General features: G+C 41.7%; 2 protein-coding genes across 2 annotated transcripts; one reads left to right on the top strand and one right to left on the bottom strand.

Moving 5' to 3' along the window:
* Positions 1-138,685: 138,685 nt before the first annotated feature.
* On the bottom strand, positions 138,686-224,070 carry LOC126183852 (39S ribosomal protein L37, mitochondrial). Its single transcript, XM_049926139.1, has 6 exons — positions 223,828-224,070; positions 198,071-198,298; positions 176,945-177,064; positions 164,212-164,498; positions 156,449-156,618; positions 138,686-139,090 (listed from the first exon to the last, which is right to left on the bottom strand). The coding sequence occupies exons 1-6, from the start codon at positions 224,001-224,003 to the stop codon at positions 138,833-138,835; spliced, it is 1,239 nt and encodes a 412-aa protein (XP_049782096.1). The 5' UTR covers positions 224,004-224,070; the 3' UTR covers positions 138,686-138,832.
* A 59-nt stretch (positions 224,071-224,129) lies between these two features.
* On the top strand, positions 224,130-264,325 carry LOC126183853 (protein FRG1 homolog). The gene is made up of 6 exons (XM_049926141.1): positions 224,130-224,315; positions 230,814-230,902; positions 235,416-235,541; positions 246,835-247,001; positions 250,174-250,373; positions 263,793-264,325. The coding sequence occupies exons 1-6, from the start codon at positions 224,254-224,256 to the stop codon at positions 263,938-263,940; spliced, it is 792 nt and encodes a 263-aa protein (XP_049782098.1). The 5' UTR covers positions 224,130-224,253; the 3' UTR covers positions 263,941-264,325.
* Positions 264,326-288,358: the final 24,033 nt, after the last annotated feature.

Here is a 288,358-nt window from a genome sequence, read left to right as displayed (position 1 = left end):
CAAAGACCCAATTTTTACACATTTTAAGCGAGCCACTGTCACGAATGATGATGATCGTGATGATGATGAAATGGTGAGGACAGCACAAAGACCCAGTTTCCGGGCAGAGACAATCGCCAAACAGGCCAGGAATCGAACCCGGGACCCTGTGAACCAGAGGCAGCAATGCAGTTGAGACAGGAATACAACATATCACATAGATAGTGATCTGGCCACACACATGAATAGAGCTGTGAGCCAGCTGATTTGAAAGATGCTGCACTGGTATTTGTTGGGACTATCATTTCACAGTGTTTCACTAGGAGCTAGACACCTAAATATGACTTGGAGGGAAGGTTGGTATAACTAATTAATGAAAGTATGTGGGAGGGGTGCATTTTTTAAATGCCTGTTTTAATATGTCGGAGAAATTGGTCTTTTTAGGAAATATCCAGACAACACGTTCCCGTGCTTAATGAATGTATACATATGTTACAAAACTACTGTAGCATATATTCATAAGTTGAAACACACCAAATGGCACACTGACTATACGTCATATGGAAAATCAACATGACAAGCAACAATAGACATTTAACAGACTTGAAACTCCCTCATCAAAACATGCAATCAATAAAAAATGAAATACAGCACTCTGAAGTTGGTCTCTAGTCTATGCACAGCAGCTGTAGAGACAGAAATATTCTCTTTGAACAAGAGGGCAGACTTTTAGGTTAGGAATAATAGTAATGTCTCATTCTCTTTTTGATCTCAATATATCATTCATTAATGAAGGATCCTGACCCATGCTTTCAGGAGGCAAATGAGAAACTGCACTATAGTAGCGTAAATCAAACATCGTGCCAAGGCCCAGATCTCAGCTGGTAGTGTGTGTGTGGAGTGACTGGTGTTGAGAAACACAGAACAGTATAATATTAGATACTTACATTACGAAAACGGATAAAAAGAGTGATATTATAATGATTATAACAGACTGCCCTTGGATTCAGGAGGATGAAGGCTCTAATTCTCATTGAGCCATCTTGATTCATATTTTTCAAGGATTCCCCAAATTACTTAATGCAGATTCATAAATATTTCCTACTACAACATCAATGCCACCTATCTGCCTCTTCCCTATGAAACTATATCTATATGTATGTAAGTGTCTGTATTTAGGTCTTCTCAAACTATAGCACCACAAGGTGACCAATACTTTTGTATCAGTATTCCGGATGATGATGATGATGATGATGTTTGGTTTGTGGGGCGCTCAACTGCGTGGTTATCAGCGACCGTACAATTACCCAATCTTTGCTCAGTCCAAGTTCGCCACTTTCCTGGATGATGATGAAATGATGAGGACAACACAAACACCCAGTCATCTATCAGTATTCCATGGGTGACTATAACTACTACCAGAGCCACTAGCTTTATTCATATTCTGGAGAACAGCCAATAGGTTGTTGCCTGGAGAAAGGTGAAAAAGATACAGAGACAGTGAAACGATAATTATTACTCTATCAGTATGCACTGTGATGTAGAAAATGAAAAGGGATGTTTGAAGAATAAAGATGTAAAACTCACTGAACTCCCTCACAGAACGAATATGAGCCTTTGTACAGTAATGCCATCTTTGTAAAGATACAAGGTTAAAGTCAAATATGGCTGGAGTGTTATTGTGCCACCTCCCAGAAAATTTTGGTTTTGGTGACTGATTTGTAGCTTGGCCCAACGACTCGTTGTGAGATGATGAAACCAACGAATGTGAATGTTAAATAAATTTTGCTAAGACAATGATTGGTAATGCATCAGGCTGCCTATGTCCATGCCATACTTAATCCTCTATTTGGTATAACAACAAAAACTACAATGTAAATTAGAGAAACTGTATTATATTCTAAACAAGTATTCAACGAATAATTTGGAGCATATTATGTACATATATCGGCCATACAGCACGAAAAATAATGAAGGGAGGCACTACGTAACTTTTGCCCAAGACACACTCAGAGTCAGTTATGATGAGGCTACACACACGGTTCAAACCTAGCACCATAAATTTTAATGTCACTGAATTTCATGCCAACATTCGTAATTCCCAGAAGTTTACAAAGAAACGAACATTTCAAACAGGCCTACAGGTCTTTCTTCTGTCTCGAATTTGTCATCTTACACTGCTTATCCACAAATCAGCTATGTCACTGGCTTTCTTATTAGGCTCCTAAATCTCTTCATCAAACTTTCAGGACTCAGATTTCAGTCTGATATTGTACCACAGCAAACTTAAACCGTCAATTTACACCTGTCAGATGTATTACCCTACAGACTGACAACAGGATATCATATAAAACAAAAACTGCTGATCCCTTCATGTTAAATGAGACTTAAATGTTTTCCTCTTAGATGACTTTTGATAAGTAACTGAATTTTAGAGCACCTAAAATTAATTTGTTAAAAAAAATTTTATAGAGAAAAAACAGCTCATATAACTAGAACAGATTCTCTTGTGTATGAAAAAAAAAACATTTATTTTCGGCTATTATCGCAAGTTATGTGCTACCCTGTAAACTGGAAAGAGAGTGGGGCTATCACTTAGTTGTGGTCTAGCCCAGCATGTTCGCAATTGACCTCTAATTGAGCTCCTTATAATCATTTCACCAACACACAAACTAATGTGGAACGAATTAAATATTTTACGTACCAGTAAAAAGTAATTCCATATGTATGTATCCGAAAATCGCTAACAATCGTGGAACAATGGAGGGTCTCTGTTTAATACTATGTTACTTCGTATCACTCTCGGAAGTTTCATCCATTAGAAAAACACAACTTTTTCCCAAGATCATAATATCAGTAAACAAGGTCTCACATATCTGTAGGCTTACCGTAATCTGTCCATGATGTCTGAGTACATTGTGGAACAAACTAACCTTCGTATATTGACCGTTAAATGGCCGATAATAATGAAAGAGAGCACAATGTGTCTGCAAAGGAACATAATTTTTCACTTTTAAGTCGAAGAGGAAATTATTCGTACCTTGAGTTATCTTGCTCTCATCGTGAGGATTATATTAACAAAACATGTGGATGTACGTAGCGCGCTCACACATTTAAGGACCGTATAAGTTTATCTTTGAATTTTAAGCGCCATATCCAGCATCCTCTTCCGGTGACGATCAAATCTATGATATCTGAGTACATTGTGGAATAAACTAACCTTTGAATATTGACCATTAAATGGCAGATAATAATGAAATAGAGCACAAAGTGTCTGTGAAGGATCATACTTTTTCACTTTTAAATCTAAGAGGAAATTATTCGTACCTTGAGTTATCTTGCTCTCACCGTGACGATTATACTTACTAAGCATGTGGATGTACGTAGCGCGCTCACACATTTAAGGACCATTTAAGTTTATCTTTGAATTTTGGCGCCATTTCCAGCATCCTCTTCCGGTGACGATCAACTCACATGAGATCGCTAGCATTGCGCTCTGCGGTTGGTCATGTGATGTTCCTTTTTCGCTGTGTGATGTGATCTTTACCTTGACTGCAAATTTACGAAAGCGTTGTTAGGGTTTTGACCGCGGCTACGTATTTGTAACGAGCTGGGCTACAAATATGAATGCAGCTCGTTTCATTCGCAGCAATTTAGGCTGTGCTCTTAGGTTCCTACCAAGTCACACCCTTATATCCGGAAAAAAAACGGTCAAATATTTGTGACAGGCAAGAATACAAATGTCCCTGCTGGTGGTTTAACTCACGGCTATTTCATCTTTCGTTTATAGTCAGGCTGATACAACGAAATTGAAGAAAATCGTTACCGAGAGCACGTTTGTGTATGAAAGTAACATCGAATAATGCAGAAAGTTCTTATTTTACATGAATAAGAAAGCGCAAATGTATTACAAACGTTATAATGGAAAAAATTATTACGATGTGCCAACACGCAAATTTACTTCCTTGAAATCAGTAACTGCACGTCCCTAACCATATGACTACGGCGATCACATATAGTTTTGTGCATTATTATTAATCATATTAGAATCTCCTAAGCACTTTTACTGCCGATGTGTCTTAACTGATATTTAACCACAGCAAATGCGCCATTGCCTTGAAGTTATAGTAGAGCACCGGCCAGAGTGGTCGAGCGGTTCTAGGCGCTTCAGTCTGGAACCGCGCGACCGCTACGGTCGCAGGTTCGAATCCTGCCTCGGATATGGCTGTGTGTGTCGTCGTCCTTCGGTTAGTTAGGTTTAAGTAGTTCTAAGTTCTAGGAGGCTGATGACCTCAGATGTTAAGTCCCATAGTGCTCAGAGCCATTCGAACCATTTTTATAACAGGACGACCAGAAAATACGATAAATCCAAAAGGGCGGGTCAAAGGTAGTGAGAGAGGGGCATCACATGACCACTTTCTGATTTCAACTCAACGCCACTCACACACTGTGACATTTCCACATTTTACTCACTCGTCTACTGATTCAAAAATGGCTCTAAGCACTATGGGACTTAACATATTTGGTCATCAGTCCTCTACACTTAGAACTACTTAAACCTAACTAACCTAAGGACATCACACACATCCATGCCCGAGGCAGGATTCGAACTTGCGACCGTAGCAGCAGCGCGGATCCGGACTGAAGCGCCTAGAACCGCTCGGCCACAGCGGCCGGCTCATCTTCTGGTGACTGTCCTTGTAACACATTAAGTATCAAACAGCATTATGCAGTCAGCTACTCAAAATGGAATTCTAATGCTTTCTCTCATCATAAGTAGAAACGACTTAGGCCTACATTCTGAATTGAAAACATTGTGTTACTAGTACTCTGTTGTAGATTTACATGAATCGCTTCATATCTAGTGGATTGGTAGGCCTACACAAGTAAAATGGGCAAACGTGTTAACTCAAAACTTCGATCTGCATAGCGAAAACTTTGTTCATAACTACCTACATCAACTTAAATATTGTTAATATGATAATATTTCTGTAAGTTAAAATCTGTTAAAAATTCTTAGTTCCTAAGGCGTTATTAATACAAATATTAATGGTTTGTAATAGAGTAATAAGTTCAGAATGACACCATTAATAAATATAGACTTCGATCAGAAATAGGTAGCTAAGGTAGAATATTCAAAATTTCTAGAGGTATGCATTGATGAGGGGTTGAACTGGAAAATCACACTGAAGATCTGCCGAAACTTCTGAGTTCAACTGTTTATGCTATTAGGTTCATTGCAAGTTTTGGCTACATACATTTCAGTAAATTAGCTTACCACGCCTGTTTTCATTCTCTGCATTCGTATGGCATCATATTCTGGGGCAACTCTTCATTGAGTAAAAGAGTGTTCATTGCACAAAACCGTGTAATCAGAATAACTGCTGGAGCTGATCCAAGATCATCCTGCAGACACTTATTTAAAGAGCTAGGGATCTTCACTGTAGCCTCCCAATATATATATTCACTTATGACATTTGTTATTAACAACCTGAACGAATTCAAAATTAATAGCAGTGTACATGACTACAACACTAGGAGAAAGGATGATCTTCACTACTCAAGGTTAAATCTAACTTTGGCTCAGAAGGTGGTAAATTATGCTGCCACAAAAGTCTTTGGCCACTTACCTAATAGCATCAAAAGTCTGACAGATAGTCATATAGCATTTAAAAGGAAATTAAAAGAATTTCTGAATGGCAACTCCTTCTACTCATTAGATGAACTTTTGGATATAGTAAGTGGGTAATTTCCACCCCCCCCCCCCACACACACACACACACACACAAAACGAAAATTAAGTGTCATGTAATATTTTGTGTAATGTAATATCTTGTATAGACACCTTTTATTAACCTGACACATTCCATATCATTACAAAGTGTTGTATTCATGATCTATGGAACAAGTACTAATCTAATCTAATCTAATCCAATCTAGTTCACTGGACTAAATACCTGTGTGGCTGCATTACACTGAGAGCACAGCACACAAACTGTGTTTCTATTGTCTGCCAATATTGGCTGCTGTGAATAAATTTTCAACTTTCGAAGACAGTGGACCAAAGGTGCTTTCCTCCTGATTCCATTTTACAGTCAGGAAGTGATTGATGACATCTTTCCTTTGTACATACAACTGCCAGGAACAGACAGTCAGTAACTGGGCCAACTGAAGGACACAACAGGGAAAACTGTGTTTATGTAAATGTTTAGTACCGGTATTCTTTAAATTATTGATTCTGATGAGGCAGTTACAAAGCTTGAAAATAGGAAATTTAAGAAAATCTTAAATATTTTCACGCCAACATTTCAATTAAATTAGAACATTTTTGTTCAAATTTCCTATTTATCTTCTGTTGTACTAACACACTTCTGTAGCTATAACTATGCATGTTTCCCTGTCCGTTTCAGGATTATTCTTTTGCCATCCTGATTGCACCTTGGTCTATTTTGTACGATATTAGCTACTGGTCAACAGCATGCCTGTGTTTCAATAATAGAAAAAAAGTACACGATTTACTGTTTTGCGAAATGTCACAGGTATGTCACACTGAAACCTGCATCAACAGCATCTACATTGACCACACCCAGTCTGCCACTCACAGCTACATAATAGACAGCTCTTTTGAACCACCAACCAGTGCGGCACCGGGGCGAGCACACTATTCCTCACTCACTGTTATCCGTTGGGTGGCACCTTGCATACACAGCACCGGAGGATGCAAAATCAACGTAACCACACTGCTCAAGGCTCTGACTGGCCGCCCCTTCTTTTTAAGCAGACACAATTCAGAGATCACGGCAGATTAAATGCATCTATAGACTTACAAATATTAGTATGGCACAATGCAGTGAGGAACGTTAAATCAATATAGCACAGCAATACTAATAGTCACTGATTTATATAACTGTACCAGCATCCAAGACTACTCGTTACAATCAAGAACTTTACTGTTAGCTGGAATATCTCAAATGTTGGGTTCAGCCAGCAGTCAAAAGGGTGTTCTTCCTCCGAGCACATTGACCTCTTTCCTAACAGATGTGTTAGAGTTGGTCATATATTTGTAGAGTTTACATGAGAGTAATGGATGCTTGTACAGTGTAGTATTATGTTTGGATTGTATGGTAATGAAAAGAGAAGGGAGAGGAGTTGTGGAACAATGTATGTCCTGGTGTACTTTACGGGACAATTACACAAACGAGCTGTCACTTTCAAAGATGATAGTCACCCTCTCTAGATCAATTACCTGACCTTGAAGATTATGAACTATGATGTCACTTAACATGGCAGCTAAGATGGCAGACTGTGAAGCCATTGCCGGCAGGGATGGCCGAGGGGTTCTAGGCGCTACAGGCTGGAACCACGCGACCGCTGTGGTCGCAGGTTCGAATCCTGCCTAGGGCCTGGATTTGTGTGATGTCCTTAGGTTAGTTAGGTTTAGGAAGTTCTAAGTTCTAGGGGACTGATGACCTCAGAAGTTAAGTCCCATAGTGCTCAGAGCCATTTTTTGTGAAGTCACTATCAAATACGGTAGTGGAAGAAAATGTCAGAAAAAGAGCATGTTGTAATGTCACTATGGCAAATAGTTGGTGATGCAGCTGTCCCTTACTCCCACCACTGGCTCTGAGCACTATGGGACTTAACAGCTGTGGTCATCAGTCCCCTAGAACTTAGAACTACTTAAACCTAACTAACCTAAGGACATCACACACATCCATGCCCGAGGCAGGATTCGAACCTGCGACCGTAGCAGTCGCGCGGTTCCGGACTGCGCGCCTAGAACCGCGAGACCACCGCGGCCGGCTCTCCCACCACTCTTCCCCAATATCTGAGCCAACTAGCCACCCACCATTTGCGGTTTGCTTGCTGTAGTGGAAGGTCCAACACCATGAAGTGTCAGCGGAACACATCCACCACCTCCCTCTCAAATAAAAAGAACAATAAGACCACACTCATCAGAATGTAAGATTATTATTATCCAGTTCCTCTCATTATTCATTGTGTGTATGTCTGTAATTTCATAAATACTTACTGTTTCGTTCTTCTTTTCAATAGCGCTACAGCCCTTTGATGCAGCACTATTTGATATGTTGGAGCGGGGCATGGAATGTTTCAAGTGTCTATAGCCTACACCACGCGTCGAACTGCAGTAGTATGCCGACAGTCTACCATATTTATACAAGGTGGTCCATTAATAGTGATCGGGCCAAATATGTCACGAGATAAGCGCCAAACAAAAAAACTACAAAGAACAAAATTCGTCTAGCTTGAAGGGGGAAACCAGAAGGCGCTATGGTTGGCCCGCTAGATGGCGCTGCCATAGATCAAACGGATATCAGCTGCGTTTTTTTAAATAGGAACCCCCATTTTATGACATATTCGTGTAGTACGTAAAGAAATATGAATGTCTTAGTTGGACTACTTTTTTCGCTTTGTGATAGATGGCGCTGTAATAGTCACAAACGTATAAGTACGTGGTATCACGTAACATTCCTCCAGTGCAGAGGGGATTTGCTTCGTGATACATTACCCGTGTTAAAATGGACCGTTTACCAATTGCGGAAAAGGTCGATATCGTGTTGATGTATGGCTATTGTGATCAAAATGCCCAACGAGCGTGTGCTATATATGCTGCTCGATATCATGGATGACATCATCCAAGTGCCCGCTGGATAGTTACGTTATTTGAGGAAACAGGAAGTGTTCAGTCACATGTGAAACGTCAACCACGACCTGCAACAAATGATGATGCCCAAGTAGATGTTTTAACTGCTGTCGCGGCTAATCCGCACATCTGTAGCAGACAAACTGCGCGAGAATCGGGAATCTCAGAAACGTCACTGTTGAAAGGAATGTCGTTACACGTATTGCCAAATGCATTGAGGTTGACGGACATCGTTTTGAGCATTTATTGCATTAATGTGGTGTTTACAGGTAATCACGCTGTAACAGCATGCGTTCTCAGAAATGATAAGTTCACAAAGGTACATGTATCACATTGGAACAACCGAAATAAAATGTTCAAACGTACCTACGTTCTGTATTTTTATTTAAAAAACCTACCTGTTACCAACTGTTCATCTAAAATTGTGAGCAATATGTTTGTGACTATTACAGCACCATTTATCACAAAGCGAAAAATGTGGTCCAACTAAGACAGTCATATTTCTTTACATACTACACGAATATGTAACAAAAAATGGAGGTTCCTATTTTTAAAAAACGTAGTTGATATCTGTTTGACCTATGGCAGCGCCATCTAGTGGGCCAAACATAGCGCCATCTGGTTTCCCCCTTCAAGCTAGACAAGTTTCCTTCTCTGTAATTTTTTCGTTTGACGCTTATTTCGTGAGATATTTGGCCCGGTCACAATCAATGGGCCACCCTGTATAATCAAAATGCACAGTCATTTAGATTTCTATTGTCTACACTACAGCAGCAGACCAATGTCCCTCCTCACTTATAGGATTTAGCTTTCCACCGCAGCAGAAGCAGAGTCCACCTGAATTATCACACAACTTAGAGTCTGTACCACAGCAATGGAAACAGCACACCTGCGATGTGTCTCAGCAGGATGTATAAGAATTCATCCTTGACTTTGAGTTCCCACTACCATGAATGTCAACACTGCTTGTCGGGCCGTCATGATGGAATATCTCACCTATTAATGTGATGTTATTCTGCGTAGTGTACAATGTTAATGTGAGTGGGTGTAAATGTTTGGTTGATATCATACACTATAGTTATGAGTTCAAAACATTGGTAGTGTCTGAAAATCCTAAGTTTAGTACATGAAGGTAGTGCTTTCATCCTATGAACACTGGAAATCATGTAAGAATTTTGCGATGATAACCACACTGTTCAATACTGCCAGTGTCGTCGTAACTGCGGTCTGCTTCACATCTCCCGTGCAGCAAGCTACGTAAATTTAAGTATTAGCTGTGTCTTTCTTACTTGTCACTTCCTTTTCCGTGTGATTTTGCTTTTGGGAAGCTTTAATTTTCGAGTACTAGTAATAGTGTTCCATAGATTTTGTGTTTGTTTTGAATACAGTCCAGAGACAGTTAGTGCTTATTTTCATTGTTTCCAATAAGAAGCGTCTAGTAACCACAGTTTAGTCAGCTATCAGCCGCCTTTAGTGAATTAGCAGTCTAGTTAAAAGTTGATTACTTAACTCTCTACAATAAATTGTTGATTTCTTTGGATGGATAGGATGTGTGACTGCTGTGTATGGATGCAGGAGGAGCTAGCCACTGTTTGCGAACAGCTGAACATGCTGATGGCCGCGGTCAGCCGTCTTGAGACTGCTGCCTCGGAGTGTAGCGGCAGTGGGGAGTCTGGTACGTCGCATGGTACACCCCAGGTGTTAAATGCTTCACCCACGCTCCTTGCTGTCGAGACATCTTCGCGGGTTGCGGGCGCGGTTGGGCCACCCTCTCCCCGAGGGGAGTGGCGGGTTTAATGGAGTTCGTGTCGCACGAGGCGGAGGCTTAAAGCGGAGTCTGGCCGTGTGGCATCGCCGGCTCTGCCCGTGAGTGGACATGTGGCCGCTCCTTCAGCAAGGTCAGAGCAAGCACACAGGGGGAGGGGTTTATTAGTGATTGGAAGCTCCAATGTTAGGCGGGTGATGGAACCCCTTAGGGCTCAAATGGCTCTAAGCACTATGGGACTTAACTGTTGTGGTCATCAGTCCCCTAGAACTTAGAACTACTTAAACATAACTAACCTAGGGACATCACACACTTCCATGCCCAAGGCAGGATTCGAACCTGCAACCGTAGCGGTCTGCGGTTCCAGACTGTAGCGCCTGTACCGCTCGGCCACTCCGGCCGGCGCCCCTTAGGGAAATAGCGAGAAGCTCGAGGAAGAATGCCAATGTTCACTCTGTCGCTTGTGGGGGTCTCATCCAAGATGTGGAGGAGGCCCTACCGGCGGCCATAGAGAGCACTGGGTGCATCCGACTGCAAGTTGTTGCTCATGTTGGCACCAATGACTCCTGCCGTCTGGGTTCAGAGGTCATCCTCAGTTCATACAGGCGGTTGGCGGAGTTGGTGAAGGCAGAAAGCCTCACTCGCAGAGTGGAATCTGAGCTAACTCTTTTTAATGTCGTTCCCAGAACCGATCTCGGTCCTCTGGTTTGGAGTCGAGTCGAAGGCTTAATCCAGAGGCTCAGACGATTCTGCGGAGATCTGGGGCGCAAATTTCTCGACCTCTGCTATCGCCTATAGAGACATCCAATTACTATGTTTGAGCCTGCTTTAACCGTGGCCTTCGCTCAAATTATTTCACATTTCGGATCTCCATCAATTTCCTTCGATACTATTGCACTTTTTATCGCTATGAACACGCCTCCCCCTTCACTGTCCAGCCTGTCTCTGCGGTATACATTCCAATCTGAGTACATGTCAATTGCGCAATTGCATAATAGATATTGGAAATTCTCATCCCTTGGAGTTTAGAATTTCATTACTGTTTACATCTGGTTTCAGCCAACTTTCTGTCCCAGTAATATGTGGGCATTGTGACCATTTATTACCGAGAGCAGTTCTGGGACGTCTCTATAGATGCTCCTGCAGTTTACTATTACCACATTAATATTGTCATTCCCTGTTGCTTTTTGCCTACTGATATCTTGTCGCATCTCAGGAGGCGTCATGTCGGGCCTAGGGAGGGAATTCTCTAACCTAAAAAACCCACATGTGCACTCCACACGTACAAACTGCACATCCCTGGATGTTGGTTTATTACAAAATATTGCTGTCCTAATATTCCTGTACAACACTTATAACTGTGTAATAGGCATTCTGAAACACCCTTTACGTCAATCATGTTTTTGATATATTATACTTGTATATTTTTTTCTGTAGAAGCTTTTGAGCCCACCAGATGGGAAATAGGGACGGCAATAATACTTCCACCACTGCAATCGCTGTGGCCCCGTCTGTCATCCTGATAGAGACTGTCAGCACTGTCATATTTGCCATGGTCAAGACAATCGATGGCAAGATCATGACAGCCTGGCATGGCATGTTCACCTTGGCCACATACGTCATAATCACCATGGCACCGGCAATCACACCAATGCCATGGTCCAGCGCATGAGCCGTAGCTGTCCACCTGTAACAATATTTATGGTCATCCTTTTGTCAGAAGCATCACAATTGCTACGGCATTGGCTGTGATACTAGTTCCATGGTCCATCTCCCTTGCCATGGGTAGATGTTGTAGAGGGGACTCAGGACAGTAATATTTGGTAATAAACTCATGTCCAGAAATGTGCTGTTAGGAAGATAAACGACTCTGAAAGAACACCAAGAGACACACTGCGTGTGCATCATGCTACGGGCAGTTTTCTGACTCATCTTACTAATACTGTAGACATGCACACATTTGGTAGGTCACATGCCAACATTAAATTACCTAGGAGTTGCAGGTGGATTTGAGGACCACATATTGTTTTCCCGTATTGACAATACTATGACTTGATGTCAAGATCCAATCTATTTTTTAAATGCCTTTAGACCCATTCTGGGAAGGTGAGTCTCCAAAATTGTAATTTGTGGTATCCTGCCATTAAGTATAGGACAGTGCTATACTGTGGTATTGAAATGAAGGTCACATTCTATATTTGTGGGGATAATGGTATGATATCACAAGGCACCTCGATTGCTGGGTGGTTCCAAAGGGCCATTTTTCTAAAATGCGGATAAGAGAGTACAGTAAGGTACTTAGCTGAATACTCCACCTTGGCATCACTGCACATATTTTTAAGCGATTAAATGGGAAATCCAGCTATATCCAGGTTCCTAACGACAGAGCTAATAAGAAGGCTATTATTTGTGAGCAAAATCTCGACTAAAAGTTTTGTTTTGCATGGTCAGTCCTGGCTTCCGAGAGAAATTTTAAGAAAGGTTCAAATTGTACAAATTGATACCATGTAGGTAATAATATTCTGGAGTGTCATAACTTTGATGATATCAATTTCCCCATTAAACTTCAGGACATACCTAAAATTGAGAGGCAGAATACTGGTATATAAATTCATACTTATAGTCTGAAGGAAAGCAAGCCAGATGATGATGGTAAAGTTGGAAACAAAGTATTTTCAACCCTTATTTTCTCTGATTTCGCTTGTCAGCATGAGCAGCATGTAGAGTTGCTGCTATTCTCCAAGGAGAAAAATAAACACTACTGCTGGATCAAGGACATGAGTAACTTTTTCCACCCCAGTTATAGAAAGAATATTGTGATACACAGCATTTTTGTCTGACATGCCTGAATTCGTCTACTTTGAGCAAGTGTTTGGTAAATAATCTGGCCTACACAGGAGCCAGTGTATGTGAAAAGGCCCACAGTTGACAATAAATTCTTATAGTTTAAGAACACCCACCATAAGGAGCACTGCCCCTTTGTAATATATGCTGACTTTGAGTGCCTCCTTGCTCCAGCGACATAGTGGGAAACTCTATTCGGTGATCATTGTCATCTAATGGGAATGTTCCATAGTGCAGCCTGCAACCCATGAAATTGAAATGCAACTACCGTGACACGTCTTCATTTTGTTCCAATATTTCAGCAAGTATGATCAACACATCATCATAAAGCACTTGGCTGATTTCGGAATGGACAATGACAAGGTTAGTGTCTTGCCTTAGAGTGATGCAACATACATTTCATTCTACCAATGAAGTACACTGAGAATTATCCTTCGCTTTCTAGACTCACTACATTTTATGCATGTGCCACTTCATAAACTTGTCATGCATGAAGAGGTCATGCACATCACTCGTGGTGCCCATCATGATGATGCAAACCAACATACTGTATGAATTCTATGGGCAGACTCAACAAAACCATGCTACCGATTATATCCACATTTGTCAGTAACACTACAGTACGTTGAAACAGACATTGATAGACGTTGTCATGCTGCTCTTTCTTTAATTCAGAAGCCATGGGGGACTTTGCCAATGTCTCCATTGGCTTTCTACTCATATCTCATGTAGTGAGATACCTAATACAGTACACATTCCAGATCAACAAGAGAAAAGTTTATTACCAAAACAACAGGACAATGACAAAACAAAATCTTCATCTCGCAAAAATTAATGCAAAACTTGAAATAAAATAGTGAATGAAGATGGAATGACATAGAGACAAACCTAATGAAAAGTAGAGTGTACTCAGCAGAAGCTGGCAGAAATGCTTCTCGGGGATGATGTTGGAGAGGTCTTAAATCCCACTGCAGAGGCTCCTAGCAGTCTCTGATTGAAAAGGTAGGTTTAGCTGGCACATGAGTTGGCCCAGAGCGACAGCAGAGAAATGCCAATGACTGGAACTGCGCATCTATAATATCAGATGCACAGAGATACACTTGGGGATCTATTTCCACCCGTGAGACTCAGCAAGAGGAAATGGATCCCTAGCGAGGAGGACGTCTAGTGGCGATTGCCCCGTCGTTTACAATTTTGAATATGACTCTTGCCGGTGGCTGTAAGTCCACCTGGGAACCTGTGTCTATGGCCCTCTCAGTCTAGTGGACGAATAGCGCGAGCTGGGTTTCACACGATCGTCTTCTTCGAAACCCATGCTGATTCCTACAAAGTAGATTTCTACTCTCCAGAAAAGTCATTATATTCGAACATAATACGTGTTCCAAAATTCTACAACTGATCGACGTTAGAGATAAAGGTCTATAGTTCTGCACATCTGTTCGACTTCCCTTCTTGAAAATGGGAATGACCTGTGCTCTTTTCCAATGTTTTGGAATGCTACACTCTTCTAGAGACCTACGGTACGCCGTTGCAAGGGGGAACATGTTGAAATGTGTAGTAGCAATGCAGCCATCATGTAAGTATTAGAAATGATGATGACTGCACCAGAATGTAGTTGTAAAATATATACGTAAGTCATTTTTGTTTCTTTGTGCAGCTGAGGCAAAGCTATCGGATGTGAAAGCAATGTTGTTTAATACTTCAAACACTACCTGCATTAAAAGCACCAATGTGGCAATAATCTCAGATCACGAGATCTATCCAGTTACCTAGATATAGTGGTATGAAAGTCATATTATCACCAGTGTGGATTCGCTTATGTAATGGTTCGGTGCTAATTGCTGCCATGTTCAATGGAATTTTTCAAGTCCCTCAGTGGTATTAGGTACTCATATTGTATCCATAGGAGACTTCCCACTGACAGTTAAACTTTTAAATGAGAGAGAGTACACTCATCTGCAACTTTTAAAAACTTAATCTATACCACCTAAACGATCCATTGTGCCCTAGATGAATGACTAAGCTGGTGGCGATATGTGTACCGATTCTATGGCACTACGTGGTACAAACCGATGGAGTTAGCATACCAGGCTCAGTATCCTTTGCAAGGAATCGCCACTCAGTTTTACAACATCTACAGCATATCGATACAGAACTAAGTTCTTATTTAACCATATACATAAATCCAGCAATCTGTAAGAGATTATAAATTTAAAAAAACTAAGACTTCCTTTTTTTATTTCTGTATAAAAACGTTGTCATACAATCGCCACCATGGCCAAGTGGTCTAAAGAGCCTCATCACAAGAACTTCACAGTAACTGACTGGTCTGCAACACTATTGAAGACCACGATAAGCAGAAGAAGAAAAATAACAATGGAACACTCCATTCTGATAATATAAGAGTGATTGTTTTAGGTCCATCCAACTGGGATAGGACGAATTTTATAAAAATTGGGTGATTTATCCAAGAGAAAGAGCTTCACAAGTTGAGCAAGTCAATAACGTGTCCGTCCACATCTGGCCGCTATGCAAGTAGTTATTCAACTTGGAATTAACTGTTGCTGGATGTCCTCCTGAGGGATAATGTGACAGATTATGTAAAGCTGGCACATTAGATCAACAAAATTCTGAGCTGGCTGGAGGATCCTGCCCTCCAAATGTTCTCAACTGGGGAGAAATGCGACATCCTTGTGGTCAAAGTAGGGTTTGCCAGAAATGAAGACAAGCAGTAAAAACACTCGCCGTGTGCATGTGGGCATTATCTTGCTGAATGTAAAACCAGGATGGCTTGCTACGAAGAGCCACAAAACAGGGTGTAGAATATCATCGACATACCGCTGTGATGTAAATGTGCAGCGGATGACAATCAAAGGGATCTTGCTATGAAATAAGATTGCACCCCAAACCATCACTTCTGGTTGTCAGGCCACAGGGCGGGCGACAATCAGGTTGGTATCCCACAACCTTGAAAGAACATCAAAAGACATGATGTATGTGCATCATTCAACTCATGCCTGTGTAAACTACAATATAAGCTTGAACTGGTGATCATGAGCTTCATTGCACAAAGTTTAGCTGCAAACAATGTTCACTTTCACTCGTCCAAAAAGCCCTCGAGTGTTCTGAATGACCTCCACAATACCTATTATATGGGGAAAGAGATCGTTCTGTGACTCCACAGGAGTAATGTAAACGATACTCTTTATGTAGCCCCACAGGAAGAGATGTTAAATTGGGCGATCATAACGGCCAACGAATCAGTCCACCGTGACCTACCCAACTGTCACTGAATGTTTGGTGAAGGTGCTGATGTACGCCGCATGAAAAGTGAGCAGGCATGCCATCGAGCTGGAACCACATTGTACAACAGATATACAATGACATGTCCTGCATGTCTTGCAGAAAGGCCAAGTAGCTATGATCCATTTAACGAGGTGGTAGAATACAGAGGCCAGTAATACGAGCATGGATAATACCAGCCCACAGATTAGTACAGAAACGATGCTGGAATCCACTGGAATCTATGGCATTCTAAATATGGCTGTTGCGAGGGTTGAGTAGGCCTTCGTTTGTGAAATGCGCTTCATATATGAAAAGAAAGATCCAAGGAAAGCGTGGAACGTCACCACAGTGATATAGGAACCACGCACAGTAATCAGCATGTGGCACTAAATCATCTAGACCCATTGCCTGCATTCTCGGGAGGCGATACAGGTGAAGTTGCTGTTCATGGAAAACTCGTCAGATGCTGCTCAGGGATACATTCACCGATCCTCCAATACTGCGGGTACTCAACGATGGGCTCTAGTCGACCAGTTGGAGACTTCCTCTCCCACATCCACAGTGCAGCATGTCTGGACACAACCGTAAGGATCCTATTAGTCATTAGTACCATTTTCCCGAAGTCATTGTTCCAATATTACAAAAATGGCGTGTGATGGACGGACATTATCAAGAAATCGTTCATGATACAGGCGTTATGCTAATCGATCATTTCATCCACTTTCACCGAAGACGAGCGACATGTCGGTGTGCACGGAAAACATGTACTTTGCCAATTTGCAATTTACCATATTTCTCGATCACTCAGTGACAGCTAATATACATGTCCTTCAGTTCATTGCGTTCAGAGGATAATTTCGGCCAGAACGTGCCAGAATAGTGTTTCAGAACCTCCCAGGGATTTCTTTTTTTTTTTAACTCATTATAAGAGGACAGTATTGGACATTTATAATAGTGAACGAGTATTAAATCGTAACATAACTATAATTTGCCACATCAATTCGGTTGTAATACAAGTTAATAAGTAGGGGACAAACGACATTTAAAACAATTCCTACACATCTGACTCCACATTCTGTCACATCATGATTTTTTTTCCCTATCTCTTTGGGAAGTTGGAACTGGTCATGACCCCGATGGGCTAGGAATATCTTCATCACTAAATGCATTACTAATAACACCTAAGAGTCAAATAATCTTGTATACCTGCCTGATATCGCGTAGAGCCCCCGCCAGCATGCCGAAGTACTGCAACACGACGTGACAAGGACTCAACTAATGTCTGAAACAGTGCTGGAAGAAACTGACACAATGAATCCTATAGGGCTGTCTATAAATCCGTAAGAGTACGAGGGGGTGGAGATCTCTTCTGAACAGCAAATTACCATAAATTCCTAATATGCTCTATAATGTTCATGTCTGGGCAGTTTGGTGGCCAGCGGAAGTGTTTAAGCTCAGAAGAGTGTCCCTGGAGCCACTCTGTAGTAATTCTGGACATGTAGGATGTTACAATGTCCTGCTGGAATTGCCCAAGTCCCTTGAAATAGACATGAATGGAATCAGGTGATCAGAAAGGATGTTTACATATGTGTCCCCTGCCACTCCAACTGCACACGCCCCACACCATTACAGAGCCTTCACCAGCTTGAACAGTCCCCTCCTGCTGACATGCAGGGTCCATGGATCCAAGAGGCTGTGTCATGCATTCATCAAGGGTACACGTTGGACCTTTGCCTCTGAGAGCCCATATAGATGATGTTTCGTTGAATGGTTCGCATGCTGACACTTGTTGATAGCCCAGCATTGAAATCTGTGGCAGTTTGTGGAAGGATTGCACTTCTGTCACATTAAAAGATTCTCTGCAGTCGTCGTCGGTCCTGTTCTTGCAGGAACTTTTTCCAGCCACAGCGATGTCTGAGATTTGATGTCTTACCAGATTCCTGATATTCACGGTATACTCGTGAAATGGTCGTACGGGAAAATCCCCATTTCATCGCTACTTCAGAGATGCTGCGTCCCATCACTCGTGCGCCGACTATAACATCACGTGCAAACTCAGTTAAATCTTGATAACCTGCCATTGTAGCAGCAGTAAACGCTCTAACAACTGCACCAGGCGCTTGTTGTCTTATATAGGCGTTGCCGACCGCAGCTCCGTATTGTGCCTGTTTACATATCTCTGTATTTGAATACGCATACCTCTACTGCTTTTCTTGGTGCTTCAGTGTAATACTAGACAATACGTTTACTCTAAAATTGCCAGTTTTCATAAATATTACTTGACACTTTTGAGATGTGTTATGCCACAAGAACTAAATTGTTTAGGTGACACGAAATATTTATTGCAGTCTAAAGACTTGATGATTATCCATTCAATATTTACAGGGTGAAAATTATCGAACTATGTGAAAAAACGTAAATTAGTTAAAAACTACAGAGTGCACACATTTTATTCAACATGTAAACGTCACTACAGATATTTGTATTTAGGTTATGACATGTTCAATATCCCTGCCACCATTGGACATGATGTGTTGAAGATGAATACCAGAATTCTGCATGACCCATTGGAGTGTCAGAATATCGATGCTGTTGATGACCTACTGAATGGCTGTTTCCAGCTCAGAAATGGTTTCGGAGTTATTTCTGTACACCTCGTCTTTAATATTGCTATATTGCCCCACAAGAAGGAGTCACATGTGTTCAGATTCGGACAATGTGGCGGCCAATCGAGGTACATGCCAGTGGCCTCTGGGTACCCGGGAGCGAGAATGCGGTCACCAGAGTGCTCCACCAGGACATCAACCACTCTCCTGCTTCGATGGGGTCGAGTTCCATCTTTCATAAACCGCATCTGGTTGAAATCAGGGCAACATTGGATAATGGGGATGAAATCATCTACCATAACCTTCACATACCATTCAGTAGTCACCATGCCACAAGGAATATCGCACCAATTATTTCGTGACTGGATATTGCACACTACACAGTCACCCATTAAGTGTGAAGAGACTTCTCGATCGTGAAATGCAGATTCTCAGTCCCCTTAATACGCCAATTTCACTTATTGACGAACCCGTCTAAATGAAAGTGAGCTTCATCACTAAACCAAACCATATGAGCATACCAATTCTCATCATGCCAATCGTGCAGTTTGAACGTCCTAACGCAAACCATTCAGAAGTTATGACGATTTTATTTCATATACGGTAGTTCAATAATTGTCACCATGTATATTTGTTATAGCTAGATTACTTTGATTCTTGAAATGTAGCCATGACTCATGATTACCTTGTAAGTAAACCTTTCTGTATTATTAAAATAATAATGGACCTGAGACATTTTTGAAGTTGAGTACCTAAAATTATACCCTCTTACGATTACACCTGGGGCATTCGATGCTCCACCAAGAATCTGAAGAGTCACGAAGTCTGTACTGTGTGAGGAAGATCACTGAGACAGTGCGGCTCGGAAGTAAATACTGTAAGGCAGGCTGTGAGTAAATACAGGAAGGATGAGAAAAAATGGACACTCTGGAAAGCAGCGCTGTTGAGAAGAGCAGCAGTGGAAAACATCACTGAGTTGTAGGATGGAAGAAAGCCGTTCGTCAAAAATCAAACAAGAAGCTGGAGTTGGCGGTCGTGTGTGTGTGAGTTATGCTTGCTTGTGTGTGTTAATGATGTGTGTCTCTCTGTTACTGAAGAAGGCTGCAGTCGAAAGCATTACGTAAGTCTAATTGTACTTGTCTGCACTTTGACGTTTCTTTACGATAAGGAGCAGTCTGCTTTTTAAGTATTTAATTTGTTGGTTACCCAAAACTGCAACCATACAAGTCTCCTGTGCTCAAAAAATTTTAGCACATAATGATGACTAAGAATTCGTGGCCTTTCTAGATGAAAAACATATATGTATGTCGGTGTTTTGGTTAAAAGCTTCCTGTGTCTTTTCCAAGAGCGTATTCGTAAAAAGTTACATTTATTAGTGAAATTATGTCAGGGAACAGCAGGAAAAAAGGCCAAATTTGCTTGTTTTACTTTCCTGAAACTTAACGATTTCTTTGCCTAGGTAGTCTTGTGACCATAAATTCATTAGATAAACCACTTAATGAACATGCTGCAGAAAGGTCCTATATTCAGTATTACTCAATTTTTACTTCGTTTGTTTCTAACAGTTACAAAACTCTCAGGAAGAGGAACTAATAATCTGATTTCCATATCCATTAGTCATACATCATTGTCAAATCCTGTAAAAGGGGTAACATTTTACGACAGGTGTATACTATATGCACAGTTCCCTGTATAATAGTGTCATACATAGCTTTTCCCATAGCAGGACTATTTGTTCTGTTGAGGTATAGTGTTATAGACGGCACATTACATTATATAACGACAGGTAGTTAAATAAGAAAAACAACAAAGGTTTGCAATTATACATATTTTATTTACATTTCAACAATGACACATATAGTGCATTACATCATCAACAACAAAAACAACTGATTCTTTTTTAGTATTTCACTAATAACTGTTTCTTGTCTGCAGTAAATTCAGAATGTATTTTTCTAAAAACTGATGGGTGCCCCTTTGGCTTCTTCTTTTGATGCCATGTTGATGTGCTGTTCTAAATCATCTGCATGCACACTATACGTACAGAGATAGTTCATGATGTCTTCATACTCAACTTGAACACACAGGAGCCTATGTTTCAGTTTTTCCAGCAGAAAGAATAGCACCATCCTTAGGCCAAATAAGTGTCTAACGATGGAGTGTTGCAAATAAATGTATCGACCTATAGATCACACCATGGGTGACATACTGTCGTACAATGACGATATAGAGAGTGTCAGTGTCCACTGATGCTTCCATACCAATATTTTTGAAGCTGGAAGCAGTAGAGCACTGGGAAGAATTAGCAACTTCTCATCCACCACATCAACACTCTGGATTTCAGTAACATGAGAACGTTCTGGGATGATGTATACATCCGTTCTTCTGGGAGTCAGGGACTTGCAGGGTGTCTAAATCAGTGAGCAGGATGGATAACAATGACTCTTTTTTCTGCTCCAATATGTTGGTCATGTGTGCTACAGGATCACACGATACTTCTATGACTGGTGGTCCTGACAAGACAGAGTTCTCTGCAGGTCCTGACGAGTCGAAGGTGGCTGCTGCCAGTCCAGACATATCGGAGGCTGTTGAACAAAGAATAAGAAGAAACAATAAACATCCACAGACAGTGACATTGAGTTGAACAAAGTAAGGGAGCCTGACAAAGAAGAGGAGGAGAAGGAACTGCTACATGTGGTAATACTAACGACGACATGTAATGAATACTTAAATTTACTTTCCTTTTGTGATGAAGAGACAGATGAGGATCTCAACTGTTGTTGTTGCTGCTTCATTGTTCTTCTTCTTCCAGAGACTGCGACTGGGGCTGATGAGCTACCACAACTGCCTTGTATCCCCTACATCAGAAACATGCAACTGTAAATTAATTAGTCCATCAATTTGATAGAGTAGGAAGGGGGGTATTCAAACAACCAGAAGTAGCCCGTGAGTACAAAAAGTGACACAGTGAACTATTTCTGGCCATTTTTTCGATAAATGTAATTAATTAGTCAGTTAATTTGATATCAAAAGTGGTCCAGGGTTTCCGGAATTTCCCAGGGGAATGGGTGACAGAGAAAAGTGGCCTAGAAATACCATTCAAAAGCGCACACAATTCAAAAAGTGGGAGAGGGAGAAAACCCATGATGTCATCTGGGGGGAGGGGGGGATTAATTAATCAATTTGAAATAAATTTGGCACAAAGTGGTGTATCATAATAGTTTAAGGAACTGTGCATCAAAAGAGAACAATAGGTTAAGGGCTGAGATGGAGCAAAACAGTAGGTCTAACCCTGAATGTGTGCTTGCCCTTAGGTAGGAAACCCACACAAACAAAATGCGCCAGAAAGAAATTTGTCCCATTACTAGTAATGAATGCTGTCACCAAGGGATATCAGATTGATACCATTTCTATAGCATTCCAGAAGGCTTTAGGCAATGTTCCTTGCGAGTGGTTTCTAATCATATAGTGTGCCTATGGCGTATCATATCAGTTGCGTCACCAGATTCCTGATTTCTTGTCAGAAAAATCACAATTCATAGTAACACGTGGAAAATCATCAAGTAAAGCAGAAGTGATACCTGGCGTTCCCCAAGGAGGTGTTATAGGCCCTCTGCTGTTCGAAATCAATATAAACGATTTATGAGGCACTCTTAAACTGTATGCAGATGATTCTGTCATTTATCATCTTGTGAAGTCACCAGATGATCAAAACCACTTGCCAAATGATTTAGACAAAATATTTGTTTTGTGTGAAAAGTGGCAATTGATCCTAAATAATAAAAAGGGTGAAGACATACACATCAATACCAAAATGATTCTGTTGATTATATAATAAATCACACAAATATAAAGGCACTAAATTCAATTAATAATTACATATTACAATTACAAATAACTTAAACTGGAATGATCAGTAGATAATGTTGTGCTAACCAAAGAGTGTGTTTTATTGGCAGAACACTTAGAACATGCAACATGTCTACTGAAAGACTGTTTGCACTATGATTGTCTATCCTTTTCAGGAGTACTGTTGTGTAGTATGGAATTTGCACCAGATAGCAATGTTCGATTACATTTTGTTCAAAGAAGGGCCGTTCATTTTTTACTATCGTGAAATAGGGGAGAGAGTGTCACAGATATGATAAGTAATCTAGGATGACCGTTATTAAAACGAAAGTATGTTTCAGTGCACCAGGCTCTTTTAGCGAAATTTCAATCACAAACTTTCTCCTCCAAATACAGAAATATTTTGTTGGTGCCTACCTACATAGAAAGATCTTTTTAATAAAATGAGAGAACCCTGAACTTACACAGAACGATTTAAGAATTCGTTCTTCTTGTACACTACTTGAAAGTTGAAATGTAGAGAAATACTTCAAAGGTGGTTAGGTGAACATTCTGCAAGGCACTTAATTCTCCAATGCTGAGGAATAATCTAGATGTTGATACAGATATATTTATGTTGATGAAGAAGTGGGAGTATGATATTGATGACACAGTCCGCCATCTTAAGGACGTTGTAAGTAAAGACTGCACCTGCTTTTCCCAGCCACCTAATTGACTGAAAAGGAGGTAGGGAAGAGGAAGGTACTCATGTGGGGTAGGTAGAAAGCGGTTGGGCAGACCTTGACAGTGAAAGCTCAGTTGCTTAATTGTCCCATAATTGTGCCAGTGTGACAGAACATATATTGCCCCACTACCAAAAGGACGAAACCCAATGCCCACAGATGGGATACTTGAAGAGCACCAAGACAACTGCTGAGTTTAACGTCCCCATCTGGCGGACGTATCACTATCAACAACATCACATGGTCTCACTTAATGAGACATTGGGGAGAGGTTTGGAATTTAGTCCAGGACACTGGCACAAGAATTGGCGATCAGGAATCTAACACCACCACTACTCCTCCTCTTGCTTGTTGAATATTGGCGGTAAGAGTTTCATCCATCACTGCAATTCGAAATGACTTTCCTCCAAGTCCTGTACGACTGCACAGACCTACGTTAGCTACCTCAGCTACAGAGGCAGGTTGCACTTACTAAACAAACATGTGATGAAATGTGCTACTGTTCTCTGGATCTTTTCTACTGTCTTCATGAATTCTCCCTGGTAATGGTTCCATACTGCGGAGAAATGGAATAGCATACTGGCCATAACCGCAGTTGTGAGGCTACTCTTTTGTCAGTGAGAGTGACATGGTTGATCCCTGCTCAGGCATTACTTAGTCCAATGGCCATCTCAAAAGTCAAGGCCCAGACAGCAGGATGGGAGGTCTTGGCCCTCAGTATGAACTAGAGCAGTTGTGTCAAACTCACTTTTCTTAAAGAAATATGACAGACATACTGCAGCATATACAAATAGGTCTCCAGATCCTGTGGGATAATCTGTTGTTGAACCCTAGACAAGGGCAGCTGGCACTGCAGGAGTAGGAATACAGTTTGAAGGTCTCAGCACTGGTGGCTGTGCTGATGGCACCTTACACAATGCTGGGTCAGGGTCCAGCATCCTGTATTACAGTTGGTGAAAGAAAATCCCTGACAACTTCAGTGCACCTGGTGCACTTACTTCAGGCGTCTACCTCTACCAGTCAAATAACACAATTCTGTATACATCTCTACGGCAACGCCTCAGTAGTATTGTAGTTCTATGAATGACTATTGTTTTCATCAAGACCCATTTGCAATTCACTGCTGAAAGCTGACAACAGCGCTACCAGCCACCAGAGATCTTCTCTTAGTGACTGTACTATAGCTGTTTGGGCCACTGCACAACATCGCCAAATGTACTCACAGAGCGAAAGGCGGCAGTGAGTCAGGTGCATGGTATGGGAGATTCTGCTGCCCAATGACTGTTGATGGACAAGTTGATTCCATGAACCATGTAATGGCAGCCGAACAGGTGACCTGTTGGTTAGCTGCGCCATTTTAATAGCGTCACTGTGATGGCTTTTTAGTGGCTGCTGGCTTTGGCTGCACATACCCGTCGCTGCCGCAATGCTGAATTGATGTCCTGGATAACCAGTGCTTGGTGGCTGCTGAAATACCACTATAATATTAGTATCAGGCTGTATGTCTGTGATTTCACCAACTGTTTAGCAATTTTTGCAGTAGGTAAGGGAAGCTTGCCACCCTTTTGCGTGTAAGCATTCTTCCCTTCTTTGGGAGAATTCGACTCTCCGAATTCTTCAGCATGGCTGGTTTGTGGGAAACTATTCACAAGGATGCTGCAAATGGGGACTAAGTTAGCTGTGTCATTTCTCGTCTATAATTACACACTTAGACTCCTATTGTTCTCTAATGCTGTTCTCATTTAACCACTTTAGTACAAAATTTATTTTCATTTACCTGTAGCGTTTTACAAACGCCCTGAATTTTTTTTTTCGTTCTGGCTCTTCAGAAGTGCTGATATTAACATAGGACTCAATGCAAAAGAAAAGTGTCAGTGAGATTTGGATGGCTTTCCCTCTGCAGCAAAACTAAGCTCCACCAGTCACAAGCAGGACCAAGAGGTTGGCCAATGATAACCTCCCCAGCAAGTCAGCTAGATGTCGGTAATCCCAATAATACTGCTGCACATGTTAATATAATTGTTCCATTTGGATCCAATTGTTTTGAGCAGCGATCAAAAACATTCGACCCCTGTAGCAGCCAAGTGGGACCAGAGCAGCAGCTGTGGTTATGCCCTTCGGTGTCCCAATTGTCCATGGCCAGAGTACGCAGATATTGGTTGGTGTTTCTGCCTGTTATTTCATGAGGGCTAACTGCAAGCTACAAAATGTTGACAGCAAGCTAGGAGAGGAAGAAATACGCAGTCAGTATCGCCACACATTTACAGTGGTACAAACGCACAACCTCAATGGATACGAAAGGTCTTTGCTGTGCCTTATCTCTACCAGTCCTCTCACCCATCCTTCGCCTTTCTAAGTATCTTCAGTAAATTATGGCATAGCTTCTGGAAGTCTCTGAAAGCCTGAATTTTCTCCATATGTACGATCATGGTGCGTGAAGCTATTGAAGTGTACAGTGAGAGTGGTGGATTCAATGTTCCCAGTGGAAACACTGTTGACAGTTAAGAATGACTTTTACAGCCTTCAACAGATGATGTAGTGAGGTCACGACATCTCTCTCTGTTGTCCTTGGTCATTGCTGACATATGGGCGGCAGGTTGAGCTGGCAATTTGTGATGCTGGCTACAGATTCCTGGGAGCTGGCGATCGATAGAGGACACGGCCATTGACGTCAGCGGCATGCTATTTCCCTTAGCGTTATGGAGACCATATGGTACCCTTGCTCTGCTAACATCACTGTAACAGCAAATGAAGATGGCTGAGTACAGTGTACGATTCGCTTCCCTTTGGAAGAGTTGGAGGGCAGCTGATGTTGTGACACTAAGTCCCACCAGGGTTTCAACATTGGAGGCACCAGCAGGCTCAGATGACAGGATGGTTGGGCTGTGACACCAAGTCACATGAAGGAATTTGTGCTAGCAACAGGCACAGCCTTGTCTCGAATCCATGGCTGCTGCTGTTGGAGTCAGCCATCTTCCTGTCTGGTAATTCAGACTTATTCATATAGCTCTAGCTCAAATTTGTTTCACTAAATCCTGGCAAGTTGTCACATTGCCCTTAAAACGTGATCTGTACTGGTGTGGTGACGTTGCCCTGCTGGATTCACTATTACTGCATATAGTACAGTGTAGTCATGCACTCACATGTCCTCATTTTGCAATCCTTTTGTTTGTCTGTTACTGTGATTCACATGTCACCACATTAATGAATATTGGTTGGCAGTCGTTCATAAAACACTCCATGATCGCTTCCACACTAATTCTCATTAGTTTTGCTATAGATTTATAATTTTTAATCAGAGACTAGGTCCATCTCCACAGAGAAAACGCCTTGGGTCTTGTCCTGTCTGGTTCTCTATTCCAATTACTTCTACCCCTCAATGTGTGAAATAGATACATACTGTAAAACTAAATTGGTTACCCTTGATTACTGTATGAGTTAAAGCATTAACCTCTGACTCTATAAACCTATCTTTCATCCCTCTCTTGCAGTATCTAGTCTACAGGCACTTTACTTAGCCTTAGGTCACGTTCTCATACAGCTCATCATTTGAAATATGTAATAGATAGGTAGAGCCAAATCAGTTACCATGGCACTATTGATTGCGACACTCAAGGTGATGGTTACCTGATGTCTTACTTCCTGATACTCTTACATTACATTACATTAATCGTTTTCCATTAATCCCTTGGAGAGGAGTCTCTGGAATGTGGAAAGAGTCAAAGCTTTTCTTTATTTATTTTTACTAAGATACATTAATACTGTACAATGCTAATGCAGACAGAATTATGAGCTATAATCCTTGTGAAGATATGCATGGATGGAGTAGAAGGAGTTGGCCAACAGGAAGTTCTTTAATTCACTCTGAAACCAATCTTTATCACTTACATACCTTTGATATGCTATGGTAAGTTACAGAATATATTAATACCCATGTACATGGCTCATTTTTGTACTAATGTTAAGCTTTTATAGTCCTTATACAGACTGTTTTTGGTTCTGGTATTATAATCGTGTTTTGCACTATTTTGTGTAAAAAGAGACATGTTGTAAATGATAAAGGGCATCAATGAGTATACGTAGTAAGAAGTAGTAGTTAGAATACCAAGTTTCTTAAAGAGGTCTCTGCATGATGATCTAGGACTGACGCCAGATATAATTCTAATGACTAGTTTCTGAATATTGAAAATGCTCTCTTTGTGAGAGCATTTTCCACAAAAGACGGTTCCATAACTCATTAGTGAATGGAAGTAGTCCAAATAAACTAACTTCTTCATTTTTAAATCACCTATTTCTGCTATCATGCGTACTGCAAATGTAGCTGAACTAAGGTGTTTCACTCAGTCTAAAGTGTGAGTTTTCCAATTTAGATTGTGGTCAATTTCTATCCCTAAAAATTTGACACTGTCTACAGATTTAATCTCATTGTTTGGATACATTTTACTTATAGGGTCAGGTATTCTTTGTGAGGTGCCAAACTGTATGCACTGGGTTTTGTAAAAATTCAGTGACAATCCATTTCCTGTGAACCACGCATTGATACTTACAAATATTTAATTATCTGATTGCTCAGTGAGATCACGGGTACTGTTTTCTATAGCAATACTTGTATCATCTCCAAATGACACAGAATTTGCATTTTGTGACACTGCATATGGAAGGTCATTAATATATAATAGGAACAACAAGGGACCTAAATTAGAGCCCTGGGGCATCCCTTGTCTGATGGTTTCATATTTTGAATGACTATTGTTATGTGGTAAGCCTGGAACAGACAGACACTGTTTTCTATTAGGATGAGAACCATGAGCCTGCTACTCCTGTTATCCCCTAATATTTTAACTTCTGTATAAGGATATCATGCTTAACACAATCAAAAGCTTTAGCCAGATCACAGAATATTCCAAGTGGTAATAACTTTTGATTTATTGATTCTAATTATCATCTGTAAGAGTGAATATAACTTGATCAGTTGACAATCTTTCCGAAAGCTAAACTTATTGTGAATGAGAGTATTTTTCTGTACTAAGTGTTTGTAAAGTCTATTGTACATAACCCTCACAAACACTTTTGAAAATATTGCCAATAATGAAATGGGATGGAAGTTTTCCACTGATGATTTGTTTCCTTTTTTGTGTAATGGTTTGGTAATAGCATATTTAAGCCTATTTGGAAAAGTACCACTGTGGAGGGATTCATTACATAAGTAACTCAGTATGTCACAAAGTTCTGTGGAGCAAAATTTAATTATGGTAGTGCTGATTGCATCATAACCGCTGGAACATTTGTTTTTAAGAGAGATAATAATATTAGAGATTTCTTTTGGTGAGGTAGGATATAGTTGAATTTTGTCAAACTTCTGCAGAAATGCATTTTTTAAATGTTTTATGCTGTCTTCTGAGGAACTATGCAAACCTAAGTTGTCTGCTACTAAAAGCAGTCTACAATTTTGAACAGATCTGAAATTCATTAATTTTGTTTGTTAAACCTCTGATATTTTGATGTAGTAAATTTACTGTTACTTTTGTTTCTTCACAAGTATTGTGCTTAACATTTTCAGATACATCTTGTTTCAATTTTGAATGTGTAGATAATGAGCTTAACCTAAAAAATACCTACTTAAATGAGTTACAATGTCCCCCCTTAAAGAATTTGTTATCAACCTAGCCAGTATATCCTTCCCTATTCTATTGAGATGCAGGCCATAGAAGTAAAGCGCCACCTACCAATAGTGTCAACAGGAACCAAACCAATCCCTGACCCAGCACCAGCCCGAAGCAGTCAATGCAGCTCCATATTGACCCTCTTCACAGAGATGTTCAACTGGGGTCGATTGTACCGCTTGAAAACAGGCACAAACTCAACATTAGTATGGTTCGTTGCTGATGCTATTTTTACTAGGTCACTCTCAATACTGTAGCCCTGGTCCCTATCGATACTGTTCCCTGCTCCACCCCATATTACAAAATGATCCTCCTTGGTGAAACCCTAACACAAAGATCCTATGCCGTCTATCACCTGGCTGAGAGATGCGGTAGACTTAAAAAAGTTTGTGACCTGGTAGCTTTCACCTAATTTTCCCTACAGAAGTTAGCCCACACCTCTTCCATGACTGCTACCTAACAGCAGAATTTTCTTCCTACTTCCCACTTTTTCTGAAACAACAGGCTTCCTAACTGAATTCTGCTGTGCATCAGCTACACATACATCTACATGAAGCTCTTCATTAGTTAAATGTGGCAGCAGGGCAAATCTACTTTTTGTGCCAACAGTGAAACTGTCAGATACTGTCCTCTTTCTGTGGCCCCTGTTCCCTGCTACCACTTCCCACTTCTCTTCACCCTTCTCCTCCTTAACCTAATTAGCTCCTCCCAAGCTTTATCTACACTCCTGGAAATTGAAATAAGAACACCGTGAATTCATTGTCCCAGGAAGGGGAAACTTTATTGACACATTCCTGGGGTCAGATACATCACATGATCACACTGACAGACCCACAGGCACATAGACACAGGCAACAGAGCATGCACAATGTCGGCACTAGTACAGTGTATATCCACCTTTCGCAGCAATGCAGGCTGCTATTCTCCCATGGAGACGATCGTAGAGATGCTGGATGTAGTCCTGTGGAACGGCTTGCCATGCCATTTCCATCTGGCGCCTCAGTTGGACCAGCGTTCGTGCTGGACGTGCAGACCGCGTGAGACGACGCTTCATCCAGTCCCAAACATGCTCAATGGGGGACAGATCCGGAGATCTTGCTGGCCAGGGTAGTTGACTTACACCTTCTAGAGCACGTTGGGTGGCACGGGATACATGCGGACGTGCATTGTCCTGTTGGAACAGCAAGTTCCCTTGCCGGTCTAGGAATGGTAGAACGATGGGTTCGATGACGGTTTGGATGTACCGTGCACTATTCAGTGTCCCCTCGACGATCACCTGTGGTGTACGGCCAGTGTAGGAGATCGCTCCCCACACCATGATGCCGGGTGTTGGCCCTGTGTGCCTCGGTCGTATGCAGTCCTGATTGTGGCGCTCACGTGCACGGCACCAAACACGCATACGACCATCATTGGCACCAAGGCAGAAGCGACTCTCATCGCTGAAGACGACACGTCTCCATTCGTCCCTCCATTCACGCCTGTCGCGACACCACTGGAGGCGGGCTGCACGATGTTGGGGCGTGAGCGGAAGACGGCCTAACGGTGTGCGGGACCGTAGCCCAGCTTCATGGAGGCGGTTGCGAATGGTCCTCGCCGATACCCCAGGAGCAACAGTGTCCCTAATTTGCTGGGAAGTGGCGGTGCGGTCCCCTACGGCACTGCGTAGGATCCTACGGTCTTGGCGTGCATCCGTGCGTCGCTGCGGTCCGGTCCCAGGTCGACGGGCACGTGCACCTTCCGCCGACCACTGGCGACAACATCGATGTACTGTGGAGACCTCACGCCCCACGTGTTGAGCAATTCGGCGGTACGTCCACCCGGCTTCCCGCATGCCCACTAAACGCCCTCGCTCAAAGTCCGTCAACTGCACATACGGTTCACGTCCACGCTGTCGCGGCATGCTACCAGTGTTAAAGACTGCGATGGAGCTCCGTATGCCACGGCAAACTGGCTGACACTGACGGCGGCGGTGCACAAATGCTGCGCAGCTAGCGCCATTCGACGGCCAACACCGCGGTTCCTGGTGTGTCCGCTGTGCCGTGCGTGTGATCATTGCTTGTACAGCCCTCTCGCAGTGTCCGGAGCAAGTATGGTGGGTCTGACACACCGGTGTCAATGTGTTCTTTTTTCCATTTCCAGGAGTGTAATTCAGCGTGAAGGACTCTAATCTGCCCTTCCTGTTCTGGTATTTTCATATCCCATGAACTCACTCTACAGTGCCTAGGAAAAGTCTCATTTTGTTCCCCAATTTCCATGCCACTACATCCCCCCAGTGAAACGATCTGTCACAACAGCTGCATAGCACCCCAGAACTAACTTTCCTACAGCAACTAAAACACTTCATACTCATGATTGTTTAAATATAGGCCTACTTTTTAAGCTTTCGCTAAATAAAGATAATTTCCTATTTACTATGCTCTATAGTGCTCTAATATAAATATAATATTAATGTACTTACTCAATTACACTTCGAATCACTTAACTTTAGTGCACAAAAAATTTAGGTCTAAAAACGGCTGTTTAGCGGTAACGGTTTTACGCTATTTTCTTTAAAAATGCGGCACAGAACTTAAAATCTTCACTTCCCCAAACAGATATTACACTACTGAACGCAATTTAACCTAACAAAATCTAGACAGTGCACTTAATACCAATTAAAACTTCAAAAGTAAGCGCACACGGATTAGGCCTAAAAACGGCTGTTAAGCGGTAACTGTTTTTGTTGTGTTGGCGGAAGAGCCAACACCGTGTTACTAGTGGAGGCCGAAATGCACGCGTTTTAGCTCTCGCAGGCTGGCGTGAGGAGAGAAGGACTATACTGACGTGAGGTCTGGAACATGACAAAGAATTAGAATTCAGAAAGCGGACGTAATTAGTTTGATACTTAACTTTAATCCATTAATGATGAAAGTCGCTGTTGACGGTACATGATTCACAATATTATTTATTCAGAATTCATTCTAATTACTGAATATGGTGCCTTGCTAGGTCGTAGCAAATGACGTAGCTGAAGGCTATGCTAAACTATTGTCTCTGCAAATTGAGAGCGTATGTAGGCAGAGAACCATCGCTAGCAAAGTCGGCTGCACAGCTGGGGCGAGTGCTAGGGAGTCTCTCTAGACTAGACCTGCCGTATGGTGGCGCTCGGTCTGCAATCACTGATAGTGGCGACACGCGGGCACGACGTATACTAACGGACCGCGGCCGATTTAAAGGCTATCACTTAGCAAGTGTGGTGTCTGGCGGTGACACCACAGTTTTGCGCTACTTTCTTTAAATATGTGGCACAGAACTTAAAATATTCTGTTCCCCAAACAGTTATTACACTACTGAACGCAATTAAACCTAATAAAATCTCGACACTGCATTTAATACTTACTAAAACTTCAAAAATAAGCGCACACGAAATATCAACACAACCGGACGATCCAAAGAGCTTACATGCTGTAACAATTTCTTTCTGGTGATCTGCCGCTCCTGTGCTACTATCGTGCAACTATATGGATAATCGAGGATCCGTTAACAGATGTCATTAAGGAAGCTAAGTTTTTGTTTGGACAACAAATCTAGAGATACATCTAGCCAATACATCTAGCTGTGTTGTATTCATGGAATCCTGTAAGTGAGTTGTGGGTCCCATAATTTGACACATAGTACCACTGATTAACAGTCCATTGCCTCCCATTTCTGAATGCCTTGCCCTTAGCAACCAGTATCCACCACTATGCCATTGTATACAGAGCATGTCCATCATAAACCCATTCTCTGAAAGTATGTTTCTGGTCTGATCACCCCCTTCTGTCAAGGTCATCCTCCATTCTAACCGTGAAAAGTTGCATGATGCATGAATCCCCACTCACTACAATCTCGCTAGTGGAGTATATGTTGACTACCCAACTCTGACATTGCTGGAGGTCACTCTCGGTCATCACCACATGCCAGTCACCATCTTCAGCTAATAATAACACCGCTTTGTCTCTCACTTGCATAAATTACCCAACTGTTGCTAGCTTCATGGACAAGTGTAAATTAACACCTGAACTCCATATTCTTGACAGACACTGCCATCTTCACCATGACATAAAACTATGCACTACCCATTTTCACACTCGCCATGGCACCATGGCAATGGGATGGCAAGTTCTGGCTACTCAGCTCCACTGTTAGCTATAAGTCTGGTGGTGGTTCTGCTTACACTTTCCACAACCCTTTCAGATACTGTTCAGGTGACAAAAAGATGGGACATAAATGCACATGTAGCACTTGATGGATTGCTTCGTGCAACTCGCTAATTCGATTATCCTCTAATTACTGCAATATCCTCATCATCATTATTCTTGCATCTAGTACTTGAATCTATGTTTCTACCAAGTTCATATCCCAGTTCAGAGTGCTAGCTGAGGCCCTGGCATAATCCAAGTCTTCCTTAGTCAGCTGTTGAACGATTATACCACTTGTGTCTGCTGTCCTGAATGCAGATTACAGTATTCTACACCCAGCGTCTATCTACCCCCTCTTCTCTCTCCTGAAGTCGTATGGCACCACCCTGATCTCCTTCTGCATCTGCTCCTTTAGTTGTATACATGCCCCGAGCAATTTCCTGTGCTCCTTTGAGACTCCTCTCAGCTTGCAACTGCTAATTGCTAATATCCCTGGAAACAATCTTTCCAGTCTCCTAATCTCCTTCGACAACTGCTGCCACACATTAAATGCTAAACCTACGGGCCATCGGTGACTGCATAACATTGTATGTGATTGCCTGGAAATGGGGTGATCTTGCATCTCCCCACTTCCCCCCCCCCCCCCCATCAGAGATGTGCAGCAATGCCAAAACTAGCATTCTTCTTTTCTGGTCCCTCTTCCATCAGCCCAAAATGATTAGCTGCTGATGTTCAGTTGAATAGGCCCAACATGTCCACCCCAAGGAAACTGAACGCTTCTGTTGTTTCTGGCAACATCTGTAACAGTTACTGCTTCCCATTTAGATCAACCTGCGGTGTACAATCCACACAATTTCTGACGTACTGATCAACATCCTCCCTTCTGTTCCACCAGTACTTTTCTGCCACTCCCTGACTCATCACTTTCATCCCCCCTGACCTGATAAGATCTGATCAAGCATTTTCCGTAATACACTCCTGGAAATTGAAATAAGAACACCGTGAATTCATTGTCCCAGGAAGGGGAAACTTTATTGACACATTCCTGGGGTCAGATACCTCACATGATCACACTGACAGAACCACAGGCACATAGACACAGGCAACAGAGCATGCACAATGTCGGCACTAGTACAGTGTATATCCACCTTTCGCAGCAATGCAGGCTGCTATTCTCCCATGGAGACGATCGTAGAGATGCTGGATGTAGTCCTGTGGAACGGCTTGCCATGCCATTTCCACCTGGCGCCTCAGTTGGACCAGCGTTCGTGCTGGACGTGCAGACCGCGTGAGACGACGCTTCATCCAGTCCCAAACATGCTCAATGGGGGACAGATCCGGAGATCTTGCTGGCCAGGGTAGTTGACTTACACCTTCTAGAGCACGTTGGGTGGCACGGGATACATGCGGACGTGCATTGTCCTGTTGGAACAGCAAGTTCCCTTGCCGGTCTAGGAATGGTAGAACGATGGGTTCGATGACGGTTTGGATGTACCGTGCACTATTCAGTGTCCCCTCGACGATCACCAGTGGTGTACGGCCAGTGTAGGAGATCGCTGCCCACACCATGATGCCGGGTGTTGGCCCTGTGTGCCTCGGTCGTATGCAGTCCTGATTGTGGCGCTCACCTGCACGGCGCCAAACATGCATACGACCATCACTGGCACCAAGGCAGAAGCGACTCTCATCGCTGAAGACGACACGTCTCCATTCGTCCCTCCATTCACGCCTGTCGCGACACCACTGGAGGCGGGCTGCACGATGTTGGGGCGTGAGCGGAAGACGGCCTAACGGTGTGCGGGACCGTAGCCCAGCTTCATGGAGACGGTTGCGAATGGTCCTCGCCGATACCCCAGGAGCAACAGTGTCCCTAATTTGCTGGGAAGTGGCGGTGCGGTCCCCTACGGCACTGCGTAGGATCCTACGGCCTTGGCGTGCATCCGCGCGTCGCTGCGGTCCGGTCCCAGGTCGACGGGCACGTGCACCTTCCGCCGACCACTGGCGACAACATCGATGTACTGTGGAGACCTCACGCCCCACGTGTTGAGCAATTCGGCGGTACGTCCACCCGGCCTCCTGCATGCCCACTATACGCCCTCGCTCAAAGTCCGTCAACTGCACATACGGTTCACGTCCACGCTGTCGCGGCATGCTACCAGTGTTGAAGACTGCGATGGAGCTCCGTGTGCCACGGCAAACTGGCTGACACTGACGGCGGCGGTGCACAAATGCTGCGCAGCTAGCGCCATTCGACGGCCAACACCGCGGTTCCTGGTGTGTCCGCTGTGCCGTGCGTGTGATCATTGCTTGTACAGCCCTCTCGCAGTGTCCGGAGCAAGTATGGTGGGTCTGACACACCGGTGTCAATGTGTTCTTTTTTCCATTTCCAGGAGTGTATTTCTATGTTCAGCTTGTCTGCCACCATCATTCACGTTCCTGTTTTCGTTTCTCTACATAATGATGAGTCACACATGCTAAATCACTGTTGCTTCCCATCTGTCTATTCTCTTCATCTGCTCTCTGTGCTGCTAGCCATTCCCCAAGATCTGGTGCTAGTGCTTGTATTACCACTATCTTTCTGGATAGCCCTTCTGCATTTCCATGCTTCTTCCCAGATCTGTGGATTACTTTGTATACAAATTTACTTAGTTTCAATGTCCACTTTGTCTGTCTACTGGATGGGACGTTCAAACCTAGTAACAACTTCAAAGCAGGGTGGTCTGTCACTACCTCGAATTTTCTACCATATAGGTAACACTAGAAGTATACCACTCCTTATACCAAGCTAAGAATCTCTCTCTCTCTCTCTGTTGTGGAGTAATTCAACTGCCTTGTTGTAAAGGTATTAGAACGTTCCTGACCTCACCCATCCCCCATTTCCTTACTGAAAGCAAAGAGGTTCTAGGCGCTTCTGTCTGGAACCGCACAACGGCTATGGTCGCAGGTTCGAATCCTGCCTCGGGGCATGGATGTGTGTGTTGTCCTTAGGTTAGTTAGGTTTAAGTAGTTCTAAGTTCTAGGGCACTAATGACTTATCACATGATAATATGAACTCCTTTTGAAAGTCTAGAATCATAAATATGAGACTCAATATTAACATCTTTTTTAATTCAACAAATGGTTCCCGACATTAGTCCAATCATAAAAATTAACACCCTTTTTCAACAATTGCTTAATCTGGAAGCTCCTCCGTGAACGTCCTAACGTGCTATACTAATTCACGAGGCCCAGAAAGAATTGCAACTATTTTTTTATTTCTGTTACTGGAAAATCTTAGACTGCTTTCACTAACCTAGAATCTTTTCTTACGCCACTCTTACAAATGACATGACCCAAATAGTTAACTTCCTCCAATGTAAAATGATATTTTTCCACGCTGAGCATCGACAGGCTGCTTGTAATCGCTTTAACACCTGTCAGACGTTTTCTATAGTCTTGTACTGTATATCCCTTGAAAAGACGGCATCAAGACATACTAAATAATTTTAACACTCTGTCCAGCAACCACTGGGATGTTGTTGATGCGTTCTTCATCCCAAAAGGTATCCTTTTATATTGGTAGTGTCGCTAGGACGCAGAAAACGGCGTTTTCGGTCTGTCATCTGAAGCCACTTCCAACTGAATGTACCCACTTCTTATATCCACTGACGAGACGTTCTGTCTTTTCCCTAGGTTCTCTATCATCTCTGTCATGTTTCGAATTGGGTTAAGCATCTGTTGTAGTCTTACTATTCAATTGATAGTAATGGTGGCAAAAGCGTACTTCCATGAGCCTCCATAGACTTTTCGGTCACAAGCCCAATACCTGCCTGCACGCCCCCCCCCCCCCCCCCCCCCACCCAGAGGCTATTGCTTTCTTCTGTTATTCCATCAGCCAACTGTTGATTTATAATATACTCCAAACTGGTTGCAGTGATTGTCATATATTGTAAGGCCTTCGATACACCAGTGCTTCGTTCCCTGTCAGAATGCAGTGTTGTGTTACTGACATAGCATGCAACAGCCTGCAACGGTACTTTCGCGTTATCATCAATACGGTACCAGAACGTTTAAGTTCTACCACTGTAAAGACGGAAGATCCGCGATTCGGAATGTCAGAACTGTGTAGTAAGTAGCGGCAGGACACCAACACAAAATTACGCAGCACTAACACTCCACACCATCGACTCTCGGAGAGCGATTTTAACCGTGTTCAACCTAATGGTAAAGTATCGAACTATTTTTCTCCGAATCATACAGTATGTGGGAAAAGCAGTGAGAATAATTACTTTTGGAAGCCTTTTATCAGACAAAGCCTGTTATAACAATAAGCTGTTTCGCTTAATAAAACGGCCGCCAGCCCAAATCGGGCACAATGTCTACACAAAAAGATGAAGTCAGTTTTCGACTCTGAATAAATAACTACTTTCACTTATTGCGTAATTTAAACACAACCACTTAATTTTAATTTACTACGGTGACTTGGCAGTAAGTACTATTAATCCCACTTTCTGTTGCTTATGGAATTTATCGCTGTACTTCAGTAATTATTTAAAGAAGACACACAAATTTTTCAACAAGAATACAAAAAAATATTAAACTTATAACTATCATTCATGTGTCCAAAACTATTATTTAACATGACTAAATTTCATTTCTTTAGGACTGTTATTTGTTAATGTTTTACTAACACCAATATTTGTCTGGTTTTCTTTGAGATGGAGAAGCAACACGAACAATTCATGTGTCCAAAACTATTATTTAACATGACTAAATTTCATTTCTTTAGGACTGTTATTTGTTAATGTTTTACTAACACCAATATTTGTCTGGTTTTCTTTGAGATGGAGAAGCAACACGAACAATTACTGTTAAGATTGTTGCAGTTAAACAATTATGTTCCTTTACTTTCAGAAATGCTATTGAAAACTTATCCTCATGGTCACGCAAAGCGGTGGCCCTTAAACTGATACATGCAAACTTTAGTATTTAATAATGATTTTCAGAATTTACTACCAAAACAGTACTATTTCCAGTAATTTACTATTATTCGAGCTTCAATAAACATCAAGATACGCGGAAAAAATTCGTTTAGGTAAGGACCCTACCGAGGTAAATGAAATAGGAAAATTACAGTTACACACAAAGGTACATTTAACACTTATATTCCACTGATTGAAGATGGATGGTTCATATTATGATACACTTCTAAATAAAGTACTTTGCCTGATAGTGATGTCGAAGGTGGCGTGAGGCAGTGCTGCGTAGTAACACTGCGCAGGTACGGCTCTTGATGTTCATAGCTCTGTCTTCCTCTTGGTGGCGACGATAAAATTGCAAATTTCTGAGCTATTAATTTATTGCCGTACTGCACCAGTCATGTAGAATACGTCCGAGGCCAAAACCCAGTCTTGCAGGTAAATTCGGGGCCTGTAGTGCTTGACCAACGTAATGTGTGTTTACCACTTGCAGGGCAGCTACCGACTGTCTGAGCCCCTTGCGCGCCAATTCTCAGTCGCGCGCCCCACCACCTTTTCCATTCCACCACAGAACAGAGTTCCGTTCTACCTATGATCCCTACACCTTTTCAATTTACACTTCTGCTTACAAAAATCCTAAGTACGAACCATCTACAATTGCATGACAGCATATACATACAAAATTGGCATAATTAATTACAGTATTACTTGAAATATTACATAATTATTTACAAAACATGTTTTAATACATCTATTCCACCTACGTCAAAGAGGTTATTTTAAACAGATAAACTACACTTAACAAAAGCTTACTCTCATTATAGTATTTGCTTAAATTTTCAAAATTATTACAGAACAAAAAATTTTAAAATATACTGATTAATGGCAGTATTATATTTACAATAGCATTACAAGCCCTAGTGGAAAGAACAGTGGAAAAAACAGATCTTGGAATTCTAGCAAAACATCCTCCACCTGCATCCTGTCTGTAGCCTTTAAATGCTTCGATTTTCCACGAAATGCTTTCTTAACAGCATCCTACACTGTCTGTGTGGCAGTTCTCCTCGTCTGGAATCTCCTGTGTAACTAATAACGCTCCTTTCAAGAGCTTAACTTCTTGGAGCGAAAATTATCCACATTGATGGGTATTACTTAACTTCCGTCCCACTCATGTACACATACGATAGCTAATAATGTTCTCTTATACAGCTCAACTTCCTTGGAGCGAAAATTATCCACATTGATCGTTATTACTTTACCTCCGTCCCACTCTTGTTCATGTACAATATACTACGTATCAACAAACAGCTTGGTATGTCCAACACTACACTACTTTCCAGCTGTTGTGCTACACATATCAACTGGTAAGTCAGACACCACATTCACCTATAACGACTTTCTGATGCCTCCCGATACTCAGTCATGTGAATCAATCCTTAATGTCATTGATCGCAGTTTAACTGGAGTGTCTCATATATTAGACGTTCCTTGTGGCAGATCAACATGGACAACAATTTCCTGTAGCTGGGATGTCTTCCCCTAAGTTCCACTATACGTCAGTGAAGGTCAGTTTTGGCATAACGTTGATGCAGTATGTTTAACCCTAGAATCATTCTATAGCCCTCACTTACATGTGACACCATCTTCACCCATTGTTAGAACTTGGTTGGTTCCAATGAAAAATTCATCACTATTGACCGCACTGGCCACATATCACTGTCCCGTATCTCCTACCCCACGCAAATTGCAACATGATGGGTTTCAGTGGCTCCTACATACTATCTTGAGGTCACTGACACATGTGCCCTGGTGCCCAACGTAACTTTATCTTCTGTAGCATCTGCCACACACACTATTGCATATTCCGCCTTTGCATTCGCCTTTACAGCATTTGCCTATACTGGGAACTCCTTGCAGCGGTTCTGTGGTTCCCTCTTGAGTTTAACGGGTGCTTCTTACCACCCAGACCATCCCTCCTATTAGCCTTATTTCCCTGCTGTTGTTCCATACCATCCCTACAATTATATCCATTAAAATGTGTGGAGTCCATGCCATCTCTATTGTGCATCTGTGGCTGGTAGCACTGCGTTAGCACATGCCCTGCAAAACTACAATTAACACATCTTACATTTGACACAAACACGCTTCTCTGAACGCTTACACATGTACAAACATCAGTTTCCTCATACTGCAATGCTAACCTAACCATTGCATGGAGATCTTTCGGTGCCCCCAAGCCGGCCGCGGTGGTCTAGCGGTTCTGGCGCTGCAGTCCGGAACCGCGGGACTGCTACGGTCGCAGGTTCGAATCCTGCCTCGGGCATGGGTGTGTGTGATGTCCTTAGTTTAGTTAGGTTTCAGTAGTTCTGAGTTCTAGGGGACTTATGACCTAAGATGTTGAGTCCCATAGTGCTCAGAGCCATTTGAACAATTTTTTGGTGCCCCCAAGCACACCTTCCTAGACATCTCCGGTGCCTAATCTCTCAGAAAAGCATTAAGCTTGGCTTCCTGTAGCAATACTTTGTTCACCTGCTCACTCAGCATTAGCCCATAAGTATGTTTGTATAGTTTCCTAATCGTATCCACGAAATCCTTAACAGTTTCGTTATTCATCTTGACAAATGTACCCAACCACTCATGGAAAAATCATCCAACATTATGCTTCCTATGCCTTTGCTCTAGCTCCTGCCTGAGTTGGTCAAAAGTCCGTACATTATGTAGATCCTCCATGCACTGCACAAATGACTTTGCTTCCCTTGTTAAACATAACTTTGCTATCTGATAAAATTGTTCATCAGATCACATGTTGGCTGGTGACATGAGGCTCTCCATAAATACCAACAAATGCACAGACATTCTACCAGAGAAGGGAGATATAAGGTTAGCATTCACCAGATCTACTCGTAGAGACTTTGACCTTAACACCTCTACATCCTGATCTTTCTCCGCCAGCTTATTGTATGCAACCACATTATTTGTCCTTAATTAAGCCACCTGATTCACCAATGACTGCATAGCCGTCTCACTGGCGACACTTTGTGTCTCCAGTTTTGCCAGGCGGCCGGCCGGAGTGGCCGTGCGGTTCTAGGCGCAACAGTCTGGAGCCGAGCGACCACTACAGTCGCAGTTTCGAATCTTGCCTCGGGCATGGATGTGTGTGATGTCCTTAGGTTAGTTAGGTTTAATTAGTTCTAAGTTCTAGGCGACTGATGACCTCAGAAGTTAAGTGGCATAGTGCTCAGAGCCATTTGAACCATTTTTTTTGCCAGGCCGTCCTCCTTATCATCTATAAAAGTCAAAATCAATACCTCAAAACAACAGAAAATCTACTAACAACCCAGATAGAACAGGTAGTCATAGAGCACTCCACCAACCTGCATCTTCTGCCACATCATGAGCCATCTGGTCTCTACACATCATGTGGCCATGTGCCCAGAACAATTACACATAAAGCCAATGAACTGCTACAGACTTGTCACAAAGGGTAGAATGCCCAAGAAAACTGAACTGTATAAATTCACAGGTGCTAACCATTCATCCCTAGAATTTCCCTTAAAGTGTGATAAGTCAACTGGTGCCTTCAGTTTCATAAAAATAGCTCTCATATAATTATGACCCCTATACTTCTATCCCATGACTATGAAAACAGCGAAGCGAAGTAGTGTAGTGCTTAGCATACTTGACCCACATCAGGAGGACAAAGATTCAAATCCACGTCCAGCCATCCTGATTTATTTCCCTTAATCGCTTAAGGTAAATGGTGGGATGTTCCTTTGAAAGGGCATGGCTGATTTCCCTCTCTGTCCTTCCATAAACCGAACTTGTGTTCCATTTCTAATGACTTCATTGTCGATGGGACATTAAACACTACTCTCCTCCACTTCCTCTGCTATCACCACACATGAACAAAAATGTTTTCAGTCACCTCAAATGAAGACATTATAGACTGTTGCTCAGACGTCATGCTGTGTGGGTAGCGTATCCTCCACTGTTGATTCTGATGAGGCCAGCATCCTGTGATTGTTGACCACAGACCTACAGAAGACTGGAAACTGTCAGAGCCAATGGCTATTGACGTTAGTGGTGCGCTACTTCCCTCGGCACCATGGAGTCTGTACAGACACTGCTTGAATAGTTCTGACATAGAGTTGGTGACCTGATCTCTTATGAAAGCCTCTGGTGTTTTGCATTTTAAAGTACAGCTGTTGACCATGGCTCTTGTCACTGTTTGAACTTCCCTGTCTGGGATGGAAACCGTTGATAAGTCAGTAGACATGGTCACTAAGGGCCAAGGAATGATGGTGTCTCTATTGTTTTTTTGCACTGAGGGTACAATATTATGTATTTCCATCATTTGAAGAGGTTGACAACCCTCTGTAATCTGTTTCAGGGCATCCATTAAAAAATAATACTAAATATACAGTTCTTCATATACTGCTCTATATCTCACCAGCAATAGCTTCCTACCACACATCGTTTAGCAGCTCGCCATCTTCCAGATCTTTGCGAGAATAGAATCGAGGGCCTATCTCAGTCCCTTGTGAGACGTCAGCCTTTACCAGGCTGACCTCTCACATTATTATTGCTAAAGTGGTGATAAGCATACGTTTTGCCCATCACCTTCGTTCTCCCTTTCGATTCGGACGATATTTGCTTTCCTTGATCACATTGTTTTTGAACTTAAGAGGCAAAAACCTCTTGATTTCCTAACCTGCCACAGGGAGTCCGGTCAACAACTTCATAAACTACCGTTTCATGCTGATGCTGGACAGCACATCAAAATTGTGATACAGAGCCGTAGAGGTGCCTGGGAAAATTTCCATTTCAGTTTTCTCTGGGAAGAACTGTCCACAATTACTTAAATTCAAAGAAATCCTAGAATACTTCCCTTGCTGTGGGAATGTGATTTTGAACCTTTGCCAGGTATGAAACCAGGTTTCTGATTGGCGTTCTGGAACCTAAATTATTGGTGGGAAACAGCAGGCTTTATTTCAGAGCAGTCTTTGCACAGACAGTTATGCCTTTTCGGTGACTGGACAAATAAAGTGGACCATGTAGAGTCTTGTACCACACGGAAACAAGGGGGAGGACACTGTAATGGGTGGCCGGTATCCTCTCCCTACAACACAAATTCACATGTGAATTAATGCAGCTCTTTATTTACATGAACTGGAACATTTACTTAACTTGAATAGAGTCCACGTTTTATGGTACAAGTTCATCAGTAATAGTCCTATGGCATATAGTAAAGTACAATTCTGGTTGAGGAGACATACCCCTGGTGTAATCGCTAAAATGGTCGCTATGCACTGTTGTAGAGTCTGACGAAGTAAACCTGCTCTGTGAGTAAATTGATGTTTCAGTGAGCAAATGAGTGAGTGAGTGGGGGGGCACTCAGGTCAGCGGCAACAGGGAGACTAAGTATGTTCTACCCCACTCTCCATTGTTGACAGATGTATCCAACATGACGGCGATGACGTCATCCAAGATGGCGGCTTGTAGACTTGGCAGCAACGCATGACGTCATCCAAAATGATGGGTTTTGGCGGGAAGATAGGTCAATTGGGCTACGGCCACTAACCTAAGTCATCCGAAAAACACCTCTTCCTAGGGATTGGAGGGAAATTTGTATTTTGGCAGTAAAGAAAGGCCACTAGGCTATCTCTACTAACCTAAGAAAGTGACAGGAAAGAAAGGGCACTTGGGCTGCTTCCACTAACCTAAGTCATCCGACCACCACTACTTCCTAGGAAATGGTGGGACGGGGACTCGACTTGCGCTAGACATAAGTCTTTATTTTCAGTCTTTGTTTAAACAGTTAGAGGCAGTACCTCCATCCAATGTGTTCACCATGAGGTCCGGAGTACAACTGACCTTGTACACAGTACTGCCACCACAGGGCGTTGTTGTCGGTTCCATGACGTAATCCAAGATGGTAGTCTGGGGTGAGGGGAAAATGGCAGGAAACAGTATGTTCACCAGGACGTCCCCAGAGGGTGCTGTCATCCCTTCCATGACATAATCCAAGATGGCAGTCGGTTGGTGGAGAGGAAGGGTCCCATAACAGGAAATGCAAGGGTATATTGTTTATTCAAAAAAAACATTTTTAGGGGTTAGATTTCTCTATCTCATCATTCAATCATTCACTGCTGCTTGGAAACATGTAGGTCTTGTAAGAAGTAATTACATGGAGCAAACATGTTGCATAACCTAATGTTCAGCACCAGACTCTGATTGTCTTCACCGAATGCTTGGCCTTTTGTTGGCACTTTACCTATTGTTCTGTTAAGTGGTTTTCCATGTCACCTTCATTTCCTGAAACTATTGTACCGCCTTTGATACCAAATTAAGTAATTAGTAATGTCCTCCCACCATTTTCTGGTGCACTTGTAGAATTTCACATGCTTTTGAACGCCATTTCTGGCGCCATCTTCTTTGTCATCCACCCCATTAAACTATTGTACTGTGTTTTACATAAAAATTATGCAAATTAACCTAGTGTTCTGCACTTAACCTACTGTTCTACTCCATGTCACCCACTCACGCACACCCTGCCCTTAACTACTGCACTGCCAACACCAAATTGATATAAAATACACTCCTGGAAATTGAAATAAGAACACCATGAATTCATTGTCGCAGGAAGGGGAAACTTTATTGGCACATTCCTGGGGTCAGATACATCACATGATCACACTGACAGAACCACAGGCACATAGACACAGGCAACAGAGCATGCACAATGTCGGCACTAGCACAGTGTATATCCACCTTTCGCAGCAATGCAGGCTGCTATTCTCCCATGGAGACGATCGTAGAGATGCTGGATGTAGTCCTGTGGAACGGCTTGCCATGCCATTTCCACCTGGCGCCTCAGTTGGACCAGCGTTCGTGCTGGACGTGCAGACTGCGTGAGACGACGCTTCATCCAGTCCCAAACATGCTCAATGGGGCACAGATCCGGAGATCTTGCTGGCCAGGGTAGTTGACTTACACCTTCTACAGCACGTTGGGTGGCACGGGATACATGCGGATGTGCATTGTTCTGTTGGAACAGCAAGTTCCCTTGCCGGTCTAGGAATGGTAGAACGATGGGTTCGATGATGGTTTGGATGTACCGTGCACTATTCAGTGTCCCCTCGACGATCACCAGTGGTGTACGGCCAGTGTAGGAGATCGCTCCCCACACCATGAAGCCGGGTGTTGGCCCTGTGTGCCTCGGTCGTATGCAGTCCTGATTGTGGCGCTCACCTGCACGGCGCCAAACACGCATACAACCATCATTGGCACCAAGGCAGAAGCGTCTCTCATCGCTGAAGACGACACGTCTCCATTCGTCCCTCCATTCACGCCTGTCACGACACCACTGGAGGCGGGCTGCACGATGTTGGGGCGTGAGCGGAAGACGGCCTAACGGTGTGGGGGACCGTAGCCCAGCTTCATGGAGACGGTTGCGAATGGTCCTCGCCGATACCCCAGGAGCAACAGTGTCCCTAATTTGCTGGGAAGTGGCGGTGCGGTGCCCTACGGCACTGTGTAGGATCCTACGTTCTTGGCGTGCATCCGTGCGTCGCTGCGGTCCGGTCCCAGGTCGACGGGCACGGGCACCTTCCGCCGACCACTGGCGACAACATCGATGTACTGTGGAGACCTCACGCCCCACGTGTTGAGCAATTCGGCGGTACGTCCACCCGGCCTCCCGCATGCCCACTATACGCCCTCGCTCAAAGTCCGTCAACTGCACATACGGTTCACGTCCACGCTGTCGCGGCATGCTACCAGTGTTAAAGACTGCGATGGAGCTCCGTATGCCACGGCAAACTGGCTGACACTGACGGCGGCGGTGCACAAATGCTGCGCAGCTAGCGCCATTCGACGGCCAACACCGCGGTTCCTGGTGTGTCCGCTGTGCCGTGCGTGTGATCATTGCTTGTACAGCCCTCTCGCAGTGTCCGGAGCAAGTATGGTGGGTCTGACACACCGGTGTCAATGTGTTCTTTTTTCCATTTCCAGGAGTGTATTTAAGCAAATTAATTAAATCGATATTTTTCACATGTGTGGGGTACTTTTCTTAATTCGCAGCGTTCTATTAGTCGGTGAAATCCATGGAATAGAGTTTAAGCAAAAGATTGCTAATAAAAAAAAAAGTCCTGCACTAGACGCCCGCCGCCGCGGCCGGCCCTGGCCCTGACCCTGCGCTAACTATGGCCGCCACAGCATCGTTCTGGCGTCCATAGGCCTCCCTCAGACTAGCTGGTTAGGGCTGCAGTAACCAGGCTGCTCGCAGTGGCCCGATTCCACAGCGTCTCCTCCTCTGCCGACACGTCCTCGCCGATCACGTGAGGTACAGTACACACCCCTGGACACCCCTGTCCATCACACCACAGAACTACAAGTCGCGCTCACACCGATCCCATACGCGAAATGCCTCTGGGCAGTACATGTGTTTACCGTTGCTGACGCTATACCTGTTGTAACGGAACATATTAAAGGCTTTACTGTACCGAAGTATGCGATACCCACCAAATTCAACCAGTTTAACGAGTATTTATGATTATAGAAAAGTTATTGTGTATGTTAACAATGATTGCGTAACATGTCTCCATAAACAGTCAACCCATTAAATTATACTGAATAACTAACCCACACAAAAGTTAATATCACTTGATCACTGATACAGCAAATGTCATCATGTAAAAACACTGAGTTCATCTTAAATAATTAATATGAAGTACGAAAAATAGTGTACAACTTAGGTATTTTGGATCTCCTTAAATAAAAATCACCCAGTGAAACCTATTTGTTCACTAGGAGCGGTTTCACTTAGTATTCACGAAATCAATCCTGTTTTAGACGAAAACCAATGTATTTCTTAATAATTCATGTTAATTACTTATTTATGCAAATTAGAGAAGTCAATTGACAAACTTCTAAAAAACGGACTTTTGGTAACAAAGAATTATTCTGTCAAGTCAACAAATCTGTCTGTCATTTTAATAACATGTTAAATTATGTCACTCGATGCAAATTAATAACTTTTCTGCACAAATTATGATAACAGATGTACATGTGACTTGTAAACTATATCTCTTTTTAGTAGTTCTTTGACAATGTTATAAATACGAGCAGCAAGAAGGGTCGAGAGGCAGTCGGAATGTCACTTTGGTACAGTGTGTTAGTGTGTTATTGTTTGAGGTGGATAAACAATGCAAAGAACATGTAAAGGAAGTTGTGTTGTGTCATAGTCTTTGGTGGACAGTGGAATTAAGATGGCCACCAGAGAAATAAATATTTGAAGTTTACATATTTGTTGGTTTCGTTCATCCTTTATCATCAAAAGCACATAAAACGAAACACGAGACCTCATGTTTTTAACCCTAGACAACCAGATTTAGAGCCAGCATCAACATCGAGACACAGCAACGATCCAGCAAGCAGCAGTGCTTACTACAATGCATTTTAATGGCGCCAACCTAACACCAAGTGCTAACAAGCTCCGTAAATGGGAGTGAAATAGTGCGATTATAGCAATTCGCAATATCTACGGCCAGGCGACCATTACACTGTGGATACTTACGTCACATCTTGGGTGTAAAATCAAGACTTCAGCTTCATAACTAAGTTAGCGGTAGGTGCTTTTGAAGCACTACAATCCCCATGTATACATTTGCATCACAGATGTATTGTTTACAGAGTTAGTGGCGGAATTACTTTTAATTTTCACATGTCGGACGCTGCTGCTATGTTTTTATATGTTTCCTTGTAACAGGTATTCCCCGTTACTAACCATAATTTTATATAGGACTGATGCAGGCATCATATAATTTCTGAAGCATGATCGGTATGTGAACAGCGGACGCTATACATCTCTGGAAAGCTATATTGTGCCCGTATCACACAAAGTCAATGTTTTAAGGAAGTAGTTTTTTCGTTTATCGGTTCGATAACATATTTTATCGTAGAGAAACCGAGAAGAAGGATGTATGTCATACACTTGAAATATATTTCTTACATTGAAATATTAACAGTGCTACATTCCATACAACTGATAGGTTGGAAACACAAGCAATCTAACATTATAGCCCGTTTTATTGTGGAACGTTGTAGCCTTAGGAGTGAGTGTATTTATGTTCTCTCTTACCAAGACCTTTCAGGTACTGATCCCAGACTCTGAAATAATACTTTAAAATTGATAGCTTGGTTGATTTATGTAAAAATGCTTCGAACTCCATCCATCTGGAGCTCCATCGCCCATAAAAATCACACAGGGATGGTAGCGCAGATTCTGAGGGGTAGTTGCAAGATGCATAGGGGCTACCAAAAACGATGTCGGGATTTTACTGTAGCAGATAGTTTCACGAAAGGTGGCTTGTTTCGAGATATGAGAGTGCCAGAAATATGATTCACTAGTGGCTTTAATCATTAAAGGACTTCTCCAAAGGACCCAACGCAGGTATGCGGTTGAATGGAAAGACTTGATTTCAACTCGTAGACAGCATTTCTATCAAAAGCGTACCACTAGAGATCTGAAAAGCTAGTGTACATTTCTTACGACCTCAATCAATCATCGCCTATAACTCAGTTGATATATCACAGAACTTCTGACGTGACATCGAGACGGAATGCGTTACAAATACTGGAGAAATATCTAGTGGCGGCAGCATGAGGGAGTTGCAAATACCAGTTTCATACCATGCTCCTTAGCCAAATCACTTCCAAAGTTCTTTAATTTTATTACGAGGGTGGACCTTCGGCGACGTTTAACCGCACTGCTGGTGTGATAATATACACTCTGGCGATCACTGTCTATATTCAGTGTCACAGTATTTGTCTGGGCCGGCCGGGGTGGCTGAGCAGTTCTAGGCGCTTCAGTCTGGAACAGCGCGACCGCTACGGTCGCAGGTTCGAATCCTGCCACGGGCATGGATGTGTGTGTTGTCCTTTTAGGTTAGTTAGGTTTAAGTAGTTCTAAGTTCTAGGGGACTGATGACCGCAGCTGTTAAGTCCCATAGTGGTCAGAGCCATTTGAGCCATTTTTTTATTTGTCTGGAAAACCACATCAATCGTAGGTAATGGCATACGTGGATTTATACAGCTGGTATAGCTTCTAACATGGATACCTGTGTGCACCTGTAGAACCAATTCCGCTTGTGATGGTAATATGTCTTTTTTTTTTTTTAACGTATAGCGATTTGTAAGACGATTACACCTCTCTTTCTAAGACACAGTGGTAGCACTCGCAAGAAAAACTTACTAGACACGTTCACCCCATCTTTGATTTTAGGTCAGTATTATTTCGTATTGCCAGCAATCTCTTATTGACAAAGTATTATACTTAGCAGTAGGCGCACGTGATAGGTTCGCCCTGACGATCAGGCTTATAATGTATGTGCTTGTGTTCTGATGTGTGCAAAGGAAATGACTATGTCCAGTCATAAGGAAGGTATGGATTTGACGTGGAGTACTGTGATAGCAAAGGGAGGAGTATGTAAAGTCATAAGAATGGTACCGATATTTCCAGAGCCACCTTAGTCAGCGGAGTGTATTTCTGATACTTCACTCATTGTTGAATGTCATTCAACTGAGACCGCAACATTTAGTTGTAAGTACAGGGACAAAATATATATGAGGCTGGTTTTTCTACCTAGGACGATTCTGTCTATGCATGCTTGGCGTGCAGCGCCGGTAACCTGTGGCGGGAATGGTTCACGTTTCCTGTCCGAATTCAGAGGCCTGTTGGAGTAGAGAAATGTATCTGAATTAGCCGAATAGCGAACTAATACTTAGTACGTGCTGGATAGCTTTCTTGATGTAAATTTTTTAGAGGATTCAATATGGACGTGTGTTGGCGCTGGATCGTTATTGCCTTCCATGAAAAGTGTCCATTTGACTGCTTCTGCGCATTTCGTGCCTTTATTTAGTTGAGGGAACATCGATTGTGGTGTGTGCATCTAGCAGGTGAAATATGAGTGGAAGACATATTTGCTGGTTCTCTCTAGACATGAGAAACACCTTATTTGTAAATTAAACTTTTAGTGTTTGTAGAGAAATAATTTCGGGTCTATATCTTCAGAATTATGTTGTGTGAGCGATTGGTAGGGTATTGCTGTGTGCTTGATATCGAGAAGTACAGCGAAAATGGTATAATGTTATGGCAAACCATGCGAAAATAAATGTGTTCTTGTAATCCGAGAATCTGGAGATGGGTGTAGAAAAGGAAGCAAGCTAGCAGGTCCGGACCAGAAACAGTAACGCATTTGTGCTGAGGGGAAACGAGCCCGAATTTGTAGAACGTTTCTGAGAGTGACTTCGGTCTGCTGAGGGTGCTCTGGACACACATTGGGAGTGGATTGCTTGTGACCGTTGGCTGCAGGAAGATATCTAGTGCTGCTGCAGTCACAAGTTCGAATCCTGCCTCGGGTATGGATGTGTGTGATATCCTTAGGTTGGTTAGATTTAAGTAGTTCTAAGTCTAGGGGACTGATAAGCTCAGATGTTAAGTTCCATAGTGCTCAGAGCCATTTGAATCATTTTTCTAGTGGTTGGTAGCTATACGAATGATGTAAAAGGGGCGATTTTTGTATGGCGCAGGATAAGAATTGTGTGTTTACTGCATCGACACGGTACACAGTGATATATAGCTGGGTTGGAGATCAGTTTCATGCCCTAATATTCACGCTCCTGTCCTCAGTTGCATAGCAGTGTAATTAAATAAGAGTCTTTCCGTATTTGAGGATATTTAGGGCACTTTGCAAGGTTTAATTGTGAGTGCAAAATAGCTATCTGTATAAAATAGTTTTTTGCAGCTGAAAGTCTCATCTGCAGAAAGAAAAGAAAAAGTTGGACAGTGCTTCCACACCGGTGGCATCAGTAATTCAGCGGGTACATTCGATAAGAGCCAATCATAATGCTCAATTCATTCACAAGACATCCTTTGTGCTTGGATATAGGAGTCTCTACTTAGCGGTGAGAACATTTGTGTATGTTGAAAGTAAGAGGAGTAAGACACGATGGTCGGGGTACCACGTTAGGACGATCAGGAGGAATGCATTCGGCGTTATTCCGCGCTATTTTCGTAAGCAGTTTCTGTTGGGACACGAATTTCCATGCAGACAAGCTGAGACATCATAAAAACTCCTACCATACCGACCGTTAAGTATTTCTGGGACACTACACAATTTCTAAGAGGTTGACTTGACTCTTATTTTACATAGCCATGTGACGTCAGTATAACATTGAGAACCTTTTAGATTGTGAGTCACCACACAGATGTTTCCCAGTGATGCGTCAGTCATGCTGGGGCAGGTAAGCTCGGCTGGACACAGCTCGTATGTGCCGTTAGGCTTTCTAGGGAGAAAGCAGCTTGTGCTATTCTGGGACAGATTTCTATAGTGCGATCTGTGATGTAAGTATCCACAGGTATAGCGTCAGCAACGGTAAACACACGTGCTGCCCAGAGGCGTTTTGCTATGGGATTGGTGTGAGCGTGCCTTGGAATTCTGTGGTGTGGTGGACAGGGATGTGTGCTGTACTTCATGTGATCCATGAGAATGTGATGGCAGAGGAGGAGATACTGCGGAATTGGGCGTTTTATATCAACGTGGTGTTAGTGGTAAAATAGTTAAGGGGATGGTTTGCGTGAGTGGGTGACATGGAGCAGAACAGTTGGTTCAAATGGCTCGGAGCACTATGGGACTTAACATCTATAGTCATCACTTCCCTAGAACTTCGAACTACTTAAACCTAACTAACCTAAGGACATCACACAACACCCAGTCATCACGAGGCAGAGAAAATCCCTTACCCCGCTGGGAATCGAACCCGGGAACCCGGGCGCAGGAAGCGAGAATGCTACTGCACGACCACAAGCTGCGGACGAGCAGAACAGTGGGTTAAGTGCAGAACACTAGGTTAATTTGCATAATTTTTATGTAAAACACAGTACAATAATTTAAGGGGGTGGATGACAAAGAAGATTGCGTTAAAAATGGCGTTCAAAAGCATGTGAAATTCTAAAAGTGAACATAGAGGACATAACTAATTACTTAAATTGATATCAAAGGTGGTACAATAGTTTCAGGAAATGGGGGTGACATGGAAAACCACTTAACAGAACAATAGGTTAAGTGCCAACAAAGGGCCAAACATTACGTTAAGACACCCAGAGTACAGTGCCAAACAGTGGGTTATGCAATATGTTTGTGCCATGTAATTGCTTCTTACAAGATCTACATGTTTCCAAACATCAGAGAATGATGAGCAAGAGAAATCCAAGCCCCACAAACTGATTTTTTTATAAATAAACAATATACCCTTCAATTTCCTGTTATGAGACCCATCATCTCCACCACCAGACGGCCATCTTGGATTACGTCACGGAATGGATGACATCGCCCTCTGGAGGCAGTACCGTGTACCATGTCAGTTGGACTCTGGATCTGGTGGTGAACACTCTGTATGGAGGTACTGCCTCTAATTGTTTAAATAAAGACTGAAAGTAGAGACTTATGTCCAGCACAAGTCGAGTCCTCTTCCCACCATTTCCTAGGAAGTAGTGGCGGTCGGATGACTTAGGTTAGTGGAAGCAGCCCAAGTGCCCTTTCTTTCCTGTCATTTTCTTAGGTTAGTAGAGATAGGCCAAATGGCCTTTCTTTGCTGCCAAAATACAAATTTTCCTCCAATCCCTAGGAAGAGGTGGCGGTCAGATGACTTAGGTTAGTGGAGGTAGCCCAATTGACCTAACTTCCCGCCATTTTCTTAGGTTAGTAGAAGAAGCCGTGGTGTGTTGAATTATCCTGATGGAATTTGGGCTTCTGGACATTTCCTGGGGAAGGGAATGGGAGAGGGTTTAGGTTGGTGGTGGTAGCCCAATTGACCTATCTTCTCGCCGAAATCCGCCATCTTGGATGATGTCATGTGCTGTTGCCAAGTCTACAGGCCATCATCTTGAGTGACATCATTGGCGTCATATTTGATACATCTGGAAACAGTGGAGAGTGGGGTAGTATATACTTAATCCCCCTACTAACGGCGGCGTCCTAAATGCATGCTGTGCAGAGGGCGTTGGTGGTGTAATGTTTGTGGGTGTGTCTCTTGCCTCTCTCGTGGTAAGCACACTCATTGCAACTCCTACCGATCGATCTTTTCTCTTAATCTTTACCAATCGGTGTGCTGGTGACAGCTTATGCCAGTACATTCCTCCTCGCCCCCCCCCCCTCCCCGCCCGCCCAAAAAATATACCATAGCATTGTCATGTAAGGAGGGAACGACCATGGGAAGGGGGTGATGGCAGGATGCCAGATGTAGAGAGGAGTTAGGAGCTGTGACTGTGGATGATGGCATACTCCCAACCGTACCACACCATCTGGCTTACAAGGCAACAGGAATATCCTGCGGAAAAGTGCGGCCTGGGCACAAGTCCAGGCCCAAGGGTGTGTCTTGTGGTGATGATGGCAACAGTGATGGCGACAACGAGTTCATATCCATCGGATCGGCGGGCAGTGATGGAGGGGGTTAGGGTGAACAGTCCTTCCTCTCCTCCTGAGGGGCCCTGGTGGCACCAGTCGGCGGCTGTGAAGGCTGTGTGGTTCTGTGAGGCTGTGAATCTGGGGGAAGAAAAGTAACAGAATCATAGGCAAATGACACACACGAATTTGGTTCTAGTGGCGGCGCTGCAAACCATCGGAACCTGCAATCAAGTACATAAAAGAGCAATGCGTTTCTGGGTCACACCTTTTCCAGCGCCCACGGTTGCCATAAACCCTGGAAAGAACATGATCATGTGATGCAAAGCGATACTTGTGGACCAATGGTGGCACCGGATGCTGTGTTGGTTGTAGCAAGTGTAGCAGTGTCCGATGGCGGTGGGCATGCAGAAGTTCTGCCTGTGTTGGTCCATCTAGTGGGTGGAAGCGATAGGAGGAGAGAAATAGTTGCAGTGCCTGTTTCAGAGTGTTGATGGTGCGAAACTTGGCCATGTGTTGTTTGAAAATGTGTACGAAGCATTTTGCTTCTCCGTTGTACTGGGGGTGAAACACAACACTAGTTAGATGACAAATGCCATTTCGTTCACAAAACTGTTCAAAATCATGTGAAGTGAACTGTGGTTCATTGTCCAACAAAAGTACTTCTGGGAAACCTTCTACATAAAATATGGAGGACAACGCTTGAATGGTGCTACATGACGTGGTAGAAGCTATAGGCACCACAAAGGGAAATTGCTAAAAGAGTTTTCCACCATGAGGTAAGGAGTGTTCCAAAATGGTCCTCCAAAGTCTATGTGCATTCGTTCCCATGGCAATTGGGTCTTAGACCAAGCTGAGAATGTCTGTGGCGCAGCGAATTGGTTTTCCGTGCATGTGCGACACTCTTATGTCATCTGTTCAATATTACGTCCATGCCCTGCAAAGTACAGTGCCATCACGCTAACTGTTTAGTGGTAACAATACCCCAATGATCTTGGCGGAGCAGTGCTAATACATCCTTTTGCGACACTTTGGGAATAAACACACGTGATTGTCCACTGTCATTTTGAACTAGTCACATGCAGTTGAACTGAAAGGTTATGCCGACATGCAAGATATCGGCGCACAACTGAGTTTTGGATACCGTTCAGTGAACTAAGCCAAGACGTGCGAATGTAATGCAATAAAATCTTGAGATCTGGGTCTGCATGCGTGGCCTGTACAGTTCTTCTGTAGCGCAGGGGAAAAGATTCCAGGAAATCAGAGTCCTGAACACCGATTTGGCAACAAGATGCAGGAGATGCATCAAAATCAGATTCTGGGCCAATCGGAAGGAGAGATAGAACGTCTGCATTGCCTTGTTTTGTTGTAGGTCTGTTCACAATTTCATACTGGTACTGCGAAACCAACATACCCCAACACTGCAATTTTTGAGCAGTGCATGTAGTAACTGGCTTTGACGGATGAACGAAAGACTGCAAAGATTTGTGATCTGTCACTAAAAAGAACTTGCGACCAAACAAATAGTGATGATATTTGATCACTCCATATACAATAGCGAGAGCTTCTTTTTCTATTTGAGAATAATTGCACTGATTTTGAGTTAATAATGTTAAGGTAAAAGCAATTGGTCTGTCTTGTGCACCAATTCTGTGCAAAAGTACAGCATTGATTCTGTAGGAAGAAGCGTTGACTTGCAGAACTATTGGCTAGGCAGGGTCACAATGCACTACAAATCAGTAATTAAGCAAAGCATTTTTGAGTTCCTGAAATGCATCTTGATAATCTTTAGTCCTCACAAAAGGTAAATTTTTGCGACACAAGCAATGCAATGTAGCCGTGATCTGAGCAGAATTCTGTATTTTGTGGTAAGGTCTTAATGGGGCCCAACTGCTGAGGTCATTGGTCCCTAAGCTTACACACTACCCCACGAGGCAGGCATTCTGTATGAATTTCATGTAGTATGTCATCTTGGCTAGTACTGACTGCAGTTCAGACGCATTGCAAGAAACAGGCAGGTCACGGATTGCAAGCAAATGAGGTTGGAGGGGGTGCACACCCTGACTGTTTATCACATGACCCAAGTATTGTAGTTCAGTTTGAAGAAAGTCACACTTTTTGAGATGACACTTGAGTCCTGCGTCTGACAACACTCGAAAAAGAGTACATAAATTGGCAATGTGTTCCTCTGGTGTACGAAAGTAATGGTACAAGGGCGGCATCAGGGCGTTTTGTAGAGTGGGTTGCCTACACCAGGGGCAACCATACAGTCAGAGGCAAACCTATTGTTCTCCATTGATTGGTCTGCTAAGAGGATTACGACTCCCTGGACATAATCCTTCCTTTTGATTGACAGGTCCTTAACCTATTGTTACCCCATCTCTCCACCTTCCCATCCTCCTCCCAACCCTCAGGAAACGCCTATCCCTCCCCCCCCCCTCGCTGATACAGGTACACTCTCAGGCTAAGTTATTTGAATAGCCCCCTCTCACTCTATCAATTTCACTGACGACTTAATTATATTGATTAATTATTTAACCCCTCCCCCTCCCATTAACCTCCATGCTTTCCCCCTCTCCTCCTCTCCACTACTGTACTGGGAAGTTTACGGCTCTCTCCTGGAGAGAAAGGATCTCACAACTAGAAATTCAATTATATCGTGTAGGATACACTGTTTATTTATAGAATTAAGTTTGCAGGGGCTCAATCTCACTTTTACTTGGTTGAAAATCTCACATACAGCAACTACATGTCCTAATTACGTAATGATACTGTGGCAGACTGAAGGTGTCATCTTATTGGGAAATTTTCCAGTGTGAGCTCACCTTGACATGGAGGGATCGACTCAGCTAGTGCACAGTGCCACCACCAAAGGACGTTCCACCCCCCACCTTTCCCTCGCCCCCTCCCTCCCCACCCCTCCCAGGAAAAATTGCTAGGAAAAAGACTCATTCTGTGCTTGAGGAGAAGGATCTCACGACACGAAATTCAATTCAAAGTCAATAACATACTGATACATATTTTTATTTAATCACTTTGTGGGAGATGGGGTTCCACCACTAGGGCAGACATCGTGACTGCACTCCCCCCCAGCCTTGCTCCCTGTGACATAATAACTGTAATCACAAGGGAATGGAATGAAGTGCGATAGAGTAGCCACCGTTTGGGCTTTCCCACGTGTGTGTCTATAGTCAGGGCGTTACCACTAAAGTCAAAATAGCCCAATGTCCTAATTACAGATCACGTTACTAAATACCACCGACCACGGACCTGATGTCAGCCTCCTTTGATCTCACGGTCCCCAAACAAAGCATCAAGTGGCAGTATTCTGTTGATTGGCAAATTCCAGACTCGCTTCCAGTCTCTGCCACTCTCCATGCTTGTCTGTGTGAACCGTGAACCAATATTTCAAGCACAAAGATGGAGGTTTTCATCTCTCCTCAGAATACTGTATTCTTATTGGCTAATGCTGGAGACAAAGGGAAAGCTGATGCAATTTCTATATCAAAAATAGAGTGAAATAATCCATTTGCATTATCCGATAAAGTAATTGTTTAACAATTTACAGGAGTCAAAGAGATCGCTTACAACACTCACTTCCACCTTAAAATCATCCTTCTTAGTAATAAAACATTTTTCAACGTATGAGTATCACATACAAACATTATGTAAATCAAGTAATGAAATTTCCGTCACAAATAGATTGTAGCAGTAAATAAATCTGAGGTCTTTCTTGTACATGCCCTCCTCTACCACAATGTTTCCACTAAACATATCTGCTGAAAAGAAATCCTGATAATCACACAAGCTAACGATCACGAGGTGTACACCATCAGCTGACTGCAGGGTACCCCCCATCTGCCCGCACTGAGCATGTCCACCCACACCGAACGCATGCATGTACGCAATACAGCTATCGGAAACAATAAAGTGTTCAATTGGGAGTTGATTGAATTGAGACAACAGCAAATACCACTGCAAGATAGAGTCCACTGTGATGTATGGAGAGGAACTAAACATGAGACACTTAACCCACAATCGAGTCCACAGCAGTAAGCTGTTACAGCTAGACGTCGAAGACAGCTGGAAGCACTTGCATATCCACATGCGCTCCTGTCCCTAAGTCTTTATGCAGCGCCCCCTCGCCACATGCACACTGCCAGCGCTGACGTAAAAAAGTCAGTGACAATTTTCCACTGTGCCCGTAGTCGCAGACGTGGACGTGTCTGTATGCCAGAGTGCACCACCCCCGACCATGGAGGGCATCCAGGAATGATTGGAGTCGTAGGAATTTTGATGTTATCAATATGTCTGTGGTTATCATGGTGGATTAATTGAGAGATAGCTCCCTTCAATATGAAATATACATTTATTGAACACTTGTACATAGGATAATTATGGCTGTTACACCTATCACGGGCAGAAAGTTCACGCCAGACTCCTAGTCCAAAGAATAATGTTCCCAAAGATAGGGTGCTCTGTGCCAGAGACACCACAGAGCCCAGCCCCCAGTAGTGCGGGGCACGGTGGAGGGAAGACTCAGGGGATGAAGTTGTAATCTCGGTGCAAACGCGGCGGGTGTAGGTGGCAGCCAGTGCGGGAAGTGAGGGCAGCAGTGTCGGCGGTGCTGCAGTCTAGTGGTTCCAATGGCTGCACGTGAGAGGTGATGGAGGGCGGAGACAAGTTGGTCGAAGGCAGGGCAACTGAACCAGGAGGAAGGTCGTCGTTGAGGGACCACACCAGTTTAAGTCTATTAACTGAGACTGTCTGGGGCAATCCTAGGAGGTGGATGACAAACGTGTTGGTACCGTGGCGTAGCACATGGTGAGGGTCTGAATAGGGTGGCTGAAGGGCTGCCCCCGCACAGTGTCATCCATTTTGGAAACAAGATGAATAGGGGAAGACCAGTTGCTATCGGAGGAACAGAGATCCTGAAAGTCCCCTTGGTACGCAGATGTCTGTTATGGCCGGGGGACATATGATAAGCTTGTTAATACGAAAATAGCGTATGAGGCCTGAAGATGGCAATACTGAGTTGCCGAAACTGGTAGCATTTGATATATAAAATAAAATAACCCAAAATTTATGGTTGTTGGTAAAGTTTTTTGAATCGAGAAAAAAGCTATAACGAACAGGTGGGCCGTTGGGTTGGTGGTGTGAATCTTATCGCAAGTGCCATTACTGATGGCCGATATTTGTATAGGGAAGTCGGCATGAGGGGGCAAGAAAGTATCCACAGGTAATGTCGGTTCACTGACCTTGACGGACTAGGGCGACGTAGGCGAGGTGTCTGCTGCAATCAACGACAGAAGGCACGATGCAGGATTGAAGGGGCGCGAAGACTCTGGAGATATTCATGCAGATGCGTCTTGGAGATTCGTCCACAGCGATGTGAAAAAAACAGCAGGTGGTGGAATGCTCGACACTGGATCAGGTTAGCAAAAAACCTCTGTAGAGGCATGTGCTGGGCCGCCTAGCTGCGGGGCTGCTGATAGGCGATGTATAGTATGCCGTGCAGCTGACAATTTGGTGGAGACAGAGGCGATGCGGCTGCATAAGTCATCATTCTGGGTGCGGAGTTTGTCGATCTGGGAGCGCACGTATAACAGATCAGAAAGCATTGAGGTTATGCACTTGACGAGGGAAGCACACGTGGAAAGTGCAGCCAAGGTGGCAAAGTGCGATGTGGTGCTAACTCGGGTGTGCATGGAACTGTAGAGCAAGATGCAAGGCAGAGCATGGCGGTCTGCAGGTCTGGTGAACGTTCATAATGGTTTAGAAAAGACAGCCTGATCACAGGTTCATCCACGTCAGCAGTGTGGAAGGTCCAACGGAAGGTGTGAACCAGTGAGAGGTGAAGCGACATCTTTATGGAGCCATGGATCACAATAGGAGAATGGTTAGCGGCAATCAAGGCGAAGGTAGTGGGGGATAGCATGTCGACAGCATGCTTGGCTGTGATGACACTAACGTCGGCGCCAGTGTCGACGAGGAAGTGGATGCCCATCGACATATCTGTGGCATAGAGGCATTGCGTCGCTGAAGCGGGTGGTGCAGTGTCAGAAGACAGGTGCCGTGTAGGTACATGGTGGGATGTGGCACCTAAACTTGCACTGCAGTCTCGTTTGGGTAGGTGCAGGGCACGCGGCAGTTGTGATTGGCACCCCACAAGTAGCGTGGAACCAGCATAGTGGGTAGGCCGTGTGGCGGGTCAGTGCGGTACGGGCTGGGGTAGCAGCTGACTGCTGTGGGGCCGGTAGCCAGTCGGGCTGCTGCTCAGGTGAGGTCGGCTGCTGTCGGGAGCCCGCTGGCAGTACATCCCATAGGCTGTTAGATGACAGCTGCTGACAGGCAGCTGAGGCGCTGAGGTGAGTGCACTGGCCTCTGCTGGCTGGGTGCGGAACAGGAGGTGTGCCAGCTGAGTAGGATGGTTGAGATGTCGCTCGTGACAGGTGGCGTCGGTGACAAATGATGGTGATCCACCACATGTAATCAAACCTTGAGTGGGTCAGCGACGTGAGACAGGAGATGAAGCTGGAGATCCGAAGGCATTTTGACCATCCACAACATCCAAAGAGCAGCGTCCGGCAATTCTTGGTCATCAATTAAAGCACGTAGACGCCGCTAAAGTTGCAAAGGGGTGCAGTTATCAAGATGCTCTTCGTGTATAATGTGATAGATAGCCTTCACTGCAGGGTGGGAAAGGCGCTCGATGAGCAGTGGTTTGGCCGTCGAATATGGTGGGCAGTGAGAGGAGCAAGTCACTGACGAGGTCTGTATGTGCGTGGAGATGGCTCATCAGGCAGATAAAATGGGCACCATTGTTGGAAATGCTGTGGATGTCCAGGAGGTGATCCGTTAAGGCGAACCAAGTTATTGAGTTGTCTTTTTTCATTGCGGGTAGTTTAGGGAACCTGCCTGGTAAGACGTGTTGAGTCTGCACTGGCAACTGAAGATTGTTGCGGGAGGAGCAGGACGCCTCTGGGGCTGAAAGTGCCTACACCCACCGGGTGGCATGTCGCTGATATCAAATTGATACGCGAATTTATTAAATTGATCATGAGAGTCACCTTGCATGGCGGCTAATTTTTCTTTTACAGTAGTCGGATTACACTCACCAGGTACTACAAATGGGAGTCCTTGGAAGGAAAACAATGTTCTTTACGCGAAATACCATTGAGAACCGATATTTCAAGCTGACCACAGAAGGATTCTACCACCCAAAACATACATTACACATAAGGACTGCGCTATTAAAAACACAATTACAACAACTATGTTACCGTCATCCTGGATAGAAAGCGGTCTTGGTTCTACAAGCACACACAAGAGTCGCTTGTCGTGTAACGCTTTCTGGTAGAAATGCTGTATACAATTTGGAATGACGTCTCTCCATGCAGCCACGTACTTGCGTTAGAGCCTATGGAGACGTCTTTTAATCATTACAGCCACTAAAGAATAATATTCGTGCCACTCTCACATCTCGAAACGAATCACCTTCTTCGAACCTATCTGCTACAGCAAAATTGCAACGTGGTGTTAGACAATTCGTCTGCATCTTGTAACTGTTCCCTGGTCTCTGCCAAGGCCTTCCTGCAGCTTCATCTAAGTGGTCGTCCCAATTTAGATCTGAACTGAACGGAACTCGGAGAGCACTATATCCACCAACTTCTGAAACCCGTGTAGAAACAAGCTGAGCTAATACAACAGGACTTTCTTTTGGCCACTTGGTGGAAATGGGAACGTGTTGTCATAGCTCCGCCAACTATATTACGATGTGTAAGGTCAGCGCCAAACGAAGCATGCTCCTGCAACACGAGGTAGTATAAAAGACGGTATGAACAGTTGCGGTGTTGTTTCTTATCGCGAAAATTAGGAAGAGTCCCCATCATACAGGTGCTGCAGTCCGAAGCAGGTCTGCATCCCTCAGGGTCCATTCACACGGATCACCCAATCATTCTATCATCGTTATTCTGTACGATCCAACAGAGACCAATTAATATTTATAAAATGCCTGCTAACTTCATCCGAGAGAGAACTCGATAAGATTTTTACCACATCCCTCTCTTCTGATATATCGAAAACAAATACCGTCTACGTGCCAGCATTGAGCATATGTGGTGATCCTATTTAATATACAGGTATTGACCCATTGGAGAAGGTGGCAAGTGATCGAAGTTGCTTGCACAGACCAGTATACAGTTTCATCACCTGTTCTTTAGGAGGACCATTTCCCACAGACTGTCAGTCGCAAGAGAGAGTCCCTGTTTTGTTGTTTGATACATCGTTTTTTTTTTTGCTGTTTTTTCCGCCACGACTTCGACGTCTGTGTGAGGTTCTAAACTGACATTAACATGTTTTGACCCATTACCTCTCACAGAAGTTTAGACGTCACACAGTGTAAATCATGTTGCTGCTGCAACCACAACACATACACTAGATGATTTTAAATAAAAGACAGTCATAACACATGAAAACCGGAAGAGTTTGCGGCGGTGTGGAGCACTTCCAAACTGCAGTCTGAAGGTAATTGATGGCCTCTACATTTAAACTCATCTTTCACAGTGACAGAATAGCTGATAGCCCAGTGTTCCATTTCGACTGAGTCTTCATATTGCAGTCATGTACGCGATCACTGTTTCGGTGCTAGCCATCCCCAAAAGGTGTTGACCCTCCTCCAAGACTCTTTCTCCATCTCAAACAAGCGATGTCAGTCAATCGTTATGTGGTTACCAACACCATACCAGTGAACGGATGGGATACAAAAGACACCGTTGATTTACTGTAATTGGCATGGCCATTGATAGTTCGATCAATTTTAGCAATTTTACCGTAATTTCAACACCAACCAATGACGCGGCAGCATGCTTCCCCATTTCTGTATCATCGCTAAACCGCCCCTCCTCTACTTTGCGAGTACCAAAGCGAATGTTTAGTATGCCCATTCATTGTTAATTCTCGAACATATACCTCAAAGAATACCAGACAGCGATCTATATATTTGTAGTACGTTGAACATAGTGCTTAATTTACTATGTTTTTCTATGTGGATAGGAATCACAGGGCAATCTCGCATACTTAGGATAAAGTTAGAGACAGAAAAATCTCCTCGTATTGCCTTTGACCAACCCTCTCTGCAGTACTGTTACCGATTTAATCTGCAGCTGACCAGAAGTAGACCACTACATTCCACATCTCATGAAGGAATAGAGTGAACCGATTTCATAACTGCTGTTCCGCACCCATCCAAGAGCACAAGATTTCTGCAGATGTGCACATGTCGAGGAGGTTTTCACTCCTCATCGATGTGTAGTAGGAGATATGAAAGTGTGATGTAATAGCAGAAGGTTAAGAAGAAGAAGGAACGAGTGGTTTTTATGCATGACGGAGCTCCAGGCGGTGAAGCATTTTATGTAAATCAACCGCGCTATCAATTCTAAGGTATTGTTCTAGTGTCTGGAATCAGTACCAAGAAGGTATTGAAAAGAGAGAACATAAAAACATGCACTCCTAAGGCTACATAGTTCTGCACTTAAAACAGGCTATATTGTTAGAGGGATGTTGTTCCCGACATTTTACTCATGTGCAATGCAAATTTGTTAATATTCCAACGTAAGAAATGCATTTCCAGCACATTAAATACATTATCCTTGCAGGTTTCTCTACGATATACTATGGTGACAAACTGTAAACTGAAAAAACTACTCTACGGTCGCAGGTTCGAATCCTGCCTCTGGCATGGATGTGTGTGATGTCCTTAGGTTAGTTAGGTTTAAGTAGTTCTAAGTTCTAGGGGACTGACGACCTCAGCAGTTAAGTCCCATAGTGCTCAGTGCCATTTGAACCATTTTTTGAAAAAAACTACTTCCTTAAAACATCGAGTCTGTATGACACGTGCATAGTACAGCTTTCCAGAGGTGTATAGTGCCCACTGTTCACATCTGATCACGGTTCAGAAATCATACTATGGTCGCATCAATCCTATATTAGAGGATCGTTAGTATCGGATAATACCTCTTACAAATAAAGAGATGGACGCAATAGGAGCGGTGTTTGACATGCGAAATTTCTCGTCATGTCGCCACTAACACCATAAACCGTTCGTCTAGACGAATGTGGTGAAATACGATGGAGAAGTTTCATCACACATGAGATGGAAATACTCTGACAACTGAGAGGTTTGCTGTTAAGGATCGCAAGTGGACAGTGCTCTAAGTCACACACAGAACACGCACTTGTATATGAGTCGAACGTGGGTTATTTCACACAACTGATGCACCCCAACAGAGCAACGGAAAAAATGATCAGGTGACCTCTCTCTCTAGAATGCACCTTCAGTCTGCCATTAAATCATACCTCATTACAACTCCATCACAGCCGATCACTCCATCCATTCCCTGTCGTCCTTTAAAGCAGATGCAAGTAAATTTAGAGGCAGATGGTTATCTTTTTTTCCAAGAAATTCTCAAAGACAGCAGTCAACTCGCACGTATCACTATTACCTCAATAGACATATAGTAGAATGTTGCCTCGACGAAAAACAGTATTGTTTCCTTGGTTCCCAGTGCTTCCATGTCAACGTTTTCTCGCATTCCTCTTGTTGTCGCATGCCCATTCCCATGTACAATAATTGTTCTGCACCAAGCAGAAGACATCCAAGTACTCTCTCATTTTCCCCACGTTTCGTCGTATTTTCCCTCAATTTATACGTATTTTCCGACATTTTTCATAATTTTATCGATTTATGTCACTTCTACCCATGCGATCACGACATAACTTTTCATTCTGTATTCTAAAATTGCTTGTAGTACAGCTACAAGCAATTTACACTTTACTAGAATGCATCCAGTCACCTCCAACCACATATTCTACAGATACATTACTTTTGCTCTGTTTCCTGTATGTCTGAGTTGCAGAAGGCTCCCATGAGCCAGAGTAGACCCGAATTAGTGTTAGATTGTGGATGTGCCACACGTTATATCCGGAGCGATGTTGGGATGTGGATCCACAATATGCAACATCATAATATCCCAAACCATGTTGCCGGCCGGTGTGGCCGAGCGGTTCTAGGCGCTACAGTCTGGAACCGCGCGACCGCTATGGTCGCAGGTTCGAATCCTGCCTCGGGCGTGGATGTGTGTGATGTCCATAGGTTAGTGAGGTTTAAGTAGTTCTAAGTTCTAGGGGACTTATGACGTCAGAAGTTGAGTCCCATAGTGCTCAGAGCCATTTGAACCATTTGAACCAAGCCATGTTGGGATGCAGATCCACAGTATACCACATCTGGGACAGGGTTTGAAGGTGGATCTGCAGAACGTTACATTCAGAGTTGTGTTTTATGCTCGAAGTTGGAAGTGGGAACATAGAGCCATCAGGTATCCCATCACTGTGACAGATGAGTTTAAATGTAGAGGCCGTCAATCACATTCAGAGACCTGTTTGGAAACTCTTCACAGTGCCACAGAACCCTTCCAGTTTCCTTATGTTTTGACCATCTTTTATTTCAATCACCCAGTGTGTGTGTTTTGGGAGCAACAGCAACAACATGATTTTCACTATGTGATGTCTAGTATTCTGCGAGAGTCAATTGGTCTAAGGTGTTAATGTCAGTTTAAAACCTGACATAGACCTTGAAGTCGTGATGGAAAAAAACAAAATGTTTGTCAGTATACAAAGCGTGTTACAACAGAAGAAAACAATGTATCAACCAACAAAACAGGGACTCTCTACTGCGACTGATAGTCTGTGGGATGTGGTTCTCCTACAGTACAGGTGACGCAGGTGACTGAGTGGATCAATACCTGCATATATAATGGGGTCGGCGCTTATGCTCGATGCCGGCACGTAGATGGTATTTTTTTTCGAAATATATATCGAGTTTTCTGTTGGATGAAGTAAGGAGAGCTATTCATAGTTTGTATTTTTTTATTCCCTGTGGGATGGTACATGATAGAAAGAATGTTTCGGTGACGGACGTGGAGGCACCCTGAGAGATGCAGATCTCCTTCAGTCTACAGTACCTGTATGTAGTTTGGAGATTCACCACAATGCAGTAACAAAGTCCTCGTCTTTCTGCCAGTTCCCATACTGTCTTTTTACACTACTGCCTCATGTTGCAGGACTTTTTTTGCGCTAGCCTTAAACATTGTAAACAGTTGGGAAGAAATCAAAAAACATAATTCCAGCTTATTACATCAGCATAAACAGCTATTGGTTAAGAATTTTCAACAATCAGCAGATATTTTAACTCTACCCAATTTTAACTCAGTCAATGTGAAATGTCAGCTATCATTATTGCATCAAAATATTCGAGGACTGAGATATAAAATTAATAAATTAACTATCTGCATAGATGAATTAGAGTCTTCAAATCCAGCTGACATAATCTGCCTCTCTGAACATCATGTGACCACTGGTATAGAACTTTTAAGTGTTACAGGGTTTAGGTTAGCATCTCACTTTTGTAGATCAGAAATGGAGAAAGGAGGAGTTGCCATATTCATCAGGAACTGTCATAAATTTAAGAACATAGACATTCATAAATTTTACCTAGAACAGCATATGGAAGCATGTGGAACAGAATTAGAATTTCACAAAAAATCCTTCATATTATGTGTAAATCGAGCACCTGCAGGTAACTTCAATCTGTTTGTAAGCCACCTTGAAGCTGTACTGGCCCATTTAACAACCAAAAACAAAGAAATTTAGGTTGCTGGTGATATCAATGTAGATTTCCTTAAAGACTCTACCAATAAGAACTTATTTGAGTTAGTAACACTATCATTCAACTTAATTCCCACTGTAATGTTCCCCACTAGGGTAGCCACTTGCTCACAAACAGCCATTGATAATCTTTATAGAAAAGTCCAATGAACAAAATTATATTGCAAAACCAATAGTCAATGGCTTCTCAGACCATGACATGCAGTTCCTACTGTTAAATGTTAATACTGAACAGGATATAAAATCTGTTAAATCTGAGCTCAAGAGGGTAATCAATAAGCCAAAAATTGATTATTTGAGGACACTCCTCAGAGACATTCACTGGACTGATGTTTACAGTGCTCATGGCATGAATGAAAAATATAACACTTTTGCTGATAAAGTGCTTACCTTATTCTAATACTGTTTTCCCCCAAAACTTACCAAGGTTAGAGCAAAGTCTACAAAGAAGCCATGGATTACTCGAGGAATAGGGGTATCTTGTAAAACAAAAAGAAAACTGTATCTGTCAATCCGAAACAGTTCCAATGTTGATGCTATAGCACATTACAAGAAATACTGCAAAATATTAAAGACTGTAATACGGATGTCAAAGCAAATATATTACAAGAAAAAGATAGTCATATCAGATAACAAAATAAAGATAATATGGGCTATAGTGAAGGAGGAGACCGGTAGAACCAGACATGAAGAGGAACAAATAGCATTAAGAGTAAATGATACATCGGTGACAGATGTGTATAGTGTTGCAGAACTTTTTAACAAACATTTTATAACTGTTACTGAAAAGATGGGGTTGTCAGGTTCGGTAGATGCTGCTATGGAATACCTCAGACAAGACATTCCAAGTAACTTCCATAATATAAATTTGACCCTCACTACCCCAACAGAAATAATGTCCATCATAAAATCTTTAAAATCAAAAACATCTAGTGGGTATGATGAAATATCAACAAAGTTAATTAAAGAATGTGATTCTGAGCTAAGTAACATATTAAGCTATCTGTGTAACCAGTCGTTTATCAGTGGAATATTTCCTGAATGGCTGAAATATGCTGAAGTTAAGCCACTGTTTAAGAAGGGAGATAAAGAAATAGCATCAAATTTCCCTCCAATTTCACTGTTGCCAGCATTCTCAAAAATTTTCGAAAAAGTAATGTACAGTCGGCTTTATAATCATCTTATCTCAAATAACATACTGTCAAAGTCACAGTTTAGATTTCTAAAAGGTTCTGATATTGAGAAGGCTATCTACACTTACAGTGAAAATGTGCTAAATTCATTAGACAAAAATTTTAGGCAACTGGTATATTTTGTGATCTGTCAAAGGCATTTGACTGTGTAAATCACAATATCCTTTTAAGTAAATTGGAATATTATAGTGTAACAGGAAATGATGCAAATTGGTTCAAATCTTATATCTCTGGCAGGAAACAAAGAGTGTTATTAGGAAAGAGAAATGTATCAAGCTATCAGGCATCATCCAACTGGGAACTAATTACATGTGGGGTCCCACAGGGTTCCATTTTGGGGCCCTTACTTTTTCTTGTGTATATCAATGACCTTTCATCAGTAACATTACCAGATGCCAAGTTCGTTTTGTTTGCTGATGATACAAACATTGCAATAAATAGCAAATCAAGTGTAGTCTTAGAAAGATTAGCTAATAAAATATTTATGGACATTAATCACTGGTTCCTAGCCAATTCTTTGTCACTAAACTTTGAAAAAACACACTACTTGCAGTTCAGAACTTGTAAGGGGTGTCCCACGAGTATATGTCTAACATACGATGACAAGAAGATAGAAGAAGTGGACAGTGTTAAACTCTTGGGATTACAGCTTGATAATAAATTCAATTGGGAGGAGCACACCACAGAACTGCTGAAGCGTCTTAACAAATCTGTTTGCAATGCGAATTTTGTCAGACATAGGGGATATAAAAACGAAAAAGCTGGCATACTATGCTTACTTTCATTCCATAATGTCATATGGGATTATTTTTTGGGGTAATTCATCAAGCCAAGCTAAAGTTTTCCGGGCGCAAAAACGTGCAGTAAAAGTTATATATGGTGTGAACTCAAGAACACCCTGCAGAAGCCTGTTTAGGGAACTAGGGATACTAACTACTGCTTCCCAATATATTTATTCCTTAATGAAATTTGTCATTAAAAATATATCACTTTTTCAAACCAACAGCTCAATTCATGGACTCAATACTAGAAATAAGAATAATCTTCACAGGGATTTAAAGTCACTTAGTCTTGTACAAAAAGGTGTGCATTATTCAGGAACACACATTTTCAATAACTTGCCAGCAGCTATAAAAAGCTTAACAACCAATGAAATTCAGTTTAAGAGAAGCCTAAAGGATTTATTAGTGGCCAACTCCTTCTACTCCACTGATGAATTTCTCAGTAATACCAACTGCAACTGATTGATATATATATATAGGGTGAGTCACCTAACGTTACCGCTGGATATATTTCGTAAACCACATCAAATACTGACGAATCGGTTCCACAGACCGAACGTGAGGAGAGGGGCTAGTGTAATTGTTTAATACAAACCATACAAAAATGCACGGAAGTATGTTTTTTAACACAAACCTACGTTTTTTTAAGTGGAACCACGTTAGTTTTTTAGCACATCTGAACATATAAACAAATACGTAATCAGTGCCGTTTGTTGCATTGTAAAATGTTAATTACATCCGGAGATATTGTAACCTAAAGTTGACGCTTGAAACCTCCGATGTTCAGTTGCGTGCTGTAACAAACACGGGCCACGGTCGGCGAGCAGCATCTGCAGGGACATGTTTACGATGACGACCGTGTTTACGAGTGTGGCTGTGGTGCACTGTTGTGGTTTGGTCTAGCTGTCGCAGTGTCCGCATGTACCGCTTGCTGCTATTGTTATTCTGCATTGGTCTCCGCACGCAGACCAACTGTAGTACACCGTGTTACCAGACGTCTGTGATAGCGTAGTGTTGTAGGAACTGTGACCGTGGTGTATTCGAACTCTGAAAAGGCGGAGATGATACTCATCTATGGCGAGTGTCGACGAAATGCAGCTGAAGCCTGCAGGGTGTATGCAGAACGGTACCCGGACAGAGAGCATCCAACGTGCCGCACATTGCAAAACATCTACCGCCAACTGTATGCAACAGGTATGGTCGTAGCACGCAAACGGGTCCGTAACAGGCCCGTCACAGGAGAAGCGGGTGCAGTTGGTGTGTTAGCTGCTGTTGCCATGAACCCACACATGAGTACACGGGACATTGCGAGAGCCGGTGGACTGAGTCAAAGTAGTGTCATGCGCATACTGCATCGTCACCGCTTTCACCCGTTTCGTGTGTCGCTACATCAGCAATTACATGGTGATGACTTTAATCATCGAGTGAAATTCTGTCAATGGGCATTAACAGAGAATGCGTTGCAGTTCTACCTGTTTACCGATGAAGCGGGTTTCACAAACCACGGAGCAGTGAATCTACGGAACAGGCATTACTGGTCCGTGGACAATCCTCGCTGGCTCAGACAGGTAGAGCAAAAGCGACCGTGGACTGTAAATGTATGGTGCGGAATCATTGGCGACCACCTCATTGGTCCTCACTTCATTGCAGGGGCCCAAACAGCTGCAACATACATCGCGTTTCTACAGAATGATCTGCCAACGTTGCTCGAAAATGTCCCACTGGAAACGCGTCGACGTATGAGGTATCAGCATGATGGTGCACCTGCACATTCCGCAATTAACACTACGCTGACCCTTGACAGGATGTTCGACGGGCGTTTCATAGGACGTGGAGGACGCATAAATTGGCCAGCCCGTTCTCCTGATCTTACACCTTTGAACTTCTTTCTGTGGGGTACGTTAGAGGAGAATGTGTACCGTGATATGCCTACAACCCCAGAGGATTTGAAACAACGTATTGTGGCAGCATGCGGCGACATTACACCAGATGTACTGCGGCGTGTACGACATTCATTACGCCAGAGATTGCAATTGTGTGCAGGAAATGATGGCCACCACATTGAACATCTATTGGCCTGACATGTCGGGACACACTCTATTCCAGTCCGTAATTGAAAACGGAAACCACGTGTGTACGTGTACCTCACCCCTCATGGCAATGTACATGTGCGTCAGTGAAAAAGACCAATAAAAAAGGTGTTAGCATGTGGAAGTTGTGGTGTCACCGCCAGACACCACACTTGCTAGGTGGTAGCTTTTAAATCGGCCGCAGTCCGCTAGTATATGACGGACCCGCGTGTCGCCACTGTCAGTAATTGCAGACCGAGCGCCACCACACGGCAGGTCTAGAGAGACTGACTAGCACTTAGCCCAGTTGTACAGCCGACGTTGATAGCCATGGTTCACTGACAACTACGATCTCATTTGCCGAGACGATAGTTAGCATAGCCTTCAGCTACAGTTGCTACGACCTAGCAAGGTGCCGTATTCAATTGCTATAACATTTATGTATCATCAAGAGCGATGTTCTACAAATGTTGATTAAAGTTAAGTATTCCAGAAGCTACGTACTTTTCTTTATAGCATTCATTACGTATCCTGTTTCAGACCTCACGCCAGCCTGCGTGAGCTTATAGCGTGCATTTCGGCCTCCTCTAAAACAGTGTTGGCAATTCTGCCGACACTTCAGACGTAATGTGCTGTTCCAGTCTCTTCTGTATCTAGGGTCCACCACCGTCCCCTTTGGATCCCTACGTAATTCGGTACTCTCCGATACACACGATCGAACAGTGGAGGACTGGTACTCAAGCGTCAAATTTAGGTTACAATATCTCCGGATGTAATTAACATTTTACAATGCAACAAACGGCACTGATTACGTATTTGTTTATATGTTCAGATGTGCATTTAAAAAAACGTAGGTTTGTGTTAAAAAACATACTTCCGTGCATTTTTAATGGTTTGTATTAACCAATTATACTAGCCCCTCTCCTCACGTTCGATCTGTGGAATCGATTCGTCAGTATTTGATGTGGTTTACGAAATATATCCAGCGGTAATGTTAGGTGACTCACCCTGTGTATATATATATATATATAAAACTTCTGCACAATTTCAGTGCAGTAATGTGTTCGTTGTAAATGTGTGTGTGAGTGAAAGTACAATCTAACTTCTGCACCATTTCAGTGCAGTAATGTGTTCATTGTAAATAAGGATTATAGTAGTTGTATTACATGTTTATTACCTTATAAGTAAATAAAAACTTTTTTATTTTAAATTCAGTGCATTAGTATTAGTAAAATGACTGTTTCATATAGTGTTCATTAAAAAATGACCATAATTTCACTTGAGACCTGTGGAATGGTACATTAGCTTATTTGTTTTAGTTGTAAATATTTGTCATGTATTGTTGTTTTTCTGACATGTTCCACATCCCGGAGGACCTCCTCACTACAGATCAATTGGAATGAAAGTAAATCTAATCTAATCTAATCAGCCTTTGTACAACAGTTATAAGAGTGACCAATGTCTGTGGAGGCTTCTCTGGTCGCACGGTGGGTCAGCGTGTGTGTGGAGGCAGTTGTCTCCTGACCGATGACTGCAGCTGATGACCGCTCAACCTCGTGGTAAATATCTAGTGCTGCAAAGAGTATATATGATGCATGTGCTTATGTTCTTTTTTTCGACCCATCTGTCTTTGTGGTGTGCGAGTGTCTGATGGTCGATAGCTATATGCAGGATGCAGAACTGATTATTTTGTATGGCACAGGATATGAATTGTGTGTTTACAACATCAATATGGTATATGGTGATATAACTAGGCTGGAGATCGGTTTCACGCTGAAAAATTTGAGCTTTCCTCGACAGTAGCAGAGCAGTGATCAGTGTAACTGAGAAAGTGTCTCTCCATATTTTATGATCACTTTTTCAAGGTTTAACTTTCAGTACAAAATGGCTGCTGTATGTTCTTTTTTCATCTGTACAAAACAGTTCTGCTGCTGAAAGTCTCATCTGGAGGGAAAAAATGGCGGACAGTGCTCCCACACTGGGAGCATTAGTAATTTGGCGGATTTCACACTGAAAAAAATTCAAGCTTTGCTCGACAATAGCAGAGTAGAGTAACTGAAGAAGTGTCATTCTGTATTTCATGATCTGGAGACCACTTTTGTAGCATTTAACTGTCATTGCAATATGGCGATCTGTACAAAATAGTTTTGCTGCTGAAAGTCTCGTCTGCAAAAAATGGAAGACTGTGCTTTCAAACCGGCAGCAGCAGCAGTTTGGCAGATAAATTCAGTAAAAGCCAATCACAATGCCCCATACATTCGCAAGACATCCTTTGAGCAGGAGATAGGAGCCTGTACAGACTGGTTCAAACAAGATGGGGGCAAGGTATCTATGGAAAATTCTGAGACTAGCGTGACGTCTTTTTCATTCAAGTGTTCAGAGACAAGTCGCTGTTTCCTGGAAGTGTTTGCTGTGATCATCATCTCTCTTTCCAAACAACAAGAATGCTTTCATGATTAATGGTGTTTTGGCAAGCATGCATAGACATCATGTAGGCTTTTAGCAGTAAGAACAAGAGCGAACTTTTACCGTTTCTGAGACGGTTGTTGAAAGCAGAACGTCACGATTCCCAGGAAGGGTAACACATGATGGACATGGTGCCTCGTTAGGATCATCAGCAGGAATGCATTCGGTATTATTCTCGGATATTTTCGTAAACAGTTTCTGAAAGCAGTGCAAAAGATTTCTGTAGTATGCAACTGTACAGAGGGAGACGTCTCCATAACATTGACAACCTTTTAGCTGTGCGATGCTTTTGTTCCTCGAAGGCAGGTCGACACAGATGTTAATAATGGATGCTGACCCATGTTTTGAACAGACTGTCCTGTTTGGACAATAATTTCCATGCAGACAAGCTGAGGCATCATGAAAGCTCCTACAGTAAAAGTGATAGTTAACTATTTCTGCTGCACTTTACGATTTCTGGGAAGGGGTGACGTGTAATGGATGGGCTGTCTCGTCAGGATCGCTAAGAAGAATGTATCCTGTGTTATTCTGGGATATTTTTGTAAATATTTTCTGAAAGCAGTGCATCATATTTCTATAGTATGTCCAGAGTAAGACTTGGCTGTCATTTACATAGACATGAGAGGTCAGTATAACACTGACAACCTTTTAGACGCACCTGCGAGGGTGGATGGCTAGGAAAACATCTCACTCAGCAATTAGGCTGTGTCATAGATCTGTCACATATAGAATCTCTCTACGAGTTGTCGTTCACAACACGGGCGCCAGCCACACGCGTCTCGCCTGTGGGACAGGCTGGCAGGTGTAGCAATTAGAGGAGTGAATCTCCTAGTGTCGACACTAATCCACACTGGACCTGCAGGTACAAAGGCGATGCAGCAGCGCACCGGCCATAGTGGCCAGGTAAACACATTACCACCCTCTCTAGGTGTGCGCACCCAGATGCGTCTTGCCTGTGAGACAGTCTTTTTCTAGTCACACTGGATAATCTAAGTGTGACAATCGCTAAGCGAAAAATATGTCTACCATTGGAAGGTAATGAAAGGCTTTTGGGCTTGCTTCCTTTCGTTTATGTTAATTAAATAATCAGTACAAAGTCATTATTGCCATCCCAGTTATGTAGTGACCCATCAGGGCAATTAAATGACTGTAGAATATGGAATGAAAGAGCTTGTTTGCCACTAGGATTGATGGTTGGGGTAATTGATAAATACGTAGAATGTGACTCCTTATATGCACTGGTGAGTATTCCTGGGAGATGCTTATATGACACTTTGGGAAGGGACTCATGGCTGAGATGAAAGCCAAGAGGGTGCATAATTAGCAGTTTCTTGGAAGGTACATCAAGCTTGGCCAGGGAGTCAAAAAGCAGGAACAACACTGTGGATAAGAGTGGCATGTAGTGCCTTTCATGTCTGACTGGCGTATCTCTTGGTACATCTGGTGAGTGACTGACATGTTGCAGGGGATCATCCTGAGTCTTGCATTAAGCTACACGGCATATTGCATGGCTTGGGTGGTGCTGACAATTTACAAGTTTACGAAGTTGCGTGTGACACAAAGGCATCCACACACATCAAAAAAAGTTTTACATCACCTCAGTTCCGAGAGTTCCGGAACCTGTATAGATAATTGGGACAGAGATCAACATAAACATCATTTGTGCCCTTTTTATTGCTCATGAAAACCACACACTGCATGTTGTACCACCATACAGCGAGACCTTCAGAGGTGGTGGTCCAGATTGCTGTACACACTGGTACCTCTAATACCCAGTAGCACGTCTTCTTGCATTGATGTATGCCTGTATTCGTCGTGACATACTATCCACAAGTTCATCAAGGCACTGTTGGTCCAGATTTTCCCACTCCTCAATGGTGAAAAATGGCTCTGAGCATTATGGGACTTGACAGTTGAGGTCATCAGTCCCCTAGAACGTAGAACTACTTAAACCTAACTAACCTAAGGACATCACACACATCCATGCCCGAGACAGGATTCGAACCTGTGACTGTAGCGGTCGCGCGGTTCCAGACTGTAGCGCCTAGAACCGCTGGGCCACTCCAGCTGGCCCCTCAACGGTGATTCAGTGTAGATCCCTCATAGTGGTTGGTGGGTCACATCGTCCATAAACAGCCCTTTTCAGTTTATCCCAGGCATGTTTGACAGGGTTCATGTCTGGAGAACATGCTGGCCGCTATGGTCACGTATTGTACAGCCATTACAGCACCTCCCATGACCATCAGCGGTCTACGTTGGCCCCCCATAATGCCACCCCAAAACAGCAGGGAACCTCCACCTAGCTGCTGGACAGTGTGTCTAAGGCGTTCAGCCTGACCGGGTTGCCTCCGAACACGTCTCCAACGATTGTCTGATTGAAAGCATATGTGACGCTCTTGGTGAGAAATTGTGTGTCTTCATTGGGATGGGTTATTGCATGACTCACTGTCATCAGGGCAACGTATAAGCCTAAAGCCCATCAAAACGTTTCCGATGTGGGATGATCTCCACAGGCACAAGTAAATTTTCGGTGAAGAAATTTTCTGTATTGAGTGAAACTGGTTAGTGCCAAAAAGATCCTTAGCTACATTGAGGGCATTGCACCAGATAAGCCCAGTGGTGGCACTGGTATTTCATTTTTAGGTTTTCTTCTTGGGTCTCATGGTAAACTCCTCTAAGGAAGTTGAGTTCACTGCATCTCAATAGCCCTCCCTCCCCTATGAGCCATTGCCATTTATTACCATAACTAACTAACTTTGTGTTCTGCCTTATCGCAGGTCGTGTCATGGGGGAAACCTCGTCAGAGAGGTCCACTGCATGAGTTCTAGGGAAGTGATTCCAGTGGTGGTTTCCGGTTGCCTTTTACTGATGATGATTAAATGATAATGAGGACAACACAACACCCAGTTCCTGAGCAGAGAAAATCCCCGACCCAGCCGGAAATTTAACCCGGGCACCTTGGTATGACAGACCATCGTGCTGACCACTCAGCTATCAAGGCGGACTTATTACCTTACGATTCCTGTAAGACATTCACTAGAGTTTGCCGCTAATTTGTCTAAAACATTTCATACTTGATTTAACTTGAATGTTTTAGTTCTGAAAATTAATTAATTTTGGAATGGGCTTGAGGGTGCTTTTCACGTTACACTGAGGTGACGAAAGTCATAGGATACCTCCCAATATCTTGTCGGATCTCATTTTGCACAGTGTAGTGCAGCAACTTGACATAGCATGGACTCAACAAGCTATTGGAAGTCTCCTGGAGAAATAATGAGCCATGCTATGTTTATACCCGTCCATAATTGTAAAAGTGTTGCTGGTGCAGGATTTTGTGCAGAACTTAACTCTCTATTATGTCCTATAAATCTTAGGTAGGATTTATGCTGAGCGATCTGGGTGGCCACATCATTTGCTTGAATTGTGCAGAATATGCTTCAAACCACTCACAAACATTTGTGGCCCAGTGACATGGTGCATTGTCATCCATAAATATTCAGTCATTGTATTGCAACATTAAGTCCATGAATGGTTGTAAATGGTCTCCAAGTAGCTGAACATAAATATTTCCACTCAATGATCCACGTAAACATGGTCCACACCATTATGGAGCCATCAACAGCTTGCACAGTGTCTTGTTGACAACTTGGGTCCATGGCTTCATGGGAAAATGAAGGAATATTGGATTTAATATCCCGTCAACATCAAGGTCATTTGAGACGGAGCACAATCTCGGATTTTGCCGAGAATGGGGAAGAAAATTGTCTGTGCCCTTTCAAAGGAGCCATCCTGGCGTTTACCTGGAGATATTTAGGGAACTGATGGAAAATCTAAATCTGGATGGCCAGATGCGGGTTTGAACTGTCATTCTCCTAAATGGGATTCCAGTGCGCAACCACTGTGCCACCTCATTCAGTATGGCTTCATGGCATCTGTGTCACACTCAAATACTACCATCAGTTCTTACCAACTGAAATCAGGACTCATCTGGCCACTCCATGTTTTGCCAGTCACATAGGGTCCAGTCAATATGGTCATGAGCCAGGAGAGGTGCTTTTGGGGATGTCATGCTGTTAGCAAAAATAGTCACGTCAGTGGTCTGTTGCCACAGCCCATTAATGCCATATTTCTCACACTGTCCTAACGAATATATTCATAGTACATCCCATATTGATTTCTGCGGTTACTCCATGTAGCATTGCTTGTCTGTTAGAACTGACAAGTCTATGCAACAGCCATTGCTCTTGATCTGTAAGTAACGGCTGTAAGCCACTGCATGCTCTGTGGTGAGAGGTAATGCCTGAAATTTGATATGCTCAGCACGTTCTTGATACTGTGGGTCTCAGAATATTGAATTCCCTAATGATTTCCCAAATGGAATGTGCCATGCATATAGCTTCAACTACCATTCCACATTCAAAGACTTTTAATTCCTATTGTGCAGCCATAATGACATCGGAAACCATTTCACACGGGTCACCTGAGCACAAATGACAGCTCCACCACTGCCATTTTATACCTAGTGTATACAATACGACTGCCACGTATATATATCCATATTGCTATCCCATTGCTTTTGTCACCTTAGTGTATAGGATTTTAAAAATCAATATATTCTTTTTTGGGGGTTGAGCAGTTGGAGACATGGAATGATAAAACAAGGGGCAAGCAAAGTGGTGCAATAGTGAAGTTACTGCCAGCTTGCTACATAGCGTCATTAAAACCCCTGTCTGAGCACTGCTTCAGGCTTACTTTGCCTCCTTTTAATCAGTTTGGGTGAATGATGCCAGGATAATTCATTTAAAAGGCCAAGGATTACCCTTTTCCTCTGCTAATCCAACAGAACTAGTCTAAATTTTTAATTGTGTCTGTATTAAAGTAATGAGACAGTATTATGGGAGGTCCAGGGAGAGAAACTTCATGGTATCTCAATGCACAGATGCACAGGATGAAACCTAATAAAATTAAATTGCTACTAAAAGTAAACCATAGGTGAATCACAGTTCACATCAAGAGGAAACACAGGAGATGACAGATAACGGCTCATGACAAATCAGGACTAGACTGTCAACAGAGGTGAATTTAAATGCCCTACAAAGCTGTGGATGTTCTGAAGGATCCTCCTCCTACAAAATGAGAAACCTGTGATTATTAGAAGCAAAACGTGCTGAAGTTAAATGGAAAGTCGCTTTAGACATGCTTAGGAGAATGTACTATATATACAGGGTGGTCAGAAAATGTCTGAACTTGTCGTGATGTTGTAGGGCAGATTGTACTGAGACATAAATGTTAAGAAAAAAATGCGATACGTTGCGCCGTTTCCGAGTTATTAAGCACTGAATGTAGCCAATCGGGGCGTCGCGTGCTCACATTCAAGCGGCCTGCCAGGGCGGTGTTATCTAACAAGTGCTTTGTTTGGTTACCAGAAACGCGCGCAACGACCTTATTGGCTAACGTCAATGCTAAATAACTCGGAAACGGCGTAACGTATCGCATTTTTTTCTTAAATATATATTGCAGTCAGCGAACTCCCCTAGGAGACATCACACTAACACTGTGTAACACCAGTCTCTGGACTTGACAATGGCCTCAGTTCAGCTGGAAAGATAGTTCACAAGTTTCTTCAGGTATGCCACGCAGTCTTTGATGATTAGGTCCCAGTCCTAGACGTTTTCCATGGGATTAAAATCGGATGATTTAGTGATCCAATCGAGTTTCAATAGGGTTCATAAGTGTTCATTAAACCAGGAACACATGTGTGCAGCTCTGTGAACACAGTTGTCGCCATTCTAGAAGATAGGAATGTTCACAGCATACTTGTCATGGAGAAGTAGAAGAAAGGGCAAACACTAATCAGAGAGAATGTTGAAATAAACATCCTGGGACCTCTGCTGTTCCTGATCTATATAAATGACCTGGGTGACAATCTGAGCAGTTCTCTTAGGTTGTTCGCAGATGATGCTGTAATTTACCGTCTAGTAAGGTCATCCGAAGACCAGTATCAGTTGCAAAGCGATTTAGAAAAGATTGCTGTATGGTGTGGCAGGTGGCAGTTGACGCTAAATAACGAAAAGTGTGAGGTGATCCACACGAGTTCCAAAAGAAATCCGTTGGAATTCGATTACTCGATAAATAGTACAATTCTCAAGGCTGTCAATTCAACTAAGTACCCGGGTGTTAAAATTACGAACAACTTCAGTTGGAAAGACCACATAGATAGGGTATGGATGTGTGTGATGTCCTTAGGTTAGTTAGGTTTAAGTAGTTCTAAGTTCTAGGGGACTGATGACCTAAGATGTTTAGTCCCATAGTGCTCAGAGCCATTTTTGAACCACATAGATAATATTGTGGGGAAGGCGAGCCAAAGGTTGCGTTTCATTGGCAGGACACTTAGAAGATGCAACAAGTCCACTAAAGAGACAGCTTACACTACACTCGTTCGTCCTCTGTTAGAATATTGCTGCGCGGTGTGGGATCCTTACCAGGTGGGATTGACGGAGGACATCGAAAGGGTGCAAAAAAGGGCAGTTCGTTCTGTATTATCACGTAATAGGGGAGGGAGTGTGGCAGATATGATACGCGAATTGGGATGGAAGTCATTACAGCAAAGACGTTTTTCGTCGCGGCGAGATCTATTTACGAAATTTCAGTCACCAACTTTCTCTTCCGAATGCGAAAATATTTTGTTGAGCCCAACCTACATGGGTAGGAAGGATCATCAAAATAAAATAAGAGAAATCAGAGCTCGAACAGAAAGGTTTAGGTGTTCGTTTTTCCCGCGCGCTGTTCGGGAGTGGAATGGTAGAGACATAGTATGATTGTGGTTCGATGAACCCTCTGCCAAGCACTTAAATGTGAATTGTAGATTAGTCATGTAGATGTAGATGTAGATAGATCCTGGTTCATGATCATGGAAACCTGAATGAGAGAGACCAAGTTGTGGTACAAGCTGTATGGCTTTATGTGTTACTATGAACAGTGTCTTTTTGCAAGTTACCTGACACCAAATATCACCTGCATGCAGTTTCCTTCACAATGTTCTCTCAGAACATGACTGATATGGATCTGCATTTGTTGACAACAGCAGTTCCTGCTGAGTTTGAAATTAATTCTCATGTACTAGGCATAACACTCCTCTTGTGTCTCTCTCATTTAACATCTTCTTATGACAACTGTTCATATGCCGTGTTCCATCAGCTTGTGTTGTACATCATTCCTTGTACACTTCATGAACATTCTGTGTTGATACACCAACAAATCTGCTAACATCAGCAGAGTGTGATCATGGGCACATCCAAACATGATAGCTCATTTTTACGATTCTGTCACACATCTGCATGCACACACCTTACTATGTTGATTCTGTACAACTGACTGACACATTTTAGATACCATTTTACTTACATCAGCAGGGGAGGATCATTTGACAACCTTGTTGTCCCAGGTCAGCTTGTTCAGAACATATAATCCCAGATATTTTAGCATTGTCACTGTCTACAGTTACTGGTGGAATCAAAAATTACCCAATATGTCATAAGCTCTTATTGTTTTTGCTCGGCAGCAATTTCTTAAAAGTCTTGCAGGAGTCAAGGAACATGACAAGAAATTAGATGCAAATCTCTGCTGCCTTCAGGATCTCATGGGTGAACAGAGCAAGCTGGGTTATGCAAGATCCCATCTTTGGAATCCATTTCTATAGAGGAATTTTAAAACTCACTCTTCGATGCAGAATTTCTGTGGTGGGGAAAGTCTGAAAGAATGTGTTCACATGTTTATGTTTCCGTGAGAAAATAGTAGTTAACCGAGGTCTATCACTCATTTTCAGTTCAAAAGTTTTGTTGAGTTAATAGTATTACAAACGTCTTTGGGCTTCAAAATGCAAAGGACCCAGGAAGAAGTGTTATAAAAATCTTAATAGAAGAGGATATAAAACCAAATTTGTGTGTGACATACCTTATTGCTTGAGAAATGAAGCTTCATTACAAGAAATGCTAGAAATGACCTCACACCACTTGTATACACTATTCAACATGGTGTTGATCGTTTGTGAATGTTGCTGCCAGAGTACTGGATTTAACAGTAGATGTTCTTCTGTAACTAGTTGATGCAGCAGTGTCTGTGAAATGTGGCAACAATATGGTTCTGTGATGTATGTCTGGGTCTTCTGTTTCAGTCTAGCGTGTCTCACTGTTCATTATGTTCTGTGTGACTTACCATACTTCTTCTGGTCTTCCGATGCTATTTCATTCTGTCACTTTATCGATACTCTGTGGAGAATGCATGATTATAGTGGAACGGAATTGGGTACGTGATTCCTATAAGGGATGTGAGTGACTATTTTTAGGACACTTCAGTGTTCTATGTAAACCATATAAAAACTGCTGTTAATGCATGGTGAAGAAGCTGGAGACAAAGGGAATGTTGTTAAATCTGCATGGCGATGGGTACCAGTGTCAAAAGTGTGGTTGGGGTGAAGACACAACTGTTTGCGTTGCCTACAAAGTCTCTTAACCGTTTATGACAGGACTCTGAACAGTCGCATAGGATGTGTCATAGACCTGCTAAGAGAGCATACCTGTATCACTATAAGTTCACAATTGTTCATGAACTGATACAGATTGACCATGATCAACACATAACAGACTATCATTGGTTTCAGCGATTTATCACTGAAAGGCCATGATTATTACAGTAAATGTGGTACAGGGATGAAGTGTGAATCCACTTGTCAGGATAAGTGAACGCATGAAACATATACTGTATTTATGGAGTAGTGACTACCACCATGCAGTCATTAATAAACCCTTTCATTCATAGAAGATGGGCGTGTTCTTTGTATTATCACAGTGACGCATCATCAGGCCAATTTTTTTACTCTACTTTTACCAGTGAACCATTCCAGGTATTGTTTCATGAATTTGCGAACCAACTGGATGACAAAGAACTAACACTTGGCTGGTATCAGCAATATGAAGCGAAATGCCATATGTCTCAAGTGAGTACAGCTACAGTGATTTCATTTTTTCCTGACATAGCAATTTTAGATGGGTTACGGTCTCCAAGTTCAATTGCTTGACCCCTGTTGTCTTTTTCCTGTAGGTCACCTTAAAGCTAACTTTTGCAAGAACAGATTACACATCATCAGTGAGTTACATCAGAACATCCACTATGAAATGCAGACAGTTGTGCACAATGCTTCAGCAGCAATGTAAATGTAAGTAGCTGAGAAAACAGTCGCAATTTTGTATGTAGGAGGTATTGCTATGCAGAGAAACTAAGTTGGAACCACAAGTGATGGTGTTAGTAAAGCTGAGAAATAGAGTATTACAGGAGACACATGATAATGCATTAACAGGTCATGGGGGATGAAGATCTGATAACAAGAGAGTCATGGAAAGATACTGGTAGAAGAATAGGAGGTCAGGTGTGGACCAATATCTATGGAATTCCAAACAGTATACAAAGAGGGCAGATTTATGTCAGAAGAGACTACCATTGCCGAGTTTACCTGAAGAATTATCCATGTTTCCGTTGCTTGTGACCGATGTTTTAGGTTCTTTTACCAAAATACTAGTACGGAATTAATATGCACTCATGATTATGGACCATTTTTTGAGTTACATGGAAATGATTGAGATGCCCAACCAACAGGCAGTGCCAGCAGCACAAACACTAGTAAACAATGGATAGTGAAGATTTGTTCAAGGAACTGTGTACGCTGTGGTGTGTGAAAAAAATTGAGGGCATGTCCTTTGTTGTTTTAGACAGGTACGTGCCGAGTAAAACTGTGAGGGAAGGGAAAGACCCACCGTGGTTCAACAACAAAGTTAGGAAACTACTGCGAAACCAAAGAGAGCTTCACTGCAAATTTAAACGCAGCCAAAACCTCTCAGACAAACAGAAGCTAAACGATGTCAAAGTTAACGTAAGGAAGGCTATGCGTGAAGCGTTCAGTGAATTCGAAAGTAAAATTCTGTGTACCGACTTGACACAAAATCCTAGGAAGTTCTGGTCTTACGTTAAGTCAGTAAGTGGAACGAAACAGCATATCCAGACACTCTGGGATGATAACGGCATTGAAACAGAGGATGACATGCGTAAAGCTGAAATACTAAACACCTTTTTAAAAAGCTGTTTCACAGAGGAAGACTGCACTGCAGTTCCTTCTCTAAATCCTCGTACGAACGAAAAAATGACTGTCATTGAAATAAGTGTCCAAGGAATAGAAAAGCAACTGAAATCACTCAACAGAGGAAAGTCCACTGGACCTGACGGGATACCAATTCGATTCTACACAGAGTACGCGAAAGAACTTGCCCGCTTCTAACAGCCGTGTACCGCAAGTCTCTAGAGGAACGGAAGGTTCCACATGATTGGAAAGGAGCACAGGTAGTCCCACTTTTCAAGAAGGGTCGTCGAGCAGATGCGCAAAACTATAGGCCTATATCTCTAACATCGATATGTTGTAGAATTTTATAACATGTTTCTTGCTCGCGTATCATGTCGTTTCTGGAAACCCAGAATCTACTCTGTAGGAATCAACATGGATTCCGGAAACAGCGATCGTGTGAGACCCAATTCGCTTCATTTGTTCATGAGACCCAGAAAATATTAGATACAGGCTCCCAGGTAGATGCCATTTTCCTCGACTTCCGGAAGGCGTTCGATACAGTTCTGCACTGTCGCCTGATAAACAAAGTAAGAGCCTACGGAATATCAGACCAGCTGTTTGGCTGGATTGAAGAGTTTTTAGCAAACAGAACACAGCATGTTATTCTCAATGGAGAGACGTCTACAGACGTTAAAGTAACCTCTGGCGTGCCACAGGGGAATGTTATGGGGCCATTGCTTTTCACAGTATACATAAATGACCTAGTAGATAGTGTCGGAAGTTCCATGCGGCTTTTCGCGGATGATGCTGTAGTATACAGAGAGGTTGAAGCATTAGAAAATTGTAGCGAAATGCAGGAAGATCTGCAGCGGATAGGCACTTGGTGCAGGGAGTGGCAACTGACCCTTAACATAGACAAATGTAATGTATTGCGAGTACATAGAAAGAAGGATCTTTTATTGTATGATTATATGATGCGGAACAAACACTGGTAGCAGTTACTTCTGTAAAATATCTGGGAGTATGCGTACGGAATCATTTGAAGCGGAATGATCATATAAAATTAATTGTTGATAAGGCTTGTGCCAGGTTGAGATTCATTGGGAGAGTCCTTAGAAAATGTAGTCCATCAACAAAGGAGGTGGCTTACAAAACGCTCGTTCGACCTATACTTGAGTATTGTTCATCAGTTTGGGATCTGTACCAGGTCGGGTTGACAGAGGAAATAGATAAGATCCAAAGAAGAGCGGCGCGTTTCGTCACAGTGTTATTTGGTAAGCGTGATAGCGTTATGGAGATGTTTAGCAAACTCAAGTGGCAGACTCTGCAAGAGAAGCGCTCTGCATCGCGGTATAGCTTGCTGTCCAGGTTTCGAGAGGGTGCGTTTCTGGATGAGGTATCGAATATATTGGTTCCCCCTACTTATAGCTCCCAAGGAGATCACGAATGTAAAATTAGAGAGATTCAAGCGCGCACGGAGGCTTTCCAGCAGTCATTCTTCCCGCGAACCATACGCGACTGGAACAGGAAAGGGAGGTAATGACAGTGGCACGTGAAGTACCTTCGACCACACACCGTTGGGTGGCTTGCGGAGTATAAATGTAGATGTAGATGTAGACGTATCCCCAAGCTCATGGAAGAACAGAGCAAGTACACAGAACTATGGGGAAGATGCTAGGATACTATGTGACACACACTATCCCAAATGGTATTTTAAGACATGTGGTCTCAGTGTGGAACACAAAGCAGCACACGAACACAGAATTGTCACTTATGAGGTAGTATATGGTCATAAGATGCCATTGCCATTCAACATGTTAAAAAACAAGAAGGATAAGACAGGAGAATCTGTTAAAAAGTTCATAAGAGTAGTAAGGTAAGTAATATTGAGCATGGTGCACAAGGCTAATACCAGGGCGCAAAAGCAAGAGGAAGCTGAGAGTCATACAGCAAGAATGCCACAATACAATGTTGGCTAACAGATGATGTTATCAACTATCAAAGGGAAGCTGAAAACTGTTTTTCGAGGTATCAATGATCATATCAAGTTGTAACTACATCACCAGTGAACATCAAGATTCAGTGGCTGACAAGTATGACAAATGTATATGTGGGATGTTTGGAACCATTTTGAGGGAGTCCTGAAGTTATTCCAGGAATTATAGACTTGGACTGCGAAGGTGCAGAAGAGAGAACAAGAAGTTTTGGATAAACCAATGAAAAGAAGTTCATATGTGCCAATGCCTAGGAGATGAGAGTAGTTCTACGTTTTGTGGTTTTTAGGTATGCGTGTAATATAAGGTACAGTGTAGGTGAGATGAACTGCTGTGGGGCGGCAGGGGACTACAGGTGGAGGCTACGATAATGAGTATTCCTGACTTAAGACAGGTTCGTCAGGAAACAAGATGGTGCAGACCACAGCCATGCTACTGATCATCACTGGAGGAGAAGCATTGCAGACCCAGAAGTTGGAATGAGGAGCTCTGTTCATGATGTAAGAAGATGTGGTGATCACCAGCCACTGCCAGGTGATACAGATGGTATTTAATACATGTGAAATGCAGAACAAGGTGAAACAACTATTGTAAGAATTCGACAGTTTCCAGCAGGGTACAGAGAGTGACAGAGTTCAAATGGCTCCGAGCACTATGCGACTTAACTTCTGAGATCATCAGTCGCCTAGAACTCAGAACTAATTAAACCTAACTAACCTAAGAACATCACACACATCCATGCCCGAGGCAGGATTCGAACCTGCGACCTAGCGGTCGCTCGGTTCCAGACTGTAGCACCTAGAACCGCACGGCCACTCCGGCCAGCAGTGACAGAGTGCTTAAAGGAGTTACAAGGGTATGTATGAGGATAGATGGGACTTATGAGAAGCTGAGGGATAAGATTATGCAGGTTCAGGCGATTGAACCCTATGCATAATGGGGGAGAGACTGGATCAATGTGAGGGGGCCAACGTCTGACAACTGTGTTTAAGAAACTGATGAGGAGGACATACAAAGGATGAACAAATGGTGGAAGGAATAAATTAGTGGGTAAAAGGAAACAAGGCAACAAGTGAGTGGCACACCATGCAAATTGCAAGTTTGAGGAAAGATGTTTCAAACACTACTTGGTTATTATGCCAGTTGACTGGGGAGTAATGAGCCATGCAAAAACTATAGAAGAACCGGTGTACTGGATCATTATGAGGTTATACACCACAGTAGAAGTATTGAATAGGGAATTAGTGGTAATGAAGGGGTTGCAGCACTTGGAGAATAGTATGTGGAAAGCATGACGAGAGGTGTCAGAACTGTGGGACGCTGTGCTGAGATGACTGAGAGTAAACTTTTTGTCACCAGATCAGTACTTGGAGAGGCTACAGAAAGTGAAAAAAGAGCTACCACCAAAAGTAAAGTTGGTCTTGGAACCTAGCCAGAAAAACTTGTCTTTCTATTTTAACCTAGTCATGGTGAGAGCAAGGACCTATGGAGCAAAGGTGTATATTTCAGTTTCCTTTCAAGTTGCAGAAAATCAGTCATAGTATCAGTGTTACATAGTACTTTACGTAGTCCCAGTAAGTTGGAGATGCTGAAGAAGTTTGTCAGGGTGCAACAGCTGTTATTAACTGAAGAGGAAAAGAGAGGCATGTGTAAATGGAAGAAGCAGAGTTGAAGAAGTGTAACAGAGGTGAGGTTACCACTTGTTTGAACAAGGTAGTGAGAGAAGGTCAGAAACGCTGCTCAATGACGTTATAACTGAGTCAGAAATCAAAGAAAGTTGCAAAAAGCAGGTGGCTAGGCCTGAGTTATACTTCCAACAGGTTGAGGCATAATAAAGCGATAGTAGCTGCCAGTTGTTTCAAACAGGGGAAGCTCATGACAGCAAACAGTTTAGAGCTATTATTAATAAACGTGTGAAACAGTGAGGCCAGCTTTTCGTCTACTTTCAGGAATAAACTGTCTGAATATTTCACAATGTTGAATGTATTGACCAAAGTACATATCTAAGTGTTACCAGCTGCGAATTTGACTATGGTGAACCAGACTTTAGGACCAGAGTTAGGCAAACTCATTAACGTGCAAGAGGGATGAGTCTCTATCAACACATTGATACAGCAAGTGGATCAGTACAGAAAGAATCAGTACCAAAGAGGAACATTATTGTCCATGATTAAACAGTCCACGGGTGTACTGGCAGTCCAAAGTGTCCATCCGGTACAATATTTCGGTAATTAGACGTGTCGCCATCATCAGGTACATTGTTGAACTCGGCACTAGAAAGCGCGTGGATCACATGTATCCCATCCCACTGCAAGTCGTTTCCTGTGTCGTCTTTTCCTTAGGGCACACGAGAGCAGCTGCATAGACACTTGCGTCAGCGTCTGTGACAGTGTCGATATAGTTCCTCTATTAACCCTGGTCGCCAGATTGTTATGTTTGCTGAGCGTCTCTTATTGGTCCAGTGTAGCTCCCAAGCCTTGCTGATTCATAAGATTATCCCTGGTTCGAAGATAGACGTTCTCTCTAACGATAGTGTCCCAGTACTTGGAAGCCTGAGATAAAACAGTGGTATGTTCGTATCCCATTGCATATTTCTCTGACAACCAGCCAACTTGTTGGGGCACATTAGTTGGGTGTGCCACTGGCGTTCCCAGTATTAATCTCTGATGGTGCACAGTATCTGTCCAATATTTATCTTGCCACGTGGCGTGGAACCTGATATACTATAGCCTTCTGCAAGCCTAGGTCATCTTTGACACTCCCCAATAATGATGGTATTTTGTTGGGTGGATAAAAGACAGTCCTTACGTGGTGCCTTTTCAGTTTGCGCCCAACATTCCCAATAGCGCACTGGTGAACGGTATAAAGGCTGTGGCTACCTCTTCCTACGTGATTTAATCCGTCTCCACAAGTTGTACTGTAGTAGTAGGGTGAAGAGCATGCTTAATCTACCATTCTGAGTATCCGTTTTTTGGGTACACAATTCTGATGTGTTCCAGTTCCTGGGGCAGACTCTCTGCATCTGAGATGGTGTGTCCTCTGTATACTAGTATTGTTAGTACTGTACTCATATGTGCAGGGTGGTGGCAGGTATCTTTGTGCAAATACAGGACGGTGTGCGTTTTGTTCCGATACATGCTGTGGCCCAAGGCACACTACAGTTCTTCTCTTGAACATGACGCCAGGAATGGTTGTCTTCCTTCTTCTTCAGTCTCCACAGTGAATTTGATATTAGGATTATGGAGTTCAGATGTACAAGGGAGTCAAGGAGTTTGTTCCTTCCATGGGGCCAAATGACGAACGTGAAATCCAAATAACGGAAAAATGCAGGTATGTTCCCATTTTCGCGACGTCTGGGCCTTTTCCTCGAAGTGCTCCATACAGAAATTAGCAATCAATAGCGAGAGCAGGCTGCCCATTACGACTACCTCCATTTGCTCATAGTATGTTCCGTGAAACTGAAAATACATGGAGGTTACGACTTGCCTGAAAACGTCTGTAGAACTCTGGTACATAGTGATAGCGAATAATAGACGACAGAGTGGTATGGAGTACACAAAACACTTCATTTTATAGAAACTCGATAATACAAGGATAAATGACATAACACACTCGAGCACAGAGCGAGCTCAATCGTGACCATCGACTGTCAGAGATAAAAATTCGAGTCGTTTTCTCTGGCCAGCTATGCAACATTCCCACAAAACCCCCCTTGCCCCCCCTTCCCCTGCCACAACTGTAGTGCACAGCACTGTGCAGAGGTAATAGAGCACAGAGTAAAGGTGATGGAGCGTGATGTAGAGGCGATGGCCGGGGAGGGGGGGGGGGGAGGAGGAAGCGTTCTCTGGCGAGGGTGGGCAACCGGAAGAGACGAAATCATTGGGGAGAGACAGCGTCTCGCTGTACGAAACCTCGGCTAGTAAGGTATTGAGGTCTTTCTTATGCACCATGTGGACACCCAGCAGCATCAGCAGCATCCATAGGAGTGCATCGGACCAGTCACCCCTGTGGAGATCGTGGGGTATGAGTCATCAGGTTGAGAAGTCATAACTGCGACAGGGGCTGCAGGTGCCATGCCTTTCACTGTTGTTGTCATCTGTTGTGAGAGAGGACTGCTTGAAATCAGCAAATTATATACCATGACTTCATCACATAGCTGTTGCTGTTGTTCAGGAGGGAACAGATGTTGCACAGATGGCTTCTTGTGTGCAATAAGTTGCCCACTAAATGTCGGTGGAACTGTGGTATGCTGGTGGAACTTTTTTTTTTTTTCAGTGCAGTAACATTGTTCTTCAGGTGGCGCAAATGTTGCAGTACGATGTGATGCGTGGCAGGAGATTGGTGTCTGTCACAAGACAAGTTGTTTCATTGTCCAGCAGCTGCTGTAGGGAAGCATTATCCCCTCGCAAGGCAGTGACTGGGCCGTATTGCATTGTCTCAATGTCTTTCGGATGGAGGCTTAACATAACAGCTGAATGCCATGGTGGGAGTGAATGCCGGCTCCTTCAGTGGCAGTCAGGCATTGTCGTAATACAACAACCAGCTGGGATGGAGTGGTGACGAGTGTGCATGTTTGGTGATAGTTGAATTCGTGCGAGTTTGGGTTCCGGCCATTGCGAGGCGAATGGAAGTCGTGGCGAGGCAAGATGGCTGCTGTTATTGTTGGAGTTGGTTACACATTGTCGATTGTACGAAATAGTAGAGCATAAAATAATATCTCAGCGCAGTTCAATTGGCTGAAAGCCACAATTGTGAAAGCCTTTACAGTCCGAACGTGGTACAGTTCATCCAGTGGTGTCGGTAAGGGCACGCTGTCTAACTAGTTGGATAGTGAGTCTCCGTCTGGCACTGTAATAACACTTCATATCTGTATTTAAGTCCCTTAGACATTGTTAGATGCGACATAGTGAAGCACCAAACATGTCAGTTACATATTCCAAGTCCAAATGATCCATCTCTTGCACACTGGTGAAGGGTGGAACACCGCAGATGCAATGGACAATTGGTACACTGCACAGTCATGTTAATGCTTCAGGTTCAATTACAGTCTGATACATTGCACATAAATGTCCCGTGTCGCAGTGTTGCGCGTAAAACAAGGCAGCAGGAAAATTACTGTCAGTTTGCACAAAATACGTAGCAGCGGAGTGCTATAATGGCTGAGTTTTCGTTGAGCGGTAAATGGCTCACTAGTAAATTGAGTTTATACGGCGTGATGCAGTAGTTGGGAGTCACCAATGTAGAACTCTGGTACATAGTGGTAGAGAATGATAGACGACACAGTGGTACAGACTACACAACACACTTTATTTTAAAGAAACTCGATATGTAAAAATGTACATGACATACCACACTCAAGCCACAGAGCGAAGTCAATTACTGCTGTTGACTATCAGAGATAAGAATGTGAGTTTCTTTCTTTGGCAATTGATGCTAACGTTCCCAAAGGTCGTTGGTCTTTTCGTCAAATTTCTGACCAATTAATTTTAGTAACTTACATAGAGGCATTTAGGTGAAAATGAAACAATGTCAAAGATCACTATGATAGCTGAGTCTTTCAGCCTGAAGTTGTTGGGGCGTTTCAGAAAATCCACAGAACTGCAGATGTGATGTTGACATTTACCAGCATTTGGACTTACTACAGTATCTCAGCCTGGCCTTTTGTCAGCAAACATATAGTTCTGTCGTTCTCTCCCACAAGGACTACATTTGTAAGACGTAGAGTTTGCTAAAATATGACTCTTGCAGGAAGGAGGAGAACAAGACCAGGGCACTTCTCAGAGGAACCAGAGTTACCAGAGAGGGTTATCATGAACTTTATGGCACAAGGACCTGTACCCCCATGACATTATGAACTCCCAAAGCTCCACAAAGATGGGTTGCTGTCATGCCCCATTTTCAGCAACATCAGAGCCCCTACATATTTGCTGACAAAATACCTGACAGAGATACTAAGTCCTTATGTGTGTAAATGCCCACATCACATCCGCAATTTTGTGGATTTTGCGAAACACCTCGGGACTCAGAACTCATGGTGAGCTTTGATATCATTTCTTTATTTACCAGCATGTCTCACTAAAGCCTTTAGGTCAGAAATTTGATAAGAAGACCAAGGACCTCTTCAGATGTCGGGAACTCCACTTATTTTCAATTTAACAGAGAGTACTATGACCAAACGGAGAGAGTCGTAATGGAGAGAGTCATAATGGGCAGTCCACTCTCACCAGTGGTTGCGTATTTGGAGCACTTCGAGGAAGAGGCCATGACATCATCCAAATGGAAACCCACTTGCTTTTTCCTATATGTGGATGACATATTCATCATGTAGCCCCATGGAAAGGACAAAATCCTTGACTTCCTTGTACATTTGAACTCAGTATATCCTAACTTCAAATCCACTATGCTGACTGCAGAAGAAGGGAGACTACCATTCCTGACGTCATGGTCAAGAGAAGAACCGACGGCACCCTGGGCCACAATGTGTATCGGAAGAAAACGACACTAACTTGTATTTCCACGCACATAGTTGACACCACTCTGCTCAGAGAAATGGGGTACTAAAAACACTAGTATACAGGGCACACACCACATCAGACGCAGAGAGTCTACCTGAGGAAGTGGAAAATATCAGAACTATATTCCTAAAATACAGATGCTCAGAATGGCAGATAAAGTGTGCCCTTCACCCCACCAATACAGTACAACTTGTGGAGATGAATGAAATCACAGTGGAAGAGGTGGCCACAGCTTTTATATCATTCTCTAGTGCACTATTGGAATAGTTGGGTGTATATGGAAAAAGCACCATGTAAGAACTGTCTTTTGCATACCCAATAAAACACAAGCATTACTGGGTAGTGTAAAAGACGACCTCAGTGTGCAGCAGAGCAGGATATATCAGATTCCATGCCAATGTGACAAGACGTTTATTAGACAGAGACTGTGCACCATCAAAGATTGATGCCAAGAACACCATTGGCAGTTTCAGTGCACTGTTTGTCAGAGAATCATGCGATGGAATATGAACATACCAGGATTTTATTGCAGACTTCCAAACACTGGGACAGTGTTGTTAGAGAGGTCATCAAAGTTCGCGTCAGGAATAGTCTTATTAACCACAACTTTGCTTGGGAATCAGCACTGGGTCTAATTAAGAAGATGCTCAGCAAACATAACGATCTGACAACCAGTGCAGAGGAAACAACTACATTGCTGCTGTCAAGACACCGATGTAAGTGTCTCTGTGACTGCCATCACATGCCCTCAAGCGTGCAATGCACAGAAAACGACTTGCGCTGGGAGGAGATATAAGTCAGCTGTGTGCCCTCAGGATCTCAGTTCATCAATGCACCTGACAATGGCGACAAGTCTGATCGCCGAAATATTGTGCCTGTTGGACACTGTGGACCGGCAGTTGCGCCCATGGACTGTTCATTCAACAAATACGCCAGAAAAAACTGAAGAATTACAACATTGTCCATAATTATAACATGTACTGCAATGACACTCTGCTGAGGTTGGACCTTGTTTACAAAAGGCGAAACACAAGACGAAATTCGGACCCAGCCACTGTTCAGATTCCACTGGACTGGATCCCCATAGTCTAGGAGGTAGTACAGGGAACTATAACTAAGTTAAGCTAAAGAAATTGACAGAACTTAGGATAAGTAGTGCATACGAGAATGCAGTGATGAAAGTAGTCTTGTGAAAAATCAGACCAGATCATCTGGGGCACCCCACAGAGAATTTGTCACTTTAGGTTGCATAAGAATAACAGGCGACCCAAGGCAGTAGGTCTTGTTAAAGAGGAGGGCAATGTAGCACACCAACCATATTTTGTCAGAAATGCGCACAGAAGGAAGTAGATTGCGCCAGCGCTAGCGCAGAAGTGCTGATTTTATGCCTTACAAAATATAGCTATAGCACAGTTACTGCAGTGTTGAGAGTTGAACTGGCCAGGTGAAATGTATTAACAGCTGACACAGTCGTAGCTTATCAGAAGAAGCCGGAAGCCTTTCCACACTGGCCACCATAGAAGTGTTTAGGATACATGCCACAAGGCACAGCAAAGTCGAAGCAAGTAAAGTCCAAAAGCATATAAATACCTAGCCATTTTGTACTAGAGTTACTCATGTTAGCATTGGAGGTTCTACAACCACGGTGCTATGATGCTTGGGGTACTTTCTGGACTGCTTTCATGGGCCATGGTTCAACTCTGTGACAGTGCAGTCTGCACTGAAACCACAGAAGCTGGTGCTGGCGTCCCATTGGGTCACCATTAGCATTGGGAAGCAATTTGTCAGTCATCAAAATGGTTCAAATGGCTCTGAGCACTATGGGACTTAACAGCTATGGTCATCAGTCCCCTAGAACTTAGAACTACTTAAACCTAACTAACCTAAGGACAGCACACAACACCCAGTCATAACGAGGCAGAGAAAATCCCTGACCCTGCCGGGAATCGAACCCGGGCGTGGGAAGCGAGAACGCTACCGCACGACCACGAGCTGCGAACTGTCAGTCATCATCGCAGAGTGGTGGACCATGGCTGTTACGTCACCTGCTTGTCATCTGCTGCACCATGCTGAGGGCATGACTCATGTCAACACACTCGTCAAGGAGGTGCAGGAGGATGAGGAGGAGATTAGTGTTTAACATCCCATCGACAATGAGGTCATTAGAGATGGAGCACAAGCTCAGATTAGAGAAAGATGGGTAAGAAAATCGGCAATGGTCCTTCAAAGGAACCATCATGGCATTTGCCTGAAGCAACTTAGGGAAATCACAGAAAACCTAAATCAGGATTGCCATACACGGGTTTAAACCTTCGTCCTCCCAAATGCAAGTCCAGTGTACTAACCACTGCAGCACCTCACTCAGTACAACACACTCAATGCTGTAGCTGGTCGCTGGGACTGGAGTCATCACTGATAGCGGCAGTTGCATCACCCACCACTGCTCGGCTGACACTACACTCTGTGATCATTGCTGGATGACACACACACTCACACATGAAGACGCTGGACACCTAAACCAAACTGCTGTTGCCTGTCTGAACCACGGCAGGGAGCTCTAATAAAACTATTTTGGAACTTCTGGCTGTTTGTCTGGCACCACACAGTGTCTCCATGCACCACTCTGCGCCATATCACTTCAGTATGCTCTGTATAAATATACAAGAATATTTATGCCCTTATTGCTTAGCCTACCAAGCAGTGATTTGGATCCCTCCATCAAGACAGAGAGAATCTACAAAATTGGTTCATTTGGCAAACTACCAAGGATTCGACCCCAGTCAGCGGTTTGCCAAATATTAAACAGTGTTGAAGACAGTGTAAATATTTTCTACCTTGTTTACCACTCTACCAAAATAAATGCTCCTTAAATATAATAATTCCACAGATTTGAAAGGGAAAGAAACCTCGGCAATGAACCTATAGAGTGATTGTGGGTAAACCTCTACATTACTTCTACTTTCCTCGATTTTTACACTGAGAGACATATGTGGGAAGAAGTAATGTGTTACAGCTGTACAGGTGGTTTGCTTCTGGCCACGATCCATACTTGGGTTGTCTAGCACACGCAAAATATTTTCTGGATCCCTTGTCATACAACATTCATGTGCTCTTATTACTGCAGAATGACAGTAGTGCTACATATATGCTTTTGTACTCAAAAAGAGTTAATATTCAGCCAGTTCCACATTGCAGCAAGGGAGTATTTGTTACTCTGTGCTAGTTGTTAAACATCAGAACCAGCGCTGCCACGTGGCTGTCGATTCAGTGAAGACATCCATGACTTAGTACATTTATGGGCGATACTCACGTTGACCGCAACTTTTATTGTCTAAAGGGAACTATAAATGTGTATCTCTAATGCAGAAGATCCAAAAAAACTTATTTTTTATGTCCCTCATGTAAAAAGTATTATGTAAATTAATGTGCATAAAGTAAAACTATCAATCTTTTTTTCTTTTTCTTTACAATGTACCAACTTACCAGCTGAACTATAGCTTCCATCAATTTTTATGGCTCTTATGGGTGAGTTTTATGGGTCCATAGGTTGGTAGTAGCCTAAGAGGACTCCCACCACAATGCAGTTATCAGGATCTTGGTTCGTTATTAGCTCATCAAACCGACTTTCTACATTTTTTCTGTATTTTACACACAAAAAAAGGTTCAAATGGCTCTGAGCACTATGAGACTCAACATCTTAGGTCATAAGTCCCCTAGAACTTAGAACTACTCAAATCTAACTAACCTAAGGACATCACACACACCCATGCCCGAGGCAGGATTCGAACCTGCGACCGTAGCAGTCCCGCGGTTCCGGACTGCAGCGCCAGAACCGCACGGCCACCGCGGCCGGCTGTATTTTACATATCGTCCATATTTGTACGTATTCCTTACTGCCCTGTCAATGCAAACACTCATCAGTATATGGGGAAATGTGTCGCAGTCCCATTACAATCTTGGTAATAAGCCGCTGGAAACGCTAGCAGCTACAGGGTGTTTCAAAAATGACCGGTATATTTGAAACGGCAATAAAAACTAAACGAGCAGCGATAGAAATACACCGTTTGTTGCAATATGCTTGGGACAACAGTACATTTTCAGGTAGACAAACTTTCGAAATTACAGTAGTTACAATTTTCAACAATAGATGGCGCTGCGGTCTGGGAAACTCTATAGTACGATATTTTCCACATATCCACCATGCGTAGCAATAATATGGCGTAGTCTCTGAATGAAATTACCCGAAACCTTTGACAACGTGTCTGGCGGAATGGCTTCACATGCAGATGAGATGTACTGCTTCAGCTGTTCAATTGTTTCTGGATTCTGGCGGTACACCTGGTCTTTCAAGTGTCCCCACAGAAAGTAGTCACAGGGGTTCATGTCTGGCGAATAGGGAGGCCAATCCACGCCGCCTCCTGTATGTTTCGGATAGCCCAAAGCAATCACACGATCATCGAAATATTCATTCAGGAAATTAAAGACGTCGGCCGTGCGATGTGGCCGGGCACCATCTTGCATAAACAACGAGGTGTTCGCAGTGTCGTCTAAAGCAGTTTGTACCGCCACAGATTCACAAAGAATGTCCAGATAGCGTGATGCAGTAATCGTTTCGGATCTGAAAAATGGGCCAATGATTCCTTTGGAAGAAATGGCGGCCCAGACCAGTACTTTTTGAGGATGCAGGGACGATGGGACTGCAACATGGGGCTTTCGGTTCCCCATATGCGCCAGTTCTGTTTATTGATGAAGCCATCCAGGTAAAAATAAGCTTCGTCAGTAAATCAAATGCTGCCCACATGCATATCGCCGTCATCAATCCTGTGCACTATATCGTTAGCGAATGTCTCTCGTGCAGCAATGGTAGTGGCGCTGAGGGGTTGCCGCATTTGAATTTTGTATGGATAGAGGTGTAAACTCTGGCGCATGAGACGATACGTGGACGTTGGCGTCATTTGGACCGCAGCTGCAACACGGCGAACGGAAACCCGAGGCTGCTGTTGGATCACCTGCTGCACTAGCTGCGCGTTGCCCTCTGTGGTTGTCGTATGCGGTCGCCCTACCTTTCCAGCACGTTCATCCGTCACGTTCCCAGTCCGTTGAAATTTTTCAAACAGATCCTTTATTGTATCGCTTTTCGGTCCTTCGGTTACATTAAACCTCCGTTGAAAACTTCGTCTTGTTGCAACAACACTGTGTTCTAGGCGGTGGAATTCCAACACCAGAAAAATCCTCTGTTCTAAGGAATAAACCATGTTGTCTACAGCACACTTGCACGTTGTGAACAGCACATGCTTACAGCAGAAAGACGACGTACAGAATGGCGCACCCACAGACTGCGTTGTCTTCTATATCTTTCACATCACTTGCAGCACCATCTGTTGTTGAAAATTGTAACTACTGTAATTTCGAAAGTTTGTCCGCCTGAAAATGTACTGTTGTCCCAAGCATATTGCAACAAACGGTGTATTTCTATCGCTGCTCGTTTAGTTTTTATTGCCGTTTCAAATATACCGGTCTTTTTGAAACACCCTGTATAAATTACCTACACTGCACAACAGAATTAAAGGATCACTTTTTCGAACACCAGTAACTGTCTCCCATTGCAATGCATAGGTTTGAATTTTGGCTCCAAGATGCCTAAAGCCTTTCTCTGTAGAGATGGAAAATGGTGGCTCCCTGCAACATCACCCTCAGGCTCAGCGAAGTTTCAGACAGCAAGGTGTTGTTAATGCAAAAAAAAAGTCACACCTCAGAAGTTCATCTGAGCTGCAAGGTGGATTAATGATGTAACATTAGCACCAAATTTCACCACAACTCTGCCTACTGCCACCGTGGACGTGTCGCACAATGGGACAGAGACATATTCCTCCTTTTTTTTTTTTAAACTCCTCTGCGACGGAGATCAGAAACGCGACGCCCAGCGCTGAAATCACGCTGTTTTCGTATGGGTAGCCGAGGGAAACATTTCAGACACACTGCCACACAGAATCGACGAGAAAAGGCCTCTAGGGTTGGCATAAATGCGTCAATGAAACCATCCCTTAAAACCTCGTGGCAGATTAAAACTGTGTGCCGGATCGAGACTCGAACTCGGGACCTTTGCTTTTCTCTGGAAAGTGCCCCACCAACTGAGCTACCCAAACAAAACTCAAGACCCGTCCTCAAAGCTTCACTTCCACCAGTACCTCGTCTCCTACCTTCCAAACTTCACACAAGCTCACCTGCAAACCTTGCAAGACTAACACTTCTCGAAGAAAGGATATTGTGGAGACATTGCTTAGCCACAGCCTGAGGGACGTTTTTAGAATGAAATCCTCACTCTGCATCGAAGTGTGCACTGATATGAAACTTCCTGTGTGCTGGACTGAGACAAACTCGGGGCCTTTGCCTTTCATGATCAAGTGCTCTACCAACTGAGCTACCGAAGCACGAATCACGACCTGTTCTCATAGCTTCTTCGTAGCTCAGTTGGTAGAGCACTTGCTCGCAAAAGGCAAAGGTCCCTAGTTCGAGTCTCAACCCGGCGTGCAGTTTTAATCTGCCAGTAAGTTTCATATTACCGCTCACTCCGCTGCAGAGTGAAAATTTCATTCTGGAAACTATCCTTTGCTTGGTGCGAGGATTTCCACGTATTTTGCATTTGAAAACAACAGTTAAAAGTGCGACAAGCAACGGGGCGATGTTCTTGACAAATCTGGTCGCTGCTTCCACCCCTTGGGCAATTCAACCCTACTCTGTGGGCATTGTGGGCCTGCAACCCCACTGCACGTGACTGCACTCCTCTGGAGTGTAGCGTGACGGTAAGTTTTGCTCTGTCATACAGGGTGAAAACACTAGGGTCTGTTAAAAACCATTCGACGAAATTTGAACGTGATCAGAAGTTGTAATGTGTATCTATGCTTTTGCATACCTTAGAGACAGACAACTCCTTTGAAACTCTTAGGTGGAGTTTGCCTACCTTCAGGCGCTAGAGAAGCAGCAAGACTGAACTTTTGTCAAAGTTTCTGTCCATACATTTGAAACATGTCTACTTAAGGTGCATGGGTGGCAGCAAGGGTGTTTCTGAACTACGTGGTCTTCAAGGGACAATCTGCCATCTTATTCACACAAGTGTTAATGTCGACTGCACCTGTGGTCATGCTACAGGAGGACACGGAAAAGGAGGGATGTAAAAGCATAAAAATACTTTTTTCAAATCACGTTCAAATTTCGTCTAATTTTTTTTGAACAGTCCCTAGTGGTTCCACCCTGTACAGCACAGCAAAAATTGAAGTCACACTACACTCCAGAGGATTGCAGTCACGTTCAGTGGGGTTGCAGCCCCACAATGTCCACAGAGTAGGGTTGAAATGCCCAGGGAGTGAAAGCAGCGGCCAAATTTGTCGTCCTGTTACTCGTCGAACTTTGAACTGTTGTTTTCGACTGCGAAATACGTGGAAATCCTCGTGCCAAGCAAGGGATGGTTTCATTGACGTCTTTATGCCAACCACAGAGGCCTTTTCTCCTCGATTGTGTGTGGCAGTCTATCTGAAATGTTTTCCTCGGCCACCCATACGAAAACAGAGTGATTTCAATGCTGAGTGTCGCGATTCTGACCTCTATCGCAGAGGCGTCAAGAAAATGCGTGTAATTTTTGTAAGAGGGGGTGTGAGGACCTTCCTGGCGTTTTCGCTACCGAGCGAGGTGGCGCAGTGGTTAGCCCACTGGACTCGCATTCGGGAGGACGACGGTCCAATCCCGTCTCCGGCCATCCTGATTTAGGTTTTCCGTGATTTCCCTAAATCGCTTCAGGCAAATGCCGGGATGGTTCCTTTGAAAGGGCACGGCCGATTTCCTTCCCCATCCTTCCCTCACCCGAGCTTCCGCTCCGTCTCTAATGACCTCGTTGTCGACGGGACGTTAAACACTAATCTCCTCCTCCCCTTCCTGTCGTGTGACACGTCTGCGGTGGCGCTGAGCACAATTGCGGTGGAATTTGGTGTCAATGTGACGTCATTAAGCCACCTTACATAAACTTCTAAGGTGTGGTCTTTTTTCGCATGTGTCGACACCTTGCTGTTTGAATCGTCACCGAGCTGGAGGATGAAGCTGCAGATCGTCACGCTTTTGCAACATTAGAGAGGAAGGGTGTAGAAACTTTTTGAGCCAAATTTCAAACTTACGCGTGCCAATGGGGCACAATTACGTGGCTTCGAAAAAGTGGTCTTTAAATTTTGTTGTGAAATGTTAACTAGAATTATTTGTCACCTGCATATGTTTCAGGAAATTATTTCGATTTTCAAGTTGGTTTTTTCGATGCATTGGGCGCTGTGTACGCCATATGCCACAGTCCTTTGCAATATTACACTAATTTATGGATGCATTTAGAAAAGTAGTCATTCCTGCGTTCTGTTCAAGTGTTTTTGCTGAAAATTAATTTCTCTGGTTACATCAAATACTGTCGGTTACAAGAATTTATTAGGAAGTAAGCACACTCAAAATGATTGGTAATTAATACCACGCAAATGTGTGTGTAAACTTATAAATATATGTATGCATTATGTTTTTTCCTTTCCCAATTCGTAACCACATTTACCTAACTCAATGAGAATAGTGTGTAACGAGGGAATTTTACTCTGGATCACCCTACTCATGTGAATAGGAAATGAAAATGGAAAAATGCAACACAATCGTTCACAGTATTACTGAGGAACCATTAAACATTTTTTTATCTATTTCAACTTCAGTACGTAATAAGATTTGGGAATAATTTGTAGGAACCAACAAGAGGCTGGGGGCGGGTCATATAGGATGACGTAATACAACGACTGTTGTTTACAACCGCATCCATAAATAATACGCAAATTTTTCAATGCCTCCATCACAGTGGTCGCTTGTCACCATGAAATAGCTCACGTGTAACTGCCATCATAAACGTGCCAGAACGCTTTTTAGTACAATCTGTTTAATAAAACAGAAAACAAAAAAAATGCTGTACAGAACTTTAGTCAACAAGAGACTTAGGGAAATACGAAATTAAAAACTCGGAGTGTTTAATACAGCTTGCAGTCTACTCTGCTGTTGGCAGCTTCGACTGGTGGCATCCTACCAGCTTTCTCAGACCTCTGCTTCCAGCGAGTAGCGTCTGATGTACGATAATAGATGCTATCAGCATGGGAGTGTTCTTGGTCTTCCGTGCTTGCTATCTCATTGTTTAACGGTCATTAAGCTACTGTTCTCTCTCGCCCCTTGCTGGTGACTGAGGCACATGTCTACATACTGGGTCCTGTCGACTGCTTATACTGGCGTGGTGATGGCTCGAATCCAAAGTTTTTCCTTCCCTGTGTATCTATCTGTAGCAACGCAGTGTCCACTCGATGCTGTGGGCAGTGAGCCGATCTGCAGACTTGGGCTGAGATGTTTACATATAGGTCTCCATATCTATTTCTTATTTAGTTTTAAATAAAGTGTATTTCTCTACCATTCCTATCTAGTGGTGTGGAAGTAGTTTAATGTGCAATTTATTGGTGTGTAGAAATGTTCCTACTGTCAAACGGTTACTTGTATGTATACAATATTCCTTTAGTGTCTGACTTCACTAAGGTATCCAATTAGTAATGTCTTGTTTTTCTGCAAACTGTGACGTTATTTTTATGTCAGTGATAAGGGTAATTGTTTTTACACTGTGAATTTAGTAAAGCTGTGTGTGTGTGTGTGTGTGTGTGTGTGTGTGTGCAGATTTAATTTTATTTGCAAGTCTACTACAGAAACTGTTATAGTGACATCCCACTGACGAAGTTTTTGAAAGTAGGAAGAGTTATAAGTTTAAATATTGTATTGTGGTATTTGTTTTATCATTTAGTCTCAGCATGAGCGTGATTGTGGCCAATAACATTGGTGAAATTTATTTAAATATCCCACTATGGCATTGGTAGACATTTGAAGTCTCTGCAAGAGGATACTTCTTGTTAAATAACGCATTGTAGAACCTTTATAACTCAGAATATGGATGTAATTTGTTAAATAATGCATTGCAGTAATTATTTAACATAATATTTACATTTATCTAATGATGAAGATGTGGGTAAATTACCTGAACGCTGTAAACAACAATTAGTTATGAGAGGGTGTGTTAATTGTACTTATTCTTTCTATTCTACTCAGGGGGCAGTAAATGGTCTCTAGTGGCATTTCATAGTGATCCTCTCACTATGGTGAACAGACCACCGTTAAGGTTACATAAACCCCTTGAAAAGTCAACCACTATATTGATGCCTCCTATGTATATCTTGCAAAAAGGCTATCAAGACAAAATCAAAGAGATTCAGATCCACACAGCGACTTACTAACAATCATTCTGCCCACATTTGGGACTGGAACAGGAAAAGGAGGAAGCGATACTGGTACACAAAGTACCCTCTCCATACATTGTAAGGTGGCTTGCAGAGACCAGATGTAGATTTAGATGAAGATGTAACCACAAGCATGCATCAGGGAAGATGAGGCACGACTCTATTTTCTATGGATTGTGCGAAGTTTCATGGATGATGGATTGATCAACTAGATCCTGTACCATGGTCTCCCAATTCACCAGACCTAAATCTATTGGATCTGGCTATGGAGATATTTAAAGGTATTGGTGTATGTCCAACTCATTGTCAGTGTAGAGACATTACAGGACCATGTGACAAATGCACATGATGCAATTTGAAAGGAGCCAGGTGTATTTGAAAGACTGCATGATTCACCATGAATAAGGGCTGCAGGACATGTTATGATGTGTAGTAACCAAATCCAGCGCTGCTTATAGGGTCTTTTTTTTTACATAACAAACAGATGGGAATGGGAGGACATATTAGGCCACATCTCAGCAGGTATTGGTTTCTGGATATAGCATTATACGACAAAAATAATTGGTTCTAACAGATTATGGGCTGAGGAATGCAAAAGAAATAATATTTTGTGAAAAGTTAATATAGGACTATAATAATAATTCACGTACACTGAGGTGACAAAAGTCACAGGATACCTCCAAATATTGTGTCGGACTGTCTTTTGTCTGGTATAATGCAGCAACTCAATGTAAGATAGAGGTTGGAAGTTTCCTGCATAAATACTGAGCCATGCTGCTTATACAGCCATCCACAATTACGAAAAGTGTTGTTGGTGCTACATTTTGTGCACAAACTGATCTCTTGATTGTCCCCCATAATGTTTGATGTGTTTCATGTCAGGTGACCTGGTTAGCCAAATCATTTGCTCAAATGGTCCAGAATGTTTTTCAAATCAATCACAAACAATTAGGGCCCAGTAACATGGCACATTATCACCCATTAAAATTGTTTGGGTACATGAAGTCTATGAATGGCTACAAATGGTCTCCAAGTATCCAAACATAACTATTTCCAGTCAACAATTGGTTCAATTGGACCAGAGTACATAGTCCATTCCATGTAAGCACAGCCCACACCATTATGGAGGCACCACCAACTTGTACAGTACTTTGTTGACAACTTTGGTCCATGGTTTCATGGGGTCTGTGCCACACTTGAACCCTACCATCAGTTCTTACTAACTGAAATTGGGATTCATCTGACCAGGTCATGGTTTGCCAATCGTCCAGGGTCCAACTGATGTGCTCATGAGCCCAGCGAAGTGCTGCAGGCAATCTCATACTGTTAGCAAAGGCACTTGCATTGGTTGTCTGCTACCATAGCCCATGAACGCCAAACTTCACTTTATTGTCTTAATGGATACATTCTTCATACATCCCACATTGATTTCTGTTGTTATTTCATGGAGTGTTGCTTGTCTGTTAGCACTGACAACACTACACAGACACCACTGCTCTTGGTCATTAAGTGACAGCTCTTGGCCACTGCATTGCCTGTGGTGAGAAAACACTCTTGACAATATGTAGCTGGCCGCGGTGGTCTAGCGGTTCTGGCGCTGCAGTCCGGAACCGTGGGACTGCTATGGTTGCAGGTTCGAATCCTGCCTCGGGCATGGGTGTGTGTGATGTCCTTAGGTTAGTTAGGTTTAAGTAGTTCTAAGTTCTAGGGGACTTATGACTTAAGCTGTTGAGTCCCATAGTGCTCAGAGCCATTTGAACTATTTTTGACAATATGTATCTTAGAATACTGAATTACCTAACGATTTCCAAAATTGAATGCTCCATGTGTCAATCTCCAACAACTATTATGAGTTCAAAGTCGGTTAATTCCCATAGTGCGGCCATAATCACATTGGTAACCTTTTCACAAGAATCACCTGAGTACAAATGTCAGCCAATGCACTGCCTTTTATGCCTTGTGTATGTGATACTATCGCCATCGGTATATGTGCATAGTGCTGTCCAATGCCTTTTGTCACCTCAGGGTATAATTGAGAGTTGTCAGTGTTAGTCTTCTGGCCATATTCGAAGAAAGAAATAACTTATCTCAAGGTGGAAGGTGAGATCGTCTACATAAATGAGCTCAGAGCATATGAAATTGGACAAGTTGGAAGTTTATAATATACTTAATGTTGTACCAGATGAAAATACAACAATGGGTTTCTTGGTTTGTTCCAGGAGTCTGAGCAGATAATGTAACACATGAAATATTAGTCCACTTTATTACAACACAGATAAGAAGAATCACTTACCTTTGTGCCTGCCATTTCCACAGGAATGTCATGGATATTTAGAACTGTCTCTGAACATTAATGTAGCACTGGATACAGACCAATTACAAGTCCCTCACTGAGAGTACATTTAGCAGTAACTTTCACATAGTGTGTCAGCCTAATACATTGATCACATAGCTGGCCTACAAGAAGAGAATCCTGTCATCTTACTCAATGATCGAAAATTGGGCTGAACAGTCCTGTGCTTGGCTGTATGAAGATGGTTCATTGTGGCCTTGTAGCGAAAAGTTTCTGGGTGTGGCTACACTGCTATCGCTCCTTCATTTATGCAGCTTCCTGCAGTGGCTATCTTTTCTTGCGGTTGCGATGTAAGGTACCAACCTTACTTTGGCACCTCACTCTTCAGACAAGACCACACTTAAAGTTAAAATCACACAGTGCGTGGGCTATTGGCAGTGGTACACATAATTTGCCTCAAGAAACATCTGATAATGATGCATACACTAGGTGGTTGCAGCCTTAAAATTATAGTGAAAGGAAGGAATCATAAAGGGAGTCCCATATGGACACTATGTCTGGAGATATTAATTTTCTAGCTTACACAGGAAAGGGATGGAAGGAGAACATCAGTAAGGTTTTGTATGTGCTGGAGTTAATCTACAATTTGTTCTTCTTGGGTGGAGTCGTTTATAAAGTTATGCACATCAGTCAATAAAATGTGTAAATTTTCTTTAGATGAAAGTCTTGGAATGCAAGAGAGACACGACAAACTGTTGAAAATTAAATTTAAGGTTATGTCAAATTGTGAACCCCTCTTTTTGTGGCACAAGGGAACTGCACAGCAGAATACCAGGCAAGTTGCATAGGTTGTTACAGGTGGCAGGATAAATTTTCAAGACCAGAAGTGATGATTCTACATTATTGGTAGAATGTGTAAACTGCTCTTTTTGTCCTGTAATACCAAATCAACTCAAGTAGGTGAGCTTGTGAATGCAGATTTGTGTGGAAAAATGCAAGAAGACTCCATAGGTGGAATATGATATTTCTTGACTTTGAAAGGTGTTTAGAGTCACTGGATAATGGTGTACCTGTAAATCTTTATTGATACACTCAATCATTCAATGAACAGAAGTGTACAACATGATATGGGCCAAGTCAAAAAGATTATATGTGAACATATATAGACACAACACTGTTTCTTATAGTGTGCATCACACTAAAGGTATATTACATATGTCTTCATAATAACACAAGAATAAGTTTGAATAATAATGTTTGTGATAATAAAACAGTAAAAGTTCATTAATGGGCAATAGGTTATTTCTAATAAAAAAGTTAGGTTTTGAAAGATAATCAAAATACATAACTTATGATAGATCACATTCAAGAAAGTCTTATGTGCTGCAGAAGTAATGTCTTATTAGGAGTACTCTTAAAGTTTTGTAAAATTCTGTTGGTTCTTGAATATTTTCTACTTCTTTCAGGAGAGGGTTGCACAGCTTGATTCCCAAACATTTAACACTACTACTATATTACTTCATCAAGAATAAATCAGACACAGCTGAATGTTTGAGAAATTTCTTTAAAGTGAGTGAGAAACATTTGTGTGGGGGTGTGAAGACATTAAGAACAAATAATTTAGTATAGTTTAATAATTAAGGGTTTTCCTATCTGACTGGTTAGCATGGAATTTCGCATCAGAAAACAATTCCCTACAGCCCGCAACAAAATGGAACCATTGAAAAGGAAAATAGAACAGTTATTGAGCTGGCATGACTTGTTTGCATGCAAGTAGGTTATGAACTGAAATGTGGACAGAAAGTGTGACTTACATAACTTTCATACTTACCTGGACTGGGACAAGTGGAAAAGAAGTAACTTCACCATGTGAACAGTGATTAGGGAAGAAACCAAGCTTAAAATTCCTCACAACCTTTGTTTAAGATATTTATGTTTATGTTCCTAAAAAAAGGGGCAAACATGAGATTCAAAGGCTGGTAAGAGATATTTTGTTAGTTACAACCAAAACACAAAAGGTTATTGTGCATTTTTCCAGAGAAATGACAAATGTGTGCTGTTTCTAGAGAAATGACAAGTAAGAATGGAGATTGTTAACCTAGTAGCATTACCAGCAGTTATAATCTTCAGATTGTGCTGGCATGCACAAATATGCACGTAAGAACAAGTCTAGTCTACCACACAGGCATGTTGTAGGCATTCCAATGCATGTCTCAGTAGGAACATAGCTGGAAACTACCTTCACAGTCAACAATGCCAGTCACTGTCCTGAGAAAATAAAAAGATTCATTGGAATGCTGTGAAAAGGATAATAAAATATTCTTATTTTCCTTCACAAAAGGAAAAATTCACCTTCAGGGTTACAACAATGCTAACTATGCTGGTGATGCGGAAACTAGGAAATCGATAATTGATATGTTGTTGATGAAATCAGTAACACATGGGGATCAACAAAGCAAAGAGTGGTGGTGCTCTCTACAAGAGGGCCAAATACATTGCACTCAATCAAGAGAAACTGTGTGAGTAAAGAGTTTGTGCAATGACATGGCTTTACTTGATCACATAAGAACAAAGTAAAACATTGACAATTTAAGTCCACTGAAGTTTATTAAAAACTAAGAATTTCACCACAGACATATAAATATTGATGTGTGATACTATTTTGTGCTGAATATGTACAAAGCAGATGAATTTGTACTGGAACATATTTCACCCAAGGAGCAGCTGGCTGATTTACCAACAGTCACTACCAAAGGTGGCACTTCAAACATAAAGGGAAAGGCTGAACATCCAAAGCATTTGGGACAAATGTGAGAGACATCTCAATACATTATAAAAAAATTCCCTCTTAGTGGGAGTGTCAAAAATATCTAGAAGCAGAGCAAATCTATTTTAACAGAATCTCAGCGAGTTCTTTGGTTGTTTTATTTATTTATTTTTGGTTAGTTCTGACAAAGACCCACCAGGTTAGCCGAGGGCACTAATGCACTGCTTCCCAGACTCGGGTAGGCGTGCCGGCCCCACCTCGAACCCACCCGGCGGATTAATGACAGGAGCCTGTGTGCTCGCCAGCCTGATGCAGTTTTTAGGTGGTTTTCTACATCCTACTTGGTGAATACTGGGCTGGTCCCCATGTTCTGCCTCAGTTACACTACTCGCAGGCATTTGCAAATGTTCACACTAGTTCATGGCTTACACTAGACGGAGACAGCTGAGATACACTAATTCCACCCCAGGGGATACAGGGTGGCGACAGGAAGTACACTAGACGGAGACAGCTGGGATACACTAATTCCGCCCCAGGGGATACAGGGTGGCGACAGGGAGGGCATCCGACCACCCTCCGACACTAACATCGCCAAATTCATAGTAACAAGGCCAACCACGCATTGAAGTGGGACAAAGGCCCATGAAAATGATGGTTAGTTCTGGCAAAAATCATTGCAGCATGCGGTTCCTTTCTCTCTTACGCAAGTGTATATCCTGCTGATGCATTCAAGTGCTTGTGTGTTTACCAAATAAAAATCGAAGCTCATTATGTTTAATTTGTTATTTTTTCAGATTTACTGGACACTTCTTGAACATTTTTGTGCAGTATTTTTGGTGTAGCATTTCTCTTAAATGATTTACTGGTCATGGAAAACCTAAGTCAGGATGTTTCATTTTAGTTCGTTCATACCTGGATTCAGACAATACAGTGAAGTATAGTAATGAATATTAAATATCATACAAACTCTCGGCACTTGAGCAAGGCATTTTTGTAAAATGTGCATTCATGTACTTTTAACCGTGTTCCTTCTCTCTGTGTTTTTACCAAAATCGGACTTTGTAATAAGACAGCACCCGAAGACGACAGTGGATCGAGCTGGACAACTTTTTGCTTAGAAGTACGGAACCTTTTGCCATGCCAAGTCACCCAACAATCTTACAATGACTAAAGATACAAAATAAAACATATATAGATTAGTAGGCTAATAACAGTATATTCTGAAACAAAACACAATTAAATTACGACTCTTATATTATGACTAGAATTATCCAATTACGAGTGCTGTTTGATTGCAACTCATGAATGTGTTAATAAAATAATGCAGTATTAATGGCAGTGTGCCAAAATACGTCTGATCTGGGCAAGTTCTAAAAAACAAAAGGTGCTTCTTATTCTGCTAATGATATGATGATCAAAAACCTTCAAATGTTTCCAGCAGCTACATACAATATTTATAAAGCTTTGGACTATATCTATGGCTCAAATTATTTATTTATTTCATTCCTTATAATTACGTTTTACGCTAATAAAAGCTCAGCTTGCTAATGTAACTTTAAAGATGGCTGGAGAGAGGGATCTTCATCCTTTCAAATATGAGACATAATGCCCTACCTTACCTATTGCCCATATAGAATGAAGCAAAAATTAGTACATTGTACTCACTACTTCATAGTATGAAAAACGTTTAAATAATTTAGTAAGAGCAGAAACATTAGATTTGCAGATAAATGGTACTTATCTTGCAAAGTCAGTGTCAGTGTCTGGGTTGGCTCCTTTGTTAATATACAACGTATTAGAAGATTTTGTCCAGGATTATTGAAATGGCAAGTTGCTGGAACATCACGCTGCTCTTAACAGTTTTCTTCATTTATTTATATAGTCTTGATACACATGTTACAACAACACTTTTCACACATATACTGTGCACCTTTCTTGAGCTAGACAAAGAAGAGAGTCGGACAGAAAACATTATGTACCAAACTCAATAGCTACTAAAACCAATCTGAAGTGCTTGGCTCCAAAAAATTGATATATTTATTATGAACCCAGCTTCCAGTGCCTTCTACAAGAGGATGTATTCCAAATTGGTATTAACATCACTGTCTTAATTGAAACTGTTTTCGGATTTAATTTATATAGTGTTTCCTGGAGATATTTATTTATGTGAAGATTTATGGGCTTAATGGTTAATAACAAACGCTGCAAATTTCAACAATATGAAGACAACTTTGCTTCCGCCATTTTTTCCCCAACATTTGAGACTTTATTGAAACAAATGGTTACACATGTATCATTCAAAGTATTTTCCATCATTGGCCACTACTTTCTCCCATCTTCCGGGCAGTGTACGAATCCCATGTCAAAAAAATTGTTCGTCTTTTGAAGCAATCCACGAATCGATCCAAGTTGTGAGTTCTTCATGAGATCGGAAGTGTTAGTCATTGATCTAAACAGGTGATAGTCAGAGGGAGCAATGTCTGGAGAATATGGTGGGTGGGGTAGGACTTCCCATTTTACCGTTTCCAAGTACGTTTTGACATCTTTTGCAACGTGGGATCGAGCATTGTCGTGCTGCAAAAACGCTTTATCGTGCCTCTCGCTGTGTTGCGGCCGTTTGTCTTTTAATGCTCTGCTCAAATTGTGTTCGATAACGAGTACCTATGATTGTTTCACATTGTTTTAACACCTCATAGTACACGATACCGAGCTGGTCCCACCAAATGCGGAGCATGATCTTGTAGTCGTGAATATTTGGTTTGGCCATAGACGTGGAAGTATGGCCGGGATATACCCATTATTTTTTGCGTTTAGGGTTATCGTAATGAACCCATTTTTTTGTCCCTGGTCACAATGCGATGCAGAAATCCCTTCTGTTTCTGCCTCTGAAGCAACTGTTCACAAACACCGTTCAATGTCTCTTGGTTTCAGCTCACACGGGACCCAAGTTCCTTCTTTCTGAATTATGCCCATAGCCTTGAGACGTTTTGAAATGGCTTGCTGTGTCACTCCCACTAATCGTGCCAATTCTTCTTGGGTTTGACGCGAGTCTTTACTCAGCAATGTCGCCAATTCTGCATCTTCGAAAACATTCTCTCTTCCACCATTATGCCAGTCTACGACGTTAAAATCACCGTTCTTGAAATTTTGAAACCACTTATGACACGTTGTTTCACTGATAGCGTCCTTACCATATGTACTTGAGAGCATTTGATGAGACACTGCTGCTGATTTCTTCATACTAAAACAAAACAGAAACACCTCCCGCAAATGACGAGAATTAGGCTCGTAAACTGACATTTTCAATCAAGAACAACTTTACGATGCAGACACAAATTGGCTAACGTTTGAATGTGGCTGTGTTGGCTGAGGTCCAAGCTAACTGCCTGATGTCTGCGATCTGTTTCTTTCAACTGCTACTTACCGTTGTCGCCACCTATCGGCAAATGGCGGAAGCAAAGTTGTACACCTTGTAGCTTCCTGTTGTTTTATAAGATTGATTTCATTATTCATAATACAATTAGAAAAATTATAAATTGTTTTTGTAAATTTCTGTTAGATCATTTAAGTTGACAATTGCAATTACTAATTTTCATGGCATATGACTATTACTACGAAATGGGTCAATATGAATAATAGAAATATATTTATAGAAAAACATATGTTAGGCAATCAAATATGTTCAGAGATATCTGCAGATGAGAAATACATAATTTCAGTAAGAAAATTAACCCAGATCTGGCCACATTTTATACAGAACCGAACATTTCTGTTCTGAGGAGACAAGGTTCATTACAGAGATCATTGTCTTAATAACTGTTGCGTCTCATTCAGTTAATTCCTGCAGTACAACGTTCTTTGATTTACATACAATTTGCAGCTGGTAACTTATATTATCCTAGTTTTGCACTGCATCACTGCACGTGCTAAGAGCTCCCACTTGTGATTCATGGGTCACATGCATGCTGCTTTGCCTCTCACACTCCCTCTAATCTAATGAGAATACTAATTCCAGGCCCATAAACATGCGACTATGCCCCTAGCATGTCTTCATATAATCCCCATAGTCCATCTAAAAACTGAGTCAGCATCTTCACTCACCTCACTCCAAATGACAAGTGAGATGTTCTGCTCTTAACTCAGGAGAATGGCAATACATTTCTATCATGCACTACAGAACTGTCATGATTTTCTTGTAAAAGCATTACACTGTTAGTTGGCTGATTCGGGGGACGGGACCAAACAGCGAGGTCATCAGTCCCATCGGATTAGGGAGAGATCGGAAAGGAAGTTGGCCTTGCCCTTTCAAAGGAACCATCCCAGCATTTTCCTGGAGTGATTTAGGGAAATAGCCATGGCCAGACATGGGTTTGAACCATCATCCTCCCAAATGCGAGTCCAGTGCGCTAACTACTGTGCCACCTTGCTCGCTAAAGAACAGTACACTATGAGCATGTAATGAGCAGGGTATTAGTATTGTTTTGTGTGTGTTAGTTACAAAAATTGTTAAGCTGCATTTTTAAACAGGTGTACTTTAGTTATCTTTTTCATCTCCTTTGGCAATTAATTATACAATTTTATTCCCTAATAGAAAATAATGTATCGAATTTACTGTTTGTTTTTCCTTGGTAAATGTAAATCCAAATTGGCTCTTGTTCCATGATTATACACAGAACTTTTCCCTGATTTCCACATCAGATTGGCAGATGTACTTACCCGATGTAGTAAGGATACTCAGTTTACTGTTTTGCGATGAGAAGTTGACCCTTTTTACTGGTACTGCCAGTAGTAGAGAAAATTAACACTAGTTGTAAGATACTCATTTCTCTCTAAGCACTGCCAATATTTCCATGCTTGTCTTCTTTGTTTTTGTATCAGAAAAAAGTAGGTAATGGCAGCAGCACTTCAGGAAGGAGTTGGTGTTGCCTTTCCCTTGCTGCTCCTCTCCCCTTGGCAGTCTTAATGTGGGGGCAAGTTATGCCTCCTGCCATTTGAGGGGTCAGCTTATTATGGCCAAACAGAACTACATGTAGTTGTTATTCTTATGGCCATTTTCTGTTGTTTAAAAATTGTGTCCATGTTTTGTGCCTTTGATTCCCAGAAAAGAACCCCATAGCTAAGAATTAACTGCATGTAGGAATTATGACAGCACACGACACTGGCTGTTAAAAACTAATGATAAAACCCTAAGACCATAACACATTTATGACTCTTTCTGCCAGTATCTTTGTGTGTTCATTCTGTGTTAACTGCCAATCAACATTCACCCCTAAAAACTTAAGAGTTGGTTCACAGTCTATTGATTTTTCATCCATGCATGTGACAGGGTCATTCTCCCTCTTTACGCTGAAGTTCATACTGTTTGTTTTCAATTTTAATTGATTGCATACAGCCCAAATGTAAACATCCTTCAGGGTTTCATATGCCTGCCTTAGGCATATATGGAGATGCTTTTTCTTCATATCCTGCTGATGACTGTGCGTCCTCTGATACAATTACTCCTTAAATATTTACATTCCACCAGGAATTTACATATTAGGGATATAAGACTTTCTTATTTTTTGATAATGCAGCTGTTACTGAGGGGTTGCTATGGTCAGGCACTAAAGTACTGTGAAGCAGAAGTAAATCAGTAGATGGGTGTGCTACAGACAGGCAAATATAGATGACAGGAAGGCTATCACAACGTATTTTCATACATCTCCATCAAGATTTCATAAAAACCAATTACTCCTGTTAAGTGGCATAAAAGTAAAATTTTTATATGTGTGACTGTAAGATGACCCAAAATGAGATGAATATATTGGGTGTGGTAATGATAATTTAAGTAAAGGGTGTTATATTCACAATTGTATAATCCTGTCTTTCTATGTTCTTAAGATATACTAAAACCTTTTCCATGTTGAGCATGTGTACGTGACTACAATGATGATCATAATGAATATTTGCTTTACTGTCTGCTCAATGCTGGCAGCCACTTATGATTACTTCTTTAATATTTTAAAATTTTCAGTTTCCGTGGACCATTGGAGCCAACTACTTTCAGTCATTGAATGTCACTACATACATAATTCACAAGGAAATAATTGGAAAGGAACACATAAAACCAATCAACTATGACAATTCTGTATTTCAATGATGACAACTTTATTAGGGATGATTACACATACACAAGTCCTAGCTCTGATAGCCACTCAACAAATATTGATAGGACTAGCAGTGACAGACAATGATTCCTGTCCTGTCCACAGCCAGTGTGTACAACCAAAATGCACAACAAATCCAAGTATCCATCCCATTGGAGTCTTAGAGAGAAATCTGAATCACTGCTAGTGTTTTTTTCACAAGTGTAGTCTTGCTTGCATCCATGGAGAGAACTGAATCGCCAGTACAATTTACTTTGGCCCCCGAAGGTGCGGCCACTTACATGTGGTATACATAGTCTTAAAATTTTCTGGTGGTATCTCCTGTGGCAAAAAACCATGCTCTGCCCTTGTAGCTGCAGATGATTTTACCATTAAATATTTATGAGTTTGACATAGCTGCCCCCCCCCCCCCCTCCCCCTTTGTCAGTACAATGATTGGAGACAACATGAAGGGAATTGTTAGGCGAGACTGCAGGGAGGTGTTTAATCATATCCATGTGTTCTGTGATGCAGAATTATCCTGTGGTGTAGTAATACACAGATGAGTGGGCTGGTAACCAAAGTATGCCCAAAATCTGATATCTTCTCAGCTTCTGGTGTAACAATGGTTGGAAGCTCAGAATTGGTCTCTACAGGTCTATACCTCAGGCGAGGTAATTGGGGTTGGCACTATTGTTGGACAGTGTTGCCACTTCCATTTACCATTGGCTGACACATGAGGGCAAGTAAGGTGCTTCATGTCACTGTGTTGCAAAAATTCTTGGATTTTTTGAGGTAAACTGTGGTCCATTTTCTAGACTACGATTTCTGGAAGACCTTCAATGGATGGGCTTTCAGTGTAGTTTTGGGATGATATATGGGTAATTTGACAGATAATTTGAAAGAGCACTGATGATTGGCAGATACATGTATTTGAGGGAAGGACTAGTAAAATTAATACTGATATGTTCTCATGGCTGATTTGGTGCACGATATGGTGTGGAACAATGAGGCACTGTGACCTGACAAATAGTGCACTGGAGGTAGTTGTGGACTGTGGCTTTGATATCCTTGTTGATAGCAGGCCGGTTGTGTGATATGCCCAATGCTCCAGTGACCTTGCTGTCAATGCTGCAAAAATTTTGGTCAGATCATTGTAGGAGCCACCAGATGCATGATGACCATTTCTTTGGTGGAAAAAAGGAGGCCTTGAAGTGTCGAAAAATGGTGATTATTCATGAAGAGTTGATGTTTAGGCACTGAAAATGGCATGTGTGTGGCCCGTCATAACTGTTGATACAAAGGACTAAGCCTGTGTAACTTTGGCTATGGTGGCTATTGTAAGTAGAAATTGTCAAGGATCTTTAGGGATTAAAGTTGTGCTCTACCAAAGCAGTGGTTCAGTAGTTTTGGTACAGTAAGACGTGGTAGGATTACCAGTAGTATTGGTAGCATTGGTAGGGAAAGAAATATAAGAATGTGTGAGAGAGGAACTGGAAGCCAGTGATTTTTATTTGTTTTTTGTTTGTTTTACACATCACTATAATCGCACATCATTCAGTGTTAGTCCATTACGTATTTTATACTCTTACAAAATATAAATTGCATTTTATAAGTAAAAAAAATGTGCTTCCATAACTTCTGTACTTTTATATAACTAAAACAATTAATTAATTAATTAATTAATTAGTGAGTTATGCAATTAGTGCTGTAAATAATGTTGTACAGAAAAAATAAGGTAACAAAAGTGTGTAATCAATAATGGTTATGAAAAAATCTGCAGTGGAAAGTGGGGCTACTTATGAAGTTCAAATCTAATTATTTTGGAACATAATAATATCTAGGCAATTTAAAATATGTTACTAGGAAGTAGCATAGCTTAGCGTTTGAAAGGTACAGGTCACTTTTCTCAAATATGTTGAACAGCTCATATGGTTTTGCATAATACAAACTGAAGCACTAACATCAGTTAATTATATCTTCAAATTATGAATGCTCTAATAAAAATCAACTACACCCATGAAATCACAAAAACTAAAATAAGAATCTGAGTAATAAACTGAGGGTAAATATGAACTTCAGATTTTCATGTATGTGTTACATGCCAACAAATAAATGTACATAAAATAAGATATAAATAAAGCAAAACATTGGTTGTCGTCAGGGATCAAACACATAAAAGATGGGGGGCTGAACCACCTAGCTATGTCACAAACTGCATGTGATGAATGAGACCCACCTGAGAGATTTAGTGTTTGTTCCTCAGCATCAGAAACTCCTTGTAAGAAGTCAATTTTTACAAGTACTTTTAATTTTTGGAAATTAGTGTTTCTAGTGAAGGTACTAATGACGACATGAGACACATAATTGTATCAAAAATTTCTTTGCTTTTCCTTCCTAATCTTTGCTACAGTCATTATTCATAAGAAGTTTTTCACTTAGTTTTCTATCGCAGCACTGACTGCTAAGCAAATTTATACGAGCTGGTTGAGGTTCCTGCTTTTTCATTAGACACACCTGAAGCAATATTTGATTACACTGCAGTAATGGATGGTTCCTCTCAGTCTGATCAATCAGCTGAAATTGACAATTCCACTGGATTTGACAAGTCTTGTGAATTTATTTGTGAAATGTTGCTAGTAATGTGCCTGTCATTTAAAGTAGGTAAAAAATAACTAATCAAAATATTTGAATTTTTTATGTATAATTGTAGATTTCCCAGACTTTACACCTCTTTAACATAGCATTCATTCTTTAAAAAAGTTCTCAAGTTAATAATATCTTGTGATTCAATGGCCCAGTGCAAGCCTTTCAATAGGACGCCACTTCAGCAACTTGCGTGTTCATAACTTACCCCAGTTATCAACCCATGGACAGGCCACATACAGTTTAACATGGAATGTGAACCATGTATGATTTCTGGAATATTCCCACACCATCAAAAGGTGAAAGCTACATTAAATGCAGACTGAAAAATCCATGGTCTGAATGGGGTTTAATCCTGCAGCCTTCCGGTTTCCAGGCATATGCTCTACCACTACACCACAAGGCCTGACAGTCTCCTCAACTGTTTATAGTTTTGACACATTTGGAAGCTATTAATTAGGTGTTTTCATTTGTTCACACTTATATGACAACAGGGAAAGCTTCCGGTCATTACACTTCAAATATTTACTTGGCACTATGACTGCTACAGATATAGTAAGACACATATGCAATAAGTTATGGGGAAATATCTTCATCTATTTGCATGACACCATAAAACACAACTGAAGATTGGGTAAATGTAGCAAAAGGATTTCATGTGTGACCTTATTTTCCAAACTGCCTTGGGGCTACAGATAAAAAGTACACATGTGTAAAGAACCCAAACAACATGAGATAATTGCACAACTATTACAAGCAATATTCTTCAATGGTGTAAATGGCAACTGTGTGTAGTAACTACTGCTTTTCAATGGTCGATACAGGAGTGCAGGGCAGTTTCAAGGATTCACCAATATTTAAAAATTGGAGTTTTTGGAAAAGATTCACATTATAACTTAAACATTCCTGACAGATGTCACTTACCAGGTGCCACAAATGGAGCAGCAATGCCGTATGTGTTTCCACAGATTAGGCATACTGCTTTAGGTGAACAAGTGACCGCCATGTAAAATAAAATTATTTCATTTATCTTTCAGACTCAGGTCACAAGAATGGTATCATAAAAGGTTTTGACTTCTTAACAGGTCATCATCACCACATGATCTGAATACATTACACAGTGACATGTCAAAATATAACTCAACAAGCCAGGGGAGGCCCTAAATATCAGCATCTCTCTGAGCCAACTCAGTTGTAGTTACACGCGTTACTCTCTAATGTATTCAAATCATCTGATGGTGAATTTCTATGTTTGTTTGCTGATGAGGCATTTAGTTTACCAGAACATGAGTTAATGCCTTATGTGAAAGGAAATTCGACACATCCAAAATGAATTTCCCATTATAGACTACTCAGAGTGTACTTTTGGCATTCTTGTGAGTATGTGGAGAATATTACACTGACCTCTTGACATGAGTTCCAATTTTTGTGAAAGCATTATAAGAATATGTTATGTATTCATAATTTTGAAAGAAAACATGATGGTAACCCGATGAAAATCAAGGAAAACCTTTCCTGTTCCAGTTTCAGATGGTGTGAAGGAAGAACAACTGCCCGTAAGCTTCCATATGTAAAGCAGTCATCAATCCAAAAGCTGTTTTGAACACAACAGCGCTTTCCTAGGCATGGTATGCCACCGTCAACTTCTTCCATTGAACTAACTTGCCCAGCCAGTTATGGGGGAACCTACAGTTTAGTGTTGATTCCAAAGCATGGCGCAGCTCGGCATTTTTCACATCAACATACACTGCCAGAGGTGAAAGATGGAATTAGAATGTCCTTAACAGAATTTAAGTCTCAGAGAGCTTCCATTTAACCCTTCATTAAGTTGTTCCTAAAGCAATATCCTAGCTGACTCTGCTCTTCTGCAGCTGGTTTACGTAAAAAAAAAGAAAAAAAACAGATTCCAGCTTCAATATCAGCAACAATGTCTCCCTGTCAGATTTATTAATAACAGTGCGACTCATATCTGGTTGTAGGGAGCATACGCTCCTCTTTAGCAATCTATCAAATTTATCCTTCTGTCTATAAACTAATGCTGCAGAATCTATTTCCACTGTTCCATACATTAAACTATTGATCTTGTTCCGCCTACTGCAACACAACTTATTACTGAGGAAAATGTGTAACTCCATCATAAGAACTACAAAAATAAGCATTAACACCCACCTTATGGAAAACAAGAGCAATAGTCACCTGGGCAAGATGGATAAATCAGCAGTAGCAGATCATGCACCAGAACCATGAAACCACCAAATTTGTTTATGTGACTCTGTTGTTTTAGCAAGATCTAATAATTACCACACAAGGATGTACAGAGAGGTCATGGAAATACAAAAGCACAAAAACAATTCCAACAGAACAGAAGTAGTACTGAAATTAGATAAGCTGTGAGACTTGGTGCTAAATATAACAAATAGCATCAACTCTTCCCTACAACAAGCTCCATACTATATGTCAGCAAGACTCCATGTTCTCCGGTAGTAGTCTGATGATGTCACAGTATGTCCGGTGCATGGATACACATACACAATTCAGCTTGTTTGAGTCTGTAACAGTTTTCTGAGTTGTTAAAGCCTCTGATAATGTCTACAGCTTTGTAAGACCAAACATTAAGCAGAGAATTATGCTTCGGACCTAATGTCCACAATACAAATAGCAGCAATATCACATTACCACTGAGCTACTGGGTCAAACTAACTGAACTTGAATCTCTCTAATTTTACCTTCATGTTATTTTTGTGAGATATATGATGCATTAAGCAGCAATCTTCTGTAGGTCTTGCATTTTGCTTCAATTTTCTTAGGCTGTGACTTCTCTGTATAAAATAGCATCATCCACAAACAGTCTTGTGGAGTTTCCAAAGTTATCCATTAGGTCCTCTACATATATTGTGAACAGAAATGGTCTTATAACATGAATTATGTTACTTTTACATTTGAAGATATTTTTCTGTTAAGAATGGCATGCTGTGTTCTATTTGCCAAGAACTCTTCAATCCAACCACAAACCTGGTCTCATATTCAATACACTCATATTTTGTTCATTGGGCTACAGTGTGGAACTGCATCAAATTGTTCAGGAAGTCATGGAACATTGTATCAGCTGCTTGGTCTCATGAATCAACAGAGCAAGTTGTGTTTCATATAACTGTTATTTACAGAATCCATGTTGATCCCTGCACAGAAGATTACATCAGACTGACATCACGAATATCTATAGTTGTGTGTGTGTGTGTGTGTGTGTGTGTGTGTGTGTGTGTGTGTCATATGAAACTTATTAAAAATTGGAAAGACCTGTGCATTTTTCCTATCATTAGGAACGCTTCACTTCTCCTGTGACCCACAGTAGACTGCTGCAAGAAAAGGAGCAAGTTCATTTGCATAATCCATGCAGAATAATATAGATAACATATCACATTCAACTGTCTTCCCTTTGTTGAATAATTGCAGTTGACTTCCTATCCTATAGTCACATACTTAAATATCAGTCATTTTGACATCCATGCGATCATACCACAGTATGATCTTCCTCAGTGATACAATAACAAGGAATTTCAGTATTCTTTATGTCACCGAGTTTCCCTTATGTTAATTTTCGCTTTGTCGAGTTTCTGTTTGTCTGCGAGGGTTGGCTATGTTTAATCTCCTGTTAAGCTTTCTTTGCTGTCGAACCACAGAGGATCTTTCCCTTCCCTCACAAATTCACTCGGCACATACTTGCGTCCATTTCTACTCAATACTTTTCATCTCAGAGGTGCATGTCTGATGATGATTGCTGAAGTAATGTGATTTCTGTTTCTTGTCGCAATTGGTGAGCAGAAATGTCTCCCTACCTTTCTTTACATTCTTATTTACATGTAGTCAGTGATGCTATAATAGCTTTATGATCACTAATTCCCTACTCTACGTCAACTGAGTTGAAGAGTTCATGCCTCTTTGTAATCAGGAGATTTAAGATGTTACTTTGGCAAGTTGGTTCTCTGTTTAAATCTCTAAGATAATTTATTGGATAAGATATTTCAGAGTTTCACATGATTTCCTGCCCTTACTACCTGTCTTAACCACTTGAATCTCCCAGTATATAGATAGTAATTGAAATCACTCCATAATACTATGACCAGGAAATTTATTTGTCACCTTCTCCATGTTTTCCCACAAATGTTCTGCCACTATTGCTCCTGCGGCAGGAGATCTAGAAGAGCATCCAATTATCATGCTTGACCAAACTTAAACAACTATTTTCACCCAAAATTATTTCACACTAAGATTTTAAACTAATCTCACTAGATTTTAACGTATTTGTTTGTGGATATAAAGACGCTTGCACTTCCAAAGTGGCTCACAATTAGTGTAAATACTTTTCTGAGTACTTTACTTCACCAGAGGGATCAAAATGTTCAAATGTGTGTGAAATCTTATGGGACTTAACTGCTAAGGTCATCAGTCCCTAAGCTTACACACTACTTAACCTAAATTATCCGAAGGGCAAACACACACACCCATGCCCGAGGGAGGACTCGAACCTCCGCCGAGACCAGCCACACAGTCCATTACTGCAGCACCTTAGACCGCTTGCCTAATCCCACGCGGCACAGAGGGATCAACTCCTCGACAGCATGACTATAAAGAGTCACTATTTTCTGTTTTTTTTTTTCTTTTTTTTTTTTAAATCAACATTCTAAAATATTTTAATCTAAAATAACTATCTTTGTGTAGATGTATAATAAATGATTTATGAAAAAAATATAAATTCCATTCATATAATAAAAAAATACATTCACCTGCTTGCATATTTTCACTAGAAGTTAGTTCTGTCCATCTTCATATTAAATCTTCACAGATTTCCAGAGATGGTCCTTTTCTTTGGCAGTCACTATAGCAGGGACGGCCACGGCATGCCAAACTGCACCCGTGTACCGATGTGCTGCACGCGTGCCGTCCAGGGCTCGGTCCGCCTCGCCACTACTCAGCTTTCCTCAGTCTTTCGCGGCACTGCTCGGCATGGCGTGACATTAGACTAGCTGTGTGATGTGACATCTTTTCATACGGCATATGGTGCATTAGTTGATTCGTAGTGGCAGCCGTGTTTATTCCTTGCTATTTGTTAGCGATTTGTAGGAAGTTTATAAGTACTGTACAGGGGTTGTTGCAATGGAACACACACTCACAAAGAGGCGGGGTAGTGACACAATGTCACGAGCCTTCAGAGCTGAATGGGAATTGCAATATTTTTTCGACGAGAAGGATGAAAATTCTCAATGTCTATTATGCAATCGCATACTCGCCGGGCACCACAAATTTGCAATAGAATGGCATTATAACACCACACACAAAGAACTTAATGATTTAGTTGGGGCTGATAAATCAAACAAGTTGGCGGAATTAAGAAGACGTAATGTTATGCAGCAAGACGGATCGGACGTGAGTACCCCTTACAAATCTTTGTGTTTCTGATGTTTGCATTTGTACATATTTGTCGTCATAATTCAAATTTAGGGTTCACTCAAATTTTGTTTCCTTTTTTTAGCATGCAACTGAACGTAGCTACCTGTCTTTAAGAGCAAGCTACAAAATAGCACTCAAAATTGCAAGAGCGAATAAGCCTTTCAGTGATGGTGATTTCATCAAGGAGTGTATTGTTGAGGCGGTGGAGCTCTTGACGCCACTGGAAGTAAAGAAGTTTAGTGAAATTAGTCTTTCCAGACAAACAATAGCTCGCCGCACAGCTGGCATGGCAGCAGATGTCTACAGGCAGTTAATTGATAGTGCCTGCAAGTTTATTGCATTCTCAATTGCTTTGGACGAGTCTACCAACATTTCGGAGACTGCACAACTCGCGATTTTTGTTTGTGAAGTCGACACAAATTTGCACGTGACAGAAGAACTGTTAGATTTAGTACCAATGAAAGACACAATGAGGGGTACCAACTTTATTTATTTATTTTATTTATTTATTTACATGTCAACTTCTGTAGGATCAAATTGAGGAGAAAATCTCCAAGGTCATGGAATATGTCAGTACATGAACTTACAACATAAAAGTAATAACAGATAAAAATAAATGTTCATGAACCTGAAAGAAAATCAGTCCATAAGTTTAAGCAAACGCTATCAGCATTACAATGAGAATCAGCTTAATTTTTCAAGGAACTCCTCGACAGAATAGAAGGAGTGACCCATGAGGAAACTCTTCAATTTCGATTTGAAAGTGCGTGGATTACTGCTAAGATTTTTGAATTCGAGTGGCAGCTTATTGAAAATGGATGCAGCAGTATACTGCACACCTTTTTGCACAAGAGTTAAGGAAGTCCAATCCTAATGGAGGTTTGATTTCTGCCGAGTATTAACCGAGTGAAAGCTGCTTATTGTTGGAAATAAACTAATATTGGTAAAAAGAAATGACAATAAGGAATATACATATTGAGAGGCCAATGTCAAAATACCCAGACTCGTGAACAGAGGTCGACAGCACAAGCAGTTGAAGCCGTTGACCTGAATTGAAAAATGTTAGTTTCAGTCACCACGGATGGAGCGCCAGCAATGTGAGGAGCTCAAAATGGGCTTGTAGCATTGTTGTGTAAAAAACTAGGACGATCGACAGAAGGTTTGTATGGAATTCATTGTTTTGTACACCAAGAAGCTCTTTGTGCTAAATATGCAAATTTGGAGCAGGCGATGAAGTCGGTAGTCACCATACTAAATTTTTTGAAGTTGCATGGCTTAGTACACCTTCAGTTTCAACAGTTTCTCATGGAACTGAACGATGTGTACGGCGATGTTATTTACCACTGACTGCACACTTGAATGCTCTCAATGAAACTTTGCAAGGTGAGAAGCAGATTATTTCTGATCTTATGGAAAAAGTGGATGAATTAATAAGAAACTCACATTGTGTAAGGAACAACTCATGAGAAAGAACACCGTCCATTTCCCTACGCTCTCTAAAGTCAGAGAAAACGCAACTTCTGACGAATTCGTTTCTGTGTTGGAGTAACTACAGGCACAATTTTCTAAATGTTTTCAGGACACTGCCAGTCTGACATCTGTTTTTGAACTATTTTCTAGACACTTTGCCATTTCAGTTGGAATTGATCGATCTGCAGTGTAATTACCGTTTAAAGGGCAAATTCTTTTATGTAAAAACTGTCCAGGAATTTTACAAAGGTTTTCCTCGGGAAGAGTTTCCCTGTCTCCACAATGAGGCTGCAAAAGTTATATCAATGTTTGGATCGACATACGTGTACGAAAGGTTTTTTCCGATTATGAAACTAAATAGGTCACAATTACGTGGCAATCTGTGTGATGAAAATATGAGAAACTGTCAGCGTTTGTCCGTGTGCCATCAGTTTGTGCCCGATATGAACTGTATTATGTCTACAGCGAACCAAAAACAATTAAATTAATGGTGATAATTTTGTTGTATTTGTCATATGTTTTGTTGAGGATTGTAGTTATTGCAAATTCTGTACAGTAGTTCCAGATAATAAAATTTGCTTGTTTCACATGTAGTTAGAATCACTTATTCCACATCATACTACATGCTGTAGACTACTTTTATGTCTGTTTCTATACCTCAACTTAAATGTTGTAAGAATTTTATGAGTGACGATGAGAGAAGCACAATATTGTTGGTGTGATGCAGTTTCAAACCCAGCGTTATTGTTTGTTTTCTGTAGGTGTACCAACAGCCAACAAAGATTCAGTATTGCTCAACATGATGTGTTGTACAGAGCTTAATATTATCAAATGTCACAATATGAAACTAAGCCACATGCTAGCAGGGCGGTGTTCCTTATGCGAATGCACTGTCGCATACTGCATGTTCGTAGTTCCACGCATACACGCGCAGTTAGCTGGTGTGGTAGTGGGGGACGTGTGATGTCAGAAGGGAGTGATCCGCACGCGTGTGAAAGCTTGGCACGCATGCATGCACATGTGCCACATTCTTGGCCATCCCTGCACTACAGCATTTCAATGTAGGTCAACAATTTACCAAAGAGATTGATAGTTCAGCACTGATATTTTCAATCTTATGAATGTGTTACTCACTGCACAGAAATTGGCTGAGCAAAAAAGAGGACATATGGCTGGGCATGAGCAACTGTAAGTATGACTCCCTCCGCCAGGGATAATCAGCCAATAATATTGTGTCTTGCTACAGATACTTTGTCAACCAATGTTTCAATCGGTCATATGCATACTTATATAGATCACCACTGTTGTAACAATATGAGTCTGTAATTGGGAAATTGAAAAACCATTCATGTGCATCTAGCTTAAGTGAGGATAAAAATGACAAAGAATTGGAACTGGCATCACACTCAGGGTGTATAGGTGGACGAGGAAAAAAAATTCCCAGATTTTTCCTGGATTCCCCGGTTAAAAATACACCTTCTCCCGGATGAAAATACACTTTTTCCATGTTAAGTAACAGTAGGCTTTCACACATAATGTTGAACTTTTTTGCACGTGTTACACTTTAAGATACATCACACAAATGTGCCAGTAAATTTTTTTAACAACGACATAAATGTCTGATCTTCTGGGCTCGAAAATATTCTAAATGGTCATTCTCAAAGATTTGAATTTTGAATGAGAGTCAAATACTCTGTGATTTAAGAAATTCATCAGACATTTGCGCACAGAGTGCATCTTGTGTAAAAGGAAATTTACTTTACTTGAAAGTAACACTTTTCAAACAACCATTCGGAATATTTTCCTGTGTCCTTTTAGAAATAGATTCGTTTCAGCAGTTGTGCCAGATGACAGGTGTCGCCGTGCTTGCGCAGCTACGATGACGCAGGAAGCCTGTACGTTCGTATGTGTAAAACATTAAAAGATCCTATATTATGTCATAAAATAAACAAGACATTAGAGGATACTCCAAGAGCATGGGAATTTTGTGAACCCTAATAAAATGCATAATTTGGCTTAAAGTGCACATTCATATGTCCAGATTCAGATCTAAATTTTCTTTGAGTATTACTACCACATTATCTCATGTTTGATTCTTTATTATGGCATAATGCCATACGTGCTAGTCGATGAAAACATGATCTTGAAATGTAGCAAACAGTTGAAACTAGGCAATAGCGTGGAATTAAACACTTCGTTTCAAATAAATTGATTGCCTCAAAAGATTAATAAAAGTCAAATATCTTTAACAAACCGACAAAGATAACTTCATTGTTCTGCAAGGTGATTAACGCTTGACTGTCAGAAAGGTAGAAACAAAATAAAATCTGAAATTAATAACTTATTTTAGCCTTCCGTAATTATGAGAATGTATTTTAATTCACTTGATAGCTCCCGACCACAGAAATCCGTTTTGTTTTCATTTGACATGAGAGCAATAAATGAAGAGGAAACAACAAAATCACTTAATGTAAACACGGGTCACGTGGAGGCTACCACCTCCCCACTACAACTTAAGACTGCTCTGTGCATCAGGTCCGGATCTACAATATTTCCGAACCGGACCAATATTAGATAGCGGCGCTCCCCTCCCTTGAGCGTTTGAGACCAAAAATTAAAAAAAATAGACTTTTCAAAAATATCTTCATATTGTAGCGCACGTCTTTCTGAAGTGTCTGATACATAAAACATATATGATCGAGGCAACATAAGACATGTTATTTGCTGAAGTGCAGTGCCACTCCTCTTCACACAGCATTCTTCCATCACACGTCTCTGTATTTCCCTCTGTGGAATTCAAACATGTAATATTTTGTAATGAGTGCCATCAAACTATATTCAGGCCAGTGGATATTAAAATGTCCTGTGGTGCCTCTCCTGCTCCCAGTCGGCCAGTTTGACATCCTGCCCCGCTTAAAAAAAATTTCGCAATTAATAGTGGATGGGATTATTTGTAACAGGGAGAACAAGAACTCTTCAGAAAATTTGCAGTCTTTACTGCCTATTAGCTAATAACTTGCTGTTCTGTGTGACATAAAATCATACATAGGAGACATAAAACAAGTAAAGACAAGAGACAAGCAAGACAGTACACATTTCTTCAATCCTTAAGTCCTAGCTTTTTTCTCTCTAATCTTGCCACAGTTTTATATGGCGTACTTTCCTTTCTGGGAAAGAATCTATTACGCCATCAAAGTTCGTCAACGTTTTGCTACATGAAAAAATGAAATGTCATTGTCTAATAGCAGAAAAGCTGTTAATACAAATAGTACCCAAGATTGGTGTGCTTTCTCGATCTGATTACCTGTATTTTGTCACTGTCTGCTAGATAAATCGAAATGGGCCTGCTTAATATTGCAGCTGTTGTTACACACACCAAATAAATGAGACTGTTTTGGCACAAATGGTCATTTTATAACACGACAGAATATAATTCACGAAGTACCAATATCAAAAGCCCATTAGGCCTTCTACAAGCAAAAAGTTTCAGGTTAAGAAATAATTTCATATTTCATTCATACTCCCTAGCTTCTGAAGCATGAGATTGAAAAGTAGTAGTACGTAATTTTTATATAAATTTGGAATCGTCATAGTCTTCCGTAATTTGTGAGAGTCTCCATTTCTTCTCCTTCCTCATTCTAACAAGCAATCTTGTCATCACTAATTCTGTAACTATTCCTGCCAGTGTAAAATGTATTCTCTGGTTAACTTAACTAACCCTGCCACAATCACCGGTTTAGTTATCCCACATTTGTTCTCCGGTTAGGCGTTATTAAGTGCTTGTACAAGGCGTTTTCTGTGCTACTCCCAGAACAGAACTTTAGCAGCTGCTAGCCGGGGACTGTAGTGTACCGGTCTGGCCAAAAATTTTCTGTCAAAATTTCATTTTCTTGGATACACGGAGAAGACAACAAGTAATCTTAGTTGCCTGTTATTCCTGTTAGTCAATTATTTCCACTCTGGTAGCCCGAATCTACAGAATTTGCTAGTAATTATAACAACACTGATGATTTGCAAACCCAGTCAACCACAGAAACAGTGACTGTCTTTCACCCTTTCGGCTTTATTTGCTCAGCTCATATAGACCCGTCCCCTTCTGTCTGCAGCAAAGTTTATTTCTAGATGTGCCGGGGATTCCCCTGGCAGAGACATCACGTACACTATGCACGCATTCAAAAATTAATTTATGATTCATTCAGAAATCAACTTAGAATTTGATCAAAAAAATTCAAAAACCAACAGGGATGCATTCTAAATTATATGAGTAATCGACAGACCAACATGCGCTGGATGCTAGGCGCTTTGTGAAACAAGGTCTTCTTCCTCAATGATATGAATTTGGTGTCCCCCCCCCTGAAACTGCCGCCCAGGACTGATAGATACCCCGGTTTGACCCTGCTCCCTAGTTTTGGGCCTGTTGCGCATATGTGAATCTGCCAGCTTAGGTGCACCAGTAAAATTTTTACACATAGCATCTGGCTGCTTGCCTGCCACACTTCTATAGCCAGAAGCGGGAGAAGGTACTACTCATACGCGACTCAACTGCGCGTGCACATTAACTCGCCCGCAACCGCTCAAACGAATCTAATGTAAACAGTTGTGATGTCATGCTCATCGGAGGCAATTTGTTGTTATGAAACATTGCATAGTCTTCCTAAAGCCTTTGACACATTTTGCTGTTGGCAGACACTAGTATGAGCACTGTGTTTTGTTCCTGTATATGGCGCATTTCCTTTGCAACTTAGGTTTTATTTTCGTTTTCTTCTCTCGTTCGTGTTTTATTGCCGCAGTATTATTCGGCAGTAGTGAGATACAGTGATATTCTTTGTTAGAGTATTGGTTCTTAATAGTCAAAGTTACAAAAATGTACCCAAAAACTAAAACAATGAAAAATTCTTGAGATTCTAAAAAATTCCCGGGTTTTTCCCGGTTTTCTCCCGGATGAAAAAATTTCCCAGGTTTTTCCCAGATCTCCCAGTTGTCCCGGGTTGTATACACCCAGACACTGCCTCCCATTGCACAGTATCTCCTGCAACACTGAGGTATGGATCTTAGTGCTTGCTTTGTCCAACCAGTATCAAAACAGCAAAACAGAAATTTGGTCCTCAGCCTGTACTGTGATGGTTCCACCTTCAGTTTGTATACTAGATTTATCTATTCCTCACTCTCTTCTGCTCTAATTTGTTTCCGTCACTTCTGTGTTCCATAATTTAATCTTTTTTCTCTCCTTTACAAGCTTTTATTTTTCTTTCTGCTCATTTCTATTTTGTTTTCCTTTACTGGTTCATTCACTGTTTCCATGTTTGACTGCATTCTTTATGTCTTCAAAAAATCAGAGCCCCTTTTGCACTCATTGCAAAGTAATAATAAAACTGAAGTGACAAAATAAGACCTATAAAGTTCATTTTCTGACTTTGTTAATGATTTTACTGAGGCTCTAAATTGGAGCAAAGTCTGCAACATCATAGCAGAGCACAGAACTGTCATTTTATAAGTTATTCTGAAAAACTTTTAGTACTAAAGTGAAAGTCCCATAAAGTAACACATAAAGCCTAGCTTAATTACATTTCAAAGAGTTGATTTGGGAAAAAAAGGCAATTCCCTCTACCCCACAAAAGGATCTTGCTGAGGTTTGTGTCTCTATACATGAACTGCACTAATACAGGGAGTACTCGCTGAATGAGTAATGAGTAACTTTTTACTAACAAATTAAATTGCTGTGACACATTTAAGCAATACACAATAATTCCCACAAGCTTAAAGTAAACATTGTCAATGCAGATATTTGGTTTTTAACAATGATGTTTTTACTGCCTGTGAAATTCAGCAAATTGCTAAAAAAGACATCCATAAACAAAACTAAAAATATTGTGTTAGTTAACATGATGAACATATGCTTGCTTGGATAATGCTAGCTGACAAAATAGTTGATTTATATCAGGGCCAGCCGCAGCATGCCAAACTTCATGTGAGACAGATGTGCAGGCCACATTTTGGCTTTGTTCGGTGCTTCTTGGAAGTACCCCAGACAGCGCAACAACTCATTTAGTATTGCAATGCGGCATTTTTTGGTCAGCACAACTCTCTTCAGTTTGACAGAATCATGGTGTCAGTGTTGTTTACCATTCACTATTTGTTCGTGGTATGAAAGACGTTCCCAGGTCCAATGGCTGGTGGCAAAAAAAGAGGCAGTCTAGTTGGGTTGGGTTGTTTTGGAGAAGAAGACCAGACAGCGAGGTCATCGGTCTCATCAGATTAGGGAAGGACGAGGAAGGGAGTCGGCCGTGCCCTTTGAAAGGAACCATCCCGGTATTTGCCTGGAGCGATTTAGGGAAATCACAGAAAACCTAAATCAGGATGGCCGGATGCTGGATTGAACCGTCGTCCTCCCAAATGCGAGTCCAGTGTCTAACCACTGTGCCACCGCACTCGGTCGAGGCAGTCTAGTGAAATATCACCAGAAGCCTTTAAAAATGAATGGGAATGGCAGAAAAGAGGGAAGAGAATTCTCAGCATCCATTATGGAGTTGCATAGTCAATGGGTACCACAGATTTGCTATAAAATGACATAATAATACCAAAGAATTTAAAGATTTAGTTGACAATGAAAGAGCATAAACTTACAATCAGTGACTGACAGATGGGATTCATTGTTCTGTACATGAAGAAGCACTTTGTGCTAAATGTGCAGGCATGGAGCACATGAAGAAGTAGTTGTTATGAATAGTAAAATATCTGAAGTCACACACAACAGTTTTTGATGGACTTGAACGAAGTGTATTGAGACTTACATATTACTGCAAAGTACGTTGGTTAAGTCGAGGGGCCTGCCTGCAATGAATTTTTGATTTAAAACCTGTTATTGATGAATTTTGGAAAGAAAAAGGAGTGCAAGAAGGAAAATTAGAACATCCAAATTGGATTGCAGACCTCACATTTTAAATGGACTTGATTGCACACTGCCCACCATAAGACACCGAATGGTGAGTAACAACTTATTTCTGATTTGATGGGGATGCATTTAAAAAGAATATTGCATTTGTAGAAGGGACAAATTCTGACAAAAACAGTCCACTTCCCTAAATTCACTGCATTAAAGAAAATGCGATGTTTGAAGAATCCATTGTTGCCTTGAAAGAATTACAAGGATAGTTCTCTAAACATTTTGAAGACAGTGACAATCTTACATCTGTTTTCAAGCTGTTTTTGAGATAGTTTGTTGATTCAGTTGAAAGCGTCCCTGTGCACATGTGGATGTAACTGGTTGATCTGCAATGTAATTTCTGTTTAAAAGCCAAATCCTTTTATGTTAAAACTGTTCAGGATGTCTATTTTGTTTTCCTCAGGTAGAGTTTCCACATCTCCATGATGAGGATGCAAAAGTGATACAACATTTCAATAACATATGTGTGTGAATGACCTTCCTTTGATTATGAAACTAAATAACTCAAGTTACTTGGCAACCTGAGTGCTAAAATCTGTGAAAGTTTGTAACAGATAACATTATATTGTCTTCAGTGTGACAAAAATAAATAATAAAGAAAAAATTTTTTGAGCACCACAGGAGACAGAGCATGGCTCACAAGCCGAATTCGTGGCTGCCTCTAATTTATAGATTTCAATGTGCTGAAGTTGAAAATGACAACTAATAATCTAGATCACCTCAGGTTTGGAAGTTCTTGAACTTTTATGTTATTCACATATTTTAGTGGGCCATACTCTAAGAAGTGTTGCATTGCCCAATACACAATTACTTATCAAATATTTTACAAAGGTTTTGGGCTTAATTTGATACACTGGTCACAAATATGGAGTCCATTGTTAAAAAATGGCTCTAGTTTTTTATGCACAGGGTGTTGAAGGGTCTATTTTTACTGAAATACTGATATATTTCTCATATTTCAATCAAAATTTTTAATAATAATAATATCTAAATGACTGTATACACTTTCAGGGGTGCTGAATCCATAGATGATATCATAGGCTCTATGTTTTTAGATATTTGGTAGGCTATGTCACTGAAATATATGAGCAATGCAAAATTGTAAAGTCTACCTATTCACAAATCACGGGGAAAAGTAAATCAAAGTGTTTTAGATTAATACATGAAAACCTGCAATCAATTTAGTTCAATTAAAGATACATTGTTAACAGCTAACTTGTTTACAATACATGTTTTCTCTTTGGCTGCCTCTTATGGGTAAGATGCTAGTCTTTCTGCAGTTCAGTACAAATCTGCCAGAATTGAAGCGCTGAATTTTGCTTTGTATTGATGTTCCATTGCAGAGATTTGTTGGTGAAATCTCTCGCCATGTTCATCACTAAACACCCCACAATCCGATATGTCAAAGAATGAAGTGCTTTTTGAGGGACATGTTACATTTCAGTTTCTCATAGGCATATATTATAAAGTCATTCACAAGTTCAATGTAATTTTCAGCCCTCCTGTTGCCCAAGTAAAATGAAATAACTTTCTTAAAGCATTGTCATGTGTTTAGGTCATCAGGACTGAGAATAAACTGAAACTGTGGGTTTCCAAGGATATTATGTATTTTTGGGGCAATGAATACTCCCTGCTTCATCTTCTCAACACTCAGTCCAGGGAATTTTCTCTCTAGTATTCAAATGGTCATTCACAGCTCTTATTCACTGCTTTTGCAATTGACTTCATCAACCCTAGTTTCACATGTAATGGTGGTAACAGTACTTTATGGGGATTTACAAGTGGTTCCCATGAGACATTTTTCTTGCCAAGTAATAAAGCTTCTTGTTGCGCCCTGGCCTTCTGTTTGTAATGTAAATCCTTAGCACGACTGTCCCACTCACAAATGCAGCAATGGTACATAGTGTGCCCACCTCGTAGGCCCATACAAATAACCAATCACTTTTAAATCAGCACATTTGAGCCATTGATGCTTAACATAATCGATGCCATGTAAAATCTGTCTCATTATGATGTAACTTTCCTTTCCTAGGACTGAATGGAAAAAAGCGCACTGTCATTATGTAATGGCATGGCTTTCAAACTAGTTTTCGAACTACCTATGAAAAGTCTCCAGTTGTCCTGTTCGTATAAGATATTGAATTCTTGCACCAAACTTTCAACATCTGTACAGTATGCCATTACATTTGTTGTGCTGAGAAATCTTTCAAGTGGTTTTGACATAGGCAAAAAATTACATATTTCAACTGTACATTCCAGAAGATTCCACTCAATGAAATGAAAAACTAACAATTTGGTTTTATGCTTTGGAAGGTCCAAGTCTGTAAAAAGATCACCGAGTCCACTTTGCACGACTTCGTGCATTTCACTAGATGATAACGGTTTATACATGGGATTGTTAGATGTGGAAGGATGGCATGTATCTGACTGGTCTTCAACTTCACTGAAACTAGAAAAGTTTATTATTGTGGCAATTGGGGATCTGGAACTGGATGACCCACTCCACGAGGCACCTGTCACATCGCACTCGGTATATTAGGTTACTGTAGGATGATCTTCTTTTCCTTGTTAAACCCTTTCTTGATCTCAGGCTAAAAAAGCTTATAAACAATGTGTGCAGGCTGCCAAATGCAGCATATTCAGCTCAGCCAGATCGGCTTTCCTGGCCAAGAAAAAAGAGATAATTGCTCTCCAAGAAGAATTACAGTTGTAGGAAGGATTGGTCTTGGGATTTTAGACTAAATGTAAGTAATGAAAACACTTTTTGTTGGTCAAAGCGTAATTTTTGGTCTGCCATATTGAATTAGTCATTTTTAATTTTGAAAATTTAACTTCAGATTTGTGTTCAGCGACATCAAAAATACATAAAAACATGTAGTTTTTACGCAAACTGAACTAATGATACATATAAAAGTTATCCCTATATTTTAAACAGGTCTTTCTTGAGAAACTGTTTTTCAAAACTACGTGCACCATACAATAAAAATGGTTCAAACTATTAACTTCTACGTTTTACCCCCAAAAAGTAAATACTTTTCCTGGGAGCTTATATCTATAATATATTTCAAATCAACATTTTTCAAGAAAAGAGCCTCGAAAACGAAAACTTGGATCTCACCTAATCCATTACTAGGTGAATATCAGTTGGATCGTGTAATGATGTCCCGTGTAAATACAGTAGAAATCATGAAACTTTAAGTCCTTAATGGACTAGACTTAGATTCTGACCATTACCCAACAAAATCCTCCCTAGCTGTCATTCCAGAAAAAAGAAAATTCACTAAGAAATCTCCACCCCATAAATATGATGTACAAAAGATAAATGGTAATGAACAATTTACAAAAGAAACACAAAATTTAAAACCACAAAATTGGCAACAACTGCAAGCAGGACTTTTAAAAGCAGCTGAAACTGTACACCACAAACAAGAACACATAAGATGAGTGTGACCAACTGATAAATCTCAGACATCAGGCGTGGCAAAATTGGTTGTGCAACAAAAATCAAAAGACCCTGGAAGATCTCAAAGATACCAGGAAAACAGTCACAAAAGCAATAAAACAGTCCATAAACAACACAAAGACAAAAAATTGCAAGACATAGAAAATGATTTCAAGAAAAGCAATTCCCGAAATTTCTTCAGATTATTCAAACAAAAATTAACATCACTCCAATTCAAAAATGAACATGGGGAAATTGCCCATACCAACACCGAAAACTGTGAAATTCTTGCAAAATACTTTTCTAAATTACTGAATTGTGAAAAGCCTGCAGAAAAATTTGAGTTCCATCACACAACGAAACCCAGACACAAAGCCACCAAGTTCACAGGAGATTAAAGAGATAATTCGGTCATTGAAATACAAGAAAGTATCAGGAGAAGACCAAATCATCACAGAATTATGGAAAAATGCAGGAGAAAATCTTATTGCAAAACTCAAAGAAATTATACACGAAATCTGGGAAACTGAAAAAATCCCCACAGATTGGAAGGCAGCAATCATACATCCTCTGTATAAAAAAGGAAGCAAAACAGACCCCAACAACTATCGTGGAATCTCTTTACTGTCAACAACATACAAAATTCTGTGTAAAGCCCTACTAAACCGAGCATAACCTCAGCTGGATTCAAAACTAGGCGAATACCAAGGTGGATTCAGAAAAGGTCGATCATGCGTAGAACAAATCGTTAACTTGAAAAACTCGATGAAATATTTGCATAGTACTTCAAACAAAAGTTATGTCATCACGTTTGTCGACTTTAAAAAAGCATATGACAGTATAGACCAAGAATCCCTTTTCGAAGTATTAGAAGAATTTGGACTAGATCAAAAGACAACAAACATCATAAAAGAAACACTCATGGAGACCAAATCCAAAATAAAATATATGGGAGAATTGAGCAAAGAATTTGAAATAGACACAGGAGTACGACAAGGGGATGTACTGTCCCCAGTGCTCTTCAATTGTGCTCTTGAAAAAGTTGTTGGAAAATGTGGAAAAGCAGGTGCACCAGCACACAGACTGGGACCAAAACGTAAGGGCATAGATTTAGACTGTTAAGCATTTGCTGATGACATGGCACTGATCACACAAGACATTACCGATGCACAGAAACAGCTAGAATTATTACAAGAGCAGGCAGCAAAAATAGGATTACAAACTTCATTTGAAAAAACAAAATTTATGAGTGACATCAAAGATGCACCTTCTGATCTCAAAATTGGTAATAACTACATCTCTCTAGTAAAAGAATTTAAATATTTAGGTGAATGGATTGTAGAAAATTGTAATGAAAAGAAATCTATCAGATCATGAGTCCAGAAAATGGAGACGGCATTTCAGTTAACAAAAAATGTTTGCAACAAAAAGAGTATCTCGTAGAACGGCAAAATACGACACTACACAACAGTAATTAAACCCGAAGCTCTCTACGCATCTGAGACACTAAACCTTCAACACAGAACACCAAAAGGGGAATTAGAATTGAAACAACGTAAAATAATGAGGAAAATCCTAGGACCAAGAACTAAAGATGGTGTGCATTATCCAAAACCCAATGCAGAAATATATAAAAATATCTCCAAAATAACAGACACAATGTGCATAAGAAGAATTCAATTCATGGGGCATTTAGAAAGAATAGACTCAAACAGGTTAACGCACAAAATCTATACGCTTTTAAAAAACATAACTACAAGACCAAACTGGTACAAACAGACGGAAAAAGAGCTAGGAGAATTAGGGTCTCCAAATCTACATGACAGAAATGAAATCAGAAAAATCACAAACACACGGAGTTTTGAGGAAGAAGAGAGAAAAACTATCATACGTGGTCTACACAACGAAAGCTAGCCCATTCATTGCTTATGAAGGAATACAGGGTGAAAAGAAAGGCCAACAAATGTTGATTACGCATGGTCCTAAGTGATCCTTCAGCGAAGAAGAAGAAGAAGAAGAATATATGAAATTTGTTAATATTAACTATTTTTTGCAGAGTCATAGAAAGTGAAACAAACCCCCAAAAATCGAACTCAAAGTTTGAGTTAGTACCATATCGTTAAATTTCAGGTTATTTCATTGGGGTTCGGTATAAGCTCCCATAAATTTAATGTAGTGTTGACTGATGCTATCCATTTTTAATTTCAGATAACTCCCCAGGGACTACACTGCACACAGTCTGTGTACTTCAAACTTGTAAAAAATAAATCCAAACTTTGCCATTTTTTGTTCATATGAATGACAACCTGGCCTTAATAGCTTTGTCAATGGGTGCTCTGTTATATTATATGTTTGTAGGCTGCTAGATGGCAAGACCAAATGTGGATTGTAGTGACTGTTAGTGTATTTCTGTTTAGTTTCAGTGTGAGTTAGCTGTTTTGTTTGCAAATGGTAGGATCCCAAAAGCATATGTGGTCATTTTCTTCAAACTAGTATACTGCCTGGCTTTACACAGTCCTCCTAGTTGCCTACAAAACGGCAAAACATAGCTTTGTTGTATTCTCCTTGTGGTAACTATGAGGCAAAATTTGTAGGTGGCAGCCATTAGCTGGAGCTGTCAACAGCGGGCAATCACTAAGAAGCAGAGCTTAAGTTTTGTGTCACTTGTTAGCAGCTGAATGTCCAAATGGTGTCACTGTGGTGTACATAAATGCAGTGGACAAGTTCCCATACTGACAATCCTTCTTGTACACTTGTTCCAAGCTTGAAATGACAGAATGAGGCATGTGACAGAATGCACAGGGTATATAAACCACACTAGAGAGACAGAGTGCTCTATCGAACTGTAGTGTGAATGCAGTTTCATTTCTACTGCATTACACAAGTGGCTCTATGTAGTGATTCTATGTGGTCAAAAAAGTACTGAGAATAATATTTACAATCACAAAACACTAACTAAACATGTCATGAGGGTAGTGGAAAACTTTTCTTTAGCAATTTGTTACAAACTGATACCAATACCTTGCGAACCAACTCACATGAATTTTTATTCAAATCAACTCTGTTGGATCACCAGAGTTTTTTATTTTATTACAAGCATCAGTCTAACATATAGACCATGACATCATGAGATTTGATGTTTGATGATGTTTGGTTTGTGGGGCGCTCAACTGCACGGTTATCTGAATCTGTACAAATGCCCAATCTTTACTCAGTCCAATCTCGCCACTTCCATGAATGATGATGATGGTGGTGATAAAATGAAGAGGACAAGACAAACACCCAGTCCCCAAGCAGAGAAAATCCCCAATCTGGCCAGGCATTGAACCCAGGACCCCATGATCCAGAGGCAGTAAAGCTAGCCACTAGACCATGAGCTGCGGACAAGAGATTTGAAGATGATGTGTCAGTCAGTTTCAAATTAGTAATCAACTAAAAAACCTGTGGTGATCAAAACGGAGATGATTTCCATTAGACAATAATGTTTTAAATTTCTTCTGATAACATGCACTGTACTGTGCCTGATTATAAAAGGATTAACACAAGTAGACATGATTCTGAACAGAAATACACACATCAAAACAAGTTTGGCATCACCTCAGTTCACAGAACTCCTGAAGATAGACGTTCACTGTGGTTATTGTATCACAGACACAGTCCCTTTGACTGTTCAGAGATGTCACCAAATCTGTCAAAAGATCCGACAACCGATCAGTTCCAGTCATTCCACCACAAAGGAGGTACACGGCTCATGTTGTCTGTAGTTCAACCATGCCAGACGATCAAAACCGCAGTTCGACCGTGTCCGCATTGTTACTTTGTACCAGGAAGGGCTCTCAAAAATGGAAGTGTCCAGGTGTCTCGGAGTGAACCAAAGTGGTGTTGTTCAGACATGGAGGAAATACAGAGAGACAGGAACTGCCGATGACATGCCCCACTCAGGCTGCCCAAGGGCTACTACTGCAGCGGATAAACATTGCTTACAGATTATGTCTCAGAGGAACCCTGACAGCAACACTACCATGTTGAATAATGCTTTTTGGGCAGCCACAGGACATCGTGTTACAACTCAAACTCCGCACAATAGGCTGCATGATGTGCATTTTCACTCCCATGTCCATGGGAAGGTCCATCTTCATAACCAGCAGCACGGTAGAGATGGGCTCAACAACACGCTGAATGGACCGCTCAGGATTGGCATCACATTCTCTTCACCAAGAGTGTCACATATGCCTTCAACCAGACAATCATCGTAGACGTGTTTGGAGGCAACCCAGTCAGGCTCAACTCCTTAGCCACACTGTCCAGTGAGTGCAGCAAGGTGGAGGTTCTTTGCTGTTTTGGGGTGGCATTATGTGTGGCCGACGTACGCCACTGGTGGTCATGGAAGGTGCCGTAATGACTGTATGATACGTGAATGCCATGCTCTGACTGATAGTGCAACCGTATCAGCAGCATATTGGCAAGGTATTCATCTACATAGACGACAATTCGCGCCCCTATCCTGGACATCTTGTGAATGACTTCCTTCAGGATAACGATATCACTCGAGTAGAGTGGCCAGCATGTTCTTCAGACAGGAACCCTATCAAACATGCCCGAGATGGATTGAAAAGGGCTGTTTATGGACGGCATGACCCACCAACCACTCTGACGGATATACGTCGAATCGCCATTGAGGAGTGGCACAATCTGGACCAACAGTGCCTTGATGAACTTGTGAATAGTATGCCATGGTAAATACAGGCATGCATCAATGCAAGAAGACATGCTACTGGGTATTAGAGGTAACGGTGTGTACAGCACTCTTGATCACCACCTCTGAAGGTCTCACATTATGGTGGTACAAACTGCAATGTGTGGTTTTCATGAGCAATAAAAAGGGCAGAAACGATGTTCATGTTGATCTCCATTCCAATTTTCTGTACAGGTTTCAGAACTCTCAGAACCAAGGTGATGCGAAACTTTTTTTGATGTGTGTATAAAAGGAACTGAATGGTAAGTACAATTACAGTATACACTAACTAAACTTATTGCCTGTTGGCTTTTGTCTTGAGATCTTTGGCTGACATTCATTTACAATTTTTCTGATGTTTCATTAGGCACGAGTGGCCGGCAATGTTGAAGATTCGCCCACTATTGCTGGTGCTGTTCTGCCACTGGCAACAGAGGGTGAATCTTTGTCAATGCCACTTGTACTGGTGAAATGCCAAAAATCATTGAACAAATGTCAGCCGAAGAGCCCGAGACAAATGCAGACAGGTAATGTGTCAAAATGGCTCAATAACTTTGCATTAACTTAACAGTTGTCCCATCCACTTGTAAACACTATTTATCAAATAATTGGTGACAAATTACTTTCTCTCATACAAATTGCGCTGTTTTTTTTTTTTATGAAATGGTGTTTACCAAAGGGAATTCATTTATTGCTTCTAAAACTGAATGTAATCACATGAATGTGGTGTAATACTATTACTGTTGGTATAACAGAAAAAGTTTACTCAGATTTGTCTATACAATTTGTTTATTTATAGTTGACAATAACATTCTGCTAGTGAAGACTATGTTTATAAAATCCCAACAATCTCTTAAATACCTCTGGATTATATCCTTCCAATGTTGGTTTACCTTTGATATAAGTACATGAATTAAATAATTGGATTCTTGGAATATTCCACATTATATTCTTTACTCCGTCTTTGCCATTCAGATTTAGTGTGTTGAGCTGGAACACTAAAAAATGGAACCATCTTCCATCTGTCTGTATGCACTGTATGGTGACTGGTTCTGGTAGGTTCTTGACATTGTCCTAGTGAAAGAAAAGGAATGAAGTAGAACATTAAAAACAACAAGATTGTCAAAGTTAACTCATTGTGTTTCTACTGTTGATATTTGCAGCCATTTCTCTTCAATTGCTACTGCATTATGCTTTATCATATACATAAGAAAAATTCCATATTTTACAAATGAATGTTTTACATGTGTGTACCAAATATGTTTTGTCCCTTCATGCTAGACACCTTCAGTAGTCTATAATACAAACAAAATTACTTAATTACTAGCTGAGTACCCGGCATTGTCCAAGTATGTCTTTAGTCCAGTCTTCTATTAGACAATCTTCTCCTTCTCCATCTCTCTGTTCATCTCCTCCTGCTCCTCTCTGTCCAATAGCTCTTCCCCCCTCCCCTTTTACCCACAGGTTTACTCACGTACACGCTTGTCACATACATTTCACATATATTCAACCTACTACATTCATATTTGTACACGCATTGCACACCTATCTCTAGCGAATTTCGCCCTGCAGTTTCATTTTCACACATCACAATGTTTATGACGGTCATATCTCCTGAACTATGTGTTGTACAATCACATATTTTTGCAGGTACATTCAATGGTATATGTGGATACTGTCTGCAAAATGTGTTGCAAATACAGTTAGCAGTAATAAATTAAAATGTCATGCCTGATGCGGTAGTTTTATCACGTGAAAAGCAAAAATTTAGTTAGCGATATTTTTTTTTTTTTTAATCATATTGCAGGGGGTGTCAGTGAGATCTGTAGTGATATATGGCAGCTTATTTAAATCTAACAATTTTATTAACAACTGCACTGTAGTGCCAAATAAACTGGTATAGGCATGTGTATTCAAATACAGAGATATGTAAACAGGCAGAATATGGTGCTGTGGTCGGCAACACCTATATGTGACAAAAAGTGTCTGGCGCAGTTGTTAAACTGGTTACTGCTGCTACACTGGCAGATTTAAGTGAGTTTGAATGTGGTGTTATAGCCAGGGCACAAGCAATGGGACACAGCATCTCCGAGGTAGCGATGAAGTAGGGATTTTCCCATACGACCATTTCACGAGTGTACCACGAGTATCAGGAATCTGGTAAAACATCAAACAAAAACATGGCTGTGGTGAGAAAAAGATCCTGCAAGAATGGGACCAACAACGACCGAAGAGAATCATTCAACATGACAGAAGTGCAACCCTACTGCAAATTGCTGCGGATTTCAGTGCTGGGCCATCACCAAGTGTCAGCGTGCAAACCATTCAACGAAACATCATCGATATGGGCTTTCTGAGCCAAAGGCCCACTTGTGTACCCTTGATGGCTGCACGACACAAAGATTTACACCTTGTCTGGGCTTGTCAACACCGACATTGGATTGTCGATGACCGAAAACATGTTGCCTGGTTGGACGAGTCTCCTTTAAAATTGTATCATGCAAATGGATGTGTGCGGGTATGGAGATAACCTTGTGAATCCATGGACCCTGCATATCAGCAGGACTGTTCAAGTTGGTGGGCATATGCAATTGGAGTGATATGGGACCCATGGTATGTCTAGATATTACTCTGACAGGTGACATGTACGTAAGCATCTTGTCTGATCACCTGCATCCTTTCATGTCCATTCTGCAGTCCAAGGGACCTGGGTAATTACAGAAGGATAATGCAACACCCCACATGTCCAGAATTGCTACAGAGAGGCTCCAGGAACACTCTTCTGAGTTTAAACACTTCCGCTGGCCACCAAACTCCTCAGGAATGAACATTATTGTGCATATCTGGGACGCCTTGCAACGTGCTGTTCAGAAGTGACCTCCACACCCTTGTATTCTTATGGATTTATGGAAGATAGCCCTGCAGGACATGATGTCAATTCCCTCCAGCACTACTTGAGACATTGGTCGAGTCCATGCCACAGTGTCTTGCAACACTTCCGCGTGCTAATGGGGGCCCTACATGATATAAGGCAGGTGTACCACTTTCTTTAGCTCTTCAGTGTATGCTATTATCCGGTCGGCACCTGACAAAGAAGTGAGGCAACGTGCCCTTCAGTAGGCAAATCCGACTCTAGATGAAGTCCTATCCATCGCACAGTCTTTTGAAATTTCTCGCGCCACTGGAGCGCAAATAGAGGAGTGGGGTGATGTTGGGGAAATACAACCTCTGTGCGCTGTTGACGACGCGTGCAGCATGTCCCCGCCTGCCGACGTGGCCGCAGTACGCTACACACGCAGTCTCGGCCTAACCGTAAACAGCCTTCTCAGAAACTGCAGCAAAACCCCCGGCAACTTCCTCCATGTCCGCAGTGTTTTACGAAACATTCACGCGAGGATTGTCCCCAATGTTGGGCCTTGTGTCACAATTGCAAAAAGAAGGGTCATGTGTCTTCCGTTTGCAAATCCGACCGCATACATGATGTTCATGACCGTGACACTGATTCTGATTCTATGTTGTCTGTCAATTGCACTTCTTCCCTTTCAGGGAAGTTATTCCTCACAGTCCAAAACCTTGGTCGGAATGTTCGCATGCAGGTGGATACTGGTTTTGCTGCCATTATCATTAATTCTCAGACATATCTTCCGTTGGGTTCTCCACTCCTATCACCTGTCACTCGGCAATTACGGACGTACAATAAACAGAAGATTTCTCTCTTGGGACAATTTAGTGCTGAGGTATCTTACAAATACGTCATTCGCACTGTTCCCATATTTGTGGTCGACCAGACTAACGCAGAAAATCTTTTTGGTTTCGATGCCTTTTGCGTTTTGGGTTCTCTATAGATGACTCTGTCAATATTGTCTCTGATGCTATTCCTTATGCTCAATTGGATTCCTTGTCGACGACATTTTCATCCCTTGTTTCTCCTGGGTTAGGCCGTGCAAACGACTTTGAAGCTCATATCACGCTCAAACCCACTGCTCGGCCTAAGTTTTTTCGGGCTCGGCCATTTCCTGTGGCCCTTCGTGATCGGGTAAAATGGGAGCTGGATCGTCTCACTACTTCAGGGGTCTTGCTTCCTGTCACTTCCAGTGAGTGGTCCTCTCCTGTCGTCGTTGCTAAGCCAAATGATGATATTCGTCTCTGTGGCGATTTTAAAGCCACTCTAAATGCACAATGCCTCATTGACACTTATCCTATGTCCCGACCTAAAGAATTGTTCACTAAACTTGCGGGTGGCCAGTATTTTTTTAAAAATTGACCTGTCAGAAGCTTATCATCAACTTCGCCTCGATGCTGCTTCCAGGCAGTTTCTGGACCTTAACACCCCTTTTGGCCTCTATCAATACCAACGATTGCCATTCGGGGTTGCCAGCACTCCTGCTCTCTTTCAGCGATTCTTGGAACAATTATTGCTCCCTGTCCTCTGTGTATCAATTACATGGACAACATTGTTGTCACTGGCTCCACCACTGATAAACATCTTCAGAAGCTCCGCACACTTTTTCATGTCTTACAGACTGCCGGTCTTAAGTTTAATCTTCAGAAATCAAAATTTTTTCAGGCATCTATCATGTACTTGGGGTTTCAACTCTCTCGGGATGGTATTCGTCTGCTTCAACACAGTTGCTGCGATCGATGCCCTTCCTCGCCCTACATCTGTTAAGGAACTGCAGGCTTTCTTGGGGAAAATAGCATACTATCACAAGTTTTTACCGTCTGCGGCGTCGGTGGCTCAGCCGTTGCATCGCCTGTTGCATAAAAACGTGCCTTTTCACTGGTCCGCGTCATGTGACGTGGCTTTCCGGAAATTAAAGGCTATGCTGAAACAGGCCCCATGCCTGGCTACTTATCGACCTGGCCAACATCTTGTTCTTGCCACAGACGCCTCTCAATACGGGGTCGGTGCAGTCCTTGCGCACCGTTTTTCTGACGGTTCGGAACAACCCATCGCTTATGCCTCCTAAACGCTCACGGATGCCCAACAAAAGTATTCTCAAATTGAGAAAGAAGCTTTGGCCATCATTTATGCTCTTCATAAGTTTGGTGCTTTTCTCTATGGCTCAAAATTTCATCTTGGGATGATATTCGTCCGTTTCAGTAAACTGTCGCTGCGATCGATGCCCTTCCTCGTCCTACATCTGTTAAGGAACTGCAGGCCTTCTTGGGGAAAATAGCTTACTATCACAAGTTTTTACCGTCTGCTGCTTCGGTGGCTCAGCCGTTGCATCACCTGTTGCATAAAAACGTGCCTTTTCACTGGCCCGCGTAATGCGATGCGGCTTTCCTGAAATTGAAGACTATGTTGAAACAGGCCCCGTGCCTGGCTACTTATCGACCTGGCCAACATCTTGTTCTTGCCACGGACGCCTCTCAGTACGGGGTCAGTGCAGTCCTTGGGCACCTTTTTTCTGACGGTTCTGAACAACCCATTGCTTATGCCTCCAAAACGCTCACAGATGCCCAACAAAAGCACAAACCACTTATTTCATTGTTTCATCCATCAATGTCACTTCCTGACAAGGCTGCACACCACTCTTTACTTGTCTCGTTTCAGTTATGAGATCCATTTCCGGCCGACGGCTCAACATGCGAATGCTGATGCACTGTCTCGCCTTCCCATGGGTCCTGATCTGGCATTCGATAGGGACGAACTTTTTTGTTTTTACCTGGATGTTGCTGAGCAGCGGGTTGTGGACGGATTCCCCATCACCGGGGACCAGCTGGCGGCTCCTACGGGTTCTGAACCTACCCTCTCCCGGGTTTTACGCTGTATTCAGAAGGGTTGGCCAGATCGTCCGTCCGCTAAGATTTCTGATCCATTGCGGAACTACTACGCTTTGCGCTACCGCCTCACGGCTAGGGATGGTGTCATCATCCTTTCCACAGACAACGCTTCGCCGCGCGTTGTGGTACCTGCGTCTTTGCGTGCTTCGGTCTTGCGCCTCCTTCACCAAGGGCACTGGGGTGTCTCTTGCACAAAATTTCTGGTGCGCCGTCATGTGTACTGGGCTGGAATTGACTCTGAAATAGCACACATGCTCGCTGCCTGCGGCCCTTGTGCGTCACAGGCCGCCACCCCGAAGTCATCTTTGTCACCGTGGCCTTCGCCTGAGACGCCCTGGGAGTGTATTCATGCTGACTTCGCGGGACCTTTTTTAGGTACTTATTGGCTACTCGTAACTGACGCCTACTTTAACTTTCCTTTCATTGTCCGTTGCACATCGCCTACCACTGTGGCACCCACAAGTGCTCTCGCCTGCATTTTTTCTTTGGAAGGCCTTCCCTCTACTCTTGTTACTGATAATGGTCCGCAATTTGCCTCTTCCGAATTTGCGGATTTTTGTGCTCATCACGGCATTATGCCTGTCACGGTCCCTCCGTTCCATCCACAATCAAACGGTGAGGCTGAACGACTGGTCTGCACATTTAAGGCTCAGATGCGGAAACTCCTGACTTCTTCTGCTGCTGATGATGCACTTCCCCAATTTCTGGATGACAGCCCTGCACACTACATCTTCCGCAGCCTTCCACCTCCCAGCCATAGGTGCCTTCGCTTGGCTGGTTCACCGCCGATGACCTTGTATGGGTACGGGGATATGGCAGGCGGCCAAAATGGAGTCCTGGCCACATCTTACGACACCGTGGCCGACGCCTGTATGAAATCCACATGGACATTGATGTTGCAGTGCGTCATTCGGACCAGCTTCGGCCTCGTGTGCCAGCAACCCCTGTTCCGAATGCTGCTACACCACCTTCGGCTCTACCTGACACTCAGGATCTTGGCATCTCTCATTACTCACAACGCAGCCCTCTCACTGTCATCTCGGTGCCAGCACAAGAACGGACGCCACCAGGACACGTGCCCATGCAGGAACCAGATGACCATCATCTGTCGGAGCAACTCTACTCGCCTTCTTCTCCTACGGACGCCGACACATCGCCCATGTCTCCTGTTATATCAACCGGACTTGCCACAACGGGCAGATTGGTGCATGGGGCCCCAGCTGATTCGATCCCTCTGTCTCCTATCATCTCGACCCGTTATCATCGGGGACACTTCCGTCCATATGGGAAGCCTCCTCCTCGAGACTTTATGGCCAGTCAAACAACGCCTATGGACATTAGCAATCTACAGGCCACATCCATCAAGACCAGTGTAAAAATTTCAAAGGGGGGGAAAGTGTTGTGACTCGCCGATCATTCAAATTGCCGCCGCGCAATTACGCGCGTCCTATACATGCGGCGCTGTCTGCCACATATGCAGCAGCCATGCCACCTCTAAGCGGCCAGCCAGCCAGCCAGTGGCCGCTAGACTTGGACTCAGTGCTAATTTGAATGTTACCGTGTTCACATGTTTTGCTTGGTCAACTTGCTCTGTGACTTACACGTGTTGTGTCGTTTTGAAATATATGTGTTTAACTTGACGTTATAACAGCAAGATCACAGTGGGATAGAGAGGGGAGGGGGGGGGGGGGGATGGAGTTGGGTGGGGATGGAAGTAGTGAGGCACTCTGTGTGTGTATGTGTGTGTGTGTGTGTGTGTGTGTGTGTGTCAATTTTTTTAATGGTAAACTGTGAATTAGTTCTTCAACTATTGTGCAGGATGCTACAATACAGATTATGTACAGAGAAATGTTTAAATGTAATTTATCAATTGGAAGAAACTGTATAGTTGTAAATAGAACAGTTATATTTAAATGGGCTGCCAAGAATCACTGCAGATCTCCTATCAAAATATGTATAATTAAATAATTTTCTTCGTATTCCAGATCACTAAAGATGGCAAGCATGAAGAGGTGAAACAGGTTTAGTACACACAAATAAAGCAATGACAAAGCAAGCATAGCATAGTGTTTCGTTACTTTTGTTTTGGAGAACCATATTAAGACTGCAACAACACAAATGTGTAGGCAATAGTGGATGCTCTAATGCAACTCCTAGATTACAATGATTACTCTCACTAAGGACAAAAGGTTCTGACCACAACAGCTATTAAAGCAAGACCCCCACACAAGAAAATAAAACAGTAATCCTATAAACTTTAACTGAAACATTAATTTTCATGGTTCATAACATGTTACATGATTGTGGATGTGATGAAATCCACAACAAATTAATCAAATTTCACCACCAAAATTGAAAATACCTGTAACATATTAAGTAATTTATACAATAATTCTCGAGACGTGTTTCAATACTTTGCTGTCAAGCCTCGTCACAAGGGTGAGAGAACTTAAAAGTACAAGACTGATGGTAAATTTCACTCTTTTGAACACTTACATTTTTTCGTCATGTACAAAAGGATTTACAAAACCTTGGTAGATAAAAATTCTTAGTGACATGAAGTTGGACTCCAGATTAACTGCCAAATGAACAGGCTGTATTTGAGTTAACAGGTAATTTATTTTATTCAGAAATTATGTTTAGGAATATTTTGTGACTTAGCTAACACTTCTGACTGTGTGAACTGCAATATTCTCATGAGAAAGTTGGAATAGTGTGGAGTAAAAACAGAAGGTTAACAGTTCTCATCTTATGTATATGACACAACTCAATAGATTACTTTCATGTCTCTCTCTTGGTGATAGGCATTTTGAATATGAGGCAATCAAGAAGTATTACTCACAAAATTCACGTGTTATGCTTTTTCCATTTAATACAAGGATAAAAAAAAGTTTAATCTCTAACTGAAAGGGTTGATGCTGAAACTGTTATCATGTGGTTGTCATTACATCTTGACCAGATATAACAAATACAGTTTAATACTTTCACAGAATTCTAAAACATATAGTCTGTGTGGCTGTGGATTTAATGCACTCAGTGGAAAGGTTGTTAACAATGGTGCTAAAAACAGTCAGACAAAAATGTCGTTAAAAATGGGTAAAATTTCTACTACTTTTCACTCAAATTTACATCACTCAAACTGTAAAAATTGTAGTTATTCTAAATCTAAAAAAGAAGACTGTTAAGACTAAAATAAAAGCTTAGGAAAGTGTGGCTAGTTGATCAAATACAAAAGAGAATGGCATAAAACAGCCACTCTGATAAAATATATTAAAGACGTCTCTTGATTATTTAAGGGAACTAGACAGACTTGTCAGAGAATAAAAAAATTGCTATGTTTGTGTCATTCTAAAATACAGGGAACATTTGCAGGTGAATCAGCCTCTTCCCTCTTGTCTGAAAACAAAACAGAATCATATAAAATGTGATATACTCCACACTGGAGTGTCATGTTGCAGGAGAATGAAGATATGTGTCACTGCATTGTGCACTATATTTAAAGGGCCCGCAGCACTCTACCCTATGTGAATGGTTGGAAGAAAAGATGATGCACCTGAGTAGCTCCCTCTGCTGGCAAAAGTTTACTGCCTTTCAGTAAGACCTACTATTTTATTACTTATTGAGTTACAACCACAAAGAAGGCATTGTGAATGTATAAATTACTTCCCTGTTTATATCACTGTCTTATAAAAATACTGAAACACACTTCTGATGACTTTCTGGGACAGGGTACTCCAGTTATTCTCATACCTGCTGTCAATGGGAGTAACCTTTTTGGTATCTGAAATGCTCTGGAATCAGTGATTTATTGGAGCAGTGCACTGTTAGTGTTGATTTCTATACACTATCAGCTACAGAAGCTTGGACTCCAGGGACAAAGAGAAGTTTAGAGTTTGAAACTGAAAAAACAACAGCTCCACACTATTGCCTTCATGTCACCACATCAAAATGCTATTTGCCAATGCAAAACAACTAGCAGATACAAACGCGTACATATACTGAGCTGACAAAAATCATGGGATATCTCCTAATATTGCGTCAGACCACCTTTTGCCCTGTGTAGTGCAGCAACTCGATGTGGCATGTGCTCAACAAATTGTTGGAAGTCCCCTGCATAAATATTGAGCCATGCTGCATCTATAGCCACTCATAATTGCAAAAGTGTTGTCAGTGTAGAATTTTGTGCACGAACTGATATCTCAGAATGAGATTTTCACACTGCAATGGAGTGTGCGCTGATATGAAACTTTCTGGCAGATTAAAACTGTGTGTCCGACTGAGAATCGAACTTGGGACCTTTGCCTTTCACGGGCAAGTCAAGGTTGCACTCTTGACAATGTGGATTTTGGAATATCGAATTCCCTAATGATTTCCAAAATGGAATGTCCCATGCATCTAGCTCCAATTACCAATTCTGCGTTGTCATCGTGTGGCCTTAACCGTGCTGGTAACCTTTTCACATGAATCACCTGAGTACAAATGAAAGTCCCGCAAATGCACTGGCCCTTTATACCTTGTGTATGTGATACTGCCGTCATCTGTATATGTACTCATCACTATCCCATGACTTTTGTCACCTCAGGGTAATGTAGTTTGTAATAGCTATGAATATTGCTGCAAGCTGTGGTTCATGCAGTATGGCGTTATGGTTACCATCTCTGGCTGGTGTGCCGTGGTTTGCCAGTTCAAACCAGATCACCAGCAAGTGATTTATCATTTCTGGAAAGTTATTGAAATGTCCTATATTTGTAATGTTTATATATTCTGGGGTATTTGAACTTTACATAAATAGTCCTACTCTCTGTCCCAGAGGTCAGTTTTGTTCCGCCTGTATGTTGGTGTCCGTAATAAACGTTCTTTTAGAGCTAAGTATCATATGTCATTGATGATCCTGCTTTCGAATTTGGACTTTAGTATGGTTATGATGTGACATTGTTTGGCAGAGATGCAGGGTAGTTCAAAAGCATTTATATCACCATGACTTCATCTAGGCATCATAAATGTCATTGCCTACATGGACAAGATCAGGAATACAAGCAGATCATCATTCAGAAGGTCTGTACATCAGCATTTTTTAGAGACACTGGTTAAGACCTAATGAAATGAAATGGGTAAAAGGATTCGATCAAATCACCAAATACAACAGGTGGGATGACATGATGTGTTTGACAAATGTGTACTTTTACACCGATGCGCAGCCCAACAGTGGCTTAAGAACAGCTAAGAGAAGCTCAATACCTGAAAAGCATTCAAGGCCAAACTGAGGAAGACATGTAGTGATAATCAGCAGCAAGTTCACATATTGGAAGAACAACTGAAGAACAGGACCCAGTGTCATGCCGAAATGACACAGTCTTACATACAGAATGTTTTTGACCTATGCCACATTGTGAATCAAATATGATAGAAGCTGACAAAATCTCACACCTGATGAAAGGATTCACAGAAGCCATATACCAAGATTTTTTGGTAAAGGGTACAACAGCAACTGAGGAATTCATCAGGTGGTGCCAGCGCATGCAGGAAATGTAAGAAGAAAGAGTGAAATAAAAAAAGTATGACCAACTCACAAATGTGGTCCTATGGCAGTTGTGGAAGACCACCACCATCTTGCCTCACTCACACTTCATGTAGTGAAAGAATGAATACAGCATTTTAGGGCAACTGGAACTATCAGAGTGAGAAAGCAAGAGATAGCAGCCATGAATGTTGACTCAATACATCAGTAGCTAAATAAAGAATGCCAAAGAAGACGTGTATTGATCTTTGGGACTAAATTTCTATCAGCAGTCAAATGCACCAACGTAGAATGGACTTGACCAACTTGGACTCATACTGCAGGCATCAAACGGTAACCCAGCACTGGACAACAGCACTTATAACCAAGTCCTACGCCACCCCACAGAAGAATCATTTGAAGGATACAGGACAAGAAACAGGTGTGATTCTACAGTGGACATGTTGTACACTATTGAAGACAAGGAAGACGAGTTTCTGATTACTACTACACTGCAGGACATCAACCATCACAACAGTCCTATTCACATCACTCAACTACTACACTCAACAATTACAGTCAGCCAGTGGGACAAAGCCAGCACCATCCCCTGGGCAAGGTTGCTCCATAATACACCATAGCCATTCCCTGTCACTGTACAGAGGTACCAGCCACTCATCTAGCTGCCAAATTCAGGGCTACTAAGCAAGGCAACCATATATGGAGGTGGGGCTGCCACAGATGAGTCAACTCAGGAGCTTCATTTTTTTTGTAATGTCAAATGCTTCTTGACATGAGCTACAGGAGAGCATGTTCTGTGATATGAAAGCAATTATGCTGAAAGTTGCAAATACGTGCAACTGAAAGGGGTATGTATTGCAAGAATAACTATCAATGACAGAACACAGCCAGTCCAAATTGTCATTTAAACCGAATCAGTTTAGGATCTTCAACAGTCTGTATAATTTTGACCCTAAAGTATTGGGACACCCAGTATATGCCCACAATTGGGCACAAAAATAAACAAGTGACATCTTGAGGGAGGAAGTGAAAGAGTTAGTAAATGGCATAATGATGGGAGAATTCAAATTGCCACTAAAACTGTAAAACCATTTGACTTCAAATAAGTGAAAGAGATATGACACTTATAGATTTTTGTAGGGAAAAGAACATCTGGTAGTGATGAATACTTTGTTTCAACTGAGAAAAATAAAATTGCACACATGGAAAAGTTCTGGAGACTGCAGCTGCTATAAGATTGATTACATACTGACCAAAAAGAGATTGAAGAATAGCATGTGTAATTTGAAAGGAAGCAGATACAATAGAAGTACAGGTAAGGCTGAATTCCTCTAAAAAAAAACCTTTTGAGGAAAGAATTAAGAATGTCCTCTTGAATATGCTCAACAATGGGGTGGATAAGATTAAAAGTATACTAAGGTGACCGCAGATTACACTAGAAACACTTGAGAAGAAAGAGAAAAGGGGACATTAATGAATAGATGAGATTTAATAATGTATTAAAAGGGAAACGGGCAAAGGAAGGTTTGTGAAGACGTAATAGAATTTCATAGACAAGAACATTATGACATGATGCACCAGGACATCCAAGAATTTGGTAGGGGATCTGGAAGATGAATAATCAGTTTTTGCACTGAAACTGAACTTACTCACTTATGGGCAAAAATACAAAAAAAATGTGTGAGAATTACATTCAGTATCTGCACAACAATAAGATTCAGAATCATGAAAATTTATTGGAAGTTGAAGAGGGAACTGATGACAACAAATGATAGAAAAATTTAAAATCAAAGTGATATATACTGAGGTGACAAAAGTTAAGGGGTAGTGATATGCACAGGTACAAATGGTGGCACACACAAGTATAGAAGGGCAGTGCATTGGCAGAGCTGTCATTTGTACTTAGGTCAGTCATTTGAAAATGATTCTGACATGATTATGGCCACATGACGAGAATTGATGATTTTTAGTTTGAGAGATGCTTAACAGCGTGTTTATCAGTGCCAGTACAAATTCCCAATCTTTTCACTGTCCAGTCTCGCCATTTTCCTGAATGATGATCAAATGATGAGGACAACACAAACACCCAGTCCTCGGGTGGAGAAACTGCCCGGCCCAGCCGGGAATCAAACCCATATGATGGGAATTAACAGACTTTGAATGCAGAATGATAGTTGGAGCTAGACACATAGGACAGTCCATTTTGCAAATTCCATCATACGTACAAACGACCATCACTTGCACGCAGGCAGAATATGCTTTCATCGCTGAAGGCCATGGCATACCATTCCATCTTCCAAGTGATCCTCTAGTGGCACCAGTCGAGTTATTCATATCACTGCAGTAGTGTGAGTGGAAGGTGGGCTAGAGGTGTGTGTGCACGTAGTCATACTATGAATAACAAGTTCACAACAGTTTGTGTTGACATGTCTTGGCTCATAAGCCTTCTTATCTGTGCTGTGGTTGCTGTATGACATGACACTGCTGCCCTTACAATACGAAGATCCTGGTGAATGTCTGTGCTGTGTGGATGCCCAGAACCACATCTACGGGTGTGAGAATGTGCATATGATCACTGATGCCAGCATCATTGGACAACTGACGCAGCACGTCCAACTTATGTCACAACTCTCTGAAAGGACAATCCTGTCACTCAGAAGGCCACAATTTGAGACCTTTCAAACTTGTTCGATTAGCTATCGGAAGCGTGAGTGCGTCTCCGTGACAGGGTTGCCTGCTTGCTTCACATATTTGCACCACATTTGGCCTTCTGGCTGTGAGCATCCCCTACTAAAAGGTAGACACAGGTGCCATTCTGGTAGCTATACCACTACACTATCTGTTGGCAGATAACGTTGAAACCATCATCAGTACAGCTACTATACCCCAGGTGGCATATGCCACCATCAGACCAAAAGTGATGTTATCTTTCCGGGCATACAATTTTTTTTTTCCTCTGGCAGTGTAATTACAAACTTCTTAAAATTTATGAGAGCTACTACATAACTGTTCTTTTTTTCCATACCTCTGCATCAGCTTGCTAGATGCTGCTTTCCTCACCCTCTTTAACCTGTTTCTAAGGTGAAGATATGTTAAAACAGCAAATGGTGTGTGGTCCAATTACAGGTCTACCTACAGTTTCATCTGCTATACACATGGATCAACCTGCATCTAATAGGTGCTGCTCATGCATGGTTGTTTACATCTTTGGGTGGGTTTAGTGACATCTCTGAACAGTCAAAGGGACTGTGTCTGTGATACAATATCCACAGTCAATGTCTATCTTCAGGAGTTCTGGGAACCGGGGTGATGCAAAACTTTTTTGATGTGTGTACATTCTGCATTGTCTTGCTGCCTGAAAAACCACTGAATAAAGACCACATTTCCTTTAGGAGAAGACATATGTCACCTAAGAGCTGATGGAAACACCTCAGGGAAGATTTTTTAGACCTGTAGGGGAGATTTAAGATATACGACACCTAGAAGCTGTCGGTAACACCTTAGGGTAGTCTTTCAGACCCGTAGATGAAATCTAACACACTGTGGTGACAGAAGAGAATATTTGATGAACTGTGAGGGAATAAGAAGTTTGTAATGCCACTAACAATTTGCACTGGTGACAAGATAGCATTTTACTTCTGACCAATGACACAAAGCTGATGAAAACTGGTGTTGCAAAATATGTAGGAGAGAAGAGGGGAGGCTGAACAATTATAGCGGGCTGCTCACAGAAAATGTAGAATCTTCTGCCTACTGCCAATGTGCCAGGTCTCTACTGGATATTCGGAAATTCCTCCTACAAACTTCTAGGACTTATACAAGGGATTAAGTAACATAATATATGTTCAGAAACGTCATCCAACAATGCTACAGAGAGTCAAAGTCATAGGCGCCGGCACCTGTAAATATATACATATACAGGATTATTCAGTGATGACCTGCAAACTTCCTCAGATGATGAAGAAGGAAAAATATATCAGTTTGAGGTAAGGGTCCCTGTACTGGAAACAAACAAACCAAAAGTTATATGCGAAAATCATTCTGATACCTCTGGCAGTAGAATACATACTATACGGTACTGCTGTTGCTAAGGCTGTGGGGTAGGCAACTTTCAGGGGAAGTAGTATGGACCAAAACAAGGAAAAAGAGTCTCATAAACATAGAATCTAAAACACATAATGAGGAGCTATTAGTACCTGTTCATATTCACGCTCACAGCTCTTAAGGTATGAATTTTAGAGCCCCTGTTTACTAGACTTTTCCCTTGTTTGGTCAATATTAACACCACTGGAAGTTGCCTACCCTACAATATTAGCAACAACAGTACTAGGACATGTATTCCATTGTCAGAGGTATCACAATGGTTTTCACTTATAACTTGCGACTCTTTCGTTTCATTTACAGGCACCAGCACCTATAACTTTGACACTCTGTAGCACTGTTGGATGATGTTTCTAGACATGGATTCCTATTCAAAATATTATGTATTCATTCGCCTCTACAAGCCCTAGAAGTTTGTTACGGGAATTTCTGAACAGCCCGTATAGCATCATTTGCTGACAGATGTGCTGCCACAATTGGTGATTACACACCTCACTGAGATACTGAGAGGTTGATGGGCAACTGCCTAATATTTTATGCTTTTAGTCCAGGAGATGAGCCTGCCGTGGTGGACAATGAAGGCTACCTGCCAGCACAATAGTCTCCCTTTTCCAGCTACATTCAGGGGCTCACATGAAATACCTAAATTCCAAAAAAAAAATGGCTCTGAGCACTATGGCACTTAACATCTATGGTCATCAGTCCCCTAGAACTTAGAACTACTTAAACCTAACTAACTTAAGGACATCACACACATCCATGCCCGAGGCAGGATTCAAACCTGCGACTGTAGCAGTCACGCGGTTCCAGACTGAAGCGCCTAGAGCCGCACAGCCACACTGGCCAGCTACTTAAATTCAATTAACCTTCTATCCAGGCCCTGTGGCAAACACTTAACTGTCATTAATTAATCAAGGCCACCCCCAGTTGCCAATTATACAATTTATTTAAGCGAATTGCAGAGTAATCATGTAAAATCACTCTTACATGTACTGCACAATTGTTTAATTTCCTTGTTTAGCTAAAAATGAAAATTAATGATGCATTCGTCTATTTTAATATGTAAAGTTCCCTATTAGCCTTTTTCTTTCATGAAACGTGTAATCATGTCTATAAATTTCATGACTGTTGGTTTTCCATTAAAAAAGCTAAAATATAATTATTTTCTCATCATGGGACTGCTTAAGTAAACACTATAGTCCAATTTCTAAATATTTAGAAAATGAGATAGAAGAGATTGTGGAATAAGATCAGTTTGGACCTAGAAAAGGAAGAGGGGCAAGGTACAATGGATTACTGAGAGACATTTCATTCAGTGTTTAAAGTTAAATGTAGAGTTTTGTTTGTGTTTCATTAATGTCATATAGCTTTTGATGAGGTCTACTGGACCCAGCTCAAAGGAATACTACAGTTAGCTGGAGCATATTGGAAAGATCAAAGATTAATTTGCATCTTAACATATGCATCAAAAAAGTAAAACTATGAAGCATGAAGCCACTAACAGTAGCAATATTTGGAGGGAAGTTAGACAAGCTTATTGCATGTCTCCTGATTTTTCAACAATGATAGTAATTGGTGGAAAAGGAATTAGTAGAATTTGAAGATTTTAAGGTGGAAGAATCATTACTAAAATGAAAATTAGCAGATGCAACTGTGGTTATAACCAAAATGTGAACAAAAAAACTTTACAAGATATGATAGAATAGTAGATACTTAGAAAGAACTTGGCATGGAAATTAATACAGAAAAGACAGAGGACATGAGAATCTCTTGCAACAAAGATAAAAAATTGGTAAAAACTAAACAGTTCAAATACATGGGAAATCCAGTAACAAGAGACGTTTATTGCACTGGGAAAAGCATTCATTCACCAGTAAGACTGATATTGGGCTGGGAAAAAAGTTGCACATCTGACAAAGTAAATATTGAAATGAGTTGGAGAAATGAAATCAATTTTGGAAAATGTCCTCCGTATAGAATCTAATTGAATGGGCTATATTTTAGGATACAACTGACTGCTACTTGAAACAACAATTGGCAAGATAGAAGGGATTTGTGCAATGGGAAGAAAAAAAGCCCACTAGATTGATGGCTTAAAGTCCAACAGAAAATATTTTTAGGATACAGAAGAAGTTCAATGTGGAGAAAAATGAAAAAGAAGAACCCAAATCAGAACCTCGGGAAAACAGGGAGCACTCTCCAGGCTGCCCTTCAGCCTGCCTGTAGGCAGAACACATTGTTCTAGATCTATACCTGTACTCCGCAAGCTACCTCATGGAGTATGGTGGATAGTACTTCATGTACCCATGTCGTTTCCCCCTTTTACAGTTCCAGTTGCAAATGGTTCACAGGAAGAACGACTGCTGGTAAGACTGTGTGGGTTCGAATCTTGTGATTTTATCTCCACGGTCTTTTCGCAAGTTATACTTAGGAAGAAGCAATATATTGGTTGATATTCCAAGAAAGTAAGCTCTTGGAACTTTGTTGTTGTTCACAATGACAACTCCTTTACTTACAGCAACATGAGCTCATCTCAAGTGTACACAAAACTTGAATGTGACAAACTGAGATTCCTGGTGTGTCAATCATTAAGTATTTTATCATATGCTACCCAAGTCAAGATGTCTGCTTCTACAACTAACCAAACTTGTTGCTATAGGGTAATGAAATGCTAAGTCACTCAGGAGACTAGTTTTAAGACAAACTTACCAATACATAATTATATTATGACATTTTTCATTTTCTAGTTAAGTCATTGGTCTTGCAGTCTAAATTCATGTTTATGAACTTTACAACTTTCCTGCTTGATTCTTCCTTGCATAAAGAAACATTACTACAGACATTACACATAAAAAAGCAACACAGTAAATATTTTAAAATGAAACAAAATGGTCCTGCTCAGGCACTCAACTATTTTCTCATTTGTATAAACCTTGTAACTGAAAATGTTTCCATGAGCTATTTTATTATTAAAGCTACAATTTGTAGCTGCAAACATGACTTAAACTGGTGTCGAAACTTACCCCAAATCTGTGTCTAGCTTGAGCTGCTGCAACTGCAAAGGCCTTTGCAAGTGTTCGCCCAAGTATTTGCTTCTCAGTAACAGGAGTCTCATAGAGATTAAATACTTTTGTTTCATCAAAATAAGTAATTGCTGTATTGACATACTGCGCAGGTCTATTTTTGTTGAAAACTGTAATAGACCAATTTGCTATTAAGTACAAATAATTGTGGTAAACTGCATTATTTACACACTGGTTTTTACTGAAAAACACACCAGTGATCTTTTACTGTGGGAAACAGTGTAAAATGTCTATTTCTTAAAAGTCTATTATCCATGATTCAGATCACATTTTGAAATTAATATACTACTAACTCGTGCTTCTGTTTTGACTCTCACAGTACAGTTAGCCAGCAATATTTTACAATTTTGGAGGTAACGAAACCATCTTAATAACATTAAATTCACAGAAATATTCACAGATATTTTTAGTAAAATTACAAATGTCACATAAATGGAATACTCCAGAATGAAAAGAACAAACAAAAATAAGAAAGACAATCAGTAACAGTGAGCTGATTAATGCCTGGAGTGTACAAAAGCAAATACTAAACTACGTTCTCTGTCCACTTCAAATGCATAACACAAGTATCACCCAACACTCTTTGAGAATAAGTTAACCATTATATCAAATGTGCATCCTTGCCTAGAGATAACTGATTAACAGCAGGGACAAGAAGGCAAGTGCCAAATAAAACACACTGCATATAGCAAAAATGTCAAAGTCCACAGGAACTTCACATCAAAGATGTAATAAGACACTCCACCTGAAGATGACAGAGTAAAATCAAAGAACACATCACAGAGGTGAAACAAATAATATAAATGACTATATACACACCATTTTATTTGCCACTTCCAGTATTTTGTATCTATCAATGGATAGGCCTGATAATATATATGACTATATAGAGGGCACTTTATTTGTCACTTACAGTATTTTGTTTCTATCAATGGATAGGCCTGAAAGTCAATATGGATGTTATTGAATTAGATTATATTTCCTAAACATTCTAATTTATCCTCGCTAACAAGTCCAACAATGAGCAACTGAATTACAGAGCTTGCCTGCACAGACAGCATTTCTTTCTACTCTGGTACCAACAGAAATTCACTCTTCTATCAGCTTCACAAGAGGATCACTGGTGGATGGGCTTCACTTGTAGATCCCTAACTTTTCCAAAATTTTATCATTAGTCACCACAGTTTATTAAATTTTAAGAAGAACAAGTTGATGAGCAGATGATGCTAACCAATCTTCAGACCACACCTGCTGTGACTCGCCTATCATTCAAAGCGCCACCGCGCAATTACGCGCGTCCTCTACGCATGGCGCTGTCTGCCAGCCATGCAGCAGCTGCGCCACCTAAGCGGAAAGCCGAGCAGTGGCTGCTAGACTGGGAATCAGTGCTCATTCGAATGCTAACGTGTACACATGTCTTGCTTGTCAACTTACTCTGTGACTTATACGTGTTGTGTCGTTCTGAAATATATTTGTTAAACTTGACGTTATAACAATTGGCGACAAGGTAGTGGATTTTCCCTTTTCACCGTTGACCCACAGGGTTCCATGGCTACTGTCGAGCAACTACTGCAAAATCTCCTTGAACAGCAAACGCTTCTAACAGTGGTGATTCGCGATTTCATCGCGGCGTCAAATGCGAGGCGTTTCTCGTCGTTGGCTGTACCTCCTTTTCCTCCTTACGACGAGACGGTGGAAGACTGGTCTGATTATGAAAAACTGCTACGACAACACTTCTTGGGATTCCATGTCAAGGACAAACAACCATGTAAGCCTCTGTTTCTTTACTGGATTTCACCTCAAATGTATTGGTTGTTGTCACAATTGGCTCCTTTGAAGGATCCTGCATCTTTGTCCTTTGCTGAAATGTGCTCACTTCTGTCTGTCTATTTTCAAACGCAAACGCATGTGGTAGCCTCTCGTGTTGCCTTTTATCGTTGTCAAAAACAGCCACATCAATCCTATTGCGCTTGGGCTGCTGAACTTCACGGCCTCAGTCGAAAGTGTCAATTTGTTACTGACATTCACAAAGAATCCTATGCCGATTCCATGGTACGGGATGCTATTATCCAGTCGGCGCCCGACAAAGAAGTTCGGCACCGTGCCCTTCAGTTGGCGAATCCGACTCTAGATGAAGTTCTCTCCATTGCGCAGTCTTTTGAAATTTCTCGCGCCACTGGGGTGCAAATAGAGGCGTGGGGTGATGTCGGGGAAATACAACCTCTGTGCGCTGTTGACGACACGTGCGGCACATCCTCACGGACCGACGTGGCCGCAGTGCGCTCCCACGCACAGCCTCGGCCTAGCCGTAAACAACCCGCTAAGAAACTGCAACAAAACCCCCGGCAACTTCCTTCATGTCCGTGGTGTTTTACGAAACATTCACGCGAGGATTGTCCCCAACGTTGGACTGTGTGTCACACTTGCAAAAAGAAAGGTCACGTGTCTTCCGTTCGTAAATCCGACCGCGTACATGATGTTCATGAACATGACGCTGATTCTGATTCTGTGTTGTCTGTCAATTGCACTTCTTCCCTTTCAGGGAAGTTATTACTCACTGTCCAAATCCTTGGTCGAGATGTTCGCATGCAAGTGGATACCGGTTCTGCTGCCACTATAATTAATTCTCAGATGTATCTTCAGTTGGGTTCTCCACTCCTGTCACCTGTCACTCGGAAATTACGGACGTACAATAAACAGAAGATTTCTCTCTTGGGACAGTTTAATGCTGAGGTTGTTCACACTGTTCCCATATTTGAGGTCGACCAGAGCAACGCAGAAAATCTTTTTGGTTTCGATGCCTTTTGCGTTTTTGGGTTCTCCATAGATGACTCTGTCAATATTGTCTCTGATGCTATTCCTTATGCTCAACTGGATTCCTTGTCGACAACATTTTCATCCTTCTTTCTCCTGGGTTAGGCCGTGCAAACGACTTTGAAGCTTATATCACGCTCAAACCCACTGCCCGCCCTATGTTTTTTCGGGCTTGGCCCATTCCTGTAAAATCTCTGGCGCGCCGTCATGTGTACTGGCCTGGCATCGACTCTGAAATAACACACTTGCTCGCTGCCTGCGGCCCTTGTGCGTCACAGGCCGCTGCCCCAAAGTCATCTTTGTCACCGTGGCCTTCGCCTGAGAAGCCCTGGGAGCGCATTCATGCTGACTTTGCGGGACCCTTTTAAGGTACTTATTGGCTCCTCGTAATTGACGCCTACTCTAACTTTCCTTTCATTGTCCGTTGCACGTCGCCTACCACCGCGGCAGCCATCAGTGCTCTCGCCCGCATTTTTTCTTTGGAAGGCCTCCCCTCTACTCTTGTTACTGATAATGGTCCGCAATTTGCCTCTTCCGAATTTGTGGATTTTTGTGCTCGTCATGGCGTTATGCATGTCACGGCCCCGCCGTTCCATCCACAATCCAACGGTAAGGCTGAACGACTGGTCCGCACATTTAAGGCTCAGATGCGGAAACTTCTGACTTCTTCTGCTGCTGATGATGCGTTTCTCCAGTTTCTGGCATCTTACCGTTTCACCCCCATGGGCGACCACAGCCCGGCTGAGCTCTTACATGGCCGACAGCCCCACACGCTACTTCATCTTCTGCGGCCTCCCACCTCACGGCCACGGGTACCTTCCCTTGGCCGGTTAACCGCCTACGACCTCCTCTGGGTACGGGGATATCGCAGGCAGCCAAAATGGTGCCCAGGCCACATCTTAAGACACCGTGGCAGACGCCTGTATGAAATCCAGACGGACACGGGTGTTGCAGTACGTCATTCGGACCAGCTTCACCCTCGTGTTCCAGCAACGCCTGTTCCGAATGCCGCTACACCACTTTTGGCCCTACCTGACACTTGGGATCTTGGCATCTCTCAATACTCACAACACAGCCCTCTCACCATCATCGCGATGCCAGCACAAGAACGGATGCCACAAGGAGACATGCCCATGCAGGAACCGGATCACCATCCTCTGTCAGAGCAAATCTACTCGCCTCCTCTTCCAACGGACGCCGACACATCGCCCATGTCTCCTGTCATATCAACTGGACTTGCCACAACGGGCAGATTGGTGCAGGGGGGCCCAGCAGATTCAACCCCTACGTCTCCTGTCATCTCGCCCCGTTTTCATCGGGGACACTTCCGTCTGTACGGGAAGCCTCCTCCTCAAGACTTTACGGCGAGTCAAACAATGCCTATGGACGTTAGCCATCTCCAGGACACCTCCATCAAGACCAGTGCAACAATTTCAAAGGGGGGAAAAGTGTTGTGACTCACCGATCATTCAAAGCGCCGCCGCACAATTACGTGTGTCCTCTACGTGCGGCGCTGTCTGCCAGCCACGCAGCAGCTGCGCCACCTAAGTGGCCAGCCGAGCAGCGGCCGCTACACTGGGACTCACTGCTCATTCGAATGCTAAGTGTACACATGTCTTGCTTGTCAACTTACTCTGTGACTTATATGTGTTGTGTCGTTCTGAAATATAATTGTTAAACTTGACGTTATAACAACACCACCTTTCAGTAAAGAATCCCACAAGACAACATGGTCACCTAACCGATAGCCTACTGTCTACATATAAGAACACAGTGTGTGGGTTACAATACCTTTTAATTCTGGGCTTCATAGCAACAGTGCTCTATGGGAGTTCCGGAGAAGAAAACTGTTCTTGAAAACATTTCATAAAAAATGAGAGAGTTATTCTCGTTTTGAGCTTGGTTGTGTAAAAAAGATACAGGACGTGTCAAGAGAGCCATGGTGATAGGAGACACCTCCTAGGAATTTATGACTAGGGAGATGGTTGGGAGGAAGATTCAAACATGTACCTCTCTCTCAATGGCAGCTCACCATATGTGCTCAACAATATTGAGGCTATGTGAACTTGGGGTGAGCAGGAGGAGGGTGGCATGCTTATAATGTCATTACCATGCATATGTCAAATAACACTGGTGCAGTTTGAAAAGGACAGGATAGTTTTCTCTCTTACTATACACAACATATTTTTAAATGGAACAGCATGATATCATTTACAAAGAGAGAAACATATTTATATTTATGTTTTGAAGTTTGACTTCTCTTCTTTCAGTGGATTGCGACAATATCATCAAAGGAACACAGTGTTAATTTGCGTACGATAAATAAGCAGCTACTTTTGGGATCTGCTTATTTTCTTTCATCACTCAATCACTTGAAACTATGTTAACATGTACATTTTGTCAGGGTAGATTTGAATATGTAGTGTGACAAGGAAGGAAGAAGACTGGTCACATTACTAAGAAACTATTTCACGTTACTAAGCAACTATTAATCATGGTGTATCACTGCACAATTTTATTTTTTACAATAACTGTATTCTCATGGTCTGATGAGTTTCAGCAAAATCAACTGACTGAGTTACAATTTTAATGCATTATGCTGGAATGCAAAAATGGTGGAGTTCTACCACAGATGCACAGAAAGTGACAGAGAAATCTTTTGAGCACTAAAAGGAACAAATGCCGATATGGTAAGACCAAACGGGCTCATTTCTATCTTTTTTGTTTGATCAATCATCCACCAAAAAATCTGTTGTATAGTTATGTTGCTCATCTAGTTACACAAATAATCCATTATGCTTTTTGTTCAATTGGAACCCTTCCCATAACACTTTACTTAAAACATTTATGCATGTATACACACTCCACTCAAAAACAGTGTTTGACACTCCTGAGTTTATGCTTTCTTTTCCCACTGAAAGCCCCTTTCTCAACACTCTTTTGACTGCATGAAATCACAATATACAACCACCTGTGTCACAGATGGGTGGACATGCCTTCTCAGTGAGGGTCACCCACTACATCACCCTTTTTAATCTTGTAGAGTACATCAGAATTGTGGGTGAAATTTAGCAATCAACAGCCCCATAATTTGGGAGCTTCACAGGATCTAAATATCTATGAGTGGTTTCGGCTCGATATGGCACAGGAAAAGGCTATGCAAAGATCAGGGAGTAACACAATCACCTTTGCTAGTACATGAGTCGAGAGTGATGGTGACGACTGGAAGTGAGCAGTGGATCACTAGTAAGTCATCCCTGACTGAATAACACTTTTATTTTTTTTAGGTACAGTGGAGAAAAGGCAGTTGACACTGGGATTATGTCGTGAGCTGCAGAGCTCAGCAAGTCATCGTCAGCAGGTGTGCATAGGAGTGGCGTGCATAAGCAGCATCATCCCCTTAAGTCAGCAGAATGGCTGTAGCTGGCAGAGACCACACACTGCAGTCGATGTATGACAACCCTATCCAGGCTGCTGGGCTGCCTCAGGGATACAGGGTAGGAGAGCACTCAACCCATAGCCCCAGCATGATTGACATCATGGGTGATGACTGGCATCCATGGAAGCCCCCAGGAATTGGTGTATATCTACAGAGACTGGGGTCGCCCGCCAGCCAGGCTTGAACAGACTGCCACTAGAGGGGTGTTCACCAACATGAGGTGGTCACATGGAGGGAGACCCAATGGTGTGAAAGCACTAATTCATCTTCATACAGTCCGCAGCACAAGCGGTTGCCTGCCACTACTGGAGACGAAGTCCTTCGTAGATGGCTGGATACTTTATCTGGCTCTGCAGTATATTTTACCTCGAAGACATCAGATGATGGAGGTGGCAGTTACTGGCAACACGTACATACCACGATATTGTCATGTACAGAAATGTCAGCAAGCATCTGAGAACATTTGATATTGAAGGTGTGAGATTTTTTTCTTTTTTTGTGGGGTGGGGTGGGGTGGGGGGGTGGGGTGAGGGGGGGGGGGGAGGGAGTGTTTATGAGAATCTGCTGGGCAGTTGTTCTCCAACAGCAGTAGCCCCAACCCGGAAGAGAGAACAGGTTGTAGCAGCTGGATGTCACCATTCAGTGGTCATGACTTCATTTGTTCTGCTCTTTTTGTTTAGTTAGTTCCTGAAAAAGTCTACCATAACTGTAGTATTACTAAGCTTCACCTTTCAGAGGTGCTGGCTAGCTTTTTCCACTTTGTCAGCTTCCTGAATAAATGCTCTTGCACTCTCAATACATCTTCTTACTTCACAGGGTGTGTTAATTACGATGACAGCACCTCTCTCCATATGACATCATTTTGCTGCATTAACACGAGGCAGTTCAATGCTCTAGAGTAGGGCATGGTGCAACAGCATGATGCTTCCTGGGGATGTGATTAGGTAAGTAATATGATTTAGAAGCTACTGAAGTATTTCATGTCACATGTTGCTACATATGATTTTGATAGGCAAAGTGATCAACTAGTTATTCATGTGGCCATGGCTGAATAATTTATACCTGACAAAAGTATCCAAAACTTTAATGACTAAATAATGAATCTTAAGAAATGGCATGTTTAGTATTGGCAGGTTACTCCTGTATAAAATACTATGAAATATGATTTCTGAAAAGTTCCCAGTGAGATATATTCCCAGGCATCTGGCTTTGTCTATGATTCTACGTGTTTATACAATATTTCAACAACTCATTATGTCTACTTTGTATATCCTCAAGCTACAATAATATTTTTAAAGAAAGCAGACTAAAATCTCATAGGAAACCAAAAAATTTCTTATTTATGTCTGCAAAAATTAATATAAGAGCAGCTCCTGAGTGTTACATGTACATACAGGAGTAGGAACGCAGAATTACCATTGTTGTAATATTAGTAGTCAGTAACACTTACATGTCTGGTCCCTTATCTCATAGAAATTATTTGGCTCAAGAGTAATGGTACTCGAGAAAGGGTAGATATCAGGAAGTGAAATTCCCAGTGTATCATCTGCAGCAGACAGTGGTTTCAGTGGTGAAGCACGGATATGAGCTAAATCAATGGTCAAATCAAATTGGATGAGGTCATTCTCCTTGTCAAAGAAAACAGTTGTCTTTCCATCTTCAATCACTGAGGACTGTGTAGCTGATCCTTGAACCAAGGACTCACACAACTGGAAGAGTCGAGATGACAGCAGCTTCCTGCATAAGAAAAGAATGCATAATTTGTAAATAACTTTACATCTAACTAATTAGTTGCACACTCACATTTATAATACACAGAAAACTAGCAACAATTTTATTAACACATTAAACAAGAATAAGTACCAAATTTCTACACTGGTACATCAACGATGCAGAGGGCAGCATTTTTACTAAAGATATTTCAAGTAGAATGTTACATGGGAATAACAACTTGATTCCGAGGATTTTTGTGAATAATCTCACACAAAAATTAAGGATACAAATAATTCACCAGTATACGATGAGGGGATAAAACTACTTCATGTACTATTACCAAATTTCCACACTATCTGATATCATGGTGAAACAGTTTTTCAACCTTTGTAGACAGAACTGTGCCATGCACATCGTCACACCAGAACACTATTACTGAAAGGCTGCTGGCCATCAATGTACTCATAAAGAGTAATGTATTAACTACTATGTTACATATAAATATACACTTATCAGCCAAAACCCAATAGGCAGTGTGTCCATCTTTGGCACAGATAACAACAACAATGCATCATGACATGGAGGCAATGAGGACTTGGTAAGTCGCTGGAGGGAGATGGCACCACATCCGCACACACAACTTGCCTAATTCCTGTCACTTATGGAGGGGAGGGGGGTGATGAGCTTTGATGCCAAGTTCAATCACATCCCAGATGTGTTTGATTGGGTTCAGATCTGGTGAGTTGGAGGGCCAGCACATCAACTGGAACTCGCCACTATGTTCCTCGAACCACTTCATCACTCTCCTAGCCTTGTGACAAGGCACACTGTTGTTGTTGTTGTTGTTGTTGTTGTTGTTGTGGTCCTCAGTCCAGAGGCTGGTTTGATGCAGCTCTCCATGTTACTCTATCCTGTGCAACCTTCTTCACCTCCAAGTAACTACTGCAACCTACATCCTTCTAAATGTGCTTAGTGTATTCATCCCTTGGTCTCCCTCTATGATTTTTACCATCCACACTGCTCTCCAATACTAAATTGGTGATCCCTTGATGCCTCAGAATGTGTCCTACCAACTGATCCCTTCTTCTAGTCAAGTTGTGCCACAAATTCCTTTTCTCCCCAATTTTATTCAGTACCTCCTCATTAGTTATGTGATCTACCCATCTAATCTTTAGCATTCTTCTGCAGCACCACATTTCGAAAGCATCAATTCTCTTCTTGTCCAAACTATTTATCATCCATGTTTCACTTCCTTATATGGCTACACTCCGTACAAATACTTTCAGAAAAGACTTCCTGACACTTAAATCTATACTTGATGTTAACAGATTTCTCTTATTCAGAAACAATTTTCTTGCCATTGCCAGTCTACATTTCATATCCTCTCTACTTCGACCATCATCAGTTATTTTGCTCCCCAATACTACTTTACGTGTCTCATTTCCTAATTTAATTCCCTCAGCATCACCCAACTTAATTCCAATACATTCCATGATACTTGCTTTACTTTTTTTGATGTTCATCTTATATCATCCTTTCAAGACACCATCCATTCCGTTTAACTGCTCTTCCAGGTCCTTTGCTGTCTCTGCCAGAATTACAATGTCATCGGTAAACCTCAAAGAATTAATTTCTTCTCCATGGATTTTAATTTCTACTCTAAATTTTTCCTTTTTTTCCTGTTCTGCTTGCTCAATATACAGATTGAATAACATTGGGGGTAGGCTACAACCCTGTCTCACCCCCTTCCTGTCCACTGCTTCCCTTCCATACTCTTGGACTCTTATAACTGCCGTCTGGTATCTGTACAATTTGTAAATAGTCTTTTGCTTCCTGTATTTGATCTCTGCCACCTTCAGAACTTTGAAGAAAGCATTTCAGTCAACACTGTCAAAAGCTTCCTCTAAGTCTAAAAATGCTAGAAATGTAGGTTTGCCTTTCCTTAATCTATCTTCTAAGATAAGTCGTAGGGTCAGTATTGCCTCGCGTGTTCCACCATTTCTACGGAATCCAAACTGATCTTCCCGAAGTTCGGCTTCTACCACTTTTTCCATTCATCTGTAACGAATTTGTGTTAGTATTTTGCAGCCGTGACGTATTAAACTGATAGTTTGGTAATTTTCACCCTCAACACCTAGTTTCTTTGGGATTGGAATTATTACATTCTACTTGAAGTCTGAGGGATTTACATCTTGGTCACCATATGGAAGAGTTTTGTCATGGGTGGTTCTCCCAAGGCTATCAGTAGTTCTAATGGAATGTTGTCTACTCCTGGGGTCTTGTTTCGACTTAAGTCTTTCAGTGCTCTATCAAATTTTTCACGCAGTATCATATCTCCCATTTCATCTTCATCTACACACTCTTCCATTTCCATAATATTGCCCTCAAGTACACTGCCCTTGTATAGACCATCTATGTATTTCCTTCCACCTTTCTGCTTTTCCTTCTTTGCTTAGAATTGGGTTTCCATCTGAGCTATTGATATTTATACTGGTGGTTCTCTTGTGTCCAAAGGTCGCTTTAATTTTCCTGTAGGCAGTATCTGTCTTACCCCTAGTGATATATGGCTCTACATTCTTACATTTGTCCTCTAGCCATCCCTGCTTAGCCATTTTGCACTTCCTGATGATCTCATTTTGGAGATGTTTGTATTCCTTTTCACCTGCTTCATTGCATCCTTATATTTTCTTCCTTCATCAATTAAATTTAGTATCTCTTCTGTTACCCAAGGATTTCTACTAGCCTTCATCTTTTTACCTATTTGATACTCTGCTGCCTTCACTATTTCATCTCTCAAAGCTACCCATTCTTCTTCTACTTTATTTATTTTCCCTGTTCTTTTCAGTCATTCACTAATGCTCTCTCTGAAACTCTCTACAACCTCTGGTTCTTTCAGTTTATCCGGGTCCCATCTCCTTAAATTTCCACCTTTTTGCAGTTTCTTCAGTTTTAATCTACAGTTCATAACCAATAAATTGTGCTCAGAGTCCACATCTGCCCCTGGAAATGTCTTACAATTTAAAACCTGGTTCCTAAATCTCTGTCTTACCATTACATAATCAATCTGAAACCTTCCAGTGTCTCCAGGCCTCTTCCATGTATACAACCTTCTTTCCTCATTCTTAAGCCAAGTGTTGGCTATAATTAAGTTATGCTCTGTGCAAAATTCTACCAGGCGGCTTCCTCTTTCATTCCTTACCCTCATTCCACATTCTCCTACTACTTTTCCTTCTCTTCCTTTTCCTAAAATCAAATTCCAGTCCCCCATGACTATTAAATTTTCGTCTCCCTTCACTATCTGAACACTTTCTTTTATCACATCATTTCTTCAATCTCGTCATCATCTGCAGAAGAAGTTGACATATAAACTAGTACTGCTGTGGTAAGCATGGGCTTCATGTCTACCTTGACTACAATAATGTGTTCACTATGCTGTTCATAGCAGCTTAACTGCACTCCTATTTTTTTTTTTTTCATTATTAAACCTACTCCTGCATTACCCCTATTTGATTTTGTATTTATAACCATGTATTCGCCTGACAATACCAGTTTTCTTTCTCCTGTTAATGACGTTCTCCTGAGTAGTCCCCGCCTGGAGATTCAAATGGGGGACTATTTCACCTCCGGGGTATTTTACCCAAGAGGACATTATCTTGTTGAAAAATGCCACTGCTGTCATGAAACATGATGATCATGAAGGGCTGTAAGTAATCTACAAACCAGTGTATGATACTCCTTGGCTGTCATGGTGCCTTGCATGAACTCCACTGGACCCACGGATGCCCATGTGAATGTTCCCCAAAGCATTATGGAGCCGCCACCAGCTTGTATCCATCCCACAGTACAGGTGTCAAGGAGCTGTTTCCCTGGAAGACAATGGATTTGCACCCTCCAATCAGTATGATGAGGAAGGTATCAGAATTCATCAGACCGTGCAACACTCTGATACTGCGCCAATATCCAGTGCCGACAGTCATGTGCCCATTTAGGTCATAGGTGCCGACATCAAGGAGGTAATATTTGCACATGCAAGATACGTCGGCTGCAGAGGCCCATTGTTAGCAGTGTCCAGTGCACTGCGTCTTCAGACACACTTGTATTTCACCTAGCATTAAAATCTGATGTTAGTTCCACCAGTTCGTAGCCTATGATGTCCGACATCTGTAATGAGAGTTGGCCACCCAACCCTACGATGTCTGGAAGTGGTTTCACAATGTGAAGAAGACACTCACCAGAGCTCTCCTCTAACACCCGACAAGTCGTGCAGGTAACAAAATGTTCATGAAAGCCTCTGGGCCATCACAATCTACCCTCGGTCTAGCTCAGATAGATCACACACCTTCCCCATTCTACACACGGACAGCATGCTCACTGACAGCACACACTGTGTGTGTGTCTGACTGGTAGTCACTCCTCACCAGGTGACACTGCCATCACCTGAATGGGTTTACATCAACAGCAGGTAGGTAGTCATAACATTCTGGCTGATCATTGCATATTAGTGTAAAATTTCAGTACTATGTAAGCTGCTTAAGATGGTACCTACCAGATATCCAATACTAAATGCTTGGGCTCTTTTTGCCATTCCTAACACAATAAAACACGATAGTACCATTGAGCCCAACAGGGAATATGAAAAGACTGTGGTCCACGTGCAGTCTAGAGCTGGTAAGACTGATGAGGGCAAGCAATTGCCAGCAATGCAAACATATTTTTATCTAAGTATGAAGGCTAAGTAATGTGTGTCATCATGTGAACACAACCGAAACACAGTTCTATACTGACGTCCAGGTCTAGGGAAAGTTGATACCAATAAGCAAACATAAGCAGAAAAAAGCTTCATGAATGGTTATGACCTGCCAGACCACTATTGGAAGGTTTCCTTTATTTTGTGCACTCCAGCTCTTCAAAGGATTTCTTCCAAAGACTAGCAAAGTTTTCATTCTCTTTAGTGTGTGCCTCTTGACGACTCAATGTCTCTGCTATTCAGTGAATGGTCACCCTTACTCCTAAATATTTACAACATTCTACTAGACCTTTCCTATGTATTCATATTTTAATATTTCTGGACAGTGAGGTACAAAATGACCAACTTTCCAACAAAAACTTCATTAGTTTTTTAATATTTATGTTTTCAGTCAATTATCAACCAAGTAAGAATTAGGTGCCTGAGCGAGCTGTGTCAAACTAAGCTTTTTGAGCACACAATGTGAACATATGGATTCTATTTCAGCTGCTTATCAGCTTCAATGAATAGGCATTTTATACAAGAATTTTAAGCAATTTCCTTTCACTAATTTAAATTTCAGGGATTTTCAGCTTTTAATCACTTTCAGTATTTCAATTTTATTACTATTATTATTAAATATTAAACTACAATGTATGAACCATTTTCTGACTTATTCTTTTACTGCTTTGGTTGTGCTTGAATGTAAGTGGGGTCGCTTGTCATGCTTGCTCACATCAAAACAGATATTCCCATCTTTACATTCTTGATTAGGTGTCTTCTTCGATGATTAGTACAAAAGTGCTACCTGAGAACCAAATGGCAATATACTCTGAGTATATAGTCACAAATGTACTAAATGCACGTATCTGTTGAAGCAGTTCTTTCTTTCATATTTTGTACATGCGAGGCTGACCTGTCCTGGATAGCATGAATTTTCATCAGTTGGTTGGTTGTATGTATGAGGGCATGTTGAAAAGTAATGCTTTCAAATTCTTTATGTGAAAAATCTAAAAGCTCTAAAAGAATCATTATTAACATTCTACATCTTTATTTTTCATGTCTACATATTTATTCCTCAACATAATCACCCTGGTGACAAACAAATTTTTCCCAATGAGAGACCAGTTTTTTGACACCATCACTGTAGAATGTTTGACACTGCTGACGGAGCCTCAATCTCACCTTTGCTTGCACTACTTCATCACTATCAAAACAAAGTCCTAAAAGGTGTTCTTTAAGTTTTGGAAACAGCTGAAAATCGGATGCCACCAAGTCGGGACTGCATGGCAGTGAACACAAGGCACTGGATTGTTGCAGGCATTGCAGTGCTCGTGTGCACTCTGGCATTGTCATGTTGAAGGAGTGGGTGCTCCATGTGTGGGTGAACTCTTCAAATTCAAAAGCCAATTACAGCACACTATTTCTCACATACCAACATAGGTACGATACACACTGTCATGTTACCCATTACAATTCGAAGCAGTTTACCGGCATAGGGCTGCAAATACGTGGACATGAAGAATAAAGATTTTGAATGTTAATAATGTCTGTTTCATTTTAAGAGCTTTAACAGTTTGCACATAAAAAATTCAGGTGCATTACTTCTGAGCATGCCATCATATCAAGTGCTCAAAATAAAGGTCATAACAATCTCACTACATTAATTTGGGTCGAATGTGATTAAAATATTTAAAATGGTGTTTTAAAACATATGGAGAGGAAGTCTGTTTCATTCTGCTTCATTCTAACTCAGTTTCCCACAAAAGCACAAAAACATGTACAACTCAGTCTATAGTCCTTTTACACTACAGGATTCATTGTTAAAATACATGTACTGTAACTGCACAGTAGCTAAAACAGTGTTATAGGGTAGTGACTTGCTGATCACCGGTACAAAATAGGATGCGTCAACCACCCTGCAAACACACTGAAATTTCCTAACCAGATGGCAGCCTCCATGTATTGAGGGTGGGGTGGGGGGGAACCACAATCTGTTAAAATTTTATGTACACCACAAACAAAGCACACTGGAGGGTACTCTTCTCTGAGGAGGAATCCAAACATCATACAAGAGTACTCCATCCAGAGGCATGTTAATATTACACCCTAACACCTCATCGATCTGAAGCAGAAATGAATGCCACAGCGTGTTACTCTTCAAGACACATTACACAAATGTGCCAGTAAAATTTTTAAGGACATAAATGTCTGATCTCCTGGGCTCGAAATGGTTGTCCCCAAAGAGTTGATTTTTAAATAAGAGTCAAAAGCTCTCTCATTAAGAAATTCATCGTGCATTCTCGCACAGTTTATCTTGTGTAAAAGGAAATTTTCTATGAAAGTAACACTTTTCAAACAACCATTCACAATATTTTCTTGCAACTTATTAGAAACAGGTTTGTTTCAGCAGTTGCCAGAGAGCGACAGATAACAGGTGTCACCGCCCTTGCACAGCTACAGTGACGCAGCAAGCCCATATGTTCGTACGTGCAAAACATTAAAAGTCATAAAAGAAACAAGACATTAGAGGATACTCCAAGAGCATTGCAATTTCATGAACAATACTAAAATGCATAATTCGGCTTAAAATGCACATTCATATGTCCAGATTCGGATGTAAATTTTCTTGGAGTACCAGTACTGTATTATTTCATGTTTGGTTCTTTATTATGGCATAATGGCAAACATGCTAGAAGATGAAAACGTGCACTTGGAATTGAAGCAAACAATTAAAACAAGCCAATAGTGTGGAATTAAACACTCTATTTCAAATAAATTGACTGCCTCAGTGGAAAAGATTAATAAAAGCCAAATTTCTTTAGCAAACAGACAAAAATAATTTCATTGTTCTGCAAGGTGATTAATGCTTGACTGTAAGAAAGGTGGAAATAAAATCAAATCAAATCAAAAACTAACAACATATTTTAGCCTTCTGAAATTATGTGACTGTATTTTAATTCACTTGGTAGCTCCCGGCCACAGAAATCCATTTTGTTTTCATTTGACGTGAGAGCAAGTGACATGAGGAAACGTAAACACGGGTCACGTGGTGACTACCCACCTCCCCACTACAGCTCAGACTGTTCAGTGCACCAGCCCTGGATCTACGATATTTCCGAACTGAGGCAATACTAGATAGTGTGCATTTTAGGTAGGACGGCCAAAAAAAAATAAAAAAATAAATAAATAAATAAATAAATTTAAAAAAATAAAAAAATCGACTTTTCAAAAATATGTTCATTTTGTAGCGCACATCTTTCTGAGGAGTCTGATACATAAAACATAGATGTTCAAGGAAATGTGAGACATGTTATTTGGTCGTAAGAGTGCCAAAGTGCAGTGCCATGCCTCTTCAGACAGCATTCTTCTATTGCTCGTTACTGCATTTCGCTCTGTGGAATTCAAACGTGAAATATTTTGTAATGGGTCCCATCAAACTATACTCAGGACAGTGGAAATTAAAATGTCCTGTGGTGTCTCTCCTGCTCCAGTTTGACATCCTGCCCCTATTTCTTTCTTTCTTTCTTTTTTTATTTTTATTTTATTTTATTTTTCTTTTATTTTTTTTTTTTTATTTTTTAAGAAGAAAACCCTTGCAATTAATACTGGATGGAATTATTTGTAACAGGGAGAACAAGAACTCTTCAGAAAATTTGCACTCTTTATTGCCTGTTAGATAATAAGTTGCTTTTTTGTGTGACAAAAAATTAAATATAAGATACATACAACCAGTAAAGACAAGAGACAAGGAAGACAGTACACATTTCTTCAATCCTTAAGTTCTAGCATTTTTCTCTCTCTAATCTTGCTACAGCTTTACAAGGCGTGCTTTTCTTCCTGTGAAAGAATTTATTACCTCATCAAAGTTCGCCAAACATTTTACTACATGAGAAACGAAATTTCGTTGTCTAATACTGAAAAAGGCTGCTAATACAAATAGTAACCAAGACTGGTGTGGTTCCTCGATCTGAATACATGTATTTCGTCGCTGTCTGCTAGGTAAAACAAAACAGGCCTGCCTAATATTGCAGAAATTGTAACACATGCGAAAAAAACGAGACTGTTTTGGCACAAACAGTCATTTTTATAACATGACAGAATATAATTCATGAAGTACCAATATCAAATGCCTATTAGGCCTACCACAAGGAGAAAGTTTCATGTTAGGAAATAGTTTCACATTTCATTCACACGCTCCAGCTTCTGAAGCCTGAAATCGAAAAGTAGTAGTATGAAATTTTTATAAAAATTTGGAATCGTCATATTCTTCCATAATTTGTGTGATGTCCCCGTTTCTTCTCCTTCCCCGTATTGACAAATAATCTTGTCATCACTAATTCTGTAACTATTCCTGCCAGTGTCAAAACTTATTCTCCAGTTAACTTCACTAACCCTGCTACAATCACCAGTTTAGTTATCCCGTGTTTATTCTCCAGTTAGGCGTTATTACATGTTTGTCCAATGCGTTTTTCACACTACTCCCCGAATAGAACTTTAGTGGTTGCTAACTCGGGACTGTACAACTGGCCCTTACTAGTGTAGCGGTCTGGCCAAAAATTTTCTGTCAAAATTTCATTTTCTTGGATACACTGAGAGGATAATACGTAATCTTTCTTACCTGTTTTTCCTGATAGTCATTTATTTCCACTCTGGTAGTCTGAATCTACGGATTTCACTAGTAATTATAACGAAGATGATCATTCACAAACCCAGTCAACCACATAAACAGCAATTGGCATTCACCCATTAGGCAGGCTTTATTTCGCTCAGCTCATACAGCCCAGTCCCCTTTTGTCTGCAGGGAAGTTTATTTCTAGATGCGACGGGGATTCCTCTGGTACAAACATCACATACACTATGCACACATTCAAAAATCAACTTATGATTCATTCAAAAATCAACTTAGAATTTGTTGAAAAACCAACAGGGATGTGTTTCAAAATCATATGAATAATCAATAGGCCAACATGTGTTGGATGCTAGGTACTTTGTGAAACAAGGTCTTTTTCCTCAAGAATATAAGATAAGCTGCCCTCCCCCCCCCCCCCCCCACCTCTGAAATTGCCACCTGGGGCAGATACCCCGGTTTGCCCCCCACCCCCTAGATCTGGCATCTTATGCGCATCTGTAAAGGTTTTCCGGGTAGCATCTGGCTGCTTGCTGCTACTGCTTAAGCAGCTAACTGCCACACTTCTGTAGCGAGAAGTGGGAGAAGGTATTACCCATACGCAACTCAACTGCGCATGTGCTTGAGTTCACTTGCAACTGCTCAAATGAATCTAATGTAAGCAGTTGTGACATCACACTCATCAGAGACAATTGGTTGTTATGAAGCATTGCATAGTCTTCCTAAAGCCTTTGACACATTTTGCTGTTGGTAGATGCTTGTATGAGCACTGTGTTTTGTTGTTGTATATGGTGCATTTCCTCTGCCACTTAAGTCTCATTTTCGTTATTTTTTCTCTCGTTCATGTCTTACTCTGCAGTAGTTAGATACAGTAATATCCTTTGTTAGAGTATTGGTTCTTACCAGTCAAAGTTACAAAAATTAACTTAAAATTAAAACAATGAAAAATTCCTGGAATTCTAAAAAATTCCTGGGTTTTTTCCAGTTCTCTCACATATGAAAAAATTTCTGGGTTTTTCCTGGGTCTCCAGGTTGTCCCGAGTCGTATACACCCTGTCAAAGTACTCTGCCATACACTGTAAACACCCCTGCTACAATACAGCAGCTGTTAAAGACCAGGCATGTTTGCCACATAACATTCTTATGGTTTATACTTTCGAAGATATTATTAAATTACTTGTTCAGGCTACAAACACTTGCCATCACCTCGTAGTGATCTTTATGACTTCTCTTTATACATTTGCCCCGGCGACTGAAAGGATTTTCAGCACAAGGTAGGTATTTGAAGTGTCACAAAACCATGTGCCTCACCCTAACTGAAGAATGTTCCACCACGGGATGTGTTGCCTCTGTAGCCAGCAATCAGGTGTAACAGTTGCATCACGACCATGGTGGATCATGCATGTAATGTGAACCACTCATTTCTAGACATAAATTCGGGGTTCAAAAACAGCCAGTTGGTGATACAATGTTTAGTTTGTCCTGCTGAAGGAAAGGAAAGAAGATTAGACTTTAATGTCCAACTGACAGCGAGGTCATTAAAGACAGAGCACAAGGTCGGATCACAAAAGTATGGGGAAGCAAATCAGCTTTACCCTTTACAAAGGAACCATCCTGGCATTCGCTTGGAGCAATTTAGGGAAATCACACTAAATTTAAATCTGGATGGTCGGATCGAGATTTCAACCATCGTCGTACTGAATACAAGTCCTGTGTGCTAGGTACTACACCACCTCACTCAGTTATTCTGCTGAACATCCATGGTGGTGGTGTCTCTACAGGTCTGTGCTATCTGAAAAGAAAAGGAAGCTGTCACTTTAATGCAACTCATCAACCACTTCCCAATGAGGTATGCAAGGGTGGGGGTGCAGAGGTGAGGTCTGGGGCACAAACTGGCCCATTGCTGTGCTAAAGTGGATTTTACTGGTGTATTAAGAAAATTTAGCTTTTCTGACACAATTAGGCTCTCAAAAACTTGACCTCTGGAGAAGAAACATAGAAACCCAGAGCACATTATGTGTATTAAAATCTCCTATGAGGAATGGTTATGGGAGATATTAAATGAGGGCCAAGAAAACTTCTCTATCTACAGCATAACTGGGTGGTAAATAAATGTTATACAATGTAACATTACAATGAATGTGCATTTCAGGGTCATGGTAGGGTACGGTAGAATGGCTCGATTGCAGTGGAATGGGTCATTTGCTTAAATGGCCACTCAGCATTTAGCCCAGTACCCACTGAGGTTGTCTTTTTGATGGAGGCTGTGTCCGTGGAAAACAGGGGCATCCATATGTTTAAAATGTGTCTCCTGCTGACATTTGTACAATGGTCTTCCATATGCTAACAGAAGAACACCACTTGTGTTCACGTTGGTGCTGTTGCTTGGCCTCAAGTTAATGATGGCATTCCCAGTTTAATTTCACAATTCTAGGGATGAAGTTACCTATTTCTCATAGCGTGTCTTATTCACATTAGTAATTCTGCTAGCATGTGGTCGACTCTGAAGAGGAACATTACGGCACTCTGTAAGATAGGCATTCAGCAGAATAAACACAGTACTAACTGTAGAGTCTAGTTCATGGGCAATGATTCTGACATTACAATGACAATTCTGCTGAATCACTGCATATATTCTCTTTGGAAATATCTCCACAGACTACAATGGCTCTGGCTTAAGAGTCCTCACGTTACTTAAACTTCTTAGTTCAAAACTTTATTGATAATCCATATAAGAATTATATCTAATCTTTCCTTCTTCTGCGATAAATTTTGTATTTGTAATCCATGTCCTGCACTGATCAAATCAGATTACCCAACGACTCCCCCCCTCCTCCTCCTCCTCTCCCTCTGCCTCTCTCTCTCTCTTTCTCTTTCTGTGTGTCACGGTTCAAAACCTTAGCAACCATTTTTATCTTGCTTATGTGCCTTTTGAACGCCTAATGCCACAACAATATGATGAGTGATTGCCTTTATTCCTTCCATTAGTTGTATACCATCCAGTACTTTCCAGATTTGTAATAGTAGTAGTAGTAGTAGTAGTAGTAGTAGTAGTAGTAATAATAATAATAATAATAATAATAATAATCATCATCATATTGACAGTTAACTTACGCTCGACGACTGTATGATATACCATACACTCTCGGGAACTTAAAAGCAGGTCGATTTGGATCACGTATATGAGGCAGCTTTTCCTGAGAGGCATCAAACACATGTGATGACAGAATACACCTGAAAACCACAAATGTGATTTGTCAGTAATGAAGTGGGAAGCTTAAGACAATTAGTTGTAAACATCTACTGACATTTCCACAAAAGCATACAAACTAAAAATTTATGTAAAACTTAAATACAATAATGAAAAATCATATAAAACTATGTTCTGACAGCTAAAAGCCACTTTGTTAAGTATCACCAAACTGTAAGATAAATGATTAGAAGCTTTTGGCTCAGTTTGAATGAAATTGTACTAACATCCTGAGAGGTCACTGTATGAACACCTGTTTTCAATTTGAGTCGACCTGAAAATTTTCAAGAATAATTTTAGTATGAAAAATAATGTTCTCAATAGCCTCGACACACATTCCAAGCCACACAAACAGTCACTAGGGAATTTTTGAGTGAGGGTTTCAACACTTTAAAGATTTGTAGTGAGGAACGAAGAGATATTAAGGGAATGAATTTCAGCTGTGAGCTCACAGCCCAGCTTAGGAAACCTCTGTGGCAGTTCCTTTTAAAAATACTGCGCAACAGGATGTATCTGTGTGTAAACATGACCAAGGTATTTCCAGTACAGAAAGCTGAAAGGTGTGCTTTTTTTACCAAATGTGCCCCAGTATGCAATTTAGAGGGGTCGAGGTACTTAGCAGCTGGAGCACATACACCAGTTATAAGCTGGGCATGGCATGGCCCAAAGGGTATAGCCAGTACACACTGATGCTTCTTCACTGGAGTACTGATGAAGCTCTCCCCATGACTGACTCATGTGGAAATTCCACAAAATCAAACTCACAAACATTTAATTCACATGCCACAGCACATAAAAATAGATCACTTTATTTCTAAACTCCCATATCCTTACTTAATAATGAATATGTACATATTACTTAAGTCTTAGGTTAGCAACAGAATATTCATGTAAAATAAAAAATAATAATAATAATAATAAAAAGTTTTATGAGAAACAATTAATTCTGGAACTATAGTGTTTGATATCTATTTTATCTGTGTTTAAGTACTTTTTTTTTATTAAACTCTCTTTATTAATGTCGGCCAATAGTTCAAAAGCTGTATTACTAAACTGGAATGTAATGCACATCATAAGGACAGAGCATCAAATAGGAAAGTGACAATATTGGCAGTGAATAGCAAGCAAGCTAAGAGAATTAGTGAGTGAAGAACAGGAGTGTTGAGACTCTGCGGGAAAAGAACATGGAGGATTTGGTGTTAAGACTCAAAAGAATAAGGTAACCTGTCTTCAGGACACTTTGATTATTTCATGAATCCAGTTCACATCCCGACTTAGAATTATTCCGCAAATGAGACCCTAGAGGAGCTACAAAATTGTTAGAGGGAAGTGTGTTGTTACATATTGTAGATTTAACAGTTTGAGCACTTATTCACAAATTGTGTGGGACACACTGAATAAGCTTTTGTGAATTTGCTTGCCTGCTAGCATTGCTGAGATAACTAGTGTCACAACAACAGAGTGGTGTTTTAGTAAATAAACTATTGAATTTCGAAGTAATTTCTTGTTTTGTCTAACTCATCTGATAAAATCAACTCCAGCTATATTCATTTATTTATACTGCAGTCAACAAGTCTGCAAAGATCTTTAAAAACTTATAATTTTCAGAAACATAGGAACTGTTTTATGGCAGTGTATGATGGATCTGTGGACAGCAACTCATGGGTCAAAATCATTTCAAGTAAATACAACTGTGCATTTATGTCAATTTGACTGCAATGATGGCATAACATGCAACACAGAGGCTGTTGCCGTCACTGCACTCTTCCTATTTGATCAAGTCTTATAATTTATTATATGACAGTGCATAGGATTCCCAGCCTGAGTACTGACATGGAGGACACGTCAGAGCTACACTGATTACATACTCTGGCCACACCTTGCTCCTGCATGAGGCAATGCTACAGTTGCAAGCAGGTCACTTGGTGTTGTCCACTGACACGAGAATGCATGTAAGTACTGCAGCCCCACGCTTGGCAGTTAGTCTCACTAATTCATTGAAGCCTTAGATATACGTCACTGATTAGAAGAGTATTTGACCTCACCTGTCATTATGTTTTGATTTGGATTGCTCCTGTGATTGTTTGTATATGCTTATGACTACTTTTGCTACTCTCTGGAGTCTGGTTTTGGCTAGCCATTCCCTTCATGAACTCCATCATCATCGACCTCAGGAACTGCCTGTTTGTTGCTCTTGTCCCTGCACTACTGCCAGTGCAAGTGGTCATAAATAGTGTTCTACCTACACAGAGTAGGATAGAAAATACAATACACTTTATTAAAATGTGGCACATGGTGATTTGAATGCTACAATCACCACAAATGATGGGGTCCTCCCACTGGAGTATGAAGTCGAGTGCTATTGGATCAGCAAGAAGCAAGTCAGAGTGACTTCATTCATTCGAAATGAGAATCGTAGGGCATGCTACTGCTGGAGAGTTGATCTCACAGCCACTCTTCTTCACACGGGTGTACAACTTCTGACTCAATAGTGAATGCTAGTCTGCAGGACATTGTGTCGTATTGGATTCCCTTACGATTTTCTTGCTGTTTCAAGTGCTAGTTCTTTTCTTGGAATATCTAGGTGCCCTTGTGGTATTGGGTGCTTTTGACACCATGCTGCACAAGTCCATGCTTAGAAGTTTGGAGTAACCCTTGTAGCTACACTGCCAATCAATGGCCATCTCTGACACACATCTTCCTCAGCACATGTGGCCAGTGCCACCACAGAGCTGACTTAAAAGGATATCAAACCGAACTCTAATCTGTCTGTTAGTTCTGTCTGCCTGTCTAGTCAAAGAGTTGTCAGTCAGCTGCTGTTGTTATGGTGGATGTCGAATTGGCCTATCTCAAAGGACTTGCATTTTAATATCCTCTGGGCTTGCTGTTATTCAAGTTAAGCAAAAGGAAGTCACATGTGCATCTCATTATTTTGGTCTCTGTCTTAGAACCTACCAACTCCTTGGCTTCCACCACCAAGAAGACAAAACATCTGGCAACAATGGACAACTCCGTTGTTTGCTGCTTGGTTCTACTTCTCACCATACAAACAACTGCTGATGATACTTCTTATGTGCCTTTCTTGCAGAAATGTGGCCCTTCACCAGGATTGCCAGCTACTTTGCTTCAGTGTTTTCAGTATATTTCAGAACACTGGCCCTGCAAGTGACTGTTTTCTTGTGTTTTTCAGAGGCTGTTCTTTCTAGTTATACCTATCCATACTTTCTTTAGTGATTGCACTATATTTCTAGCCTTTTTTGCATGTTTCATCATAGCCAGTCCCCCCAAAGAACTGTCAGTAACACACATTGTTCAGTTTCAGGTGCAGCAGATGCAGCAACTCATGGAGATGATGACCAGACTGCTTTCTGTGCAAGCAAACACAGTGGTGCCACTCTCATCATCCACGGCTCTGTCACAGCAAGCAGTGCCCATTTCTGTACCACAATTTTATGCTTTTGATTCACAACAAGAGGAATAGTCCAAGTACTGCACACATCTTCACTCACACTGCACAGTGTATAAGATTTAAGGTCAGGAAAGGCAATTGTATTTTCACATAAACAAATTCTTAAGTATCACGATTGTCACTTGAAACTGGTTTTGGAATTAGTGCATCAGGACACATGTGATACTGCAGCAGTACCCATTGATTATACTCCTATCTGTGCAGTTCAGGTAAACAGGGCAGCGACGTAAACAGAACCAGTGTGCTAGGCAGCCGGCTAGCGATGTTTAAATCCTGCCCTTGGTGCTTCAAGGCCCACAAGAGGCAAGTAGGCCCCTATCATGATGCTAAGTGTTACCATTGTGGCACGCATGGATACTTTTGATCTGTTTGTTTGCAGAAATGCAAGTCCAACAAGCTCTCTGTATGTTCTCCAAGGTCTCAGTCAATAAATGTAGATGAAATTTTTTTAAAACCAAAAAGCAATTCTAGTGTTGATCAGTGCACATGCAACAGCAAATAAGTCACACACTTCTTTCATCCAATATCATGCCAATAAGCTGTTTCTCACTCTGCAGCCTATCAAACACAAAATACGCATGCAATTAGCCACTGGTGTGTCATGACTTTGTTGAATAGAAGCATTTATGAACTGTTTGGCAAGCCCAAGCCACGTAAGTCACAAGTAACTCTTTCTGGTAATAGTGGACACGACTTTCCCATGTTAGGTATTTGCAGCCTGCTTGTCACGTTTTGTAACATTAAAAATACAGTTTTGTTCATTGTTTTGTGCTCACATAATAGTTAAAAAATTTTGGCATTGACTTTATTGATTTGTTTGGTTTGCAAATTCAAGATAATACTCTCCCTGTAAGTTCCTCTTTGTCTGCGAACAAGGTAAGTGAACTTTGTGAGAAATTTAGTGACATTTTTCAAGGTGGCCTAGGCAAAGCTGATGATTATGAGGCTCACATTACCTTGAAAGACAATCTGCAACCACAGTTTTGCCAAATATGGCCCGTCCTTTGTGCTAACAGAGATCAAATGGCACAGAAATTCTTATCTTGGCAGAACGATGGTGTGATTTCCTCCAGGGCAGCCATCAGGCATCCCCTTCAGGCAAATTACACTTATGTGCAGATTTCAAGGCAATGGTAAATCCACAGACTGTGACTGACTCTTTTCCTTTGCATGGCCTGTGGAACTCATGGACAAGCTCAGTGCATGTCACTTATTTTCCAAGGTTGAACTTTGTGACACTTACCTGCAGCTTCCCTCAGATGAACAGTCCCGACACGCTTTTGTGATCAACACCCACATGGGATTATTTTGTTTTTGCAGCTGCCCTTTGGCACTGCATCCACACCTGCAATTTTTCAACACTACTTATCACAGTGACTGCTACAGTTCCTTCTTGTTCAAATTATTTGGACAACACAATAGTTTTGGGTCATACTCCTGACAAATGTCTTGCCAATTTCAGGAAACTGTTTCAAGTACTCTCAGATGTCATGCAATAGAGTCAAGTGCTCCTTCTTCCAGATGAGAACAAATATTTGGGACATGTTATCAACAGTCATGGTATCTGCCCTTTGCAGTTGCATTAACTACCATCTGGATTCTCCCCAGTTCCTCAAAAAGTGAACTCCAGGCTGTATTGGGTAAACCATATTATTACATTCATTTCATTCCTAAAGCTGCACAGAGTGCAGCTCCCTTGCATCATCTTCAATGACTCTTTCACTTGAGAGAACTAGGGAGTGTCACATCACATTTCAGCAACTGAAACATGCTTTACTGAGTGATCACTGTTTGGTACATTTTGATTCCGCTAAGCCAGTCGTGCTGGCAGTTGATGCATTGTCTTATGGGATTGGGACTGTTCTCCCACACAGAGTTGGATTACTCAACAGGCCAATTGTCTTCACATCCAAACTCATCAACAGAGCACAATGCAGCTTTCACAGATTGAGAAGGAAGCTTTTGCAATCTTATACAGGGTGACTAAATGCTATCAATACTTGTATGACATAAAATTCTGTTTTGAGACGCATCACAAGCCTTTCACCTCATTGTTCAGCCCTTCAAAGCCAGTCCCTCTGTGCATGGTGTAAGAGTTGCTGCATTGGTCCTTGCTCACCTCTATTTATCAGTATGAAATTGTGCACAGGCCAATGGTTAAGCATTAGAATATGGACACTGGTTCCTGCCTTCCAGTCAGTACTGATTCAGCATTTTATACTTCAAAAGATTCTTGCATCCCAGCTGATGTCCACAACAATGAAACACTCGATGGATTTCCCATTGACTACCTATGGATTGCTCAAGCAACAGCCGCAGACCCCAATCTCAAGATATTGTTGCAATACCTCCGCATCAGTTCAATTAAGCAGATTACCCATCCGGTTGTACACTGTTATTTTGTGCTTTGGTACAGTTATCAGTCCAGCAAGGTATGACCTATCACAAAAAGACAATAACCAATCCCATTCAGTTGTGCTGAGTTTGCTTCAGAAGGAAATTCTTCAGTTTCTCAATTAAGATCATTGGGGCACTGTACACACTAAGCAGCTCGCCCGATGCCACAGAACATGTATCGGCATGGACGCTCGAATAGAATCATTAAGTTCACAGTATCCAGCATGCGCAGAACACCAAGTTGCTCTGCCACAAAAAATTTTTATTTGGCTTTGGCAATGTTTGCATACTGAATTTGCTTGTCCCTACAGGAATTCCCATTGGCTTATTGTGATAAACACCTCTACCAACTTTCTGCTCACGGTGGACTTGCATTCCAACACAACAGTTAGCACTATCAAGACCCTGGCATCAGTCTTTTGCATTGTAGGGTTTACCTGAAGTGTTGATTTTGGACAATGGAACTCAGTTCACATTGGCAGAATTTCAGCGGTTTTGTGACACTAATGGCATGAAGCATGTGATGACCATTGTTCCACCCTCAATCCAATGGTGAAACAGAAAGCTTCATCAGAGCTTTCAAGCACCATATGGACCAGTCACGTACCTCCCATACATTATTTGATCTTTTTCAGTGTGTCTGGCAGACAAAGGTGCTGGGAATGAGGTGTTATCACCAAAGTTTTGGGTCACTCTTTGATGTTGTACAGTGTCCCACTGAGCTATAGAAGTGCTATCAGAATGAGCTCTGTTTGTGTGGGCTGCATGATCCTGCTGTGGGTTTTTCATTTACAGATTCAGTACCCAGGAGGGGCCCACAGCCTCAGCCACCTTCGCCTCTCTCAGCTCCCGTGTCACCAACGCTGGATAGGGAACCAATGGATGTCGACAGAGCATTGTCACTGTCACTGCAGGGCCACCAGTTCCATCTGTGGGAGGTGGGTCCCGTTTGCCCTGCTGCCTTCCAGTGGGCCACTATGGACCCTCATGTCACCACTGTGCCTCCACCATAAGGAGAAGATGCTCCATCCATTGGCGCGTCTGTGCCCCCTATGGCTGGGTTTTCAGCCAATGTTTCTAGCTATTTGCAAGACAAATTTTGTGGTGTGCACAGGAGCTTGTCATTGGTTGAAGTTCTAGTTCCTGCTTTCTCAGGGCACCTGCAAACCCCCCCACATCAATTCCGACAGCAACAGTACACAGCAATGGCAAGGAGTTTTTGGGGGAAAGAATGTGGTATTACATGCTATCGATACCACGCTCCACCAGGCCGTGCTTAGATGTTGGCAGTAACCCATGTGATTACACTGCCAATCTGCAGCCAGCGAAGACACACCTTCTGCCTGTCTAGTCAAAGCATTGTCAGTTGGCCTCTGTTGTTATTGTGAATATCGAACTGGCCTACTTCAAACAACTTGCACTGGAATATCCTCTGAATTTGCTGTTATTCATGTTAAGAACAAGGAAGTTACTAAACACTATGTGTGCACCTATTTATTTTGTTCTGTGTTTTATAACCCACTAACTCCTTGGCACCCACCTCTTTTGGATAATTTTCTCTGTTGGGTACATTAGACAACAAATTTCTTGTGTCTATGGCCCCTCATGTGCCCCATTGCCTTCTGATCACATACACTATTGTAATATTTTTAGCTTTTCTTTGTGAACATATTACTTTTCTTCTCTCAGAATCGATCTTTTGTTGCTCTCAGACCAAGCAGTTCCATCTTCTTGTGTTTTTTTCCTGGCCAAATGTCCAGTTGTCAATTTTACATCTAAGATTTTTTTCTAAGTTGTATTTCATGTTGTGTTATCCCTGTTGCTTTCAGGTATTCATTTACTGGTTTAGTCCATTTTACTGTTTCAAATTTAGCTTTACTGGATGATTCATAGCATTCCACAACTGGTCTAGTTAAACTGGTCGGTTTCATTTTTTTACTATACCCATGGAACTTCAGCCAGAATTTTTTCATACTTAAAGTATTGACATACTTCTGCATTTCCTTATTTTCTCTTCTTCAGTGTTTTTGGACCTAAAATTTTCTGGAATGTTTTTAATTCTACTGCTTGGAAGTTTTTAAAATCTCTCTCATTCCCTTTCTGTCTGTTTGTCTGTCTGCCTATTTATCTACCTAACTCTCCCTGTTGGAAATGGGTGAGTGAGCCCCAGTAGTCTCACTGTTCTGAGTAATATGAGATACATTTTGTTGATGTTGTTTTGTTGTTGTGAATTTCTTCTGTACATCTGAAGGATTTTTTCACTTTGTGGTGATGAGTTTCATAGCCAACATTTTCTAAGCCAGTCCCTTGGTCCGTTTTGTCTAAATACTCTAAGAGTGAAACTCTCTTAATTGTTTCGTATTTGGTTTTCTAGAATTTTGGGTGTCATCCCTTCCCAATGAAATTCTGGAGCCAAATTCACTGTACATTTTTTTAATTTGTTTTTGTCCTGATAAAGAATCATCAGATAATCTGAAAAAAAACTAAGCAGTTTATCCTAATATTAGTTCTTCCCAATTTGACTGGTTGATCAATTTTAAGCACCACTTTATTTTTTGACCCTCTTGGATTAGTTTTCCTACAATACAGTTAAGTAGTAATGGAAAGTGTCCACTGCCTCACCCCAGTCCTATTTTAATTTCAAGTAATTCGCAATTTTCTCTTCTGAGATTTACTTTAGATTTGGTACCACTTCCAATTTCTCTGATTATTGCAGGGGGTTTGACGTGTAAACCTCGCTTCTTCAAAATTTGGGAGAGAGGCTTATTGTTCACTGAGTCAAACTTTTTTAAACTCTATAAAGCTACAAACTACTTTCTTAAAACAAATTCTGTAGGTATGTGGAATAACTTGAAGTTGAACAAATATATTTCAAGGAAAACGCAATACATGAAAGTCACATATCAAGTAAACAGAGTAAGACGTGTGTACACTTTAACAGTCAAATCATAACTGAGTCCAAGTATAGTGGCCGCTGGCTGGCTGGCCGCTTAGGTGGCGCTGCTGCTGCATGGCTGGCAGACAGCACCACATGTAGAGGACGCGCATAACTGTGTGGCAGCACTTTGAAAGATTGACGAATCACAACACTTTTACCCCCTTTGAATTTTATGCACAGGTATTGATGGAGGTGGCCTATAGATTGCTAACGTCCATAGGTGTTGTTTGACTGGCCGTACGGACGGAAGTGTCCCCGATGATAATGGGTCGAGATGACAGGAGACGTGGGGGTCGAATCTGCTGGGGCCCTGTGCACCAATCTGCCCATTGCAGCAAGTCCAGTTGTTATAACAGGAGACATGGGCAATGTGTCCACGTCCGTAGGAGAAGGAGGCGAGTAGAGTTGCTCCGACAGATGATGGTCATCTGGTTCCTGCATGGGCACGTCTCCTGGTGGTGCCAATTCTTGTGCTGGCACCAATATGATGGTAAGAGGACTGTGTTGTGAGTAATGAGAGATTCCAGTATCCCGAGTGTCAGTTAGAGTCGAAGGTGGTGTAGTGGCATCCGGAACAGGCGCTGCCGGCACACGAAGCTGAAGCTGGTCCGAATGACGCACTGCAACACCCGTGTCCGTCTGGATTTCATACAGGCGTTGGCCATGGTGTCGTAAGATGCGGCCAGGACTCCATTTTGGCCGCCTGCCATATCCACGTACCCATACAAGGTCGTCGTCGGTGAACCGGCCAAGCGAAGGCACCCATGGCCATGAGGTGGAAGGCTGCAGAAGATGAAGTAGCGTGCAGGGCTGTGGTCGCCCATGGGGGTGAATCGGTAAGAAGCCAAAAATTGGAGAAGAAGAAGTCAGGAGTTCCTCATCTGAGCCTTAAATGTGCGGACCAGTCGTTCAGCCTCACCGTTTGACTGTGGGCACAAAAATCCGCAAAATTGGAAGAGGCAAATTGTGGACCATTATCAGTAACAAGAGTAGATGGAAGGCCTTCCAAAGAGAAAATGCAAGCTAGAGCATTGGTGGTTGCCGCGGTGGTACGCAATGTGCAACGGACAATGAAAGGAAAGTTAGAGTAGGCGTCAATAACGAGAAGCCAATAAAGAAAGAGGAAAGCCTTAAGGTAAACGGATCCTGGCTTCCCGTACTGCAGCGAACGACCATCGCAGGTAGCAAGAGGAGAACTGCACCGCGGAGAAGCCCTCGGACGTTGGCGCGCCACGTACATATAGTCTGCGCCCGCGAGCTCGGCTCCAGTTCACCACCAGCAATAGAGGGTGAAGCTTTGACAATGCCAGCCACTCGTGCTGGTGAAACGTCTGAAAAATCATTAGATGAACGTCGGCCGAAGAACCCGAGACAGAAGCCAATAGGCAGTTTGTCCACAAGTGGCCACGAAAGCCTCAACAATTTTGTATTACGCCTCTACGGGGAGGAGATTTGCAGATTGTACCGACGCCTTGACCAACGACGGAAGAAGAAAGCGCGACTGATGTCCTTTCTCACCTTTCTGTCACGTTGCCGAGATTAATGTGCTACACCGAAGTTCTTGAGATGTAAGCGCCTCTTCACCATCGCCCAAGCACATCGTATCTACGACAGAATAGAACAAGCTTTTCTTCGTGAGTGAATACATACAACACGGAGAGAGTTGGCAAGAACGGATCAGGAACTTCTGGACATTTTCTATCAACTAAGTAGCAGAATGCATCGAAACGACTGGGACAAGATCGACAGCATCACTCACAGGAGCATGCAGAACGAACTCGAGCACTGCACTGAGCAACAGAAGAAAAAGTTTGAAAGATACCGGAAGCAGACCGACAAGGCGACTCCCGACATGTCACACACAGTGGTCAACCTCACTGAACGACAATTGACCGAAGAAGAAGTGTCTGTTCTTCAAAAAGGAGGGAATTTCGCTATCACCCCGAGAACTATACCTATGGAGGACATCATTGCAAACACCGAAGCAGCCATTCATACCCTTCCTTGTGAAAGGGCAGAGGAAATACGGACGGAAACAGCCAGGATACTGCGCCGAGCAAAATCACCAGCTTGCAACCTGAAGAAAGAAGAGGTACAAGCCATTAAGAATCTCAACGCCGACAAGAGTATATTGGTACTGCCTGCCGATAAGGGGAATGCGACCGTCGTAATGAAGACCGAAGATTATGAGCAAAAGATCTGAGACCTATTAGATCTGACGATGTACCGAAAACTAAGCGCAGATCCGACGCAACATATCACACGGAATACGAATCGATTAATCAAGGCGTCTTCTCTGCCGGCGGACATACAGAGAAACCTGCGCAACACATAAGCCCTACCACCTCGGCTGTGTGGGTTACCCAAGATCCATAAGAACAACGTTCCACTGAGACCGATCGTTAGCACTCCTGGATCACCGACATATAAACTGGCAAAACACTTGGCCTCTCTGCTCCAACCACATGTGGGGAAGACCAAAACATACATTAAGGACTCAGGACATTTCATTGAGAAGCTGAAGAAACTGAAACTTGCACCAAATGACATCCTGGTCAGCTTTGATGTTGTTTCGTTATTTACGAAAGTGCCACTCAATGACGCTCTGGAGCACATCCGTTCCATTTTCCCGCTAGACATCAGAAAGCTCTTCCATACATGTCTCACCACGAGCTATTTCACGTAGAATGGCGATTTCTATGAACAGATGGAAGGCGTCGCCATGGGTAGTCCTCTCAGTCCACTGGTGGCCAACTTCTTCATGGAACAATTCGAAGCACAGGCACTGGACTCGGCGACTTGCAAACCTAAGGTGTGGTATAGGTACGTCGATGATACTTTCGTGGTGTGGAGCCATGGTGAAGAACAGCTCGGTGACTTCCTAAGACACTTGAACAGCCTCCATGCCAACATAACATTTACCATGGAAGTAGAAAAGGACAAGAAACTGCCATTTCTAGATGTGCTGGTCACAAGGGACGGCGAAAACCTGGGACACAGCGTGTATCGAAAACCGACTCACACTGACCGATACCTGCACAAACTGTCAAACCACCACCCAAGCCAGAAAAGAGGCATGATTAGTACACTCGTAACGAGAGCAGGACGAATATGTGAGCCGCAACACCTCAAACGAGAAATGCAACACTTGGAAACTGTCCTGAGGAGCAATGGGTACTCCACAAATTATATTAGAAGTGTAACAGAGCCAAACACTCGGCGAAGTAAGGAACCAGAAAAATAAATGTCGGGTACGGCCTTTCTGCCATACATTCCCAGAGTGACGGTCAGACTCGGCCGTATATTGCGCAAACATGACGTAAAGACGATTTTCAAACCGACAAGGAAGATCAAAGAGTGTCTTAGATCAGCGAAGGAGAAAAAGAGACCCACTTGCAATGTCGGGAATATACCGCATACCAAGCACATGCGGAAAAGTTTATGTCAGAATGACTGGACGATCCATTAACATTAGGATCAAAGAGCATAAGCGACATTGCAGGTCGGGGCAGGTGGAGAAATCGGCCGTGGCAGAGCACGCACTGAATGAGACAGACCACGTAATAAAATTCGCCGACACGGAAGTTCTGGCTGTAGAGAACCACTATCACATGCGCTTGTTCAGAGAAGCTGTAGAAATACAAAAACACGCGAACAGTTTGAACAAAAAAGAGGAAAGCCTTAAGGTAAACAGATCCTGGCTTCCCATACTGCAGCGAACGACTGTCGCAGGTAGCAAGAGGAGAACCGCACCGGAAATGACCGCGGAGAAGCCCTCGGACGTTGGCGCGCCAGGTACATACAGTCTGCGCCCGCGAGCTCGGCTCCAGTTCAGCACTGGCAATGGAGGGTGAAGCTTTGACAATGCCAGCCACTAATGCTGGCGAAACATCAGAAAAATCATTAGATGAATGTCGGCCGAAGAACCCGAGACAGAAGCCAATAGGCAGTTTGTCAAGCCAATAAGTACCTAAAAGAGTTCCCGCGAAGTCAGCTCCCAGGGCTTCTCAGGCGAAGGCCACGGTGACAATGATGACTTCAGGGCGGTGGTCTGTGACGCACAAGGGCCGCAGGCAGCGACCATGTGGGTGACTTCAGAGTCGATGCCGAGCTAGTACACATGACGGCACGCCAGAGATTTTGTGCGAGAGACACCCCAGTGCCCGTGGTGAAGGACGCGCAAGGCCGAAGCACGCAAAGACGCAGGTAGCACAACACGCGGCGAGGCATTTTCGGTGGAAAGGAGGATAACACCATCCCCCGCCGTGAGGCGATAACGCAAAGCGTAGTAGTTCCGCAATGGATCCGAAGTCTTAGCGGATGGACGATCTGGCCAACCCTTCTGAATACAGCGTAAAACCCGGGAGAGGGTACGGTCAGAAACCATAGCAGCCGCCAGCTGGTCCCCGGTGATGGGGAACCTGTCCACAATCCGCTGCTCGGCAACATCCAGGTGGAAACACAAAAGTTCGTCCCTATTGAATGCCAGATCAGGACCCATGGGAAGGCGAGACAGTGCATCAGCATTCGCATGTTGAGCCGTCGGCCGGAAATGGATCTCATAATTGAAACGAGACAAGTAAAGAGCCCAACACTGGAAGCAGTGTGCAGCCTTGTCGGGAAGTGACGTTGATGGAGGAAACAAGGAAACAAGTGGTTTGTGATCCATAACAAGATGAAATTTGGATCCATATAGAAAGACACCAAACTTATGAAGAGCATAAATAATGGCCAAGGCTTCTTTTTCAATTTGAGAATACTTTTGTGGGGCATCCGTGTGCATTTTGGAGGCATAAGCAATAGGTTGTTCAGAACCGTCAGAAAAACGGTGCGCAAGGACTGCACCGACCCCGTATTGAGAGGCGTCCGTGGCAAGAACAAGATGTTGGCCAGGTCGATAAGTAGCAAGGCATGGGGCCAGTTTCAGCACAGTCTTCAATTTCTGGAAAGCCACATCGCATGACGCGGACCACATCGCATGACGCAGACCAGTGAAAAGGCACGTTCTTAAGCAACAGGCGATGCAACAGCAAGCAGCAGACGGTAAAAACTTGTGATAGTATGCTATTTTCCCCAAGAAGGCCTGCAGTTCCTTAACAGATGTAGGGCGAGGAAGGGCATCGATCGCAGCAACAGTTTGCTCAAGTAGGTGAATACCAGCCCGAGAGAGTTAAAACCCCAAGTACGTGATAGACATCTGAAAAAATTTTGATTTCTGAAGATTACACTTAAGACCGGCAGTCTGTAAGACATGAAAAAGTGTGCGGAGATTTTTAATATGTTCGTCAGTGGTGGAGCCAATGACAACAATGTCGTCCTGGTAATTTATACACCCAGGGACAGTGAGCAATAATTGTTCCAAGAATCGCTGAAAGAGAGCAGGGGCGCTGGCAACCCCGAATGGCAATCGTTGATATTGATAGAGGCCAAAAGGCGTGTTAAGGACCAGAAACTGCCGGGAAGCAGCGTCGAGAGGAAGTTGATGATAAGCTTCTGACAGGTCAAGTTTAGAAAAATACTGACCTCCAGCAAGTTTAGTGAACAATTCTTCAGGTCAAGGCATAGGGTAAGTGTCGATAAGGTATTGAGCATTTACAGAGGCTTTGAAATCGCCACAGAGATGAATATCACCATTTGGCTTAGCAACGACAACGACAGGAGAGGACCACTCACTGGAAGTGACAGGAAGCAAGACCCCTGAAGCAGTGAGACGATCCAGCTCCCGTTTGACCTGATCACGAAGGGCCACAGGAATGGGCTGAGCCCGAAAAAACTTAGGCCGAGCAGTGGGTTTGAGCATGATATGAGCTTCAAAGTCATTTGCACGGCCTAAACCAGGAGAAAAAAGGGACGAAAATGTCGTCGACAAGGAATCCAATTGAGCATAAGGAATAGCATAAGAGACGATATTGACAGAGTCATCTATGGGGAAACCAATAAATGCGAAAGGCGTCGAAACCAAAAAGATCTCTGCGTTACTATGGTCAACCACAAATATGGGAACAGTGCGAATGACAGATTTGTAAGATACATCAGCATCAAATTGTCCCAAGAGAGAAATCTTCTGTTTATTGTAAGTCCGTAATTGCCTAGTACCAGGTTACAGGTGACAGGATTGAAGAACCCAACTGAAGATACGTCTGAGAATTGATGATAGTGGCAGCAGAACCAGTATCCACCTGCATGCGAACATCTCGACCAAGTATTTGGACAGTGAGGAATAACTTCCCTGAAAGGGAAGAAGTACAATTGCCAGACAACACAGAATCAGAATCAGCATCATGTTCATGAACATCATGTATGCGGTCGGATTTGCAAACGGATGACATATGACACATTTTTTTGCATTTATGACACACGGCCCAACATTGTGGACAATCTTCTCGTGAATGTTTCGTAAAACACTGCGGACATGAAGGATGTTGCCGTGGGTTTTGCTGCAGTTTCTTAGAGGTTTGTTTACGGTTAGGCCGAGGCTGCGCTTGGGAGCGTACTGCAGCCACGTCGGCCGGCGGGGACACAACACACGCTTCGTCAAAATCACACAGAGGTTGTATTTCCCCAACGTTGCCCCATGCCTCTATTTGCGGTCCAGCGGCACCAGAAATTTCAGAAGACTGAGCGATGGATAGGACTTCATCTAGAGTCGGATTTGCCAACTGAAGGGCACGTTGCCTAACTTCTTTGTCGTGCACCGAACGGATAATCCTGTACCATGGAATCGGCGTAGGATTCTTCATGAACTTCAGTAACAAATTGACACTTTCTACTGAGGCCGTGAAGTTCAGCAGCCCAGCACGATAGGATTGATTCGGTTGTTTTTGACAACGACAAAAGGCAACACGAGAGGCTACCACATGCGTTTGCTTTTCAAAATAGACGGACAGAAGTGAGCACATTTCAGCAAAGGACAAAGACGCAGGATCTTTCAAAGGAGCCAATTGCGACAACAACCGATACATTTGAGGTGAAATCCATGAAAGGAACAGAGACTTACATGTTTGTTCGTCCGCGAAATGAAATGCCAAGAAGTGCTGTCGAAGACATTTTTCGTAATCAGACCAGTCTTCCGCCATCTCGTCGTAAGGAGGAAAAGGAGGTGGTAGAGACAACAACGAGAGATGACCCGCATTTGATGCCGCGACGAAATCACGAATCGCATTTGTGAGAAGTGTTTGATGTTCTATGAGACCTTGCAATAGTTGCTCTAAAGTAGCCATGGAAACCCGTGGGTCAACGATGGAAAAGAAAAATCACTACCTCGTTGCCAATTGTAATAACTTCAAGTTGAACAAATATATTTCAAGGAAGATGCAATACATGAAAGTCACAGATCAAGTAAACAGAGTAAGACGTGTGTACACTTTAACAGTCAAATCGTAACTGAGTCCAAGTATAGCGGCCACTGGCTGGCTGGCTGCTTAGGTGGCACTGCTGCTGCATGGCGGGCAGACAGCGAGGTGGCACTGCTGCTGCTGCACGGCTGGCAGACAGCGCCGCATGTAGAGGACACGCGTAACTGCATGGCGGCACTTCGAAAGATTGGCGAGTCACAACGGTACGAGAATTAGATTGAAAATTATAATTTCTTTGGAGGAAGGTCTATTTGATCTGAAAACTGCTTGATATTTACCAGTTCAGTATTCAAATTACTGTTGTGTTTGGTCCAGGAGACACTGTGCTAGAAATCTAAGTGTGACAGAAAGAAGGAAAATCCCTCTACAATTACTAACATCTGTTCTCTTCTTCTCATGGCATTACAACCCTGCATGGTCTCAGCCTCTTCAACAAGTTTCTCCTTTCTGCCCTCTCCAGTGCTGTCCTCTGCCATCCTCTGAGTCTGGAAGATTTTATATATTCTTCCACATGGCCCCCATTCAAAAGCTTTTTTTCATTCTTCCACTATCCATCCTAAGGACATGTCCAAGGCAGGCTATTCTCCTAGTTTTTAATATTACAATGTCAGCTCTTTGTATGAGGCAATCCAACTCAGTGTTTGCTCTAGATCTTCAGAAAGCATTATTAACCTGAACTGCTCCACATCTAGGACAGAACTATGCATTCAGATATTCTGAGCTGCTGCTCATCAGTACTTGTTAGCGTCTGTGTTTCACATGCGTAGGTTACAACTCGCCTGATTATGGCCTTATATATTTTTAATTTCAGCTGTCTATTTGATAACCTAGAGGTCAATAATTTCTTGTGAAAGCATTTATTGCCACTTAGGATTCACAATTTTATTTCAGCTGACATGGAATTTGTCCTATTAATATTAGTTCCTAGGTAGTCAAAGTTCTACACATGTTCAAAACTGAAGCCTGCTGCTGATAGTTTATCTATGTTATTATTTTCCTTCCTGGTGAAATTCATTTACTTAATCTTAATGTCATTGACAGCAAGGCCTCTAAGTTGTGTGGCTTCTTTCAGCTCAAATATTGTTCTCTCTTGTGAAAATCTTCTTCTACTACTAATTGTTACATGTAAGCATGTGAACATATTCGAGATGACCTTGCGCCTATATAACAACATATTCTAAGTTTTTGTGCAGCTGCTTCAGGTTGAAAAGCATTGTGAGGAGGGCATCCCCTAGCCTGACTCATTTACTGATGCTGAACCATTTACTCAATTCACTCACACTACAACCTTGGAACCAGATAAAGGTCCATGAATAAGTGAAACACTTAGATTATCTACCACGCAGTAACAAATCATTCAGCATTTCTGCCCTGTCAAGAATATCAAAGAGGCTTGCTTGAAGTCTACAAAGATGTTATGTAGCTCAATATTATACTCATATGTCTTTTCACATATTTGCCTCAACACAAATATCTGATCTGTTGTTGAGCTTGAGCAGTTAGCCAGAAAGCCACACTGATATTCTCCCAGACTCTCTTCTGCATATGGAGCTAACTTGTTGTAGGTAACACAGAGAAATTTATTGGTTACATTTAACAGCATTGATTCCTTGATAATTCGAACAAGTCTCGTCTCCTTTCTTATGAGTTGGCAGCATTATGCCTGTGGTCCTCTCTCCCAGGATTCTTTCCTCATTCCATATTAACTTAATAAGTCTGTGGGTAAGAATAGAGTTCTATTCCCCCAATTTTCAACAGTTTAGCAGTTATTCCATCAGTTTCTGCTGCTTTGTAATAGGCTTTGTAATGTTTCAGACAGTGTACTATCTTCCGTACTTTCTTTATAGTGGGCTCTTCTATCTCTGGATCTGTAGTGTACTAGAGTAGCTGCTCACTCCTGGTAAGATTTCCCTTCAAAATTCCCTTGACGTAATCTCTACTTCTATTCAGGACATTGTTTATCTGTCAGCAGATTTCTCTCTTTGCCCCTACATGCTGTTACTTTCGGTATATATTCTCAAGTTCCTTCTTTAATTTTCTTATTAAATTTTAAGCTTTCATTTCTTTGATAGTGCTCTTCCATCTTACCTGTTTGTCTCTTTATGGTTTCCCTTTCCTTCCTCCCATAGACCATTGCTGCCTCTATTCTCTTTTCATTATATAATGTTTGATGTGCTATTGTATTTCATTGTAAGCATTTCAGTTTTGCTTTCTTTTTCTGTTCCACTGCCTGTCCACATTTATTGTCACACTACTCTTCATTTCAATGTCTTCCTCTTGTGAAAATAGCATTTTTAATAGCAGACCTATCTTTCAGTTGTTCTATATTCCATTTCTTTACTCTGGTACTATTTACTTTGGCAGCCACAGCAAATTTCTGCCTTATTTTGGCTCCTACTACAAAATGGTCAGATTTGGATCTAGTCCTTGGAAAGTGTGCACATTTTCCATAAGATGGCCACCTCTTTGACATCAATAAATGGTCTACTTGGTTTGCTTAATTTGTTCCTCATATTTTCCAGGCCCTCTGTATATATTTTTCCTTGTGAAACAGGTGGGCACTGCCTTTACTTTGCTTGCAGCAGCAAACTGGGCAACCCTCATACAGTTATTATCAGTTTTTTGTGCAGAATTTCCTTTACAAACACACTTCTGAAAGACTCTTACTTGCCCAGTATGGCATTATAGTCACCAAGGACGATTTTGCAGTCATATCTAAGGATTTTATCACAAACCTCCTTTACCTGATCTTCAGCTGATTCTTCAGTTGGGACATACACATTAACAAAAGTCACATTTTTCCATTTCATGTGCACAGTACATATTATTTCATTATGTGGAGTGAAAGTTCTAACAGATCTACAAATGTCTTTCGAGGCTATAAACTTAATTCTGTACTCGCCTCATCTTTCATCTTTCCCTGGGTAATTTCTATTTATGTATCTCACTCATATCCTTCCAGCTGACTTCCTGGAGTTCAAGAAATCCGATTTTATACGTCAGCACCTCAACATCTCTTCAGCAATACTGTTCTCAGATACTATCTGCAGCAGTGTATGCATGTTCCAAGTTCCAAATTTACACACAGGTATGTCCATATTCTTCTTCCTTGGTGCAGTTTGTCTTTGTAACATCAGTCTGGCATTCCTTGTTAAATATTCGCATTGATATGCTTTTTATGAGGTACCTTGCACTTAACCTTCAACCTGGAGGATCAGGCTTTCACTTCAGGGTTAGCTTCCCAAGTGGGGGATTTGATGACCTAGTCTGTTGAGCCCCTCGAACTATAAGATTGTGGAACACACTTCGTCTGTCTCCTCAGTTGGAGCAAATCCGGCTTGGGTGACCCTACCAATAGCAATGTTACTGCCAGCATAACCCCCCTCCTTCCGCAGGGACCACAAGCTTCCCCACTCGGTACAGAAGGTGCCTTCAACAAGGCGGTGTCATCTGAGGAAGTATTAACACAGTTCCTTCTCCCTTTTTATGTAATGGGAGATTTTCAGTAATCAGGAATTTTCTCAGTTCACCAAATATTTTGCATGACTAACATAATTTCTTTTACAATTTTTGGACCAGTTGGCTTTAAGAGGTCCACCACAATTCCATCTATACCTGACACTTCAATTTTTTAAGACTTTTAACTGGTCTTACAATTTCTTCTTCACTCCATACTTGTAAATCTGGATTGGTTTTTGGGGGGGGAAGCTCTGGTGAAAAACTTTCAGTGGATGCAGGGCAATTTTGAAATGTACTGCAATGTACATCCATTTGAACATGTTTATTGTACTCATGTCTTGGTATCCCTCTAAAATTTCTGCACCTCACACTTCCCTCAATTACCAAACAGATGATACCTGGATGCCCCAGGATGTTTCCCACCACCTGAGCCCTTCTTTTTAGTCAAGCTGCTTATTCTCCTGTTTCATTCAGTTCCTCCTTATTAGTTATTTGCTCTACCCACAATTTCTTCAGCATTCTTCCATACTATGGTCTCAAGAAAACAACACAGGCGGGTACACATTTGTTGCAGTACTCCAAAACTGTGGACATATGTCTAAGTTCTAAAAACTGTGCAGAGTAGATAGCAGCTATTTCATCATTTGGTTCATAGTATGGCGATATATGCTCACCATCACTGAGTATGACATTCTTCTATCAACTGGGCTCACCCATACAGGTGTGTATTTCCTGTATGACCCAAAATGCCATGCTACGACAATCTCATTATCTGGGACCTGGGATTCTGTCTAGCAAGAGCTCACTGGCATTCTGATATTGCACCTTTTGCTGTTGCCAGAGTGTACTGGCAGTTGCTTTCATATTTCCACTTTCTTTGACATCTCATTGAATGAGTTTGGATTAACTGTGACTTACCCAATCACGTAAGAGAGAGTGATGGTGGTATGCACAATATCTTTCTGCAACCTTACTAACTGCTGTTTTACAATTCCAACAAAATTTGGTTCTTTAGAACCATTCTTCTTGGATGCTCCAGTTCTCACAGGTATTATTGTACTAATACTTGCAGGCCTACACTGCTGTACTTAATGAGACATCGACATAAAAGCCATGCAGCTTGATGTTTATCTCATCTTTTTGTAACACTGCATTACTCACTAGTGACAGATCAAGATATTGCTTAAAAATTAATGCATACCTAACCAATAATATTTTAAAGGAAGATTATTTAAAGAAGCAGATCAGCTCATATAATCATGAACAAATACTTTTTATATAAGCAAGTCTAATCAAGCAATGAGAAATTATTAGTATCCAGCATTATCTGACCACCAATATTTAGCAAAAAAAGAAAAAGACCTTGTCTTACCTTTTGACCAATTTATCATTCAGTTCTGAATTTTCTTTTGGTGTTAAGTTTTCCACAATAGATGGCAGACCATCCTCAGTTTCCACAGATTTTGTAAGTACTTTCATCTGGTCAAGCCCTTCAACAACTACATTGTGGTCTGCCAACACAAGACATGGTTTCTCCTTGAACAATGGGTGGTTTTCATCAAGAGGAGCTTCCAAATCCTGAGTACCAACTATATTTACTCTAGAACATGACATGCAATTAAGGAAGTCAATTCAACAGAAATCTCACACAATAAAAGAAATTGCAGAATCACACTCATCAAAATACATGGAAGTAGATGAAATTATTATCACAGTTACCATATTATCAATCATATTCACCATACACTGTCAAATTTCAAAGAAAATCCGTTCATTATAATTAGTATTTTTCATGTGTCATAAATCAAGTTTACATTATTGGAAACCCAAAAATATTTCAATGAGGTTCTCTCAGTTCAAACTACACACGAAGTACCTTGTTATAATACACTTATCTAGCAGTTTGGAAGTTACACATTTCATACAAGTGGTTAAGATTATGCTTGAATAAAAACACTGACATGCATGAAAGATTGAGATTTACCCTTGAGCCTCCTAAAAGAATGCTTGCTATGACAGTAAATGTAAGAAAATATCAAGTCTCAAGGAAGACTGAACAGACCACGCAGACAACTGGATGTGTAGCCTATGTAATTAGTCTTGCTTCTATAGTACATAAAATCCTGCTCTGAAATCTTCATTTTATACAGTTGTGGTATCCAATGGGATACATGTGCTCCCGTGCTGATACAGATAAACAAGTACAAATTACATTTGTAGTGCCAGGTCAACAACATTATGTCTTTTCTAACAGGGCATTCTGATGAGCCCCCCCACCCCAACTTGCACCACTGCTGGATACTTCTAGTGCTGTTGACAACAAGAGCATCACTATCTTGGTTTTGAGTCTTGCCAAAGGAAAGATGCCAGCAACAAACAAGAAAACTTATCATAGTCCATTTTTTGGGGGATGCATCCATGAAATTTTTAATTTGTGTTTGGATACTTTGGCTGAAAACCTTTCAGCCAATCTCAAGGTGAGTTGCTTGCAAGTTTTTAAACATTTTACACACAGTGGAGTACATGCACATTTGTCAGAGGTACCACTGTTGGTAACAAGAGCGTCAGTCACAAATTAAACTTGCTGCATTTATAACTAAAACAAAGCAAGCCAAGAATCAGCGAACTCACAGTGCTTACAATGCGTGTTGTTGGTAATAATGGATGGCATGATTTAGAATATTTCCTTTGAGAGGGCAGACATGAAATGAAGGATTTTCATGATTTGCCAAGATATAAATCCTCGTCTCAGTTGAGCAGGTTGTCTGCTAATTTTATTTCCACAGCTTTCTTCACCACTGAATCCCAGTAGAATTACGCTGTTGCCAGTATCTTGACTTTACCGTAATCCATGGAATGGCCAGTGGAAATACAGTGCTCAGTCACTGCTGATTTATTAGGCTGTAGAAGGTGAGTGGACCACTGGTGTTCAATGTAACATTCTTTAACAGCAAGTCATCTTTCACAGATCCCGGAAGTGCAATTGTCTTGGTCGGTGAAAAGAAGATCACATCCATTTTATCATCACCTACATCTCATCATCTTGAACAGTTTCCAGCCCCAGACTGGGTCTGTTTGGAACAAAAACCTCACCACCTAGTCCTGTTTTCCTATCACATTTCTGTTTTCACTCTGGTCCAATCCTTGCCCCCTTTTTTCAGCACACTCCTCCACACCTTTCAGCTGTCTATTCCTTGGTCTTTCTCTTCGACATTTCCTTTGCATCTCTATTTCATGTATCTTCTTGCAAATCCTGTTCTTTTCCAATCTCTTTAAGGCCCATACCATCTCGGCTTGAAGTTTCTACCCTGTTCTGCATGGGTTCCTTTCTCACCACTTCCATACTCTTTCATTCTTCATCCTCTCTCTCCTTGTTACTCAGTCTGAAAGGGCTGAGAAATGAGTTGAAAATTTTGATATGGAGGGCACTGGACTAGGGTAATCTATGTAGCTCAGTAAGCCACAATGTTAGACTGTTGTAGTGGATAGTACATGTGCTCTGCAAGCTGGAGACCCCAGTTTAAATCCCGACCTTGTTACAAATTTTAATTCATTTCTTCAGCTTCTATCCTTATCAAAAATGTAAGAAAACTCAGCATTTAATCTTAAGCTGTGAGCTTTAGTCTGAATGGGCTAATGGCTATCTTCCATTTGCCTTGCACTGATGCCATGTTGGACAACTGGCTACCCCTATTCCTCAGTCTGGAACCTCTTTGTAAGGTTACCACTAGGACTTTTGTATACCATTATGCTGTTTCTTCATATGACTATCATGGAATAAATATCAATCTAGTAACCATAATCGAGAGAGACCGGAGTGCAGTGTCCGACGGCATCAACAGGGAATCACCGGTGCAATGCGATGATTCCAGTACAACAGGAATGACTGACAACACAGACCACACGGCAAAATACCAAGACCACAGAACAAAACCAAATTGGATACCAAGACTACCAACTATCAGTGACCAGAACAACGATGAATAGATAAACAATCATGAGCGCTGGATGAGATTTCCACTCTGCAGTGGAGTGTGCGCTGATATGAAACTTCCTGGCAGATTAAAACTGTGTGACGGACCGAGACTCATTCTGGAAACATCCCACAGGCTGTGGCTAAGTCATGTGTCTGCAATATTCTTTCTTTCAGGAGTGCTAGTTCTGCAAGGTTCGCAGGAGAGCTTCAGTAAAGTTTGGAAAGTAGGAGACGAGGTACTGGCAGAAGTAAAGCTGTGAGAACGGGGCGTGAGTCGTGCTTGGGTAGCACAGTTGGTAGAGCACTTGCCTGCGAAAGACAGGTCCCGAGTTCGAGTCTCGGTCCGGCACACAGTTTTAATCTGCCAGGAAGTTTCAATCATGAGCACTGTTGGAACATGACTGCAGTCTAAGCTCCTGCACTGCTGGCTTTATAGGACCACCGTGAGCACTGATAGGCTGGTGCAGAGGGCACAGCCCATGCATAGCACTGCGACGGCGATTGCAGTGCTCACAAATTATAGGAGGGCCACCTAGCAGATGTCGTCTTCGTCCATGTCCTCTGCGGGCTGTCACAATCATCAGACTTGGATACCAGATCCCTCCTCCCGCCCCCAACCCAAAATGGACACATAGGGCCTGAAGTGCCATGGAAGAGATTTTGGAAGGTGAACAAATGGTGTCCTGTCACTGGAGGAATCCAACTGGTAGAAGGAACTTGGGACTTTGAGCACTGTGCAGGGGAATGGCAGTGTGGGGGTTGACCACAGAGCATACAGAGGCTGTGGGAATGTCTCGACCTCCACACCCGTACCCACAGGAGCTGCTGATGGTGTCCTGGAGTGCAAATGGTACTTGTGAGGTGGAGGGATGTGTGAGGGTGGGGACTCCAATTCAAAATGATCCACTGCTGAAGGTGTAGGCTGGAGGTGTGGATGAAGCTGGTTCACGCACTGATGCTCCAAACCTCTCAGTGTATCAACCATCACAAGGTGCCGCCCATGAGTGACCACTACTGTAGTTGGTATCCATGAGGGTTTTGGGCCATAGGAACATGCCCAAACAGCCAGACCTGGAAAGTACCGTCCAGCATGTCAGGTCTGGGTTTCCTTGGGTTGGGGAACCAGGAGATGGAGGAAGGTACGTGGCTATCAACCATGGAGGAGTTCTGCTAGGCTGCGGTCATGGACAGGGGTGGACCTGTAAGTGCTCTACATTTCTTGCTAATGCAGACAACCTTGTAGGTGGGGCACCACAGCTATGAGTAGTCATATTAGGTATTAATAACCACTTCTGCTGTATTTAGTCCTTTATTATTGGATCACTACTGGTTTTGTGGCACCAAGAGCCACATCTTTGGGTGAACATATGACTAAAACATTAGAGCAGAAAAGCTCAGAATCTTTTTATCCAACATTTCTTGTCCATCAGAACAAAACACTGCTAAAAGGCGGTATGTCATAGAATAAAACAACCTGAGTCCAATAGAGTGGATGGGTCTGCTTCTCTGATCTATACGGAACTGCACAAAAGGGATGCTGCTGCGTCCCCTGTACGCAGTTCCGTATGGATCGGAGAAGACAGGGCACACAGCCACATCCCCCGTAAGTGGTTCTGTATAGACCGGAGAAGACAGAGCACGTGGACACATCCTCGCACATGGTTCTGTACAGATCAGAGAAGCAGACTCATCCGCTATAATGGAATCTGACTGTTTTATTCTATGAAATACCGCTTTTTGGCAGCGTTTTGTTCTGACGGACGAGTGTTGGCTAAAAAGGTTCTGAGCTTTTCCGCTCTAATGTTTTAGTCATATGTTCACTTGAAAATGTGGCTTTTAGTGCCATCAAACTGGTAGTGATCCAATAATAAAGGACTAAATACAGCTGAAGCAGTTATTAATACCCAAGATTGTTTCTTGCTTAAATGTGCACATCATCCACCCTGCTTTGCCATTGGAGGAGTGGTGAAGTGGAGGGCTTCACTGGTGTTTGGTGCCACTGGCAGTGCAGAGCTGTTCAAAGGCCATAGCTGTGAACTGGGGACTATCGTCAGCTACAATGGTGTGGGGAAGCCCTTCACTGGCAAGAATTGGCAGAAGAGCATTGAGTTTGGCAGCTGTGGCTGTGGGCACCATGCTGACCACATAGGGGTGGTTTGAATAAGTGTCCACGACAATGAGCCACAAAGAGCCAAAGAAGGGGCCAGCAAAGCCAAGTTGAATGTGATCCCAAGGGTGGCAGGGAGCAGGCCAGGGGCTAAAGACTGAGGTGGAGCAGCCTGATGGTGAGCACATGCAGAACAGCAGTGAACGATAGCATCCACATCCTTGTTCAGTCCTGGCCAGTAGACATGTCTCCTGGTAAGGCCTTTCATCCGTGACATACCCCAATGCCCACAATGGAGGAGTTCCAAGACATGAGTGGCTAAGGTAATCCGGATGACAACATGGTGGGTACCCACGTCTGTATACAGCACGAGCACATGGGAGTTGACGTAAAAACAATGAGAAGAGATGAGCCCAGGCCCAGAGCTCAGGATCAGGATCAGCTGACTTTGAAAAATAGTGAACCACCCATTGAGTACATAGTGTATGACATGCTGTTGCAGCGTGAGTGGCATAATGGGGAAACCCATCCCAGGTGTGTTGTTCTCACACGATGGGAAAACAGGAGATCTCCAGTTGGTCAAATGCCACGTCTGGTCCTGAGGGTAAATGCAAGACGGCATCCATGTTTGCATGTTGTGCAGTAGGCTTGTACTTGATGGTGTAATTGTAGGAGCTAAGGAAAAGAGCCCAACACTGGAGCCTTTGGGCCATCCACTCTAGAAGACAAGAGTGTGGCCCAAACAGTGCTACTAATGGTTTATTGTCTGTAGTGAGGTTAAACCAGGTCCTAGAGGTGCACATGGAATTTCTTCACATCAAAGATGATCGCCAATGCCTCTTTCTCGATTTGGGAGTAACTGCGTTGGGCAAATGTCAGAATTTTGGATGCATAGGCGATCGGTTGCTCCATATAATCATTATTACGGTGTGTCAGAAGAGCACCAATGACATAGGGAGAAGTGTCGGCAGCCAAAATAAGGGGGCATGACAGGTAATAGGGGGTAAGGCAGGGTGCAGAATGTAACACGCATGTCAACCATGTGAAGGCCTGCTCACTGGTCGCTGACCACTGAAACAGAATACCTTTCTTCCCCAGCTGGTTGAAGGGATACATAATGTGTGCTGCCTGTGGAAGTAATTTAGAATAACAATTAACTCTCTCCAAAATAATAATACTAATAATAATAACAATAATAATCTGCAACTCTTCGAGGTTTTAGGGATGCGGGAGAGTGTCAAGAGAGTGGAAACATTATGGTCAGTGAGCTGAATACTTTCTTCAGTGCCGGCCAGAGTGGCCGTGCGGTTCTAGGTGCTACAGTCTGGAGCCAAGCGACCGCTACGGTCGCAGGTTCGAATCCTGCCTCGGGCATGGATGTGTGTGATGTCCTTAGGTTAGTTAGGTTTAAGTAGTTCTAAGTTCTAGGGGACTGATGACCTCAGAAGTTAAATCCCATAGTGCTCAGAGCCATTTGAACTTTCTTCAGTGAGCAAGTGGCCAAGGTAGTCCACTTGTTCCTGAAAAACCTGGCATTTGTACAGATGGCACTTGAGCCCTGCATTACGCAATGTAGTAAAGAGGGTGTGTAGGCTATGTAGGTTGTCTTGGCGTGTAGTACCTGTAACAATTAAGCCATCAAGGTAATTGGTACAAGCTGGGATGGACATGGTAAAATGTTTCAGATATCTCTGGAAGATCATTGGAGCAGAAGAGATCCCAAAAGGCAAGCACTTGCATTTGTATAAGCCAAAAGGTATACTGATGACAACAATGTGTTACAATTCCTGATCAAAGCATCAGCAAGATCTATATTCATGTCCAAAAGCTTTGAGAGGAGGTCCTCTTAATGTAGGGTAGGTTTCCACCAGAGCTTGGGCATTTATAGTCCTTTTAAAATCTCCACAAAGCTGGAGAGAGCCATTTGGCTTCTGGACCATGACCTGGCATGTGGCCCACGCACTAGTTTTGACCGGTTCCACGAACCCTGTGTCATGAAGGCAATTGAGTTCGAGCTTAACAGCCATCCGTATACGAGTGTGTGTGTGTGTGTGTTGGGGTTTATGGGCGCTCAACATCGAGGTCATCAGCGCCCTGACACACATTAAAAGGAACGAATGTGGAGAGACCTAATAAAACTGAAAAAACACATGCAAAGAAAACAGGAAAAGAGGGAAATTACTAAAGAAGAAAGTAAAACCTAAGGGAAGGGAAAACATAGCAACAAGAAAGACACAGGAAAGTGTCTTTGGCTGGCCACTTACAGAAAATATGGGCGAGCTTGTCACACAGTGAGCAAATTAAAATCCTCTCCCTAAAATTTTTGTAAAAACATTTGACAAGGCACAGAACTTTAAAACTTTAACCACATTCGTCCGAGTGTTGCCTAAAAGAGTTGGCAGGTCCGCTGGCAAATCAGCCGAGGCCCGCTGGTCAGAAAATAAAACACAATCCAGTAAAATGTGGCTCACAGTGACCTGGACGCCGCAAGCACCACACAATGGAGGGTCTTCTCGCCGGAGCAGGAAGCCATGCGTCATAGGGCTGTGGCCTATTCGAAGCCGAGTGAGGAGAACCTCGTCCCGTCGATGGGGCTGAAAGGAAGTACACCACACACGCGTTGTGGGCTTGACTAGACGGAGCTTATTGTCAGTCACTTCCAGCCACTCATCCTCCCACCGACACATGACTCTGGAGCTCAACAGCGAGGTGAGTGCGTGCAACGGGATAGCACACTGAGATACGTGTGGATCAAGACACGCCTCCTTGGCTGCGAGATCTGCCCGTTCATTCCCAGCAATGCCGACATGCCCCGGAACCCAGCAGAAAGCTACAACCTTCCCCAGTCGCTGTAGTCGGAGGAGGGCATCCTGGATGGTCTGGACTACTTTATCCGCCGGATACAAACGGTGCAAGGATTGAAGGGCACTGAGCGAATCGGAACAGACAAGAAATTTAAGCGAGGAAGAAAGTCTCATCGGCTCCAGTGCGCGCAAGATCGCAGACAATTCTGCATCAAAGACAGTAAAAGTCTGAGGCAGGCGGACCTTGAGGACACGATCCGGAAAAACAACTGAGCAACCCACGGAATCCCCTTGTTTCGACCCATCCGTAAAAACAGCTACATAGTCGTGGTGCTCAGATAAAATAGCAGAAAATGCTGCATTAAAAACGGTGGCAGGAGTGCAATCTCTCTTGTACTGCAATAAATCTAAAATCACACGTGGCCTCTTCAGTAACCAGGGTGGCAGGCGGTTAAAACCCAGGAGTTGGGGTTGTACAGACTCCACACCGAGGGACTCAAGCACACGGTGCACTCTGATCCCAAACGGTAACGTAGCCCGGGGACGGCGGGAAAAAAGGCGATCCAGAGGCGGATGGGCAACAAGATGGTGAGCAGGCGAGCTGGGAGCTGCAAGAAACTTACAAGCTTGGCGCACCAGCAGGAGCTGCCGCCGGATGGTAAGTGGCGGTTCGCCAGCCTCAGCACAGAGGCTGGGTACGGGACTGGTCCGATAAGCACCCGTAGCCAGTCGAATCCCAGCATGGTGAACAGCGTCAAGGATTCGCAAATAAGACGGCCTCGCTGACCCATATACTGTGCAGCCATAGTCCAGCCGTGAGCGCAGGAAAGCTCGATAAAACTGAAGGAGACGCGCCCTGTCCGCTCCCCAAGACCTGTGGCTAAGGCACTCTAGGACATTCAGTGCCTTCAGCGTTCTGGCTTTCAAGTCACGTAGGTGTGGCAACCATGACAACCTGGAGTCAAAAATTAGGCCTAGAAACCGCACTGTGTCTCGAAACTGTAGGACAGTATCCCCCATATGCAAGGCAGGCAATGTAAAAAGACGACGAGAACGATTAAAATGAACACAAACACACTTATCGGCAGAAAACCTAAAACCCGTCTTTGCAGCCCACTCCTCTAACCGCCGCAACGTTAGGTGGAATTGACGGCTCGCGGATGCAACACTAGAGGAGGAACAGAAAACAGCAAAGTCGTCCACAAACAAGGAGCACTGTACTGGACTCCTCACTGTAGACGTTATACTGTTGATTGCTATGGCAAAGAGGGTAACGCTTAAAACACTGCCCTGGGGGACACCGTTCTCTTGCTCAAAGCGATCAGACAGTGTGTTACCAACGCGGGTCCGAAAAAACCGCTGAGACAGGAAAGACCGAATGAAAATAGGGAGGCGGCCACGAAAGCCCCATTGATGCAGTTGTGCAAGAATACAGTGTCTCCAAGTAGTATCATATGCCTTACTGATATCAAAGAAGATACCGATACAGTGATGCTGACGGAGGAAAGCCTGCTGAATAGCCGCCTCGAGGAGGGTCAGGTTGTCGACTGTGGATCGAAATTTTCGGAATCCACACTGATAGCGGCTAAGGAGCTGTCTGGTCTCTAGCAGCCAGACCAGACGACGGTTAACCATCTGTTCCAGGGTCTTTCCGACACAGCTTGTCAAGGCGATACTACGATAACTACTGGGACATGTGCGGTCCTTTCCTGGTTTGAGGAGAGGGATGAGGATTGCCTCCCTCCACGAGGTTGGGAACACTCCTGTGTGCCATATGAGATTAAAACATTCAAGGAGGATTTCCTTTGACGCCGCTGGCAGATGTCTAAGCATGGAGTACCGGATGCGGTCGTAACCTGGTGCAGTGTCAGAAGTCTCATTAAGAGCCGACTCAAGTTCCCACATGGAGAAAGGGGAGTTGTAGGCCTCAGAACCGTTCGACCGAAAGTTCAAATTCGCTCTTTCGACAGTCGCACGGTAGCGACGAAACGCTGGATCCTGGGTTGCAGTGGCAGTACTTTGTGCAAAATGCTCCGCCAGCGACTGAGCTATGGCGCTGGGTGTCGTTTGGAAGCATCCCTGGTTCAGGACCGCAGCTATTGGTAAACGGCTGCGTTTACCGGAAATCCTCCGGATGGCTTCCCATACCTTTGTGGAACAAGTGGAACGGTTGATGGAGTCCAGAAACTCCTGCCATGACCTTTTCTTGCTCTCTTTAATGACACGGCGTGCCCTGGCTCTCGCGATACGAAAGGCGGTAAGATTGACCGCTGTTGGGCGGCATTTAAATCGGCGAAGAGCCGCACGCCTGGCACGGATGGCTGAACGGCACTCTTCTGTCCACCAAGGCACAAGGCGCCGCTTACGAGTGCCAGAAGACTGTGGTATGGACAGGTCAGCAGCATGGTGGATCACAAGCGTGATGTGATCCACCCATTCCTGTACGCTGGTGTGGCGGTCAAAGACAGCCAACCGGGTGAACAGTGGCCAGTTAGCCCTGCCAATCATCCACGATGGTGGCCGCTGCTCCAGCAATACACCATCCAGGAGATGAATGCGGATAGGGAAGTGATCGCTGGAATGTAGGTCGTCAATGACCTCCCAGTGAACGGAGTCAGTGAGGGTTGGAGAGCAGAAAGATAGGTCAATGGCTGAGAATGACCCTGTAGCACTAGAGAAATGAGTCGGAGTACCTGTGTTGAGGATGCACAACACTTGAGATGTTAGGAGGCCCTCCAAAATTCGACCTCGAGCGCAAAGAGAAGTGGAGCCCCACAGGACATGATGGGCATTGAAGTCTCCCAGGAGGAGAAATGGGCGGGGGAGTTGGTCGATAAGGTTTGTGAGAGCCTCTAAGTTCACTGCATCCAGAGGGGGTAAATAAAGGGAGCAAACGGTAAGCCTCCGACCGGAATAAATTGCAACTGCAACTGCTTGCAGGTCAGTATCCAGGGGGAGAGCAGAGGAGTGGTGGTCATTATCGACAAACACGGCGACTCCGCCTTTGGCCCTGTCTCCAGTCAGGTCATCTTTGCGATACAACCTGTAGCCCCTGAGTACAGGATCATCAGATTGTTTGAGATGTGTTTCCTGTAAACACAAGCACAGGGGGCGTTGCTGTGCTAGGAGATGCAGTTCCTCCACATGTGCCCGGAATCCATTCATGTTCCACTGAATAATGGGAGCCATCTATCAGGGCGGGAGTACCTTCAGTCGCACTTTCTGTCGGGGAGGAGAGCCCACAACAGGTGGAGGCTCAGTTTTGGGGCGAGACGATTGCCCCAGTCTGACATCTACCTCCATCGCCTCAGAAGAGGAGTCGAGAGAGACGTCAGAGAGAATGACATCCACATCAGCAGACTGTACAACTTCAGTCTCCTTTAGCGGGCGAGTCTTCACCTTTGGCTTGTGCTTCGATTTTCTGGCCTGAGGTGGCATTGGAGCCAAAACCTCAGAAGCAGTAGGGGGTGTAGAAGCGCTAGGCATTGCGCAAGACTGGACCTGGGAAGGGGCAGGAAGTTCCATGACGTCAGCTACCACGGCCTGGTCAGAAGGCCGGGGAGGAGGAGCAGCAGGCTTCACAGGAACAGCAGCAGCACATGTACATTGACAAACACAGGTGTTAGTGCTGACAGTAGCAACCTCCGTTTGTGTAGCGGCATCAGTTTTCAAGACTGGCTGTTTCAGAACGGAAGAAAAGGAAGCAGCGAACGTGGGCGGCTGCAGGGACTTGTAAATTTTCTTTGCCTCACCGTACGGGATGCGTTTGGTGGTTTTAAGTTCCTGGATCTTCCGTTCCTCAAGGAAAACTCTACATTCCCTACTCCACACAGGGTGATCCCCAGAGCAGTTGACACACTTGGGAGGAGAGGAGCAATCAACTCCCTCATGAGCGGCTTTACCACATTTCCCGCAAGTGGCGTCCCCTTTACAACCGAGAGTAGTGTGACCAAAGTGTTGGCATTTAAAACACCGCATGGGATTGGGGTAATAAGGCCGTACACTGAGACGTAGGAAACCTGCCTTCACATGCTCTGGCAATTTGGTGCTGTTAAACGTAAGAATAAATGAGTCAGTTTTTACGAGAGCACCATCCACCCGTTTCATAACGTGTTGCACGTCGACAATTCCTTCCCGGGACCATTCAGACTTCAGTTCGTCTTGGGGAATGTCGACGAGATCTCTGCAAGTCACAACACCCTTGCTGTAGTTCAAGGTGTTGTGAAATTCAGTCTCTATCGCAAACTCCCCAAGAAATTGTGCCTTCTGAAGGTTATGGACTTGCTGGAAGCTAGATGTTTCAACCAGCAAGGTGCCATTGCGCAAGCGCTTTACAGACTTTAACGTGCCAGCAATACCCTCTAAGCCCTTCTGTATATAAAATGGCGAAACTTTTTCAAAACTCCCATCTTTTCTTTTAATTATGAGAAACACATTCTGAGAAGCAGAATGCGTTCTGTTACTAGTACCTGAATCAGGAGGACTGGCTACACGAGCCCTCTTGTTAGATTGGGTGTTAGAACCTACCAGCGGCCCACCCTTTCCGCTGGGAGGAAAAGAAGAAAAGTTCGAGGGTTCCATCTCGATCCCACGAGCAGCTAGGGAACTAAAGGTCCGCTCAGACAGAGCCCCGCGTGCCTGAGTAAGCCCTATACAACTGGGGTGTGGCAGGTGCCCCAGAGGTTGCCCGCTTGCGACTGTTCCACCTCAACAGCCATGCATCTCATAGGCGCGGAGCACACCGGAAGATTGAGGGTTTTTTTATAGAGGTTTGTTCCATCCTCGCGATCCGGGCGGTCAAGCCAAGATCCCCATTCCCTGAGACACACAACATTCCACCGCCGCGCCGCACGGTGGTCGCTGAAGTGTACTCAGAGCTTACGGTGACGGGGGACTGGTGGCGCTTACCAGTCCCCAGCTCAGGAACCCCGGGGTCGCCAAGCCCGTACCCAGCAAATCAATGCTGAGCCCCTGGGGGCTCCGTATACGAAACTGGAAGAGGACATGCTCAACAGAAATGGGATGTAAAGAAATATGTGCCTCAAAATTGGTGGCACACTCCAGGCCAGGCTCAAGCAGACACACGAAAGAGGCCCAAAGGTCGCCAAGTGCCTGGAAGGGGACTGTGTCCAAGATGACCTGAACTTCATCCAAGACGGAGAACCCAAACAGCGAGAAAGCATCCAGGCTGAAAATGTTGCCAGCTGAATGACTGTTGACAACATACAGCATTGGTGGCTGTATAACCATCTTTCACGTTGCTGTAGTGGTGAACTGATCTCTGACGAGAATAGAGCTGACACCATATGCAACCAACTTGTGAAACGGTGGGGCCAATGCCGGGAAACCCAGATAAGCATATGTCTGGAGACTGACCAGGGAAACCATCGCTCCCATGTCGACTTGGAATCGAATGTCCAGACAATCAATCGTGAGATCAATAAATAACTTGGGGGCACAAGGATCGCCCTGTGGAATGATGGCCAGAGGTTGATGCACCGTCCCATGATACAAGTTAGGAGTGAGGTTTGACTGACCTGATGCCTGGCAGCAGACAGTTTGGAGATGTCCATCGTTTCCACAATGGGTGCAGTGTGCCCAGCGATCAGGGCAGTCTGCATGTTGGTGCGTCACAAAACAGTCAGGACAAGAAGGCAGACCCAACTGTTTGCACTGATGCAGTTGGACTGGCTGCTCAGAGGTCACTGACATACACAAAAAGTAACGAATCACGACACTGCTGTTGGGAAGAAGACTTGCGATAATTCTGTCCCCGTGGTAGTGGTTGAACCGCTGCAACCTGGGAGCAGGCCATAAGACATTCATTTGCTGCCTGCACGATTTTGAAAGAGTGCAAGATTTTCAGTATGTCATTCAAGGAAGGATTGTCTATCTTGAGGGCTGCAGTGCGAACTTCTGGATCAGGAGACACTTGAACACTACATCATGAATCCAGGAATTGGCATATGAGGTTTTGCAAGATGGGTTGGCACAGGTGAAATCATGACGACGACTCAGGCCTTGCAAATCCATCACCCACGAGTGATAAGACAGGCCCGACTGCTTGTGCTACTTATGAAACTCAAGGCGCAATGCAACCAAGTGGAACCATTGTGAATCATAGTTCGACAGCAACAAACACATTTCCTAGAAAGTGAGTGCAACCAGGTTTGAGAGAGAAGCCAGCTTCCTAAGTAAGAAAAATGTCTCTGTGGAAGCCCAAGAAAGGAAGAGCGACCGTTGGAGAGCATCATAAAAAACCTGAAAAGCAACAAAGTGCTGTTTTAGCTGCTGCCAATATGTGTCCCAATCCTCCTTGGTGTCATTAAACGGCAGAAATGCTGGTGGGCGGGACTCTGCCTGGGAGATGACCACAGTCTGGGCGGGTCATGAACCTTGTACCTGTAATCGTTCTGACAGAAGCTGAATTTCCTGATGCAAAAAGTCGGTTTGTTGCTGGAACTGCTCTTGGAACTGCTGTTGCAATTGCTGCTGCAGGAGCAGCTGTTGCTGTAGCTGTTCCTGAGCTGTACAAGTTTTGCATCCAGAATGCACCATTTATGTTTTACCTCATCACTAATTCTAGTAACTGCAATCAAGCAAGACCAGAGCGCACTGGCCAACGGCATCATCTACATCTACATCATACTCCGCAAGCCACCTAATGGTGTGGCGGAGGGTACTTTTGGTACCACTATCTGATCCCTCCAACCCTGTTCCACTCGCGAATACAACGCAGATACACACAACAGGGGCAACTGACCACACGGCAAAATACCAAGACCAGAGAACAAAACTAAACTGGGTACCAAGACATAGCAACTATCAGTGACCAGAGCAATGATGAATAGATAAACAATAATGAGCACTGTTGGAACACAACTGCAGTCTGAGCCCCTGTACTGCCGGCTTTATAGGACCACCGTGAGCGCCAATAGGCCGGCTTGGCCCGCACATAGTACTGTGGCAGTGACAGCAGCACTTGGAGATTATAAGGGCCTTGCCTAGCAACTGGTGTCTACATCCATGCCTTCTAGTGGGCTGTCAAAATTGGTGGACTGGGATACCAGAATCAAGCCTTTCACTTAATACTTCATTGTCGTGCAGAGTGGGGCCTGCATTTGCTGCCAAGTTGGGGGTCGGCATGACACACCTTTGCCAATCTGTGAGCCGCTGTTGTGCTCAAAGACCAATCCACTGTGCAATACAAAGCTTTGCACACTGTCACTTCCCTCTAGTGCTGGTCACAGTCAGTCATCAGCCCTTACAGCAAATTGAGTAGGTTGCACTGTGACTTCAGACTTACTACACCCAAACTTTGAAAAATCTGATACTTATTTTTGAAATGATACCTGAAGAACAATATTTTCTGGAAACGGTGAAAAATTAGGTGAAATGACTAGATTATAAGAAGGGGCAACAGAGCTGTAATTGTCAATGCAGCTAATTCTGCAAAAAGCCTGTTTGCTATACTGAAAAGCAAAACTAGAAATTATAAGGTTTTTGAAGCTTTAGATGAGACTTATTATCCAAGAACTGTGCTATTAAACAGAATGCAAAAGACTCTCAAAACTAGTTTTTGTTCTCTTTTTCTGGTGTACACCCCTACAAAAAATTGTTGACAGTTAACAGATCTCTTCCTCATTACAGTAATGTTAATACAGCTTTACAGAATTTAATGCTGAAATACGTATAACACTTGAGAAATAAATTGCATATAATTTTTTTTTGTTTTTTTTTATTGTTTGGAATGTAAATTTTATTTCTTTCTTCAAAAAGAACTCAAGAATAAGTGTTACTGAAGTAACCAATTACTGCAAACTGCAATTCATACCAGTAACAGGATGGAATTGAAATCCCTTTAAATTTATATGTGTAATTTTTTTCAGATACAGACCCTAATTTCATCAAAAATAGATGTCACCTTTTCACGTTTTTCTCATTAATAACCACATCAAATTATATATGAGATCAATCAAAATATTTACTATTTCTGTGTGACTGTGTATTAGTTGGGAAAGTAATAGTAAATTTAAAAAAGAAAGGTCATGTGCTGCTTCTTTCATCTGCAATACTATGTTCCCCACACAGTATTATCTACGTCAACAAAAATACACTGTAAACCACTAAGCAGTGCATCACAGTGGGTCCTTCCCATTGTACCCAGTTATTAGGGCTTCTCCACATTCCATTCAGGTATGGAACACTGAAAGAATGATGGATTAAATGTGTCTGTGCATGCTGTAATTAGTCTAATCTTGTCTCTGCAGTCTGGAAGCAATACGTAAGTGATTGTAGGATATTCCTAGATTCATTACAGGTTCTTTAGTGTAATTGTTAATAAAGTTTCAGTCTGTTCAGTATGATCCTGAAGTAAGAGCTAAAACAATTATTCTAATAAATTAAAACAATATAGCACAATGCTCCGACATATGCACTTTAAAATTTGGAAATAAAAGTTTGTCTTAATGGAATGCCGTCTTTAGTAAAAATGGGTACTCCTTATATTCATAAAGAATACCTGGAGAGGAAAGAATTTTGATTTTTGGGACCACAGTTTTCTGTTGTTCACAAAAGTGAGAAAAAGAAACAGAAAAGGTGTGTATGCTGAGCACTTTGTTTTGATGAAGTTATTAACTCCCCAAAAACTCTGAGCCTCTTTAAGAAGTCAAGGTTCTCTATTTTAGAAGATAAGATATTAACATCCACCACATTAATTTTAAGTCAGCTCTTTGCATGAATATAAAAGGCCTCATTCCTCACAAATATTTAGGCCTATTAAAATGTTATTCCATGGATGGGGAAACAAAGATAAGGTGTGAAGGTTCCTTGGGTAATAAATGAACTGCACTTGCAAGTTACACTGTATGGATGTCCCACAGCTCCCCAGCTTCAAGCTAGTCTGACAGATCGATTCTGTTCTGGTGAAAATGGCAATCAGAGAAAGATTGTAACTGTTTGACAGTCTGTTTTGAACAGATACTTTACTTTCAGTGAGCCACATCAAGTCCTCTTCTTTTGTTGGGTATGTATTGCTGCCATATGTTACACCATACAGTTTTGCTCCCACAAACAGTAAGGGAAATACAAATTAGGTCAGGATGAGCCCCATATAACTGAGGAAGCCTATTTTAATTCAAATGGAGGTTTGCACCATCACAGTAATTTAACAAAGATCCCTGTTTTAGTATCAATGCCTGTGGACACCAAGGTAGGTGCAGATGAGTTGGTGTGGTTATCGCAGCGGAATAATGCAAAGCCCTGTCATGGTGGGCGCATTTGGAGCATGATAAGAGCAGAGCCAATGATCCATGTATCTTCTTACTGGTGGCAACAGATCTAGCCGGTCACTTCTTAAGCCGACATCAACACATTTGGACCTGGCTCTTGCTCATCACTGCTCTCTGGGTTCCGTGTGCTAAACTGTATATTTTTTTTTGCATTGGTCACATTATATTTTGCTCTGTGCTCATTTCTGACTTGCACATTGAGTTTTGTTCCCTCTTCCAGGATTTCTGCTCGGTGGCTTTAGAGCTGAGCCACCACAATCAAGTAGAGTTACATTTGTGCCAACAGTGGTGGTTTATGGCACTGACATGCCATATGCAGATACAAAAGTGGTGACATAGGAAGTTCTTTATTTCTTTTTTTTTTTCAGTGTTACACTGTGGCCACCATGGATCTAGATTTTTTGCAATGCTGGGAGGAGCAGCTGGGCCTCCAGGAACAGCAACAAAAGCTGCAGCAGGAGTAGATGGGGGAACTGCTCAAACAGAATGCAGAATTACTCCATACTCACACTGTGTTGGTGGTAGCCCAGGTGATCACAGAGAAGCTTTCTTCCCCGACACTATTTGCCAGATTCAACAAGCTCATGGAAAGGTGGGAGAATTATCTGTGCGGGTTCCTCCTGCATTGTCAGTAAGGCACATCATCGATACAGTTGCTAAGACTTTGTTATTGCCCAGCAAAGTGTGCAGAATCTGAAGCTCTCTACTGAGACTGATAAACTTAACTTTGAGGAACTTTGTCAGTTCCTCGCACAGTATTTTGGTCATCAAACCCATGTGCTGGTGGCAGGGCTACAGTTATATGACACAACAAGTGCACCTAGCAGTCATATGCGTAATGGATTGCCAACCTGCAAGGTCCCTCGTGCAAGTGTTGGTTCAAGTGCCTCCAATGAGCTTTCTCTTATGTTGACTCACTAATTAGGAACATGACTGTTCAGTTAGCACCCTCAGCTGAAGTTCCTAAGATTGGGAAATCACATGAACTTAAGCCCGCAGCAAAAGATGCACTGTCCAATAACTGGCTGGTAACGAGTTAGATGGGTACGATAAACAGCCACTGGTGCTCCATGGAGTGAGCCAGGCAGCCTTGCCTTCCACTGAGCTTCCATGTGTTGACACTACTGATAATTCGAGTGGAGTGATGCCATGGCACTGCTCATCTTTGCACACATTGCGCTCGGTGGGTGCAAGTCAGCTGAAATGTCGTAATCACCCACTCATGACATTTTTCGAATTTCTGGTGTTGTTCCATTTCCTCACATGTTTCTGCTTTGTGGACAAACTGGCAGTCCTGCCCCAATTGTCATTTGGTGCCTATTTGCCAGGATTGCCTGCATATGGATGCTACTTGTGGAATATGCTACAAAATAGACCATTTGGCAACTGTTTGTGACTGTTGGCAAACTGTGAGATGGTCCTAGGAGGCACCGGTGTTTTCCTTGGATTCAGAAGCTATCTTTGATGCCCCTCAAGAATTGCCCAAGAGTATTCTGCTGAATGCCCCACAGTATTCCACTAATGCTGGTAGTGGATGGGCAACTACTAGAGTTTCAGGCAGTTACAGGAAGACCTGTCACCCTCATTAAATTAGATACGTCGAAGTTCTTGGACTGCCCTGCACTGCAACGACCACTATGTCAAGATGTGTCTTACAGTAAATAATGTATTACTCTGAGGGGGCAAATTTCTGCCTCTGCATGATATAAGTATGTGGAACAGCAACTTACATTGTTAGTGTTAATTCACCATTCTCGCAAAATATTTTTGGGTTAGATGCCTTTTCTGTTTTTGGCTTCTAGATAGGTGATAAAATACATTTACTGTCTAAATTGATCCCCTTTCACGATTTGGACTCTTTACTACAGTCATATGAGCAGCTGTTTGAGAATGCCTTGGGTTGGGAAGGAAATTTCGAGGTCCATGTCTCCCTTAAGCCATCAGCAATTCCCTTTGCCATGTGCGACAAAGTCTAGCCCAAGTTGCAGTGTTGGCTGGACTTCAGCCCCATTTCACCTATTTTGTTGAGCCACTGGGCCATCCCTTTGGGGTTAATTCAGAAGCCAGATGGTGCTGTGCACATTTGTGGCGATTTTAAACAAACAGTCAACATGCAATGTCTTCGGGATTCGTGTCCAATTTCACAGCCAGAGGAGTTGTTGGCGAAGTGGTTGGTGAAGTTGTTGGAGGCCAGTATTTTTCGTGGATCAACTTAGAGATGCATACCTGCAGTTGCCATTGGACACTGCTTCACTCTGGGCTTTGGCAGTTAGTGTTCAATACCCTCTTTAGGCTTCACCAGTTTACTGACTTGTTCTTTGGAATGTTGTCTGTGCCAGGAAGTTATCAATGATGTTTGGAGCAGTCGATTCAGGACATTCTCTGTTGTGTCAGGTACTTTGATGACATCTGGTTGACAGACTCCATGCAAGAGGAGCATTTATGAAATCTGAAGGTGGTTTGCCAATGCCTTCAGGAGAATGCTCTTCACCGCAAACTGAAAAAGTGTAGTTTTTTCCCCAAAGCTGCTTTTTTGGGGAAATGTGCTTAGCAAAGATGGCCTCATCTCTACAGAAGAGCACATCAAAGCCATTGTCAACGTGTGGGCACCCAAGAAAGATGGTGCTCCAGTCCTTTTCAGCAAGATTTCTCGTTATGTTAAGCGCATTCCCCAGGCCACACACATCTGCCACCCTCTTAACCAGCTTTGCCAAAAGGACACCACATTCGTGCAGTCTGCGGGCTGTCAATGCGCTTTTCATTCCCTCGAGCAGTGTTTGTGGGGGTTGGGTTGTTTTGAGGAAGGAGACCACACAGTGAGGTCATCAGTCTCATAGGATTAGGGAAGGACTGGGAAGGAAGTCGGCCGTGCCCTTTCAAAGGAACCACCCCGGAATTTGCCTGGAGCGATTTAGGGAAATCACGGAAAACCTAGATCAGGATGGTCGGACGCGGGATTAAACCATTGTCCTCCTGAATGCAAGTCCAGTGTGCTAGCCACTGCGCCACCTCGCTTGGTGCAGTGTTTGTGCTTCACACCGTTTTGCACCCTTTACATTGGGTAAACCATTAACCCTAGTTGCTGATACATCCCAATAAGTCACTGGTGCTGATATGTCTCATCGGGACCCATATGGCACTGAGCAGCGTATGCATTGAAAACACTTACTGCAGTGCAATGTAATGACTCACAGCTGAAAAAGGAGACAGTGGCTATCATTTCTGGAATTCGAAAATTTCACATTTTTTGTATGGAGCAAAGTTCCTACTCATTACTGGCCACATGCCCCTGATTTCTTTATTTGGCCCTTGCTCTAAGATACCTGATAAGACAGCCCACTGGCTGCAGAGTTGGGCCCTCTCCCTCAGTAATTATTGCAATGATATTTGTTACTGGTCCACTGCCCAGCGTGCTAATGCAGATGCACATTTGCAGTTGTGGGCAGAATCCATTATAGAATAGAGGCTCTCACTTTCACACCGTGGTATAACAATCATGTACGAAAGGTACTACGGAAACAAAGAAAGCTTCATCATAGGTTTAAGAGTAGTCGAATCATAGCTGATAAGGAAAAGCTGAACGAAGCGAAAAAGAGCGTAAAGAGAGCAATGAGAGAAGCATTCAACGAATTCGAACATAAAACATTGGCAAACAATCTAAACAAGAACCCTAAAAAGTTTTGGTCATATGTAAAATCGGTAAGCGGATCTAAATCCCCTATTCAGTCACTCGTTGACCACGATGGCACCGAAACAGAGGACGACCGAAGAAAGGCAGAAATACTGAATTCAGTGTTCCGAAACTGTTTCACTGCGGAAAATCGTAACACGGTCCCTGACTTCAGCCGTCGCACGGACGCCAAAATGGAAAATATTGAAATAAACGATATCGGAATTGAAAAACAACTGCTATCACTTAGTAGCGGAAAAGCATCCGGACCAGACGAGATACCCTTAAGATTCTACAGTGATTATGCTAAAGAACTTGCCCCCTTTCTATCAGCAATTTATCGTAGATCGCTGGAAGAACGTAAAGTACCTAGCGACTGGAAGAAAGCGCAGGTCGTTCCCATTTTCAAGAAGGGTCATAAATCAGATGCGAATAATTATAGGCCTATTTCGCTTACGTCAATCTGTTGTAGAATAATGGAACATGTTTTGTGTTCTCGTATTATGACGTTCTTAGATAATACAAATCTCCTTCATCATAACCAACATGGATTCCGCAAACAGAGATCATGTGAAACTCAGCTCGCCCTATTTGCCCAAGAAATTCACAGTGCCGTAGACACTGGCGAGCAGATTGATGCCGTATTCCTGGACTTCAGGAAGGCATTTGATACGGTTCCGCACTTACGTTTAATGAAAAAAATACGAGCTTACGGAATATCGGACCAGGTTTGTGATTGGATTCAGGATTTCCTAGAAGAAAGAACACAACATGTCATTCTTAACGGTTCAAAATCTGCAGATGTAGAGGTAATTTCGGGAGTACCGCAAGGAAGTGTGATAGGACCTTTATTGTTTACAATATACATAAATGACTTAGTTGACAACATCGGTAGCTCCGTGAGGCTATTTGCAGATGACACGGTTGTCTACAAGAAAGTAGCAACATCAGAAGACTCGTACGTACTCCAGGAAGACCTGCAGAGGATTAATGCATGGTGCGACAGCTGGCAGCTTTCCCTAAACGTAGATAAATGTAATATAATGCGCATACATAGGGGCAGAAATCCATTCCAGTACGATTATGCCATAGGTGGTAAATCATTGGAAGCGGTAACGACCGTAAAATACTTAGGAGTTACTATCCGGAGCGATCTGAAGTGGAATGATCACATAAAACAAATAGTGGGAAAAGCAGGCGCCAGGTTGAGATTCATAGGAAGAATTCTAAGAAAATGTGACTCATCGACGAAAGAAGTAGCTTACAAAACGCTTGTTCGTCCGATTCTTGAGTATTGCTCATCAGTATGGGACCCTTACCAGGTTGGATTAATAGAAGAGATAGACATGATCCAGCGAAAAGCAGCGCGATTCGTCATGGGGACATTTAGTCAGCGCGAGAGCGTTACGGAGATGCTGAACAAGCTCCAGTGGCGGACACTTCAAGAAAGGCGTTACGCAATACGGAGAGGTTTATTATCGAAATTACGAGAGAGCACATTCCGAGAAGAGATGGGCAACATATTACTACCGGCCACATATATCTCGCGTAATGATCACAACGAAAAGATCCGAGAAATTAGAGCAAATACGGAGACTTACAAGCAGTCGTTCTTCCCACGCACAATTCGTGAATGGAACAGGGAAGGGGGGATCAGATAGTGGTACAATAAGTACCCTCCGCCACACACCGTAAGGTGGCTCGCGGAGTATAGATGTAGATGTAGATGTAGAAACCTTGCAGCAGACATTGCTGGAGTTTTTTCTCTGACAGTGCAGGAGGTTGTGCCTGCCTACCTGCTTTTTGCGGAAAATCATGCCAGTAGTCCAAATGGGATGGGCTGAGCCCATTCCTCTGGGAGCTCCTTCTGCTGCAAGATGAATGCAATGATACACAGAGGGTCCTGAGGTTTGCCATGGAGGAGCAAAGATGTTGAGTGGTCGTCCTTCCAGTGTTGCATTCTCACCTACTTCAGTTGCTGCATGTATCACTCTAGAGTGTGTCTCATAAGAAGGCTTTGACACGGCATCACATCTACAGGCCATCAACTAATAGTGAGATTGAACATTTTTGCAGGCTTGTGCAGCCTGTGCACAGAATCAGGCTTCACCACTATGTCAGTTTTTCCCTTGGCCACTTCCACTGAAAGCTTTGCGACAGGATGCAGGATGAACAGCACATTTTTATTAAACCTAAAATAATACAACAGGTCAGGTCGTTTCTGCTTTTGTGGGCTTTTACCACATCAGTCCACCTCCTTGCCTCTGAGTTGGTATTTGAGGATATTTCTAGGGATTCAGTCTGCCTTCATCTATAGTACATGGTTTTTGCAAGAAGGTCTGTACTGTGTTGAGAATTCATTTTACTCTGAGATCTTTAATGGTGTCATCAGATATTTTCCTGTCACACAGTGTACAGCCAGCTGTTTTCATAAACCACATCTAAATACTCATTAGTCTCCGTTCATTGTTTCTACAATGTGTCCAAGTTTCACTGCTGTTTAAGTGGTGAAGGGCAACATCCTTGTCTTACCCCTTGCCTTCCATTCTGATAGCTGTTGCCGGTTCTGATTGCCTTCACATTTTGGTTGTATAAGTTCTGAACTGCTTTTATGATATGTGATAGGGTGTTGCATTCTGTCAAGTTTTTTCCAAAGTTTTCTTCAATCAACTGCATCACAAGCTTTCTTAAAGTCAATAAATTCCAGATGCACTTCCAGATTGAACTCTTTCTTTTTTACGGTTCACATCTTGACTGTGCATGCCTTTCCAGAAACCATTCTGTTCTTTTCCCAGCAGTGGTTCATAAAATGTTTCTAATTTTGATTTTATGAAGCTGGCATAAATTTTATAACCGGCGTTGAGTTAGCTTATTCCTCTGTAGTTACTGCAGTCTCTGACATTATCTGTTCCATGGAATGGGATAAGTTCCTTATGTCATCTTTGTGGTGGAGTTTTTTCCCTTCAAATGCTGTTCATAAAGTTCACCAACTGTTCCTTAAATGTCCAGTCACTGAATTTAAAAACTTGCATATTAATACCATCCTCATCAGAAGATCAGCATTTTTGACTGGATTTCAGTACTAATTCTAACTCTTTATAGTGGGTTTTATCTGGTGTATTAGTGACTGTTAGGCTAGCAACCAACTGGTAGGACTAAATGTTTTTCTTCCAAACCTCAAAGTAAGAATAAAATCTTTTAATGATCCAAGGAAGTACCTTAAATGGAAATGAATTACTTCTTCTTTTAGTAAATAGCACTAGGAAGACAGAAGTTTGACTATTATAAGCATATTCAAATGGATGAGGGTTGCAGTAGTTATACAGATGAAAGAGTCTTACACAGGATAGAATACCATGAAGAGTTGCACCGACACACTCTCTGAACTGAAGATCAGAATGAAATTCAAATATTCTACCTGCAGGGAAAAAACATAAAGCATTGTTTAATTGGGATCTACTCCTTAGTTGAGCATTGCTCTGCATATTTTTTATGTTTTAGTTCAAGTATATATATATGTCTTAAATGCAAAAATTACATTTGTAATAGAGATAAGCAACAATGAAAATCCTATATAAATTAATGTTTTCCATTTACAGCATGTGTAACTATGTCATTAATATACTTTACTTCCTGCTATGTGTGCACTGGTGGTGGGGTAGAGAAGGATGGGGGATTAAAAATTCTTATAACAATGTTTCTTTCTTTTTGGTAACTATGTTAAATCTTAAATCTTGTTACATAGTGGTAATATTGAAAGAAACATGCTTTTGAGCCCTATTCAGTCTGCAAAGAGAAACTGCTGTACTTCTGAAAGGGAGTCTAGTGTCTGACCACTGTAATAACTCACTTGACAAAACTACAAATAAGATAAGGCAAATGTTTTGGCAGTGCAACTACATAAAATGATTTCACAGTTGCACATACACAGTACAAATGCTTTGCAAATTATTATTTGTTTTCAGAGATCACTGAATGAACACACATACAGCAATACAAAAGAAAATGTGTATTAAAATAACAAATACATATAAAGTATATGCCTCAGAAGGAGGGGGAAAAAATGAAAAATCCCCACTAGCCTGTGTATTGAAGGAAAGCTGTTGTGCTCAGGTTAAATCCAGTCTTAATTCTCATAGTAAATGAAATATTTATCATCCATATGTGATCAACTGCAACAAAAGAGGATTGAGAGGAAGAGGGTGGGGGAGATTGCGTGTACACTAGTTCCTTGCATTAAATTGGAAAACTCTTCGAAACATCTCAAGAACTGAGGGCAAGTTACACTTTTGGAGGTGACCTGTACATAAATGGAGATCTGAAAGTCAGCAGCCGCCTCTGTGCTATCTGACAGTAGTAGTCAAAGAGCAGATATAGGATTTTTAATCTCACCTTCCAGTCATTTTCAATAATCAGCCATAACAATATTAATAAAACACTGGAAATAATTACAGTAACTCATAAACAAATGATTCACACTTTACTGAGGAAAATAGCGGGATCCAATCTCAATATTTCACTAAAATGTCCTTCAGAAGCTAATGACAACATACACCAAAGTTTTGGATTTGAACTAATGACAAGGCATAAACTTTAAAGACAAGGTGTGATATCATCATAAACAAAGATAATGATATAACCTGGAACTATGTACTAATTGTTCATAGCTCAACACTTAAGGGCAGCAAATGTAATTTATGCTTAAACGTTGTAGGAAAGTTCCTTTAAATTGTAAATACTTTCGGATTAAAGGAGACCACTCCCTGAAAAGCGCGCTTGTAAAATATATGTACAAAATATCAATCAAAATATTCGTTTGAGAATTGTCTATTATGTAATAGTCTTTTTCCAAATTTATCTAATACATTTATTTATTTGCAAAGGAAAGTGCGTCAGATATGGTCCTCACATTATGCTACAGGTCATTCTATTGCCAAGTCCGTTATTTCGACTTCACATTTGTTAGATTCGACAACGTGCAACCAAACTGTCATCTCCAATTCCTACCCTAGACCTTAGGCTATGATACATTTCTGAATGTCACCGCAGCCAATATTCACAAGTAGGTGTGGGGCACTACTTGTTTCATTCGAGCTCAATGCTGTTGCCGGTATGATACTACAAAATCTGCAATTCTTAACAGAATGGTTCAGTAACAATTTGCAAACATTTTGGAACCCATTCAAGGGGCGAAATTATTTTTTAAAATGGCATATCCCCACATTGCTTTGTCTTAATTTTCAGCCACAAGTTGTGTAATAACAAACAAGTTTATAACTTACTTCTGAAACGGCCGCTTTTCGTAGAGAATATCGTCTGGATTGTGAACCGTTTTTCCAAGAGATATTAATACTTCTTCCGCTGGCGTATTATTGATCACTTTAGCTCCATGAATTTTCCATTTTCTTTTGAAGTGCCATCCTAAATGCTGTCGAAATAGAGAACTGGTTGCCCGCATCTTCACTCGTGTTCTCGTGTAAACAAATCTCAGGAAGCAACAAAAACAACAAACTGTTGATGTTTTGGTATAATCTTTGAGACTAATTTTCCTTGTGTCATTTGTTTCGTGTAAGATCACTGGTTTGTTTTGAATGGTTAAATGAACATCTGTGTCGTACGCGCTTAAGTGTATACTCTATACTGTAGTGTATATTTTCATGTCAACGAAAATAGTTTGTTCGCGAGTGGTATTCGCCTTCTGATCCGCTATGTCGGATTATGAAATGTGTAGAACTGGCAAGCTTGTGTTAAAAGGGGAGAAACGAAAGAAGTAAGTGTAAAGAAATAAATCATATAAACATGCAGTATGCAACGGACTAACTACTCTTGACGGTATAACGTAATTCAGTTCAATGTTGCATCGTGTATCATGTAATTAAGTTCTATTGTCAGCATTTTTAGATTTTCACATTAGAATGGTGCCCAATACGTGTATAGTGAGGTGCCTGAATATCTTCTGCATCTTTGATAATTCTATATTCTGTAGTTGCTGACGATACCGTCGTTAAATACTATATTGTCCAAGGTACGCAAAAAGTAAATATGAACATTCTAGCCTCTAGTTTAGAGAGATGTTACTTGATGGAGCAGTTAGGGCAAGGTGAAAAGTTAGAGACGTTACAATGCACTTTTTCGTGAGATAATACTTCGTTAGATCAGTACATTTTCCCAGTGAATGGATTCCACCCGAAGAGTGTTACCGGTATTGCTGATCCATCTACAAGCAGGTGCAATGTAACCTCTTAATTGGACTCAAAACATTTTGAATTTTCAAATTTCCTGGACTTGGTAATAGATGGAAGTTAGAGCCAGATCTGAGGAATAAGGTGGCTGTTTCAGCAGTTCATACTTGAGATCCAGAAGCAGAATTGTGGTGATCTGTGTTGTCGTAATGAAAGAGGATTTCTTTCTTTTGCATTCCATGCCTGTTCTACATTGTTTACCCAGTTAATTCAGAAGTTGTGTGTTGTATCCACATGTTGTTACAATGAAAACAGTAAAATCACTTTTGCTTTCCAGGAAACATTGGATTTTAACTTTATTAGTGTGTGGCCATACGCCACCACTCACTACATTTCCGAGACAAATTGGCATATGTCTCACCTCCAGTAAAAACCAACTTGTATTTCCTTAGAAATATACAAGTCATTTGTCTTCGCACTTTCTTTTGGTCACCAATAAACAAGCATTGCACCTATCTCACAAAAATTTCTCATACTTCATTGTTCATGTGAAACATCCTTCTCTTGCTATGATATCTGCTATTTATGTTGGTAGTAAACATTATAAAATGAATAATTTTGCAGCGGTACAGTTTCTGGTCTGTCAGTTAGGAGGAAAATGCGCTGAGTGCAACTGATTTAAACTGTTGTATGGACAGAGCTACTCCGCAAGTCATGTTGACACTAGTTATTGTGTAGCATTCATCAAGATAACATATCAAGATAAAGTAATCAAAATTTTATTAATGCCAATGTCATACCAGGAGCAAAGCATTTCGTCATGCCCATAAATGTGCACTTTAGTTTGCAGACGTCATTCACTGTGTTAACAGTATCCAGTCACTGATTGATCATGTGGGTAGCAAAACTGAAGATTATTTTGTGAAGCCTAAAATTATAGATTCTCTCTCCCAGAACTGACTTAATTAAGAAGACTGCACGGTTCTTCCTAATAAACATTATACAAGATGAAAACTTGGGAATTGTGAGGATAAAGCATTGCTGAGTTAACAATCAACTAATTATGTGTTTATAGAGAAAAATTCATTGGTTGTCATGTGATGCCTGTTACATACTATATCCTATACGTCACGAAGGAAAAAAATTGAAACTACTCTCTTAACTAACAGTTTATTCTATGTCTTTGGACCACTCATCACAATGATTAGTTATAGATTCAGGTTATTCCAGTTTTTTCAGTTACTGAACATTTATTCATGTACGACTGTTTTGAAAATTGGGTCATTTCTGTGTAAGAATTTGTATTGATTTCCAAAAGCAGCCTTCATGTGAACTGCAGTTCTGTTCATTTGCTTTATTGCACCCACCAGTTGGAAAGTAAAGATCACACCTATTTAAAACTACTGTCCAGTAGCTTTGATATCCATCTGTTACAGAATCTTAAAAATGTATTCTGAGCTTAAATGTAGCGAGGTATTTCAACCTAAATGACCTCATCATGCTAACCAACTTGGATTCCGAAAACATGAGACCCTGAAAGCCATGTATCAAAGCAGTCGACTAGATGCAGTATTTCTTGAGTTCAAAAAAGCATTTGACTTGACTCCATCAACGCTTATTTATGAAAGTTAGATCATATGGGATATAAAGTGAAATTTGTGACTATGTTTAGCATTTTTTTGTAAGGGGGATGTAGTATGTTATTTTGGATGGATTGTCATCAATAATTGTAGAAATGATTTCAGGGGTGCCCGAGGGAAGTGTGTTGGAACCCTTACTAGACCTGGCAAACAGTATTAATAGTAACCTCAGACTCTTTATAGATAATACATTTATCTGTAATTAAGCACTCTTTCATAGTCAGATCTTAATAAGATTTCAAAGTTGTGTTCAGAAACATAAAATTGTGGGCGTAAAAGCCCTTCTCACTGAAGACAACTCAGGAAATGTTTCAGAAACCAGCTTTCATACCTAAAAGGATTGACTGACAGTCGACACTGTAGTTTGGTTACCTTCTTCCCAACAATCAGTCTACCCATCCCTCAGTAGCACGATGTACAGCATTGTATAAGAACTGAAGGAAACATGAAATAAATTTATTCCACGTTATATTATCCTATGACCGCAATATCAATGAGTTGCAGTTGAAATAATCAACTTATACAAATATGTTGGTGTAACAGTTTGTGGGGTATGAAGAAAAAGTCGTAGTAAAACAGGTGTCAGACTGTAGTTCATTGGTAGAATACTGGGAAAATGCAGTCAGTTTACAAAGGATTTATGCAAAATATAATGTGGCACATCCTAGAATATTGCTCAAGTGTAAGAGACCCATACCAGATAAGACTATCATAAGATACTGAATGTCTTCAGAGAAGGACAGCATGAATAATCATAGATTTGTGTAACTCATGAGAGAGTACTATGGAGATGCTGAAAAACATCAACTGGCAGACACTTGAAGATGACATCAACTCTCTCATGAAAGTGTACTAGAAATGTTTCAAGAACCAGCTTTCATACCCATAGGATTGAATGACAATGGACATTGTAGTTTGGTTGCCTTTATCTGAACAATCCATCAGTGGCGTGATGCACAGTATTGAATAAGAACTGGAGGTAATATGAAATAAATTTATTCCACACCACAGAATAATTCCCATTCTCACGTCAGACCAAAATCTGTGATCAGTTTTGGGAAGCTGCTTTGCTTGTTGCAGGTAACCAAAGGAATTTATGACATTGTACCTCCCCCCCTCCCCCCAAAATCCTTTACAAGGTGCATCATGCCTAGCAGAATCAGTGCCATTACAAAATGTTTTGGATTGCTTATTTGAAAACCTTCTAACAATATGTAAGTGAGCACAATCCACAGAGACAGTACCCACACAACTTGTAAGTTCATACTCCACTTGAATTTACATTGTAGTATTTGAGTTTCGTTACCTCTCAATTAAATTATGCAATCAGCATATTATTCAAAAGCACGATAGCAAAGCAGTAACATTACTCAAAGTGGCTGACAACATCACACATGCCCTGGACAGACATGAAGTGAAAATTTTAACACTAATCAATTTCATGAAGGCGGTTTATTTTGAAGTCATCATAGAAATGTGCTCTCTGGAGTCCCCCAGAATTCAGTCCTTGGTCCATTGCTTTTCTCATTGTATATCATTGAAATCTGCTTCTTTCTTGTGACCATCACCGAGCGAGGTGGCGCAGTGGTTAGCACACTGGACTCGCATTCGGGAGGACAACGGTTCAATCCCGTCTCCGGCCATCCTGATTTAGGTTTTCCGTGATTTCCCTAAATCGTTTCAGGCAAATGCCGGGATGGTCCCTTTGAAAGGGCATGGCCGATTTCCTTCCCCATCCTTCCCTAACCCGAGCTTGCGCTCCGTCTCTAATGACCTCGTTGTCGACGGGACGTTAAACACTAACCACCACCATCTTGTGACCATCAGTTGTATGAGCTGACAACACGTAGTTGTATCTAAGCACCATCCGCAAGAACACTGCTGCTGCTGTATCAGGTACAAATGGTGGCATTTGTCAGTATGGTGATGGGCTTGTAACCTGGGTCATATACTAAACTCTGAAAAGTGATAGGTAATCTTCAAATCATGCCCAAAATTGGTCAGCAGACATTTTTGTGAACATTTGTTGCAATGCTTATTAATGCCATACCAAAGAACCAATAATATATTGGCATAATCTTGGATGAGCATGTAAATTGTGAAGAACTAACTGTTGACATGAAGGAAACCTCTCTCTTGCATACACACAATCCAAGGATTTAGAAAAAAATATTATCTCAAATTAAGCAGAAATGAAACCACACTTTATCCCTGCCTTATCTTTATTACTGTAACCTAGTTCAGCACAGCACAAATAGTGAAAACTCCAAGTTGCTGGACATAGACAATATGGTACCAGAAACTAGCTAGTTATGATTGCCTGTGTCAGATACGGGTGTAACATTTGGCTGTTTGTTCGTGTCAGTCCTTCCTATGTTCAGTAATGGATGTGAATGGATGGCTGATGTGATTTTCATACATTCTACTTGCTTCATTGGTATCTTGGTCACCGGTGTCCTCAGTATCTATCCTTGCACATCAGATACGTATTGTTCCGTAACTGCAGTATATGTCCAGCAACTTGGCGGTACCTTTGCAAAACATTAAATCATTCCCCATCCCCTCCTCCATTTTAGCTGTACAATTGTGGAAGAAACTACTGTGTAATTTTCATTTTATCCAAAACCATTCTGCATTCAAGAGGAGATGAAAGCTTAATATGTTTATTGTCAGCATAGCTTTCATGTCAGCATGTCCTGATTGTTCTCTTTCTCGTGAACAGGGAACATGTCCCATTGTAAACTATCCATACATTGCTCATCCCTTTCTATTTCAGTCTTCTTCCTTCCATATCATCTGTTTATCTTATCCTATTTCTCACTCTTCCTTTGACCAGTCACCTTCTTCTCCACATTGATATCTTCTATACTGATGACACACATTTCTTTTAGATGTCATTACTCACATTCGACAAGAATGTAATGAAGAAATTGCTTAACTCAATGTTAATATAACATGATATTTCTTAAATTTCATGTATTCATTATGATACACAATGATGAGCCAAAATATCATGACCAACTAATTTCTAGTGAATTTTCTGGGTTGTATGGTCATGGCCCAGGAAATCTTCTTCTTCTTCTTGATGTTTTGTCCGGAGCTGCATTGGAAAACTTCAGAGGTGCTCCTGGTACCACTGAGTCTTGCTGAATGATGAGTCTGATGTTTGAGAACAACATAAATACCATGAAAGGGGGCACATCAGAAGTTTTCACATGGTCAGCAAAGATAATCCTTGACAAAGATAGAACTCAACTAAGAGCATCACTGAAGATGTCCAACACAGCTCAGGGCGAAATGTCAAGAACTATAAAGTTCTATGGACCACAACAATACTACCTGGAAGATTTACCAGCAACTAAGGCAACTGGTTGTAAAAGCCTTCATTGTGTGATCATGGGTGCTACCCACTTTGAGACTGAGTGCTTCCTGGTGACATTGTGAGCATGTCATGTGGCAAGGCAAGTATCTAAGCGAACGAGAGGGGAATGGGTACTCATGCTAGTGACAATGTACCCTGGAAATGGGGAAGTCCACTAACAGATGTTACTTTGATAAAGGCAGATTTTTATAGCCTGGTGCCTGTGAATATCTCAGATGTGGCAAAGCTGGTTGACTGTTCACATGCTGCTGTCATGAGCATCCATGGAAAGTGGTTGAAGGATGGTGAAACCACAAGTAGGTGGCAAGGTGTTGGACTTCACACCTCATCACAGGAAGTGGTGGTTGGGGGCTTACCAACAATGTAAAGCAGGACAGGCAGCAATCTGTGGCAGATTTGGCAAGAATAGTACAGTGCTGGTGCAGGCAAAAGTGTTGTGGAACAGACCATTCTGTGGTCATTGTTGAATATAAAGTCCCACAGCATGTTGATCCAATACTATCAACATTAGATCGTTGAGACTGGAATGTGTATAAGTGGAAACATGTCTCCTGGTCTGGTGAATCACATTTCTTGTTACATCAGGTCAGTGCTAGGGAGGTGCATTTATCTTATCTTTCATGAAATCTGTGAGAGCTGTGGATTATGTGAACATTATTATTCTGGACCACCTGCATCCCTTCATGCTTGATGTCTTCTGTGACTACGATGGCATGTTAAAGCCAAATAACTGTCTCTGTCACAATTCTGAACCATTAGTCACATCTCAGCCAGTAGGGAAAACATGTTTCTTAAGATTTAGCAAGTTATGTAGGCCTAACACTTGAGACAGACATGTTTGTTGCTTTGTAACTGAGTCACAGCTCAGGGATTGAGAGTTTCAAACTTTGCACACTTTTTATCCATTCAGATTGAAACTATTAAGATCAAACTGACGTTAATGTTATAATGTGGAGTAACCTTGAGTTTTTTCTGTTAAACGAACAGATTGATATAATTTAGTTATTTACTGGAAGGCTTACTGTTTGTGTGAAATTTATAATGAGTATTCAATTTTCTTAAAGGTCACACAAGAAGAAAAAGACACATGAGCCCACTCCAGAAGTGAATGAAGAAACAAAGAAATTAAATGATGAAGACACAGTTAAGCACGGTATGTAAATGAATTTTAATAGTTGTTCAACAAGAGTATATATTAATATTTTTGTGTGTTTCAGGTCTATCAATTGGAGGAAATTTATATTAAAAGTGTCAAAATTTTCCCAAATATGATTATGCACAGTGGACATCAGTCATTACTGTGATTCCAAGTCCAATTCAGTGTCATAACTGGAATTATAGTGCCAGACATTTTTTCAGAATTTTAATGTGCAATACATAAAAGGCCATTACTAAAGAGATGATTAATGACTGAGGATGAAACATAGTGACAAAATACTGGACTAAAAATTGAGAGGATAATGGTTCATATATTCCGCCGTCATACTTGTTTCTTTCTTACCAAGCAAGGTGGCACAGTGGTTAGCACAGTGGACTCACATCCAGGAGGGTGACAGGTCAAATCTGCATCTGATCACCCAGATTTAGATTTCGGTGACTTCCAGGCAAATGTTAGGATGACTCCTTTCAAAGGGCAGGGCTGATTTCTTTCCTTGTCCTTGAAACAATCCAAGCTTGTGTTCTGTCTCTAATGACCTGAGTGTCATTGGAGCATTCAACACCAATCCTCTTCATTTTTCATTGCTCTTGTGTGTTTTAGTTAAATCTCTCCAGTGAATTGTGGGATGTTTGCATGGCAAATTCACTGAGCTCAAAAGAGATTAATGGTTGAATATTTTACAATACACTCAGGATACAAATGTGTCTTATACATTTGAAACACAAAAGTTTTCCCTTATATAGTGTAGGATCCAACACTATGTTCCAAAGTTATGCGCAGACATTTTAATATGAGGGCTGCCTTGTAAGTTTTTACAAAAACATTGAAAAAGCAACATTTTTTGCATAAATCATTTTATTGCTCCCAAAAAAATTTGTCTTTAAAGTTTATGCATTTGTACATGTGTTCAGAGCAGTTCTGGAAACATTTTTTCCACTCTGATGCTTTTGGAAGAATTAAACTGTTTTGTGAGGTGATGAAATGAAATTCTGTGTCATGCATATTTTGTTTGACACAAGGGAATAAAGAGAAGTCATAAGATAATAAATTAGCTGAATATAGGCAATGAGACATTAAATTAATGTTATTCCTCATCAAGTAATCTGTTATTTGTTTGACTTTCTGTGTGGCAGCTGCTACTGTTACGAAGAAGAATGAAGTAGCATATGTATGACTTGTGACAAACAGATTATTGGATACAATTGAGTATTAACTTCTCTTTGATCTTTTAAAGCAGTGGTTCCAATGTGCCCACTGTAACTGCAAAAACAAGCAGTAATTTCTATGACAATGTGTCAGGAGCAACCAACATTTTTGTTTCATTTTGTCTTGAAACACCTGAACAGTTGATTTCTGCTTAGTTTCTGATTCACATAAATATATCCAAGTTGTTTCTCCTAAGCCAGCGGCCTTGTCCCAGTGGTAATACCGGTTCCCATCAGATCACCAAAGTTGCTGCTGGGCTTTGCTAGCACTTGGATGGGTGACCATTCAGTCTGCTGAGCACTGTTGACAAGCAAGGTGCACTCAACCCTTGTGAGACCAATTAAGGAGATACTTAACTGCGAAATAGCAGCTCTGTTCACAAAAACTGACAATGGCCGGGAGAGTGGTGTGCTGACCACATGCCCTTCCATGTCCCCATCCAGTGTCACCTGTGGGCCGAGGATGACACAGCAGTCAATACCATCAGGCCTTCGAAGCATGTTCGGATGAAGTTTAGTTTAAGTTGTTTCTGCTATTACTATGTCATGTTTTCTAAGCATTTTGAGCTTCACTCAAATTGAATGGAATCCATCGAGAAAATGCCTTTTTCCCAGTTAAATGTTTGTGCCGAATCAAATGTACTGCAGTCTTTGATAAATGGAATGGAACAGCTCATGGCAAAGATTTGGATAATGTGAACACTGTGGCTTTCGATATTATACTACTGCAGTGCATGTTCACCAGAAATGATGTGACATTAAGTTCAATTCGGTGTTGACACCATTTCCGGTGATTCTGCGCTGCAGTAGTCCAGTACAAAAGCCACAGTGATTGCATTATCTAGATCATTGCCACGAGCTTTTCCATTCCGTTTATCGAAGACTGCAGCACATTTCATTCTGAATAAAGGTTTAACCATAAAAAAAATTTTCCTCAATGGATTACACGCAATTTGAGTGAAGCTCAAAATATTCAGGAACTTCAGTGAGGAAATGAAAAATCTGTACACATTTTAACAGGAGAAAGAACTTGGATATATTTATAGGAATCAGAAACTAAGCAGCAGTCAACTGTTTGGGTGTTCCAAGACAAAAGGAAATTTTAAAAAAATAGTTCTTGAAGCACTGTCAAGGTAACAATTGCTTGTTTTTTTAGTACGCTGGACATGTTTCAACCACTGCTTTGAAAGATCAAAGAGAAGTTAATACTGAAGAAGAAATCAGGCTTATCAGAAAAAAACCATCCATTATCTGGAAAAAATATCCATTATTTGGGCATATCCAGCAGAACCTAGCTCGTGATCCAAAAGTAGTTTCACCAAGCCCACTTCACTGTTGCGAGCAACAGTAGCTACAGCAAAGAAACAGCTGTGGATTTCACGACTTGAGAACAACTCGACCTGGCTATCCCCTTTGGAAACCCTTCTGCCTGGGCACTAACAGAAGTGGATCGTGTGGAGGTCAGTTGACTGCCTTCGGTCTGTAGTTGGAAGATCCAGCAGTAACCTCCACAAATGGCACTTTTCTGTAAATATCCCCAACTGTGACTGTGGAGCATTTACTGGTCTGTCAACTATGTCCTCCATATTGCACGGAAGATCTTCTGCTTGTGACTCCAAGCACAATTAATGTTACAAGAGTTTAGGCAACAATAATGTATCTTAATAATTCTTTCTCTCTTTACTTTTTAATGGTAATTACCATTTATTATATCTCCTTCTGACCTGAATGAGTAAATGATTATGTAATGTCTCCACATGTTGCCCCCGTCAAGTGTGCATCCTCTTCCATTTTACTGTGTTTTAATCAGTTTGTTGAAAATCCACATTTGCAATTTGATGATGAGTAAGGTAAGAGTGTATGACAACACAGTAACTTCCGTTTTGGAAAATATGACTCTCAAGCAAATGCTTAGCTTTTTGCCAAATAATGCCTCACTTACTCCCTTGTAAATCTGTCGGCCACAATTGTCTTTTACACAGTATTATTTTTTCAGCAGCTTGTGCTTGGCTGTTCATTAGATTTTTTATCCTTCAAACATAGTTTGTGCATAAATGCAGAGTTTTAATAAGAAATTACTGATGGGTGGTAGAATGGACACATTTCCAAACTTTAAAGCCATTTTTATTCAGTTTTATTTGTTTGAGCTTTGGTACATCTCTTGTGGGAACCGTAAAACTCAGCATGAAACAACTACTCCTTACTTCATTTATGATACAGGAGACTAAAGTATACTGAACAGAAAGGTGCCTACTAATTACATGTGGATTTTCTCCAATGATGTTGGTTCAAAATGATAAAACTCTGTCAGGAGGTAGTTTATGAAGGCCTTGGATTTTTTTTTTTTTTTTTGGGGGGGGGGGGGGGAGTGGGTTGCAGAGCTTGTCCAAACACTGCTGATAAAGACAAGAATTATTGCATCAGTTGAATTGTGAAATTTTTGAACATTTGCTCAGGCTTGACTCAAAGTGATTTCCACAAACTTGTGTACAAAAGTGACTTGATTCACTAAGTTTAATTTTGCTAAAGTAAACACCATGTACATCTCTGTAGCCATGTGGTAAGATCTCTGTTTTGGTGGGGACTTGGGTTCAATTCCTAGTACTGCAGGGATTTTTCCTTTGTGGGAGGACTGGATTGGGGTGCCCTCAGCTTCATGACACCAACTGAGGAACTTCTGGTGTGAGACCTTTACAAATGTCTGCTTGTGTCTGTATATTTGCGGATGGATGTGTGTGTGTGTGTGTGTGTGTGTGTGTGTGTGTGTGTGTGTGTGTGTGTGTGTGTGTGGGTGGGCGCGCGCGCGCGGGAGTGTATATCTGTCCTTTTTCCCCCTAAGGTAAGTCTTTCCACTCCCGGGATTAGTATGACTCCTTACCCTCTCCCTTAAAACCCACATCCTTTCGTCTTTCCCTCTCCTTCCCTCTTTCCTGATGAAGCAACCATTGGTTGCGAAAGCTTGAATTTTGTGTGTGTGTTTGTTTTTGTTTGTGTGTCTATCAACATGCCAACACTTTCGTTTGGTAAGTTACATCATCTTTGTTTTTAGATATATTTTTCCCACGTGGAATGTTTCCCTCTATTATATTCATATCTCTGTATTTAAATACACATGGCTATACCAGTTTCTTTGGCACTTCAGTGTATATTGTAATGTGTGTTCTATTTTTTGAATATGGCTTGAACACCAGTAAAATATTTTTGGTAAAGTTCCCTCGTGAGTGTTCATATTTTAAAATTTGTGCTGCTTCTTGACTGAGATTTAAAACAGCTGTCGTGTTGATCTTCCATTTTAATTTCAGGTGGTTGGTGGAAAGCTGGATCAATTTATGATGTACATGGACCAGTTGCTCTTGAATTTGGAAATCAGACTTATGCAAAGGCATTAGATGATGGGCTCTTTATGCTAGGAGCACCACATCCTGAAGGTAATGTAGTTTCCTAGATCTATATCTGTACTCTGCAAGCCACTGTATGGTATACAGTGGAAATACATAGTGTCCTACTATATTTTTTTTTCTTATTCCATTTGCAAATGATACATGGGAAGAATGACTTTTGATATGCTTCTACATGAGCCCAAATTCCTCTAAATTTATCTTTGTGGTCATTACATTAAATGTGTATTTGAGGGAGTAGCATATTTATTGCCTCGTTATGGTATGTGGACTCTCAGAATTGTGCTCCTAAGTTATCTGTCATGTACAGTGGCTTTCTTCTAATGTTTCCATGTGTAGTTTCTTGAGCTTCTCCGACACTCTTATGCAGTATAAACAACCCCATGGTCCACGATAAATCATGCATCTATTCTTTGAATCTGTTCTATCTTTTCCATTTATTCAACTTTGTAAGGGTTGCAGATTGACAAACAGTACTCAAGAGTTGGTCAGATGAGAATTTTACTGGTGACCTCATTTGTTTGTGAGTTATGTTTGCTTAGGGTTATGCCAATAAATTTAAGCCATCCCCACAACTGGATTCATGTTATTACCTCAAACAGTTATTCCTAGATAAAAGTTGTTAGCAAACACTGATGGTGTAGTCAATTTATATTGAGTCTTTTCATATATTTATGCACCTCAAATTACATTTATTTCTGTTTATTCAGCCACAAGTCTTTGCTCCAAATTCTAATCATCTGCAAATCTGTCAGTATTTTGTATTTCATATATTTATGCACCTCAAATTACATTTATTTCTGTTTATTCAGCCACAAGTCTTTGCTCCAAATTCTAATCATCTGCAAATCTGTCAGTATTTTGTAGCAAGACTCTTAAGTTATCATGTCACTGCACACAATGGTATCATCTGGGAGCAGCTTGATACGGCCACAGACATTATTCACCATGTCGTTTGTGTGTATTGTGAACAGCAGGAGCTCTGTCATACTACTTTAAGATTTGATGGATACTAGTTTTGTTTCTGACAATGCGTCCCCATCGAGAATGCCTTGTCTTCCTTCCAGTCTCACATATTGTTGTAGATGTATTCTGTTTTCTAGGCTACAGTGTGGAATGGTATGAAAATCTTTCTGGAATTAAAAAAAAAAAAAAATAAAATAAAATTGCATAAACCTGAGCCGTGCTCTCTACTGTCTTCTACATATCATAACCAAACAGAGCAAGCATCTTTCACATGATTGATGCTTGCAGAAACCGTGTTGACTCTTATATATAAATAGTTGAATTATCAGAAATTTAATCATGTGCAAGAAATTGATGTCAGTCAAACAGATTTATAATTTTGTGTACTGGTTGTGTGATCCTTCTTGGCAATTGATGCTACCTACACCTACTTCCGATTACATGGCACCCTGTGTTGTTCCTGCAATTTCGATAAAATGATTTTGTGAAGTGTGGTTTATTTGCCTCATAACATACATAATCTAAATCATTTCATTCAGGTACAGGATACATATCAAAATTGTGGTAAAATTTCACCATAAACAAAGAATACTTGATGTTAACAAACAGCATCATAAAAATAATACAATTTTATTATATATACGTACAATAAAATTGAACACTTAATTATCCCATGCTCAAATTATAATTTCGTCCTTTATGAATTCCTCTATTGAGTAGTAGTATTTCTCCCACAAAATCTGCTGTAGCCTCGTTTTTAAAATTTCTGTCTTGATATTAAATATGTTTTTTTCCCATTAACCTGTTATATTTTGTCATCCCCATATACTGTGGAGTCTGTGCATATAATTTCAACTGGTGGTAGCATAAAATTATTTCTTGTGTTATATGTGTGGTTAAAATGATCCTCCTCAAGTAATTTTTGTCTGCTGTGTAGGAAGATTATAATTTCATAAATGTATATGGAAGGAACACTTAGCCTTCAGGGGCTCAGCATTGATTTGCTGGGTATGGGTTTGGCGACCCCAAGGTTGACCTGGGGACTGGTAAGTGCCGCCAGTCCTCTGTCACAGTAAGCTCTGGGCATGCTTCAGCAACCACCGTGTGGTGTGGCGGTGGAACGTTGTGTGTCTCAGGGAGCAGGGATCTTGGCTTGGCTGCCCAGATTGCAAGGACGGAATAAACCTCCATAAAAAACCCTCAGTCTCAACGTGTACTGCGCGCTGATGGAATGCATGGCTGTTGAGGTGGAACAGTCGTTAGCGGGCAACCTATTGGGAACGTGAAGTTTCATATTGGGAACCTGCCACACCTCAGTTGCATACGGCTTACCCAAGCATGCGGGACTCTGTCTAGGTGGACTTCTAGTTCCCTAGCTGCTCATGGGACTGAGATGGATCCTTCGAAACAGACTTCGGGTTTACACAGACTCTTTCAGGTATGAGTAACAGAATCATGCTGGTGGCCAGAATGTGTTTCTTATAATTAAACAGAAAGAGGAAAGCTTTGAGAAAGTTTCACCTTTTTACATTCACGAAGGGTTAGAGGGAATCACTGGAACATCAAAAACTGCCAAGCCTTGCGGAATGGGACCCTGTCAATAGAAATGTCCAATTCTCAACAGGTCAAGAACATCCAGAAAGCTCAGTGCCTCAGGGAGTATGCAATTGAATGTGAACTGCACAGCACCTTAAACTATAGCAAAGGTGTTGTGAATTGCAGGATCTGGTTGACATTCCCCGAGAAGAACTGATAGCCGAGTGGTTCCAGGAAGGAATCGTTGATGTCCAGAACATTATGAAACGGGTGGATGGTCACCTCATGAAGTCAGACTCATTTATACTGACTTTCAGCAGCACAAAACTTCCTGGGCACATTAAGGCTTGTTTCCTCGATCTCAGTGTGCGGCCTTATTTCCCTAACCCGATGCATTGTCTTACCTGCCAGCGCTCTGGGCACACCATCTCAGGTTGTAAGGGGGCTGCCACATGTGGAAAATGTGGTAAGGCCACCCATGATGGTGTTGGTTGTGCATCTCCTCCAAAGTGTGTCAACTGCTCTGGTGATCACCCTGTCTGGAGTAGGGACTTCTGTGTCTTCCTTGAAGAAAAGAAGATATAGGAAATCAAAACGACTATATGTATTTCATATGAAGAGGCCAAAAACAATCTATAAGGCCATGCAGCCCGTAGCATTTGCTACCTCCTTTGCATCTGCTCTTAAACAACCAGTTCCGAAGGACGATACTGTTGCCCAAACGGAGGTTGCTAGTGTCAGCACTAGTGCCTGCATTTGCCAGTGCGCTTGTGCTGTTGCGATTCCCGCAAAGTCCACTCCCAAAACATCAGACAAGTCTGTTGTTGTTGACATTGCAGAGCTCCCTGCTCCCCTAAAGGCGCAGTCTGGTTCACCATCCAGCGCTGCCACTACCCCTGCTGCGATATTTTGGCCCCAAAGCCTACCCCTGGCAAAAAATCAAAGGCCAAGCATCCACCACTGCCAGAGTCTGGACGTAAATAGTCCGACGATGTGGATGTCCTTCTCTCTTATGTCTCTCTTGACTTCTCGGTAGAACTAATGGAGCTTGATGTCAGACGAGGGCAATCATCTCGCCCATAGACTGAGCCCCCACCCATTACGTGCTTACCGCCCCAGCACAATGACATGGTGAAAGTACAACCCCCATGATGGATGGCTTCCATATTACAGTGGAACATTAATGGGTTAAGAACACATGTGGAGGAACTGAAAATCCTAGGAGAGGAATGCCCTCTGTGCCCGTGTTTACAAGAAACACATTTTAAAGCCACTGACTCCCTCGTGCTCTGTGGCTGTATCCTTTACCTGAAGGATGACCTGACCGAGGACAGGGCCAAGGGGGGTGTTGCTGTGTTTGTCAATGACATGCATCACTCTTCCGCTCTCCCCCTGGCTACCAACCTGCAAGCAGTTGGTGTTGAAATTTATGGGTATTGGAGGGTCACTGTTTGTTCACTGCATCTCCCTCCACAAGATGTGATCGACTCTGAGGCCCTTATAGCTCTCATGGAACAACTCCCTTGACCTTTTCTTCTCCTGGGAGATTTCAATGCTCACAATGTTTTGTGGGGCTCGAACTCTACTTGCCCTCGGGGGTCAAGTTTTGGAGAGCCTCATGACGTCTCACGAGTTGTGCATCCTAAACACAGGTACTCACTTTCACTTTTGTACTGCTACTGTGTCCTTATCTGCCATCGGCCTCTCTTTCTGTTCTCCAGCCCTAGCATAATCTGTTCAGTGGGCAGTCATTGACAACCTCCGTTCCAGTGACCACTTCCCCCTCCACATTCACCTATTTGACAGAGCCATTTGTGAAGAGCAGTCACTCACATGGTTGGTCAGCAGAGCTAACTGGACACTGTTCAGCCAGCTGGCTGTGTTTGAACATGTGCCAGCATCCAGGAATGGATGGACCATATCACACAAGTGATCCATCCTATCGCTGACTTCCCAAAGTCCTCAGTTCATCTCCAGAGGCAACCTGTGCCTTCGTGGACTCATGAGTGCCACTCCACCATTCTAAAGAGGCGTGCGGCTCTTCGACGATTTAAAAGCTGCCCTGCGGCAGACAACCTTTATAGCCTTTCGAGCTGCGAGAGCAAATGCCCGACGTGTGATTAAAGTGAGCAAGAAACGATCATGGCAAGCATTTCTGGTCTCCGTCAACCGTTCCACTTGTTCTACGAAAGTATGGGAGCCATCAGGAGGATTTCTGGTAAGCGCAGTTGCTCACCAATAGCTGCAGTGCTGACATGAGGATGTCTCCGAACAGCACCTGGAGACATTGCTCAGATGCTGGCAGAGACCTTTGCACAAACTACTGCAAATGCCAGCCAGGATCTGGCGTTTCGCTGCTACCATGCGACTGCACAGAGGAGCAAATTGGACTTTGGTTCCAACGATTCCGAAAGTTACAACTCTCCCTTCTCCATGTGGGAGTTGGAATCAGCCCTGTCTGAGGCTCGTGACATGGTACCTGGTCACGACTAGATCCGGTACTGCATCCTTAGACATTTGCCAGCAGCTTTGAAAAAACTCCTTCTTAAATATTTTAATCTTATATGGCAGACAGGTCATTTCCCCAACTTTTGGAGAGAGGCAGTTTTGATACCTCTTCTCAAACCAGGAAAGGACCGCATGTCTCCCAGTAGTTTTTGGAGTATTGCTTTAACGAGCTGTGTAGGAAAGACCCTGGAGCGAATGATTAACCGGCATCTGGTCTGGCTATTATAGACAAGGCAACTTCTTAGCCACACTCAGTGTGGATTCTGCAGATTTCAGACCACTGTTGACAACCTGACTCTGCTCGAGGTGGCTACTCAGCAGTCTTTCCTACGTAGACATCACTGCATTGGAATATTATTCGATATCAGTAAGGCATACAATACTGCTTGGCTACACTGTATTCTCACTCAACTGCATCAATGGGGCTTTCATGACCATCTCCCCATCTTCATTCAGTCCTTCCTGTCTCAGCACTATCTTAGGACCTGAGTTGGTGACTCGCTGTCAGATTGTTTCGAGCAGGAGAATGGTGTCCCTCAGGGCAGTGTTTTAAGTGGTACCCTCTTTGCCATAGCCATCAATAGTATCACGTCTACAGTATGGAGTCCAGTACAGTGCTCCTTATTTGTAGACGATTTTACTGTTTTCCATTCCTCTTCCAGTGTTGCATCAGCAAGCCGTCAGTTGCAACTTATTGTGCGGCAGTTAGAGGAGTGGGCTGCAAAGACGGGTTTCCAGTTTTCTGCAGGTGTGTGTGTGTGTGTGTGTGTGTGTGTGTGTGTGTGTGTTCATTTGAATCATTCTCATCATATTTTTCATTTGCCTGCCTTGCGAATGAGGGACACCATCCTAAGTTTTAGAGATTCAGTGCGGTTTCTGGGCCTCATTTTTGACTCCCAATTGTCGTGGTTGCTGCACCTGCGAGATCTGAAAGCCAGAACCCTGCAGGCACTGAATATCTCAAAAGTGCCTTAGTCACAGGTCTTGGGGAGCGGACAGGACGCGTCTCCTCCAGTTTTATAGGGCTTTCGTGTGTTATCGGCTGGACTAAAGGTCACAGTGTATGGATCAGAGCTGGTCTTCCTATTATAAGATCATTGATGCTGTCCACCATGAGGGGCTTCGGCTGGCCATGGGTGCCTATCGGACCAGTCCCACACCCAGCCTCTGTGCTGAGGCACGGGAACTGCCACTTACCATCCGGCAGCAGCTCCTCCTAGTGCGCCAAGTGTGTAAGTTTCTTGCAGCTCCAACTTCATCCACTACCCAATTTTTTGCTCATCTGCCCGTGGACTGTCTTTTTTCCCCACTGTCCCTGAGCCACATTGCCATTCAGGGTCCGTGTGTTATGTGTGCTGAAGTCACTCAGTGTGGAGCCCGTACAGCCCCAAATCCAGGGTTTTAACTGCCTGCCACCCTGGTTACTGGAGAGTCCCAGAATGATTTTAGATTTGGTTCGGTACAAGAGAGATTGCACTCCTGCTTCTGTTTTTAATGCAACATTTTCTGCCATTTTATCTGAGCACCACGACTATGTAATAGTTTTTATGGATGGGTCAAAACGGGGGGATTTTGTTGGTTGCTCTGTTGTTTTTCCATATCGTGTCCTCAAGGTCTGATCGCCTCCAGCTTTTACTCTCTTTGATGCGGAATTATCTGCGATCTTGTGGGCACAGAAGCAAATGAGACACTCTTCCCATCCTAAATTTCATGTCTGTTCCGATTCACTCAGTGCCCTTCACTCATTGCAACATTTGCATCCAGCAGTTAAAATAGTCCACACCATCCAGGATGCCCTCCTCCAACTATGACGACAGGGGAAGGAGGTGACTTTCTGCTGGATTCCAGGGCACATCAGCATTGCTCGGAATGAAAGGGAAGATCTTGCAGCCAAGGAGGTGTGTCTCAATCCACAAGTATTTCAGTGTGCCATCCCCCTGCACACTCTCACCTTGCTGGTGGGGGCCTCTAGAGTCTTGCGTCAGTGGGAAGATGAGTGGCTGGAAATGACTGACAATAAGCTCTGTTTAGTCAAGCCCACAACATGTGTTTGCTCTACTTCCTTCCAGCCACATACACGGGACGAGGTTCTCCTCACTCGTCTTCGGATAGGCCACAGTCCTACGACACATGGCTTCTTGCTGCGATGAAAGGACCATCCAATGTGTAGTGGTTGTGGCGTCCAGGTCACTGTGCGCCACGTTTTATTGGTTTGCATTTTATTTTCTGACCATGGGGCTGCAGTTGACTTGCCGGCGGATCTGCTATCTCTTTTAGGTAATAATCAGACAAATGCGACTAGAATTTTGAAGTTCTGTGACTTGTCCAATGTTTTTACCAAGATTTTAGGGAGAGGGTTTCAATTTGCTCACAGGGTGACTGACTAGCCCACATTTTACGTAAATGGCCAGCCAGTGACAACTTCCTATGGCGTCCTTGAAACTCCTTTCTTGTTTCATTTACGTTTTATTCTCTTGTACAGCAATTTTCATCTTTTCCTGCTTTCTTTGTGTGTATGCTCCCTTTTACAAATGTTGTCCACATTTGTTTCTTTTAATGTGTGTCAGGGCGCTGATAATCTCAGTGCTCAGTGCCCGTAAGACCCAACACACACACACACACACACACACACACACACACACACACACAGAGGAACAGCTAGGATTTGTAGTTTCCAAAATAATGGGTGACAAGACTCTGTTTGCTGTGCAATACACATGTATTGGGAAATTTCCTTTTGCAGTTTCAGTATTCGACATACATTACTTGAACTTTACCAGAAATTTATCCCATAGCTAATGACAGAATCAAAATAACTATGATAAGCAATTTTTCCTGTACTCAGGTCAGTAGAATTTGGTAGTATTTTCACTGAAAATGCTAAACTGCTTAGTCTATTTGACAGGAGGTCAATATATGTATTCCAGCTTAAGTTCTTGTCCACGTTTAGTCCCAGGAATTTAACCATGTCATCTTCTTTCATAAGTTGATTGTCATTTAGAATAAAAATTCACTGCATCTGAGGTGACAGTTACCGCTTGTTTTCTGTTGTGTAAGTATAATGTTTGCCAATTTAGAGCATTGTCCTTAATCTCGTATTTGTCTAATTTGTAGATAAGCAAGTCATGGTTCATGGAGTCAAATGCTTTTGTGAGCTCACAGAGGATACCTGCAATTTAACTCCTCTGATCCAGTGATTTGCATATGTTTTCGATAAAGCTATTCATTGCACCCAGACTGTTTTTCCTTGGTAGAAATCCTAACTGGTTGCTTATAATAAGTTTTTGGTCTGGTTTGCAGATACTTTATCTTGCCCTTTTGACAGGACTGGAAGAACAGAAATAGGGTAATAGTTTCCCATGTCTTCCCTCGACCCTTTCTTGAAGGGAGGTCTGACTTTGGCATACTCCAAACCATCGGGTAAGCATCCCTATTGAAAAGACTGGTTGAATATTTTAGTTAGGGGAGGTGCTATTGTGCCACACACTGTTTTAATCACCCCCCATTTTCCACATCCTTTGTTGTGACTTTTTTAAAATCTATAAGATGTTCAGCTTTGTGATGGAATCCAATGGGATTTACTTTAGTTTGATACTTCGCTACATCAACATCTTATGAATAATTCATTTAAACACACTTTAATATTAGATATTTCATTACTACTAACTCTTAACATCTAACAGACCACACTGCTTTTGTTTTACTTTTATGTTGTACAATGAACTTCTTGTTTGCCACTTTTATAAATATAGATTTATAATGACACACATACTCAGTAAAATGTGTCTTTTTATTATATTTAGGTTCATTATAGAGTTTCCTCTTCTTGGCACTAGCAATTTTTATATCCTTACGTATCTATTTAAGTTTATTAGTCATTTTGTTGTATGTGTATTTTCCAAGCTTTTTCTGAAACATTTATGGATGGATAGTATCATCTGATTATTATTTTACATTTCTTTCTTTATATATTCTAGATAATCACCAAGATTATCTAGTGTTCTGGCTCTGTATTTGTCTTTTGACATTACAGAGTCCTTTCCTGAAATGCTTTTGTTATTCAGCCTAGCATTTCAGTATATGTCCCATTCTGGATTTGATATTTCAGTCCTTTTTTTTCTACATGTGTCCTATTACAAGTATTATGTGCACATTGTTCCCTTTGATGAGTGACAGTACCTCTGGACCACAAAAGTGAGGTTAGCGGCTTTTAGTACTTCATCCAGCTGCTGAAAGGTGCTGAGAATGGCTTCTGAACCCAGGCGACTGCGTCCATCATTGGTGCCAACGTAAACTACAACTTGTAGCCGGCTTCACCCACTGTGTTTACTTGGTGCTGGCAGAAACTATTTCCTTATGGGGCCCCATCAACTGCCTTCGGGCTCCCAGTAACAAGCAGTCCCTCCCTATATTCAGACCAAATGAGATTACACAGTTGTAAGACATTGGATTCACTTTAAGGAGGACAGTGGTTCATGTCCTCATCTGCCTGTCCAGAGTTAGGATCCGGGGTTTCCCTAAATAGTTTAAGACAAGTGCTGGGATGTTTCCTTTGAAACCTTCCCAATCATTCCCCCATATGAACTTGGGCACTGTCTCTAATGACCTAGTTGTTGATTAGATATTGAAGCCTCAATATTCCTTCCTTTTTTTCTGTGTGAATGTGATGGCATGAGAGGTGCAGGGGCCATCACCCCAGAGGTCCCATTGCTGCCACAGCCCTCAGCAGCATCTTGAACCTTTTCAGTGGTAGTCACCACATATCCTGACTGTTACCAATTTTGCCTGCAGTGCTAGTATCAGACAAAAATGATGTATGTAAAATATGGAAATACTTAGGAAAATTAAAAAACAAAACTCAATGCTGATAAATGAACAGTTGCACTGCTCATATCCACATAGACAAAAGTAATAAAATGACTAAACTAAATACTTTATACGAACTCAGTACTGCTACTATCGCTGCTGCTGCTGCTGCTGCTGCTGCTGCTGCTACTACTGCTGCTGCTGCTGCTGTCAACTCTACCAACTGTTGTTCTGTAGTCAGCAACTTGAGTGCCACTGCAGTTCCTTTTCAAACGAGCACTCAAGCCACTGTAATTTTTGTTTCTTAGTGCCTTGTTACTATTGTTAATGGGACAGTAGAACGAAAGAGATCCACTGTAAATTTTCAACAATAGATACTTGAATAGTAGTAGTAACAATAGACAAGGTTACATTTAAATGTATTATGTTATTATCTACAACAACCTTCAGATACAATTTTTATTCAATTAGTATGAAGTTCAAGACAACAGAGGAGTTGCCTAAGTCAAAAGTTAAATGAAGTCATTGGATACGACAAGGACTAAATATATGTTTAGTCCCTTTGTTTGGATACTAAGAAACACAGTTGATATAGTAAGTATACTATAGAGAATGCTACTGTATCAATGGCAGTAGTTATGAAATAAATGATGTAGTGAAATAAAATCCCAGCATTAGCCTAATGGCCATGAATAATGACAGAGAATGTAGAGGTGGCAAATTGTGGAAGGGTTGATGCTATGGGACTGACTTGAAGTGTTGGAAGTGGACAGTGCACTGATATGAAACCGGTAAAGCCCCCACTTTGAGTCCCGCTTTTGCATGCTATTATGATCTGTTAGGAAGTTTCCTTAGCTCCCCTAAATCACTCAGGGTGAGTGCCTGGATGGTTCCTCACATGAAGCTACGACCAGTTATTTCCAATTACTTTACTGATCTAGAATACCTTTGATGATCTAGGTACCAACTGGCTATTAAGCTCTAAACGTACTTGCTTTGTTTGTGATATTGCTGTCCAGAATAAAGTATCAGTGACGTATGGATTCTGATTCAAGTGTTCTGGTAGAAAGTACTACAAAAGCATACCTTCAGTGTCACAACACTTTACACTGCTAAAAAGCCGACATTTTTGTGGGCTGTTAACGTAATTGTATTAGTGAAACTTGAATTGTTTATTCACATCGCTCATAGCAAATTCTTTTATAAATTTTATTATTCTCTGATTGTTCTATAATAATTTTGGAATTTTTCACAAATGTGAGTGTATGTTCAATCTGATTCCCCAAAGTATATACTCAATCTGACTCCCCAAAGTGATGTTATTGCATCTTCTGTTGTGAAGTATTCATGTGTTTAATCATATCCATTGCTTTTTAAGGAATCAGCTGTGTTACGAACGCAGTAGTTGAAACAGTTATTTTGATTGATTGACATTTACGATGATGTTAACTTATCTTTACTGCTTAATTCAAAACCTGTTTAGTGTTAAAAGCAAATTTATTTGTAGGTGAAGGTCCATCTCCAGAAGAAATTCTGTCTGCTCTTATAATTGATGACACAAAAATTGCTTTAAAATCAGGCTATGGCAAATATCTAACTGCCTGTAAAGATGGAAAAGTGACTGGACGATCAGCTGCATGCGGACCTATGGAGCAGTGGGAACCAATTTTTCAGGTGCTGTGTAATGTAATGGACAAATCTCATTACATAAATATGCTGAATTATTAAGAATACATTGACACGCAAACAAAAATTTACACTTAACAGCCAAAACATTATGACCACTGCCCACCATGACATTGGATGCCACATGGTAGCAATGTGGACACATGACATGGTAACAAAAGTACGTAAGCAGAGCGGACATGTATGGGGATGACCATTGCGAAGATATGGGCTGCAAATGGGGAAACCCATTGAGATAAGCAGCTTATTATTACACAGAGCCTGTGACTGAGTCTCTCAAAATCGGTGAAGCTGGTCGAATGTTCACATACTACTGTTGTGAGCATTTACAGAAAGAGGTAGAAGAAAAGTGAAACTACCACTAGGCACTAAATGGTTGGATGTCCAAAACTCTTCACTGAATGTGGGGTTCGGAGGCTTGTCTGCTCTGTGAAGTAGGAGAGATGGTGATCTGTGGTATCTCTACCGAAAGAGTATAATACTGATGCACACGCAACTGTTTTGGAGTACACTGTTCATTGTATATTGTTGAACAGACTGTGTTCACATGTTGAACCATCATCATCATCAGTTAAGATTGCAGTGGCTGTGGGACCATTGGGATTCAACAGTCTATCAGTGAAAACGTCAGCTCTTCGAGTGAATCACATTTTTGCTACACTAGGTCACTAGTCATCTCCACAAATGCCTCGAAACGTGAAGAGTGCCATGTACGCGGGCTGGTGGAGTCAGTAATATGCTGCAGGAGACATTTTCTTGCTTTTGCATGGGACCTGTGATAATAATCAAGACAACGATGTCATCTTTTAGCAGGTACAATTATCTGTGTCTTGGAGCCAGAATCGTGCCACAGTAGTTTGTGGAGCATTATAGTGAACTCACATTGATGTCTCGGCAACCATATTCACCTGATGTAAATGCTGGGGAACCTATCTGTGTTGCTATCAGGCACCATCACTGCGTATGCAAATCAGCGGCCCATTATTTATGCAAATTACATGACCTGTGTGTACACATCTAAGGCCACATATTTCTACAAACCTACCAACGAACTGTCGGATCCCTGATATGCAGAATCATTTATGTATTTTGTTCCGAATATGGACAAACAAGCTATTAAGCAGATGGTCATAATGTTTTTGCTCATCGGTATATAATTTACTTTATAATTTGGGACAACACTTTCACCATCTCTTACAATTTACTTTTGGACAGTTCCTGCTTGTTAAGTCCCAAGCAAATTTTCAGTGTTATTAAGTGTTTTATTAAGAATCAATTTGTTAAAAGACTTCCTACAAATACTCTGAAAGAACTGAGAGAAATATATATTTCATCACATACAAATTCAAAAATTGCCGTTAAATTTAGATTTCTTCACCTCTTTTTCTATAAGGCTGTTAGTAAGTAATGTTCTCTCTCTTTTCATAAGAGAATTCAGTAAGGTCAGAACTTGCATGTCAAAGTGTTAATGTAAACAGATGTATAATTTGTTTGATGAAATCTCTAGCATTAGAATAATTCATAAATGCTTCTCTTTGAAGAAAGTAGCTTTTTATAATAACTGTTGATTTTAATGTTTCACAAAAGACAAAATTCTACTATCAGTTTAGAACAGAACGAACAATGACAGTTGAAGTAAAGATAAATTTCACTAGTTTTCCATGGCACAGTTAAGAGGGTGTGTCTTGTGAAAGAAATAATAATAATATTTATTCAACATTGAATAATCAAATACAATCCCTAGAAATAATACAGTTTCAGGACATCATACAGATTATTCTTCTGAATACGTCAGTTTATAAATTACAAACTAAAGATTTGTTTGCATTAATAAATTTTACATTTTGATGGATTTTACGTCTGGTAGTATACAATCACGATATTACAAATATTGTTTTTATCAACATTATATTAGTTGTAGGTTACTTAATACTATGAGCTTGACATACTTATGAAAGACTTTTCATACAGATATAATACTCGTCTAGGGAATAAAAAGGGTTTTCAATTAGAATTCTTTTCAGCTGATCTTTTAATTTGATAGCAGGAAGGGTTGTGAGACTTTTTGGTAGGGCATTGGCTAGCTTCAGCCCAGCATGAAGTGCATTTTTTTCATATAAAGCTGTTCTGTGGCTATTTACATGGTATCTGAACTTTTGCCTTGTATCATATTAGTGCAGGTCACAGTTGAAATTTGGATTAATTGTTTTCACAAGCAATATAACTTTCAATATGTACACACCTATAATGGTAAGCACACCTAATTTTGGGAACAGGTTCTGACATGATTCTCAAGGTTTGGCACCACAGATAATTCTGATAACTTTTTTCTGTAGTATTAATAATGTACTTAGGTTGGCTTGAGTTGTTGCACCCCATATTTCTACAGCATAGTTTAAGTTTGATGAGAATAGGGCATGATAAGCAGTTTTTAGTACACCCATGTCCTTACAATATTTGCTAATCATATTTATAGCAAACACATTCTTCAACAGTTTACATGCTAAGGAATCAATATGCATGTCCCATTTGAGGCTGTCCTGGATTGTAATTCCCAAGAACTTTGTCCATTTTTCCATTTCTACAATGGCATTTCCTATGGATAATTTCATGTCAAATTCTATTTGTTTCCTTGTCTTAAATTCCATCATTGCAGTCTTTGAAGCACTTACATTTAGATGGCTTTCATTAAAATACTTGACTATTTCATTGGTTACACTGTTGCACTGTATCTCCAGACTCTCATAGTCTTTTACACACTATTGATGTGTCATCTGCATACAATATTGAAAGAAAAAAATGGAACCAACATTCTGTATTTATTTGCAATTGTGGGACCTAAGTAAGTCAGACTAGAACATCAAACATTACAGAAGAAAGACTAAAAATTTAATTAGCTCTGATTGTGATTGCAATAATAAATTGCTCATAAAAAATTACAGATAATGTTCATGATGAACGTGGTATTGGATTAAGTAAACTTAGTATCTGTGTCGCAGCAGTGACGAAAAGATAATTTTTCCCCCTTTTATAATATTAATGTCTGTAGCCATTGCATGCTTTGTGAATAATTTTACGGTCTTTGTAGTTAATATGAATGTGTAAGATACTAATATGCACCATGAACTTAATCATGCTCATACAATTCTTATATTTGTAGGATGGAAAGACAGCACTTCTTGGATATTCTGGTTGCTTTATGAGTGTATCAGAGGATGACATGCTCATGGCTGTGAATCGTGTTGTTGGGCCTAATGAGGTTTTGCAAATTCGTTCTTGTGCAGTCCAAGAAGCTCCAAAAACTTCAAATTTGCCTGCAGAAGAGGAAGGAAATGTTAAACAAGTAGAAATCAATTTTGTGTAAGTGAACTTATAAGAAATATCTGATATGCCACTTTTCCAATCAGGGGAGCTCATTATTATTCAGATTATAATAAACATGGTTATCTCGGAAAAAATTAGACACTTATCAATTATTTAAGATTGTTGTTGTTGTGGTCTTCAGTCTTGAGACTGGTTTGATGCAGCTCTCCATGCTACTGTATCCTGTGCAAGCTTCTTCATCTCCCAGTACCTACTGCAAACTACATCCTTCGGAATTTGCTTAGTGTATTCATCTCTTGGTCTCCCTCTACGATTTTTACCCTCCACGCTGTCCTCCAATACTAAATTTGTAATCCCTTGATGCCTCAGAACATGTCCTACCAACTGATCCCTTCTTCTAGTCAAGTTGTGCCACAAACTCCTCTTCTCCCCAATTCTATTCAACACCTCCTCATTAGTTATGTGATCTACCCATCTAATCTTCAGCATTCTTCTGTAGCACCACATTTCGAAAGCTTCTATTCTCTTCTTGTCCAAACTATTTATCGTCCATGTTTCACTTCCATACATGGCTACACTCCATACAAATACTTTCAGAAACGACTTCCTTACACTTAAATCTGTACTCATTGTTAACAAATTTCTCTTCTTCAGAAACACTTTCCTTCCCATTGCCAGTCTACATTTTATATCCTCTCTACTTCGACCATCATCAGTTATTTTGCTCCTCAAATAGCAAAACTCCTTTACGACTTTAAGTGTCTCATTTCCTAATCTAATTCCCTCAGCATCACCTGACTTAATTCGATTACATTTCATTGTCCTCATTTTGCTTTTGTTGATGTTCATCTTATATCCTCCTTTCAAGACACTGTCCATTCCGTTCAACTGCTCTTCCAAGTCCTTTGCTGTCTGTGACAGAATTACAATGTCATTGGCGAACTTCAAAGTTTTTATTTCTTCTCCATGGATTTTAATACCTACTCGAGTTTTTCTTTTGTTTCCTTTACTGCTTGCTCAATATACAGATTGAATAACATCGGGGAGAGGCTACAACCCTGTCTCACTCCTTTCCAAACAACTGCTTCACTTTCATGTCCCTCGACTCTTGTAACTGCCATCTGGTTTCTGTACAAATTGTAAATAGCCTTTCACCCCTGTATGTTACCCCTGCCACCTTCAGAATTTGAAAGAGAGTATTCCAGTCAACATTGTCAAAAGCTTTCTCTAAGTCTACAAATACTAGAAACGTAGGTTTGCCTTTCCTTAATCTATCTTCTAAGATAAGTCGTAGGGTCAGTATTGCCTCACGTGTTCCAATATTTCTACGGAATCCAAACTGATCTTCCCCGAGGTCAGCTTCTACCAGTTTTTCCATTCGTCTGTAAAGAATTCGTGTTAGTATTTTGCAGCTGTGACTTATTAAACTGATAGTTTGCTAATTTCCACATCTATCAACACCTGCTTTCTTTGGGTTTGGCATTATTATATTCTTCTTGAAGTCTGAGGGTATTTCGCCTGTCTCATACATCTTGCTCACAAGATGGTAGAGTTTTGTCAGGACTAGCTCTTCCAAGGCTGTCAGTAGTTCTAATGGAATGTTGTCTACTCTCAGGGCCTTGTTTTGACTCAGGTCTTTCAGTGCTCCATCAAACTCTTCACGCAGTATCACATCTCCCATTTCATCTTCATCTACATCTTCTTCCATTTCCATAATATTGTCCTAAAGTACATTGCCCTTGTATAGACCCTCTATATACTCCTTCCACGTTTCTGCTTTCCCTTCTTTGCTCAGAACTGGGTTTCCATCTGAGCTCTTGATATTCATACAAGTGGTTCTCTTTTCTCCAAAGGTCTCTTTAATTTTCCTGTAGGCAGTATCTATCTTACCCCTAGTCAGATAAGCCTCTACATCCTTGCATTTGTCCTCTAGCCGTCCTTGCTTACCCATTTTGCACTTCCTGTCAATCTCATTTTTGAGACATTTGTATTCCTTTTTGCCTGCTTCATTTACTGCATTTTTATATTTTCTCCTGTGATCAATTAAATTCAATATTTCTTCTGTTACCCAAGGATTTCTACTAGCCCTCGCCTTTTTACCTATTTGATCCTCTGCTGCCTTCACTACTTCATCCCTCAAAGCTACCCATTCTTCTTCTACTGTATTTCTTTCCCCCATTCCTGTCAATTGTTACCTTATGCTCTTCCTGAAACTCTGTACAACCTCTGGTTTAGTCTGTTTATCCAGGTCCCATCTCCTTAAATTCCCACCTTTTTGCAGTTTCTTCAGTTTTAATCTACAGTTCATAAACAATAGTTTGTGGTCAGAGTCCACATCTGCCCCTGGAAATATCTTACAATTTAAAACATGGTTCCTAAATCTCTGTCTTACCATTATATAATCTATTTGATACCTTTTAGTATCTCCAGGCTTCTTCTATGTATACAACCTTCTTTCATGATTCTTGAACCAAGTGTTAGCTATGATTAAGTTATGCTCTGTGCAAAATTTTACCAGGCGGCTTGTTTCATTTCTTACCGCCAATCCATATTCACCTACTACGTTTCCTTCTCTCCTTTTTCCTACAATCGAATTCCAGTCACCCATGACTAGTAAATTCTAGTCTCTCTTCACTATCTTAATAATTTCATTTGTCTCATCATACATTTCATCAATTTCTTCATCATCTGCAGAGCTAGTTGGCATATAAACTTGTACTGCTGTAGTAGGTGTGGGCTTCATGTGTATCTATGATGATGATGATGATGATGTTTGGTTTGTGGGGCGCTCAACTGCGCTGTTATCAGCGCCCGTACAATTACCCAATCTTTGCTCAGTCCAATTTCGCCACTTTCCTGGATGATGATGAAATGATGAGGACAACACAAACACCCAGTCATCTCGAGGCAGGTGAAAATCCCTGACCCCGCCGGGAATCGAACCCGGGACCCCGTGCTCGGGAAGCGAGAACGCTACCGCGAGACCACGAGCGGCGGACATGTGTATCTAGGCCACAGTAATGTGCTCACTATGCTGGTTGTAGTAGCTTACCCGCACTCCTATTTTTTATTCATTATTAAACCTGCTCCTGCATTATCCCTATTTGATTTTGTATTTATAGCCCTGTATTCACCTGACCAAAAGTCTTGTTCCTCCTGCCACCGAACTTCACTAATTCCCACCATATCTAACTTTAACCTATCCATTTCCCTTTTTAAATTTTCTAACCTACCTGCCCAATTAAGGGATCTGACATTCTACGCTCCGATCCGTAGAACGCCAGTTTTCTTTCTCATGATGACAACGTCCTCTTGAGTAGTCCCTGCCTGGAGATCGGAATGGGGGACTATTTTACCTCCGGAATATTTTACCCAAGAGGATGCAATCATCATTTAACCATACAGTAAAGCTGCATACCCTCGGGAAAAATTGCAGCAGTAGTTTCACTTTGCTTTCAGCCGTTCGCAGTACCAGCACAGCAACGTCATTTTGGTTAGTGTTACAAGGCCAGATCAGTCAGTCATCCAGACTGTTGACCCTACAACTACTGAAAAGACTGCTGCCCCTCTTCAGGAACCACATGTTTGTCTGGCCTCTCAACAGATACACCTCCGTTGTGGTATCTGTATCGCTGAGGCACGCAAGCCTCCCCACCAACGGCAAGGTCCATGATTCATGGGGGGGAGGGGGGGGCGTTATTTAAGATTATGTGGGAATACAGAAAGATACATTATATTATCTTCGAAGGTTGCTGAATGATTCACGTTCTTGTGTTTTGCATAGTAGTCACATACAAAGGTAGGTTAGTCACCTAACACATGTTATGGGCTCTGTGCTGTCTGGAGTTCTGCAGCCACATTGCTTGGATTTTCAGGAGAAAGTAGTTTTTTGATATGCCCTCACATCATATGACATAGGCCACTGAACAAAACCTTTGGACAACCAGATTTTCCTGAAGTCTGACAGTTATTCTTTTGAATTAAGGTTAGCAGTAACTTAACTGACTTGGTACTGTTATTGTGACACTGTTTTAAGTTCCTGCCAATAATTTTGAGTTCAGCTACAGTGATGCTGTACAGTATGTTTGTCTACCATGACTGAATGGAATACTGTAAAGTTTCCATGCCTGCTTTAATTTTTAACCTGTTCAGCTATGCCACTCACTTCTGCCAGATGTCACAGTGTGAAGTTTCCAGCTTCCGCTCAGGCTTTACCAAATGGTGTGTCACAAAGTTTTACTGTGTGGTGTGGTCTACAGAGAATGTCACAATAATGTGTTCTATCCAGAGGCCTAAACTTTGTAATTCTTAGTGAAACAGTACATAATTGACAATTTGTAGATGGCTATGATTGAAAATTGATTTTTTTTCTTTATTTGTTTTATCTGCCAACAGTCACTGGTTTTGTGTTTGCAATTACCAGTTTTAGTGGTGCAATCATCAGGATGTAAAGTGTTCATATTTGTAGCTGATTCACACTTCAGTTTGGGCATGAAATATACTTACTTCTTCTGAGATGTAGATGATGCATTGCAAAAACCATCTGGAGTTGCCAATATTTGTCTTACATGTAAAACTTATTATGGGAATACAGTGGAATCTCATTGCCATGTTTTTGAAAGGACCACAGATTTTGAACGTGATAAGTGGGAAACGTTCTATGGAAAAATACCTAATTTGGTAATTATTCGACTTTTTTGTCGGTGAAAAAGTGGAATTAAGGGTGCCATCTTTGGCGTAATATGGTATAACATCACAAGTCCTGACAAGCTATGTCAATACGTTATGTTCAAAATGTGCCCTTTTTGAGATCAAATTTGGAGTGTCAAACCCAGAAAATCTCAAAATTGCGTGTTAGTACATAAAAAGCAAAAATGTATTAAACTTGGCTACATTGGCTAAATCCAATACATCTGATGTGTACACTTCTACCATCAGCCAACTGTAATGCAAGAGTCATGTGATGTGAGAGCAATAACCTCTTGCATCCAAAATGCGAACCTGGTATGTGAAATAGAAAAAATAAAATTATGCTAAAAATAACATATAGTGTGTAGTCCTGCCTTCACAAACTTTTGAAAAACATCAATAGTTGACTGTTTCTTTTGTCCTGATTTTGATATTATACTGCCCATCTAAGTTAACATGTTCATCGCTTCTTTGTTGACTTCCAAACTCAGAAACATAATGCTTAACTGTGTCCATTGCTTCAGCAGTTTTTGACATTGTAGGAATCAATATTAGGTTCTGGTTCATCCTTGTCTTCACTTTCTTCTTGTTTTTCTGTCATCTGTTCCTGTAAGACTTCATCAGTTGTTATGGTTTGAAAGACAGCATCACCTTCCTCACAGTCACTATATTCATTGAAACTAAGGCAGTAAGAGTTTTCTTCTTGCCCTATTATTTGTTGCCATTGTTCAGCAGCAATTACTTCATTTTGTACTGTTATGTCTTCTGTGGGTATCTGATGAAAGCCAATCTTCTTGAAGCAGTTTGAGATTGTGCTTTTCTGCATGGAACTGCATGGAATCCCTGGCACTTCTCGCAAATTTCATCATAGAATGAAGACAAGCTTGCCTCTTCTGTACAAGAATGTTCCTTTATTTTTGAGTAAGCATTTTATAATGCCTTCTTCAAGTGGCTGAAGGTGACTAGTACAGTGGGGAGGGAAAAACACTGAATTTTTACTATGTAAATATGACATTTCTTGGGGATGCACTGCACATTGGTCAGTAAGCAGGGTGATTTTCCTATTTCAAATGCCTAACCTTGCATCCTAAGCACACAGTAATTGTTTGAATATATTTGTCATTACCCATGCATTTACATTACACGCATATTGACATGGAAATATCTGCACATTTTTTAAGCATCTTGGACACTTCACCTTTCCAATTAGTCGTGGCATGATCTATTTTTTTCCACTTTCATTAGAACATAATAAATCGGTTAGCCTCTCTTATTAAATTTTCCACTGTGGTACGTTTCTCCTCTGAACTTAGGAGTTTTGTCATGCAGAATGTGAAAAAATAAACCTGTTTCATTTGAATTAAAAACATCATAGAGACTGTACTTTCCTATGATTGATGGAAGAATGTTTTTCCATGACTGAACAGTGTCAATGTTCACACTTCAGCCTCACTTTGAACAAATGTATACCTAAGTTATGTGTGTTCTTAAAACTTTCGTTCCAACAGTTGGATACTTTGAAATCTTTGAGGCCCAACTCTTGTGTCAAATATATTGCTTTCATTTTTGTTTGCAGTTTCCTGTTTCCAAACATACTGTTTCAATTATTCTTTGTTTACTTAGTGGTGTAATTAATGTTGATGAGGAGTGTTCAGTTTTTATGCAGTATAAACATGCTTCATGTAAGAGTTTTTGTCCATTTCCTGATTAATATTCCACTTTCCTTCATTTGTTAACTGTCTCTTGTTTGGCCCCCACCTAAGTCGGAAGTTGTCAGAGCTACTGTCAACCTATGTGGTTATTTCTACTGTAGCAGTCGATCAGTATGGCGTGCAAAGTTGCCGGCACTGAATAGCATTGTCTCCCTGCACATTTCTGCACCACACAGCTACAAATTTCGGAAGTCGTCAGAGCTACTGCCAACCTATGTGGTTATTTCTACTGTAGCAGTCGATCAGTATGGCGTGCAGAGTTGCCGGCACTGAATAGCATTGTCTCCCTGCTCATTTCTGCACCACACAGCTGCAAATTTCCTACTTCCACCACTCTCATGACTCTTGGCAGCAAAAGTTGCAATGGCCAAACAGTACCAATACTGCCAAATTTGAATGCACAAAGCAGAGAGGGAGAACAAACAAATGAGTCAGTTTAACATACATTTAATGCCCTTTCGGCTGGGACTTCCAAAAATTGACGTAATATGTGGGAAAATGTGGTAATGAGGGATGTACTAATGAGATTCCACTGTATAGTTCCAAGTCAAGATAGCCAGACGATCAGAATACAGGGAGTCTTGTCTCAGTTTATGCCCAGATTTGTATACTGCTTTATTGCCATAGGTCATGTGATCTGACATCTGAGATATTGCCTTTGTTTTATATTGTGTGAATACATCAAATTATTATTATTTTATTGACATTTTATACATGATTGATGGAACTTGGGACTTAAAAAAAGGTGTTTTTTGATATCATAAAATTTTCTGTTGCGAACAATGGTTCTTATTTAATTTATTTTTCATGAGTTGCATTTTTGATGATAACTCCCATTTTCACTCGTCTTTTATTGCATTGTGATGAATTAAATGAGTGGCTTGATGTGTGTGAACTGGTAAATCATTCTGGAACTTTCACTGTTACACAAACAAGTGAAAATTTGTCATTATTGACACTTCTGCTTCTGCAAATATTGTGAAGGAAAATTTATTTCACATTTCCAATGATAACCTACTGTTTGTTTGCATTGCAATAAGGTTTTCTGTATAATGCAGCAATTTACACACTTGAGGGTCATATTTAACTCATCAAAATGTAACAAAAAGATGCACTTGGAAGTGTAAATTCTTTCCTGGAATGCACCAGATGCCAGATAAAGAAAGTAAATAAACTAAATAAAAATGTAAAATAAAAAACTGGTCAAATGTTTTGTTTAATGATTTGACTAGAAATATAAAATAAAATAGACTGGAGAAACATTTGTTGTGTATTTGAATGCTGCTTGAGAGATCATGTACAAAAAATAAGATTACATTGTCTACATAATTCACTAGATAAATGTCCTCTGGTACCATTCGTAATTCTAAGATACTGAGTCCAATGTTGAGCTTCGAATTCTCAATCGGCACCTCATATGCTGTACATGATCCTGAGCATCATTCAAAGGCGCATCAAATGTTTCTTTAATCTTTTTTATATTCTACTTTTGGACAAATCATTTCACAAAACTTTTGACAGGCTTGTTTTCCAATTTTTTTGTTTCACAATTATTTTTATTGACAGTTCAGTATCACAACAATGTAAATTTTTATGTACCAAGCTGGTGGGCCTTGAAAAGATGAACTTTTTGATCCTTCCTTTACATAGCTAGCAGGCAGCAGTTGTTTGTCTAATAGTTAAACTTTCCCTTAAATCACTAAGTTTTTCTCAATTATCATGACTACTTTCAAACAATTAACCATTGTTTCTTCTTCTAGTCAAGACCTCATGCTAGACAATTTCGTACTCCATTAGTCCATTTCCAACTCTTCATTTAATTGTGAAAAGTCTGACAAAAATTCATCATGTAGTGTGTAGGGAGTCTCGTTTTTGCTCCACTCAAATAGTTGACCAAAAATGTGTTACAGCAGCAAATCTTCAATGGAAGGTGGAGTTGAGTGGTTGATTAAACAAGACTGAAAATGTTAATAATGTTTAGAACAATGTGTACTCCATTGTAGCTAACTAGTACAGAAAAACACACACACACACACACACACACACACACACAGCAAAAAAAGAGCATGCATGCATTTGTTAGCTTTACATCTTTCATTGTTTATTTTCCACCCAGGACTTTCCATTATCATATTATGAGCAAGTATTTTGATATTAAGTAGGAACCTACATCACTTCTTAGTTTTTTTTTTTTTAATACAGAATTTGCATCCATGACAGTTTTGTGTAGTTATGAACAGAAATGCAGAAAACTTCCTGTTCAACTGAAACTCAAAATTATCCACGGTGTCAAAGACAATCATAATGTTAAACTCGCCATCAAAGGATCCTCTTTGTATGCTACATTGTAAAATAATTAGGCTTTTCCAAATGTTGAAGCTAAAGTTCATTCTGTATTGAAAATGAAACAAAAATTTGTATGTCATCATTCAAAGATTTAGAACCTTCTTTGTAATATGGCCTCATAGAATGAGAAGTGAGGACATTGTTTTATGCAAAAATGTATTGCGAGAGAAAGCATGAGAAGTGGCACTGAAAATTGTGATTCGACGTAGACATCAAACACCTGGTTTGGCCCGTTAAAAAAGAAGTGATAAATTCAGGTGAGGGAACTGAGGCTGAAGAATACTGAAGAACAATATTTTGATCCATCTGATTCGAGGATATAAGGCAAACATTTTCAACTTTGGTGATACTGGCATCTTTTTTTCAATTTTCTCTCCTGAGTAACATACTCTGCCCACGTAAAGCACACATTTCTGTGAGTTGCACAGGCCCCATACCAAATCTGCTTCGTAGATTAAAAACGGGGGCTGTTGCACTGGCCGACCTGGATGCAGTTTTCCACATCCACCAAGGAAAATGCAAGGCTGGTTCCCACTTCTTGCCTCTGATATACAGTGTGCAAACACTTTGAAAAATGCTGTCATGTTTGAACATGCAATTGCACTATATGTGTCTGGAACAGGTATACAGATTCATCCCCTGGGTGGGGGGGGGGGGGGTTGAGCTGTCAGTAGCTTTAAACAGGATGCATATACCCCAGGAACTCCAGGGAAAAAACTGGGAATTTTTTCATCCAGCAGAAAACCGGGAAAAATTTGGGAATTTTTCATTGTTTTCAGTTAAATTTTTGTAATTTTGATTGGTAACAACTGATATCATAACAAAGACTTTTACTTTAGCCCTCTACTGCAGAATAATAGTGCAACAATAAAACATGAACTAGAGAGAAATACCGATTTAAGACTTAAGTTGTAAAGAAAATGTGTCATTTACAACAACAAAACACAGTGCGCACATAAGCATATGCCAGCAGCGAAATGTGTCAAAGGCTTTAGGACTAAGGCTGTTCAGTACTTCGTAACAACAAATTGCTTTCAATGAGCGTGGGATCACATCTTTTTAAATTAGGTTCATTGTAGCAGTTGCTGGTGGACTCAAGTGCATGCACACAGCTGAAACCATGTATGACCAGCACCTTGTCCTGCCTCTGGCTACTTGAAGTGTAGCTGTTAGATGTATAAGCAATAGCTGCAAGCAGCTAAATGCTACCTGGAAAAGTTTTTCTGGCATGTCCAAGCTCCCAGATTCGCGCATGTGCAGAGCTGTAGTGGGGAGTAATCTACACGTGACCTGTGTTTACATTTTGTGATTTTGCTGTTCTCTTTTGTTTACAGCTCTCACGTCAAATGAAAACAAAACAGATTTCTGTGGCTGTAAGCTATCAAATGAACTAAAATACATTCACATAATCATGGAAGATTAAAATGTCTAATTACTTTCAGTTTTCCGATTTTATTTTATTTCCATGTTACTGGCAAGCAAGCATTAATCACTTAGTAGAACAATGAAGTTATTTTTGTCAGTTTGCTAAAGAAATTTGGAGTTTATTAATCTTTTCTGCAGAGACGCTCAGTTTATTTGAAACAAAGTGTTTCATTCCACACTATTACTAGTGTTAACTGTTCGCTGAGTTTAAAGTGCACATTTTCATCTTCTGGCTCTTAAGGCATTAATGCCATAATAAAGAAGCAAACATGAGATAATGCAGTGATGGTACTCCAAAAAAGTTGGCTCCCCGAAAACTGCACTGAAAAGCTTTAGAGAATTTTACATACCTGCCTTCTGTTAAACGCAGCTTACATGTTGCGGTGCATCAAAGATCTTTCCAAAATGCTTTATTTTGTTGCTGGGTTATATTTTGTATAGTGCCTGTGCATAAAACATTTATGATTCAGGGGATTGATAAGTTTTACAGTTCTGAAGGTAAGTATGGTGTCACTTAATGCAGAGAAATTGTATTTTCACCTGTGAAAAACTATATTTTTAACAGTGAGTTCTGGGAATAATCCGGGAACATTCTTTTTCCTTGTTGGCCTATACCCCCTGTTAAAATGTGTTTGGGAGTGGCAACTTCTTCATAATAATAGCCTATATAAGGGTATGGTTGGTTCACCATGAAATCGGGGAAGTACCATACCAATCATAACCTGGTATTAGCTAGATGAAAGTGCACATGAAACCAAAGTATGTGAAAGAACCAAATACAGGGTAAGGAAAATGGACAGTGCTGCTTTGTGTTGATATGACTGTAATGAAAAGTTGATACCATTAATAATTGGAGATTTTAAAACCTAGAAATACTGCCAAAGGCATCAATGACTGAAGAAATTTTTGATGAGATTATTTAGCAGTTTAAATGTCAAGATTGATGCATAGGAAGACATATTGTTTTTATTACTGAAAGATGCCTTTCATGTCTCAAGGCAGCCTCATTTCTTAGGAACACAAATTTTGTCTTTCTCATGATAACTGAACAAATCTCCTCCACCCCAGGGCTTGGACATAATTAATTCTGTGAAATCAATATATGAAATTACTGTTGTGGATAGGTGAATGTCGTTCCTTGGGAGAATGATGGCAATAAAAATGAACATTTTACGGCTATGCAACAGGTTTCATAATACTCTGAATGCCTACGTTTACTCTTTTTTTTTAAACATTATCGTTGGTTCCATGTCATTTGGGGAAAGTAGAAAGTCATCACAGATGATGTAGCTCAAGAAACCTTTTGGGATTTTTTTCCTTTTGTTTTTTTACACCTCAGATGGATGTAATTAAGCTGTGTGATGTTCATATAAAGGAACAAGCTGAAATAGGTGCTGGTGAAAGGTGTAACCCAGAAGAAAAATTAAGTAAAAATTTTCACTGCCAGCAGAAAATCTTTTGATGTTAGAAATTAAACCATTGTTTGTACAATTACAAACTCAAACAGCTGTTCCAAGGCATTTGTGACATTAGTTCAGGTGTCTTACATCAAACAGTGACATGCAAGTTCAGTCAGATATTGCTGATTCCATACATTTTTATATTTTTGTCATTGACCTGCCATCCTATATTTAGAAGTTTTCGCATACGAAGAAGTAGTTAGCATTTTTTGAAGGTTATCTTGACACCTTTGGTCCATTAAGGTTAGAACATATTTTGAGCTCAAAGTCAAGCTCATGAGTCAGCTAGCCTTTATATCCTGATGATGATGATAATGCAGCTGTTATGTCTGAACTAAAGATCAACAATTTATCGGTGAATTTGCTACAACTTAGTTCAACATTTTTGCCCCCCCCCCCCCCCACCCTCCTCCACAAAAAGAAAAACCTACCTACCAACTGAAGAAATCCATTGTGAATTAATGCCATTTACTATATTAGCAGTAGAACACAACCTGTTGCAAAAGGAAAGTGAAGTCCTGGATTTGTTGTGAACTTAATCACAAATGGGTTTTAATTTGCATAGTGTTTCATAATTATTCATTAAAAGAGAACTTTTTCTGAAAATATTGTTAAGTAAAAGTGAGTTTCATTATCAGTCTTATGACAGTTACAGTGAGATCAGTTGAAATATTTGTTAAATGTGGGAATTCCTTATAAATGGGTTCATTAATAATGAGTTTTATTGAAATACAATTACTAATATCTTTTGATCTACCCTCCACTGAGGGTACCTACACCTGTTCCATGCTTGTGGTGCACATTGTTTGATACACCACATTTGAAGTAGATGCAGTAAATAATATGACAATAAGGCTACTAGATACTGAGTAATTGATCCTTTATTTTAGATTAGCAGGAGTCTTAAGTTCACAAGAATTTTAAAAGTCATTGTAATGTCTGATTTACTAAATTGTTATGCAAGAAATTTGTAGTTTGTTTCCAGTGTGGGTGGCTTATATCATGTATGTAAATTGGCAGTTACCAACAATTTTCTGGTCTGTAAGTTTACCCTTTAAATTAACTCTGCAATTGCGAACTAAACAATACAATAATGTTAAATTTTAGTTTTGTGAGGTTGCTTACTACTAGGTGAGCATGTGAAAGAGTGGTGATTTGTGCATGTGTAGTTTGATTCTTTTTTCCTGTGCAGTTGTATGAAAACACTTTCATTTTGCTTTCAAGTACTCAGCATGTGTCAGTTAACCTTGTTGGGAAAACTCAGCGAATCTTTACAGTTATTTTGCTGTATTTCTATATATTTGCTTCATGAGATGTGACACTCATTTAGGCTGGGGGCAGGGGAGAAGGCCACCATGAAAAACACTGGAACACTAGGGAAAATAGTACAGACGAGGGACTGACATTGAGGCTTGAGAGAGAGAGAGAGAGAGAGAGTGAGAGTGAGAGGGGGGGTGAGAGAGAGAGAGAGAGAGAGAGAGAGAGAGAGGGGGGGGGGGTACAGAAGCTGATCTGGGGAAGAGTATGAAAATAATGGAGGAGGAATAAGAGGCTTTTGCAGAGCAGGTAGTGAAATGTAGTGAGAACAGGAAGGTTGGGATAGGTGACCAGGGCATGCAGGAATGAAATTTAAAAATTCATTCTACTTTTACATTATAGTAAATAATCATATTAAAAACAGCAAAGTACATTTTAGCTGTCATACATTTAGGTTTGTCATTGAAAGATAACTCTCAGTAGCAACATATGTGCTAATGAACGATATACATTTATAGAAGTTCAGTTATGCTTATGCTTGAATTTCTCTCTCGTTTGGTACACAGGAAAAAATTCCAGAAGTTTCAAGATAAAAAACTGCGCCTAAATCCAGGTGATTATAAGGAAGTAAAAAAAGCCAGAAAAGAAGGAACCCTTCATGGAGTGCTGCTTGACCGCCGAGCAAAGATGAAGTCGGATCGATATTGTAAATGATTGGGATGTAGTATGCAGATTGCTAATAAATCTGTTTCATTGATAAAACTGTTGAGTGATCCAATCTGTGTGTGCCGTACTGACGATCTACGACTGGTTTTCCAGCTGATTCCTGAAAATATCCATTGTTCATTAGTTTTATTTCTTGTATGTGTTAATAGTTCTCTATATTTAGTGGAAATTGTATGTGTAAATGTCAGTAGATTATTTTCACAGTCACATTATATAATATTTCACTTGTACATTTTTCATTATGTGATGAATTTTGTAAAAGATCTCTACAAAAATAGTAAAAGTAAAATAAAACACAGCCACATTCATTTATTGTCTTCTGAAGCTACTGACCATATGTAAGAATTCCAAATAATAACTGATAAATTTCCATGCAGATGTATCTCATATAAATTTATTTTGGATCACTTACACTTTTCTTTTATGCCTTTCATTGTGAATAAATAAAATTTCAACAAATCATCTGTAGCATAAAGAAATTTTATGCTCTGGTGATGCTGTTTGTCCTAGTACACTCATGATTCCTAATAATTACAGCTAGCTGAGCAACTTCAAAGTTGTTTACTGTTTCGTAGGTTAATAATGATATTCTTTAGCTATAATTGCCTACAGCCAGTTGTTGCTGTTGGCAAGTGAGGTGCTCTCAGCCCTTGTAAGGCCAATTGAGGAGCTGTTTGATTTAGAAGTAGCAGCTCTGGCCACAAAAGCTGACAACAGCCAGTAGAATGGTGTGCTGACCACATGCCCCTCCATATCCGCATCCAGCTATGGCTATCTGCTGAGGATGAGACGGTGATAAATGTTTAGATACAAATCTGCTTCCCCCATTGGTACTCCTGTTTTCACCCCCCCCCCCCCCCACCACCTGCCCCCCCACCCTTGCCACATACATCATGTAAAAAGATTTGTTCTATATTTTGTTACTTTCAATAGCGTAATAACCTCAGTGGGCACAATATAATGATATTAAGCGAATTAAAAACAAAATGCTGAATTTTATATAAATCATCATATTCACTTTTAGTGTAGTAATGGTTGTGCATTAAATATTTTCGAAATAAAGAAGAATGTCAGCATTTTTATCACACAAGGATGTTCCAACTGATGAGCGAATAGATGTTTCCAGGTTGAAAAGGTAGGGGTGTGTGTGTGTATGTGTGTGTGTGTGTGTGTGTGTGTGTGTGTGTGTGTGTGTGTGTGTGTGTGTGTGTGGGTGCGCGGGGGGGGGGGGGGGGAAATTGAGATTGCACGGGATCTTTATGAGGTTGATATCGTAAATGAAGACATCCAGGACTCTGATCTAATTGAGAAGAAACTTGGAACACGCAAACATTTCCAAGAAAAGCTAAAGTTTAAAACGGGCAAGATGTGAACCGAAGAAAGAAAGAAAGGAAGGAAGAAGGCACACAAAAAAGATTAAAAGAGTACTGTGTGCAAATTAAAGTTCAAAGAAACAAACAATTGATGAAATAAAATGGTCTATAGCTGGCCAACATAAAAGTGGTAGTATGAAGAAAGATGGCTGGTAACCATTCAGAAGCAACGTTGAGTGATATGTGTCTGCCAGCACATGCCCCACAGCTTGATTGTGGAACACTGTATGCTGAAAAGCGTGAAATTTTGACACTGCTGCCCAGATCAAGAGGCCGGTACAAACTTTTGTAATGAATGATATGTTCTTAAAGTGATGTTGCCCATTGATGCAAAATAGATGATAGCAGACAATCTCTGGGGCATATACCAGTTCTATCTATATTAATACCACTTGAGTCCTAATAATAAAAATTCTTAATTGTTTTGGTGTACTGTGAAGCATCAATAATGACCAACCTATCACAGACTCCCTGAACAGATTGTTTAAATACTAACAGATCACATCCTTTGTCGGAAAATCTTCACTGTCATTAAAGATTGGTCAGAATATTCTAGAGTTGTGACTCACATAGACCGTGTATATTTCATACCTGGATTTACAGAAGTTATGGGCAGATGGAGGAATCCTTGATGTACTAAATGCAATGAAGAGTATCAATGTTATATTAGACATATTGATATTAAACTCAACATTTCTGCCAGAATACTTTATTTCCATTTAACTTCAGGTGTAGCTATTCCTTCTAATCCCAAAAATATGCTTTGTCAGAAATGTTGTGCACCCCATACTGACCAGCAGACAGCAGGGAATTGTCTCAGCCTCGCATGCCACACTGATTCTCCAAGCATACATTAACTGCACAGGGAGGAGTCATTGTTGAAGAGGTCCAGCATTTCATGGCACAAAAAAACCCAAGAGTTGAAATTAATGAACCAGATAATTTGTCTTAAGCCTAAGAAAAAACACTCTATGGCCTACAATGTGTGGAAAAGCTTTTGCATAAATGTAATTAAAAAGTAGACAAATATAACATCTCAGTGTGCTGCTCCCACAACTATCAAAGTGCTTAGTGAACTGGAAGCATGTAGTGTGGTGTGATTAGTCACCTAGTGAGGTACTTAATCTGCAATGTGGTGGATGTAGTCAGGCCAGAGGTAATGTTTTGGGGACTTTTTTTGTACCACGACTTTGGCCTAAGTCATTTAGATTACTGTGAACACAAACTAGGATGTTTACTTCAACACTCTCGCTGACCAAGTGTTTCCCTTCTTTCTGCATCTTGAAGATGAATATGCTTTGGATGTTCCCTTCTTCCCAGATCACAACAATCATGCGCAAAGGGCTGCAAGCATATATTTCTGATTTGAGAAACACTCGGGCAGTCTTATCATACCTTGACTGGCCCACTAAATCACCTGATCTTAATCCCATAGAAAATGATTAGGACTGTTTAGAGCAGCACGTGAAATGCCATTTGGTAGCTTCATAAGATCTAATAATCAGTGAGTGGATTCTGCTGGATCTGGCTAAATTGGGGCTATTAGTGAGGCTAAGGGTGAGGCCCCACAGTATTCGTGTGACGTCTTGTCAGGGTGACTAATTTTTTGCCTATTATGGTTATCTGAGGGTGTCTAGGTGGCAGTTTCACCTATCAAATGTTTGTACATGTGTACACTATGCAGGAATATAGAAGGGACCAGTGACCAGGAAGGCAGCTATACTGAGGCAGAGGCTGATTGAAGGGAACATATGGTATGTTTCTTGGGGAACCTCCTGTGCAATACAAACTGCTGTCAGTGACTGGTATGGATCATAAGTATTGCTTCAAGGAGTGTGCTGACTATGCAGGTGTTGTTACTGGGATTTGCAGTAGGCATCAGGAAGTTTTGAAGTTGCCAACAAGTTAGACTTCTAATTGATGAACAGAAAGAGCATCACATCATCTATGTGTAAATGCTTGAAAATGAAATGGGCACTGAAAATTTCTTGTAGCATGTTGTGAAGGTAAATGATACATGGGTCTGTGACTGTGTAGTGGCAATGAAGAAGCAGTCCGAGTGGTTTGGGAAAAAGCTTTATCACATGTTAGTTGATCGTAGACCTAAGTGCTGATCACCGTTTTCTTTAATTCTAAAGATTTTATGCATCATAGATTCGTACACAATGTCCACACAGTAAAGAAACAACTGAATGTAAGTGTAGCCCATCTGCAAAATGTTAGGTATAGAAAGAGGCCTGAAATCCAGGAAAACCATTCTTTGATGTGGTGTCGTGACAATATACCAGTTCGAGCATCTCACCTGATGTGCATATACGTGATAACACATTGTTTAGATGTGTGTTGCTCACTGTATTCTGTTGACATAATCCCAGCAATCTTCTTTATATACTACAATTCAAAAATTGTGTTTAAAGGCCACCATTTTCAAATAATAGAATCAAGAACATCTGAAGGTAGTTACTTGAACCTTCCCAAAAAATTTGAATAACTGAATAAACTTTACGGATGATGATTTATGAGGTGGGAGGAATACTCTGGAAAGCACGGTGCCTTAAATGCAGGAAGATAAACAATTAACACATTCAGTTTTTCTAACATCTTTCGTACATTATGTCATTTTACCGAAGTACGACGTAATCGTTTGTGGAGTTGGTAATGATCACCTTAGGCTCGAACTTCTCTATTGTCAGTCGTAATTTCAGAGATATACAATTTACTTACTAGTTTTAAAAGTAATTAAACATGTTAAGATCACTTCATTTCCATAGCAACAGTCCATGTGAGTTGGTGACTGTGGGACAGTTTTACGTAACATTGATTTCTGTTTAGTGCTGCTAACTGGACATTCACTGTTCATTTGCTGGAGATCTAACAAGACAGTTCTAACATCCTCCCTCACAACACTGCATTCAGGAGGATGACGGTTCAAATCTGTGTTCGGTCATCTTGATTTAGGTTTTGGGGATTTCTCTAAATCGCTCCAGGCAAATGCTGGGATGGTTCCTTTGAAAGGCCAAGACCAACTTCCTTCCCCATCCTTCCTTAATCTGATGGGACTGATGACCTCACTGTTTGGTCCCCTCCCTTAATCAACCAATCACACAACGGCCTGGGGATCACTTAAATAGGTAACCTGAAAATGTGAAAGTAATACCTGTAATCGACAGCGTGCCTGTTGATATTTCAGCTCCACCTGCTTGAAAGTACTGTGCTAAATACTTTCCAATTGTAATAAATTATGGCAGTGAGGTATCCTTCAGAGTTAAAGAACTTACCATATATTAAGTAAATGATTTAAAGTCTCTTCTGCTATAAGTGTTATGTATTTTCACATAATGTTTCCACCTTGAAAGTGAGCCTTCACTTTTTCTTTTTTTTTCCAAAGAATCTTATCACATTTCAGATTTGAAAGTCTACATCAGCTCCACAGTTTGTCCCCAATAATTTCTTTAACTATTGGCCTGTTAGTTCAATGTTGTTCTGCTCAAAAAGCAGATAGTAGCATTCAACCGTCATGCTGTATCCTTGCAGATGGCACACACAGGACCAATACCAATAAAGGAAATATACCATAACTGACAAAAAAAAGAAGCACCCAGAAGGAGACGAGTAAACAAAATAAACTTCATGAATTGAGAGGGCATGTGATGTTATTTCAGCAATTAAAAAATTGAGTCAAATTTACAAACAACATGGCAGTATGAGCCCACTTACCAGCACAACATCACATCCCCCCCTGGCCTGCATGGATGCACTGATCCCGAGGCGAACTGGTACACAACTGATGTAACTACTCCTGGATGCTGGCATTGAGACATAGTTCACATCTGAGCTCATCCCAAGCATGTTCTGTCGGGATCACGTGAGGATGTTGCCATCTCAAGATCACACAGACACATGTGCCATGTGTGGGCAAGTATTGTCTTATTGGAATATGGTACTACAATAGTATCATATCAGAGATAACACATGTAAATGCAGCTTGGCAGTGAGGTACCATTGTGTCATCAGAGTTCCCTCAGTCACTACCAGCCATGACATGAAGGCCCACCCAATGGTTCCCCATACTATGATGCCAGGAATAACACTGCTGTGCCTCTGAAAAACAGTGGAGGAATGGCACCTCTTTCCAGTTCATTGCCATACTCATTGACAAAGGTCATCCAATATAGTTCAGAACTGTGATTCATAGCTAAACACAATGTGACACCATTCATCAGTATTTCATGATTCCCAGTGCCACTCCAAACGCTGCTGTTTGTGTTGTAGAGCCAACAGTGGCCATTTCATGATTCCCAGTGCCACTCCAAACACTGCTGTTTGTGTTGTAGAGTCAACAGTGGCCTATGTATGGGACATTAATTGGTTAGTCTGGCTGGTGCATGTCTCCAACCAATGGTGCTGGATAACATAGACTTTTGCAGGGCATCCATTACTTGTTTGCAGATGTCAGGCATAGATGTGAAGTGTTTATGATGTACATGGTGCACAGTAGGGCTATCTTCCCTTGTAGTGGTCAGACATGGTTGCCTAGGACCTTGACATTACCATGCAGTCTAAAATTGGCCCAGTGCCACTCTGAATGCCCCAGAAATCTGGATATTGCATGATTCAACCAGCTGACCAAATGGAGACGCATATTGGGACCTCTTTCAAACTGTCAGGTGCCGACAACACTTTCTCACGAGTATGCGGCATCTCTCTATTCTTCACAGTGCTCTCTCAACATCTGGTACTGTTCATACTCTTCACATACTTCACTAGACTTGGTGACAACATTAAACATGGACAATATTAATGCACTATGGTAGCCATTCTACCTGTCGCAGACACTTGCAACTGTAGTAAGTTACATTGGTGTGTGTGTGTGTGTGTGTGTGTGTGTGTGTGTGTGTGTCCTTAGTTACATTGACAACCGACCATGTCTCCTGGGTACTTCACTTTTTCTGTTAGGCAATGCAGATACAATAATTTTTTAATGGAGCTGGTTGTATTTTTCAGACTTCAAACTGGCCAATTCGAAATGTGTTGTACCTCAGAATATTATAGTTAAAAACTGGAACAGCTTCCTTAATTTAGCGGTCGAATATGATGTCAAAATTTTTAAGATCTAGGTTAATGTGAAGGGCAGCTAATCAAGTTTTTTAGTTTGACTGCCAAAAATTACATTTTCCTTAATAAACTTGAAATAAAATAGAGGGAAGCATTCCACGTGGGAAAAATATATCTATATCTTCAAATGGCTTTCAGGGCAATGGTTTGACAACATTACAATTAGTATGCAAATTTTAAGTCTGTAGCCACTGTTTCCACAGCAGTTTGTACTTCTGTATCATATTGAATAGAATAAGATAAAATTTTATGTATATTGTAGAACAACTGACTTCTGTTTTGCCACGCTGTGCAATTGCGACTGACCAGTACTGGGTGAAGTCTTGCAAGAGCGACTGCATTGAGTACAGCTAAGTATCTACTCAGAGTATTATTTTTCATTTCCCTAGCTATTGATATAGACAACCAAATTATTCACAATAACATTCTTCTTCAGGTGCTGTCATGTAAACTTCAATTTTCACTCACAGAGAAGCTGTGCTAAAGGTAAAAAATAAAAAGAAATGTATCATAAATACTTTTATAGTTTTTGGGAATGAACAGATCACACAAAATGAACAAAGAAATCCATAATAACATATGTACAAAATTCATTTGTTTTGAGTTTATGATTATTGATGAAGATTAGTGTTTGATGCATTTCAAGGTAAAATCCAATAAATGAAGTTTCCAAACAATAACTGAAATTAATTTAGTTAGGTAGCTGAGTGATATTATTGATACAGGTCTATCTGTTGTTGCATTTGTAGCAACCTCAATGGCAATTTGTCTCTCTGGAGATATATTTACATTTGGTATTTGAGTAAATATGAAATGGGTTAGAATTTAATGTTTCCTATTTGCAACAATTGCAAGTTATTTGATAATTGTTAATTTTAACCATAACTAGATATTCATTTCATGAGGATACAAATCTCACTTTTATGTACAGCTATGTGAATGGTAATGTCTAAGAAACTGAACCAGTATATCAATTCATATTTTTGGATGCAGGACAAGCCAACCTTCCTGCCTGCCATAAATGGTCTCATTGATGCGGTGCAAGCCATAGCAAACAATCTGTGGATCAAAGTACATCTTGATTAGCATGTATACCTGACTGTGGACAATACATTCTGCAGGCTGTGGATGAAGAAGCAGTTGTTAACGCATAACAAGTCACTATAGAATGTCATACACTGTAATGAGGCAAAATATTATGGCTACCTGGTTATTAGCATGTTGGTCTACCTTTGGAATGCAATATGGCAGTGATTCTGGTGGCATGTATTTGATAAGTCATAAGTAGATTTTTGGAGGTATGTAGCACCAAATCACTGTGCACAAGTCAAGAAATTCCTGTAAATTATTGGCTGGTGGTTTGTGGGCATGGAGCTGGTGCCCAATATTGCATTAGATGTGTACCATTGGGATCAGCTCAGGCGAATTTCATGGCTAAGTCATCACTATGAGTTCACCATCATGCTTCTCAACCAAACTGCAGCATGGTTCTGACTTTGCGACATGGACAGTTGCCCTGCTGGTGATGGCATTTATGCCATCTTCCATCAGAGAAGACACGAGGCATGAACGAATGTAGGTGATCTGCAGTAGTAGGGTGGCTTCAGCCACCAAATTCAAGGTCACAGTGTAATCTCGTACCCCACCAATGTCTCTCAGGCAGTTGTCCTTGTTATCTTCAAAGTCGCAGGGAACCTACACCCTCCCCCCCCCCCCCCCTCTCCTCTTCTTTTCCCTAGGGAATCCCTGTGGTTTGGGTAATTGCATGTGGTACATTCAAGGTCAGGATGTAACCTGATACCCTGCCCATGGCTCTTGGGCATTTGTGCAAGTAAAAAATGGTGGCGAAATGAAGGTCACCTATATCCACTGTGCTGCTTCTCACCCACTTAATGATTCAAAATGATCCCCTCTCACCCTACTCATCTCTAAGCCAATAGGCATTAAGCTTTCCCCCCTACCACTTTTATTACTGGAGCAATTATATGAGCCTTATCATTCAAGGTGTGTCCATAATAGCCAGAGGATCAGGTTTGATTGGGAACAGGGTGTGTTTTTTTATAAATAATAACAACACTGATATAAAAAGTTAATTTCTGGGTTATTAACAATAATTTTCAACCCATCCAGGTCTCTCTTTCTCTCTAGACCAATAAGAATCAAGTTGCCCAGTCTCCCTTGTATTATTATTTCAATTACATGTGTTTTGTAATTTTAAGGAATGTCTGCAGCTCAGTCATTACAGACGGATTGTCAATCCAGAAGAATCAAGTTGCCCCATCTCCTTTGTATTATTATTTCAATTACATGTGTTTTGTAATGTTAAGGCATGTCAGCAGCTCAGTCATTACAGATGGATCGTAATTCTAGATGTGCATGCTGTAATTAGAGGATCATCTGCAGCAGAGTAATCTTACTTAAAAATGGTGGTAAATATTACTGTAATTTGTGAGGTAAGACTCTTTGACATCACAGTGTGTGACTGGGGTGTAGTTGAATTACTATAATTTAATGACATCATGGCCTATTCTGCAAAAATGACAGTAAATATTAACATAATTTATGATCTGAGACACTTTGATATTGAAGTATGTGACTGAGTCACTGCTGAGTTACTGTAAATTAATGTACAGTTGGGGCCGTTAGTGAATGGTTTTACTAGTATAAAATTTTGATTTTTATTTTTCACTTGATGTTCATCAGTGTCTTCTGCCTGGTGATAGGTTGCAGCATCTCAGTCACGTTGCCTAAAACCAGATTAACCACCCTGAAACTCACGTGTTGAACCATCAGCAGCTAAACTCACATGTTGCTGACGAGGTAATGCTACCGAACTGCGCGTCTTACGATCTGACCGACCAATAGGGAGGCTTGGAGGTGGTCAAGTGGGGGGTGGAACTGTGGCCAGCTGCCGGGAGCGGACACACCATTTGCTCTCTTCTGCAGGCAGCTACCAAACTAACCAGCCACCCTCCTCTGCTTCCCTCTTTGGCGGTAGCCCATGCTGTCCCAGTGGTTTCTCTAGGCCTGCCCATTTACGGCATTAAACTTTCATGCATATAAAAATATGTTTTCTTTATGGGTGCCTACAGCTTTCCCCTCCTGGCCAATCCTGATGCATTAACAACTGCTGTCAGAAGTGGGATGGCTCACAATTAGGCCCGTCTCATTTGAAGTTTAACCAGCCGTAACTACTGAAGCTGCCGGCAGTACTTCACGCTTGACGTGCCAGATGCACCACGCGATAAGAAGCGCACGCATTCGTGGCATCGCCATGCAGTGTTCTGTCATGCGACCTTTTTTTTTTTTCAAGCAGCTGCCGCAGTGAACGCCAGGCTGCGTGGCCAGACACCTCACCACACGTCACCCCCAGTCGCCACGTTGCTGCCACCCCAGGCAGTCCAGGGCCACGCTACGTAGCAGGAAGCGTCGCACCATGCAATGATATGGACACGTATTCCGGCTGGATAGCTGAGACATGGCGCCCGGCCGTTGACACTGCCACCCTCACCTTCGGTGCCATTTCCAGCTGCCATCGCCCAACACACCAACACCGCAACTTTTTCGTTTCATTTTTCTATACCACTGCCTCCATGCTGTCAGCTACGCCATTGTCCCATCCAATATAGGCCCTTTCTTTCTTTCTGTGCTCCGATTGTAAAGTTTCCAGCAAGCACTAGGTGCCCTAACATTGTAACTATGCCTCAAACCCGTAGTACCACCACTGGCAAAGACAGCTCCCCACCTATGGGAAAACCAGACCCAGTAGCTACCCTCCAAGTGGAAATTGACAAAGTAGTATTACAGAAGATAGAATTAATGGAGGAATGCCAAAAATTGGCTCAAGCCTGGCCTGCTAATTTAAGTACGCCAGAAACACACCCTGCCACACCGCAAATGATGGCTGTAAGCATCTCCAGTAGCATAGTGCCCCAACTGTACATTGCAACCTTGGCTAACAGTTTCCCTGCAGTCAACTTTATCCCAACATTTTCCGGGAAACCCAATGAACAGATAAACTCCTTTTTGCAAACTGCCGAGATATAGGCCACGCTTGCACTTGGACAGACGATTTCTTGTTAAATGTACTCTGCCTTAACTTGTCAGGTGACACCCATACCTATATTGAATCAGTGCATGCCCTTAGGGTCACCACCTCTTTCACCACGTTAGAAGCTGGGTTGAAAGAAAGGTATTTGGACCGACGTGACACCCGCTATTACAGGGACAAGTTATCCACCCTCCACCAGAAGTAAGGGGTGGACGTAGAAGCATTTGCTGACTGAATCCGTGCTGTGGCTTGCTGTACTTATACGCTGGGTTCAGATTCCACACGTAATGAGGTATTAATCGAGCAAGTGGAAGCCCGCTCAATTTACGTATTTATATGTGGAATCAACGCGTACGTGGGAGGAGAGGTTAATATAGCATCACCTGCCTCGTTGCATGATGCCACACGACTTGCAATGATGTGGGAGGAGGTAGCACATTTTGTTGCCAGTTCAGCATGCCCGGATGAACAGCTGCATCCAATTTTCAAATACGAACAGGCATTCCAACACTGCCGAAAGGCAGGCCATGCTGCCGTGCAGTACCGCGCACCTTATTGCTGTAAGTGTGGAATCATAGGGCACATGAGTAAAAACTGTCCGCAGAAGTCATGAAACGGAGGCCCCTCGTACATGCAACAATCCACCCCAACCCCAAAGACAGCTGGGAAACAGTCGAGTGGCAAGTCATGCCGCCAGACCCTGCCCCCTGTAATATTTATGCATCCAGTCCACCACGGTGTCATAAATGAGGTGGCAAGTATCCTCTTCAAGGTTAAAATTAGAGGAAAGAAGGTAAGAATACTTATTGACATGGGAGCACAAACTAGCATTTTATTCATAGGGCATGGGGATAGACAAGTATTAAAACCACCCCGTCACCACATTAATGGTCTGAGTGACGAGATAATTGTACCTGCTGGGTCAAGTTAAGTTGAAAATTGGAGCCAGCTACTACCCTTTTGACATGGACATAATTCGGAAATGAAGTCAAGATTTTGATGTTATCCTGTGGAGTGATTTCCTGCACCACTACCAGAGTGGAGTCGACTACAGAACACAAACTGACCATCTTGGTGAGGAAACCCACCATTTAGGTGACTCCCACGTCATTCCATCACAAGGAATTTGTGAAATGTGGCCACTTCCACAGGTTCCTTCCACTCAAACGTGGGCGTTACATACAACTACCTCTGTTAGAATCAGCAGTGGCACAGGATGCATATGCTGGCTTGGGCTCAAATCCCGCGAACTGCCAAGAACAGCCATACTGGTGGATCCTCTCCATCAAACCAATGTCCTCGACAGATTACAGGTCCATGTTAAATGTGGTTTAACAACAGCAGAAGTGCAGGGGAAGAAATTTTATGTTCCCATCTGTTTGGACAACTTTGGAACGAAGGACGTAGAGATTTCTACTGGCACCAGTATAGCTAGTGGCCACGAGATTGAAGAAAACCACCCTGTACAAGAGAAGCCAAAATCTAACCAAAAACGCCAGCTCCCGGAACATAACATATGCCATATTGCTCCCAAGCTCAGGGACAAATTCAAAGATAAGTTAGCTCATTTGCCTGTGGCTGACCAAAACAAATTGTACTCTGTCTTGGAAGAACACTCCTGGTTATTCGAGGAAAGGTGTTATTTGCCGGCTACTGACCTTGTTTACCATGAAATTCCCACCAGAGATGCAAGGCCCATTGCACAGAAACCGTATAGAATACTGTACCACCTCCAGCCCGTTGTGGAGGAAACTATCCAACAACAGCTAGAGGCAGGGATAATACAGCTCTGTGCCAGACCCTGGTTGTCCCCAATTGTTGCGCTCCCCGAGAAGTCAATCAGTGGAGAGAAGACCTACCACCTTTGCGTTGATATGAGGGCAGTAAATAAGGTAACCACTTCTGATACTTACCCTCTCCCCTGTATCGACGAAACACTGGACAGGTTAGGAAATTGTAAATACTTCACTACCCTCCAAATACTGATTCCACCACAGGACAGGCCAAAAACAGTGTTTATAGCTCCCTTCAGTCTATATTAATTTCTGAGAATGCCATTTGGGTTGCGCAACGTGCCAGCCACTTTCCAAAGATTTGCCAACCTATTACTTAGGTGATTGAAACCTACAATGTGCCTAGTCTATCTAGATGATATCATTGTTTTTTCCAGGACCATAGATGAGCATGTTACCCGGTTAAGAAATGTTTTGTGTAGACTAAGAACTGCTAATTTAAGCTTAAAAATAGGAAGATGTTCCTTTGCTGAGAGTCAAGTACAGTATCTTGGGCACATTATTAATGCTGATGGAGTAAAATCTGATCCCCGTCTAATTGAAGCAGTTAGAACCTTCTCTTCCCCTAAGAATGTAAAAGAATTGCCAAGTTTTCTGGGACTCAGCAATTATTATAGGAGTTTTTTAAAGTTCTATGCCACAATAGCTAAACCCCTTACACACCTGTTGAAAAAAATGTACCCTATCAATGGGCCACCAAATGCGAAGCTGCTGTGCAGCATCTCAGAGATGTTCTAACTAGTTCCCCCTTGTTGATCTGTCCTTATTTCGAAAAACCATTCATTCTCTCATGTGATGCATCCGACTTTGCGATAGGAGCTGTTCTGAGTCAAATTATTGACGGTGAGGAAAGACCAATTGGTTACACATCCCGTCAGTTGAACCAGGCTACAACTAACTACAATACAACAGAGAAAGAATTACTGGCACTAATGTTCGGAGCTAACTACTTTAGATGCTACCTTTATGGGAGAAAATTTACAATAGTAACAGATCATGCAACACTTCAGTGGCTATTAAATTTAAAAGACCCTAGCAGCCATCTTACATGCTGGGCCCTGAAGAGTAAGTATGATTACCAAGTGCAACACAAAGCTGGAAGATTGCATCAGAATGCTGACACCCTTAGCAGAAAGGTGAGAGTAGATCAAACAAGCGAAGTACTAATTGGTGAACTAAAAGACTCTCAGGAAAATGATGCAAAATGCTGCCATTATCACTCCCATCTGGATTTTGTTACAGAGGATGGAATTCTATATCGTAAGACCCCCCTGGGTAAATGTATAGTAATACCAAAAGACTTGCAATCAAGAATTGTTGCCCAGTGCCACAACAGCATCCAAGCTTGCCATAGTGTACGAAGAGCCACAAACACCCGCATTTCCGCGAAGTATTGGTGGGGCAACAGGTGGCAAGATGTTGCCATGTATATAAAAAATTGCCTACCATGTGCCCAAAGAGCATCACCCCCATGAATCAAAATTCCCTTACAGTCTCTTCCCGAGGCATTCATCACTTTAGACATGGTCGGGTCACTTCCTGTAAGTACACAAGGAAGTATATATATTCCATCTATTATTGATCACTTTTCCTGGTAGCATATTTTGGCATCCATCGCTGACATGTCAGCTGAAACTGTAGCATGTACTTTTGTAGATCATCTTGTCCTTCCTTTCGGAAGTCCTGAAGCCATTATAACCAACGAAGGAACCAACATTATGTCCACCTTATTTATCCAAGTTTGCAAATTGCTGAGAATTAAAAAATGGAGAACCACCCATTTTCACCCACAGGTAAATGACTGCGTTGAACGTGTTCATCGCACTGTGAAACGAATGCTTCCCTATTACGTTAACTCAACCCACAGTGACTGGCAAAGATACATTCCGTACGTGGCAAGTGTGTACAGTAGCCATTTCCACAAAGCCACTGAACATACCCATACGAGATAGTGTTTGGCCGCCCTATGGAATCTCCCTTTGAGATCGATAAATTACCTCCAGGAATCAATCACACAGCTGTTAAGGGGCTAGCCCACCACCTTGAGGCCATTTGGAAGAAGATACAAGGGAACAACCACAAGGCGACCAGGAGGCAGATAGAAAGAAGCAATAAAAATGCCATCCTCCCCCCCCCCCTATAAACCTGGTGATTTGGTTTTACTGAAAAAAACCTAGTGTAAAGAAAGGAAGAGTAAAGAAACTTACTCCCCCTCCCCCTGTATGACAGACCATATTCAATTATTCGGCTTACTTCCCCTGTTAATCCAGAACTGCAACTACCTGACCGCAAGGTGATTGTCCGTCTTGACAGGTTAAAACCCTATTCAGGAACTATGCCCCTCCCACCACCTTGTGAGACAAACGCTGGACCTTCAGCAGATCCTGCTCCTCCTGTGAAGCGAAGAAAACGAAAAGTTCCCCCGCCCCCAGTTTGCCCTACATGTACCCTCAGATCCAAACACCCATATGTTCTTAGGCACAGAGACTACAAACTAAGGTGCTATTTTGTGCTTAAGAGATTCATAGTTAGATCAATCAAAAGAAAAGGTAACAAGATTCAAGCAACCACCTTATTATTGTGTTTTTCTTTCTCTTTGCAAGCGAACATTTTACCCCTTCTATAATAACCAAAATGTCCCCTAGCATCCCCCTCTGAAAGAGATTGTCAGAATTTTACCTGCCCAGCCTGTTCTGCAATGCTGGCCTCGCTTAATTGATTCTTGTTCTAACCAGTGTTTTATTGATTTTATTCAGATTATGTTATTTATGTGTTATGACATGCCTATTGGTTGGACAGCAGCTCTGTTCTCAGTACTAGTACAGTTGATTCCAAATAAGAGTACTACTTTATTGAGTAACTCTCCAGTTTGAATTTTGCTACTGCGAAATTGTGAACATATGCCCTCTGCCTGTCAAAATCAGCTGGTGCTGTCAACTCGGGAGCTGCACGCATGGTGGCCATCATGTAGAAGGGCGGAGACACTCATCTGACACTGCGGTAACTCCCTGCCCCTCCACCAACCTGTGCCGTCCCACTAGCCATGCCCAGCTGTCGCTGCCCAAGTCCCCCCCTTCCCCTCCTGCCCCCCTCTCTCTGCGTGCTGTCTGCACGCCTGTCTTCCACCATTAAATTACTATACGCACACTAGAACCATCTTCACTATCAATGCATAGCACCTTAACATAGAAAGGCACCACCTTTTTTACACAATACCTATTTTAAACTTAATTTCTTCCATCCTTCTGCCTGACTGACTGAGAAACTTCAACCCGTAAATTTATTTGCATTCCTAAACCCCTAACATGTCCACTAATCAAACTATACCTCCGAGGGAAGTATAGAAGCGAGCAACCTCCAGCTGATGGATTGCGAAGCGGAAACACACCACAATAATGAAGCGCACCGTTAAAGAGGTGTCTTCCAGTGCATTGACATTTAGTTTGGTGGTGCTTTGCAGTTCTGAACCTCCCCCAAAGAATAGTACCACCATCCCACCCTCCGTCTAGTCTCGCGTACCTTCACAACCAACTACCTACTCTTCTTCCAAATTCATAGATGGCTTCACCATTATGTGCTCATCACAGCTTATTCAACCCATCTTTATTGTTTCATCGGTCAATACTATTCGAAACAATCACTAAATCCACTATAACCTTACTAATTTTTATTGACTATGTTTTGCAACTGGTTAGTTACAATGCCCCAAGGCATCGCTCACTCAGAATGTGCTGCTCCTCGCTAGCTCAGCGTTACACGTGCCTCACAGCTGTTCCGCTATCTAAGCACCACACACGTGCACTGCAGCAATCTCAGCACTAACTTGAAACCTGCTTCTATCGCCTCTGTCTGTTTCTGCCTTCAGCCAGCTTCATAATGCTACTTGTTTTCTCCAGTACAGAGTCTGATAAATTGTTTAACCACTCTGTATTATATGCCTTTTGTATGCTTAACAGTGCTGAGATATGTCCAACCCATTATGCATTGTCAGTTGATAGCTGGTTAATAATTGGTACCAGTAACTTGTATTTTTCTTTTTTTTCTTCCCTTATGGTTTTATGTTAGGTTTAAACATTTCATCATCATTTTGCTGCACAGCAATGCCCTTGCTGTATCCCATATGTTTTTGCTTGCGTGTATTTTAATAGTTTATGCCATTTGTCTTGTATAATATTTACTTGTACCTTATATTGCCTACCCCAGTCTGTAAAGGCCCACCAGAGCCCTGCATTTTAGATATACTGCACTACACCAATACTCCCATTATATAAGACTCCCCCTGCAGTCGTGATACACGACTTTCTGAGTTACAGATTCTGGAATCCTATAATGTGCCAGGTTCGTGCCCAGAGCCAGACTGGTATGTTTAGAAGTGAGTGAAGCACCCGAGATATATAAAATACACAGTAGAGATGAGTTGAATGCGCCCCTGAAGTTGAGAAGAAGTACGCTACCCTCTCGCTGTAGAGCGGTAAGCGAGATAGATTGTTTGGTAGGAGAGATGCGATTAAGTTTCACTCAAGTAAATAAAGAATAGCAGTTAGCACCCCATATGCATGTTGCACATTTAAGAGTTCACCCAGATGAATTTAGGTTTCGTTATCATTCACCCTACTTCTTAGAAATTAATTGATTGAGGAAGTGAAGTTGTTACGAGTGAGCACGACAATCGACACTCCTACCATTTGGGTACAGTGCCCCACTGTGCATTTAGGAAGTGAGAGACACCTGTTTGTGTATTCAAACAAACACACCCGTTATGTTCCATGATGGAAGCTCCCACTGAAATAAGCAGTTGTTTGTTAATGATTAGTGCCCATGATGTGACGTCACTGCCCAAGTGCGGTACCACGCTATCTTGTTGAAAATATGTTGTACACTACAGTAGATTATTGACTATTATTGCAGTAGTTAGTGCCCCTCTTTTTGTAACTCACCCAGTTACTTCAGGGATCTTAGACATTTTTTAGTAATTACCCTCCTGAGATGTAATCTCCATATGTCTTCCTTGCCCATGCATTGCACCGGGTTCCTACCTTTGCTTTGAGCTGCTCGTTCTCACCTCAACCATTACTTTCTACCTCCCTCCTCCATGGCTGTGTGCCTTACATGTTGTGGTTAGCGCCTGCAGAGAGCCCAGCTGATCAGTTTATTCTTTCAGTTTTCGGTTTCGTAAACCAATCGCATACCTATCTATTTCATCTGTGTGTCATTGCCTCTCCCCAGAGGAAGGGGGAAGGAAGCCTTTTATATTCCAATACAACTACTACAGTCAGAATTTTTCTGTTGTCACCGCGTGCAGCCTCCTGCTCCTCTAGCAGCATTTGTCCTGCACTCTGCCTACTCTTAGGATATTCACTTATTGTAATCAGAGGTCTAATCAGTATCATGCTCTTAGACTATCCACCCATTGCAATCCCTTGTATGGAAACCTGGCTGTACTATCTAGTTACCGAGTTGCTCAGTGATGGTACAACTGCAGCAACACGGCTCCCCCCGCCCCCCCCCCCCCCCCCCCCTCTCCACCACTTTTCCCTGGCATGAGGGCTAAGCAGCACTGCTTCCCTCTACTTTTCTCCAGCATCCCGGCATGGCATAGGAGTTAAGCAGAGCTGTTTCCCAACCAACAACACAAACATACATTCACACATATTTGACATGTCCTCCCACACTAACACTTCCTATTGTCGAGGGGGACTGATGACCATAGATGTTAAGTCCCATAGTGCTCAGAGCCATTGTCGAGGCTACGTGACTTTCATAGTCCCGGGCAATGAGATGCCCCACTCCCAAACCAGCTAGCATGTGGTTTGTGAGTTTGTGACTGATTTTACTGTATGGCTTACGAGCTGCCCGAGAAGTTTTCTCAAAAGTCCACCACTCATCTTCATATACTCTCCTGCTAGGCCGGCGGTAGGCGACTTATTTTGCTGTGGATGTCCCCGTGGATGGTACACCCTACTGTCATATTAGTCAATGCAGATACTATGCACCCATGTAGCTTGCACCCATGAGCAATTTGCTACACTATCATTACGTCACAACTGACTCACACCTGTGCCCCATCTATCCTGTTTTTAAGGACATCATATACCTTCCCCAAGATGCTACATAGTCAATTCACTGCCAATTAACTAAGACTAGACCTGTTCTGACCTACAGTAAACCCAGTTTAGTAGAGGCCAAACTTCATTGACTCGGTTCCTTACTCTCCTGCTAGGCCGGCGGTAGGCGACTTATTTTGCTGTGGATGTCCCTGTGGACGGTACACCCTACTGTCGTATTAGTCAATGCAGATACTATTTTTGCCCTTCCCTTTTTCTCTTACCCTACTGCCAGGTCAACGTTTCTATTCTGTCTTTTTTCTGTCAGGGAAGGGTAGCTTAGCTATGCCTTCCGGCAGGACCACAAGAACTAATATAACCCTGTATATTACTCACGCTTTTCCAGCCATTTTTTAAGGTATTGCTCCTCCCTTGATTGCAGTGGCCCATCAACTACTTTCTGAGGTACTACCATTGGGAAAAATCTGTGTTTCGGTTAGTTATCCAAGCAAGTGTCTCGGCATAACTGGCCTGTATGTCGGGCAACCCTGGCGTTGTGATTGCAGACGGCTGTACATGAATATACCCAGAACAAACTCCGCATTAAATGCAACATGATTTTTCCCATTTCCTAAACCAACATCCAGTACTAAAGCTTCCGATTCAGTGAATCACCTAGGAAACCCCTACATACAGCGAATTCCACCTACGCATTGATTGCAGGCATTTATTAATGCAACCCCTCATTGTTGCACTCTTTCCGATCAAGATGACGAGTAAGCATGACCATACCCCCCTCATTCCCTCACTATCCCATTGCTACTAACGTCTACCCATACAATTCTTTGGAATCCTTCCCGGCCATTTATTCTTTTTCTGTCCATGCCTTCTTTTCTTTGTAAGTGGTAGTTCCTTGATTGGTTAACTCAATGCACGACGCTGCGAGATGACGTCTGGCTGTTAACCCCCAGAGGGCAGCGAAGTTTTGTTGATGATGAAAAAGAATTGATTTGTTTTAACCCTGTAAGTTGATTTGTGTACAGGCAAGAGTTCCTGTGTGTGTGTGTGTTGTTGTAGCTGATGTTAAATGGTCTGTTTTATGCTGTCACCCCGAGGTCAGATCAAAACCGTTAGACATGATTCACTTTACCATGCAGTGAGTTTCCAGTTGATACAAATTTTGGGAGTCGTTTAAATTGCATGTTATGCTACCAGTGAACACTTACTATAAGCAGAGCATGGGGCAAACACGCGGACCGTCACAGCTGTCACCTTGCGATAAGCCAGTCACGTCCCCAAACGCTACCACTTCCTCCCTATTCTTCACCTTGTCTGCCATAATTAATTCTAATTTTCATATGATTTATTTGCCATTCATTGTATAAGTTTTGAGTGACAATGTTGGAGAGTATTATATAGTGAAAGGGTCTACAGATTGCATGCAGCTGTACGGTATGTAACATGTGCTCGCCAGCTGACCTGTCTGGAATGCTGACAATTTGCTTGGTCAGTACATGTGTATCCAGGCGCAGTGTGAGGCAGAGGGTATGCCACTGGCCGCCGTCTGCAATGTGCTGTATTAACTAGCACAGCCCCGGGCGTGAATATGTTCTTATTTCTCTGTGGAGCCTTTTGATATGACTGTAATTAGCCGGTGTTAGGATGCCAGACACAGTGATGATGGGTACATGTAGCATGCGTGTTTTACAATCTGCCTTTGTTAATAAAACTGTTTAAACTTACTTCTCAGTGTTTGCATATTGCTGTACCTCAAGGACCCACCACTTACAAATCCTGACAAAATATTCATGTAATTATCATCTAGGGCAACAACTCAAATAACCCCCTTATAGGAGTGGTGTCAGCATGGGGATAATTATGGAAAATCTACAGTCCTGGAGAGGTGCATCACTACGTGAACTTCAAGCAGCAGCAGCATAAACATCTTCTGACTACATGGGGACTTCAGGTTGGCCTACTCCAGTTTGGCTAGAATACAAAAGGCAGTGATGGACTTTTATTTTACATTTGAATGACTCATTGGCATTAAATTAGACAAAATATCACAATCAAGCCAGAGTAACCTTATCGATCTACAAACTGTTATTAATGAACTGCAAGAAGAGATTAGGCAGTTAAAAGCAGAAAGAAGCGAGCATAACATTCTGAAAGACTTGTAAAATGATAGTTCATGCAGTACAGGTATAACTACAACAAAGAATTTTGCCAGCAGTACCAGTGTTTAGCGGGAAACCCGAAGATGATGTGAAAGTGTTTTTTCATATACTTGAAGGTGCCGCCCTGTTAGGATCCTGGACAGATTCCGATAAGCTACTGGTTGCCAAATTAAGAATTCAGCAAGCAGCACAAGATTTCATTAGCCTACTTGTGTGAAAACAGAAGATTACAATGAGTTTAGAACAATTGTTATTCAGAGATTTAAATGTAAAAACGTGATCAGATTTTACAGAGAGCAGCTTCACAGTTTGTGAATGCGATGAGACGAATCGATCGAACAGTTTGCCAACAGAATTTGAAACATCAAAGCACAAACGTACAAGTTAGTAGAAGATGAAAATGAAAATCGCATTCAGTTGTTCGAAGCCAACCAGAGAGCCTTGGACACATTCATTCATGGGTTGCATGGAGAGGAAGCACGCAAAGCTGTTTGATTGGCAGAACGTAAAAGTGTGAGTGTTAAACGGAGGGAAGCTATGTAACTATGGAGAAGTTGATGTAGAATTGATTCTTGGCAAGGCCAAGATGAAGGTGAAAATAAAGATAAAGATAAATACACAGCAAGGGTGCAAGTAGTTTCAAATAACGAAATGCATTATGATGCTGTACTTGTATTTGATTTATTGTCTGCTAACGAGGCAGAGATATTTGTTGCAGAAAGAAAGATCAGCCTAGGAAATCATTCTTCAGATCGTACTCAAATGAGCAGCAATACTGATATTGTGGGAATGGACCACTCAAACGATGCATCAGTTCAAACCGTCCGAGTCGATGTCCAAATTGATCAGCCTCAGCTAATTCCCAAGGGAGCAGGAAAGACAATCTATGTTGAAGTTAAGTCGGAAGGAATTTTGTCATTAATTGAGCGATCCAAGAAAAGTGAGTTACTGGATACAATGTATTGTTATGTTGCCAGAAGTGTAGGTGTCACTACAATGGTGAGACAGAATGTCGCCAAAGTCCCAGTTACAATAATGAATATGAGCAATGAGGATGTTGTTTTGCCACAAGTAACAAAAGTTGCTGAAGTGTTGAGCATAACTAAAAGTGACGTAATACAGATTCCAGATGAGGTAACAAATGCTGCAGTTATAAACAAAGATTTTTGTAACAGTACTGCAAAATTGCATCGAGGAGACGAAGTAAATAATGAATTGAAGTGCAAGATTTGGAAGAAGATAGAACATTTGACAGTTGATGAACAGAAGATTTTAGCACCTGATTTGTTGGAGTATGCAGATTTGTTCTGAGAACGTACAAATTTACCTGTCACTCATTTAGTTCAGCATCGTATTCATACAGGCAATGCGGTCGCAATCACACAGAAACCTTACCAAATACCATTCAGTCAAAGAGAGTTGGTAGAAGACGTGGTTAAAGAACAATTATGAGGTGCATTCAAGTTCTAAGGCCTCCGATTTTTTTTCTCCGGACTGGAAAGAGATAGAAACATGCGCATTGTTTTAAAATGAGGCCGCGTTCATTGTCAATACGTCCCAGAGATGGCAGCACTGTACGGCAGATGGAATTTTACCACCAGCAGTGAGAATGAGAACTGTTTTAAATACTTAAAATGGCGACGTTTTCCTTACTTGAACAGCGTGCAATCATTCGTTTTCTGAATTTGCGTGATGTGAAACCAATTGAAATTCATCGACAGTTGACGGAGACATGTGGTGATGGAGTTATGGGTGTGTCGAAAGTGCGTTCGTGGGTGCGACAGTTTAATGAAGGCAGAACATCGTGTGACAACAAACCGAAACAACCTCGGGCTTGCACAAGCCGGTCTGATGACACGATCGAGAAAGTGGAGAGAATTGTTTTGGGGGATCGCCGAATGACTGTTGAACAGATCGCCTCCAGAGTTGGCATTTCTGTGGGTTCTGTGCACACAGTCCTGCATGACGACCTGAAAATGTGAAAAGTGTCATCCAGGTGGGTGCCACGAATGCTGACGGACGACCACATGGCTGCCCGTGTGGCATGTTGCCAAGCCATGTTGACGCGCAACGACAGCATGAATGGGACTTCCTTTTCATTGGTTGTGACAATGGATGAGACGTGGATGCCATTTTTCAATCCAGAAACAAAGCGCCAGTCAGCTCAATGGAAGCACACAGATTCACCGCCACCAAAAAAATTTCGGGTAACCGCCAGTGCTGAAAAAAATGATGGTGTCCATGTTCTGGGACAGCGAGGGCGTAATCCTTACCAATTGCATTCCAAAGGGCACTACGGTAACAGGTGCATTCTACGAAAATGTTTTGAAGAACAAATTCCTTCCTGCACTGCAACAAAAACATCCGGGAAGGGCTGCGTGTGTGCTGTTTCATCAAGACAACGCATCCGCACATCGAGCTAACGTTATGCAACAGTTTCTTCGTGATAACAACTTTGAAGTGATTCCTCATGCTCCCTACTCACCTGACCTGGCTCCTAGTGACTTTTGGCTTTTTCCAACAATGAAAGACACTCTCTGTGGCCGCACATTCACCAGCCGTGCTGCTATTGCCTCAGCAATTTTCCAGTGGTCAAAACAGACTCCTAAAGAAGCCTTCACCGCTGCCATGGAATCATGGTGTCAGCGTTGTGAAAAATATGTACGTCTGCAGGGCGATTACGTCGAGAAGTAACGCCAGTTTTATCGATTTCGGGTGAGTAGTTAATTAGAAAAAAAATCGGAGGCCTTAGAACTTCAATGCATCTCGTAGAAGCCAGAATTATAAAACCAAGAGATCCTTCAGACCCATTGTGGTGTTCACCTGTTGTAATTGTAAAGAAGAAATCAATTTCTGGGGAACCACAGTTCTGTTTTTGCGGTGATTACCAATCTTTGAATGCTGTGACCACACCCGACATTTACCTCTTACCAAATTTAGTGGAAACCTGGGATTACTTGGGCAGATGTCGAATTTTTTCAGTATGTGATTTAACAAGTGGTTATCACCAGTTAACAGTGCACCCAGATGATCAAGCAAAAACTTCATTTGTAACAGCAGCAGGAGTATACAAGTATCTTCGTATGCCATTTGGACTTCGTAACGCTCCTACTACATTTCAGCACCTGATGGATTCAGTTTTACGATGGCTCACCCCAAGACAAGCACTTGTTTACCTTGATGATGCAATATTTTTTGGTGAAAACATGAAGCAGCATACAGAGAGACTAAAAGCTGTTTTTGAGTGTATAAGAAGCATAAACCTGTCTTTATCAATAGATAAATGTCATTTTGCACAAAGTAAAGTTAACTACCTTGGTCATGTTATAACCAGTGAAGGTGTTTGACCTGATCCAAAATTAATTGAAGATGTAAAGAATTTTCCTGAACCACAGAATTTGAAAGAACTACATTCATTCTTGGGTTTGTCAAATTTCTACAGACGATTTATAGCTGGTTATGCGAATATAGCACGTCCAATGACAGGTACAGAAGAAAGGAGCCACATTTAATTGGTCAACAGAGTGCAAAAAGGCAATGGAAGAACTTAAAACTGCTCTAACCACAGCCCCAGTGTTAGCCTATCCAGATTTCAGTAAATCTTTTATTCTTTCAACAGGTGCATCCAATTTTGCCATAGGAGAAATCTTGTCTCAAGAAGTTGATGGTCATGAACATCCAGTCTCATTTGCTTCTAGACAATTAAACAAAGCAGAATGTAATTATACTGCTACTGAGAAGGAGCTTTGTGCTTTGGTTTTTGGTATAACACATAACAGATTTTTCTTAACAGGAAGAGAATTTACTGTTATTACAGATCCTACCACACTTAAATGGTTATTGAGCTTAAAGG

This window comes from Schistocerca cancellata, chromosome 4 (assembly GCF_023864275.1).
Source record: "Schistocerca cancellata isolate TAMUIC-IGC-003103 chromosome 4, iqSchCanc2.1, whole genome shotgun sequence".
Classification (NCBI taxonomy): Eukaryota; Metazoa; Arthropoda; class Insecta; order Orthoptera; family Acrididae; genus Schistocerca; species Schistocerca cancellata.
This window is presented reverse-complemented; position numbering and strand designations above follow the sequence as displayed.

Bases quoted from the DNA above. Each gene is read 5' to 3' on its own strand.
- LOC126183852 (XM_049926139.1), bottom strand. From the start codon at position 224,003: ATGCGGGCAACCAGTTCTCTATTTCGACAGCATTTAGGATGGCACTTC. The intron at 198,299-223,827 runs GTAAGTTATAAA...GTCATGTTCTAG, and splicing joins GAAAAGCGGCCGTTTCAGAA to AGTAAATATAGTTGGTACTC. The intron at 156,619-164,211 runs GTAAGTGTTACT...GGTCTATTACAG, and splicing joins TGAGATAAGGGACCAGACAT to TTTTCAACAAAAATAGACCT.
- LOC126183853 (XM_049926141.1), top strand. From the start codon at position 224,254: ATGTCGGATTATGAAATGTGTAGAACTGGCAAGCTTGTGTTAAAAGGG. The intron at 224,316-230,813 runs GTAAGTGTAAAG...ATTTTCTTAAAG, and splicing joins AAAGGGGAGAAACGAAAGAA to GTCACACAAGAAGAAAAAGA. The intron at 250,374-263,792 runs GTAAGTGAACTT...TTTGGTACACAG, and splicing joins CAAGTAGAAATCAATTTTGT to GAAAAAATTCCAGAAGTTTC.